This window comes from Idiotropiscis lumnitzeri, chromosome 3 (genome assembly GCF_059441095.1).
Source record: "Idiotropiscis lumnitzeri isolate Australia: NSW breed Sydney's pygmy pipehorse chromosome 3, RoL_Ilum_1.0, whole genome shotgun sequence".
NCBI classification, from domain to species: domain Eukaryota; kingdom Metazoa; phylum Chordata; class Actinopteri; order Syngnathiformes; family Syngnathidae; genus Idiotropiscis; species Idiotropiscis lumnitzeri.
Window position 1 is genome coordinate 11,223,080 of NC_142393.1, and position 288,358 is coordinate 11,511,437.

Consider the following 288,358-nt stretch of genomic DNA (forward strand, 5'->3'; position numbering starts at 1 on the left):
TTGAAACTGAATATAGAGCGCAAGAGGTCGAAGCAATCACGCCTTTATCAAGCTCGTTACAATTCGGCCCTTGCTCTTGCTCCGAGCCGTCACGCTAAATCGGCTTAATGAGAGTCCTATAGGCTATCCACGGCCCTCGGGAGGAGTTATTCACCGTATGTGTGCTTTCCAGCAGCAATAACTCAAAATAAATATTTTGCATGGGCGATTAGAGGTTGTGAGCAAAACGCATCATGTCGAAAACGACTGTTTGTCTTCTATATCACGTAGGAAATTGCTGCCAATGAATAGAGGAGATGCACAGAGAGGATACTTGCTTTTGAAATACATTAAGGACCAACATTATGGATGTTAAATGCTGGATTGATTCATTGATATTAACTAGCAATTATCAAGCCGCTAACGAACGGGGGGGGGGGACAAATGTACAATACGATACAGTACAGCTTTATTTGTAAAACACATTTCACAACAGCTGGAGCTGTAACAAAGAGCTTTGCATATAACATTCAATGAGAGGTCATTCTAGAGCAGGCGTGGGCAAACTACAGCCCAGGGGCCACAAGCGGCCCATTAAACATTTTTATCGGGCCCGCCGAAAAAAAATGTAATGAATAAATCTTGTTTATGTTTTATTTTCTAAATACTGTGGTTTTTCAAAGACATGTATTTGGTTGTAATGCTTTTGTTCACTTTCATTTCAAATTAAATTCATTTTTTTTTTCTCAGATGAGGTGATGTTACCAAAACACACCATCCATCTGCTCCTGGTCTGGCCCCTCTGTCAAATTTTAGAACCCATTGCGGCCTGCCAATCAAAAAGTTTGCACACCCCTGCTCTAGAGGACCGGTGCGCTTCCCGCTAAGGCTGCGCTCTGTCCTCGGCATCTCCAGCAGCATTTGGTCCGCAGACCTGAGGCAGAGGAGATGAGCAGCAACATTTTGCACCAGTTGGAGGCGCTTGAGGGAGGACTGTCTGACTCCAAAGCAAAGTGCATGACAGCAATCTAGCCGAGATGGAACGAAGGCATGGATTACTTTTTCTAAGTGCGGCTGGGAAAGAAAGGGCTTCATTTTAGCCAGCTGCCTCAAATGAAAGACGCTGGCTCGCACTGATTTAGCAATCTAATTTAATATCGCTGTCCAATTTAAAACCCAAGTTTGAAACTGTTGGCTTTAGATAAAATGCTAGGGGTCAAAGGTCAACTGGAAGGGCCACTGAGAATGTAAAAAAGCCAACTCGTTCTTGTGGAGTGACCACATCTTGCCGTCTTTGCAAATGTTTAAAAAAATAAAAGTATCGATGTGATTACCACAGTTTTTCTTACTGAGGAACTAGTGAACAAACAGAATTTTGGCCCAAAGTTTCTTTTGAGCACTTTACTGATACACTCGAGAATTGTTGTGACCTTTCCCTTTTCCCCTACCATGAAATATTCAAGAGCATGGAATGCAGAAGACTGTGGAAAAGTGTGAGCGTGCGTGTGTGCTTGAGAAGGAAAACACAGTTTTCTACTTTTCTTTTTTTAAACTAGTGTCTGTATTGCTCTCTGTCAACATAGCACCGGATTTTGGATCTTTAATTATTGATAGAGCAAAAATTCAATGCGCTGTGGCGATGCCACCTGGCTGCTGTCCTGCGGGCTGACTCGTGACATCCTCAGAAGAGGATCCAGGAAGTTGTGGGTTTGCTTTTTTTATTGGCAGATTACACATGCAAATTTCTCTTCTTGTCTTTGACAAAGTTTTCTAACTTTTTTTTATTTTTCAAGTTAAACGCCAGATATTCATGAAAGTAAAGCACAGGCTTGGGACTAATTAAAAACCTTCGCCGCTACAGTGGTGCGCACAGATTTCGTTCCTTAACAAAGTGTCACTGAGCCTTTCAACTTTACATTGCTTGCAGTCATGGAGAAGAACTTATTTCACACGTCAAACTTTGCATGACACTCTAAATTTCTCACAAAACTGATGCATGCCACACTGAATTTGTTTGATCGCAACTCTAACAAAATAGCCTTTTTTAGGTTTTTCAATTCAACTAAATATTTATTTGAACCAAATAGGATTTGCGCCAGAGGCATCATGAAAAGGAGACTTTCAAGTCACTATAGCACTGTTACAAAGTAGTAATAACAAACAAAACAAATATTATTGATTTAAATAGATCAACTGTCAGACAAACCGACTGGCAGGCACGCAGATGGAAGGAATCTTATCGAGCTCAAGCTGAAGAAAGAAGACCTTTGAAACTGTAATCACTTTTCAGGAATCTCGGTACAGTACTCATCAAGTTCCTTAAACTCGTTCATCATACATCGATCCTTTGCCAACCTTTAAATCCTCATATTAAAACAATCACGAGAGTGGAGCGCTTTCCTCTATATCGATCTTGTGCACTTTGAAAAAGCCAAGGACTAATCAACACACACAATCAACATAATTGGTGCTCTACATAGGGAGAAAAAAAAATAAAAATTTGACTTGAGCAATTGTGATGTCTATGGGAAAAGCTATTGAAGCCTGAATCTCATTAATGAAAGGGAAATATTCATATCAACAAAAGCCACATCACCTACAAGACTCTCACAGGGGAGGGAAAAAATAGTTGGAAAAGCGACTGGCTTCCATTTCCCTTGGCTGGTGACTATTCAACTGAAGTGTGTGTCGACAAACAATCATTGGCAGTCAATATCATACTTATGGACGATAAGAGTAATGAAGACATCATAGCATTAATAGCTCAAGATCAAATCACGAAGCTTGGTAGAGAAATACATGGAGCTAGGAGTCATTTGCATAGAAAAGAACATTTATTTAAGATATTGACTATGTAAGTCGAGAAAAAAGGGGGGGGGGGCGGTACAGAGCCCTGAGAAATGCTGAATATAATTGAGAGAAAGTTTAGTATTTGGAATGGTTTGCGCTTAAAATTCAGAATATTGGATTCAAACGCGGTTCGGAAATTGACAGGTTGACCCTGAACTTAAAAAATTATAGGCGTGGTGGCTTTTAGCCGTGCGATTTTGTGTGTCACAGCAGGTGGTAAGAAAATGTCAACAAAGTGTGTCTTTGTGTGAAAGGGTGTCCTTTAAAGGGCAGCAAGCCACATTTCGAAACATCTTCGCTATGTTCTGTTGTTAGAAAAGAAAAAGGGCAAAGAAATAAACGAATAGAAACATTTTTAAAACCTTGATCTATTCTTGAGACTCGTTTTAACTGAACGATTATCAACTACAATACAGGCACTTCAGTTTTGTTACCATTCAGAACCAAAATTGCAATTGTCAATAAAGTAGATAATAAACCAGGGGTGGGCAAACCTTTAGATTGGCGGGCCACAATGGGTTCTAAAATTTGACACAGGGGCCGGACCAGGAGGAGATGGATGGAGTGTGTTTTGCTAACCACACCTCATCGGAGAAAAAAAATTAATTTAATTTCAAATGAAAGTGAACAAAAGCATTACAACAATATATCTTTGAAAAACCACAGTATTTATAAAATAAAACATGAACAAGGTTTATTCATTTAATTTTTTTCAAGTTTGGCGGGCCGGATTAAAACGTCTAACGGGCCTCATGTGGCCCCCGGGCTGTAGATTGCCCACCCCGGTAATAAAAGCTCAAATGTGACTCCTGGTGCCAAGTCAGTTATTGATGAATTGATTGATTGATTGATTAATTATCCTGGTTGACATGCCTTTGCAACATCATCATAATTTCGTTTGGATTAGATTTAGTTTTGCCATGTTTTCCTTTTGTCTGTCTCGCCTATCTGCTTCCCTGCAATTTCGTCCACAATGCTGCCGAATCACACGACTCAGCCTGGTGAGTTCTATTCAGGGGTGCTGGTGAGGAGGGAGTATCAGCAATTCGAATCCGAGATTTACGAAGCGCAGTTTGCTTATTTCTCTGGCAGAGGGACAGTGGGCCATCTGTGTACCCTTAGGAGGGACCTTCAGGCTGCACGGAAGTTTGCTCAAGGAGGCATTCAACCGCGTCCGTGTGGACATTGTGGCGAGTGCTCCTGAAATATGGGGCGTATGCCTCGTACGGGCTGTTCAAGTATTTTGGGGTCTTGATCGCAAGTGAGGAAGAATGGAGAGGGCGATGAATGAGATTTCACAATAAAAATATACAATATATTTTCATTGGTCAAAAGCGCAGGTCAAAAACAAATGGCGATAGTAGCCATCCAATCATAAATCATGTTGATTTTAATGGGTTCAAAAACAACTCCCGTTAATACAGGAAGTCATTATTATCCTACATTTGAGAGAAGAAAACAATAATTTGACTGCCAGCATTCTGTTCATAGAGCATAATTTTATTTTGAAAAGTCACAAGATTCGCATTCTTACTTTTAAGTGCGAGTGTCGCCAATCCACTGAGACGAGAAGTCAAGTTGCCGATTGAACATCTGTTGCCTGACGGGATTCTCGCTGTTCTTCCAGCAATGACACCATCCACCTCTTGTCCCGCAACAACACTTAACTTTTATTGTCACGTTGCAAATGCATGCGGCAAGGACTGGGGGCGATGCACAGACGAGGAAAATTAATCTCTGGACTAACTGCTCACAACGTGGCAGCCAATTGAGTCGACTATATTCATAAAAAAAAAAAAATTCTGGAGTGACTTCTCTTAATGCACCAAACAAGTACAAATAAAATAAAATAAGCCCCACAACAAAAAATGTTCCAACAATTGTGGGGGGGGGGGGGGAAAGTGAAACAGTTTTTCATCTCCATCAGTCATGTTTCTGCTTTGGACCTGTTTCGGTGCATGATGTTCTCTTGGGGCCTGACTTGAAATTTTTTTCATTTCATTTTCCATCCATCCCTGTCCATGAGCTGTTATCAACTTCAAAGCAAAATAACACTCAGCGGGAGGCGAAGGCAGTGCAGTGACCAGCCAGCGTTTAGTAAATTCACTGTGACTTGAGCCACTTTTACCACCAACCTAGTTCAGAGTAAGGTTTGGAAGGCTGAATCATGATCGTGGCTTGTGTGTGCATGTACTGCAGCTTGTGCGTGGAAAATGTGCGACTCTCAGAGGGTGGCAAGGGTGCTAAGTCAGTTTTTAGAAGCAGCCTTTTATAGTAAACCACGGAAGCTGACATCTGATTGGGAAGTTATTTTTTTCTCTTTTTTCGTTAATATAATTAGTAGCTTACAGACATGCAGCACAATTTAAACACATTTTAGTGTGCATTAAAATTGAATAATAGTCTCCAGAAACAACCGGCAATATTTACATTAACCCCAAAAAAAATCAACCTTTTTGTTTAACCTTATTGTTTGTATTCTGTAGTTTGTGTTTTAAGGCATTCTGTGAATTAATCAAGCAATATTAAAATGATATTATGTAAATTTTTTAAACTAATTTATTCATTCATTCATTCACGCATAGTTGGGCTATATAATTAATCTGAAGCAAGAGCCACTTCAAATTCAGAGCATCTCACATTTGCATATAATGTAAAAAAAAATAAATATAAAAAAAAAAACAGTTGTACAGTATTACGATGTGCACTCATCTTGAGTCTCATTAAACCCCAAAAGGACGTGACGTGAGGTCCCGCGTGGCCCGAGAAGCTCATTAGACGATGTGCTTCTCCCAGGCTGGAGGTCAGATCACTCAGTCATTGTTGGGCTGTGATAAGAAGACTTTTCTCACATGCTAAGAAAAGAAGTGTCTTCCATGAGGTGTGAGATGACAATTGGACTTGGGACTCATTTAATCTCAATGGTAGACGGCGTCTAATGGTTAGATACAAGAATAAGTTTTAAAAGGAAATAAACACACCCTTTTATGGGATGTTGCTCCTATTTCCTCAGGTTCGACAACACTTGTCAGTTGGCGGTGCATGAGGGGTGGGAGAATGGCTCATTTGAGACAAAGCAGCAGATGGTTGGCAGCTAATGAAAACTAGTTGCAGCCGCTTTCACAGCTGGGAATTTGTTCGGGCTTGAGTTCCCATTCAGTGATGGTGTGACAGTAATTGGTTTGCCAACTTTGCCGGTGTGTGTATAGGGTCCCCATATATCGATTGATACTTTCACATGCAAATTTCATTTGTTATGTGACCATGTTGGTAACTTTTGTGTATCTCAAATCCACTTTCACCATTGAAATGAATAAAAATGCCATCACTTCAGCCCTAAAAAAAATGGCGGTTGACAGGTTAGCACATTCACCTCAGATTATCGGTTCGATTCCTGTGGAGTTTGCATGTTCTCCAAGTGCCTGTGTGGGTTTTCTCCGGGTACTCCGGATTCCTCCCACATTCCAAAAATTTTGATTGGACGCTCTGAATTGTCCTGAGCCAACCAGTTAAGGGTGTACCCCGCCTCCTGCCCAAAGACGGCTGGGATAGGCACCAGCCTACCCGCGACCCTCGTGACGAGAAGCGAATTGGATAATTGATGGATGGATCAATGGACATTATGCTGCGCCTTCTTGCATGAATTTGTCAATCTTCTTTTGGTATTGTTTTTTTTTTTCAATTTGATGATCATTGATTGGTTTCAAAATGACAATCATTTAAACTTAACATCGCTCAAATCATTCACTACCAGCCAAGTAAAAAAAAAAAAATAATAATAGATTTTTGACGTCTTTAGCCGTCAATGGCAGTCAATGAGTTAACTTAATTTTCCACTTGACAGTATATCAGTTCCAAAACGTAGCCCACATAATTATAGCACGATTCCAGAATGGATTTTGTTGGACCGCAGAGGTCTTACTTCACATCTGTTTTAATGCCTGAATAGGACTTTAAACAATTTTTAAAGTAGTTAATGAGTAAAAGTCTGCCTCGTTGTTTTTAGTAAGGTGCTAGCATACTCAAACTTTTATTTCTTGTTTGTCTGGCCTTGTGTAACCCGACCAGATCACCTCCACATTGGCATGTATCATGCGAGCCAGTGAGTTGTGGATGATGTTATCACATTAAAATTATTGACGGTAAATGGATATTTTGTCATCACATGGTTGGGCTTGAATCTAGGTGCTGATCTGAAAACAAGACACTTCTTCTTGATATCTTTGATGCTGGGAGGAAGAATTTGTTAGAGTGGACAGCAGCCGCTTCAACAGGAAATGAGATTCATGTGATTAGAAAATGAAAAACTTGATTAGCGGTATCTCTGCTATCATAATAAGGCCATAGCCCTCCTCCTCCTCCTCCTCCAAGCTACGAAGGCAAAAGTTAAGGTGATGCAAACACACAGCCTGCCCATCACACTCCCACCACCACGCCGCTTTGGTAATCATTTTTTTTTCTCATAATTTTAGCCCTGTAAAAGTATCGCCTCAGTGCCCATGATTGTCCCCTGCGGAGGATGACAACGTGGCTGAGTCTGCAGTCCTTTTTATTAATCCAACCAAACGCTCACTTCATCTGCAGCATTATAATGATGTGATGGCCTTTGGTCTCCATGGATGAGAAAACAATGTTTTTCCAAGCAGCTTCCCTTCTGACACACACTGAATGTATAATTTGAGGCGACATTCATCGGGATACACCAGTTGGACCGGCCGCTGTTTGCGACCTTGAACGAGACACCAATATCTTGGTCTGGCGTCCCTTGATCCTGGATCTGGCACCACGGCCCTGCGGCTGGTTAGGCTGCTCCATTGGGCCGCAGTGGATGCGAGGAATTATTAAAAAAAATAAAAATAAATCAAACACAATAATAGTTCCAGCCGTGACTGTCACGCCCGCCAGGTCTTTATTTATTTTTCATTCACAACCCACGTCACGTCAGTTTATGCGAACATTCATGAGTCATGACTGCTCAGTGCTGAGCAATCAGAACAGGCAGCAAGCTAAGATAAGCTAAGCTAAGAATGCTGGAGAGGCTTTAACATGCAACAATTCAGTTAAACACAGCTGACCGCCATAAAGTAGCGATGAGGATTACTTTTATTTAGTGTTCGTTAAAAACACTCATTTAAAGGTGTGTTGTTTTTACCTCTGACAGCAGGTGTCCGCCGAGCAGCTAGCCTTATTCATAAAAATTTAATTTCACACGCACAAGGGCCAATTTGTTGGCCAAATTCAAATCAACCTCGGGTCTTTGTTAATCAAACCATTTTTTAAAATCTGTCACCCCTTGCCCCAAATATGGGCGCCCGGCCGGGCCACAGCACATACTGTCATTAAAACGGCAACAGCATTTATTTCAAAAGAAGGTTTTCAATTTCACATCCGCTCTGTGCTTCTTGGTTGATTTCGCTTTCTGTTTGCCCCGCCTCAAAAATGCGCTTGATGAGACTGTGACCAGACTCATTCGCTGGTACAGTAATAAGTCTCGATTTCCGAGGTATCGAGCGGCCACTAAAGCAGCCGCCGGCTCATTGTGACTCGGGTCACATTTTCATGCTCAAGTTTCCAATTGACACCAGCTCCACTTTGCAGGAATGACATAAAACCATATATTTTTCTATTTTTTCAGTCTAAAGCAACCCCAAATCCTGAAATTCTTCCTCACCCTGACCATTTGTCAGAAAAGACGACTTGTGGACGACTTTAAACGAGTTAGCCAACCTTTTTATTATTATTTTTTTTTTAGCTGCCCTATTCTGAATATTTAAAAGTTGCATTATCTTCCATTAAAAACAAATGCAGTAAATGTCGGAGTGTTATTCGAACAGGACGTCTTCTGAATAGAAGACCATAAAGTGGCACAGAGTAATTATTTAGAGGGATGCTTTCCTTATTCAGCGAAGGACACATGCTGCTTGCTAAGATAACGTGATCTCACACGTCCCACCACCTCACATATTTTGGGGGATTATAAAGAAGTGAAGATGAATGTGCTGACGCTTCTAAAAAAATCATGTTTGGTACATTAATCCCTGAAAGTAGGTGAGTATTCTGATCTTTTGGACTGTGGACACTCAGGTTTTGGATTTTTCACTATAGTGTTATAATGAATCTATAATTCATTTTGATTTTGTTTTTCAAATTCAGTAAGGTTTAATTTGTTTTCTTATTTTTTTTTCCACAATTTATTTTAGTTTTTGTTGCAGGACAATAATTTTTTTGTATGGTATATTTATCGATTAACTCGATTAATGTGTGCAAGAAATTAAACCCTGTTTTGGTTCTGCTCTAATTGTTAACATTTAAGATTGGCTGGTTAAAATTAACGGTGATGGAAAAGTTAACCAATCATCAGCTGAGGGTCACATCCAGTATCTGTAAAATTTTTTGCCACTCTCAGGATCTCTATCTGCTTCTTTTTTACTGCTCTGTGTTGTCTCTCTGGAAACCATTGTTGCCGAAGCCCTTTGCCTCTCTGTCAGTGGCGCACTCAATTTCTTTCTCTCCAGCTCTTGCAACACCTTTGTTAGGTTCTATTTCCATGCCTGCCTCATTGTGATTCGTCTCTATGGTGCACTAATGGGATTTAATGTCATTTTTTTGTTCCCTTCATTTTCAACTAAAGGCAAGAAACAATGGCGTGCGAAACACAACATTTCAGTCCATAAATAACATTACAAACGGCGATAGTGGAGTGCTTGCTTGGTTTCGAGTTGCGGTAATGTTAAGTAATGAGCGCTAGAAGCGGGGTTAATGTGCCCCGCTGCCAGGTAAAAAAATTATAAAAATAATAATTAAACTATTACCTGATGCATGCTTTGTGCCAGATGCCCTAGATTTGTGTTGACCAAAATCATTTTATTGTGTCTATTATGACTAACTATGGTTATTTTAGTTCACGAAAAATAACAAAATAAAGAAAACTAAAAAAAAATGATCCTTTTGTTTCCCTCTTTGGCAATTAATTTACTACACAAATCTTTGAGGTTGATTTCAAATGTATTAATCTCAATATTATACACAGCACAACTGGGTTTAATAAAAAACAATCCAATCCACAAATTCACTTTAGAAGTTGGCAACCAGGCATCCCAGCTTTATTTAATGAGGGTTCATGCGGTATCATGCACTGCACTTTTTGTAATTCAGTCTGTGGACTATTAAACTGTACCCTGTATTATCAACAGGTTTTCAAAATAATGTTTATGTTGAATTTCACAGTATGGTGTTTTTCTAATCTTCAACGCAAGTACAACAAAAACTAATACTAAAACTAAACTAAATGTGTTTTTTGAGAAAAAAAAAAAAAAGTAAGAAAAAAATTAACACAGCTGCCCTGAAAACAAATTAAAACTAAATTAATTTACTTACTAAATTAAAAAAATATTAAAAAAATAAAAACTCAAAACGAAATAAAATCGCTCCATAATTAACCCAGTGGGTAACACACCAGAATGTAGGAATTATTTAACCCAAATTGTATTTCATTCAATTCATTTTAAAACTGCCTTAGAAAACAAACCCAGAAAAAAAAATCAGGCTTTATTTTTTTCTTGACTTGTCCAGTTACATTTACTCATTTGCGTTTCTGAACAGAAATATGTTTTACTTTTCATGGTCGAGCCATTTCACACGTTTCAGAGAATGTAAGCCACTTCAAAAGTGGCTTGAGAAAGTGAAGTACTTTGGTTGCTCTCACAGACACTGATCAATGCTTGGGAAATCATAATGGCAGTCTCCTGCTGCAAGCGTCTCCATTTCATTTCTGATGACAGAATTTCTCCTGTTGCTGAAAGATGACAGACATGCCATGAAGAAAGCTCTCAAAAAATATCTTCTTCCAGAATTCAAAGCCAAGCTAAGATTCAAGCCCATCAAAAATGATGACATCATTATAAATCAAAAACGGGTTACGCGAACACATTTTCGGTGACTGCGGTCAATTTTCTTTTGAGTCTTCTTTAAAAGCTTTCGGAGATCTCTCGCACAAAGTTTGGAGTGCCAGGAGATTTTTGGGTTGATGGATGGATGGAACTGGGGGTGTCATGACTCAGTTCAGTTTCCAGCTGCAGTGGTGGGCGGTTCCCTCCAGTGGCGGTGCACCTGTCTTGCATCTCAATTAGCGAGGTATGAAGCTGTCAAACCGTCGTTGTATTATTCCTCATGAGTTTGTCTGCAGAATTCGCAAGGCGGTCTCTCTAGTTCATCGGCCCGTTTTATTGCGCCTCGATTTGCATTTTTCAGAGTAAGTGCTTTTGGTTGTTTAAGCTTTGCGTAGCCCTTTGAGTCTTTTCTGTGATTAAGCTACTCAAGCCACCTTTGCAAATTTCACAATGGATGATAGGTGGGAGCGCCACACACCAAAATAGAAAGCACCTATATGGAGCGATCAGGAAGCCATTTAAGATTTGTCCCAATAAAGAATGCTGCGATCAGTGGGTGGGGAGAAGTGGGGGTGAGTCTGAAGTGGATTTCACTCTGGTTGCTTGTTAGAGTGTGATCACAGGTGGTAAATCCATTGTCAGACCAAGTTGCCATGGTGATGCTTATTTATTTATTTATTTTTTTGTGATATGAATTTCCAGAGAAGTTGGCACTGTGCAAGTGACGTCATGAGGAGGATTATTTGTGAATTCTACTCTGGTAATCTGAACGGAATCCAATAATACGCCGTAATAGGCATATCTCCATGAGTGTTCTCAATTAAAGACTTCATATGCTAAATAGACTCGCGAAAAGACAATGACCTCCATTTTGGCATCTCATTATTATCATGCTATGAGCCACTAATAAAGATAATGTGTTTTCCAAAGATCTTATTAGCACTAAAGTATCTTCCAGACACTAATATCAGAATGTATCATCTTGCCTGGCATTTCATTTAGCCTCTTTTTTTTTGTGTGTGTGTGTGCGTGTATATTTGTGTGTGTGAGAGTTTATTAACTGGAGACATATCTCTAAATGCGCGTGTACAACATCGTCACCAGGCATATATTGTCGATATAAAATCTAATAAAAAAAACTCACACAAAGGTAAAAGCTGTCATACCACAACAGAGGAAAGTAGCTGATAATTTGTTATTTTTTTAATGAAATAATGGAAAAACAGCAGAACCTCTAGATCAGGCATGGGCAAACTGCGGCCCGGGGCCCACATGCGTCCCGTCGAACGTTTTAATCCGGCCCGCCGAACTTGAAAAAAATTAAATGAATAAACCTTGTTCATGTTTTATTTTCTAAATACTGTGGTTTTTCAAAGACTTATATATTGTTGTGATGCTTTTCTTCACTTTCATTTAAAATGTAATTTATTTTTTTTGCTCCGATGAGGTGAGGTGACCAAAACACTCCATCCGTCTGCTCCTGGTCCGGCTCCTCTGTCAAATTTTAGAACCCATTTTGGCCCGCCAATCAAAGAGTTTGCCCACCCCTGCCCTAGATTGATGAAAATGTGAACATTTGAACTGCAGCCATACGTGATTTCGTATTTGACTATTAGAGCCTCATAGAAGCCATTTAAAAGCTACAATATTATTTAATTTTCAATTACACATGATTAAAATTTGGTCAACGGATGGAATTTTTGCCTCTTTCCCTCCTAATAATCAAATGATAAATTTAATTTATCACGTTTTAATCATATGCAACCCAAGAACATGTTCTGTACTTGACCTGACCACAGAAAATTAGAAGATAGATGTATAAAGTGAGTGTGACCGTCGACAAGGAGTACATCTTTAATCACACTTTGACCACTTTCCAAAAGTACTAAAACAGGAGTTTTGTTTTAGTTTGACATTTGATTTGAATTTATGGACAACAATGGCAAAACAAAAGAACGTGCCTAACAATCTTAAGATGTTAAACTTCCCGTCCATAAAATCAAGGAGCTCGGTCCGTGGCGTGACGTTTGTTGAGAATTGGCATCATATAAATTCAATTGATCAGATGGATGCTCATGTAACAAAGCACAGCTGCAGAGGTTCCTGACTCGCTCTCGTGTAAAAGTTGAGTGTTTATTGCATGCAGCGAGAAAGGATCAATCCACATTATTTTACAAACAATCCTCAAATAATCTGCTTGAGTGGACCAGACAGCTGCTAGATGGAATCTCGCCACGTTTCCACGGTGGAGATTAACCAGCTTAGTTACAGTAACTCATCAGCTCCCACCGACTGTCGTCACAGCAACCAGTGAAGTGTGCTCCTCCATGGAACCGCGGACGGTTAAATCCGACATTTTGAATTTTCGTCTTTAAAGCAGTCGTGGATGAAGTATGTTTTAGACATGATGTCATCAGGCCCAAAATTCTTCAATCCCCTTGGTCCTGATGTGAAAGCTTCTGTTTGTTGATGAAAAGCCAAAACGGACGCAGCAACTATCAAATGAACACAGAATAATGGAAATGAGGACTTGACAGCTGTTTGCGTCCAAAAAGACTTTATAATCTTTAGTGAAACCAAAATACTTGCTTCACATGTAGAATATGAAAAAAAGAGATAAATCATCCCATTAGAGAACCCATTAAGGTCATCTGAGGCGTGTCCAATTCAGATTTTCTCATCACTTTATCAGTTTGGCGTGTACAGGGTTCATTTCCTTTCCTTTCAAGAGTCAACATAATGTGTATTTATCTTCTTCGACATGAATGAAGGCAGATTGGAATCACTTTATCTACCTTGTGGAGGTGATGGAGACATGCACGCACTCACACAAACCTACACACACGCACACACACCCCCGCAGGAATGACAGTGTTTGTGTGTTAGTGGCAAACAGACATCTGCAACATAACAAAAACATAAATGTAATTAATCATTGACCGTACAACATTATTGCTACTAATCAGGTTGCTTCTTGAGTCGGATTCTCGTAAACAAATAAGTTCTTGTCGAGTCAGGGAGCAACCATTTGTGAAAACACCTCCAGCAATGCCTACGGCTGCAACTTCTTGCATGTGACAAGATTGAATGTATAGACGCAGCCCTGCGCCGCTCACAGTAATGACTGTCTGTGACGCAGACGCAGAAAAATGTGTCTTTATTGCATAGTGACGACATTTTTGCAGGATAGCCGGACATGTTAGCGTGTTGGTTTGTGTTCCTCGTGCGCCCTTAATTAAGAAGGCCGCTAGAGTGTGTGTGTTTAACGACTTCACTAAAACGGAATTGTTAAAAGGCAATGAAAAAATTCTACCAAAGACCTACAATTATTGTCCCTGTGTTGTAGTCAGTGGATATGTGAGTTTGAAATGTGATGTGTGTGGTATATGATAAAAGTTGTCTTTCCTTCGTACTCTTCACTTCTAAGCAAAAAAGGCTGGTGAGTATTTTTAAACTCTGCAGATCGCGAAACAAAAAAACACAACAAACAAACAAAAAAAAAAATGCAAAAGTAGAGATATTGGAGAGATATATAGAGTTTGACTGAGCTCCCGGCGATTTATCATTTTATCAGGCATGATCGTGGGTTATTATAGTTCGGTTAAGAGTGATGCTCTGATTGGCTAATCTGCGATTGAGGAAAAACAAGGGTATTGCTGCACCAATGGGTAAACATTTTCAAAGTTCTTGGATATTTACTTTTCATTCATCTGTACAACACACGTGTACACACACAAAGAGATACACAGAGGGAGCAAGACATCAAAAGGACATCACACACGCACACACACGCACGCGTCGTGTTCACATTCATATTATACACTGCCGGCGAGCTCAGACACTTTAATTAAAGTCTAGCGAGTCGATCAGGTGAAAACCTGCTCAGGCTGTTTGGCTGCCTGTAACAAGGGATTAAATCCGATGGAGCCGGAGCTCAGAGGGATTAACGAGAGTTTAGTGATCGATGCATTTGATAGCAGAAGCCCAATTGGGACAAGGTTGACATGATGAGGGAGGTAAACATTGAAAAGAAAAGATTAAAAACAGTTGTTAGAACACACGCTATGAATGGCGAAACTCACTGATAAGAGATTATGAAACCGATGATTCAGATATTTAAAAAAATATATTAAATAAATTGAGATTTTGCAAATTTGGTTGCTTCTGTTGTCGCAATGCTTCTTGACCATAAAATTTTACACCTTCTGAAGGTGTGTTTATTTCCTCTTTAAAATGATGCATCATTTTTAAAATGTATTTCCACTCTAACTTCATGGATTGTCATGGATTTTTTTCCCCCCGCTCTCTTTATCACAATTCGTATATAAAGGGTGTCAGAAAGGTTCCAGGACTGGAGTCACTAAAAAATTCTCTCAAACCCAAACCACATTTTTTTCCCCATTTTAAATAAATCGGCCAAATTACGCAGCCTCTCGGTTCGTACAGGCATCCAAGTAGTCATGTCTTTATGATGTGCTCCACCCTTGTCAAAAAAAACAATTGTCATCCATTTTGGTGTCTATACGGCAACTTCGGTTAAAGACCAACCAAAGACAGCTTGATGAGGATCTCCGAGATTGTTATGAGCAGTCTACACTCTTCCATCGTGTGATGTGATCATTGAAGATGAGCACAATAGCAAAAAAAACAGTTATAAAATTGAATTTCCAACAGCTGCATCAGGAAATCAATCAGACTGTCAAGATGCCGCAAGAGAACATCTCTTTTAGTTAGAGGCTGGAGAAACCAGAACGGTTGCTGGAACCGGGGCAATCAAGTGATTAACTGATCAGAAATCCTTGTGTCAAGATCCGGACAAGAAGGTCAACGATGGCCGAGGACTGCACGATTGGCTAAGCCACCAAGAGCCTTTTCGAAGCACCCTGCGAGGAAGATCTGGTTTTGGGTATTGAGAACCTCTGAAGTTTTGATCAGCTACATGCTACAAAGACATCTAGCTAAGGAGAAAAAAATTACAAACATCTTCTGAAAATTATTCCCATCTATTTTTTACAGTGTGGGGACGGTGTTTTGAATTCCAACTCAGAGTCGGGATTTAAAGCCCATGACACTTTAACGCCAGAGTCGTGCATCCAGTGATTCCCAGCGTTACAAACAACAAAATGTATAAATATCATTTTTACGTGAGTAGCAGGTAGTAGAATATTATTTTGGACTTGCAATAATCGTGTGCTTTGCTGAGTTAGAGATCCGACTTCAGGGAGCGGGGTGATTAAAATTCTGACTCAGAGGTATAAATTCCAACATTCTTGTTCATTTACTAAATGTGCTGTAGTTGCAGCACAACATACAGTGTCTTCTTAATACTTTCGAGAATTTTGTCAGTTTCAATGGTGAATTGGAGGGAAGTGAGCGTGGTCCTCATAAATCGGAGGGGGAATGTGACTTTTTTTTTTTTAATGTGACAATGAATGATTCCCTAAGTCCACCGTTTCTTTTAAAAAAAAACACAGTATTTAGAAAATAAAACATTAACAAGGTTTATTCATTTAATTTTTTTCAAGTTCGGCGGGCCGGATTAAAACATTTAACGGGCCGCATGTGGTTTGCCCACACCTGCTATATCGCATATAAGTATGAGCTGCATTTGAAAGGTGTTGAATGATTAATTAGACCACACCCAGTGTGCCTCACATACATGTAGACAATGCTTCCTTGCTGCCATTTTCTTTGCTCCCAATCCTCGCCACCGTCCCGCTGAGAGCAATAGAGCGCAGCACTGATTGCACAGCCCAGCGACATTCACGCTGCGACATTCCAAGATGCGAGAGCGAGAAATACAGAGATATGGTGCCGTTGTATGGTACCCATTCAAGCAATCAGAGCTTCCACTTCAACAAATCAAAGATGACTACGTGAGCATAATATTCCCAACTTTTTTTGCTGGTAACCATGAAATTCAATCAGATGAGGTCTTAAAGGTCAAAACCTTGCATGATTGAAAAGATACCATCCAGGATGAGACCGATCTCGACCCATACTGGTGTTCTTGTCGGAGTGGGAATGGGATGCGCTTGGCGTCGTGCTTGATTTTTAATAGCTATCCAAGACAGGCTACTAAAAGCCATAATGTTCTTTCAAGGTTTTATGATAGGGTGTGAGAAAATAAAGTATCATACCTTAGGAGTTACCAATGAAATCGAAGGCAAAACATGTTTAATAAGACAGGCTTGAATTGTAAAAATGAAAAGAAATGTATTGCTTGCGTTATACATGCACAGTATATCGTTCTCATCTCTGTACGAGAATGTCACAATGCTCAGTATGACTAACATCAGTGTTTTGGAGCAAAAATGGTTTTAGGGTCACAAGACAAGTATTTTTTTCAGGATTTGTTTGGGCCAGAAAAATAAAATTAAATAAATAAATAAATAAGGGGAAAGGGTGGATGCAATTGAATTAGCTTTCAAATTAAAACAACCTCTTAGACATTCGAAAATCCTCAACTTTCAAAAGCGTCTCTAAAGGTCGCAGTCTCTCAATTGGAGCATGGCTGACTTGGTCACATTTAAAAGTTAGCAGCTGAGTTAACTCATTTTAAAAGTGACACAACTTTTTGAGCCTTAGTGTAAAAACATTTGGGAGACGGCGGGACGGGAGCTTGGAAGGACTTGGGTTTTGGAATCCGTTTTCATCTATGCGATTATCTATGCGATTGGTCAGTCAACAGGTGTGGGTCTTTGATGAATTAATGAGAGCTCTCTTTGATGATGCAATGTTAATCGTTGAACGCACATGCAGTTTTTGCAATCTCTTGAAAAGTGATTATTTGAGAGGTACACGATTTCAACCTGGGACCGTTATATAAATATGATAGGAGCTTTGCGAGTCTTGCATCCAATAAATTCTCTGCTTGAATTTATTTGCAAGATGCCCGTATAGCCTCCCACAACTGCTGTGTGGATAGGAATTGCCTCTCAACCACATAGATTTTTTACGACTGCCTCCTGCCTACATAAACCTTTCACTTAAGGTTGCTTTAAAAATTTTTAATAGGGTTGTTTGTCAGGCGATATTGGGGGCCACACACAAGTTTATCTTCCCTGTTCAGAATCTTTAGCGCATCCTCAAGCAAAAGTCGATGAGGGTGGGAGGCAGCTCACATCCAAACAGCAGTGCTTGGAGATTATTCTGATATTTCGTTACATCTTTTCATGAACTGATTTGTGCCTTCCTCTGTTGAATTGAGCTCAACTTTGTTTTTATTTTTTTTCGACGCAGCTCAATCAAAACATGACTTTATGTGAAACTGGTCCAAAAAACTATGGGAGACCGCTGCCCTAGAAAACTGAGCCAAATCAGTCGATCACGTCATCCAATAAGAAGTCTTTAGATTTATCCAATGTAATGCCTAAATTGTGAAAAAAAAAAAAGAACACCGCAAAACATCCTAAGGTGCCCCTATGCAGAACAGACCAAAATTCCTAATTCCTATGATGCTGTGATATATATAATACAATATACGAGAAAAGATTTAATATTGCAGGAAATCCATGATTTGCTCCAAAAGAAAAACTATTTCTGGATTGACAAAAATATTTAATAAACACATTTCACAGTCAACAACATTGTTAATTTCTTAATGTTGAACGTGTTCAGATTGAGCTACTGACTGAATGAAATTGATGCTTCTTAAAATTCATGGCGAAACCTCTGTGATGAAACAATTCCAAGCATATTCAAAATGGCTGGTTTTTTTTATTATTTGAAAATTGCTATTCAAATGTTTCATTCCTTTAGTACGGGGGCAAGATGGCAACATCAATGTAGGTATTTTCACTTGTTTTAATCCCGAGTGCCGTTACACTGGTCAAACGACGACTCATGGCGAGAAAAAAAAGAACATGCTATTATGTTTGAGAGAGGTCAGTGTTTATTGGCTTTCCCGACACATCAATTGCAGAGGACCCCTTGATGGTTTGCCGTCCTTGTCCCCCCCTCCCGCCCCCCACTATTTTACGACAAAGGAGAGACCGATTACAGCAGCAATAAGGGATGGTGTGTGCGCTACCATTACTGACAACACTTTTCAGTTCGTTTTCATGCCTTGTTTGCAGTGACTTGACAGGCACGCTCTTATAACCTCGGTATGAATAGCAGATACTGTTCGGGAATATTTTGCATCATGTGTGTAAAGGTCAATGTGTTAACAATGGAAATATTTACATGTTGGGAATTTGAGTTCTCAGTTATGAGTGTGGCTCTCCATGTGCAAAGAAACAGTATTCGGGAGCTTTTTATTGTGATTGCTTTTAAATTATGGGAAGCAAAATAAAATTGTTTTTTTAGATTGATGTATTTAGAGCCTGTTTTGGAGTGGTTATGTTTGTGGTGACCAAAATGGAAAATTTTGCAGTTTTGCCACCTCAACCTCAGTTACTGTCAGGTTTTTGATTGAGGAGGAGGACCCAAATGCAGGGAAGTGAGGCAGGAAGTGGTTCAAATGGGTAAAGGTAAACAAGGTACTCACAACAAACAAACACTAGGAAAATGGCTTGGACATGGCATGGACAAAGGGCACAAGAAAATCAACACAACAGGAGACACTGACCACCAATGTTCCCTATAATTTTCCATGCGTCTGAGCATTCAGACTAACTCCCTCAGCAACCCTTGCACCAGAGTGTGGAACATCAGACATGCACATGGCGGCCAAACTACTACCACACCTGTTAAATCATGTAGATGTTCGAAAACATTCAAACCGTTTACACATGAAAATTGAACAAATCATTGAATGGAGATTTATGATAAAATCAGCCCTACTTTAAAAAAAAAAATAACAACCATCATTTTAAGCCTCATTTATTAAGTCTGAATAGAATGTGTTTTAATATGGTCCCACATAATCCACTCATAAAAAAATAAAATCATGTCATCTAATAAAACACAAAACAATTCTATGTCACCTGACCTCTGAAAGAGGCAAAGCAGCCTCATTTAAGGAGCTGGCAAACTACGCCCATATTTGGACTTCCTGAGTAGATCCGTCTGTGTGGTCAACAGCGGAACGTCCGTGTGAGTGGAATTCTCTGTGTGTGTGCGCTTCAAACTGTCGTGTGCGCCCTTAGTCGCGCTACTGAAATTCGAAGGAAAGTGGAAATGGAGTTTTGACCTGTATGTAGATTTTTAACTGCGGTGGAAGTAAAGGAATGCGTGTGGAAATGTAATGCGCGTGCGTGGTGCGCGCGCCAGCGTCGCCATGTGCGCTGAGCGGGTGAGAGCCGTGCGCAATTGCTCTCGCGTGCACCTCAGAGGGAACATTGCTGACAACTGGCATGGATAATGACCCGACAAGAACTGGGAAGGAACTAAATACAAACATATTGACGAGACAACAAGGAACATCTGGACAAGCCACAAACGGTTGGAGGGAGCAGATTGGTTAACCATAGGGAATGGGACAAGCACAGGTGAAATTTATCAGCTTTAACAAGAGACACACCAAGGAAAAAACATGAAACTACATATTAAACAAAAATCAACAAACACGGACCATGACAGTTACTACTTAAATGTTACTGAAAGTCTACAGCACCTCATGCAACCCCAGGTAAACCTTTCTGGACCGACCACTGACTCTACACATCTTTTCAAAGTCCATTTTTAATCAGCATTCGTCACTTCTGTAAAAGATGGAGGCATTTTAGCACTAATAGGAAAATGCAGATCCCAGGGTAAGAACAGTTGAGAAGCAATGCTTTAAACCAGTGGTCCCCGATGTTTTTTCCGCCGCGGATCGGTTCAGGAGATTCCATAACTTTTATGGACCGGCAATTGGGAGGCATGGTTGGGGATGTTGGCTGACTAATAAAGTGCTAAACAACAAATCCACAGTGTTTTTTTTTTAATGTACAATAATATGGTCACTGCGGTAACGCAAAAGACCCCATAGAACAACTATAACACGGATGAATGAGCAACACAAAAATTTTGTATTTGGTATTTTGTAGATATTACACTAAAGGTGAAGACACATAATTACTTATTAATATTTCTCAGCCTTGAATAATAAATAAACCGGAAGTACTGCAAGTTTTTTTTCTTTCATCTCTACGTGGTCCAAAGTGGCCCGTGGACCGGTAGCGGGCCGTGTTACTACTCCATTTGAGGCCACGGAGTCCGTGGCTCGGCCCAGCTCAGTGCTCGTCACACATATAAAGGTTTTCCCTTTTAAATAGTTAAGGTTTATGTCTATTTATTTGTGAAGATCAATGTTTCCTATCAATGTTAGACTGAAGAAATGGCGCTATCATAAAAAAGGCCATCCGTCGTTTTACAGCAACACCCATCTGCACGCTCAAGTGTTGACAGCGGGAGACGACCTCTCCAAAGCTAATTAGCGTCGAAAAGACATTGTGTCCATCAAAACTGACAACCATCTGTCCGAAGTGGAAGATCATCAGCCCTCTCAAATGAATGATAAACGCCTAATGCGGACACGTTGTTATCCTTTCATCAGAAGGAGCAGCTTCATCCCAGAGGGTGAGCCGGCTCACCACCACTGGAACGCTATAGCATGAATATTAAAAAGAACTCTCGCCATGCGTCTCCACCACCTCGTAGCTTTCAGTGCTGCTGTCTATCGTGTTAAAGGCAAGCGAGCTCTGTCTCCAATGTGACATTTGGGCCAAACAATCCAGCGCTGAGCGAGGAATTAATTATAGCTGTCATCAGTGATTCTGTTTCATTGGAAGTTAGCAATGCCCCGACTGGGTGATAAGACTCACGCCCAGTTTCTGTTAATTAGAGCCTGTGCTTCATTCCATACACCATAATGAGCATAAAAAAGAAGCACAGTGGGAGATTAATAAGGTTTGGATTTTGAAGAATGAAATATTTGACCAGTTTTACTGATTAATCCTATCCCTTTTAATGAAAGGTGCATTATTTTTATGTAATGAGGATTTTAATGTATCCGTGTGTCGTCAACAGTAGCTGTTAACGTACACTAAAAACTATTGCAACAAATAGACATTGGAATTCAAAAGTAATTAAACACCTTCATCTTAGCATGTTTTGTTCATTAACAATTTGATTAACATGCAGACTATATGTTTGAAAACAGTTCGGCGGGCCGGATTAAAACGTTTAACGGGCCGCACGTGGCCCCCGGGCCGTAGTTTTTATACAGTTTAAATGAATATCGCACAAGACTTTCTGCACATGCTACAGTCTAACTGGCAGACTTGTGGGTGACAATATATTTTCAAGTCAAGAAGGCAAAGCAAGAAGGAGACGCGTATGCTAGTCCTTACACGGAAATACAATCATGCTCCATCAGTTTAAGCATATGGATTGAAGAAAAACAAATGTTATATATCGACGGCCGGAATGCAAATCCTCCTGACGGACGTGTCAAATCCACGTCTGGAAGGTAAACCTTGCCATAGTTTGTCTTTAGCCACAGGTGCTTCTAATCAAGAGCTCGTTTGCCTGCTGGTTGGCGATCGATATGTGGAATGCCTTTTGTTGGTCCTTGAACATTGAAGTATCACACCATTAAACAAATGACATTACATAGTATTCAACTGTGCCTCTGAATATGGAAGGTTGTGTATCGGCCATTGGTCAACGCCATCACCTCTAAAATTCAAGAGATTATTTGATTTTTTTTTTTTTTAAATGCATGTCTCAGAACTGCCAACTGTTACACGTCTGTATTTTGCTACGGAAATCACTGAACACTAGCTCATTATGTCCAAAACACGGATTTTTCGATTTAAAAAAAAAAAAAAAAAAATCATGGATCACATTATTCAAACAGGTTGAATGAGCCCAGTCCTCCTCTTGGTTATGGAGGGAAAGCACAATTTTCTTTAAAGGATTTACACTTCTGTTCACTTATTCCATTTACATGCTGGGCTTCACTAATTGATCCTTAGTTCTTTAGATCATTAGTTTTAACAGGAGCAACAGCACCCACTAATTTTTCCTTTTTTGAACTTATCCAGAAGTTCCTCAACCATCTCCGCATTACCAGTTTGTGATACAGCCATAATATCCGTATGTTGTTATGTCGTCATATTTGCCGGCATGTGCCAAACGGCCGTGGCTCATTTAAGCGTAGCTAATAGTGAGTAATAGTTATAAATATTCATTTTTATTTGGGTGGATGTTTACATGTTGGTCATTAATAATAGGTTTTACATAAAAATGGCCATTGACACAAAAAAGCGCAAGGACCGCTGCACGGGCTGAATTAGTTATCGTATTAGGACTGCTATGAATCCTCAAAGCTGCGTTTTTTTTAAGGGTTCTTGTGCCCTATGTTTACGAAGCAGGTCAGATTAAAGCGTTGTGCTGCCGCGTGTAGACCCGGTGTCACCGGAAGCAATTTCTTTTGAGGCTGCTTGAATGCTACGTGCTAATCAAGCTTGCGCCGCAACAGTACGTACTTTATTTATACTTACTATATATAACGCCGTCCACAGCAGAGCAGCAGCATCGAGGTGGGTGATGCGGATCATCTCCTCCGTCGTGACAAATAAACTATCCCATTAACAAGTAGCATTTCAACCAAGAAGGCGAATGAGGAGTCACTAAGCGTGCTAATGTAATTGTGCTAATCGCTAAAGTGAAATACAGAGTAGGGAAAGACCCAAAATAGGTGCTGAGGTGTACGGTCGACTTTTTAAAAAAGTCTGGCTAGGACCGCGTTAGGGCGGAGAGCCAGTAGCTATGAACAGAAATGTTGTAATTCAATCAATAGATTTCTAGTCATACTATAAGATGACGGCTACATTAGCAATTTACCAGACGCTTTTTTCTTTTTCTTTTTTTATTTACCAGACGCTCTCACACCCGGACACGTAAAGGGCTGACGTCATCATGACGAAGAGATTCAATGCCAAACGTATAATAGATATTTATAATTGCATAAATAATATTTGCATCACAGAGTACTGAGTTTTGCAATCGCCACAATAGTTGGTTTCAAAATTATATATGTCAATCATTTTAAATTTGCTACGGAACAATGATTTTATTGACATAATCTGACATTTATGTGCAAAGAACATTAGTACGAAATGGAAAAAAATTGGGGGTTTAAAAAATGCATTTTCATATACACAATTACACCTGAATACAAAATTATACTTGACGGCAAGTAGTTTTTAAAAACTTGAGAAAGAACTGGCTTCTCACAAAACCTAAATAACTTTCAAGGTTGTATGGCATTTTCTGTCACGTTTGTAAATGCTACTGTCCATTGTGATGAAAATCACAAATTAAATCAAAATCACAATTACCTGTCAGAGAAAATACAATACATTTTTTTTTGTTCCTAAAATAGTTCAGCCCTAAAATTGTTCAACCTTAATTTATAAATGTTTGAATGCGCGTGTGCGCTGTGCATTGTTGGAATGTCTAATAATTCTGTGATTGATTTATTCTTTGAAGACATAATAGGAGCTGGTGCATTCACACACACACACACATATACACACATATATATATATATATATATATATATATATATACCAAAGGTTTGTACTTGTGTTGTCATTGTGCGTCACAGTCCCTTGGCAGAGAATCACTGAAGAGGGAGAAGTTCTACAGTGCAACCGCACTCACACTCATCAGAGACCGTCAGGGTCTCTCAAGTGATCCCTGGAGGCTTTTCAAGTATAAACACTTGATCTACAAGAGACACACTACAGGTGAAGTGGTTGTTGGGGAGCAGTGGTTCGCATGTTTGGCCCAAAGTTGGAACCTCGCCTGTGCCGAGATGGGTATGTTCTCCGGTTGCTTCTGTTCTCTTAAAAAAAAAAAAAAAAACATTTATTAAATGTCGCCGAGTTGTTCTTTTGTATTGTCAAAATTCGGGAATGCTTTGTCTCAAATCAACAGCATAAGAAGCAGAGAGAAGAATAACAAGAAGTTGGAAAGAGTTTCCTAGTGGCAGATGTTCGAGAATATAAAAGGCTGTTTGCCATTAATAACAGACGGGGCTAAAACAATCCAATGATTCTGACTGTTGAAGAACATTTATGTGATGTATTATTTTGGTTTATTAGAAAGGACGCTACTTAATTGAACAACTAAACATTACATCATTTCCACTAATTGATACTTAAATTTATCGCCGTGCCAGCAAACTGACAAATGTGGTCTCAGTCCACTGATATTTTCTTGTCAGGGTCTTAAAAGTCACAATTACATCATTGTGTTACAAGTCACGTCTGAAAGTGGCCCACTGTTTTCGATAATGGATACTATTATGCAGATGTGCCTCATTTCGAGTAAACAAGTCCTTCTAATGATGGACCACTGCACTCTGTCATCTCAAATTGTGTAGCGGCGGTTCAAATCACACTTCAAAAATCTCCAAGTTGTTAAAGCAACGATGCAGATTTTTCTTCCAAAGAACATCTTCAGAATCATGTGCATGTTGTGTTGGCTTGTTTTCAGGAGAATCACAATCTTTTTGCTGCCATGGTGACATGGAATGACTCACGTATTCACACTTATTTAGGTATGCGTTTAAAAGTTGCATTAGTACTGAAATTCGCCCTCCCTAAAAGATTCCGTGGTGATTTAACGGCTTTTTTGGAAAGAGATTTATGATGAATTGGCACGCCCCCTTTTGGAGCTCGGTTTGTTATTTCACTTTTCTAAGTCACAGCAGGGAGGTAAGCATTGTAATGTTTCTTGGGTTGTCACGAGTCGTCTGAAACGGCGATCGAGCGCCATCAAAATTCAAATGCACATTACTACGTTTGTCCACTTCAACTTATGAAACTATAAAAGCTTTCTGCACAATATTTTGGATCAAACGTGAGCGCGTATGAACATAAACCGTGACCACCTCCACAGAACCTGTGAATGCGCACACGAACCCCGGTGGCAACTGGTTGTAGTTTTCTGACATTTAGCTCCATTAAATTTTTGTTCAGTCTCAAAAGGCAGCCGGTGGTGGCTGGCAGGCAGGCATGGATGCCCGCATAAATATGTCAGTAAAATCATGTAAAAGAAAAAAAGAATTCTGAGGTTTTCGAGCTGTTAATAGGCAGACGGCAAAGTGTGGTCGGGACATTTTCTGCAGATATCTACCTCTGTTGTGAGGCAACTGCGAGCCTCCAAAAACAAATTCATCATCGCCACTGAAACTCAGAACTCACCGTGAAATCAGTCTTAGTTGAGACATTGATTGAATGCCCTCTTCTCTCCCCTCGTTTGGAAGTGCCACTGCTTTTGAATGATTGATGATGCAACTGCGTCAGCCATAAACATTAAACTACGTCGGGCGCTTTCAGGAGGCTTGCGGGTTCGGGGGCATCATTTGCTCCAAACAGAAAAAGTGGCACGACCACTGTAGTGATGCTCCCTCTGAAGTGTGACAAGCCTACAAAAAAATTGTTGAAATTTCAAAATCTCTACCTTGATTCGCATGGGTCACTAATTTTCCGAATGCCCTGCACTCTGCACGCTCTTGCTTCGTGTCCTCTTGGAAGAGTCGTCAAGGTGCTTTTGGGGTTCATTTTTGTAGGCTGGCTGTTCACCACGGTTCCATTTTTTTTCTCTGTTTGTGGATAATGGCTCGAATTGGGGTTTGCTGGAGTCCAAGAGCTTTCGGAATCGCTTTATTCCCGACTGATAGATGACGTTTTTTTCATTGTAGCATAGCATTTTGTTGCAGCTTTCTGAGTGCTTTTGGTGGATTTCATTTTTCTTTTTTTTTTCTTTTTTTTTTATGGACAGGTTCTATTTCTAATCTGGCATGGGTGTGGTCAGTGTAAATTAACCCAGCCTTCCAATTTCTTTCTTTTTCATTTCTGTGTTTGATGAAGTTCTTAAATACATGACCATCCTATGAAAACGTTTGACCTGGCTTGCAGCTCAACACTCTCTTGTTGGCTGTGTACGTGACGTGGATCTAAATGGATTAATCGAGGGAATGTACTGTATTTTGTTCATGTTGTCAAGTACAAGCTTGCGAAGCGCACTTCCTGCTATGATAAAACAAGACAGAGGACACGGGCGTTTTTTAAATAAATTATGCTAATATACCACAGGAGCCCAATGCCCTTGTCTACACTCAGGTCGTGATTAACATGCGGTGGGGAAAAAAAAGGGTAAAAACATTCTATTCTGTGAATAATAGAAGCACGATGAAAGGACAACCTGGTGTTTGGTCATCTTTAAAAGTCGGAGATGATTTTATTTGCTTTACTTGGTGACTAAATTATTGCACAAAACCTACATGGAGCCACTGAAGGGACCAAAGAAGAAATTCAAATTTTGCTAAGATTAAATCATTTATGGTTGTTATCTGCCTTAATTGAGGCCAAGTGAGTCAAGTGACCTGTGGTTGAATTTTTAGATTTAGTAAACGTGATTATTGGGAGACTAGCAAAGTAATTGAAAAATAATAATTAAAAAAAAAAAAATGAAATGCCTTGACTTTGGTTATGGGGTTTAGACTCAAAAACTGACGTACAGTATGAATCTTGAAACCGTTAACATGCAGGCCATGGATGATGGTCGATTTCCCTCTTTTCTGAGGAGAGATTTATGATCGCTTTGAGCTTGACTTTTCTGTATCTCAGATTAATGGCGCAGATGTACTCTTTTTGGTAGTGACATGGATATACTCAGCTAGGATTTCGCTCAGGTTAAACTCACTGTGATGACACAACCAAGACTTAAAAAGAACGAGTTTCTGCCTTTCTTATTCCGCCGCCAGGCAGTCTTGTTATCTTCTCTGTAGAGCTATTTTTTGACATCCGCTTGCCTTATACTGCTTACCCACAGATTCCATCCCTCCATTTATTTTCTAGGAGGTCTCTCCCAGATGACTTTGGGCAACAGGGCACAAATAGGAAAACAGCCACTCAAGTTGACAAAAATGGTCAATTGAGTGTCGTCAACAAATCTATACTGATTTTTTTTTAATGTGGGCAGTTAGCCGGAGTATCTGGAGAAAAGCCGCGCTAACGGAAATAACTTGCAAAAAAGTACGTGCAAAAAAAAGGCCTGGATTCCAAACTGTTGCACAGCATAATAATGGGGTCACCATTTTGCAGTGAGATGATCCTGGTACCCCGTCAAAGTGCAAGAAAGGATGAGGAGGGAGGAAGACATTGCATGGCATGTGGAGAAAAAAGATGCTGATAAGTAAACCTAAAAATACTTGCTGGATCGCAGTGAAAGCCACGCTGAGAAACAATAGTTACCTGTCGGAAGCGGTCACGTCACACAATGCTTGTCCGGCCACTCGTGTGCTCTCACCTGTCACCGACATGCGAAAATGTCACACTTCAGATGCGAGTCATTTAATGTGCTCTGTCATCACTGCAGGACCCTTGCACGCATATACCAACTCCCCCCCTGTGAACGTGTCCAATTACGGACCAGTCCCTTCCCGAAAAGGTCACCCACGGAACAGTGTGTTTGTGCATACAGTGTAATACTAGCATGTTGTTGCCACAGCACATTTGTGAATGATCATTCTGAAGGATCATCAGGAGTGCCGTAATGATTCAAATTCCCGTAATCTGTCGGAAAATTATTAATAATTACAAATGTAACCCCATTATTATTTTGTATATATATATATATATAATTTTTTCTTGATTTATTTATTTTGTTTGCCCCAACTATGTCAATAGTGTATCATGGCAGGTAGCACAATCATATGCTGTTCCAAGATGACAGAAGGTACAATTAAACCTGTCCATCCACCTCTCGTTATGCATCCAACAGAATAAATCATGGCTTCCTGCAAGTACATATATCATCCGCGTGTTAAATTAAACAGGCCAAGTACCGTACATCAGTATGTGAGTCTGAACCCCCCCGCCCACAAAGAAAAAAAAAAAGATGTATGATTGTATATTTTTCTTCTTTAACGGAGTTGTTAGTCAGACAGCAACAAAACAGTAAAAGTGTTTAAAATGAATAGTGTGTGAAAGTAATATTTCGGTTGTGACATTGTGCTGTTTGAGTGTCCATGGCAGTTCAGACCAGCGTGAAAATAAATGTACTTCAATATTTTTACATAAACACAATGAAAATTATTTTATGAGATTGGATTGTATTAACAAAGAAAAACGTAAATAATTAATTCGAGAACTGCGATTCATTCATTTAAATTGAATGAAAATGGTTGTTGAATAGACAAACAGTACGCAGTAAAACAAGAAAATGTAATCAGGTTGTGCTTTCCATCACGCTACCGTACATACTGTGCATAAACACTGTTAAATTTTTAATGCAGTGCAATTACAGGAATAGGATTTCAGGCTTCATTTTGAGCCAACAATATTCACAATTCCATACCTCATAAATTCAAGTTGGCTTTATTCAAGCTATCAAAGGACTTTTTGCGCAATCAAGCATTTAATCCAGATGTGAGTTATTCCTGCTGCTCCGGATCATATTCAGGAGAACAGGGGGGGACAGCACCTGCTACTCAAAGCTACACAAATGGGTATTTCGCAGCCAAATTCGTTTTCAATACATCGGTAAATGGGTGTGGAGGTTGGCGTGATTGATCATTGGCTAAGGGAGAGGTCTTTAATCTTCTTCTTCATCTTTTTTTTCTGATTTGTGGAGTGCAAAAAAAAAAACATCACCATGTATAATAAAGTAGATGACCAATTTTTCTTCTATACAGCCATATAATAATTAAAAAAAAAATACATTTTCAAATAAACGTAAAAGTTCATGAAATAGACGAAAAGGAAGTTTGTAGTAGTTATGTTTTAGTTATGTAAAGCATAAAATGTTGTTTCAGTAAGTAATCTTTTGTTTAAATCACTATTGTTTTTATTTTGTTAACAAAAATAAATTTTCAATTTTAGTTTTTGGGTGTGGCACAGAAAAATAATCATGGTGGGTCATTATGCTCCGAAACATAGACAGTGAGGAGTGCGGTCGTCAAGCACTGAAACATAATCATTGACAGGGGAGTTGCAGACTGCTGCAATGACCAACACCGGCCGTTCGGGAAAATGAACATTTTCCTGAAATTCCCGATGGCCACCCCTCCCATTCGCTATGCTCTTTAACCTCAACTTAACTTCATCAGTCAGATGTGTTGAGACTATGGGTAAATCTATATGCAGCTTGGAGCAGTAAAAAATCATATATAAACCCCAAATAGTGGGGGTAAACATAGCATCTTATACTGTAGTCCAGAAAGTACGGTATAACCCTGCTTTGTGGAGGGCTCATGTGAGTAGTGTGGAGGACACAGATGTGACTAGTTAGTTGATTGCTCTCCTTTTTATCACGCAAGCGGGTGCTGGCTTCGATTGTTGATTTGGGTGAGACAAAAAGGACATTCGGCCAGCAGTTAGTGACAATTCATCAGAGACAGCTACCAAAGTGCCCTGGCAGCTGCTGCACACACTGTGAGGTCTTTTTTCCATATTTCTTGTGGATGTTTTGGGGTTGTATTTTACTGCTTAATTCACATTCCGCAAACACAATATTAATCTCTCTGAGACACCACATTCCATGAGCTTCAAAATGCACGCTCGGAGCATAGGTTGTTGCATTCTATTAGTTGACCACTAGATGGCTCTAATTTTGACACACTGTACCTTTAAAATTCTGGCCCTGATTACACTGGTCAACATCTTATTTTAATCAGTGATGACTTTGTGTCCCAAAAGATATTTTTGACACTCATTTTAGGTGTCTTTACTTTTTTTTCTAGCACATCTGTTTGTTTTTCTAAATGTAGTATTTTCATGTTTTGTGTCTGAGTTGCGCAAGACAGATTTTACATGCATTGTAATTTATATCTAAGACATTTTGGTAAAAGATTCCACCTGTTGCTGAAAGTAACCCTAAATTCACAAGTATTACACCATAAATTACTGGATTACATAGATTATGAAAACCAGATGTGATAGAGTAAAAACTTGGACAGATTCAGAATCAGTGCAAAAAAGAAATAATCTAGCAATTTACTTGCACTGCTGATTAAAAAAATATATTGCTGACCAGTGTTATTTTAATCCTCTTTTAATTATTTGGTCCAGCAATCATTGCTTTGCTTGGTTGATTTTTATTTGCACTTGCTGTTTGCTGTCATCTTTAATTTTTACAACCTGCCATTGCCGTATTGAACTCGCCGTTGCTTTCACGGGTGACAAAGCCCTGGCTGAGATTGCATTTCAGCGGTCTGGCCTGTAGAAAGTCCCACGTGTGCTACCATGCAAGACTCATCACATTACACATTAAACATGGCGTTCTTGTTAAACTCACAAATGGAAATGACTTGTCTTGTTCCATGTTCCACTAGGAAATGAATGAATTAGAGTAAGCAAGGCATATTAATTGCGTCGATCTTGTTTAATTGGAGTCTTGGCATGCTTTGTTACTTTACATCTGTTTCCCGCGAAATGTTTGTCACGTGCACTGTGTTGTATTCAGATTTGGAGCGCTGAACTCGTTTGCTATGTAGTCAAATGTGACGAGGTGGTGCTGAGCTCCACTTCTGAGTGATATTCGTGTCACTGCAACACAAACGCATCCCTTGACTGACAAAGCAACCCATATATGGATTTTTTTTTTCTTTCATAGCGCTGAGTTAATGAGCGGTGAGGTACCTGACTTAATTTGAGCAAACACTGCCATCTACTGGCTTCTTGATGGACATCAAAATGAATGTGTTGCCGTTTGTAGACAACTTTTAAATGTGGACGTGACAGGAAAGGACATACGATTAATTAGTCGGGTCAATGCACTGCTGTAGACAAAGGTCAAAAGGCTTTGGTGACTGCTTTGAAATGTAATGGGATTCATTTGACCTTTGACCTCTTCAAATTGCCATCAAAATGAATATTGTTTGCTTTTCTTGCTTCCCAGATTATCCCAATTATGAACAAACTGTTTGAAGTGTTTGATCATACCTAAATCCTCCACCCTTGACATCCTCACACATTGATCCAAACAAAAATCATGTTTTTTTATTAATTACTGTGTCCATCTACAGAGCTAATCTCACCCTAAATCATGCCAGGGTATGATTTTATTTTTGTCAAGTAACCGTGGACAGTTGCAATAAAAACATATACACGTCTACAGTGTCTATGAACATAATCAAAAAATGCCACAATATATTAACTGGACTTGCTAAAAAAGCAAACACACATGCTACTTGATTTAGGTCCACCTACTTAATGGCGCATTCACACCAGACACAAATTGAACTATTCTTGTGACGTGACTACAAATCCCTTAGATCACAGGTGTCAAAAGCAAGGGTTGGGGGCCAGATCCAGCCTGCCACTTAATTTTGTGGCCCACAGAAACAAATTTTGAGCATCAACTATTTCTAAATGGAATATGCAGAAATAAAAAGAAATATTGCACGCATTTTTTGTTACACAGTTCCTTTTGACAATAACTTGCAACAATAGTTGAACAAACTATTATCCTTGATGTCTGATTTTAAAAATAGTTATTCACCAAGTCCAAGCGTTGGCGGGAGGAGCTATCCTATCCCTTCATCTTAACTGGTTGCGGTCAAAGTTCTGTCATAGTTTCAGGGCAGTTTGTATCCTGCGGGATCTTAAATGAGCCTCTGTTCTTCAAGATCCTCACCACCAGGAAGACCACCGCTGACATGTTGAGAAGGCTCAGAAAGGTCAGCATCTGTGGGTTCACACAGGCAAAAGCGATAGGTACAATAGGTACTGTTATCATTTAGAAATAGAGCAATACTGCTTTTTTCAGCACTGACGACGATTATTATTAATCAAAGGGGACCAGCATGTCTTAACTCATTCACTACCAGCCGAGTAAAAAAAAAAAAAAAATGATTTTGGACGTCTTTAGCCGTCAATGGCAGTAAATGAGTTAATCAAATGAAAAATGAAAAAACTAAATAGCTCCGTAGTTTTCTACAGTGAAGTATTCCAAAATTTCTGTGTAATTGAATTAGTTATGTTTTGTCTAAAACAGTGCATTGAGTTCCCAGGCTCAGCTTAGAACATTAGGTGCAAAAAGTTATAATTCCTGCAAGATAGTCGCAAATGTTACTATTTCAGTCAGCTTCTACTCGCCAAAATGGTACAAATTTACCAAAGCTTCACTGAGATGCCCTTTGCCGACAATAGTAGTGTCACCCTCAAAAAGCCACGAGGCAAAAAAAAAAAAAAAATTTTATTTGCTGAAGTGAGGCTTACGATGTAAAGCCAGAGGATCGGAGAATCATGGAGGCTTGCCACAATGTGCTTCTTCCATTCCCAAGGTGAGTCCCACACCCTCTTAGCGTGTTCATAATCCAGATTCAGGACGCCTTTTGGCAGCACTCGAACTCCCCAGTAAATCGTTTTCAACCGTCTGAAATCAGCATCAAGCACGTCACAGCGGTATGTTCCTGGTGGACACAAAAGCAACTCGTTGGCAGATTCTGATGTAATCACAAGAGGCTTGCAGGTAATGACACCTCAATCACCTGCATGCTCCTCCTTGATCGGGTCCAGAATGACCAGGTCCAGACGCGGATTCTCCCAGCGGACAAAAAGCAAATTGTCAGAGCTGATCACCCCTGGGGCGCGGTGCCATGCCACCCTGAGGTGAGAATAATACGAGAAATGGGGCATTATTGATCATCTCAGGAATGTGTATTAAGAAATGTGCACCCTGGTTCACAAGAGACCGGAGCACTTTAGTAATCCTTTAGACGTTTGAGCGCGAATGGCGTATGACAAAATTTGATGCCTTCCAATTCATCGGGTATGGGGAGATAGCTTGTTACAACTCTTCAGTCACATTAAAAACAATTAAAGAGTCTTGAATTAACCTAGAGTGGATGTTTTTGGAATGTAGGAGTAAACCGGAGCGACCAGAAAACCCACACAGCCACGAGAAAGAAAAAAAAAATACATAGTGAAGGTGAAGAAGTCGACGGTAGCTAGAAGATGCAGTCAACTCAACAGCGATTTGCTTTTTTTTTTTTTCTAATGACACTTAGCATCAACTGGACGTTTGATTTCAGCTATCCTGGACTATTTTGATTCAGACATCCTTCAAAGTCAACAAGATTCTTGGCCCATCCATCCATCATCATCTGTAGCGCTTCTCCTCATAAGGGTGCTGAAGCCTATCCCAGCTATCTTCGAGCAGTGCGCGTGGGACAACCTGAACTGGTGGCCAGCCCATCGCAGGCTACACATAGATGAACCACCATCTGTGCTCACACACTGTCATGATCCGTCTGTTCTTTGTCCAGCAGAGGGCGTCCCCTCCGCGTGCTCCCCGCCGCGCGTCACCGGGCAGACGCGCCCAGCCACGCAGCTGATGCTCATCCCCTGCTGATTAATGGGACTACTTAAGCCGTAGCCGAGGATCGCTCGGCGTCGGATAATTTTCCTGCAATGCTCATGATCATAGTTACTGCTCACGTTTGCTCCATGTTGTTCTGTGTCTTGTTTTGCTCGCTCATGGTGCTTTTCTGTTCAGCTACTTTTCGGCTCGCCCTTGGTTCTCGGTTTCGTTATTTGGACTCTTCCTTCCCTTCTGTGGGAAGACCATTCTCGTTTTGTAGTTTATCCTTGCTTGGCAAGCGCTTTAAGTTTAACCTCGTTTTGATTTCCTGGCACGACTCGGTCCGCCAGCGTTTTCTGTTCTCGTCGCTCGCGGCGTTTGTAATTATAAATATATATCTAAATCTATATTGTTCCCTAGTCCATGGCCTAGTGAAAGTATGGATTGATTGTTCTCTGTCGGCCCCAATAAACATCTGGTCTGAAACTCCTCTTGTTGTCAGCGTTTGTGGAGTTCACTCTTCGCTTCCGGCCTCGGCCGGACAGCGACCCCAACACACTCATACCGAGGGACAATTTAAAGTGTCCAATCAACCTGCCGTGCATGTTTTTGGAATGTGGGACGAAACCGGAGTACCCGGAGAAAACCCACGCAGGCATGGGGAGAACATGCAAACTCCACACAGGAAGGCCGCAGCCGGAATCGAACCCACGACCTCTGCACTGTGAGGCCATTGTGATCACGCTAACAACAATTAAGTGAAACTGGATCATATCCCGTGACACATATGATGATCTCTTAATTCAAACTAATGCGATTGAGAAATGCTGCTCACCTCCATGAGAGCTTCATCACCTTTGTGTTCTCCACCAGACAATCCAGCTCCAGCCTATCCCCTGTTGTCACGGTGACCGTCTTGAGTCCACACGGCCAAGATTCTTGACACTTGACTTTCACATCGTGACACTTTTCCATCGCCTGGAACACAAGCACTCCATAATGCTCGGCACTGGAGCATTGTTACTCACTTGGCCGTGTGCTATAGTACCTCGAGTGCTTCGGGACTCCCTTTCTTTTTCCCCACCAAGGCCTTCTCGCCATCTTTTAGGGTGCAAACCGTTTGCACTTTGATGCCCGTGCCACATGTGACACTGCAGAGCGTGCTGTTAACGACCACCTGAATCTGCACCTTCTCTACGTTGGCAGAGCTAAACTGGAGACGGAGGATTACAAAGAGGAGAATCGGTATTCGGTCCATCACGCTGAGGAGTCTCCTGGAATTGAATGAAAATACAATTGTCAATGTCAATTGTATCAAGTTTGCATTGAACTGAGCTGACGCAAGCGCATGACAAAGAAGTCAACTAACTTCAATGACATTTTAAAAGGGGAAATACGACTGAATAAATGCTTTAAGATTTTCTGTTATGAAAAATGAATTTCCCACATTTCACGCCAAAAAATTGTTTATTGAACCTAAATTTATAGCAAGAAGTAAAAACTGCTAAGAAAAATGTTTTGGAGCAAACACCTTGCTTACTTTGTTGTACAAACAAACATTGTTGCCATAAATGTCAAAAATTTACATTTGATAGTTTTTTCAACTTATATTTACGTTTTGGCCCCCCAAAAATATACGAGTTGTGTGTTTTTTTACAGTGTGAAGTTAGCCTACAGATTCAACTCCTTTCAGTAAACATTTACGAAAAAAAGTGCAGAATCTGAAGATACAAATTCATGTAAAAAGTTCTCTTTTCTGTCAATTATAAAATACCTGTTTTGATAACATACCCCCCCAAAAATAAAATAATAATTTTGCCGTTTATTCACTTGCGTCATTCAGACAGATCAGACTACCCCTAAGTAGTGGTGTTTTTCTCTTAAAATGTGAGACTGAATTTACTTTTTTAAATTATCTTTGTTTCAAGATTATTTTATTATTTATTTTTTATTATCTTCAGTATTGTTTGTTGTTGCCAAACTTAAGCTCAAGATGTCAGCCTATTTATCAGTAATATAGTGAAAATTAGTTGTGTGAATCGACTTTCAGTGTGCAGCCCTAAATAATTTACTTGTTTCCCCAAAATGTCAGGTTAGGGGCCACCATGCGCCTCGTTCAAAAAAAGTTAAGAATGAAGGCCTGCTAAACCATCAAAAATTCAAGTCATGAATTATCTTTCTGGCTGGTACAAGTAAACCCCAACTTATTCGTCACAATTAATTTTTTAAGTAAATAACATCCCAATAATTTTTATAGATGCGCTTATGGATGTAAGCACTCCCTGCATGGCTCACGTTCCTTCATGTTTCTGCTTATCTCCACTTTTTTAAATCGCTATCACCCCAATCAGTTAGTCGTCGTCGCAACCGCGGTTGACTTTACCTCTCCGTTTTTCTTTACGTCGTGTGTCACTGCAGAGCTTAGAAAAAAAAACACCCAGTCGATTTCGTTCAAGAAAGTACTAGCAAATATACACGTCTGTTTTAAAATGTAGCAAGTAAAAGTAAACGGGCTTCAGAAAAAATAATACTAATTGACTTAAGTATAGTACTTCTTGACTACCCACCACTGCCCAGTAACGTTGCATTCACTTAAATAGAGGATTTGGTAACATACGAAGAATATCCCAAGGCGTTCACGACACCAACTAGATGAATGTGAAGCTCGCGTTTACGTTTTCCTTGAAGGCGTCACTGGCTCTGGCGCGACACTCGGTTAACCGTCGTCATTATTATAAAAAATGACGACCGTCCGTTTTGCACAAAATAAAATACACATTATGACAAATTTTCCCATATTTTAATCATTTGACATTTTTCATTCTGCTCACTGTAATGCTCCTTTGTTTTTATTATATTTTAACGTCATGGATCCAATTAAGCTGTTTGATTCACTTGCAGTTCGTCATCTGTCCAGCTGGTGTCAGTCAAACACACGAGACGAACGGCACGTTCATTAATTTAAAAAAGACAAAGCACTCTAGGGATATATTAGAATCGCCAATGTTAAAAGTGTTGCCATTGTTGGCTGCAATCATGGATGCACAAACAGTGAATGTAGCAGTACTGTTGTTGGCTATCCCTAACTGTTATACTTGTGTAAAAAATAAATTAACCACTGTTTACTGTTAATTTTAATGATGAAGGTGTAATATACCACGGCGGTTTGTGTTACAATTGTGTCTCAGACATATCCTGTCGTACTATTCGTAAGTTTCTCGCAAGCATGAAAAGTTGTTCACAATAAAGCATAAAACAAACAATCTAACTTATATTTCATAAAGTGACACCACATATTACACCAGTCTTCCTGTTTTAAACTACATCTGCTTTCTGTGTACTTCCCTTGTCATGTTCTTATCACAACATTATTGAGGCTGCTCCTTATGAACTGTTGCAAAAAAGCCAAAGAAAAAAGATGTTGGTGCTTCTAGGCCTGGAACTGAGCTGTCATTAGCTAGGCTGAGCTGTACCGACATTCAAAATTGTTGTCTAATGCAGAAATATTAAACACAGTTTGGTCAAAGATAACCCAAACTGTGACTGACCCAACATTTTGGGTTATCTAATAAGCCCCCAAAATGGGTCAAATTTGTACTTTGTACAATACCTATATATTTTTTTGTTTATTTATTTTTTTTGTTGTCTAAAATATTTTTTTTCTGAGTGGCACAAACATCCCATTTTTGGGTTGAATTATTGATCAGATCAAACTTTACAGGTCAAACAAACAACAGTTGTTCTGGCCCTCTTTTGACCCAATTTGGGTTATATTTGATTAACTGCTCTTAGAGTGTGGGGTGTTTGACACGTGAGACACATTTTTATTCTTTTGTGTTTGACTCAACATGATACTGTCACTGCTCTGCTTTTCTTCTGATACCTACAGTAAATGTGTTTTAATTTGTGTTTTAACTCATTTACTGCCATTGACGGATATAGACGCCAAAAACTACATTAATTTGAATAAATTTTAATATACTGCTAATTTATATTACACAATATGTGAAGTGCTTTGTTACAGCTCTATTGTACCATATAGCCTACAGATGAGGAAAAGCGGTTAAGATAATGGATGGATGGATAGTGTAGACAAGTGGTGCAAAGACCTATTGGTGACGTCAGACTTAGTCGCCCCCAGATCACACTCCTCCAGCTGTCACCAATGGAAACAAGATCTGAAGAAGAAGACATTGTTAGTCCATCCTCCGCATCCTGCTGACCAACAAGGTGAGTGAGTGCATCTAATTGTTGAATTATACACAATTAATCTGGCTGACCTTTGTATTCACCAACCAATAAGCTGCCGCTCAGGCTGACATGAGAGCTCTACACGATAGTTTATTACCTATAGTCATAGTACATATATTATGTACCGTACGTATACACGCATACTACGCCGCTGCCGTGGTTGGCTTGCACACGATAAGCGATGCAAACTCGTTAATTAGGCACCGCTTTTGAGTGTCTTGAAATGCAAATCTTTGTGTAAACGTCTTTTGTGGTGGCAGAGCAGGGCGATCATTGTGACAAATGAAGCGGAGCATGTGTCTGTTTGTGTGTTTCTAAAAAGGGAGGTGTTAGAACGTGGCATGGAGCATGTTTTTTGCAGGCGCCAACTCACCTGCTCCAACAGTCTTATAGTATCCCCGTGCTGACAATCTGTAACAGACGGAGACGTGGGTCTGCAGGTGGCTGTCAAGGTTTTTTTTAGTTTTTTACTGGATACATTTTTATTGTCTGCACGTTAAAAATTGTTGGTGAGGTGTATTTTTTCTTTTTGGCCCATTCATTGAGATTTTCTAGGCCATTGTAACATTAAATCACAATTACTGCTACATAATGTCATCTGTAGTTCTGAAAATGAAATACAGTTCAAAGAAGTTAACCCAACAAGTGCATTCATTTAAACATATCTACTAGGAAATCTAAAGTTAACATTCATTGGCGTAAATAAGTGTATTATGTCCTTTTTTTTTTTTTTTTTGCTCAGAAGAAATCAAGAAGCTGCTTTTGTTGCAAATATGATTTCTTTCCTGATAACGGATAAAACCTTCTTTCACAGTTCACACAGCAGAGCACTGAAGTTTCACTTTGAGATGAAAACAGATATGAGAGTATTGAAACAACTCTTCAAGATACTGAATTAATAAAGAGGGAATAGGAGGCGGGACAGCATGCTTTGTTTGACTCGGTTTGGTTCTCTACTGTCCCAGACTGGCATGAAAAACAAATCTGATTTTACGTCAAACCATCACAAGGCCTTGAGACGAGACGTCAGCTTCCAAGGAGCCGAGTGGGGGTGACGCAAGACATACATAAGGCCACCGCAGAAATACTATCTCTTGCACTATTTTTGTTTATAGAAGGACAACAAAGTCTCCTAATTGTTTTCAATCACAGCAATCATGACAAAAAGCTAATTCTATTTGTTGATGAAAGTGAACCACCTCACAAAGAAACTACGACACAATGACCACAACAAATTCTTGGTAACTTGTTAAACCTGTTTTAATTTGTTAATTTAATTTTATTTTATTTTAAGAAAGAATTTGCCAAACCTTCAAAGAGAGATGGCCCAAAAAGTGTCCAATTTGGAAATTGAGAAAAACGCCCAGAAAATACATCTCAAATAACATTTGAGTTCCTAATATTATGTCAGCAAATTTGGTAAGACTTCAGATCAGAGAGCATCACACATTTTTCTGCTCAGTAGTTACACAAGAAATACCACAATTGCTACTTAAAGTGATTAAAGACAATTACTGTCCACCCACAAATTTAACCCAGCAGATGTCATGTTGAACATACAATGCAACTAATTACATAGTAGGTGACAAGAAAACAACCAGAGATAAGGTTGAGCACGTTTAATTAATTCCAGCAATACTTCCAGTAATGACTAATTTTATTTTACTTTAAAATTTTACAGTGGCTTCTCCTTTTAATTGTATGTTTAGGTTTGGAAATATCCTCATTTTCAATCAATTCGAATTGTAACTAATTTTAGCGAATTCAATTTAAAGCGACATGATAAAGGCCCAAGCGCTCATTTATATATACAAATTAAGAGTGTCACCCATTAATATCGCTTCATGATGACTTCCGGATTCCCATACCGCCCAAACGTGACCCAGTGGGTGACGAAAGCCGGCACGCCGACCAATAGAAAGAACAGAATTTGGAGCGTCGCTGCCTTCACGTTGGGGAAAGCCTTCTGCTGCGTTCAAATGCGGTCGAATATTAGACTTTCACAGTATGGACGCCATTTACAATAATGAATTGAGACCTTTTAATGACAACTCATCACTTTTATAGTATGTAAATTGTGTCTACATACTTTATTCCCTCGTATTTTAATTATATGGGAACATTCCAAATTTTAATCATGAACTTCTAAAATATATGACGTTTTCGTTACTGTCCAAGCTCATTGTTTTGAAAATAATATTATTGCTACAATTGTGCCATCTTGTCGGATATTTGCCCACCGCGGAGCTTTATTATTTATTTTACGGCTCGTGATCTGCCAGCGCGTCAAAGAGGTCACAAGAACATTGAACGCCGCGCGAAAGGAGGCCATATGGCTTTAGCGCATGCGCATTTAGGCAAACTGTTATGAAACCAAGCAATCCGCAAGTAGTTTTGGACACTCGAGCTAGAGAGGACAGCGCTTCTGCAGTGTGCCTGTACGCACCCGAGTGGCGGCCTGCACTTTCACGCAAAGGAGGGAAGAATGCTCCTTTCTTTGGGCTTGACTTGAATATCATCTCCGGGGCGCTACCGCAAGGTAAGGGAGTTATTTTGGGGGTGAAAGTATGATGTTTCAAGGCAGTAGTACCTTTTACTTTTATAAACAGCGCCACTAGTTACATAAGGCACGCTTCTCTGACCCGGTTTCTTGTATTGGTGACGGGACAGGCACGTCAACTTTAGTGTCACACTCTCCTTTATGGGTGTAATTTATTTGTTATTTATTTATTTATTTTAAGTATAGGACCTCATATTGCTCATATTGGCTGCATGGCCGCTGTTTAAGATGGAATTTGTGAATGAAGTTTGCTCTCGGTTCCAATGCGCAACAGACGCCTGACCTAGTTTCCATCAGAGGCTCACTGCATTTTATTTGCGTCTCAAGAGTCAACAGAGATGTGTGTGCATATACTGTACATTATCGTGTTCAATTTTGTTTTTATTGCGCTGGGTGTACATACTAGAAGGGTGTCTTCAATAAAAACTTGGTTCTGAACTTCTGTACTCCCGACGACTGCCTTGTTGGTTTGCCGAATTGGCGAAAAAGTGAAAATCAACGATAACGGTCTAGTTGTATTGTTGCTGTTTTTACCGTTTGCTATTAACGGTAGTGACTTGTCATGTCAAAATGATACTTGAAACATGGAGGAACTGATAGTTAAGGTTTAATGATGATGAAAAATGTCGCTGGTCAACTGCAAATTTTACTCAGATTAATTTTTGTGTTCAGAAACATTTCTGGCACAGATTTTTAAAATGTCTTTACTTTTTCCCCGTCACATTGGTTTCTGAGACATTTTAGTTTTTATTTTAAAATTTGTCTCATAAAAAGCTCGTGCAATACTCGCATATTTTATTCATATGATGTTTCAGAAAACAAATTTCACCTGTTGCTGAACCTAACCCTTAATTTATAAATATCACTAAATATAGTACTCGATTGCATATTATATTATTGTTTTATTGTTATTGTTATTGTGAAAACCTGGTGTGCTACAAAAAATGTTGGCAGATTTGTCAAAAGGGCAAAAAAAAATCTAGAAAAGTTTAACTGCATGTCAGATTTTATTTTGTTTTTTGAATGTAAAAAAAAATGTTGACCAGTGTAGTTAATAAATCCGAACAAATTAGAGGTTGAACAAATTGTATTCTTCTACATGCTTCAGTTATCAAACAGCCGCACGTCAGCATACATGTGAATCAGGTTATATTCAGCTTGAGCCATCAGGTTATTGGCGTCAGTAGCCAGTCTCTTCCCACCCTAACAGACTGTGGTTGTCACAGGTTTCATACCATTGGATGGTTGACAAATGACAACATTCATGACAAGCGTTTCCATTAAAAATCTGTCGACTGTGTGAGATGTGAAGGCTGAGAAAATCAACAATATGTCAGAGGAATTAATTTGCCTTATGAGATGAATCAATCATCTCTATCTATCCATCGACCCACCTATCCATCAATCTATTTAGTTTTGTATTTCTAGCTGATCCCATGTTGTTGTTGAGGGCATGCATTTATTGTTGAGCAAGCAGGCATCCTTGTAACTTCGACCATGCAAGAGTTCTCAGACAGGCGTAATAACTTAATTTCCATGCCGGCACAAGTCTAGTCTACAGTGTGTGTGAAAATTCAATATCAATATGTATCGCAAAAGTCATAGGATCAATATCAATAGAAAAATGTCTTTGGTAAAATGTTCGACGGAAAAAAATCTCAACACTAATCCATGCACTGCAAGAGCGATTTAGTTCAGTCCACTTACATTAATGACCATTGAATGAAGGCTAAATAAAGTAAGCATAGCAACAATATTGCTTTGGAGTAGCATTAAATGCAAATAAGCATTTGCATTGCACCGGTGTAGGTCAAAGTGCACATTACACTACACTACAAGTAGGCATAAAGTGTTAATTGCAAAAATAAAATAAATGATAAGAATAATAATTCTCAGCTTTGACTGATGAAATTCTTATATTGTGAAATATTTTTCAGCCATATCGTACCGAAAACACATTGCTTAAAAAGGAGTTTATCTATTTTTTATTCTATATTTTCATAAATGCGTTGACTTCCTTAAGTTTTAATAATATATATTATATTACGTTAATATAGTTTTAAACCAGCCCAAATCCCATCACTATTGTGAGGATGTTCACACTCGGGTGCACGGTCTCGGGTGTGAGGCTGTCTACAATTGCCCCCATCTCATGCATGGATGACTGCAATCAGTACAATTCAACTTTGTTTGTTTTTTTTAATTCTGATCTGGGTCTCTTTTGCATGTGGATATACTGTATATCGGTTATGCATCCAATGTGACTGCAGTAAATTTGACAAAACAGAAAGGCACAAAAAGCATTGTTGTACAAAGACTCTTTAGACGTGATAGATATATGCAAGGGCCCGTCAAGTCAAGCACCAATCTTTTGAAAATGCCTCAAACGCGTCGGGTAGACATGGGTAGATGAGGTCTCGTGAAGCATTTTGTCACATTGGGCAACGTGTATTGATCGCGGTTTATACAGAACATGAAAAGTCTTTTACAGGCACTGTTAAACGATCTACTGTTGACCACAGTTTTCCATTTTGAAATAGTGATGAGAAGAACTTGAACATGTGCCCCCCTTTTTCAGGTTCAGTTTTCAACTTCGGTACTTTGAATCGGATGTTCATCCCGTTGATTTACATCTTGCTTGTATGGGCCGTGAACAGATTGTGATAATCAATGAGCCTGTTCCATGGATCTGATGGGAATCACCTAGTGTCAGTGGTTTTCCAAAACAGTCAGGGAAGTTGTATGCTACCAATTTTGTGGTAAAAGTTTGTTTGAAGCCCTTTTTCTATTCTGTCTGTCAAACAAGTTTCAGTTCACTTTTACATGCATAACCTTTATTTTCAAACACATGCTTTTAACTTAAGCATTGTAGAACCACATGCTTTCATGTAGGCGATAGAGACAAAACAAAGACCACCTCCAATCCATGTGTGAAGTCATAATTATCAATGAATGTGACTATTTTAAAAATATACTCATAATTCTTTGCCCTCCAGAAATCTACTGGTCCGGCTCTCGTGAGATCAAATTTAGGTGATTGTGGCCCCTGAACTGAAATGAGTTTTCACGATTATAGCTAATAACATTTATTTTCTCTCCTGTAGCACGGTGACATCATTCCTCATCAGCTGTTTCTATTCTCAGCACACGATGTTGTTGGCACAGACGATACTTGACGTGTTGCAGTGAGCAAAGCACAATTTACTCATCTTTGTCTCATCCCTTCCTCAGACAAACATGGCCCCTAATTCCATCCACTGGTTCCGGAAGGGTCTCCGTCTTCATGACAACCCAGCGCTCAGGGAGGCAGTCCAAGGAGCGGGCACGGTGCGCTGTGTCTACTTTTTAGACCCTTGGTTTGCGGGTTCATCCAATGTCGGCGTCAACAGGTGGAGGTAAGCCTTTTTTCTTAATGTGGGGGGTAGTTCAAATAAAAAGAATGGTATCTTCAGTCTGTTTGAAATAACAGTCCTCACCAAATCTGGATTCAAGTTCGACATTCCAGCCTGTAAGCCTGATAGCACACAGACACAGTGAAACTTCCAAAGTCAAACGGCTTCTTTTTTTTTTTTAATAAAGAAATACATGTATATAGACTATATCAAGGCGAGTGGATCATAATGGAATAAATATACTAAAATACTGTAAAAAACACAAACAAAACATATAGCACAGTATGAAATGAAGCACGAATAAATAAATAAATAACCAAACAATGGTTTTTACAGGATACAGAATTTTTTTATACGCCGTCATCATTTTTATTTGTCTGAAATTTTCTATGGGTTCACACAGCAGCTCAATTCAGATTTTTTTTCATTTTATTTTATTTTTTGTCCAAAATGTCACAAATGTCAGATTTTTTTCCTGCAGTGCGAACGGTGCCATTCCGACTTTTTTTCAAATACGACCTCAGCCTCTTTGGCCTCTTTCTATGTATTTGGGTGGGCCGATTAAACTTACCTCTCGATTTGATTCAAATCACAATACTTGCTTGGCAATTTGCTTTCTATCACGATTATGGATGATACTGCGATTTAGTTATTGCTATTTTCTCAAACAATAAATAGTTTTATTATATTATAACATATATAAGTATTTGTTTTGTGATTGAATGCAGGCTGAATAAGACTGTTGACTCAATCCAACAATTTTACTCTGCTCTGCCATCTGCTGGGGGAAAGTGGTAGCATCACATTTGCCTTTTGAAAAATCGTAAAAATCAATTCTGAACTTTGACACAGATTTATTGAATCTTAATATGTAAAATAGTTGAGTGAGTTCATTATTTTTGCGCACCCTTGATGTGTATGCAATGGATCTGCAGTTTGAGCACCCGTCCACACACACACACACGTGACCCTTTCGTCATCAAAAACTTTTTCTTCTTTGAGTCTGCAAAGTTTTATTGTGTTAACCGATATGCCTCATCAATAGTTTTTTTCCTCACTGTAGAACAAATGAGGAAGCAGATGTAGGTTAGTGTGCCAGGCAGCGACGTTCAACTCGCGAGTGGTTATGTGATCGTGACCTACTTGTGGCGTGGCACTCTCCATGCTGGCAGTCGTGCTCGCTGGGAAAGGCTGCAGGCAAGCATGATGGTCGAGGGAAGTGCGCTTGCTCAACACACAGCCGTCACGCTGTCGTCTGGCAAAATATGCAACAGCGTAGATTAAACGGCACTTGATCATATTGAGTCGGTACATTTTCTCATATCTCATTTGCATTCAAATTATTTGTGAATTAAAGTGACACTTGTACTTTTTGACGTATTGGTGGAGCCCCAATTTTTTTTAGAAGTTCTAGTGTAGTGTAGTATTGAAAACATCAGTTCCTGCAGGTCTTAGTGAAAACTGTTGTGTATGGTAAGCGGTACAAGTTTTCATTCAAATCAATTAATTGAACCGTTATCGTTGATTGTAACGCAGGGAAAATGATGTGATCTGAATTTCTGTTGATTATGAAAATTTGATTTGGAGGGCTTCAAACACCTCAAAATATTTCTCAAATTTCATAATTGTGAAGAGTCAAAGGTGTTTTGTTCTTAAATCACACACTATTGCGAAATTGCATTTTCAAGGAAGTTGCAGAACAAGTTGCAGCCGATTGTTTCAGTAGACAGGTATGATTCCTATGATCATCAGAGGCTGAATTATCATATATGAAGTTTAATGCTTAAAGGTGAAGTCCAGTCCAAAAAAAATCTTCCCAGTCTTATGCTCAATGCACTCCCGCTAGTCTACACACGATATTCTGATTAATATTGTGTTCATGGGATACGAATTAAGCAACAAAATCCATCCCTTTTTAATCAGTCTCAGCTGTCTTTTTGCCCTCTACTCCCAATTGCTGAGCCCCTAGGCACTGTGATGTCATTTCAGTCGACAGCAAGTGGCAAAATGGCCGCCCCCTCAATGTATAGTTATACGATTTTAACTTGAACCTTTGTGTAGTTTGCCCTGTTGCCAGTGTTCCTCTGGCTTGGGATGTTGGAACTCTTCAAGACTGGAAATATTACATGAGAAGGAGGTGATTTGACACGGGAGTCATTCATCTTGAGTGAATGACCTTTTTGTGAGTAATTTGAACATGCCATTTATGTAGCCAAAGACGATTAGATGGCATATAGCAACTACTTCTGGACATATAGTAATATATGATATTTTGGAGAGTTACATCAAATTTCATTCAATTCAGCCAACCAGCTCCAACTGTCATATACTATATACGCGATAGCTTGTCATCAGACCTCCATATGCCGTTTATAAGCAAACTCAAAACTTTACTTAACATTTTCATCCACTTAATATTATTGTAATACAAAGAGGAACAGACTGGAGTGCGAGTGTGCACCCATGCACCAGGAATGAGGTTACTAGGCTAAGGGAAGCGAATGTGTTGTGGTTTGATGGAAACTAAATGTGTTTGTGACAACAGATGTGGGACAGAACAGTTATATAAAGTCTGAGGTTTGATGATGCACTTAAAACACACACACAATGAAACACTAACATTCGCAGGAAATGGTTCGATAGGTACAACACAGAGGCAAGAGGTTGTGATGTACGCAATTGCAAAAGAGTTTTGTGCTTCACCACTGAAATGCTATAAAACACATAAAAAGGTATTATATTGAGATACTTTTGAGACCTTTTGAATGTGCCCTCTTTTTTTTCTCCTTAATGCAATGCTGAGGTATCAGATTACGTAATGGAAGATACTCAAAATCAAGTGACTTGGACTGGGGTACAAAAACGTGTTATCGTGGCATCCTTAATGTTAAGTGTTTCGAGAAGGCGATATTGTTGTGAGATGTCAGGGCATGCTAACCGGGTGGTTTAATGCGTTTGTCATGGATGCATGGTTTGGCCTTATTGTTCCTTTTGGGAGCTCTAATACAAAAGCATCAATTCGACCCGTTTGGCCAGTGCTTCATTTTTGCTCAGAGACAGATTTGAATGGGAGTAGGAAATGGTTGTCTTGCTTTTATGTGCTGTGTGACTGACTGCAAACAAGTCTAGTGTATAGTGTGCCAAACACTTAAAGTCAGCTGTGATGGGCTTCAGATCACCCTGAACAGATTAAGCGGTGATCCCTCGTTTATCGCCGGGGTTACATTTAAAAAATGATCCGCAATGGGGTATATGCCACAGAAGAGTCGGTACTTCTGGCCCCAAAAAGATTCTGGCACCTGACCCTTTTTTGCTGGTCAGTCCGCAATCTCTGTACCGTTCCGGCCTTATTCATAAAAAATTTTCTGAATTGGGAAACCTTAGAGTCTAGAGCCACCGACCATGAACAGGTCTTCAGAAGGTATCTTCTTTGCAGTAGAACATGAACAAGCCCCCTTTTGAAGTGTGCAACCTCTCTGTCCTATTATAAGTTGTTAATGAGAAAGATTAGCTTTGTCTGACAGCGTCTCTCCTAAGGGACAGGTTGACGGACATGGACAGAGTGGCCTGCCAGCCCCTGCTTGATCCTCATGCAGATCAGACAGTCTAGACTGGTGGCGAGTTGTTCTGGTTTCTAGGTCAAACATGCATTTGTGACTGTGCACTGATAAAAAGTCAACAAGCTGTCAGAAATTATAATCAACAGTGGTCAAGTCATTTTGTCCAACAATTTAAAGTCATTGTTTGGAGTGACGTGGTAAAACACGAGGTGTTGCGTGTGGAGGAGGATAGTGATAGTAACGTCACTAATGTAAATGGCGTGGTGACGCAGTGAGATGTGCCAAAGAATTTATCAAAGATGAAGAAGAGCCACTGTGAGCAAAGGACAACATTGGAAGATTTTAATTATTGACACGATTTCTTTTTTTTAAATTTTTTTTTTATTTTTATTATAAGAAGACAAGCGTTACATTTCCTGCAACTGGCCATATACTGTCTGTCAATCAACCGAAAATCAAATCACATCTTTTGGTTCTGAACTATTCTCATTCATGCTAGAGTTTATACAGATCTTATTTGCTGTAATTGCATTTTATACAATGTCATTGGCTGCAATGTCTTAATTTGTCAATCCAATCACTGGCGCCACTGATTCGAGCCGCAAATCAAGACTTAGGCCTGACAGATATGTAATTATTTGCAGCCAATTAGTAATTAAATATTTGGCAGAAAATGAATTTTAATCACTGATTAATCGTCCTATTATTTAAAAAAGAATTATGACTAAAATTACTTCTTTTTTGGGTCCCTTAACTTTTAGAACAAAGATGTGAACTACAATTCCAGCATTTGATTGCTTGACAATACTTTGTCCTTAAGTAATTGTTTCACTTTTCTACTGAGAGTACAAACGCATGCAAAAAAGCGTAAACTGCTGAATTTTGCTTGAGATTCACGCCATAAACGTATGCACTTCACATGGAACACAATGACTAAAGTTACTGGTTTCATGCATGATGCCCTTTAATTTGAATGTTTTAATGTAATTAATTGTATTTTTGAAATTAATTAAATTGTAATGATAATGTAATAATTTCATTTGACTATCTTAAAGACCTTGACAAAAATAATCACATGTTGGATTGCAATCACAATTTTTAATAATAATAAAAAAAAAAAATCATAATTATAGTATTTTGTACAATCGTTCTCCTCTAGTTGAGATTTTTATTCAGTTATCCTGATTCAAAAATGGTAATTACAGAACTGTACAGGATAACATAGCCAACCGAAATGATGTAGCGTGAAGCTGCAGGTTACCAAGACTTCCCTTTTTTTTAAAAATTGGTCATTTTACAGCGGGAAATTATGTCATGAAAAGAAAATTAAACTAAATAAATTCAAACTTGTACCGCAAAATACTCCACGCAGTCAAGCCATTTCTACACTTTGCTTTATTCTTGGTTCATGCATTTATTCAGTACTTCAAGTTTAAACATTCTTTTAAAAGATGTAATTCAGTCGCACATATTCAGATTTCTCATAATTATTCCACAAATGAAACACACATTTGTTTATGATAGTCCTTGGTTACCTAGGTTGTGTGGAATCAATGCCAACTAAATAAAGCAAGCATCCAACAGCGGGACTCCACTCAGGCCACATATTAACTGTTCAAGTATTTTTTTTCCTGTTGCAGGAGACAAGTGCTTGATTGTAAGCTTGGTCTCAGTTCAACCTGTTTTCTCCTTGCCCGTCAGGTTTCTACTCCAGTGTTTGGAGGATCTGGATGCCAACCTTCGAAAGCTCAACTCCCGACTTTTCGTCATAAGAGGCCAACCAGCAAATGTGTTCCCGCGGCTCTTTAAGGTCAGCTTCTTCTATGAATGTCCCTTTAATGGTGTCTTTGTGATTTAATTCAAACACCTGTAAGTAAGTATGCATGCGTTTGTTGTGTCTGCATCAGGAGTGGAAGATCTCGAGGTTGACCTTCGAGTACGACTCTGAGCCTTTTGGAAAGGAGAGAGACGCTGCCATCAAGAAACTGGCTACGGAGGCGGGAGTGGAAGTCATTGTCAAGATCTCACACACTTTGTATGACCTGGACAAGTACGTTGTAAACCCTCATTCAAAGTAGTATTCTGTGGGGGCTTAAGGGCTCTATTTGAGTGTCCAATGCAAGTTTGGCGCAGCGAGTTGAGTAAATCTGCGCAGAAGCTCGTTAGACTGAGAGTGGTTGGAGTGTGGTGTGTGCCGTTGTGGGCGTGAACACAACTGCCAATCAAAGTAGCTCCTCTCATCTCATTTAAATGTGTTGCACGTGGGGCGCACTGATATTTCACAATTTCATTTGAAATCCTCAAATTAGGCATATAAATCGCCAAATTATGTATAAAACCACAGTTTCTGAAAAAAGAGCCCTAAAAAGAGAGCTTCATTCAATAAACATTGCATTGTCACACATTTGCCTTTTTCCAAATATTCCCAACACATCTAATTGCTTTGAAATCAAAACATTCAACTTTAACTGAAAACAAAGGACAAAATGTAGTGCAAAGTCATATTTTGGTGAATTTCATATTTTTTCAATAATGTATGCTATTGGTTAATCCACATGCATGGGTGTTATTTTCACACATTTTTGGCCAATCGAAAGGGTTGAAAATGGCTTTCTGTCTTTGACAATCCAATGCGAATGATTGAACAAACTTGTCATTTTTGGGGTCTTCTGAAAAGTGACTATTTTGGGCGTACGAGGTTTTGGCATCAGCGATATGTAAAACCAATTTAACTGCTGTCATTGGAAATCTTAACATAACACAATAGCGACAATGTTTGTGGTGATGCTGGAGTATCTCATCTCATGCGCCAATCTCTACTTTTTACTCACTGCAGTCAGCATTTTGTCTGGGCGTGTAGAACTAGACTGAGTGATGATCTCGATCTTTTCCCGACCCCACCAGGGTTATAGAGCTCAACAGTGGCCAACCCCCTCTGACCTACAAGCGTTTCCAAACACTGATCAGTCGCCTGGATCCCCCTGAGATGCCAGTGGAGACACTGTCAGATAGCCTGATGGCAAGCTGCATCACCCCCATCTTAGAGGACCACGGAGACAAGTATGGGGTCCCGTCCCTGGAGGAGCTTGGTGAGAAATATCACGACAATCACTGTGGACGCTTGTTTCCGTTGTGTCGTTTTCTTTTCTTATTGATAATAAAAATGCACAGTTCTAAATGATGAGATGGTGAGGAACACAGAGTAGACAACTTCTTTTAGTTATGCATACAGTTTAGGGCTGGGCAATTATTTTTTTTATAACATTATTTTAAACTTTGCCCAAAAAAACATTCAACAATTTAGGAAAAAAACCTGTTCTTGTGACAAAGGGAATGTCAAGGGCAGCAAAATTAGTGATTTATAGATTCTTTTCAAAAAGTGTTATTACAGTTGTCATTGTATTTTTTTTATACTGTTTGTACAATATTTTCATTATTCATTGCTCTTGTAGCTGTAATAATATTTTTAAAAAAAATCTGCAATTGCATATTTTTTGCAAATATTGAGTCATAATATCGTGAGCCATTACTGTATTCTTAAAAACCACCACGCACGATAACATATGATGTTGGACATTTGGATGAAATACTGTAGACCTTCAGTCAAACACAATAAATGACAGGAGGTGCTTCTTTTTTCTTTTTTTTTTAATTTTCAATGTATGTTTCTTATTATTGAAATGGGAGGGTTCTAATGTTCACCGTTATAAAAAAATAATAATATTGGGTGTGTATCTAATTTTTTTAAGTAACATTTTACCATAGTTGAATCTCATGCAAGTGATAAAGAAATGATACAATTGTCAGGAAGGATGGGCTCCGAAAAGGATAAGCAAGTAGAAAATGGAAGGCTGTTCTTTTGGGCTGTCGAATAAAAAGTCCACCTGTCACACCACCTTTTTTGTATTTTAAAACCCCGCTGGTCTAAATCTGACCATTGGATTAATTGTGTGTCAGCTCATCTTCCTCTGAGCTTCCATCCAGATGTCTGCTTTCCATTCACAGATGGTTTGGCTCAATTGAGAGCAACGACTTTACCTGCAGCCTTCTGCTGCCTCCACAAGGGCCAGTCTTTCACTCTTCATGTAAGATGTCAGCACAGTGTATTTTCGGTTGCTAATGCTTCGCGAGCAGAGGTCAGGCTGTATGTCTCCTAAATTAGCTTTGAACATAGTCATGCTCTTAGCCTGTCAGACCACACTGACACTTGGAAGCCATCTGCTGCTTCCACCTGGATGGAGTTTCAACTGTGGACTCATGTGCTTGTACCTGTATCATCTTTTGAGATAGTTTATTTCTTTGTATAGTTCCAAGTAATCGTTGGACGCTCAATTTCATGCTATTGAATAAGATGTCCAATATGTAACTGATTTTTTTTTTTTTAATCCACATTTGGAAGACGTCTCATTCTGATGCAATGTTATCTGGGATTGTTCCTCTTGAGAGCAGAAATTGGGAATTGTGTCACTTAGTTTGTTTGCTAAATCGGTACCTGAGATTGCAAAGGTCAGTGTATTGCGCAATAGACGTTTCTCGACATGCAAGATGTCGTTCAGGCGACTTTTTGTGAATAAACTGGCACTAATTTGACCCTGTAACCCTTTTGTTGTTGGTGGTGGTGTTTTTTTTTTTGTTTTTTTTTTGTTTTTAAGATTTCCATTATTCCCAAATAGGGAAAAAAATTCAAAAGCTAACCAAATGTGAGGTCCACCCAGTGTTCTGGAATGGATTGTGTTCCTCCTTAAAAGTTACACTATGTTGTTAGATTACTGAATCAATTGTTATTTGTGTTTTCAGGCTTTGACATCGAAGGCCTGCCAACAGCAGTGTGGCCAGGAGGAGAGACAGAGGCTCTGACCAGAATAGAGCGCCATTTAGAAAGAAAAGTGAGTATCTTAGTCGACTTTCTTTTCTTGTTTGTATTTGTGGTGAGATTTACCTGAGTACCCACAAAGACTTAACCACTGCATTCCAGAAAAATGGGAGGTTGGACGTGTCCAATTTGGAAGTTCTCAGGTCCGACTCCGATGTCTTCAAGAAAAATTTACAAAAATAAATTGTGAATTTTTCTTGGTGTTTTTTTTTTCCGAATGCATTTCAATGGGCGTCAATTATACGCAGATATTCACTATTGGCCGACTGTCCCGGTCCTTATGCCCCGTTAATAATGACTTGACAAGTAGTAAGTCCTGACATTCTCCAAATCAATGGTCTTAAAATATGTTCTACCTTTTTTCTGGAATGCCGCGTTATGCCATGTCCACAAACACTGGTATTTAAAAAAAAAAAAAAAAAAACATTTTCCATACATTTTTATACACTGAAATTTGAATAATATTTTGGAAAACTCTGGTCAGGTTGAATTTATTTTTAGTCTACTTTATGAGCTGCACAGTAGATGTTTGGCTATCACATCTGCCTCACATTTCTGAGGTTGTGGGTTCAAAGGTTTGCATGTTCTTCACACGGCGAGAGTTTTTCTTGTTACCCGGTTTCATCCCAGATTCCAAAAACATGCATTGTTGGTTAATTGGGAACTCTAAATTGTCCATAAATTTTAATGTACTCGTGCACTGTGATTGACCGGTGACTCATGCAGGGTGTACACTGCCTGTTTGCGTTTTTGCGTATGGAGATGATTTTCAAATCTCAGAGTGGGGGAAACTAGTTTTTTTAAAAAAAATGAAAATACCCGTGCACATGTGGACATCGCCTTACCGTTGGTTGCTGTGGGATGCTCTGCACCTCCCCTCCCCTGCTCTCCTTGTGCACCTTGCAGGCATGGGTGGCAAACTTTGAGCGTCCGAGGATGAACGCCAACTCGCTGCTGGCCAGTCCAACAGGCCTCAGCCCATACCTGCGCTTTGGCTGCCTCTCCTGTCGTCTTTTCTACTTCAAGCTCACGGACTTGTACCGCAAGGTAAGCGGTCATCACAGAGATCAAGATTGTTTTAGGATCGCTGAGCAAAAAAACATCTAGATGGTTCGGGAAAGTAAGATATGCATGGGTGGAGGTGGAATTCAATTATGGGGATATCAGGGGATTTAAAAGTGTTTAATTTTTGCAACAACTCATAAATGGATCGCTTCAGAATCATAATTGCCCCTTCTAATGTCTATAACACTGGGGAACACAAATTTTGTTGATTCAGGTCTGACAGCTTTTTTTAAAACAAATTGGGTGCTGAATCCAAAACTGAGCTAAATTTTTCCCTATCACATCAAGTGTTTGAATTAAAGAATTCCCGTTTTCTTCAAAAATAGTAAATAAATGTATGCATATGGAAATAAAACACTAAGATGGAATAGTTACAAGAATTGAAAACCGAAAAACCCCCCAGCATGAAACCAAATAGAACGGTATGCTAATTTTTGCAAGGTTTAGAGAAAAGCCAACGCTAATCCTCTTAATTCCAACAATGCTCGCTTTCTGTTTGCAGGTATAGATAGTACTGACCTATTGGGAGCTGCACACACCTCTCACTGCACACTCTCAATGGTGACTGAACAAACATGTTGCCAAGTAACTAGATGAGTCCAATCATAATAATTTCTTACTGTAGTTAATCGGTATAAAAATCAAACGCAACAGAATTGTTTTCCCCAATTGTTGAAATGGTGAAAGTGAAGAGTTAACAATGGTTTTATAATGCTGACTATTTTGGCGGGGGAGTTGACTTAATCTGATCCTTCTGTCTGTTACGAATATTCTACTTAAATTCTACTTCCAACACTTTCTTCTTCTCAGGTGAAAAAGAACAGTTCCCCTCCTCTCTCGCTTTATGGACAGTTACTATGGCGAGAATTCTTCTACACCGCGGCCACCAACAATCCGCGCTTTGACAAGATGGAAGGCAACCCCATCTGTGTTCGCATCCCCTGGGACAAAAACCCTGAGGCGCTGGCCAAGTGGGCAGAGGCCAAGACAGGCTTCCCCTGGATAGACGCCATCATGACTCAGCTGAGGCAGGAAGGCTGGATCCATCACCTCGCTCGCCATGCTGTGGCTTGCTTCCTCACGAGAGGCGACTTGTGGATCAGCTGGGAGGAAGGGATGAAGGTAGGCAAACATTGGATGTTAGCCACCGCTATTCAAAATTGGATCTGTTGACTCCTTAACAGATTTTTACAGGGCTGTAAGCTATGTGAAATTTGGCTCTATATTCTTCGGTAAAATTGCTTGATTTTCATGCCAGTGCAAGCCTCGTTTTTGCCTGTTTGGGAATTTGGCAGACCAAAAGGTGTTTTCTTCGACATGTGCCCAATGAACCTGACGATTTGTTGGCTGAATTTCAACTAGACTTTGTGCCTGCTGAAATTATCTAAACGTTGGCATAGCCAGAGGGTGCACTTAATTTAGTCCCAACCAGCTTGCTGCATGTACGGACTTCTGTGCAATAAACCAAGCTAAATGGAAAATGAAAAAGTATGCACAATTTTTGAATAACTCAATTCTATTATATTGCTCAATTCAGCTAACTTGTCAATATCACATGCAGGTCAGTCCTGCTCACTCACATTTGTGGTGCCGCAGGTCTTTGAGGAGCTGCTTCTCGACGCCGACTGGAGTGTCAATGCGGGCAGTTGGATGTGGCTGTCCTGTAGTTCCTTTTTCCAGCAGTTTTTCCACTGCTACTGTCCTGTGGGCTTTGGCCGGCGCACCGACCCCAATGGTGACTTCATCAGGTGGGTAGATCTCCTTTCACAGGCTGTTGGTGCGAGTAAGAAATCAACAAAACTGTTGAAACGCGCTCCAGCTCACCCTTGACTCGAGCTTATCATAGATCCTTTTTAATGAAGTAACTTTTTAATTCCCTGTTTACTGTGATGGCTCCCCTCACAGTGGTTCTGACTTGTCTTGACTCAATCGGTCTCTACTCTTAAATTATGAATCGCTCTTTGTATGATTTCCCGATATCATTCCCACATACACGCATGTGTGTGTTCGCATTGTATCTAATCCGCTTTTCTTATGTCTCCCTGTCCTTGCAGACGTTACCTACCTGTCTTACGAGCTTTTCCTGCCAAATTCATATACGACCCATGGAACGCGCCTGAGTCAGTGCAAGCGGCCGCCAAGTGCGTCATCGGCGTGCACTACCCAAAACCAATGGTGCACCACGCCGAGGCAAGCCGGCTCAACATCGAGAGGATGAAGCAAATCTACCAGCAGCTGAGCCGATACAGAGGACTGGGTGAGGACACATGTTGTTATTGATGATGATGATGATAATAATAATAATAATAATAATAATAACCATTTCAACACAAAGCAAGAATATTGGTTATATTAAATGTCGTAAGGACTCCATCAATTTTTGTTTTTTTAATTTTGTCCATAATATTGCTAATCTTAACTCAAAAGAAAAGATATCTGATTTGTAAATGTGAATATTCATTATTTCAAAGCATATCACTCCCAGTTGTTCATGCTAATTTCCCGCTAGAAATGCAATGGAATCTTCCATTGACTTTAGCATTACCACTGGTGCTGTTTTTAAAACGCATTATTTATTGCATTCAAATGTATAATGTGTGTAATTCTTTTTGTTATGTGTTTAGTTTAACACTAAAGTCCTACTGGGCTATCATTAAACACCCTAAGACAGACTCAGGGAGAGCCGAGTCACATAAATGTCACGGGCTTGCTGTGCAAGCAACATGGTTGCATTCAGGGTACTTTCACAATGTCGGGAACTTGCACACTCGCTGCGCCATTCAGGACATTGTTCTTCAATCATTCTGTTTTTGAAATCGTAATAATTCAAAAGTTAAAATCACAATTAACTGCCCAGTCTGGTAAAGGTCTCTGCATTTGACCATGTATAAAAAGCTCAACTCACAATTTTTAATTAGTGTCATCCAAACCAAAAATTCTGCACTGCAATATGTTATAGATTGTAGCCATCTGCATTTTTGCCTCAGCACTCAGCTGATCACTCTGATACTTCCATTCCAAATGTTTTTGTTCATCTTTTAGGCCTGCTGGCATCTGTTCCATCCACCAATGGCAACGGGAACGGAGGAATGATGGCTTACTCACCTGGAGAGCAACAGCCGGGGACCAACAGCAGCAGTAACAATAACGCCCCTCACAGTAAGTGCACAGACGTTATTGTGACGCTGTTTTCTGTCCGCCCAGCCGCTTCAATCTTCTACCGTGGTGTCGTTCTAGTGCCCGGAGTGTCGAGCGGCTCGGTTGCCACAAGTAATGGCAGCGGGAGTATTCTCCTCAACTTTGACAGCGAGGAACAGTCGGGGAAGCGACTTCAGCCGATGGTGCCGCAGCAAGGTCGGACACAACATGCTGAGTTTCAGGTTTAATGATGGATGATGTTAAAAATCCCTATGTTGTAACTTCTGCTGCATAAATCATATACGTATCAGCGCCGCATTGATTAACTTCCTATTTGTCGATCGAGGTGGGGACATTTTATGATTAAAGACAACTAAATTGCCCAATCATTGAGGTTAGTTCTGCTCACTGCCAAATAAAATAAAGATAACGATGTACTTTATTAGTCCAACAATGGGGAAATTTGAGAATAATATTGAACAATGACGGGAGAGACTTAAGACATAAGTTTTGACGTTCAAGTTGGATGTGTAACCTTTGACGGTGTGTCTTGCAGGTTACCATGCAGTGCCCGAAAACAACACAGGGGCTACCAATAGCCGACTGTATCACGAGTTTGCTGTGCCTCAGCACCCAGGTAGGCTGGCTCATACTGAAGGGAGTCACGAGTGACTCACTGACAAATGTATTGGGCCAAACTGAAAATATTTTCAGTAAGTTTAAATGTGCCGAAATACATTTTGCTCATATTGCCACTGGCCAATGAGTATGCGTACCACCGTTTTTGACAACGAACAAAAAAACAGCACAAATAAGTAGATATGATGTTAGATGTTTTTACAGTCAGTGCTGTATATTATAACTATTTTAATTGCTGTTTGTTCCCCTCAAACAAAGCATTTCAAGGTAATTTGAACTCATTCTTCCACATAGGAAGCAATGGAAATAGAATGAATTTGTTGAGAGTCAAACTGACTTAAACTTTTTAGGTCTCCAGACGATTTTTATGTTACATTTTAAATTAATTTCACTACACTGTTGTGTGGACACTACATTGTTTCAATTTACCATCGCTTGTACTTCTGTGGTGGCAAAATAACTCTCGGCTCACTTTATGCAAATTTTTACAGGACTTTTGGTCATGTTACGATCTGAGGTTCTGCTCTATAAGAACTTCAGATCACTTGTTGTTCCCCTTTTCGTCACCTATAACCTCTTTTCCTCCCCATTTTTTAATCTTCAGGACTAGCTCACATGAGAGGCGGCATCACAGGAAAACGCAGGCGAGAGATGGAACGTGAGGGTTCGGGGGAGGAAGACCCGTCGTCTTGCTCAGGCCACAAGATGAAGAGGCAGAGTGCAGAGGTCAGTTGGGCGCGTGCAGGCCTACGTCAAGGCTTTTTATACATTTGTCACACGTGACATCGGTGAGTGAACATCGATTGCCATGTTGGATCCCAGTAGCTAAAGATCCTCAAGTTTCCTCCTGATCCATAAATTCTTCATCTGGATCCAACGGAAAAAAGACAAGAAAAAAGTTGATTTTATTTATTTATTTATTTTATTTTAGCAGCTTCCATAGTTTCAAGCAGAGAGTCGTTACTTTACAAAAGCAGTCAGTATTGACAACTTGGCAATTTGGTCGCTATCTTTAATTATTAAACAAAACAACAAGATGACAATTCATACAAACAAACACATTTAACCCATTACACACATCAAAAACCACCTTGATAGTTGTCTCTTGATAGTTGAGTATTTGTAAGAGGCGGCGGGTGTTGCTCCGCCAACAAATATTTATGGCCTGCAGGCCGCCACGCTTGAGTGGGAACTTCGATGCAAATGTGCTGTTGCTGTGCTCACAATGAAAGATCCAACACATTAACAATGCAAAGCGGTGGTGGTGTTCACTCATGGAAAGCACGAGGAAAAGGAAAGAGGACTTTGTAATTTTCAGTTCCAAAAAAAAGTTTTGCATTTCACTTAGAATGCTTAACTCATTCACTACCAGCCGAGTAAAAAAAAAAAAAAAAAATGGATCTTTGACGTCTTAAGCCGTCAATGGCAGTAAATGAGTTAATATACGTACAGGTTAGTCTATAATGAACACTTTTATCTTTTTTATTTCAATTACAACAGGTAGCTTACAATGATTATATGAATTCTTTTGTCTCCGTGATACATTTGTACTCGTTTTGTGAAACTGGAGAAAACATGTAATAAACAATAATAAGCAACTTGGATAAGATCTTTTACATTTATATTGGCATTACTTATCTAACATTACACTATAATAAACTAGTCTAAAATAGAAAAATATAAGGTGGAAGAAAAAACATTAACAAAAAAAACTGGAATATTTATGAACTTTAATTCTTGAATATAAAAATAAAGTATGCCATGATGACATATTCCTGAAAAAATATATATTGTACCAACCTTTATAAAGTTGAGAGCTACGTTTTGGGTACTGATTAATATGAAGGCCTACCAGTTCTAAAATAATAAATTTGCTCAAATTATGAATAAAGGTGTGAATGATGTTATTCTTAATTCAATGCTAATCATTTTGTGGGTGTTGGCTGGGTTAAATATTATTTATTTTTATTTTATACCCACCCACTCCACTTTTACCTGTTCCATCAGTTCAAGAGTTCCCATTGGTCGAGTAATTTTTGTAATTTTTTGCTCGTCCTGCTTTGTGTCCTGCAGACCACCTAAAGGACGTCGCGCGAGAAGACGTCGACATTGGTCCTCTGTCGCATACATTCTCAGTCACAAACTCCCAGGGTGAACGCAGAGGTGAAAATGTGATTCAAGGCTCAGATTTTCCAAGGGAGTCTGGCAAACTCTAACCTCAGTAGCTTGCAAACCTGCAAAAAACCCAAGATACAAACCTATTTATTTCTAATAAAACTAAAGCAAAAACAAAAAACTAAAACAAACCAAGCATATGTGCCCATAAACATCTTAATTTAGGGGTGCGCCAAATCATTTTTGCTGCCACTCCGCAATATTTTTGTATAAAAAAAATACATGTGTATTTCTTGCTAGGAGCATAATCTAGATATAAAAAAAAAATAACAGTTAAGCATTAAACTAACATGTGATGCTACAAGACACAGGTGTTAAACACCAGCCCAAATTGTCTTTACTTTAATAACGCCGATTTATTACTATAACTATATTCTGATTTCAAAAGTAGTTATCCATCAATCGGTTAGCCCACTCAGAGAAATTACGATGTAGCCCGCGACACTAATGAGTTTGACAACCCGGTAGGGAAAGGTGGAGTGTTTACAAAAACGATCATATTTGGAATCATCGCGGTTGAATAATGTTGATGTTTAATAGGTTTGCTTACATAATCTATTGTGTCGGCAGCTAAAAGCGACATTTGGTTACAAAGGATAATGTGTTTGTGTAGTTTGGCTCGTCTGATCAGAGGAAAAAATGTGACAGGTATTGATTCACAACTGTATAAAGAACCTCAAATGAAATTTTGGGACTCCTTTAAAGAAAGCAGTTAACAATTACCTCTTGCCAACTTCCCGGTGATGTCATTTTAGGGTGACTATTTTGTTGATGTTTGCCGTGTCACATTTCCAACTCAGCGGTTCCCTTGATGTCACAAAAACGTGGTGAAGACCAGTGACACTTAAGCCTGCGCAACATTTTCAGCAACACGATGTGGTTCACAATCCCCCTCTTGCTAAGGTGTTTTCAAGGACAAGGATCATCTCCAAGATCCCATTTTTTTCTACTGTTTCATATAAAACAACCAAAAAAAAAAGGAAAAATAAAGAAAATTGTGCTTGAAACAAACATTCCTCACAACCAAGTCCAGCCTCCAGATTCCGGACATCAACAGCACAGCACGAGGTGACAATTGATGTCCCGGGTGTTACAAACTCTCGCTGTTGGTGCCAGAATCCAACTCATAGCAAACATGGCTGACATTGGATACCTGGACACTTTGTGGATACGTCGGAAAGCCCGCTTCTGCGGTTTGGAATCAAACCCGAGAATGTACACATTTTTTTCCCCCCTTGTAGGATGAAAGCTGATTTTTTTTTTACTGCACAAATCATGCCTCAATAAGGATTCAACAGGACATTTGAACAGGTCTGCGCCGAGCCTCAGTCTGCAGCCACATTACATTGGATTCATGGGCCAGCACCAAGAGACTTTTGTCAATTGTATTTGGATCACTGATCAGCATTAGTGTGTCGAACAATACTCCAGAGGCAAACATGAGGCAAAAGTGTTTTTTTTTTATTTTTTTTTTTTTTTTTTTTTTTTTTAAATCAAGCGTTTTCTCATTGGCGCTGTACTCGTTCACTGCCACCTCCAGGTAAAATGAATGGACTTTTTGCCGTCTATATCCGTCAATGGCAGTGAATGAGTTAAAATTGAAACCTGATTGCTTTGTTCAATAACTTAATTGTTTTGTTCAATAACACAATACGATGATGCGACAAATACTGTATTGTTAGCGATCCAATTATTCAAGAAAGTGTTCCACCCTACAGCCCGTTTTGACTTCAGGTTTGCTTAAGTTTTTTTTCCCAAAGATGCAGATTGGGCCAGCAGACCATGTGGCGACTCCCAGAGACTATTTTATTTCTTAGTTGGAGACACAATCTCTTCTGGGGGAAGGAGAGTGAGTGTCAAACTATTGTGTACTATCTGTATCATAATTCTGTGTTCTCGTGAGAATTTAAGCAGTTTTTGTAGCTTTGCTCACATCGAAAGAGGAAGTAAATGTTTTTCTTTTAGTTTTGCCATCCTGCTGCCCAGTTAACGCACTACTGAGGAGGAATGACATCGGCATCCACTTCCTTTGCCCGGTGGTCTCAGTGTCTTGGCTGAAATGTGCTGGGACGTAGCGTGGGATTCCTCCGCCGATGCCATCGACTGTGCGTGCGTGTGTGTGTGTGTGTGTGTGTGTGTGTGTGTAAACAGGCGCTTGTTCTCTGTCCTGCCTCGTGATGTGAAAGGCCTTGTTTTTGATCAATCGCCATCATGACAGCAAATAAAAATGGTTCAACTTGACATGCTTTGCTGCCAGAGACTGGTTATGAAATGAGGATAACAGAACCTTATAATCATTAATAAAATTTCATTTAACTTGTAAATGTAGGTCAGGGCTTTAGCCCAGCAGAAAAGCTCTTTTTTTTAAACAGCACATCACAAGACTGACAGCAACTTTACTAACGTTAAAAGTTTTGTTTTAGATTAGATTTAAAAAATTCTGCAACTGGTCCCTGAATGGTTTGAGTCTTGAATGTGCTATATGAATATAACTGCCTTGCCCTTTTTTTTTCTGGGAGAAAGAACTCCAATGTTTTTGACCTCGGTGAGGTCACGTCTTTTCTCACTTGCGCCTCAGCGAGTCAGAGCTTGGACTTCCCGTTTTTCACTTGTTGTAAATTCCTGAGGGAAGACCGGTGACTCCCTCATTATTACCCGGAATCCCCGGCACACTCTCTCATCCACATGGAAATCAGGCCTCTGCGCTGTTTGCCTCCAAACAAGAGTGTTGCTAGGTCTGACTCACAGCAAATACCTGAATCATGAAAAAAGATGAAGCACTTGAAACTTAGAAGAAACTTTATATGGTATAATTGTCATATATCATTAAACTCTCACAAAGTCAATGATTAAAAAATAACATTTGGTTTTAGGGGCCACTTTCATCTAACCCTGAGGGCATTTTGATGATGGTATGGTATTACATCCTCAAATTTACTGTAGTGATAAAACTCCAAAAATGGCAACCAGACTGAATAGATGGAATAGAATAAAAGGCTTAAGGCAGCAATGTCAATAACAATGCAACTTTTTAGTAATTTTGTAGTTTTAATATCTGGAGTATTTGTTGAGTGCAAGATGTATTTAAAAAAAAAAAAAAAAAAGGTGTGTAAGTGTTAAAGTAAACTACAATTCTCAGACAACCTTAGTTCTTCCGTAGATGCAGATGTACAGAAATACCAAAATAAATATTTTTAAAAAATGACAAATATTAAAAATACATATATATTTAAAATTATTTTAAAATTAAACCAGAAAGTACATGTATGATATTAGATGACCAAAAAAAATTAAAACGATGAATGTAGTTTGAGTTTGTTTTCACGTTTTTTTAAAGAATTTTTTTTAACTTATTTTTGTCAATGAAATGTAGTTTAAATTTTATTTTTGGGGTTTTCATTGATTCTAATAATCTTATCTAGTGGTTGCACTTTTGCTTCACATTTCTGAGGTTTTGGGGTTCTGACCCCAGTTTCAATCCTCCGGTGTGGAGCTTGCATGTTCTTCCTGCCCTAAATTGGCAATTTTGAGAATGTACAATTAAGTGTGAAGCTTTGGTGGTGTGAAAGTGCCCTGTATTGACTGGCAAACAGTCTTGCATAAACTTCCCTGGGATAGGCTCCAACTTATCCACAACTCTAATGAAGACAATCAGAAAATTCTCTCCCGAGCCAAACCACAGAAAGGAGGTTTTTGACATCAATCTTTTTTACCTTGCAGAGATGAAATCTAACATTGTTACCCATTTTCTACAGTGGCTCAGAGTTTACACTGATTGCCGGTCAATCTTGGTGAAAATCTAGGGAAAAAAACTGTCACACACACACACACACACATTCATAAATATGGCCAATTCATTCCAAGAACCTAAAATGTTTGGTGAGAGAAAACTCTTGCAAGCACAGGGAGAAGACCCAAATGCTCTTGAGGCAAGGACCATAGAGCCTCAGAACTTTGAGTCAAGACGCAAGAAGCTCTGTTTTACCATAATGTCTTCAATGTGCTCCTATATGTCATTAAAAAAATAGATTAAAAAAAATTCAATGAGAAGTTAAAAATGTTTGAAGTTGCTGTTTTCAATCATGCTTTGGATTATGGAACCTCTGTAACTCATCTGTGGACAGCGCATCATGCAAATGCATGTCGGCGTCACGGGTTTGGCAGGGTATATAAAAGAGCAACTGCCTGGTCATACAACCATTCAGTTTGCTCATCTCAGCGGCTCTACTTTTAAAGAATCTACTAATTAGACTTCAGCATGACTGCCAGCGCAACTCTGGTGAGTACAGACCATTTTATTTATTTATTTATTTATCTATATATCAACCTGTTTTAATAGTAATTGCTCCATCCAGCTTTCCATCAACATCAGTAGAACTCTTGCTTAGGCATCGAGAAACAATGCAAGTATATAGCTAGTTATCCTTACGTCAATACGGATTTGTTATTTTGGCGTTGGCTTCCTCAAATACGCCAAGTTAGAGATATTAGGATGAACCTAAAATCCACTTCTCATGACCAATTGTTCAATGCTTCAGTACTTTTGCAAAACTTGCTGTTGTCTGACAAGGAACTCAATGGCAAAATTCACAACAGGTGATTGATCCATTGGACCAATCATTTCTTGCATCAATTACAAGTGATAATTAAACAGTAGCTCACCAACGAAAGACTTTTGAAATAGGATGTTCTCAGATGGAAAAAGTCACTGATCTTAAAAGTGTTACATAGTGTCATCAGCAGGTCGCAATGAACACTTCCTGACATTTTCAAGAATCAAACGCTTGTTGGCGATTTTGCCTTTTCACTTACCTGTAGGAGAACAGCAAGTTGTGCAAAAAGTAGTACAATGTTAAGCAGGTGCATTAAAAAGGCTGAGACGGTTAAATTAAGTTCACTTATAAATGCATTTTAGCTTCATCCTGAACATTCCTAACTTTTTTTTTTCTCTGAGAAAGTACACTTTGCAAATTGCTCTTAGTGTCGCGCCGACAAGAAATGCGGAAGGACTTCTTGCGCACACTGGCCTTTGCGGGGAGCTATAGTCAAATATTGTTAACAAGCAAACATTGTCAGCTAGCTGTCACGGAGGGGTAGGTGACTGATTTGTTTTTAGTCAAAGCTGCCATTGCAAAATCTATCCGCTAACATAGCCGCTGAAATTAGAAAACAACCTCAAGTGCGCACTTCGAGAGCAACACCTGTAAGTGTTTGCGCAGATATGGTAATCTAGCCGGCTAATGAGCATTAAAATATACAATTTAAGCAATCAGTCACCAAGCTATAAGCCATGTATCAACGCATTTGTAGTGAATTTGCTGTTGGCCTCTCATGCCGTCGTAGCATTAAGGGAGTTTGGAATTTTGGACGATGGACCGAGGACATGAACCCTTCTCGGTTAGCTTAGTGCTAGCTAGCTGCAACGAAGGAACACAAAGGGATTTAATACTTGAGCAAAAAAAAAAAAAAAATCCCTGAGGGGAAAATTCTTTATTTGTATTAATATTGTTGAATTCACTCATTTAAAAAATATTGTATTTATTTGTTCAGTATTTACGTACAGTAATGCCAGTGTTGTGGTATCACATACATTTGAATGCTAACGCTCAAATAGCGGTGATGCTAACTCTCACAATGTCATTCTAAAGATGCAACACTTGTGCTTTTATTTCTGTTTTCTTTATTAGGGTTTCCAGCTGTTACTGGTCATTCTGGGGACAGGGTGCAGCACTCCCGTGTGTCCAAATAAGTGCACTTCTACACAAAAATTTCAGCGCACGCACTTCCAGCACGTTTCGGATTTGGGAGGCTCTTCAGTTGCTCCCTGGGAACTGACGTGAGTTGGACAATTCTACTCGGTACAATTTGTCATGACGTTCAGTTATCTATATTTTATATAGATCACAAAAACGTCTCAAGGTCCCATGCCATAAACTGAACAGGAAGTCAGACATTTTGGTTTGAAATAGCCATTTTGGGCATTTTGTATCTTGACGAACTCTCACCGAATGAGCCCCTATCTTAAGCAGATGATGTTAAATTGCCACGCTTTGTTTTTTTTTTCACATTTTTTTTTAATGTGTCATTGTGTGAACAGCATTGGGTAAAAGTTTGACGATCATTTCCAGATTTCAACTTGAAAAAAGCGGATGCAGGGTCCCATTAATATTTGCTCGTAGATTTTTTTTTTTTTTTTACAATTAGCATTTTAGTTGCTCTGATAATTAGCTCAGGGGTCTAAAAGAACCCAGTGCTGTCCATGTCCTTATAAAATTCCATTTCATTGCAGGTGGAATGTTACTGAAGGTAGAGAGCCGGAGGTCATCGAGCATGCTGTCTGCAAGAATTGCACTGTGGAGCATATGATCGCCAAGCCCATCTACATCCAGATTTCGGTCTACAAGAGAATACGCCACAAGCCACGCGACGTCTGGTGCAAGTGTCCTTACGAGTTGGCGGTGGGATGCACTTGTATTGCCACGCAAAAGGAATGACCTTCACATGGGTGACAGCCTGTCTGTACTCTAGTAGGACACTTCCACATCCCTTTTTCTACCAAGCAATTGCGGTTCGGCTCACGTTGCTATGATATGCATTTCTCTGTTTTGATTGTAGAGGGTTTCAAAATATCCCACTATTAAGCATCCTTATGCAGGAGGATCGTGGTGGTCTCCATTGAATTGTCAGCAGGGAATTGTTCATGTGGAATGGGAAGAAAAAAAGCGCAGTTTCAAAAAAAGACTGTGTGATAAAGCTAGGAGCGAAATCAGGATCTCAGACGATGTGATTTTGAGATCATCAAAGCTATGGATTTTAAAGGGCTCTCCATATTGGTTGGAAGACTATTAAAAAGTTATTTAAAAAAAAATCATGTTAGATACAACTGATCTGAAAGAATTTTAAAGGTGAAATTGGATTTCTTTGGTTTTTGGAGAATGCTCTCATGTGGAAGCCATGCTGTTCCCACAATTGAAAGTTGTTTCTGCTGGTGGATGAAATCCGGCCAGAGGACAAACTATCTCTTACGACTGAACAGTGAAAGGAGCGGCTTCAGGTCCATAAGCAGTTCTACAGAACCTTTCACAGACAACACCATGTGGGATGATGATGGTGGTGGAGTGCATGGAAATGCCCATATTATTACATTTTGAAGGGATAACATGTAAATCCAGCACCGGAATTTGGCCAACGATCTGGCTTGTAGCAGGCATTGCCCTGATGAACTTTGCCACTACCTACTAGAACTGTATTGGAAAGAAATGACACGATGAATAAAGCTCACTTAACTCATTCGCTGCCATTGACGGATATAGACGCCAAAAAGTACATTCATTTTATCTGGGCTGCCATTAAATCAGTTTAATTGGAAAACCAAAACTCTGCAAGGCTTCGATAAGTGTCGGGGGGTTAGAAAAATCCTTTTGAGCCGAATGCATGGAACAGGCATTGTGAGACACATGCACAAATATACCTTTGAACATCTTTTTTTTATTGTACTGATTAAATTTCACCTTGATGTGGAAGGAAATTAAATGATTACTTGTGACTTTTATTCATGCACTTTGGTGGTACAGTGTAATGAGAGACTGTCAGTAAGCACTTGTGCTCCAATCTGAGTCGAAAGTCCAAGATCAGCAGATAGACACCAGAAAAACTCCCAAGTATGACAATCTACCATTTAACCCTGGGGTCATCAATCCTGTTCCTCGAGGGCCGATACCCTGCCTGTTTTCCATTCCACCTGCTTCAGCACACCTGATTCAAATATTTAGCTTCTTCATACCTTGCTGATTATCTAATCATTTGAATCAGGTGTGTTACAGAAGCAAGAGATGGAAAACAGGCAGGACGTTGAGGAACAGGGTTGAGGACCCCTGATTCAACCACTCGGTTGAACCAGTGAGCAGCACATGCTGTGACCTGAATCAAATTTCTGTTACGAATAGTCACTGCTAAGAGTTTTATCGCTCCGATCAGAAAATTCTGAGAATATAATGTTGCCTTTTAGCAATTCTATTGATTGGAGAACCCCCCCCCCCCCCAAAAAAAAAAAAAACAATAAAAAATTTTGAATGTCACATTCCTACACAATGCATTGAAATGGGTGTAGAATGAATGAGATGTGTACTTTTAAATCCACAAAAACATAAATCCAAACAATTCATGTAGGCAGACTCAAGTCTACCAACCCAAACCCAGGACCTCCAAAATAAGGCTACTCTGTGCATTCATGGTCGAAAAATATTGTTTAAAACCTTAAGATTTAACAATGTCATATTCAAACGCAGCGGTGTTGCTACAAATGGTCAACTCTGGCATCCATGACACCCCTGTTGCACAACAACCATGGATTGGTCACATTGACCACACCGACTCCCATTGGGAGGTGAGAATTGGCAGTACCGTCACGTACTGACAGTTGTGACAGGAAAGGTTCAAACATGAACTGGATTCTGTTTTCTATCCATCGTTAGTTCAGCTGTTAGTTGTCCATGAAGTCCTGTCTCTTCATGGATATTCTAATTATCGCACGCCCACTTTCATATCAGAACCCCCTTTTGCATATCAGTCATGTATAAGGGGATTATCGAGACTCTTAACCAACCACGCTGCTGGTAAATCAGGCGTTAGGATGTGAAAGGTTTGAATAACACAGAAAAGAATGTTTTGATTTTGCCCCTGCCTCCATCATCTTTGGAAGCGTTGAGGTTCTTGACGAGATTTTTCAACACAGCATCTCGAAACGAATCCGAATTTGACTTGAAAGTTTCCAAGAGTTTCTTCTTCGAACGATACTGATGGAACAGGTCCTTGAGCACCACCTTGATGAATTGACCATAGGTCACCATGTCCATAGAGGCGAGAGATTCCAGGTTGACTTCATTCAAAACGTCACGATAAACCTTACCGATGATCAGCTGCACTTCACACTGCCCCATCGACTTCTTCACTTTGGTTGGGAACTGTTTCACCAGCGTCATGATCAGCAAGCTCACGAGATTCCGAGCCAGCTTCTCCAGCATTGCCGTCGTGATGGTAACTGATGCTGTGTGAGATCGCATTTCATTTTGTTGCAACGCCGACATTAACGCTTCTGACACTAAACTGGTGTCCCCTTGGCTTGGACTCTCAAGTGAAGACATGAGCATGTCGATATCATTTAAGGCACCGCACACGGCATTTGTACTGGCCTTCTTCTTTCTCGTTTCCATCTCCATCCAAAGGAGCATCTGCTGCAAGAACTTCCCAACGGAATCTTCTATAATGTTGAACAGAACGTCCAGGTGCCGCTTTCCGCGGTTTCTCTGCTCTGGCGTTTGCTTGCCTGCCAAATCCGAGGCACAGGTTGCCTGGTTTGCGTTCACATGGTTATAGATTTTATCCCTCAGCTTTTTTGAAAAGAGTGTAATCTCATCATTCAGCGTTTCATGGCTTTTGGTGACTTTTGTTCCTGCCATTGCAAAATTGTTATACAAGGCCTCAACATCGTCCTGGATTCCTTCAAAATTGAAAGGAGGATTAATGGAACCTGGCAGGGACACCTCAGGATCAAATGTACCGACATCAGCTGAGGTGCGAGGGAAAGTCAAAAGGTACTCTGAGTCTTTCCATAGACCGTGACAGACCACGTCAGCCATCATTTTGTCAAACCTAACTTTTGAGAACTCGACAAAGCTGTTTTTGCGCTGGGTCATTTGTATATGCGACGAAAAAAAGTTGGTCAAAGTCTTCTCAATCAACCTCAAATCAAAATGAGGGCTTACTGGGCTGCTGCTATTATTGTCCATATCTGAGGCGTAGTGAAGATCACCAACAATTGTTGTGACGATATCCGACGCTGTGTCTTGAACATCTGCCGTGGCTTTAATTTCGACATCTGCAGCTTCAGCATTACTGCAATCTGACCATTTGCGGAGGATTTTAGTTACCGCTTCCGTTGTCTCATTAACGCAGATATTTGATGTGGGGCTGTAGGATGACTTGAGACTCTGATGTTGCTCAATCTGTGTCACCGGTGTGTGGCCAGGATGCTTGTGGCCTGACGGTTGACGCCAGCATGCTCCCAAGCACCGAGTTGTTGACTCAACATGACCCAGGTAAGTCCACAAGGCACTGCAAGCAAGGCGCACCATCTGGTAAAGCACATTGAGATTGGTAAAAGTCCCCGGGATGTACATGAGTGGCACGAGCTGTTGTGCGTCTGTGTCTGTAGCTGAAGCCAAAGTGCGATTTACCCTTTCGGACACCTCATCGGTTAGCAGTGAGTCCAGCTTGCTGGCAGAGTGGCACTCCTGTAATGGGATGCTTAGCGCTGAAGCAAATGCACCGTTCATTGCACCTTCCGGGACCGGAGTCAGACGATCAACCTTTGCGTCGCCGACCCGCTGGAGGAATAATGGTATGATGACTTTCAAGGCCTCAGTGGAGAGCTTTTGGGTCATCTCTGTGCACATGTCCGCCAGGGTGGCCCCCGTTTTGGAGTCAAAATGCCCTTCAGACAGCAGGCACCACTGGGCTGGTGAAATGTTTTCAAAATGTTTGGTCACAATTGGCAGGAGAGTCCCCTGTTCCAGGGAAACATGTGATTGCATTCTTCTTGTCCAGTGCATCCAACGTACAATTCCAGGTTGTCGAGTTCATTGCTCGTCAATCAGTGGAGTGTGACATCCTACTTGGCAAATTCTCAGTCAAACTCTATGACAAAGGTTTACCTTGTGATGTGACTCAGCCCCCTTGCATGAGAGTGATGACATCAGTAGAGCTAGAAAGGAAAACTTTAATCGTGGTAGGAATTGACTTTCTGCAGGAGCAAAAAAGACACCAATTAGTTTTGTAAGCAAATCGGAAAAGTGATGTCTGGTTGATCGATTGCGCTTGCATTTGTGCTACCCTCATTTCTTCTTGTTCCTAATTTTTGTTCTTTCGCCGGTAACATGATTTTTCTCCCCAAATGTCGAGAGGGTTAATCACTGATGTGTCTTATCCTCTGATTCTTTCTCTGTCTGCAAGATTTGTCAAGTATTCCACATTCCCCTTAGTCACTTCGCAAAACTCAACGGCTTACGCGCTCTTAAAAAGTAAAGAGTCTGGAAATCAGTGTGGCAAGCTACTTGATTTGAAGTAGGAATTACTTGAAGCGCCAACGAAGGAAATTTATTAATTTCGCCCGAAAACTACCGTACGTTTTGGGAAGAAGTGCGATTAAGAAGCGGGCAAAAAAAGTACAATTTTCTAGGTTGGATGTAACCGAAAAATTCATATCTGACCTCAGGGACTTCAACAATGGATTTCCAGTAAGCTACACACCATTTTAGAAAGATCAATTCTGCTAAAAATCACCTTTATCGAAGCGCTTTTTCAGGCACCCTTTCAAAATACTGCCAAACCTCTCGTTCAGATTAAAAATCTATTCTACTGCTCAGTTCATGTGTGTGCTCTTTTTGCAAATTATATACCAATCGAAATTGTTCACAATGGCTTGCTTTTTGATAACGCGATGTTAGTGGGTGAACAAACTCTCCTGAAAGTAGCCAACGTGTCCCAATTGAGCATGAGGGACTGGCGTGCGCACATGACATGCCCGTACGGGGCAAACAGCTATTTTTGATGGTACCAAAATGTCAAGCGACTTTAAAAAGTAAAACCGATGCCCCTTTTACATCCGCATTCATTCACTAAACCACCGCAGTTTTTTTGTTCAGGGTTCTTAATTTTATTACCAATACGAAGCATTAATCGTATTTTAAAAAAATATTTTCTTCATCCAAAAAACACTTCTCATCAGATGCGCATGGGTGGTGAAAATACTGAGGAAAGCAAAAGTGGTTCACAGACGACAATATTTAATAGAAGTGCAAAAACATTTGCATCAGCGTATGCTTCAGTGTCATACATCCAAAAACAGTATTACAAACCATGTGACCACTGAAGGCAGGGGGGCGGGGCTTCAAAGTTGAAACAATTATGAGACAGTTTGCAGTCCAAGTGGTAGAGTGGTAGGCCTGAGTAAAGCTCTCCCGACGGCGACTAAGAACCTTTTCATTGCGCTCATCTCTGAGGCACGGTTGAGTATTTCGAGATTTTTGGTCAAGTGATTGGACACAACTTCATCAAATGATGGCTCATCTGAGATTAGCGCTTCCAACAGCTTCTCCTGTGAATGATACTGCTGGAAGAGGCCCTCGATCACGATCTTGATGAATTTATTATAAGCAACCATGTCCATAGCAGCCAGCGGCTCCAGGTTGACCTCCTTCAGAACCTTCCGGTAGATCCATCCGATGATCAGCTGTAAGTCGTATTGTTCAATCGATTTCCTGACTTTCTTTGGGAAGCGCTGAACGAGCGTCATTATCAGCGTGCTCACGATGTTTCTCGCCAATTTCTCCTGCAGAGGCGATGCGCCGTTGACGGTCGGTGCAGGTGCTTGGGTATCCGTCATCGCTTGTTAATTCTGTTTGTTAGATACACCTGGCAGTTTGTAGCCTGATTGTCGATCGCTGGGTAACCGCTCACTGAGCAGCTTTATTCTCGCTCTATGACAAAAGAACTTTATGATGTCACTGAACATTGTCTCAAAGACCATGCTGACATCAGTACATCGACATCGCGATAGGCAAAAGCGGTCATCTTGTTTTAACTTTAACTAACTTGGAATGGTTTAACCAGAGCTAGGCACTTGACCCTTTTCGCCGGCCACCATGGCAACAGAGACTGAGTTAAAAAACACAATTGGTTCATGAAGCCAATTAGAAGCTTCATTTTCCCATCACTAATTATTTGGTGTCGTTTTTATGAGGTTATGGAAAATGATATTTGCCATGCGCATCCAACATGTTATAGACAGCGACACTGTCGTCAGGCAGATTCCCTGCCATTTCTGAACGAAAAGGACCAAGGATGAAAATAACTCCCTTGGCACACTCGAGACTTGTAAAAATCCAGGCTTGAGTCACCCACAAGACTTTCTATGTATGCTTGAAGTTATTCTTCATGTATTTTTTTTGTGAACCATTTTCACTGTATTTTGCACTTTGTTTTATATTCAAATATTTTGTTATTTCAAAAACAGAAAGCATTTCTGTTCTCATGTCTTCAAGACATTGTATGCATTTTAACTCATGGATGCAGCATATCCATGTGTGACATATGAACATATTGCCAATATTTCTTCAAAGATGTTTGATCTGAATCTCGTGGCTTTTCTGAATCGGCAGAATATTAGTCGAGTATAATTGCTTTTCTGGCGCGCGCTGCATGGGCTGCAGATCGGGCTTTGTACATGGTCTGAGTTTTACTCATTTTGCTATCTTGTGGGTTTAACAGCGTAATGTGCCCAAGACAATTTGCATCTTGACATGCTTTGACATGTAACGGAGAGAAGGTAGTCACTTTTTAAAGTAAAATATTTTCAGCCTCGAGTATTAAATAAACCGGAAGTACTGCAAGGTTTTTTTCCTCATCTGTGCGATGAAATGCGCTCTATAAACATAATTGTATAGTTGAATGGTGTCGTATTAATCTTTATTATGATCAGATGAAGCGTTCCGGGGTAAATGCCTTTTCAAACCATGTGACTGGTTTAAAAATGTAACGTTAGGTTTGAACGGACTCCAAATAGTCGAGTGTCTGCCAGAATTGGAATGGTTGAGTGACAGCAGAGTGATTATGTTTAATGTCAGTCGGAAATCGGAGCAGCAGATTCGCTGATTTCACAGCATTCTGAAATGAAGAGCGCATTCATTTTGAAATGTTCCATTAAATTTCTTAAAAGTCCTTTGCGGTATTCTGGGGCAGTCTAGTTCGTGTTATAGTTGAAATGGTTCATGATGGTATTCCCTTTATAGTCTCTCTCACCAGCATACATATATTGTTGCGTCAAGAAGGGAGACATTTTACATCGGCCAAAAATTCTAGTTTGATAGGAAATATTTATTTTGCAGTGCATCTCCGATAGGTGTCACAAAGCTGTCATTGAGTTTTCTTACAAGTCACTGAGCAACCTTCCAACACTACATGGAATAAAACTACATACTTCTGGATCACATTTATGCACACTTTAAAATCTGATTTATAAAAAAAAAAAAAAAAAAATGACAAACGAACCGATTAAGCGTGTGACACAGTGCTGCTCATATAAATACTTGGGCAAGAATTTTCTATTAGCAGACCTAAATATATCCTAGAGCTGTTTGTTCAAAACCTGAGCTTTTGTCTTCATATATTAATCTGTTACATAATTTGTCTTATTTACTAAACTACTAGTAACGGAACCCCACTTAATGAGCAAGGTAGATCTACTGCATGCAAGTAAGATTGATTATTTACACTGTACACACTCACAAGCTTCTCTTTCAGTCACGTCCAGGGATACATTTCATATTCATATATTGCAAATGGGCTAAGCACTCAAATCTATTGTGAACATAGTGCAACACATTCAATAGGACTGCCGCTTCCCCTGCATGTGGTCGACACCCAAACGAGACTGGGCAATTTGGGTCGACATGAAAAATAGGCTTTCGTATCGGATCGCGTATGACGACACGGCGGCCGCTTCAGAACTCCTCGTGGACATTCCTGGCGTAGTCCATCAGCTTGCTGCCCGTGAAGTACTCGCTGTACTTGAGAATCTCGTCCAGCTCCAGGCTGTGGTTCTGGTTCTCGTCAGCCACCGCGATCATCTGTTTGGCTTCGTTCAGAGCGTTGTGCTCGTTCATTGGGTCCATGTACTCCTGTCGCACAGGAAAAACAACAGGTTTTGCTCTTGGATGCTAGTCAACGTTGGAAATACAAACTTGACATTTTTTGTACTCAAATCACTTCATCTCAGCATAAGGGGAAGATTTTTTTCCTAATGGGGAATACTTTAGTTTTCAGTCTTCAAGGGCCATACTGAACGAGCAATTAAGGTTGAGTTTTAAGGTTCTGAATTGTTTTATGGTCGTGAAATGTGCACGGTCGGCAGGAGGATTATTCTACAAATCTTAGGAGAAGAAAAAGAAGCAGCGAGTGTAGGCACCTCCAGTTCTTCCATGGTGACGATGCCGTTGTGGTCGGAGTCCATGACATCCTTAAACTCTTTCCTGCGCTCACGGACCCAGTCGTCATCCATTTCTTGGCTTTGCTGGTTCACCACAGTGCCCACGGGGAGTGAGATGAACTCTGACTCAGTCAGCTTCTGGTCGCCGTCCTGGTCTGCGACACAAGCGCAGAGCATCCGGTTTGCATTTGAATTCCAAGCGGGAAAGACTTTTGCTTGTACAATGCGCAGTGGATACGATCATATTTAAACTCATTTGTCGACGTTGACGCCGCCCACGGATCATCATCGCTGTCCAATGTAAAGAACTACAATTCCTATTTGGCAACATATCAGTCCATGCCAAAGGGCAGTACATGAAGGACTGCAGAGCGGAGGAGAAGAAGGCCGTCACCTAAGTCACGCATGATCTCCTTGACCATGTATTTGAGCATGCCTCTGCTGTGCTCCGGGTGCAGGAAGAACAGGAACTCCTGCTCATTGAGCAGCTGGTCGGCCGGAGGGTTGTCAGCTTGAAACCAGCGGTCCTTCAGGCTCTCCAGAACCTCCTGAGCTGTGAAGAGCACCACAAAAACAATAACGTGCATGCATGGTCTGAAACACTCATCACTCATGACGTTGGGAATTTCTACAGACAAAAAACACATGGTTAACATTTACTATAGATATGTAGTTGAGCCCTTCATGCATTCGCAGATTTGCACATTTGTTGACTTAATTCTCACGATTTTTCTTTTTCCAATATTAAAAAAAATGTTTTGGGGTGTCTTGTACCCCATACCTATAATTAAGGTCTTTCATATTCTCCAAAATCTTCTTGTTGAGCTGTACCTGTTCTAGTAATCAACTTAACTTTTTTTGAGGGTATGGTTTTGTTTTGTTTTTTTTACCTTCTTCAGTTGTGCTATCGTCCACTCTCTTAAAAACAAAACAATACAGAATATAGTCCATGTAGTTCTGTACTTACTTTCCTCGTCCAGTTTAAGGTCTTCATTATTCTTGAGTTTCTCTGCAATGTCTTTTTCATTAAAACCTTTGCTGGCAAGAAACCTGATTCTGTATTCATCCCACGTCACATGACCTGAAATGTTTTATTTTAAAGGACACAAAGATTAATGACTTGAACGAGGCTAAACAATCTGTAAATCATGTAACCAGAAATCAAGGTTTTAAAAAAATACATATTAACTTCTTAATTTTCATTTTCATCTTCTAAGTTTTCCATTCTAATGCATCCAGTGCTTGTTTTTCCACCCTAACGATGTGAATTATACAGCCAAAAATCAAATGATGTCTTGGTTCTAAATGCACGCATGCTTACCGTCTCCGTCTGGATCGACTGCATGGAAGCTGTTCTTGTTCTCCTTCATGGCCTCTTGAAAATGTTCCTCCGTCTTCTCCATAATCCAGCGTTGCATCTCCTTGGCACTCACACTGTGGTCCTTGTTGAAATCCACTCTGGGAGAGACGCATTGGAAAGAAACTTTCTCATTTTTTTTTTCAATTTCGGTGATGGGCATGACAATGCAGCATTTGGCTTAGTTGTTAACAATATAAAGTGGATTGTACATTTAGGCAAGGGGGCACTGGTTTTCAGTCTCATGTAGTTACTCTGTAGTTACCCCCTCCCTCATTTTGTTCCTATGCATTTCAATGGGCATTAATTCAACACAGATGTTCAAAACTCATGGGTGAACTCAGGGCCTATCGCTACTGTAGTTTTAAGTTGTAATATCACCATTCACCACTAGAAGGCAGACAGAACTTAGTTCCATTTACACAGGGTCTTATACTGACCCATACTCTGCTCTGAGGCATATTTCTTTGTGAATTTGGAATGACATGCAGGACAAACAGCACCTAAATAATATTACAATTGCACTTAATGTTGGTTTACTGTTGAGCAGTTTTGTGCTGTCCTTGAATTGCATATTGTAGGCAAGAGAGCTCTTTGTACTGGGAGAGAAAAAAAAAAAAAATCACAGAATGGGACTATTTTGTAGCTTGCTTCAATGCTTTTGTTGTTGTCTAGAGGCTATTTTATGACACATTATGGAGAAAAAATGTATTAAGAGCACATATTTTGCATGTATTTTGTCTATATTTCAAATGACATTTTTGCCATACATTTGGTCAGAAAATGTGCAGTCTGACTGTAAGTGTATTTTTTACATTAAAGTGATATCATACTTGGCAAAGATGTCAATAAGCTTCTTCCTGTTCCGCCTCGGCTCAGAGTCCTCGTCAAACTCCTCCATGTCTTTGCCCAAGAAAACCTCCTGGTGGAAGTCCTTGTTGAGGTGGCCGTCCAGCTCCATCTTCATGCCATTCAGGTGGTCCGGCGGAAGAATCTCATTGTCATCCTTGTTGGTTAAGCTTTTGTTTTTCGGTGCAGACATGTTGGCCGGTCGAGCCCTCACGTGTGTGCCCATCAGTAAGAGCCACAAGAACGACAACACGGCCAGGAGGCTTTGCCAGCCAAGTCTTCTCTGGACTGCCATGATTTCCTGTGGACCGACAGCATCACATATAATACAAGTAAGATTTCAATAGCTCTAAAAATGAGAACTACATATCTGCAGGTCATCTGGATTTAAGGCATTCGATCAGAAGTGTTGACAAATGTACCTTCATTGCATTCATGCCCTTGTACACTTCAGCCAATGTCAAGGTTAATGAAGTAAACGAAAACTAACGAAATAACTACAACTAAGATTGAAAAAACATTTTCATTAACAAAATAATAATACTAAAATAAAAACTAAAATGATTTACGTTTACAAAACCCAACTGTAATTGTAGAGACAATGTGCTTTGTTTTCATCTTCGGCAATTAATTTAATAAACGAGTCTGTGGGGTTGATTATTAAATCTGTTTTTTCGATATTAACAGTATGGCCATTTCCCGGAAGGGGAAAAAGTCTAACAGTCATCTGGGAGTTGTAGTCCTTTTAATGTTTATCGCACAGAAGCAACATGATCAAGCAGCAGTCGATAAAAAAAGAACCAACCACTGACGTCGCTCCCCCGAGACAAGTTTGTGTGTGGCATTGGCTAGAATGGCTCACCTGCCCTTGACATTTAACTCAGCAAGAAACACAAAGCTGGGTAAAAAGGGGGTTCTTTTGTTTTTTTTCTACATACGTGAAAAAATACATACGGTACACTCTACACCCAGCTTTAATCCTTCTTAGCAGGAATTCAACACACAAATCAACTGTCAAAGATGCCAACTTGAAAACAAGGCATTCTAACTTTATTAAAATTAGGGCTCAGATATGCATGATTGCATCTAACTTTAGAAGCGGTACGCACGGCACTTATTGTGATTCAAAGTCTATGGACCGTTAAAACCGTGAACAGTACGCTGTATTAGCAAAATTATTTGAAATATTTTGGTTGAATTTTTATGGTACATGGTATTTTTCTCAAACCTTGATCACGAGTAGAACAATAAAAAAAATAAACAAAAACTAATACAGAAAATAACTAAAACTTAAATAAGTGTTTTTGAAAAAACTAAAACTAATAAAAACTAACAAACCCACAAAAACACTAACTTTAAAAAAAAACAAAAAAAAAACACAACTAAATCCAAACCTAAGATATCCCTGGCCTGTGTAAATAGAGAAGAGATCAGCACTGTATTTTTTATTTTTTTGGTGATAACATGAGCTTATGTTTGATGTCAATAAATCCAAACTATGGTGCAGATCACTTTTCTACTTTCACGGGTGGAAGTGGACAAGAGTAGAAATGTGTATTTGAATTTTGGTGGCGATCAGTCGCCGTTTTAAGCAACAGAACTGACAAAACGAGCAATATTACCAGCTAGCCTCTCTGCGATGACGTAGACTGCTGCGACGGAAAAAATATCAAGCCTCCAAAAGAGGGCGTGCCAATTTGTCGTAAATCTCGTCAAAAAGGAGAAGTCCTTCGTCACTACAGTCTCAGTTTTAGCTCTAATGACATTTTAACATGCAAACCTAATATATGAGTGCCAATGTTAACGTCAATCAATCGGACTTTTAATGCACATAATATTCAAAATACGGTGGCGACTGTTTTGATATTTTCAGACGTCGAAGTGGCCATCAGTAGAGATGTGCATGTGACTTTTGATAACTATTGATCGTAGTTTTCCGATAATCGGCGTATATATGTATACTGTGCCCCCCCACCCAACCACAAAAAAAAAACCAAAGCTGCCAAACACGACGGGCAACTTCAAGACGCAGTTTTTTTATTTAACGGGCACCGCTCTGTTAGCATCGCACAGTCAAGCTGTTTAAATAGCCAATATGAAGCCAATATGACCTCACTCACCCACGAAGAACCGTTCTAAATGCAACTCTGCCAATGACGTCGAAGGTAGGTGAACGGCGAGCGGCTAACCGAGCTGGAGCCAAGCTGCTAACGCTAGGTACGTCTGTTCCGCAACGCGGTTAGCGAAGCGGAATGTCTCTTCCTGTAGACGTGGCTCTCGCGTTTCGCAGTCCAGAGCAACAGGGTATGCGCGCCGTGCAGCGACCTACTGCAGTCAAGCCAACCTCCACTCGAAAAATCCAGGTCAAACCAGCCGCCCCTAATTTCCTTCATATCAGGATTTACTGTAACAGGTCGCCGACGAGCGGCAAAAGCTCCCTTCAGAATAAAAGCTCACCATTACGCTGAACTGGACTTCGATGCTTCGGGTTAGACATGATAGTATTAAATGTCCTTTCTATAATAGCGCAGCTAGTCCACTTCTGAAAGACTGTAGAAAGGTTCATTTGAATCTTGAGATGTATTGAAAAAAATGTAGTTGACATACGGATAAATGTCTGCAGGTATACTTTTTAAAAATGATTATTATTAAAGCCGATCAAATTGTTATTGCAACACCAGACCGGTCCCGAAGGACTCTAGATCACCGCACCAAATTTGATGTTGCCTGTCAAAATAAAACTACCATGAAATAAGCATATACTGTCACCAGGTCTGACTTTAAAAAATAAAAACATTAAAAATATATCCTTTAGCTATCGTGATACCAGACCAGTTCTGGAGAACACTGGATCACACCAACTGTCCACCAAAACAAGTACCATTCAACTCTGATGTGGCATTTTCAAAATAAAAGTTAGCTAAACTATGCACATTTCACTGTCATCGCACCTGATTAAAAAAACATGAAACATATTTTTTAATGATTAAATGATGAAAAAAGAATGATAAAAATGCTTTTACACTGATTGATTAAAATCAGGTGCGATGACAGTGAAATGTGCAAATTTCAGGTTACTTTTATTTTGAAATGCCACATCAAATTTTGATGGGACCGCTTTTGGTGGACAACTGGAGTGGTCTAGTGTCCCCCAGAACTGGTCTGGTATCACAATAGTTGGAGGATATTTTTTTTAATGATTTTTTTAATCAGTGATGATGACAGTGAAGTGTGCATATTCGGGTGACTTTTATTTCAAAATGGAACATCTGATTTGAATGGGACTTGTTTTGCGGGACAGCGCTTGGGCGTAAAGTGTCATTCACGACTGGACTGGTGTCGCAATACCAATTGGATTGGCTTTTTTAAAAAAGTATACCTGCAGACATTCATCCATATTCCAACTTTATTTGAAATTATTATATATTATATATTATGAAATTTACCATTCTAACATTCTCTCAGAAGTGGACTACCTTGGCAGTCCTGTTTGGATTGTTAGTTTCCTTTTTTTTCTGCTTGGACAAAATGTATCCAAATAACTACACACTAGTCTGAATTTTAGACTATTGTGTTGTATCTAAAATAGCGGAAAGGCTTGCACAGGAACAGATGAATTATTTTACAATCAAGGAATAAGATTTCATTTGGAATTAAATCTAATAAAATACGTTCCTTTTTATAGACCCCTTAAAAAGTGGCTTCAAAACATTACATAGGTATGCATCGTTGGTTAATTTCCATTTATTTAAATGGTCTCATTTGACTCTATTTGTTAATCTCACATGCGACCATTGTCAGTAACACTGTTTCTATGTTGATAAATATCGGAATATTAATACTAATCAGAATCAGAAATCCCTTTATTGTCATTGTACTCAAGTGTGCAACGAGATTAGAGAGATCCCCTCTCCAGTGCAATACAACAATAATTCAGATAAATATATCAATTAGCTGTGTATAACCAGTTTCTTTAATTTACGTAGAAAGTGATTTCGGAATAAAGAGTGCTTTGATGAACTGTTTGTATTTGTTTTGTTTTTTTTAATTCAGTTCTTTATATGTCAACTGTAGGAACCTTCTTTGAACAGTAACCTCTTCCAGTTGAATTATGGGTGAAGTCTTCCCTTTTGACAGTTGTATTGTATTGACTGCTGGTCTACCACTGCTTTCTCAACGTTTTATATTTGGGAAACCTACATTGATGCCTTTGACTCTCGTAAACATTAATAACTTTCGGGCAATTTAGTGAAAGGCTTATTTGTTTGGAGGATGGTTTCATCAATGGAATGCGCAGCGCATACAGGACTGTCTGCATTTATTGCCCCTCTTTTCCACATCAAATATGGCGGTTTTGTTGACGTAGGATATTATGCACTTAACGGTTATCACATATAGCTCTGTGGTGACACGTCTACTTCACGCTGCTGCCGCTAGGTGGCACAATGCTAACACGGATAACATTGCATACTAAAACCTGACTCGAGAGGGAAGTATTTTTGACAGGTTTTGAAAATAATGTTCGTTTTCTTTCACAGAAATTTGTACTAATCATAGTGATTAAAATATACCCCCCCTTTGCTCCCAGTTAAGGTTTTCCTTTTTTAATTACCATTTAGCGCATTTAGATTGATGGATAAGACCAGATGAATCTGCTCAAGGCAACTTGGATCTGAGCATGGTGTTTTGGAGATCCACACGCATCTGAACTCTTGTCATGCATAAACAAGTCGTTTGCAAAGAACCCATTGTGCTTCAGGTGAGATAGAACAGACCTGGGCCAGCTTGTGGATTTGCCAAGAGTGGAGAAGAAGAGGGGTGGGAGGATAGCTCATGATAAAAACTCCCCCGTGCTCCCTTCTGAACGCTCAGAAAGTGAACAGGGGAGAACATGGATACACAGAGACCAACAACAAAATTCATTCCTGCCGTCTGATGTCAAACAGATGTGAGTTTGCTGGGGGGGAGGCAACCTTCAGCGAACCTCCACGGCACCTGAGTGTCATGCGGTAGAAAGATCGCAATTTGACCCTGTGATAGGATTAAGGAATATTCAAGAGGAACCGCTGGGAAGAAATTCGGAACACTGGGCCTCCCACTATCGTGTCCAATTGTCCCATGAGTGGACACACTAAAAAACAGCAGCAACATCTTTTTCACAACCCCCGACTTTGGCTGACCTTCGACTTCTTGTCATTATCGCATCACTTTGCCGGATCCACTGCACAGTGAGAGTGAGAAGAAGCAGCCGCTGCAAACCCTCAAGTTTTTGACACTCCTCCTCTCTACTGCTGCTTCTTCTGGTACACCCCCCCCCCCCTGCCTCCCATCTTTCAGCTCACCCCCCAACAGAGCAGAAAGCGTGAAAAATCTCACTAATGGGTTTATTTGCTGTCAGATCTGAGCCCATGTGTCATTCCCTCGGAGCATTCTGCTTGAAACATTTCATAGTTGAGTAAGCCTGCACCAAGTGGCCGAATTGGGGTGAGGGGGGTGGGGGGCTCAGCTGCAGTAGTCAGTGTGACTGTCTCTTGAAGTTGCTGCATTCTTTTTGGCTCCTTCTCATCATTCGGGACGTCGGGAGCTGGTGAGCATCCTTGAAAAGTGCTTCCCCAAGAGTATTCTATATCTCCATCAGGATCTTGGTGAAAATTTGTGGACATGTGGTGTGGGACTGCTCCCCTGGTTGTGGCGATTTGCATTTGTTGGACTTACTGCTTCTTGGATGGAGTGGACGCTAAAAAGGAGAGGAAGAAGCTGAAGGAGACACCACTGCAACACACAGAGACCTACAACGTGACTCTGTCCAACAGCGAAGAAGAGTCTGGAATTCCCAAGGTAGAGACAGAATCACTTAAAAAGCAAAGTATAATTGTACCATATTCATGTTGCTTTTATAGTGTGATCAGTGACATGAACAGGTTTATCACCATTTTGGAGCGGAAAAGCTGAACGGTTGCAGGGGACAGGTGTGACCTTTTAGGTCAAACCTCAGCAGGCCGCATCGAAATGTGTGAAATTCTTAATGGATGACTTCCACGGGTATGCCAGGAATGTGCACTGCCCAAGGGCTGATCAGAGCATCAATTAGTGTGAAGTCTAGTGTGAATGTCCTCCAACTACTCTGGAGACACATCAGTTTTTTTAATGTCAGACCGGAATTACTTGCTTTCTCTGAAACTATCTCTAAAAATAAAGGTGACATTTTTTTTTTTTTTTTTTTTTTTTTTGTGATGCATTGATCACATTTCTTGAGCACTTGACGGTCACGTTTTGTCTTTGAAGCTCTGCCGATGTCATCTTGTACAAAGAGTGGAGTGACATCATAAAGTAGATTGAGTCGAGATTGTGTCGAAAGATTTTGATAAAATCTCACCAGCTAGCCTGCTAGCTTTAGGTGATTCTGATTACTGGCACAGGTGCAACGCTGGCGGACATGTGCACGGCGATGTCGCAAAAACGTTCAATGTCTTGAAAACTACCATACCAGTGTTCATGGGAAGGCTCAACAAATATTGCATTTGCTTCAGCATTTTAGCAACCCAGTGCTGCCGCTGGACTCATTGCAGTGTTGGGCAAATGAAGCTTCAAATCTGCTTCATGAACCGGATGTAGTATTTTTGAACCCCTCTAGATGGCACTCTCTGTTCAACATTGGGCTGAAAGCACAATTAATAACCATTTTTTAAAACCCTTTATTTAAAACAACAGTGCCATCTAGAGGATTCAAAAACACAGCAGCTGGTTCATGAAGCAAATTTGAAGCTTTATTTTTCCATGACTAACTCATTATTATCAGATGAGATTTCTCAAAGAATAAAACATTCTTCGGCCTTGGTTGTCGATGTAAACTCTCAGCTGCTGGTGCCACTCATCGACATTCCTGGCACTTTTAGCAATCTCAAAGTGCTTTGCCACATGGTACGTCTTGCTTGGACTTATCTGGCTTGGGCTAAGATGACAACTCTGTGTCTTGGACAAGTGGTGGGGTCACCTGTCAAGTCGCCGAGGATGCCCACTCGACAAAGATTGAGGAGTAATCAAGTTGAATGTCATCCTTTAGTCCAAAATTAAAATTCAGCATGATGAGACAACTGAGACAGTAACTGCAATCCTTCGCAGATGGTTTGAATCCAAGCACGGCAAACCATCAGATTATCGATTAAAGTCCCTCCCAGATCTTAATGGAACAGCGTCTGACGTTCTCACAGCACTTGCTGATGACTTCCACTTTGAAGTCTTTCTCCGCAAAGGTTCTGGAAAATTCAATTTTAGAAGCTGATGATTGATATCGTTGGTCCCAGTCTGTGGAAAGTTCTTGATGAGTCTTCAGGGTACCTCTGCTGGTATTGGTACATTTGATCCTGTAGTGTCCTTGCCAGGCTCCATCCTCGAGCCTTTACGCTGCCCTCCTAAATTGAGTTTTGAGAGAATCCAGAATGATGTTGAAGACTTGTAGAATAATTTTGTGATGGCAAGAACAAAAGTGTCCCAAAGCCACAAAAATCCTGAGTGATGAGATCACAATGTTTTTTTTAAAAAAAAAAGCTGACGGATAAAATCTATGACTATGTTGACAAAATTCAGGGGACCTGTGCCTCTGAGTTCATAGGCAACCAAACACACAGGCAGATGAAGCACAAAATATTGCTCACAGATGTTTTGTTTCACATTGTGGACGATTCTGTCGGGAAGTTCTTGCATCAGATGCTCCTCTGGATGGAGATGGAGCCAAGGAAGTGGAAGGCCAGTGGTGATGAAGTATGTTGTACATTTAATTGATATCGACGTGTTCGTTACAACATTTGGAACGCTACAGCAAGTACTTAAAACCATCAGTTCTCAGGACGAGGAGTGTGAATCATCAATTTATGGCGACTATTCCTGAGCAACACATCGCACCAAACTGTCACTTCAGCGCCTGGCTGATCATTATGCTTGTAAAAAGGCTCCCTAAAAAAAAAAAAGTCAGCTAGTCGCTGCAGCCGGACGATATGCTGCTGATAATCGTCCGTCTCGCAGATAAAGTCCTAAAGTTGAGCAATTTGGAGTTTGTGGTTGCTAAGGACACGATCATCGACAGTGAATTCATTAAAACAGTTACAGAGAACATCCTCCAGCGGTATAGTTCCCCGGAGACGTTGTTGGAAGCTTTGGTGTCAGAGGAAGCAAATTTTGATGTAGTTTTGAAACATCTTTTGAACAACCTCAAAACCTCCAAAAATGTTGCTGGGAGGAGCAAAATTAAAAGGCTCTTTTCAGCAGCAGACGTACCACTCAAGCCATTCACACTATTTTGCATTAACCCAGTGGAGGACGAACTGCGTTCACAATTTTAAATCAAGGCGAATATTACAGTGTGTACCTTATACAGCATATATGTGTCTTTTGTTGTTGTTGTTTTGTTTTTTTTTCCAGATTGACAAATCGTATAATTTGCTTCTCTGGATGAATAATTTGAATTGGATCCGAAATTTGATTTACAGTATTCTGAAAAAGAGTGTTCCAATAAGCATAGTGAAAAGTTTATTGGCCATTGGTTTGTGGCATATTGTTTGGCAGCATCCAAACTTGCTATATAATTATATAATACATAATCCGGGGTTGGGTCACGAGGGCAGCGGCTTTAAACAGGGAAGCCGAGATTTCCCTTTCCCCAAAGTTGTATTCCTTTTTCGCCAGTAAGATCAACGATAGTAGTCGCAATTTGACCTCTGCATGTAAACCCTTCCAGTTGTAAACATGCTGCAGCAGTAATCAGCTTTCCGTGCCTTGCCCAAGGGCAATTCAGCAATGAACGTGGAGGTGGTTTATTACTGGCGATGACTATTTGTGACGGTTTTCCACCAGGCTAGGTTGTTTCCTTTCAGCCCACCCATTATGTTGGCATCCAACACATACTGTCCTATATACCGTCTTTCTTTCTCTTTGGCCCCTACCTTTGGAATCTTACTCCCGTGGAAACAAGCAGTGAGTTCTCCTTTGTATCTATAAAACACCATGTAGGTGGTTGTGGTCCGCTGCTGTTTATTTGGCTTGGGCCAGCCTGTAAAAGCAGAACCAATGAAGAATGACCTGGTGTCAACTCTTACGCCGACGAGATTATAACCCGCTCGGATTCCACTCCTCTGTCCCATCCCACAGGGTGCGGGGGTGTCTCGTTGTTTTCACAAAGGCCTTCCCAGCGCCCACCTACCTTACTAGAGGTCCACCATAGTAGGCCCTGTGCCATGATGTAATTCCCGTGAACGCTGGATGGGCGGATATTTTGAGAACCGTGGCGGTGTTCTTCCCAGTCAATTGATTCTGTCATTCAAAGACCCGGTCTGACTCCGCTGTGTCTGGGACATCCAATCGGGGGGGGCGGCGCAGCCCTGGAAAGTGGGACAACCTGCTGTGTAAAACTTGTTAGAATAGATCCTGAAAGAGAACACCTTGGTAAGGATTAGCTCCCCTTCAAATCCTCCCTTGTTCCTCCCTACTTAGATTGTTTTCATCTCCCTCAATAAGAGTGGACTTTACAAAATGTATTTATTTTTTTTTAAACACCATTTTTCACATCTCAAAGTGGATGGTTTAAAAACTGTTGTCATCCCGTCAGTGGTCTCAGACTTTTCAAAATGCTTTGCAGTTTTTACTAAATAGTTGCCGTGTAAACGGCCGCCTAGAGATGCAATTTCATTCCAGAAGTGTTTTTTGTGTTACTGTCACTTCTGAGAACCAGAACTTCCAGCTTTACGAGAATTACAAAATGTTCGCTCGTTTTTTTTCTGCTTTCAGAGGCAAACGTGCGCTCAGAAGCAACTCAGACTGCTGCTTATTTAGTAAGTTTATCGCTCGACACGTGGCAAGCAAAACAGCAAGTCTGCGAGAGGTGTCCTGGCGTGAAATGTGTGTTGTCAAACGAGCCAAACATTTACACTCCGCATTTACATTTTTTTTTTCCCCCTTCATGCCAACTGGAAACATTTTTTGAGATGACCAATCCTGCGTGTGGGCTACTTGCTGTGGGCATTTGAAAGTAGTGCAGCCACAAGATGGGAACTTGTTATATGTTTCAACGAGTCTCCTTGTCCCAATTTAAACTCTTAAGAGAATGTAAGCCTCATTGCTCTCCAAACAAAAGATGAGAGCAATCTGTCATTGTTGAGCGCTCCGAGGAATCTGCAATGGCTGTAATTGGGGGAGTCAAGTCAAACATCACACCGGTGCGTTGAGAAATGGCTGCATTTAGCCTAAGGTGAGGCTGTTGTTTCCTCTCTCTCATCCCCGGTGATGTCTTGGTGACATTTTCGATCAACCTCTACCAGCCTCGCGTTTAATACATATTGATGCTTCGAGGCTCGAAATAAGAGGTTTCGCATCGCAGTTTGCCAGGCAAAATTAACATTTTACATCTCAACATCCAACTTTGAACAGCAAAATAGCACGGAAATGAATAACTGTCAGGACTATGGAGAAAAATATGTTTGAAACCGGAAAGGGAAATGAAGCCTATGTGGTCAAACGTATATTAATACAGTGACGTTATCATTGTTTTTTTTTCACTAAAGAGTGAGTCCGGAGTTTTGATTTTGACTTTTGAGGTCTGCACAATAAAGGTTTGGAAGATTACATTACATTATTTTTTTTCTTCATTTATTTATGTTTAGCTCTGCCTCTAGAGGAAATAATGCAGTTTGCTGCTTGAATAAAATAAATAAAAACTAGATTCTATAAAAAAAAAAATGTTGGTTGGTTAGATTGTCATTTTTATTGTTTTGCTGGAATTAGGCGGCAAAAAAAGAACATTGCACAAAATTATAAAGTTTCTCCTCAAATCAAGTCACCGATTTGCAAAATGTATTTATTTATTTATTTTTTTGAGCCGTGGGTATCGTGCCACTGGATTGTTTGTCCTTGGAATTAGATTCTGCATACGTCACCAATCACGTTCTTCTCTTAACGCCCCCTTTTGACGCTGCTTGGAATAACAGTTCCAAGGCCACAATAAGCAACCCATTTGTTTGATGTACTGAACTCTGGTGAGAAATGCGAATGTTGATAGATACTGAAGCCATGTATGATTTGCTAGGTGTATCTTTCTGAAAATTCGACTTCAGAAATTCTAGTCTACTTGATTTTATTTTGAACAGAACCAGTCGTAACAAACAATCTGGCTCATGTCAGCAAATTGGATGCACTCAGGTTTGAAAGATGCACTTATCCTGCACCGCCTCGGGATCCCCTCCTGTTAGGTTGTGATGGGCGCACTGTGATCCCCATCCAGCCATGCATGGATGACTGCACAGGGAGCAGCGCAGGCATGGAAAATAACAAGAGGATTATAAGGCTCTTCATCATCCTGTCTATCCACCCTAAAGCCTGTCTGTGCAACACTTTTTTTTATCCGCAACAAAACACAGCTCTCCGCCGTTGTCCGCTAGCTTGTACTTGAGAACTTGTGAAATTGTGCAAAATTCATGGGAAAAAAATGCAAGAGATGCTTGAGATGGAGTCTGAGAATACTGTTTGTATTTTTGGTAGCTTGACTTAAATTCAACCATTTTCCCAGAAACGAATCGACAAACGTACCTACAACCGGTATGTACAAGTTGTAAAAGGATTATTCACTCATAGCCAATCAATTATCTATTTTACACGAGTCCTGTCAATGATAACAGTTCCATTCATTCAGTTATGTTGCATTAATTCGTTGAGTCACACAATAAGTAAAAAAAAAATAGCGGTTGCGAGTATCAGTGGGCATGAAGGCATGTTTGTAGGAGTTTGGTGTGGAGAAATCCTATGATACACCTTTGAAATGAACAGGAACACTGATAATGAGCCAGCATTTATAACCTCTGACCTCACAAATGTTGCATTACATTTTTAATTTTTTCTTTCTTTACTCTTATTAGTTTGTCAAAATAACGTATCTGTTACTGTACTGTATACTTTATACTGTAGTATATATTTTTTAATATATATATATATTTTAAATGTACATAAATCAGACAAGTAAAATGACAAATTTGTTACAAAAATAAAATGATTCCCCCCCCCCTTACATGGATTAAAAAAAAAAAAAAGTTTCACATCAACATAACAGCATTGTAAAATCAACCTTGTCACATGGACCCAAAGGCATATTTATTAGGCAACTTTGACCATAAAAAACTACAACTCCACTATAAATGTTGTATTACTTCCTTGTTTCAGGCTGAAGCAGCATCCGTCGCATGGCTTCTGAATGCCACATGACTTCTTATTGGCCGACCAGATCGTCATATCAGTTTAAAAGATAGTTGCAAATTAAGAACATGAACAATAACTAAATGAGCAAAAGCAGCATTAAAATACAATAATAACTTTAAAACAATATGGATAATTATATGCATATGCTACTTCCAAATCTAATTTATTATTATGGTTATCGTTGTTACCGAGTTAAGATGTTGCTTGAGATAAGACTGTATAACACTTAGCAGTGAATGTTTGCGGGTGTTTACGAAGGAAGCAAATACTGAATTTTTTGTCAGTGGTCTCTTAAGGCCGCAAATGGTTTTAAATCCAAATTTCTAGTCGTTAACCAAAACTGCTTGCAACAGTTAGAACTGCTTCTTTGTGACCGTTTGCGACCCAGAACAAACCCTGACGAAAAAAAAAATCGACATTCGCTACCTTCACAATCACTCGCAAAACTCCGTTCAGTCAGATACAGGCTTTTTCATGGATGTCGAATCAACTGACATTTTATTTGGAAATAGCAAAAAAAAAAAGGGAGTCCCGTTCCAATCCAAAATATATAAATACATGACCTCTCTCACACTCACAACTGTAATGGCATATCGTCTTTTTGCACCGATAACCGTTTTCAATGTTTGTGTTATTCTGCTGTTGTCATGTAAGCAAATGGCCAAACGTCACCATTTTCATCTGTTTTCATTTAAAAACTGAATTTGCTCTGGTCCAGTTCCAGACTAGTGTATCTGTGGCATGGCCTGGAGCCCCAGCGAGCAGGGTAAACGCTGCCGATCAGATTTAAAGGCTCTCATCTTCAGACAGTCTTCTTGACATGTTCTCTCAGTTTGGGCTGTTGACTGACGAGGCCACTTCCGGGCACTCATGCGTCGGTTGTGATCAAAGATGGGGGCCCCGGTGTTCTTTGTCAGCTGTCAGACTGGTACCAGGGCCCGTCCCATCTCCACTTAAAAATATCAGACCAATCAACGTACCGTTAGAATTGCATAAAAAGAATCATCTTTCCACTCTTCAGGACTTGCACGCTACAAGAACAAAGACGTTGACAATCAAAACTCTCTTGAACTCATCCTACCCTGGACAAGCATCGTTTCCAACTCCCGCCCTCTGGTCAGCATGACAAAACACAGAAGGTTCTTTTCCCCCTTCCAAAAAAGCCACCAATTGACTCGTTGGAATGTGACGCATTACCATCGTTTGGCACACTTGTGTTGCATAGCTTTGACTCTATTTTTTATTGTTGTATCGTCTCTTGCATAATGTTGACCAGTAAAGATGATTTGGACTCAATCCGCTCTAATTTCTGTCGAGAGAGTGCATATACACCCGGGTGTCAAATCAAGCGCATCCTGATTTTCGTCTATTTTACCCTGTTTGGGAATTTTGCAGATCGTGTTACACCTTGCTGATGGACTGAGGGTGTTTTCTTTTGCCCACCCCTGGTGGACCTGACAATTTGGTGGTTCAAAGTAGACTAAACTTTAGACCAGCTGAAAGCAGGTCTAAGCTGTGGTGCTGGTAGTGTACGACGATTTTGGTGAATTTGAGCATTATGCAGGCATATTCTGAGCTCTGTGCACAAATGTGATGGGCATCATTGTATTTCATTTCTAAATATAACAACAACATGCATCTAGCCTTCCCAAACAATGTAGAAATTAATTATTGAATGTATTGTCATGGCAATTTAAATCACCCCTCTTGCTGCAACACAACTATGGCTGGGGGTGTTGTCATAAACAGACGTAGAATCACTGATGGAAGGTGGTCTCCAAGTGCCCACTTCAAAGTGGCCAACTTTACATCATCCACAAGTGGGCATTTTCTTGTAGAAAAACGTACTTGGCATATGGCAATCTCCAGCATGAACTCTTAATGAGTCTGTTTATGCTTCTGCCACTACAGGGCTGAATTTAAAATGAATCAGAAGAGCCAATTCCATTGACTTAAAAGAAAGTCGGCTGTGCTCACTCCCACGATGGCGCAAACGCCCGTTTCTAACTGCGTGCATGGATGAAAATACCAAAAGACAGCACTTTGCATTAGACTTAGTTGGCCACAAAAATAGGGCCCTGTAATTTTTTTGTCACCAATTTCTGACATACTTTTAGCCACAGTTGTAACAAATCCCAAAAAAACACAAGCACACTAACAACTTGTCCTCCCAAGTTTGAATCCAGACCATCTTTTGAATATCCTGTGCTTATACGTATGTGGGTTTCTAATCTCATGTACAGCATGTTCTAATTGTGGAGGTTTAATGCTCCAGAGGTGCAACTGTGCGTTAGGGATGGAAATCACACAAGAATTTGCATTCCATTATGATCACAATATTATCTCTAATATCAAGATACACCAATTATGCATGTCGCGTAAACAAAAGGAAGCAGCAGTTTTTGTTGAGAATTTTCAGTTTCAAATGTTCTTGTGTAAACAGCCTCGATGACATGTGCTCCCTTGTTTAAATGCATCTTTCTTTGAAGGTGATCTAGCCAACAGAGCATTCCATTGTGCTGGAACAGTTACTACAAATAAGAAGAAACAAGTGCATCATTCTTTAAATTGGCGGATTAATTTATTTCTACAAAAATTACTGTGATGTTGAGCTCATAAATTAAGATAATAACTACCTCGGCTGTTGGCATTCATCCTTAAGCATAGAAAATCCTTGAGGGGTAAAATTTTAATAGCTTAATTACAATTGTGTGTGTGTGTGTGCATGTGCATGCACGTGTTTTAAGAGGATAACAAGCTCAGAGTACGGCTGAATATCTGTTAATGACACGCCGTCTTTATTATGTAGGCAAAGCCAGCGTCATTATGACTCACACGTCTGCACTATGACATAAACACTCGACTAATGTGAAGCTTCGACTTACTTTGGAATTAGTGACCTTTCTCTCTCCTTGTGCCGCATACCTGCTTCAGGGTTGACATACGAAGAAACAATAATCTCAACTAACATTTCTAGAATATTAAAAAAAAAAAAAATCTCATGTATTTTTTTTTAATAGAAAAATAAATATTTAAGAGATTGAAAATGTTTTCCCCATGGGATGCTCAATCAAATAGAAAATTATTTCTTCAAGGGGCTAAGTATAAATAAAAAAAAAACTCAAACTAAAATATAAATAACAGTCGGTAAGAAACAGCATGTGACATTTGACGTGTTCAAATAATTTAACCAACGTTAACTAACCTCCCCTTTAATTTTTCCCCAATGATGTAAAAACAAATGTAGAGTTGAGTCACGGTGTTTACTCACCAATTTAAAGCACTAAATGCTCGTTGCCGTCTTGCCAGGCCAATCTGGTTTGAGGCCCTCATTGACAAACTCTCCACCTCAATTCACCGTAGAACATTTTAAGCACCCTTTGGACAAAGTCACTGTAGTATTTACTCTTAAAGCTCAATTAGAATGTTGCTATGGCACTTAATAACGACAACCTAGAGCCTTTACACCCCGGCTGCTTGGCTAGAGAAATATTGTTTGCTGACATCCTGCAGTCTGGTTGTCTCTATTTGGTTGCCAAGCTAACCGCGAACCAGTGCTGATAACATAATAATGTTCGGGTTTGACGGTTTTCATGTTAACAGAGACTGCTGGCGACTAACCACACACACACACACACACACACACCGCACACTCACACATCCCTTCAAAACTGTACTTATTCTTAAAAAACCCTCAGTGGAAAATTACCATGAGGCTGTGTTGTATGGAAAGTGTATTGGGGGCCGGAAAAGTCGTTTCATAAGTTCTCAATTTCATTGCTTTTGTGTGTTTCCCAGCCTCAGAAGCACAACAAAAACAGAAGAAAATCCAACATGTTAACTTGTTTATTTAGTCTGCTGTCAGACAGAAGAGGAACTCCAAATATTTGAGGGGGAAAAAAAGTGTTTTGATTCCAGCACATTGAGAAGGCAAACAAGACGCCGCTTTTTTTTTTTTTTTTTTTTTTTTTTTTTTTTGTATTGCTGTGGAACAAGAGGCAGGTCTTGTACAGTGAAAAAAAAAAATGTTGGTTTGGTTTTGCAGATAAGTGATCTGCGTCCTGCTGCCAAACCTAAACAAATTCCATTTCAGACGACTCACCTTTCGTGGCTTGTCTTTATCTCCTCATCTATCTCGAGTGCGAGCCTTTGACGTTTGGTGAAAGGCTGCTTAACATTAATGCGATTGGAATTCATTCAAGCTCTCGTCTGACATCAATCAAAATACACAGTGTCATGCATGAAAATGTTGCGTCCAGATATCTTGGAACATTTCACGTCTGGTTAAAGGAGAGGCCGTGCAGTAACTTATCCCAAGTGAGTTGTTTCAGATAAATACACACGTTGAAAAGTCGACTAACAATATTAAATCATATAAAAGATTGTACACATTGTGTTCTCATGATACTATAAACAAGTGTGGACAGTCCACCACACTTACGTTTTTATTGATTTGTGTTTTTTTTTACCATCCTGCTCAAGGAAAATTCCGCATGCCAAGAAATCATTCACTTTGTTTGCATTTGTCTGAGGCTGTTTTGGAAAATAAGATTTAACATGGCACCGGAGTGAAATATGCGTCGGGACAAAGTTAGCAAAACACTAATTGACTGTTTTAAAAAGCGCATTGGCCTAATATAAAAGGATACATTTAAAAAAAAAAAAAAAAGGTGGATTAAAATTTTTTTTTCAATAAGTCGAAATAAATTGTGCAACAGTGATAAAACAAGTTTATTTGTCTGGATCTAAAAATGTAGTATTTGCTTTAAATTCACTCTTAAATTGGTCTATGAAGGTTCAGCAATTTATGACATATTACGACAGTATTAAAATGTAATTCTATGCTCGTACTTTATGTACACAATGGGGCTCCCGGCGCATCTGACCATTTAATGAAAGAAAGTAGACCACCAAAAAGCTGGTCCAAGTTGTGGCGTAGATGTTGGAACACGATTTTGGTGGATTTGATCGAGGCGCATGCAGACAGATTCTGAGGTCCGTGGACATGTGTAACGGATGTCGCCGTACTTCATTCATAAATATGAAAAAAAGTGTGCTACATACACAATGTCTGGATCGTAAAAATGATTAGTGTCATCTTCAAAATATTCTTGAAAGTCCCCAAGTGACCGTGGCGTAACTATGATCGGGGTCCTCCGGTCATCACGCACAGGTGTGTCACACGATAGCGGGTTGATAGGCAGTTTTGCTGTGACATGTAAACCTAACCTCTGTAAATCACAATTCACCATACCGGGATAGTATGCACAGGATGGTCGAAGCAAACAGTGAAGTTTGTTATTTGTGTGGCTCTCATTACTGAGTCCCGGGAGTCCTGTTCTCAAGCACACACTGCAAACAGTGATTTTGGTGAGAAAAAAAAATACAATAAAAGTTGTCAACCAGGAGCCAATTTTTAGTCCATTTTGCAAATGTCTGTTATGATCTGTTTTGTATAGACTGTATTGTGTACAGCTCTTCACATGTTTCAAATTTAACTTTGAAGCCTGGTGGTTATGAAAAAAAAAAAAAACAATTCTGTTCGGAAATGCCCCAACTCTAATAATGCAATCCAAGAGTGCTTTTCCACAATGCTATGAATCAACTTTAACTATTCCAAGAAATGAGATTTATTTACCCACACTTGCAAATATTTACATCCATGAATTTTATTGTGTTTACAACTAATTGGCGCTGTCTGAACCAAATATTGTACAGCTGCTACAGAAAATGAATGGTAAGATCATATAAAAAAATATGTTATGAAATTATTATTTATTATTTACTTTGTTTTGTAAACAGTTCTTCAAATGTAAAATCGCAAGTTTCACAGATAGTGTAGCCTCATTAGATTTTTTCTAATTCTACCTTCTCCTCGCAGGTTTCTGATAACCAGAGAGTGGATCCATTGGGATCATGGATGGACTTTGTCAAACGACCAGTTGGCAACTTCCCAGCGAAATGTCGCAAACGGAAAAGACCTCTGGTAAACCCGGAAGATGGCAGAGAATGTCTTATTGTGAAAAAAAAAAAAAAGCAGTAAAGTTTGCTTCTGTTTGCTCACATCTCCTCATGGTATCTGATTGAATAAGATCAAACTGAGAGAAGAATTTACTGATCCATTCCATAACCCTTTTAGGAATCCTTTCATTGGTGTATCGGGGCAGTCATAGGTTACCCAAAAGGCGGAATAAGACTCTGGGTGTTGATTTGGGACCAAGATGGTAACTCCCAGAATGGCGACTAAGACAAATAGGCTACCAATGATTGTCTTCTTCTTGTAATAAAGCGCCACATGTCAAGAAGAAATTTGTTGTTCTTTTCATTGACCTTGTGACCTTTCTCTTGTTCGCCTTATCGCGACCCTGTCGACACACACGTGACGCATCAGAAATTGCTTTTCCAAATAGTGACTCGAATGACCTGGTTAGTTGCTAACATTTGGTCTCGGTCCTTCACTAGCCAGGCCCACCTGGTCCTCCAGGACCTCCGGGCCCACAAGGACCACCTGGCTCACCTGGAGCTGAGGTCACCCAGGAAGTTCTTCTCCAAGAGTTCAAAGAGATGATAAAAGGTAAAGGCGCGTTGGTTGTTGCGCCAGTATAGGGCACAAAACATGCACGGTCATGAAAATATCAACCGGGGCCTTTGTGGTGATGACTTTGCGTTTCTGACAGAGGCTACAGAGAGACGGGCCGTGGCTGTGGATCGTCCACCTATTTCCAGCCAGCTTCCCGTAGCTCTCCTCACGCTCCAGGAGGGCATGACCTCCTACCGGCGGATAGACGAGGCTTTCCACTGCAAACTCAAAGGACCCATGGTGGTTGACAAGAAGACTTTGGTGGAGCTGCAGAATTTTCAAACGGTATGTTGCAAACGTCACGATGGTGGCCTGCTCACTGCATGTGACTCAGGCCATTTATTTTAATTCCCTTTGAAAACGAGAACATAATCTAAAAATGTGTCCTTATCCTTCTTTAAACAAATTTCTGACATTTGCTCCTTAGTTGCCGGGAGAGATTTGTGCTTGGTAGTCATTGTTTAGTTTGTGTGAGGCGTCCTCCCCTCAGTGGTAACTGGCACTGGTAAAGCCTGAAGTTCCACCCAAAGACCAACCAGTCAAAAATATCAGCTCAATTCCACACATCACTCTCTGGACGGCACACAAAAGGCACTCTGTGTGTGACTTGGAATAAAGTTTGGAGAGGACAGAAATAGACACAGTAAGAAACAGCTTGCTGTAGTGGAAGAAGCCTGTTGACGAGGCTAGCATAGCAGGACCTTTATAGACGGAGGTAGACAGGCTGGAGGCTAATCGTGTGGAGTTGTGACAAGCGGGGATAATTGAAAAACACATGAGCGGAAACACTGCGAGTGCCGCATTAAAATATGCAGAATGAAAACAATGCATTGTGTCTTCTGCATGAGGAGGGCAGTGCAGATGTGAACTCCGGTCGGAACGCTTCAATGCATATGGATATGGAATCGGCATAGAGTTTATTTGAAAAATTTATGATCAGTAAACACTTTTGGTGAGGTCAACAAAAGCAGAAAATAAGCACAAACGTGATGGTTTCGGAAATAAGAAAATCTGCCAGTAAGATGTATCATCATGACACAAATCTTAAAGGGGAAGTCAACCATAAAAAAATATGTACATTTTTTTTGCTCTCGCCTTCACTGGCATTCTTAATAATATTTTGTTCATGGAATATGAGTTAAGCAGCAAAATTCACCCATTTTTACTCATCTCAAGTGGCGACCATTTTGTCACTTTTGTCGACTAAAAATGTCATCAAAGTTGCTCAGGGCTCAGGAAACAAACAATCATGCCTCGTCTGTTTACTGCGCTGAACCATGATTTGCCGTTAGCCTTGATCAACTGTGATGTAATTTTCAGTCTACAGAAGTGACAAAATGGCCGCCCCCTGAGATGGCTAAAAATGGCTGGTTTTAACTGCTCGACACATATTCCACAAACGCGATATTAATCAGAATGCCATGTTTCAACTTGTGGACCTGCATAGAACATATTCTTGCAAAGAAAATTTTGGGGTTGCCTCCCCCTTTAAAGCTGTGTTAAAAATAATAAGTGTTGCACTCTAAACTCTGTGGTACAAACTTAATAGTACTCACCCAAAATGTGCTGCATTACTCCAAATTTCTGTCATTTATTATGCACGGTGGAGGTTATCATTAATTGCTGGTGTGAAGAGCTCTCCAATTAATTACTCGACTCGTCTGCCATACGTTCCTGTACTTGAGCAAGAGTACAACGGATTTCAATAAGTTCAATATGTACTGCTTGGCCAAGCATGCCATAATTGTATGTCCTCCTTCTTAAACTCTCTGCCACATTATTTTTCCCCATCAAAACACTGTTTTCATTTCTAAAATGCTGCCTCTGATCTTGTTTTTAGCCACCAGCCAAGGGAGCCTTCTTGAGAGGGTCAGGCATGGACCAGTCTACTGGCAGATTCACCGCCCCTATCACAGGGATCTACCAGTTCTCTGCTAACGTCCATATTGGTAAATCAAAAAGCACAAACCGCGTAAGATGCAGCGAGGGAGTTAGTAGCCGACCACCCATGCGGCTTCATAACTAGAATTTTCGACTTCATTACAAAAAGCATCCTGTCATAATTGCAGGGATGTTAAAGGGAATGCCAATATTCTCTCCTGCAAATTAGAGATCATGTTTTTTTTCCCCCAAGCATTTTCTGTGGTTTATGTGATGAGATTGATTTTTGGGGGGAATACTCTGGTTAAATCCAATTAATTGCTAAATAACAAAGACGGCAAAAATCAAAAAGCCAAGTCAATGGATAATAATAATGTGCTAACCGTCAAATTACGTATTGGACATTAAAATGGGATCTTCCTTGCAATAGTTTGCCCCCTCTATGGGTAATTGATTTTGAAGCCACCACAGCAAACTTGTAATTTTTAAGATACAAAGACAAAAGACCAGAAGCCAATGCTGAAGAAAAAAAAATGTTTGTCTGGGTTGCAACATTGTGTCTTAAAAATTGACGAAGATCTTTACTGTGCTACTTCAAGTACTTCACACAACTCACATTAATCTAAGTGTGGGCTTCTTTGGTGGTCCACATAATAAATTTATATCGACCGCCTTGAGGTCACCAAGGCAATGTCAATAATGCTGTTTTGTTTATTTCAAGCCGTTGTCGAAAATGAATGTAAACTTTTTTTTCAGATCACAGTGAGGTGAAGAGAAGCAAGACCCAGCTGAAGGCGAGGGACAACATCCGTGTATTAATCTGCATCGAGTCACTCTGCCACAGATACACGTAAGTATTTTGCATTACGGCTATTGCGAGCATGGCTTATTCCTGATGGAGTGTTGCGTTATTATGTCTCACCACCGTCAAAATGCAGGGAATGTGCAAAAAGACTTTTTTTTGATGGCGGTCGATGTGAAGGCGAATTTGACTGATTTGCCTTAAAATTGTTGTTTCCTCTCAACATAAGCCAGTGCTTTGCTCGGATAAGATAGGAATGAGTTTATTCTTTTCAACATTCCATTAAACCTAAATAAAAAAAACTAAAATCAGCATGCAAAACTTCTTTTTGCAAAGTTTGCAGAACGCTTCTGACCCTTGATGTCTCTAATTTGGCCTTATCGCAAATCCGTGTCGTTATGCCAATGTGAAGGTCTAATCATGTTTGTCTTGCAGCTCATTGGAGATGATTGTTGGCTTGGAAAGTAACAGTCGGATCTTCACCGTCAGTGTTCAGGGACTCCTGGAGCTCCAGGTGAGAACCATGTAGTACCTTAAACTTCATTTGCTGATTTCCTTTGGACAAGCTTTTGACTTACTTTGTTTGACTATGGGGCAAACCAATTAGTATTATTCTTAATAGGATCGGAAAATATCTCTTGCTTTAAACTCCTTTTTGGCTGCAATGTTGAATATAAAAATACACTCCATTTTTTCAGAAACTATCTGTAGTTCGTAATTTGTTACCAACGATGCTGATATTTTTCATCCCGGTCAAATTCCACCTGGAACATAATATGCTCACTTTTCATGACCAGTGTAAATCTTGCATGTCACGAGGCATAACTCTGCATGAAGTCAGGCCAGACTCGATGATGGATATTGTGCAGGCCGGCGGCTCTGAGAGAGAGAGGTCTGCGCCGTTGTGGGCGCCGCAGACTTCAATTATGACCAATCAAACCGGTTCCTTTCATTCTTTTTAAATGTGCGGAGCTTGCCATGCACCAGATTCTTGACATAGCCGTGGAGTGGGCACTTGGAGACCACACTGAATTAATACGTTGGGTTCGGCCAGCTGCCCTCCAGTGTTAGACATGGTTCGAGCTGGCATAAGGTTTTGTTATTTTCTGCCAAGACACAGCATACGCCCTGTCTATGAAAATAGAGCGTGTCTGTGCATGGAAAATGAAGCGTATTCAAAGGTTAAGTGCTTTATAATAAGTTGAAATGAGTTCAAAACATGTGGGAGGGGTAAAATGATGACAATTAAAATCTATATTGCAGATTGTCACACAATTAACAGAGGTTGACTGTATGGACTCGTGCATTCCACAATTTGTTGCCTTCTTGCAGGCCGGCCAGTACACGTCCATCTTTGTGGACAACGCCGCCGGGGCCTCCGTCACGATACAGAACGGCTCCGACTTCATGGGTGTGCTCCTCGGCGTGTAGCGTCACATAGAGGCGGTCTGCTTTCCTCAAATGAACCGCTCACGAGCGCCACCACGATTGCACGGCGACATTCCGAGCGGATCCAAGATGACTTTTGACACGATCACGATGACGCGTGCGCTTAAGTCTGGATTGATGGGAGCGGAGGTTAAGTGAGTTGTGGTTTCTATTTCACTGCTCCACTTCTTGGACAAACTCGTGCTGCTTCCAAAGTAAAATGACCTGAACGTGCAACATGTCCTTGTCATGCTTGCACTCTACGTCATTCACCCCACATAGAACATAGAAAAAACATCAAGTAGTGTCTTTGTGTATATATGAGTCATACCGTGTTTTTAGTTCATTTTCTCAACAATTTAATCTCATGTTTTATTGATATTAATTGTGACTGATGATAACATGGCGACAACATCCAACTGTGTGGTTGTCATGGTAACGATTTATTCGATCCGGCCCATTTGTGTCATTATATGCTGTATATCGATGACTGCCCTATTATATTCCTGCCATTTATTTGTAATTTATCATAACTGAAAAAAAAATTGTTTAGGATTGTACTTTATAATATTTATGTTGGAGAAAATGTATCAATCTTGTTCTATCTGACTGTTAGATTTCTGCAGCAATAAAATGATCTCTTTTTACTCTATTGTACAACATGTAACTGCACGACTATGTTTGAATTGGATGAAACTGAACTCATCACTTTGTACTGGTAATAATAACCATCATGCATTTGTGTCATCCCGGTTTGGTTTTGTGGAACTTCTTCCAGTCAAACACAAATCATTTGAAGACACTACGAGAACTCAATTTTCCCGATGAGAAATATCCATGGAGTAACAACTGGTGCGCTCACAAATCCATGATTAGGGGGGGTAGGTTTAAGAGGGGGTGGGTTAGGGTTGGGGGTTTAGGGTCAGGGTTGGGGGTTAGGTGGGGTTAGGGGATGACGGTTGGGTTTAGGGATTAGGGGTAGGGTAAGGGTTGGGCGGTTGGGGTTAGAGGGTTAGGGTTAGGGTGTTAAGGGTTATGGGGAGTTAGGGGATTAGGGGTAGGGGAATAGTGTTGGGGTTAGGGTCAGGGTCAGGGGTCAGAGGTTAGGGTTAGGGTTAACCATCATCACAAATGGCAACAAACCTGAATGAATCCACAGCGTTCAACAGACCAAAAAGGTGTGACTTGCAAAGCTCGATCATAAATTTCCTCATACTCAATAAAACACTTTCTATTGCATATGTACATTTTCGCGTGAGGTCCATTGAGAACACGCAGTGAAGTGTCATGATACCAGACTATGTAGACCAACTGTTTAAAAAAAAAGAAGAAGAAGAATATGTAAGCCTTTGGCAGCATTTATACAGAAAAATCACAGCTAATTTAATCAGAAAATATACAAATTTAGTTAACTTTTTTGGTTCCACAAAAGAGACAGCTATGTGTTCAGATATGTGAAGGACTTTATCAAAAGGTTTTGTTTACATTGAAGGTTTTATACATTAAAAGAACCACCTTATTTTGATATTAAGGTAATTTAGGGTATACTTAATTTAGTTCATGCTGGAATATTATTCTGATATCAATGTTTGGTTTTTTTCCACATTTTGGAATCAGTAAAGAATCACACCTAGGGACAATGAGACCTACCATGCATGTTTTTGGAATGTGGGAGGAAACCGGAGTACCCGGAGAAAACCCACGCAGGCACAGGGAGACCATGGAAACTCCACACAGAAATGCCGGAGCCTTAACCAAACTCGGGCATGCTAACCAGTCGATCACCGTGCTGCCCCTACCTTTAATCAGCCATTGTTACTGTCTGAACATTTTGTACCAAAATCATCTTCATCATCTTGAAATGACGTTTATAAAAAGTGATATATTGCTTTGTGTGATGTTATAAGCTGTCTTTTTAAAGTAATATTGCAATACATTACAATGTTCTGGTGTTCTTCATGTCAAGGAAACGTTTGGTATACATTGGTGGCATCAAGCTCGGAGGCCCTCCGTTAAATTTAAAACACTCATCCACAGCTACCAAATCTTTTTTCGTCCCATTGCTTCATTCCACTTTATACCAAAGTGAGGTTTAATATGAGTATTTTATCCCTTTAAAAAAAAAAGGATTTGTAGCCATTAATCTCGTCAAATGTAATAAAAAGGGCATGTTAGCAAACCGCCAAGCGCACAAAATTTGGACCTGAGCACCAACCACAGGAACGTCGCGCCAGCTCAGGCGAGACCCACTTTGCATGTTTTTACTCCTCTTCAGTTTCATGTCATTTCAAAGTGCACTAAAAATACAGAAGAGGGTGGAGACTGTCCGTCAACATGTCCAATTGACAGACATGCTCCCGCTCAGACGCCAAAAGGAATAACATACACACAAACTGCCTTGTGAGTTTTAATTGTCTCAATGCTGTGTGTGTGTGTTTTTTCCAAATTGTGCTTAATGACAGCTATGCGTGCATGCCATAACGCATTTGACTGCCCCGCAGTGGAACACGGAGCTTGCCAAAAAAAAATAAAATAGGCTTGCGAAAGCGCTCTGACAGGAATTTCCCATCGCGCCATTATCAGCATCAGACAGGCTGAGTGATGGCAATTACATGTGTCCAAATGCTGAGAGACACTCTTGCTTGTGCTTCCCTCCAGAGTCAAGTCTCTCCGCGCATGAATGGGCTCCATTGTCAATCTCTAAGGTGTGTGTGCGCGTGTTTGCGAATGTGTGTTGGCGTGTGTGTGTGTGTGTGTGTGTGTGTGTGTGTGCACAGCATTAACGAGGCTTTGATTAGCACATTCCTCCACCTCTGCGACCTGCCGGCTGATGGCGTCAAGCGCATGTCTCACACCTCGGGAAGAATCCACACTGGAACTAAATTGGGATTGTCATGGAGACAGCACGTAGCGGGATTGTTTATCGCAGAAAAATCGCTCATTTGACAGAAATTAGGATGACGTCAATACTGATCGTTAAACCTATTGGGATTGTTTTCACAGAAAGGATTGTTTAAGGTCGTCACATCAATCAATTAGTCAGTGCCAGGTCTTTCGAATTGTAGGCGTAAGTATTTTACTTGAAATTACCTGCCATTGATTCGTCACTCAAAACTTAATAGAAAAAAAAAAAACGTTGGTCATACGATCAGCCGTTTCTTGGTTTGATTCTTACCTCTCAGTGAAGACGCTGTGTGTAAATCAGGGGTGTGCAAACTTTTTGATTGACGGGCCTCAATGGGTTCTAAAATTTGACAGAGGGGCCGGACCAGGAGCACATGGATGGAGTGTTTTGGTAACCTCACCTCATCGGAGAAAAAAAATAAATTTAATTTTAGATAAAAGTGATCAAAAGCATTACAACAATATATATGTCTTTGAAAAACCACAGTATTTAGAAAATAAAACATTAACAAGGTTTATTCGTGTAATTTCATTGAAGTTAGGCGGGCCGGATTAAAACGTTTAACGGGCCGCATGTGGCCGCCGGGCCGTAGTTTGCCCACACCTGGTGTAATTCATGGCAATGAGACTCCGGAGTTTTTCTGAGTTACATGAGAAGTTCCGCAGGGATCGGTACTTGGACCTCTATTGTTTAGCATCTGCATGCTTTCGTTTGGTGGTATTATACGTAAATATAACATTATTTTTCTCTGTTATGCTGATGGTACCCAATTATATATGCTGCTGGATTTTAAAAAAAAATACATCTAATTGGTGAAAACTGAGATTAAACAATGGATGTCTTGATGAATGTACTATTGCCCAAAGTGATACAAGAAAAGATCTTGGTGTTTTATTTGACTTTTCAAATTGACATTAAGAATATTACCTGAACTGAGTATTTGTTCACTTGTGAAATACTGCTAAAAATTGTCTAATTTTATAAACTGGTGACGCAGAAATGATGATTTGTGCGTTTTGTTGTCTGGACTCCCCATGTCAAGTAATAAAAGTCATTAGCTCGTACAAAATGTGAAAATTGCATTGGCTCTCGGTCCACTTGAGAAGTGATTTCAAGGGTTTGCTAATTACCTATAACATATCTCGTTGACCGAGTGGTACCATATGTTCCATTCCAAAACCCTCGTTGACAAAATGGTAGTCTTTTAGTGATCACTCGCCAAAAAGAAGTCTGCAGGTTCTGGAGCATTTTCTTTTCAGGTTCCAGTGCTCTGGAATTCCCTACTGACAAATATAAAGGGGAACCAACTCAGAAGAAATGTGCGTTTTTTTGGTTTAGTAAAAAAGCTGGGAACCCTAACTGTGCTATAAAGCCCTAGTTTGGAGCTAACCCTAACCCTAACCCTAACCCTAACCGTAACCATAACCCTAACCCGACCCTACCCTAACTCTAACCCAACCCAACCCAACCCTGCCCCAACCCTAACCCTAACCCTAACCCTACCCCTAAACCTAACCCTATAACCCTAACCCTAACCCTAGCCCTAACCATGCCCCAAACCCTAACCCAAACCCTAACCCTTCCCCTAACCCTAACCATACCCCTAACCCTAACCCTAACCCTAGCCCTAACCCTAACCCAAACCCTAACCCGAACTCTACCCCTAACACTACCCCTACCCTAACCCTATACCTACCCCTAACCCAAATCTACCCTGCCCCTAACCCTAACCCTGCCCCTAACCCTGCCCCTAACCCTAACCCTAACCCTAAACCCTAAACCCTAACCCTAACCCTAACCCTAACCCTAACCCCTAACCCTAACCCTAACCCTAACCCTAACCCTAACCCTAACCCCTAACCCTAACCCTAACCGTAACCATAACCCTAACCCGACCCTACCCTAACTCTAACCCAACCCAACCCAACCCTGCCCCAACCCTAACCCTTATCCTAACCCTAACCCTAACCCTAACCCTACCCCTAAACCTAACCCTATAACCCTAACCCTAACCCTAGCCCTAACCATGCCCCAAACCCTAACCCAAACCCTAACCCTTCCCCTAACCCTAACCCTAACCCTAACCATACCCCTAACCCTAACCCTAACCCTAGCCCTAACCCTAACCCAAACCCTAACCCGAACTCTACCCCTAACACTACCCCTACCCTAACCCTATACCTACCCCTAACCCAAATCTACCCTGCCCCTAACCCTAACCCTGCCCCTAACCCTGCCCCTAACCCTAACCCTAACCCTAAACCCTAAACCCTAACCCTAACCCTAACCCTAACCCTAACCCCTAACCCTAACCCTAACCCTAACCCTAACCGTAACCATAACCCTAACCCCTAACCCTAACCCTAACCGTAACCATAACCCTAACCCGACCCTACCCTAACTCTAACCCAACCCAACCCAACCCTGCCCCTAACCCTGCCCCTAACCCTAACCCTAACCCTAAACCCTAAACCCTAACCCTAACCCTAACCCTAACCCTAACCCCTAACCCTAACCCTAACCCTAACCCTAACCCCTAACCCTAACCCTAACCCTAACCCCTAACCCTAACCCTAACCGTAACCATAACCCTAACCCGACCCTACCCTAACTCTAACCCAACCCAACCCAACCCTGCCCCAACCCTAACCCTTATCCTAACCCTAACCCTAACCCTAACCCTAACCCTACCCCTAAACCTAACCCTATAACCCTAACCCTAACCCTAGCCCTAACCATGCCCCAAACCCTAACCCAAACCCTAACCCTGCCCCTAACCCTAACCCTAACCCTAACCCTAACCCTAACCCTAAACCCTAAACCCTAACCCTAACCCTAACCCCTAACCCTAACCCTAACCCTAACCCTAACCCTAACCCCTAACCCTAACCCTAACCCTAACCCTAACCCTAACCCTAACCCCTAACCCTAACCCTAACCCTAGCCTTAACACTAAACCTAACACTAACCCTACCCCTACCCCTACCCCTAACCCTAGCCCTAACCGTACCCCTAACCTTAACCCTAACCCTAACCCTAACCCTAGCCTTAACACTAAACCTAACACTAACCCTACCACTAACCCTAACCGTGACCCTTACCCTAAACCTAACCTTACACCTAAAGCCTAAATCTAAACTGTGCTTTCAGCCCTTATTATCGGACACGTACAGTTAAATAACCTTTGACACTCACACTCACACCTTAGGACAATTTAGAATGGTCAATCAACCTATCATATAAGTCTTTGGAATGTGAGAGGAAACTGGAGTACCGGGAGAAAACCCACGCAGGTACGGGGCAAGCATGCAAACTCCACACGGGCTGCACCTCTGAACTATGAGGCCATCGTGCTAACCAGTCATCCACTGTGTCGCCTTCTTGATTCCCAAAAAATCCAAATAAAGCATGAAGACCAAAGCACATAACCGGGTTATTGAGTGTTTCACTTTACTCTAAACACATATCACCAAAACACAGTTTGGATGAGAGACCATAGTAGGAATGAATGTGAAGAGTGTGAGAGATTCTGGGAGAGGGCCAGCCATTGCGCCTGGACGCTGCTGATTCTTTCTTCCCTCTGGGTTTGTCAGCACTTCCAAACATGGCGACCTGCAGAGAGGATCAGACACTCAGACTGCGCGCAAAGGATGCCAGGCTCCTGTATATTATGTCTTTAGCATGCCTTAGATTTTTTTCGTCGCTGCTGTTGGTTACTCCAAACACAGCCATTGGCGGTCCACGTCCTGCTGATACAGACCTGGGACTACACAGAGCGGTTGCTATGATATTGTTTTCTTCCTCCAGGTTGAGGAGATGGAAAAAAATAAAAGGGAGCAACAAGACTTACTCAGTGAAATCTCGGAAGTCCAACACAATACTTTCCATATCCAGGGTGTCAATCAGTTGTGCAGTCAAAAGAAATCCATTCATTAATTAATTAATCCATTCCAGACATTTTTCAATCATAAAACTTTCAAAGCATTTTTAATTTAATTGGACAAAAAGTGCAAAAAATGTTGTCAATCTGTCATACGTTAGCGGTCAGGCCACCTGTTCATCATTGTTGGTCCATCACGCCGTCATCATTATTTCGACTATGCTTCCGTTATCGCTTGATTACAATTTGCCACTGCTATTTCAGGACCACCATTAAAAAAAGAATTTACATCGGTAACAGCAGTGGTGGGTGTGTCAGTTATTTTTCACCGGTCCATCATTTGACATTTGTTAAGGAACGGGCCCGCCAAAATCTTAAGTCAACCCAGAATGTCAGTTGTCCGTTTTTCTCCTTCGCCGTAGATGAAGTGAACTTTTGGCGTCAGGTGCTACTGTACTTACTGTCACATGCAAGCGCCACACAAGCAGACACACGGCTAAATAAAGTTTAAAAAAAATATATGGGAGAATGTCATTGCGGTCTGTGGGACCGAAAGCAAGGGTTGCGAGGGTTACTTAAAAAAATAAAATAAAATAAAATAAAATGTTAATGTTAATTGAATGTTTTTCATCTCACCATGTTTTCTTGCCTTTTTGTTCTTTTGAGGTTAAAGTTCGTGTTCTCGACTGCAACGCTCCCTTGCCTCACTGCTTCCCTGCGTTTGGGTCGTCAGCCGCGCACATCTCGAACAGAATGACACACTATCCTTCGCAACACTGTAATTACACGCTCTCTGACGGGGATCTGTCACTGGTATTGATTGTTTGTCCCGATGGTTGCATTCAGGAGCCCGCAGGGGGGCCCCGGACTGGAGCCACTGGTCAGATTGGTATCGTGTTAATGGTCTCAGCAGGCTCCAAGACACATAGCAGCAAAATCATAAGAGGCCCAGGAATGTGGATCTCCCTTAAATTGTTGTCATAATTAAAGACAATTGCACACTTAGACTCATTTATTATATCAGCAGTCGCACTTTTCTCATGGAAACAAGAACATCTAAAATCTAGAAATTGCGATTCCCTCCGAAAACTACATGCCTAGGATGCCCATTTTTGGGGCGGGTGGCGGGGGATGTCAAATTAAAAAAAAAAGGGTTCGATTAGCAATGGTTGATTTTATACCGGCCCACGAAATGGTGTGTGCTGAACCTTCTCGTGAAATGAGCAAATACTGCAATCCCTTAAACACCAACAGTGCTTACTTAATTGCATTGGGTACGTTTGAGAAGAAATAATAATAATAATAATAATAACAAGAAGAAGAAGAAGTAGACAAATAAGGTCATATTCAGGCCATAATAAGGTAAGTGGATCTGAATTGTAAATTAGCCAATAAACCTCTGCCGTTAGCATCTCTACGGCGGCGGCGTCATGCACAAACGTTTTTTTTTGGAGGGGGGGGTGATTAGGGGGTCGTGGGCTGACAATTTTTATAAATAAGTGTCCTATAAAATACACATTGTATTCGAAACTAAATATTCTGTGACACGTTGTAATAATTACACTCTAATATGCATTGGCCAAGCATTTGTCAATATTGTCGTCATCATTTGTAAAGTATGTTTCTCATACGAATAATCGTTTGCATATAGTTTGAAAGTATCTTAATATAAAATGTTTTCTTTTTCTGATCCAACTACAGAAAACAGTATTAATTTTCAATGATTTTACAATTTTTAATGTGATGCGAATCTCAGCATTACCTTTGTTCTGTCGATCCCATTTTTGTCGATGACAAATGAAAACACTTTGAATGATGTCATATAAATAAGGTATTTACAAACTAAATGCAAATGATTATTCATATCAGAAACATGATTTATAAATGATGACTTTAGTATTTACAAATGCTTAGCTTATGCTTATTACTGTGTACTTATACCAAATACTCAAACGAATGCCTTTTCAAGTCATGAAGTTCAAGTCAAAGCCAAGCCTAAAACAAGTCCAGTCTTTCAGAGGTTTTTGCCAAGAAAATTCCAAGTCATAAAAGAAAAAAAATTAAGATTAGTTGGCCAAAGGGCTTCTTCCGAAAGAAGGCAATGATTAGCAGAAGTAAAATGTTTCATAACATCTGACTTTTTAACATTGAGAGTAATATGCACCAAAGCTCAATGGAAAGTAGGCCAAAAAATGTTGACAATTATTTTTAAAATGATTATATTTAGCAATGAATGTGATAATTATGTTTCAGGGATTGGTCGCCAGACTGTATATTAAACTGAAAGTTCTCCAGAGACTTTGTGCAGCAGACAAAAAAAAAAAATGTCTGCCATAAAGTGTGGGACAGGTCAGTCCCCTCCATGGTAACAACTTAAATAGCACCATTATCACTAATAAGGGCAACTATCCCCCATTATCTTTTCTCCAGGTGATCATCGAGGATTGGGGTGGGGGCTGGAGAACACGGGTGAAGTGCCCTGGGACTCCTGGGAATAAACACACACATTTAGGTGTGTTGAAAGTGACTGTGTGACTGACTCCTTTCTGAAGTGACGTTACGAAATTCTGGCCTGGCATGTTTCTGTGCTTTCCCTCATTTTGGAACGACTTTATGGATCATTTTGAAAATTGCTCCCTGTTGGTCAGGGAAACCTTTAAAAAGAAAAAGTGTTTTCGTGTTTTTATTTTTGTCAAGTAAATATACCCTTAGTGCATGATGTAAGATGTCTCGGGAGACTATTTTAATAAAGGTGAAACATCTGTGTAGTGTCTGTTCAATGTATTTACTGTACAATGGAGCCTCTAGTTACGAATTTTGAGGTTTAAAAAAAATACGAGTTAATTTTGGATTTAGTGGGTGTCAATTATAGGTGGATTTTCCCTATTCACAAGTTAGCCTTGTCCCTGTAGGGGTTCACGTTATAGTTTTAAGTTGTCATATCACCATGCACCACTAGATGGCAGACATGTCCACTTGCAACGGGTCTTATACTGCCCTATGCTACAATTGAATAATTTGGGGACTTGGAATGATATGCAGGACAAACATAGCAACTGAATAAAAAAACAGAGTGAGTTGATTTTGGTGAAAATTGAAAAAAAAACAAAAAAAAACGGGTTTACGGTTTGTTTGTTGTTTAGCAGATTAGTGTCATCCTTGAATGATAATTCTCTCTCTCACTAGAGCACTTTGCAGCATGTGATTACTTTTATTTAATGTTCAAACCCTTATCTGTTGAAGGCTGGATCATTTATACCCAAATTGAGCATGGAATATATTAAGATACTGTGATGTATGTTATTTCAATAAATAAAAACAAATGACTTTTTTGTCACAGATCATGGTTAAAAAATGCATTATCCTATGCGGCCTTCAAGTAGTGCTGATGTAAAATCGTGGCACCCTGCATCATTTAAGTCACCCATATCCGGTGCAACAGGACCAGAGACAGCAACAAATTTGTGTGCATATGCTCCACAATTGTACCTCTCCAGCTTGGACTGGGAATTAATTTTCCCAAAAGGAAGATGGTGGTAGATCTACAGTGCATACTGATTCTCAATCCAAACAATCCAAACTGTTTGTAAATGCTCAACATTATCTGGAAGAGATCTCGCAAATAAAAACAATTTGGTAAAAGCAACGGAGACTGAGTGGGAAACCAATTTTCTTGGAGCAGGACGGGGAAGAAAAACTCTCCGTCTTTTGCAAAGCAGACAAGGCTCGGCTCGATATCCATCTTTGGGGGATGACCTCTGACCCCAGAATCACATGACGCCGAGTGCTTGGAGACCCCTCTGCAGCCAGACAGTCTGTCTAAGAACGCCTTCGCTCGCTTATCCCGACACGTCCTTTTCTTCCTCCCTTTTCTCCCAAGTTGGCCTCTCTCCTCGTATCCTTGCTTTATCTTGGACACGACGCTGCGGTTCATGAACAAACACATGTTATTAATAGCTCCTTTGGATCACGGCCTTGGCCTGGAATCAAAGGCAACACAAGCATGCTTCAATAGAATGACACAGCATTGTCTTGACTGACAAATCTGGGCTGTAAAAAAAAGGTATAAAATGAAATTAACACATAAAAGCAAATAAGATAAAATGCTGAAATTGAGAGGCCCCATTTTCATCCACTGGATACTCTCGTCACATATACTGCTGGGCAAATGACAAGTATATATATTGTTACCATGACAACCAGGGGTGGAGCACAAGTACTGGACACAAAAGCAAACGTCCTCAACTTGCAGGAGCATAGCCCAGAGTTTGAAATCAAACCAAGTGCCCCAAAGGAAAATTCAAGCATTTTCACTCGAGAAGGCAGCACTTCATACACTAGATGCAAAATTAACTCATTCACAATCAGCCCAGTAAAAAAAAAAAATTGATTTTGACGTATTTATCCGTCAGTGGTATTGAATGTGTTAAATATACCTCACCACAGCTATGACTACAACAGAGCCACGTTTCAATGTGAACGCAACGCCTCTGTGATGTGACACGCATGTGCACAGAGTAGCGAGACGGTGCAAAAAAAGTGGAGATATGAGGCAACGCTCCTCGATCTCATTTAATGTAGACATCTTTGGAAAAAACTCCAGGCGGGGCCAGCGCGAATCTGAAATCATGAAGAAGGAAGATACACCTCTGACTTTCTGGCTGTGCGGTGTGCGTCAGGGTTTCCCTTCATTTCGTTTCTCCTTTAATTAAACTATGAAATGAGCAACCAACACTTACCAACACCTTGTCATCGCCTCATTCAAAGTCCGAAGACGACCCCGTTGGGCCAGTGACATCATGCAAGCACCGGCCAGTGGGCGGAGCCAGCTCATGAAAATATTGAGTTTTCTGTATCTTCTTTGATGCTTTTCCTCCGCGGTGACAAATAAATTACTCTTAAATAACCAAGCCGGGAAAAATTGTCGGTGATGGCAGCATGTGGCAAAACCAAAACGGACCAATCATGAAAGAGAATGCGCACCGCATCCCAAGTTGAGCAACAATTTCAGACGTGCGCGCGGCATTTGTTGCAGACATGTCGCAGCACAACGCGTCGGCCACGTGATGCAATGCGGCACGTTGTCGCCCACGCGTATGTGGGAGTATGAAGAGGCTTTTAGACAACTGTGCATTCAGCAAAATTCACTGAGACTCTGCTTACCTTTTGGCCCTAACATGATCGCACTTGTGGTGCTGTGGCTGTTTCTGAGGAATAGTGCTGCTGCTTGATAGTGTTTCAAACTGTGTATGTAAAAACTGTCAATAATAGATTACAAAATATTCGTATAATTTGTGTACATTTAACATTTTTAGTGGTTATATATTGAATTCATTTAATTCTTTAGACTATAACAAAAAAATTGAAGACAAATTATTGTTTTATTTTTTTAACAAAATTATCTTAGACATTCTACATGCACATCTTTACTTTTTACCTTGCCTATCAATCAAATGTGGCCATTGAGGGAGCCCTGACCAAAAAAAAGTTTGTCCACTTCTACCTTAGAGGCTTTACTGCAGTGCTTCTCAATTCATTTCTGTCACGCCCCCCCAGCAAGAAGAAAATAATTTGTGCCCCCACCCCACCACCCACTCTCCGCCGCAACGATACATAATAGCATTTTCGTTGCGAAACAAACCTACACTGTAAAGTTAATACTGCACATAATGAGCAATGAGAGCACCACTGCCAACTACTGGAGTGTATGTGCAATTACACTTATTGTAGTACGCCGGAAAAAAAAAAACTTTTCCTCATAGTCACACTCGCCCCCTTAAGCATTGTTAAGCCCCGCCCCCAAAGCACTACTTTACTATATCATGCTAATATTGTGATGTGGGTTAAATGAACTATTTTGCAAACTCACTCCAGACTGTACAGCGTTGAAACAAACTGGGACCACTTGGAGGCCAGACACAAGGACTCAGCATCTGGTTCCATGTTTGTTGCTTTTGAGTCTTGGATGAGCTTCCAGGAGCCGCTGAATGGGCTGACTGGACATGAGAGAGAGAAACAGACTGGTTGTGCCAACAGCCATTCAATAACTCATCGACAAGAAAAACTGCTCTGATGTTCTCCGGCTGCTATTTCATGTTCTCGCTAAAGTCCAAATGAACCACCCGAGTGTGTCAACGACCAAGCAACCATCTCCACTCACATAGAGACAACTTAGTGTATTCAAGAACATACCATGCATGTTTTTGGAATGTGGGAGGAAGCTGGAGTATTCTGAAAAACTCAACATCCAACTCCACGAATGAGACAGTGCCATCAGCCATGTGCTCGATGGCCGCAAACGTGTCGCATCACGCTCCCTGCGTCACGCCGAGCATGGCGGCGCTAAAGTCGATGCCCCACCCCCATTTGGCACCACGCTCGTCTCGCAGCATGACTCACCGCAGAGACATGCCTGCAGCGTGATGCCTGCCAAAGTATGAAGTGAACATAAACGTGTAAACGCAGGGGGGCCCCACCTGTGAGACCCTTTTCCAAAACGTGTTGTCGCTACGCATCTCACACGTTGGCAGTCGCTGACGTTCCACTTGCGTTAATCGCCTGAGCTCGTCATGTTGGCTTTGTGCCTCAGCGTTGATTGGCACTAAACACCGGCTCACAATGTAAACTCTACATATTTCTTGAACAAAGTGATGACATGTTAAGCGGCTTGCTCCGTGTCTGGATGAGTGAAAGTATGAATACATGCCACCCTCTGTAATTATCATGAGCCTCCTATAAAAGCTCAAATAAATCAAACAAGGCAGCCATTGCGTCATGTCGGACTACCACTGGGATTTGGGGGATGTTCAAAACCAGGAATGGGGAAATTAAATGATAGAGGGGGCCACAAATCATCAGCACCACTGGGGGGGGGGGGGGCATATAGGAACATCACACTTCATAACTAGATATGTGAAAAACAAAACATGCCTGAATTATATTGACCCAACAGAACAATTTTAATCATTTAATTTTCATTTTCAAATGCATATAGAAAAGATCAACTGCTCCACTACATCTAATTGTCACATACTGTCACAAGGAGTCGTAACCCAACGCTGCTGCTTCGGGGCAAAGTCGGACTAACCCCGGAATGGTCGCCAATAAACCCAGGGCACATATACTGAGCGACTTCCGGTCGTACTTACATTCCCACTCACTGTTTTCATAAACCCACTCGCTGGGTAGGAGTGAATTTGATTTTGAGCAGATTGGGTTACTTTGACCCAAAGGTCAGGTTAATTGTTTTGGGCCAGTAGTTTGGGATGAATCTGGGTGCCATTTTGAAGTTACGTTTACTGAAGTTAAATTGAATGAAACATTCTTATGAAATGCGGTTGGCTGCTGGGAGGCTCAGTGGGTAACATCGCTAACGTCGGACACGGGGATTGGAACTCAAACCCTGAATGCAGTGGATGGCCAACACATGGAAAAAAGGTGGGTTGCATAAAAAATAACCCAAATTTGGTCAAGCATTGACAGTAATTGAGTTGTGCAGAGCAGAACCACCCCAAAAAATTAACAAGATGGTGCATGTGGCGGTTCGGTCCATATTTAACCTCCCTGACACAATCAAAATACAATATAGAGTAGAACTTTTACTTGAATTGAATTAATTCACACTCATTACTCAAATCATTCATATCTCAAATCAACTTTCCTCATTGAAATGAATGAAAATGCTTTTAAGCCGTTACTGCTCACGAAAAGCACAATACATTTCTGTAATGTCTTTTTAAAAAGAAAAAAATGCATTGTATAAAAACGGAATGTTGTCAATTCTGCTTTCATTGAATGCAACAAACAGCTTGTGCAAAATTCTGCATTTAGCCATTCGGCATTGTGGCGCTCCTTCTAGTTTGTGCGCATTGGCCACCAGGGGAGGTATAATGTACGCCGTGTTGTGTCTTTCACAAGATCTGTTGTGTTGCCACAACTCCTGACATTTTTTCCACAAACATCACAAACCGCATCTTGGCTGTTTGTAGCTGAAATAACGCCACACGTGACTCCTCTGCCAAAATGTCATCGTACAGAGTCAGACTGAGACTGAATGAGTGAGCGCCGTGGGGTGCCACGGCGCTAACTCATTAAGCACTTCCCCAAGTGGAAGAAAAACTAGCGCCCACCAACTGTGGATCATTTTGACATCTCAATAGTTGTTACCGTCCACTGCGTTCCTATCAATTATATACTAAACACGAGCGCTCAATTAAGTGACTGATCGATATTTTGATTTGAGAATCAATTTTAAAGTATAACATTTTTATTTTTATTTTGGAGGATAGTCCCTCATCGTGATTTTTTTCAAGAGACAAAAAGAAAATATGCAGAAGGATGGACATGTGGACAAACATGATATTTTGGATTGAAATGCTTTGGCAGTAACGGAGACACTTGTGGATTGGTTCTTCAGGTCTTGACTATCACTTGGACTGACATGGGCCAAAAAGTCTGCTCAGTCAAGCAGAAAGCCTCCGAGCAGCAGGTCTCATGCAGGTCAAGTGACTTGGCGCCTTGGGCGTATTAAAACCATTTAGGAGGGCCGAAAAGCGTTATGATCTTCATGTTTTCTCGGTCACAATGCTCATGTGAGCTGGCACTGAGCTGCAGCTTTGAGGACCTTTTTCCACCCAAGCAGTCTTGTAGTTTTTTTTGGTAGCTATATTTCCTCCTACGTCTCCTTTATATGACATCACAGTGTGCGTTAGTTCAAGTCTATTTGTTTTTGAACCCTTCTTTCCCCACATTGGCAGTCTTTGCATTTCCCCTCCATGAATACATTTTAACAAATGTTTTTTTCAATTCCATCCGAAGTTATGTTTAGCTTTCTTAAGTCCACATTTATGAGTGCCCCGTTTCATTATACTAGTAATAAGACATTTCACCATGATGTCAGACATACTTGCGGGTAGCAAAAGACAGAACATTCAATGGCACCATAAGGAACAAACCATTCCATGTTATTTGACCAAAGCGGAACGATTGAAAAAACACGGTCAATGGCTTGCATGATGATTTTAGCCTTTCAAACATTGTAGTTTAAATGTGTGACATGCCAGTCAAAACGTGAAGATGCTACATGAGGTAAACTACTTGAAAGGGGAACCTAACAGAGGTAAATTGATTCAAATATAAACATGGAGGAAATTCAGATGTAGAGTCGTTAAAATGCTCACTGATTAAACGGCTAATTAATTCAGAAGAGTAGGAAGTGGTTCAAATGCCAGCATCGTAAGATTATATGCTCGTAAGTGACTATTTTGTAATGTAAACAAATTAGGACACTGTATAGTTTAAGTTAGGCCCAACAAAACAAGTTTTAGACAGGAAACGGTTGTCTTTGCAGCCTTAGTCTTCAATCCAGTTGGGCAAAGCTAGCTAGCTAAACTACCGCTGATGTTAGCTAACAGGATCGACATTATGTTTCGGCTAAATTAACTACAGACTACCCCACCTAATATACAACGTACTGTACCTCGGTGGAAAATGATGTAAGAAACTGACATAGTGATTCAATTTAAATGATTTTATGCAAGTGAGTTGTACTGAAAATTTAAATACAACTGAACTGTATACTTAACAATGTATTGAATACCACGAAAGGGAGCCTGTCAGCCACATTTTGAGAATAACCAGTCTAAAGAAAATTGATTGATGGATGAATGTTTATACTAATTGGTTATATAGCCACCTTGGCAGATTGGCAAATGCAGACAAAAAATGTACTGTGTGCCATCGATGTGCACAGTGGATCCTTGGTTTATTATATGCTACACATGACTTTTTGTGTTTACAAATTGCGCTCAATAAACAAACATTTATTTGTTGACTACAATTGTTTTTTTAAGGAAAATTCTTACTCAAAATATGACTTTACTAAGGATGTTCCAATATATGGGTTGTGTTGTTGCTGTCCAAAGTAAAAACTGACTGTCCTCTGCAAACCGAGAACTTGTGCATGTATTTTTTAATTTACTTACTTTATACAAAATTCAATAATCATATTAGACAAACATATGTTTAAATTGATGGGCAAGTATGACTATTTGCCTGAAAAATCTTCCAATTATATCAGAGGAAAACCACACAGTCTTTTTGGTATGATGCTCCCATCTGGTGGCTCAACGGTGAAACGATGTGATGAGCATCATTCTAATGCAGGTTGGTGCCGCAGCACAACAGTGTGGGGACAGATTATCTGGAGTGCGAAAGGAAATGATCCAATTTTGCTTAATATGTCCAAAAAGTGTGATTTATGAATTATAACTATATCTCGGTTTATTTATCTCATATAGTAAGTGTCAGACCAACTACGTAAATCCATTAGTTGGAAGATGTTGCAATCAAGCTGTGCATCCACGTAGCCATTCATACAACATTTAACACCGAGTAAGCAAATTAGTGAGAAGATTGAGCCGATTCATCATTACATCAGTATTCATACTTTTTGTGACATCGTTGTTTGGCGGTGTGCCGTTCGATTTTAATTTGACAAATGCGCGCCTTGGCCATAATAATCAAAGTCATCTTTGAAGAGTTTGAGAAAACAGTAATTCCATTTTCTAACAAGCACAATGATGCTTATCGTGGATATTGTAACAGCGAGTTCAACCAATTGAGAGATGTTTAAAAAAAAAAACACACATTACGTATAAATGTGGCTGAGCCGGAATATTCAATGACTTGTGCATGTTTTTTTGCTTACATTTAAAAAAAAAAAACTATAACAGAAGCCAAGTTTAATTTTGTTACCCTCCTAATTACAACTAAGTTGTCTTATTTATCAATTGTTTTTCTTTACTTGTGTAACCTTCCCCAAAGTCCCACACACCAGAGAATGTACTCTTCCAAGTACTGCTGAGTCCTAAATAAAATCTCTTGATATGCTACAGCATTAAGAGTTTTTTCACTGGCACTAAGGGGCCAATATTTTTGTACAATCTCATGCACCCACCTATGGAGAAAAGTTTGAAGATGGCTTGTCTCAACGGCTCACGAAGCACGGTCCATAAAGACACGAATGAGAGTGTTTGCTGTGGATGAACTTGAGTGGCCTTCACAGAAGTCTTGAACTCGTCCCGATATAACACTTTTGGGATGAATTACAGCGGAGGCTGAGGGCGGTGTGTGTGAACTCGCAAATGTGCTTCTGGAAGAACGGGGAGAAAAAGAAAATCCATAAATATATTTCAAAAGTGGCGGAAAGTCTTCCCAGAAGAGATGAAGCTGTTAAAGCTGCAAAAGTTGGATCGACATCGTATTAAACACTACGGAGTAACGGTTGGATGCTTTTTAAGTTCAGAGGCAGGCGAGCGAATAATTTGCAAAAACATATGTGAAGCCTTTGGAATTACTGCATAAATTTGTCAGAAAATGTAGTCTGATAATCACAAGAATAATAAAAAATTGAATTTGTAGGTTCTTGCGAATTAATATTTAAAATTGATAATAGCAAGTTTACCAGGGCCTGAAGTAGCAAAGCACGCCCGTATCGTGAAGCTCACTCCCTCCACCGTGCTTTATAGTTGATGTTGGTGTGCCATTTTCATCCACACACGGCATTGCGTATTCCCCTCGAATAATTCAACTCCGGTTTCTTCTGTCCACAGAATATTTTTGCCAGTCGTGCTTTTAGATGGCGGCAGGTTCCTCTTTGGCATTCTCCTACGAACCGCACTCTTCTAGAATGATTTATATTTTGTATATTTATCAACAGAGATTTATGTAACTCTTCAGCTGACATGCTTTTTTTTTTTTTAACCTCATTGAGCATTCTTCATTGTGTCGTTGCAATTATCTTTAAAGGATCCCCACTGCTCGGAAGAGAAGCATTAGTGCTGAACTTTCTCCATTTAGAGACAATCCGTGGACTGGTGAACATCAAGACTTTTACAGATACTTGTGTAACCTTTCCCAGCTTTATAAAAGTTTCATATTTGCTTCCTACCACCGCCTAGACGGTTATTACACAGCTATTCACAACAGACATCAGGAATTGTGCTCAACTGCAGTTTTGTAAAATTTGAATGAAAATGCATCCTGATTGTTCTGCACATCCAAGACGCATTTGGTTTAGGTTATTTCTGATGAAGGACAGTCAACCAGTTATTAAGTACAACAGTTCACTTAGTTTTCCCTCCCTTGAACGCTTATGACGTAACAGCGGAAGCACCAAGTTCAGCTCCTCTTTTTACTTCCCTCTCACATCCTCCCTCGTCTCCTGTTTCTTACTCACCATGTTGAGCCGTGTCCGCATGATTATCATTATCTGGCGAGTCATCTTTCTCAGGTCTAAAGTCTTCAAAGACAGTCAGTTGACTTTTTGACCATAATTCAGGATTAGAATTAAATCAGGAGGTTTCTCCTTCAATCTGTTGCCCTCGTTGTCAATGTCAATCGCGTCTTTCTTCTTTCTCAAGTCTACTGTCATCGAAATCCTTCTCTAAGTCTTTACTCTGAAGCAGGAACGGATGATGTTTTAATTAGAAATTGAACGAATATGCTTGGGAGGATTTTCAAGATTTCTTACACGACACTACCTAAATGCAGAAATGTATTTAAGAAGTTTGAACAGGTCGTTCCTAATCCCTTTGATTTACTGACTGTATAATTACTTTTTAAAACATGCTTACAATATGAATCACACAGACAAACTCATGTTTCACCTGTGGGCACGGAGATGACAAAGGCAGTTAGTGATTTTGGATTAAGTGGCAGTAAAGAAGAGTGGAGCAGGAGTGATAGGAGATTAAATGTAATTAATTATTGATTGATTAAAATTATATATATATAGATAAAATAATAATTTATATTTTTATACCAACAATTTGAAAAATCAAAGAGAGAATTTACCTTAGAATTAGGGTAATAAACCCGGGAATTAGCTTGAAGATGTTGACTGCTGAGTCATCTATTTTACTTTTTATTCCCAATCTTCTACTATATGGCTTAATTTTTATTTATTTACCAATATTTAAAATAGGTCAGTAATAAACATATATTTAAAATGACCAAAAAACAAGCAATTACAAAGAAAACAAACTCATAACAAACAATCTTATTTCAAATGTTTATCTGTTATATTTCATGCGATAGTTGGACATCAAGAGGGAGGGACAACATAAAAAAATAAATATATTAATATATATTTTGGGGATGTGGTTTGAAAGCACGCCTTTGTTACGTATCAGATTCATATAAATACAAGTACCTGAAAATAAAAGACAAAATGGACTATTTCAAGTTCAAGAGTGGATGAACAATGACTGCATAGAAGTGAATAATATTTGAGTCCAGTTGAGTCTGGGAGGTAGCGAGCAATCCTCCTCCATCAAGCTCCTCCCTGAGAGAAAACATTCCAGCAGAGAGTGAGAAAAGTGCGAAAGGAAGTGGAAACACTCCCCCCCCGTCTTAACCCCCCTCCTACACACACACACACACCTAGAGCTTGCGCGGTGGACCTTTATGGCATGTGAGTAAGTTCTGAACCCCGAAAAGTGAAGCTCATCACACAGTAGCGATCGAGGACAATGAAGCTCGTGTTCATCGTGTTCCTTTCTACAACCTGGATGTTGTGTGGAGCTCAGTTGTACTACCAGGCCCTGATGGACTATCTGGAGAACAGATTGTTGGCTATTGAGGTAATCAAATCAATTTCAAATGGCTTGTCATCAGATGCACGCGACATCATGTTTGCTTCCTACCACCGCCTAGAAGGTTATTATTGTATCTTGTACGCAAAAGCAATTTAATAAAACAGAAGCAGCAGCTCCAATGCATTCATGAAGTTGTCTAAATGTTCACCCAGCCAGGCGAAAATAAGAGACAACAATAAAAAAAAAACTTACCAGGAGAGTCGCCGCCAATGTCAGAAAAGAAGCGACGCTTCTGTTCGCGAGACATGAACACCAACGACTTGTCCTCGTGGCTCTCATCCAAAAGCATCATTTGATTGGCCAAATGTTGCAGCTGAGGGAGCAGACGGAGGAATGACTAACAAGGAGATTACTTCAGACCATTTGCTTTCCTTATCGAGACATCGTCTCAATTGAAATCATTCAGATAGATGTTTTTTTTATTTTTTTTTATGGTTTTGCGAGAAAAAAAAAATGTCGTAGTTGTTTCCAGAAAATGCACTGTAAGAATGTTTACTAGATGATGAATACAAAATTCTTTACATGGCATCACATTAGGCCATGTGACCTTACCTGACCTGATTCGCTCTTACTTCTTTTTGTTTACTCTAGTGGTTATTGTGACTTTTCCACAATGACCTTTTTTGGCTTTCTGGTTGATCAATTAGCCCCACGGAGAACCCCTGTCAGATAGAGCAATAGATACATTTTATTCCAGAAATGATCAGTCCAAAGCCAGACAAGCCAAGGTAAGGCAGCATTATTAATATAGCGCATTTCATTCTCAAGGTAACTTCACATAATTACAAAACATTTATAGGGCAATATAATTCAATATATTTAAAAATTATTCCAAATATAAGATATTTAAAAGCAAAGCACACACATAGCATACAGTGCAAGAACATGATTTCGGAAAAAAGGATTATAGAAGCGCTCTAAAAGACCTTAATCATAGTAATTGGGGTGGCGGGGAAACAAAGTTTTTAACCTCGATTTAAAAGCATTTAAACCAGGTGCTAACAGAAGTTCGGTTTTGCTTGCAGCTAAATGCTGATATATTCCATTTCTTGAGTGTTCAAGAAAAAAATCTTTAGGATTGGTGTAATGTGTTTTGATCTCTCTCTTCCATTAAGAACTTGAGCAGCAGCGTTCTGAAAGATCTTCAGCTGTTTGATGCCCTTCTGATTCAGAAGTCAGAAGCCTGTTACAATAATCTGGTCTACTGGAGATAAAAGCATGGATAAGCGAAAACATGAATAGCATCAGCATGCCAATGTTTTTTTGTTTTTTTTAGGATCGAATGCACTTATGGCAAGACCAGTCACGTCAATACCACATGGAACTTCACGATTTACACAAACAGTCCAAGAAGACTATGGAGAGTCTGAAGCAGGCACACAGCACGCTCTCCACAGACATGGAGGCCGCGGCAGCCCGTTTGAACCGTGTGGAGCGAAATATGGACTTTGTGGAAAGCAAGCGGGCCCCACGGGCTTGTGCGAAACAGGCAGACCGGGTGGTGGAGCAGGGAGTGTGGAGCCAGGAGGAGAGCCGAGGAGAGGAAGAAGACGACTGGGAGGAGCTGCCCTCAAGAGTGACTGGTGAGAAATTTCCCTTGTGGACTCGAAATTGTCTTCACTGTTTACAAATGCATTTAGAATATGTTGGACTTGTTCAGGAATTACACTGGTCGAACAGAAACTTTTAATCAGAAATATCTTCATGGAGGTAGTGAGGACTAAGTTGAGGCTCAGAGGAGATATGAGATGTTAGGAAAGCCACGCTGTCCCTGTCCATCTTTATAACTTGTCCTTTTTATTCCTTGGCTTTCACCTGAGCATGGCACACTTGGCTTCGTTTTAATGTTTTCTTGTGTTTTCTGGTTTTATGTTACTAATTTATTGCTGCGACCAACGATGGATTTTTACTTTGAAAAAAAATCCACCTGTTGCTAAACCTAAGTCTTAATTCATAAATATTGCTAAATAAGTCACTATGTTATTATTATTATTATTGTTATTATTATTATTATTATTATGAAAACCCAATTTCTGGCAGATTCTGAACCAGCAGAACAAAGATTTATCAAAAAAAGTTTATTTGTAACAATTAAACTATTAAAAAAATAAATAAATAAAAATGTGTTGACCAGGATGATTGACGTCTTCAAAATGATTTAATGAACGTTAGGTTCTCCAAAGACACTAATGCAGTTGTGCATAATGGTGCATGGCCAACATAAAGCCGACAATGTTCTTTAAAATAAGAGTTGCAGGAAATTGATGGATGCATAACATAATTATGCACATTCAAAATGATCACGGCACATCTATTACACATTAATAAACAATGATTATGGGCAATGATTTTACGGTATAAATTATTTTAAATGTTGAGAGACATACTGTATGTATAGGTCATGTCTAAGTTTGATTCATCAAAGCTAAAGCGTATGTAATGTACTTTGTAGACTGCAAATACTACTTAAATCGATTGCAATGAGTCAGTTTGCAAGGAGAATTACTAATATCTCAAATTTGACTCATGGGGAACAACATCTACGTTTATGACTTTTGATTCCAAGACTCAGTAGAGTCGTTTACAGGCAGAATACACAAAGTGAAATTTTTTGGATTTATTCAATCACATCAGTATTCATTTGACTGGAACACAAAATGAAATATCAAATATGTTTTAATTGGCTGCAAATGATGATGTCTGATCGTGGAACTCCTTTGGGCGCGTTTAGGCAAAATGAACAATTTCCTCAAATGTCTCGAAAAGGCAAATCAGGCACGCGTGCACTCACACGCACGATCCAGCACAATTGCGATGCCTGTGCAGAGTCATAGAGTTTAGAATTAGGCTTTGCGCTTTCTCCCAGAAACAAACAGCGATTCCGAGCTCATTAGAGACGTTGTGTCCATTGTGAGGTGACCCCAAGATGAACTGAATTTCCTCGTAAGGAATTGGATACTTTTTGTTGGAGAGCCGGATGCTTATTCGCCTCCAGGTCATGTCTGAGGAGCCTTTTTTTGTCGCATGCCTCTTTTATGTTCCTCTCGTCAAACTCGACGTGCTTCCCTCAAGTTTTTAAATAGGACTTTGCTCCATATAGTTGTTGACTCCTTAAGGGAATTATCAGCTGCATTCCCAAACTTTCAGATATTTTTTTTGTTTTGTTTTAGGAACCATTGGTGAGTTAATGTTGCGAGTGAGACATCCAGGATGTGCTCGAAAAACAAATGTATTTATTGTTCAAAAGAGCAAAACAAACAAGTTGGTCAAATGATGAAATCTATCAATTTAAAAATAAAGTGCATGACAGTAATCTAGCCGAGATGTAAAGAAATCATGGATTACTGTTGCTGAGCAGCACTCATTTGCCAATTTAATTTAAAATCACTGTCCAATTTAACACACAAGTTCAAGGCTGTTGGCTTGAGAGAAGATGCCAGGGTCGGAACCAGGTTGCCAAACTCGGAGCGAATGTTGAAAGCTTTTTCGGCAAAGAATGGGATATCTTGAGATTGGAATCAGGCCTTGATCATAAGTGAATAAAATAAAATAAATACTCTAGTGCAGGGCTGGGCAAACTACGGCCCGGGGGCCACATGCGGCCGGTTAAACGTTTTAATCTGGCCCGCCGAACTTGAAAACAATTAAATGAATAAGCCTTGTTGATGTTTTATTTTCTAAATACTGTGGTTTTTCAAAGGCACATATTTTGTTGTCATGCTTTTTTTCACTTTCATTTAAAATTAAATGTTTTTTTGTTTTCTCCAATGAGGTGAGGTGACCAAAACACTCCATCCATCTGTTCCTGGTCCGGCTCCTCTGTCAAATTTTAGAACCCATTGTGGCCCACCAATCAAAAAGTTTACCCACCCCTGCTCTAACGGGATATGCGCAAATGAAATTTCAATGTAAGATGACAGATCAGTCCTACTCATCAGCAAGACTGATTATGGCACCAGATGGTGAGAAAGCACTATTTTTAAATTAGACATGGCCTGAGCTCAAAATAGAGGTGACCTTTTCAGAGAATAACCACTGTACGTATGCTGTACTGCGAATATAAGGCGGTTCACTGCGCAACTCAAAACATGCGACCCTCATTGCCATCACCTTTTTTGCCTTTTTGTGTCTGTATGTAGACTGCGTAGAAATCATCTCTGCCATCCGGTCGGTGAAAATCCTGAAGCGAGTGGGCGGTTCTAAGGGCGTGTGGCTCCGAGACCCCCGCTCATCCAAGGTCTACGTGTTTAACGGGACAGCGGGGGACACCATCTATCAGTTTGAGTCTGTCGGGGAGTTTCTTCAGGGCTCTTCGGAGGTCGACCTCGGTCGGACGATCAAGCTGCCGTCCCGCTGGAAGGGCAGCGGCGTCGCTGTTTACAACGGTTATCTTTATTACATCCAGCAGGGGGAAGACATGAATGTGGTCAGATACGACATCCTCGCTGGCGAGCTCATGGATGTGGCCATTCTCCCCATGGAGAGCCGAGCTGCCGTTTACAGCCTCAACCCAGAGACGGTAGCGGATCTTGCAGTGGACGACCAAGGCCTCTGGCTTCTATATGCCAGCGATGAGAACGAACCTAACATCAATCTGGCAAAAATGGATCCTGTCTCTCTGGATATAGAACAAATCTGGGACACCCGCTGCCCGAGGGAGAACTCGGAGTCGGCATTCATTGTCTGCGGGATCGTCTACGTTGTTTACAACACTCGACAGGCCAGTCGCTCCCGGGTCCAGTGTGTGTTTGACGTCAATGACAAGGTGGTGAGTGAGGAGGCACCCCTCTTTTATTTCCCCCAACGCTATGGGGCACATGCTAGTCTCAAATACAACGCCAAGGAGAAACAGATCTACAGCTGGGATGATGGCTACCAAATCCTCTACAGATTAACAACGAAAAGGAAAATGCTGGTTTGATAGACTTCATAAAATGTACTGTTAGTCAGAAAAACATGGAAACTAGAGTGACTAGTCTTCAATTGTCGTCAACGTCTTTGACTTGTGTTCCGTATTTACAAAACATGAACAGTAGGTCAGGTTTGTTGAACTCTTAAGTTGTCACTTTCTCGTTTGCTGTCACAGTTCCAAAACACATTTTAAATGGGCAGCATTTACCTTTTTATCGAAAAAACAAAGAAAACACTTGCTTTTTTTCCAAAATCATGTACAATAGATACAAACAACATTTGGATGCATGCCTGTAACGACCTTTTGATGACTATGTTCCATCCTTCCGTGTCAACAAAACAAACCCTTCCATGTCAACTGAGAGGGATTGGTACAAGAAAATGACTTCAATGATGATTCTCTAGTTTGAGTGTCTAAACCAGCAAAGGTCAAAAAGAAAATGCTGCGCGAGGTAAATTGCCCCCAAAACGTAACTCCGGCTGTAATTCAAATTTCAACCTGTAAGTTCATTTAATACTAGATGTAGTGAAAATTCACACATATTAAAAAAAAACAAACATTGAGGCTAATTAACTGAATTTCCTGTTACTTGCAGGAAAATTAATTAATAAATGTACAACATTGGTAGCCGCATGCCATTTATTTGTCCTAGAATAACCACAAGAGGGCGCCATAAGTATCGGTGACTGGTATCGGCAGCTTTTGAGAGCATTCCATACCTCATATTGGTCATCGACCATACACAATTAATAGTATAATTAAATGCTTAAAATTTTTACTACTTCACCTGGATATATTATATATTTTATTTCAAACATATGATGTCATATTTTCAACTGCAATATATCATCAATATAATTTCTGTACCACAACGTAAGAATGGTTTAATTAGATGTTTTGGAGCATCCCTGCAGTGTGAGTCAGTGTGCATTTAACTGTCTCATCTAATGTCGTTGGAAAGCAGCTCTGGCTCGTTAGGCCGCCACCATTATCCGGCAAGAACAAACAACAGACCACTTTGCATAAATCCTTTAATCAAAAGGCAGAGTATCACGGAACCAAAACACATCACACCTCATGGAAGGAAAACAATGAGGAGGTTTGACAGTGACATGTGGGGAAACAAAATAATGCCAATTAGTTCACCGGTAAGTCTATAACAAACTTTTTATACTTACACAAAGTGTTCATTTCATCAATATATTTTCTCATGTGTCACTATTATACAAAACACCCATTAAAAAATTCTGTGTTATTGTTCAAACGGAAAGAAATCATTTTGAGTAAGGTGGTGACATGAGGCGAAGCAAAAAGTTAACAGTTCAAATACCAAACGACGGCAAAAAGTCACAAATGTACAGGTGGGGTTCAAAATAACCGATAAGAACAGGAAACAGTCAAAACGCCAACAGGTCCGTGGTTGAAAAAAAAAATCTGAATTTGGACTACGTTGCACAGAATCCACAACCAGAAGAAAATTAGAGTGAGACAAATCCTGAACTCTGTCGCTCCCTTATATCCTCATCCATGCTTTGTTTGTATTCTTCTTTTTTTTTTTCTCGTCAGTGGCGCCTTTTACAAGAGTATCACTGCGGATCAGCTAAACCCAAATACAATAATTCTTAACAAACCCAAATTATTTTTGACCAATAAGTGACAATGTTGAACATACATTGACTGAAACAGAACATACTGACATACAGTAAAAAAAACAACACTTTTTTTTTTTCTCATGACTGCCAACAAACGGTACACACTTTCCGGTTGCCTTCAGATGGTGAGGAGGTATACCTTTTTCTAGAGTTATGGCCGAGTGGTTATTTTATTTTTATACTTGACAGGTGGTAATGTGAAAATGCTGTACAGCTAATAAAGGTTTTACGATGATGACAGTTTTCACCTTCTTGTTCCATTATTCCTTACGGGAACCGTTGTTGTGAAATTAGAAAATCTCGGAAGTCAACCAAGGTCACGGAAGGGATTGGGTTGCAGTTTTATTTTGATCACGCTCTAACAACGACTGAGATGTCAGTATGGGCCCAAAATGGTTTCTCTTGCTTCAGCTTTGATGAAATAATGGCATTTCCCTCATTGATTATTATGGAATTCAATTACGGAAGCGTTGAACTCCCAATGTGGAGTCAACATTTTTGACTGGCAAATACGTTCAAACGTATTTAAATTTGTTCGAACATACTAGTAGGCTGAATGCTAAAAACGTTGTTTAATGCCACGGGGATATTGAATTGTACATGCGCAAGTAAAATAAGTGACTTTTTTTTTTAGGGTTACATTGTACCAACAAGTTAAAAATGAAATAAGTCAACGTTATTTATTCATAATTGTTTATGATTTATTATATCTGCAGTGCATGATTTCTGCTCGGCATATTTTCCCATAAAGCCACGGGGTATGACTTGCACATGTGCATACTCAGCGGCATTATGGGACGAAATGTAGCATGAAAATTATGCACTGCAGTCATAATAAATCATAAAAATTATGATGAACTAATGTTTACCTCACTTTCACAATGTAGGCACGTTATTTAACAGACGATCACCAATTTTTATATTGGAGCTCACTTTATGGCTATCCAACTGTTTGAAGAAGTTTTAATGAGGCATAGTTTATCATAGAATCATAAACAATTGGAGGATACCTGCGATAACAACTTAAAAATGTGGCGATGTTGATTTTATGATTCCCTTGATGTGCGCCTACGAGATTTAGTTGCATGGTGTGGGGCCGATCTCTAACTGCCACGAACAGCCATGGATTTTATCTCCCTAGATTGTTTGTGTCATTTGCACACAAATTCTTTACAGGGGTGACTGGCACGACACAGCCACTCCAACCACAAATTGGTAGCACGGCCTGGCTCGCTGCCCCTGTCCTGTCCTTGCCCTCCATGTCCTGTCCTATTTTCTACTGATACGAACACACTGATATAATTTTACTAACTCATATTGTAAAATTTTTGGCATGGATAACAACGCTTTGCAAGCAAATTATACCATACAAAATTGAGCTTTCCCGAAAGTTGTGGCGGCGGGATGTCTGGCAAGCACCACGATGCTCGCCGAGCCAGCTGGGCTCCCATCAAACAGCCACTGCAGTGCGGCACCTCGAGTGTGGTGTTATAAAGTATCATTTCCATTTTGCTGGTATTTTTGTTTTAAAAGTTGTTGTATTCTCAAAAAGGAGTTTTGTTCTTCCTTTTACGCAATTTATTTTGTAGTTAACACACTCGTGACATGGTATCTATATTACTACATGACTCTAGGTTGGACTGTTGATTATTTCTTCTTCGTTTTTTCACTACTGTGTGCTAATTTGATATAGTGCCTCTGAGTGTTGAGAGGATGATACGCCCCATATCTTAAATACATTGCATACTTTTAAGTGAACCTTCTGCAAGACTGCATCATGAAAATTTATTCTAAAAATGTTGACATTTGAGTGAAACTCCTGTCGTGGTCTTTTGTGTTTTTAAATAATATTTGGTTCAGAAAAAGCACCTTTTGATTTTAATTTCAAGACGTACAGGTATTGGCAAGTAGTCAAATGTAAGTATTTGTACTCTGATAAAAGTGGCATCAGTGCATTCCTTGTTGTTGCAAAGATATTTTTGTTGCTCTTTTTTCTTTCCTGTTGTACTGCTCGACGGTTCTATCATAAAAAGGTCTGCAGATCCACCACAATAAACAAGCCAGGTTATCATAAAAAACATAAAAAAAGAAAACATTCGGAGGAAACCAGATGTGTTATGGCATGCATTTCTACTGTACCGTGGGGGAAATGAAAACCAGTACTGACTACAAAATATCCTGGAACTAGATAAAGAATTTAAGAAGTGGGGCAGACTGGGCCAATAGAAGTGACAAGTCAAATTTGGAGGTATCAATGATACCATGACGGGTGAAGTCGAGCACAAACAATGAGGGCCAATGAGTCAAAAAGCCGACGCAATTCGGGTGACTCCTCCTCGCCAACACACCCCAAAAAAAAAAAAAAAAAAAAGAAGAAAAAAAAGAGTAAATGTATAAAGCAGATCCTGGCAAAACATCTGTACCTGAACCTCTCAAGCCGCCACTCCTCGAGAAAAACTGTGATATATGACACAGGCACAGTGAGGCGAGTTGGACGACATCATCCATCTTGAAAGACGCTTTACTTCAATATTGTGGGAAATGTCAATGTTCAGGTCCCATATTTTTGGGCCACAAGGGGCAGAAGTTGAGCATGAACCAGTTTTGAATCCGAACCTGTTGAATGTTTTTATTAAAACATCGGATTGGCTGTCACAGAATGTGATGCATCTAATCTTTGTCCAATCACCGTTCATTTCCCAAACTTTTTTTTTTCATGTCTGTAGGGATTTTTTCGGCCAGTAGGAGACAGTATAAACAAGTTCTTAAACCCAACCGAGATTTTATCTGATTGGCCACCACTTGTTTTGCCACATTGGATGTTCATCCAACATGATGCCAAGTTGTTTTTACAATTTTATATTTGGACCAAAACCATAAACTTTTTTTTAAACTTAATGCTACATTATTTAAAATTTTTTTTATTGGTTGTCACTGGATGGGCGACATCAAGCCGTCATTTAGTTCACGGTTCGTTTGTGAAAATAATGTTTGTAAAATAATAGTGTGTTTTTTTTTGGTTTGTTTGTTTGTTTTTACCCACATGGGCACAGAGAAAACAAGTTTCAAATCCAGCTTCTAATTTGTCACCACTGCAAATGTCAAGCCACCTTCCGATTTGAGAGGCAGCAATTTCTTAAATAATTTTCTGTCAATTCTTTCCCATAAGAGAACCAAACCACCAAATGTTAATATCATGGTTATTTAACTCATCATACACAACAGAATGGTATTTAAAAAAAAAAAACGGATTAAAAACTAAAAACAACAAACTGCATTCATTTAAAAAGTAATGACTCATTGGAACTCTTCGCTACGGTTTTACTACTGCTGTGCTGTTTTCCGCGTATAAGGAATGTTATGCAAGTTATCATATCAATGTTCGTTGCTAGTATTCGTCATTGTCCAAAGATGAGCCACAATTGTTCAAATAGGCTGACCAACTTCCCACATGAGTAAAATGAGCCAAAATGCCAAGATGTTTTTTTCAGATAAAAACAAAAACTTTATACGTTTTATTTTATTGAGAGTGATCTCATCCCACGGCCTCCTATTGGTTTAGGAGTTAGCATTGTGAAATCCTTACACATTGCTGCTATCAAATCACAAACTAGACAAAATCATTTTGTATGACTCACACTTAGTGATCTGACAACAACATACAGTTTTTTTTCTACCCACACAGCCTGACCGGGGGTATAAAATATTGACTTTCCTCATCTACAAAATAACAGACAGCAAAACCATTTTCATCATTAAAGTCCATGTTATTTGAAAGACAACAAGTCCGACAAATTTAAAAAAAAAAAAAAAGGGAATACAACTGAACCACATCAGCATCTGGATGACAAATGATAACATTTTCCACAAGAGAACCAACGTAATGTTTCATGACACACTAAACATCGAGGGAGTGCTTTTTTTTTTTTTCTCTAATTGTCACCACCTGCTCGGCTACATCTCGCTTCACATCTTGTCTGGGTTGAAAGAAGCTAAACAATCACGAAGAAAAGTGTCTGTACACAAATATATGCACAAAATTATACATAGACTCCCTCCGCAACAAGAGGAGACAACGCAAACATCAAGTTGTGGCAAATTGACCGCATTTACACAAATAGTGGCAAGTGATGTTTATTTACTCAACTTCAGATGGAGGGAGGTCTTTTACATGAGGCGAGATGCTCCCATGTTAAATTTTGTAAACACAATTTGAATTCATATTTAAACAATAGGGTGGTGTCATACCTCAAATAAAACTGAGGTTTAAAACAAAATAAAATGACCATGATGGAGAAGTGCAGTGAAATACCAAAAAGTCTGCTCAATTATAAATATGAATAAACACATTGTGGCGTCCTGACATGTCAGAGTCTCCACAAAATGTAACGCATTACAAAATGATCAAATATATAAATCCTCAAATGTTTAAGTGCTATTTAAGGGCCCAATTTTCATGCCCAGTACAAGTTTAGTGCAAAGCACAGTCAAACTGGGCACATCCGAATACGTGTGCCGGTGCCTCAATCCAATCCACCAAAATTGCATTACGCCAGAACTTAGACCTGCTTTTAGAGAGTCAAAGATCAAGCTTACTTTTAGGAACCAAATTGCCAGCTGCCCCGAGGGCATGCAGTAGAATATATCGAATGTCCTTGAGGCGCAACATGGTCTGCCAAATTCCCAAACACGGCAAGGCAGACTTGCACTTGCTTAAAAATTAAGATGCACCCGTTTTCATGCTGTCTACAAAAATAGGGCCCGAAGTGTTTTTTTTTTTTAATGTGTAAAGGGAAGCCTCTCTTTAAGGGAGGCCTTTATTTGTCTTACGTGGATGATGCAACCCGTGACTAATTAGGTCAGCGCATCTCGTATGGGGCAGCCACTATTTGCGCAAATCGCAAATATAAATTGCCGTTGTTGGATTTTTTTTTCTAGCTTTAATGAAATAGGTTTTGCAGTGATCAACATCCTGTTGGCTGCTTGTTTGTAATTTAGTGAGAAGTGGAAAAATAAAGCATCGCATCACACGATGATACAAGTGCAAACCTTAATGAAGCCCGATTTTGTTTCAATGTAATTGAATGCAGCACCAGGACATTTTGAAAAGCGTCTCCTCGGACGTATCACTTTGCTTTGAGGAACGTCCTCTGATCCTCACGACTTTCTCTTAGTTTCAGTCCAAACGGATCCAACCAAGAAGGAAGGGCATTCTCTGCAGTGTGAGCAGTCATAACCCCCAAAAATACGCCCTGACCTGATGTGCTCCCAGATCAGTTGTCTCGGACGGGATGGGAAGAGGAACGGAGGGGGAGACAGAGCAGGAGTGACAGCAGGGTTTCTCCTCGATAATCAGACAGACAGGAAATGGACCAGCAGGAGGCAGGAAGAACCTCCCACCGCCCCCTATCTGGGTCGCAGGGGGGTCACAGGGGTTGCAGGTGGCGTTGCTCAGGGTGTCGCTGGGGGGCGAGGGGAAGGGCAGGAGCCCTGGCTGTCAAAGCTGGCGGCCCTAGCTTTCCACTGTGACACACAAGTGCACGCACATATGCGAAGAGTGAGTCTTGGGTCATTTTAGAAGTAAAATTCAAAAGACTTGTATAAATATACAATGGTATGCGATTAGCTTTTGGCAGTACGTCAAACCTACTACCTCACCTCATGTGAAATTGCATTAAATAAATGCAAATATTGCTTTTTGTTCCTTTTCTATTCCACATGTGAACAAAATAGTTACCTTAAAAGAATTGTACATACCAAACCGGTATTTTTGCTGTACCATCACACCCTTAATAGTTATTTCAGTACATTTCTGGAATTTGTGAGTCTTAATTCACAGTTCTTATCGCGCTTCTTAAGTTGAGGGCCTGTAAATTGTACTCATATGAAATGAATTCGATTGAGAAAAAAAGTCAACAGAATTATGAATTCCATTTTACAATGTCAATTTGTATTTGAGTTGCACAAAACCAACTGCTGATAAAAACAAATGTGACATCTGTTTAGGACAGGTGTGAGCAAACTATGGCCCGGGGGCCACATGCGGCTCGTGAAACGTTTTAATCCGGCCCGCCGAACTTGAAAAAAAATTAAATGAATAAACCTTGTTAATGTTTTATTTTCTAAATACCGTGGTGTGTCAAAGACAGATATTTTGTTGCAATCCTTTTGTTCATTTTCATGCTTCCCTCCCGCAACTCACCTCCTTCTCAGATTTCTTGGACTCCATTAGGGGGTGCCAGTGAGCGATGGGCTTGCGAGGGTAGGCCAACATCTCGTTCCAGTGGTCCCTTCCCAATCCCTCTGCGTTGCATCCCACCCGCATTACTCCGATGACCTCGTTGTGACCGACCCTGCGGGATGCAGGCGTGTGCAATGTGACTTCAAGCAGAACGTCAACTCATTCATGATTCTGATGATTGCAATCACACAATGGAAAAGCGCCACATAATCAAGAGAGCTGTTATTTCACATAGCCGAACTGATGTCAATTTGAAAGTAACCCCACCAAACAAAGCGAACAAAGCTAAAGTGAGCTTATTTTTCGTTCCTTTTTTTTTTTTTTAAAAAGCCTCCCATAAAGTCTTCCGGCTTCACCACCACCCCCAAACCCCCTCCCCGAGGGAAAGCGCGCCCCCTCAAATTAAACTGTGCAGAGAGAGATAATGTCTTTATCGCCTCCCAAAGAATTTACTTTTACAAACATTCCATGTTGCCTGTGCACAAAACACCCGTGACAATAATGTCAAAGGGATAGCATCACATTGAAATTACATTCCAAACGTAAAAAAGGGTGAAAATTCTTCCATCGTGACATATTAAACTAAACTTGGACAAAAAAAATCTTTTGGTTAGGACCATCAAAAGCTGAACTACTCACATTAGGGTTCCCAAGATAAGTAAGTAGTCATGATTACATTGATGATCAAAATCATTGACGACATTTAATTTAATAATCAATGTAGGAATTTTTTTTTTTTTTTAGCTTTGTTTTTTTTTTGTTCCTTCAGACAGACTCTGAACATTCCACGCTGTTAGCTGACTTTCTATCTATCTGGCACATGAGCAGTAGCAGTAATCTGGGTCTGCAGTCAACCGAGAAAAGGTTCATGGCTATCCGGCGGCCATGAAACTTGAAGGTTTTTGGGCCGTTACTAAAAATACTAAAGAAGAATGCGTTGCGAACTTGCAAGTCAGAACTTGCCTGTCGTGGCAGCAGCATGATGCACGAACATCTACATTTTGGCTGATTACATTTCTAAAGAAGAGGGACATCAAACTCGCTAAGATATTTGGCTAGTTAGCTTCTAATCTGAGCATCAACGTTCATGAGCTACTTACTAACAACAGTAAATGTCATCTTCAAGCAGATGTCGAGTACAAAACAAATCTTGTACCCCCACTGGACGGCCATTTTGTCCTCTACTGCCACCTGCTGTTGACTGAAATCAACATCATAGTGCTCAATTTGCAAACGTTAAAGCTTAACTATTTTCTATTTGGTTGAGTGATGTTAGCAACACAAATCCATTGGCATTTTAGTGTCAAATTTGAGTTAAGAGACTAGCATTCCTGATACAGTACAGTTAAGAACTTTGTTGAAAGTTTAATGTACGTTATGAAAATAATGTTTATTATTAGTTTACGCATACCTTAAAGACTTCAAATTGTATAATGATGGTTTTACAGTCATGGAAAAAAAATTCAGATGACCATGTTTCTTGTTCGTGTTTCTTGCTTGTTGCTGTGATGCAACCCTTGCTCAAGAGACCCGGGATGTATTATCAAATTTGAGACCCATTTCCAAGCTGGCTTTTATTTTAAAAAGTCTAGAAAAAACAGTTCGCGTGCAGTTAAAATCGTTCTTGCATGAACATAACATCATGGAGGCCTTCCAGTCAGGTTTCAAGATGATGCATTGTACAGTGTCAGCCCCGTTACAAGTTTTTAATGACAACCTCCTGGCAAATGACACTGGAGACACTATGTGTCTGGTTTTGTTGGATTTAACAAAAGCGTTTGATACGGTGGATCACAGCATTCTGTTGGCTGGTTTGCAGCACCAGATGGGCATTAGTGGTAGCACTCTTGAGTGTTTTAGAGCCTATTTGGCTGACACAACTTTTTGTGTTAGTACTGCTCCACTGCCATACGGTGTCCCACAGGGTTCAATTCTGAGGCCTTTGCTGTTTTCATTATATCTGCTCCCTTTGGGTTCCATCTTAAGGAAACAGGATTTCCTTCCACTGCTATGTCCCGCCAAGCAAGGAAGACGCTTTCTCATTGAGGCCACTTTTGTCAAGACCCGGAAGGCACTGAATTTCAAATACAGACGTCATGTGATTGGTCCAAGTGGTCCTGCTGACTTGGGCAACCTGGCTCCTTATCTAAAGCCAACAGTCTCGAACTTGGTTCTTAAACTGGATAGTGATTTTAAATTGGAGTGGCAAATTGGTGCTCTTGTTAAATCCAGCTTTTGTCATTTTAGGCAGTAGGCTATGATGAAATATTTCCTTTCTCAGCATTACTGTGAAACACCTCTCAGCTGGATTACTGTAAAGCACTTTATCTTGAAGTTAGCCAATCAGCCATCAGGCGTCTCCAAATATAACTGCTTGCCTAAATGCTGCTTCTCATCTTTAAACCCCGTCTTAAAACTCTTTTTAATTCTTTGGCTTTTGACTTTGCTTGAGCCTTGGTTTTAGTTTTACTAATTTTCTGCTTTTTACTGTCTTAATTTTTAATTAGTTTTATTGTTTGTTGTTGTATGACTTACTTTTGCTCAATGTACAGAACAAGCGTAGTGATTTTCTTCATTATTCGTAGGGTCTTTTAGATTTTAAAAATCAGTGAATTAAAAAGCGCTGCGTGTGTTCTTACGTACAAGTCGTAATCCATGACTGAGATGTGCAGGCTGACGTGGTCCATGCTGTCGGGCGGGATGTCAAATATGATGGCCTCATTGTAGGTGGGATTCAGGGTGTTCTTTTTAATGCTGGTCTTCTTCTTCTTCAGACGTCGCCCATCACATATTAGCGACACTTTGACGTAAGGATCTGGATTGGAGAAGCATGGCGATTGGAAAGAAGTCAGTAGAGGACAATAACATTTATGACAATGACAATAATGAACCGGTATATCAACCGCACCTGTTATGTCGGCCTCCTGCGGAGTTTACGAAAACAGTGGATTTTATCAATTGAGCATGGAAATTCCAGATGTTTGAACAAACTACCATTATTTTCTTTTGGGGGAATAAAGAAAAACATTGCATGCAGTAGACATCCAGAAATGAGCAGCACTGGTGATAACCAGAAGTTTTTCCCATACAATTTAATACATCAGTGTGGATGATGAGGATATTTAAACACTAAAATGTGATAATTGTAATCCATGATTTTTACAACGAACTGTTTCACAAAAAAAAAAAAATAATCATAAAGGTTTATAATCTTGTCAAATTAAAATGTCAAATTAGACTTATTGCAGGCTACAGAACAGAGGTGGAATTTTTCCTTGATAAATCAAATCATATGAAAGTATGTCAGAAATATGTCATTTGAATCAAATGATCAAATTAGCAAAACATTGAGATTTCACCGAAATTGAAATTGGCTGCATTAAAGCACCCCTTGATGCTGGATTCTCAATTTTGTGAAAGGTGGTCTAATAAATTAGAGAATTAGAGAAATCCCTGTGAGTGCAATATTTTTTAATGGTACAATAAAATGCATTTGTGGATGACCAGACCTCCCCTCAATAAAGGTCTTACACCTAATAGACACATAGTAGTCCTAGTCGCAAAATAAAACCCCACAAACTATATGAGGAAATACACTAATCTATATAAAGTCTCCTATATGTGCATAATGTATGAACCCCGGTCGAAAATTATGTTAAAAGCATAAAACTCTTGGGATTAAAATTGTGTCTCACGTTCAATGTCATTATACGTCTCAAAGGCAAAATGTCGCAATAAATCCCAATTATGGCTGAACTATGGCATTTAAAGCACAATAAATGTCACAATTCACACGTGGTATCAGTTCTGCAGGGAAACACGGGATGGCAGGTGATTATTAAAAAATATAAATAAAATCAGGCTCTGCAGCAACGTTCTGAAAATGGCTTGCTATTGCACGCCTAGTCTGTGAATAATTGCTCGAATAAACAGAGAGACGGCTTGCTTGCCATTTGCGTGTTTATGATCTGAGACAACCGTAAACACATACACACACACACACCCCTGCACGCACACACATGCCTGAGTATCCAGTGATGTCCATAGCCTTGAGATTTCTGCACTTGATGACAGTCAGTGTGAGTCTTCCAGCAGTGGGCAGGTAACAGAGTGAAAACATGATCTCCCCAAGGTCGACACTCTCCTGAGGATGGACACACACAGGAACACACGCACGCACACACACGCACACAGGTGAGCAGGTGAAAATGTCCCCAACTAGAAGCAATAACAGCATGACTTAAACCCAATGAATCGTTTTCGAAGCACATTTAGTATCCTGTCCCTGACCGGGTACATGTGATGAATGGTACTGATCATCCCAGAGGCCCAAAGGTGCACTATGGTTCCGCCTGTTTACACAGAAGTCAGTACGATTCTCCTGGTCCCTTATGCTTAGAATGTTCTGTCAAGGCTTTGTACATTTAAAACACTGGGCAGCTTTGGAGCACGTTTCTGTGTGAGTCTCTTCCCGTCTCCACCTCAACATTTAAGCATTATAAAGAGATATTAGGGAACAGGGCAGGGCGGCCATCAGGGATATTTTGAATTTTGTATTTTGGGCCATTTAGTCAAACGTTATTAAAAGTTTTGTAATTCATCTCAGAGCAACAAAAACTACTGAAAACATAGTAATGGGCATGCCAGACCAGTAGTTGGCGATATAAATTTGGAGTGCAATTTTTTTTTCCATAGAGTGGTCAGGGTGACACAACATGTAAGTGTGGGATGGTCATAAAAACGTATGCGTGTGCATTTGCATGCTCATAACCATTGCTGTAACTGAGAAGTCATTGTTTATCGTACCATCCATGGTCAGAGTTTCATCAAATAAAATGCACACATATCTAGAAATTTGCTCAACACACTCATAATACAAGCAGGATTAAGTCTAAATCCAAAGCAGCGTTTTGCTCAGGTTATTTTCCAATTTTATTTTCAAATATTTAACAAAAACAGATTCTTTAAGAGCAAATGTGCACATTTGTCCTTGAAATATACAGGCAATCTAAAAGTATTGTGACAGATTGCCAAGTGATCTAAGATTCTGTGTGAAAATGGCAGGAAAGTCTCAGGTGTCAAAATTTTCCACTAGATTTGGGCAGAATTGTTGTGCTAATATATTGTACACCCTCATATAAAAAAAAGTGTCGTAAACAAAGACACAACTGAAATATTGTGGTCTACAATTGGTCGACACTGAACCCTTGACATGCTCATGACCAGTTTTCAGCAAATGAATCAACTTAAGACTGTCCGAACTCAGTTTTCAGAAAAGAAACGACAACAGTGACGTGGCCTTCCTCTGGTAAGGAGCAAGCGAGCCAAAATCAGGTGCACGTCATCACACACCTAAAGCTGAACATCCGACGTCCTTGTCTTCCTGTGCTGTGGTTAGGAATTCACTTTGAAAGGTGTGAAAGTCGAGCTGTGATGCGAGAGCACAGCCGTCAAGTGTTGTAAAAGCGTAAAGTGACACTGCTGGGCCGCGGAGATGTCATCCACGCACGCATCCGCACTCGGCCGCACAAACCACATTGACTATGTATGGAATCGCACGGCCAGAAACGCTCACCCCGAATTTTGTCTGAACGTAGCATTAGACTGATATCGACAAGAACGGATAATAGAAACTAAAATATGAAATCACACCTCAAACAATGCATTAAAAGAAGACGTTGTATTCTTACGCTGGTGGCGTAGTCGATATCTCTCCATATATTCGTTTCCCGGGATAGGTCCGACGTCTCAAACAGGTTGTCCATCACCACCTCCCCAATCATGTCGTGTCGTGAAAACCTGTCAAAGTCGAAAACGCTCATGTGGAGCTTCCTGGTTGCCAGCTCGTCGTAAGGCACGGGAAAGTGGAAGCTTTCACTGAAGGTGGGGTTGAGGGTCTTCCGATGGACGCGCGTCTGGAACTTCTTGCGGTCGGGGAGCAGGTAGATCTTGACGTAAGGGTCGGACGTGCCGCACAAGTCCTTGGCCGGAAGGTCGACCGCTCTGATGATGTTGACAAGCAGAGACTCATTGTCGTAGTCATACTTGAGAGAGAAGTTAATCCTGCCGCAGTTTTTGCTGCTGCCGTTCTTGGAGGAGTCCTCAGAGTCACACGTTTTCTGCTGATAGAGCTCTGGCTGAATACGGCCAATGCTTGTGGATTTTTCCTCTTTGTCCAACATGTAGTCGTTTCCAAGGTCTAGACTGCCCACCTGCATCTGCCGGGGAAGGTGCCTTTTGAAGGAATTGTGCCTGCAAAAGGACAAGAGACACTTGGAAGTTTTTCAATTTCTTAAAATTGCCTTTTTACCATAATGATACCCTTATTGAGGGTTTACAAATTGCTTTTTGATTAATGCTACGCAGTCTCAATGAAATATCTGTGACATCCTCTCTAAAAAGCCGCAGGGCCGTGCTGTCCCAGTGAACTGAGCCACTCAACCTGTCGACCTCAACTCTGAGGTGTAGTAGCGGTACAGTGTTTGTTGGGGCTAGAGTTTGACACAGTTGGAGAGTCACAAACTAAAACGTTTTACTGAACAGGTCGTCACTTTGTGGTTCATTTTTCATGTTGGCATTTGCATTATGTTTAAACAGCTAATTCTCACTGTGGCGGGTATGCTAGCGTGCCACTTCTCAGAAGCTAACGCTAATGCTACCTGTACAACAGAAGACTGGAAAGAGACAGTTGGAAAACATCTCATACCTGCTCACTTTTAGAGATAAGTCCTAAAGTTTTTAGTCGCAGCTTCGACTGAGACAGGGTCAATATTTACATTTACAAAACTACAACTGGATTCTTTTAGGGTAATTTTTCCCCATAATGCAAAATTTTCTGACCATGCTCACTTATGTTTTTGCCAGTGTTTCCTCTTCATCTAAGCCACTCTTGTGATTGTTTGCAGTTTCCCATTTCTGACTTTATTAGAGCGCATCTATTGGTTGTCAAATTGTGTAATGTCAATGCAAAGACGGAAAGATTTGTGAGGATATCAAACAAATTTGATGATGTCATAAGGACAAAATTTGGAAAACTCCGATCTAAAACAGACTGATCTACACTTAACGATTGAGATGAAGGATAGCGTGCTGTGACTCTAGTAAAACTCTAGAACAGGCGTGGGCAAACTACGGCCCAGGGGCCACATGCGGCCCGTTAGACGTTTTAATCCGGCCCGCCGAACTTGAAAAAAATTAAATGAATAAACCTTGTTCATGTTTTATTTTCTAAATACTGTGGTTTTTGTAATGCTTTCGTTCACTTTCATTTAAAATTAAATGTATTTTTTTTTTCTCCGATGAGGTGATGTTACCAAAACACTCCATTCATCTGCATCAGACGGTTCAGTGGCTTGCTCAAGGAAACTTCAACATGGTCACAATGGCTGGGGATAGGCCTAATTGATAAGGTGTATTTGGATGATTCATGTGCTTTCATCGTCTTGTTATTGTATCAGCTGCGAACTTAGTGATAAATTGAAAATAAATGAAGAATTTAAATTCAGGGACAAATAAGGGCTTTAGTCCAACTTTTGATTGATTTGTTCATTGATTTGTTGTGTCCTCCAAAGAGTTTTCTACATCTTAAGGCAAAAGTATACCATCCAATAATTTTTTTAAACGTAAGCACTTCACGTTGATAAAGTCAAAGTTGAACAGATGCTGCTCACAGCGAATCAGCAATGACAAAGTGACACTGATAGCATGCCTCTTGTAGTGTGCATGCACAAGTCATTGCGGAATGCCTGATGAGTCATTGAGTTCAAGCCCCGCGGGAGCGTGCGCCTGCTTTAATTCAAGGACAAAAGGATTTAAAGGATGCCCGCTTGATGACGAGCTGGCAGTCACTCAACATGCTGAAAACATGCAATCGTTCACAGCGTTTCGTCCCCTCCGCGGAAGGCTCCCGATGAAGTCGTCACATGTAATTAGCTTCAATGTAATGACTTGTAAGAAGATGCAAATGCCTTCGAGGTCGCTGACTTGTTACATAACACGTTACAAACTATCCACGTTTGCTTCAAGATGATCAAAGCTAATTATCTAAGAAGGACTTTAAATATCATACAGCAACAAATGTGAAATTATTCTCCTCACCTACAAGGCGACTCGCTAGTGCACCGCAATTCAAGATTAAATGAAGTACAGCCTAGTTTGTTTCTATTGTTTGGTCGATAACGATATTGCTTGAGATGAAACCATCCTGTAAGTCTGTCACACAGCTTGTGTATTAACAATGCGCACACATGTGTCATAACTAACCGGGTGGAGGAAGCAGGCTCAGTTGTTTGCCTCTGCATGCGCTGTGTGCGGCGCAGGAAGTGCTCCCTCATGGAGAGTTGAACATCAGTGGGGATGTCAGGCGATGTATGGCTTATCTTCACCGCAGCCTCCAGGAAGCCCATCGGACCCACGGGGTCCTTCACTTTCTCTGTTGCCATGGTAACCGCTGGCTGCTGCTGCTGGGGACCGGGGGGCGACGGCAATGGCAGCAAGCAAGGCAGCTGCAGCGGGTGGTGCTCCGGGCTGGGGGACGGGGCGAGGAAGCTGGCTTTGCTCCGCCGAGGCGGACCGCACCGCTTCCAGGAGCCAAAAGCGAGGAGGCCCAGCAGAACCAAGCCACAGAGCACAAACACACCGAGCAGGAGGCCAAAAGTAGCGTCTGGTGACGAGCCGTGGGATCCAGGAACACAATATGGGAAAGCAGATGGCAATGATGAGGGTGAGAGGACAAAGAGAGATGTTGTATTAGGTCAATATTCTTGCACATAAGTCACTGTCTACTTATAACACTGTAATTCACATCCAGAGGCTTGATTCTGCAAAATAAGAAAATAATTTGTTTTGCCCTCTTTTGGACAGGTAACCATAATTGTTCAATTTGCTAACTGAAAATGACATCACAGTGCCAAAGGGCACAGGTAACAACCATAATGGCTCGCTGGATTTTTGTCATGGGATCATTGCAGGCACTGTTATGTCATTTTCAGTCAAGTCAAGTCAAGTCAAGTCAATTTTATTTGTATAGCCCTTAATCACAGACAGTCTCAAAGGGCGACAGCAAGTGGCAAAATGGACACCCCAGGAGATGGATACAAACACGTGCATTTTTCTGTTTAATTCATTTTCCGAAAACACAATATTAATTACAATACGGTGTTTAGGCTTGTGAGGACACATGTTCCGTGAGGACACGTATCCTCACCATCATTGTAAAAAAAAAAAAAAAAAAAAAAAAAAAACTTCCCTTAAAAGTGAATGAGAGGAGCCGTGTTGATTGGCAGCGACTGAAGATTAAACTATAAGTATTGCATTATTTTTGCACCACAGACTACTGAGTTTTGAGCTCTACTCTGCATTTTTGTTTTGTTTTTATTACATCTGACCGAAAAATCACAATTCCTTAAAGTGTGCAGACCTAGCACATATGAAACCATTCTCGCTAACATTAAATATTCTGAATAGGCTGACAATTGATAGTTTTCAATAAAGGCCACATGCAAAGTTCTGGAAGATGGGAGGCAGCACGAGTACCCACACAAACAAAAAAACATATAAGCAAATTAATATAGTGATAATAATAATGAACAAAAACTATATACACACCAGATAACACATCTAATGGTGGTGATATACAGTGCATGGCTATATCTCCGTTGTGGGAAAAAAAAGAAAAAAAAACAATCGACGGGGCAGCGCAAACTGGTGGAAAGGAAAAAATTGATAGTCGGACAAATTACAGGTTAAATCTAAACTATTTAAATGCTAATCCAATAAGGCTCCTGGGATGAGAGATGATGTGTCAAAACGGCTAACAGAAAAAGGAACCTGGTCAGAACAGTTTAGTTTGAATGCGTTTGGAGAAAGACTTGGACACCGGCCGAGGATGCTGACAAGCAAGATGCGCGCAGCCCGAGGGGCAACAGGCAAAGCACGCCGTTTCTTGATTCCATATAATCATATTTCAGCATCTGATACCTGGAACATTCCCCATTCGCCCAAGCCTGAATTCAATTCCCCACATTTTGCAGCAGTGTTCTTTTCCACGCACTGCGTTGACTCTAATTTATCTACCATAGCTGAGTGCTGCTCTCAGAAGACTCGAGTCTCCATGTAATAGTGCACAGATAGCAGGAAGCCGCTTTAGGGCACATTGAATTAGCTTTTTTCCCCTCTCTTTTTTTTTTTTCCAGAATGTTTACTGAGCTAAATCTTCCCCCGCTGAAGACAAAGAGAAACTGCTGGAACCTGCAGGCAAAGATGAGTTCATTTCAGATTGGTTTTCGGTTTTATTAATAGAGGAGAGCAGATTGTTTGCTTTTGGCTTACATCTACATAATGTACATTTGTTAGGCTGTTTAATCTTCGACTGATGAAACAAGAGTGGACAATTTGCATCCTTTGAGTAGATGGGGGGCGGGGGGGGGTCTTGGGGTCAAAAGCATGTAGTGACTATCACATTTAGGAAACAAACTGTGACGTGAAATGAAACAATTTACTTTCACTCCTAAGATGGCTTTCAAGTTCCAAACTTAATTAAATGGCCCTCTTAAGATTTCTGCTCTTGGTGAACTCTGGTCTGAGCTGTCCACAACAACTCCAATACAGAAGCTCCGCTGAAATTTAAGTTGAGTTTGCATCATATATGCAAGGAATAATAAATGAAAATGAAATAAAACACAGTCAGCAAGCGTATCATGATATGTTCTAAATATGGCTTCCAAACCTTAAAAAAAACGTGTCACACTGCTCACTGAGACATTATGTATTTTTTCCCAAGGGGACACAGCTGTTCATTTCAAAGGACCACCTGTCAACATTAGGAACATTATGTACTTTGTAGCCATACTTAGCACTAGAAATTTGACTTGTGGGTTGATAATAAAAATAAAAAAAATAAATCACCAAAAGATGTGAAACTCCCCAATGAACACAATTCAGGGTCCAGTGGCCAGAAGGGCCCCACATTGTTGGTACAATACCAGGTACAGTGCAAATACGAAGCAAAGGATGTGGTTCCTGAGGCTGCTGAGGAAACACGGCCTGCCACAAGAGCTGTCGAGACACAGCAGTCATCAAATCAGTCTTGTGTTCATCACAACGTGGGTCGGTGCAGTCACAAAAAAAGGACAAGATCCGATTGCAACGGAAAGTTAGGACATCGGCTGTTGGTGATCAATACTCCCCAGCGCTGACACTTTAAAGCACTCAAGGACCGTCTGCATAATTGCACATCCAAAGTTGCATTACATGTACTGGACACTTAATAAATGGTGCAACAATTATTTGCATCATCTGCACAACCGTCGTAGTACTGCACAATGGTACCTCTACATTCCGGAAAGTTGATGTTTATCGTAATGTATTGCCAGTGTAGCTCATACTGCCGGAGACAAATTCCTTCTGTTTTTTACATACTTGGTCAAAAAAAGATGTTTCTAATTCTGATGAACAGACATTGATACCACATCTGAACCATGACTGATGGCGTGAGGTATGACTGGTGTAGAATATTATAGTCGGTCATAACGGGCATTGATGGTAGTTGAAAAGTTGTTCCGACATCAATCCGCCCACAACTGTTCCTCAATCGTAACACCCCGAAATGACTCCCATTTCAGTCGAGATTTAAGCAAACCTGAATTGTGTCCACCCACCCATCAACAGGCATCTGGAAATAAATTGGACTTTGTATTACACATGGTTGGTAAAGTCAACTCAAGACAGAAGGTAGTCCTCAAGAATGATCCTATCTGGAGATAAAAGAAGGAGGTCTGTGTGGACAAGTCAGATTTCATCTTTCAAGTGTTCAAATGACACAAATAATCCCTTAGCAAAGAAGTTCTCCAAGTGCTTGATTGCTTTCTGATGTCATATATCCAAAAATCTATCGTCAAGAGTCATGGGTAGGAGTTTGTTTTGCGACGGTCCTTCTTTCAGTCCTTGTGAACCGCCGATCGAGTATTAATCAGATGCCTCAGTATCGGATTATGTGTCGGATTGTTTATAGATCTGGCATTTAATTATAAATTAAATCACGATTGAGTTTTTCCTTTTCGGGATGTAATCCAATTTGTGTCCAAGCAGCGTCACTGTCAAAGACAAATGATATGAACCTCAACTTTGCAGTTTTGTATGAATTGCCTAACATAAATATTGAGAATTTTTACAAGAGACTTAGGTATGGATTGAAGTAAATACCGTAATCAGTGTTGCATATTAATTTTGATGCAATCACAAACGCTTGGTCAGGCACGCAAACATGATCAGTCTTCTCCATCGTTTCTGCAGGTTTTATACGTTAAACTTTCTAAAGACATAAAAGAAGAATATTCCTTTTTATTGTCGAGCGTAAACGATGATCTTCTGATTGAAGGAAGAAGGGTGTTATTAACATATTTCATGGAATTGTTCAGCTGGTAAACTTCTCCCGTCAGCCTCTGTGCTCTGTGCTACAGCGCGAAAAGGTTAATGAGGGAACGATTGCGCCGCCACACCGCCGCGCACTCGTCAATCAGACGTGGAAGCGAAAGGAGTGTTTGCCATAATGACTACAGAAATAGAAACGTGCTAGCTGAAAAACTGCTAATCACTTTAGTGCGGCAAGGAAAGAACAATGTGCGAATAATCCTGTAGTAGTAAAATGTGGACAGGCATGACTGCAATCCAAAAGGGAAGCCGTTGGTCTTCCTCCGCAGACACACGGCTAATGAAGCGAAGCGTATTATTCCCGCCGGACATGAGCTCCCCTGACAGCGTGAGAATGGAGCGACCTCCATCTTTTTTAGCTGCACTATTAATGATTACACCGCCGCCTCTGCAGGAATGGACTACCGCCGGCCCGCAGTCGATCACCGGGCTCTTTTCGGGGCTTCCTTCACGCTGAGAAACACTTCTCGCAATCGATACTGCCAAAGTGAAATCAATCGGGCTCCTTCAGGTGGTTGCTGGCTCTGCAGCAATGTGCAGGCAAGTGAAGTTTGATGAGAAAAAAAGGTGTTCAGGCCTGGATGACTTGCACAAAAGCAGGAGACCACCTCCACCGCATTCCAGTGACAAATTGCACACTTAAGTTTACTATTTATATTTTCATTCTTTTTTTTTTAGATTGACAAGTGTTTACAAGTCGGCTCATAAACAGAGAAAGATGGCAAATTGATTCCTGAGGGGTTTCTCTTCTAATCAAACTGTGTTTCTATGGTAACCAGGTCATCTGTAAGAAATCAACTCCAGTAAAAAAAAAAAAAGAAAAAAAAAAAAAAGGGATTACACTTGGTTGGATAACATGGGGTAGATATACAATATATGAGGACAATCTTGTTAAAGAACTCAAGTTTTCACTTTTTGCTGAAATTCTGGGACACGAGCATGTGCATGGAAGGCCAGTAGGTGGGTCATTTCAGAAACAGAATATTTTCTGTCCCTGTCATGAAATTTCAAATCATCCACAAATAATCCACATGCAATTGGGTAAATTATATTCGTGAGACAGAAAGGATAGGTTAATTTCTCTTGGCTCCTGATGACCAACAGATCATGTTGAAAATGATGACTGTGTTTAGTGATTCCATCCAGTGGCGGCACAAGGCAACATGGATAGAGTTGCCAGATTTTTTTTTTTTTTTTTATTTCTATGGTTTGGTTTTTTTAAAGTGTAATGGCATGACATTGCTAAAAACAATGTAGTTGTAAATGCAAATAGCGGGAATTTAATGAGGAAACATCACTAGACTGTAGTGTAATATATTATGCTGCGCAACGCAACTGCAAAAATTTGCATCGTGACAAGCGCCAAGAGTCCGTTGAGAAACCGGTCACTTTTCAAAATAAAAATGTTTTCAGCCTCTAATAATAAATAAACCACAAGTACTGATTTTTTTTCTTTCATCTGTGTGGTCTAAGTCAAAGTCAAAGTGGCCCGCGGACCAGTACCAGGCCACAGCCCGGTGGTTGGGGACCAATGAGTAACAATGCGAATCATTGGCGTTTGTATGGGGAATTTGTAGCCACCTTTGGAGTCGCCCACTGGACTGTTCTTAGAACTGCCCTCATGCCTCCTGTCACTGTGGCTCAAGCAAATTGAGGACATTCGCATTTCACCATTCTCTAACTACACCATCAAAACTGTCCAAAAGAAGCACTCACACTAATGCTGCCCAAGTTGTCACCATCATTTAACATTACAATTTTTTGATACAAATAAATTATAAAAAGTTGTTAATCACTGTGTATTACAATAATACAAATATATAAGTAATAATATATAATAAATAATAAAATAAGGTGACAATTCACCCTTTGAAGACGCCGGAGAGAGAACAGGAAGGATTTTGCAAAGTGACACGATCACCTCGGGGCATTTAATACCTGCAGGTAATACACAAACACTCAAAGTTGAGATTTTTAAAAGGGTCGAATTTACTATAAATGGTGTTATTCCATTGACGCTTAAACAAAACAAATGAGCTGATTAGCTCTAGACATTTCCACCTGCTTAAACTGTATCGGGCTTTGTCATGCCTTTATTGGTTTTAATTTTTCCAATGAAAAGTGGTTAACTCGTTTTTACACTTGTCTGATTTAAATATGATGAAATCCATCCTTTCATTGTCTCGACCACTTTTCCTCATTAGGTTTGCAGGTGATCTGGAGACGATTAAAACTGACTTTGGACCTGACTGGTTTTGAGTGAGTTGCAGGGTACATACAACCAAACAGCCATTTGCACTCACATTAAAGTCTAGGGACAAATTTCAATCGACACCGTGTATGTTTTGCTGCTGTGAAACATAACCAAGGTAAAACACTTGGCGTATAATCAGATTGCTAAGAGGATGTGCTGTGATGTCCGTCGCATGCAATGTGTTTGGATTATTCAATTTCATTCACGTACCGCCAAACGCATAACAGATGCTCTTCTCAAGGCACATTACAGAAGAAATGGCGCAGGTCTGACAAGAAGCATTCTTCTCACAAATTCAGGCATCTCGTACCCGTGAGCGTGACGAATGTCACCTGTGAAGCAGCGTGTGACTGACATCTGCTATGTACCTGCGAGGTGTCACTGCGACAGAACGAATGAAAACATTCAACAAACACAGCGGGTTTTTTTTTTTTCTTGAATAGACGCAGACAAAACGGGAGTGCGACCATTATTTATATTTTTGGCATGCTCGCTCAAATGCATGTATTGCGTGTTTTAATTGTGAAATGGAGTAAATTAAAAGAAACTTCTGTGCTTGTTGAGGAGGATTGACATAGATGTTGGGAACGTCCTACACAGCAGAATTCATCACAAAATGGGATTTGCAGATTGCAACGTTAATTTTGAAAAGCTATTTCTTCAGCATGTACAGGAAGCTTGTCGTCTTGTCTGCTTTCCCCGAGGGCGGGAATAATTCCCACTAATCTCGATGTGGGCACCTCAGCCATTTTTGGAGTGCTTATTCTGTGGTGTCTTTTTCACAAAATCCCATAATCCCACCCCCCACATCCCCAAAGCTCCAGCACTTGAGAGGAGGTGTTAAGCGCCTGTGGATAAGTCGGATGTGTGAAACCACGGTGGAGGAGAAGGGCAAAAAATGCTTTTGACATTCAGGAGATGAGGTAAATGATGCTCATGTAGGAGTTGTACAATTAAGTGCTTTGTCCTACTTTGAATATTTAGAAAGCTACTTTCTCACTAAATTGTCGCGAGTCAATGATTCAATTAGTGTACGTTCCAAAAACGGCATACCCCGGTGTATGGTTTGATTGAAATTCGCTTTTAATGTGTCCTCACTGAACACACAGAAGCTGTTATACCCTTCAAGTGTCAATTGATTCAACCTTAACCCACTAGAAAAGTTTAAAAAAAAAAAAGAAATCAGACAGAAGTGGAAAATGTTTTTTTTTTTTGTACGATCATGTTCTCCTCCAGGTCAAAGGTAACTTCACATCTGCTTCCCTGTGGATTCCCATTGGCCACTGGAGCCATGTGGGAAATGGAACAATTAACCTTCTAGTTGACCGCAAGCGGCTGTCTCTAACGAAAGGATTGCAGTCTGTCTGTGCTTGCACTGAGCAAATATTGAAATTATATTACAATATTTAAATGGGACATGCCGGACGGGTTCGGTGCTTCCACTGTTGATTGTACAAACGTTGGGACAACTCTAATCATCTGAAATTGACAATGTTTGTAATTGTATTAGACTTATTATCAGCAGGCAGTAGATTTCAGTTTACTTTCAGTCGCATATCGTCTAAACTGCTGTATTTGTCATCTCGACACTGGGCTGGGAAGAAGACGAATACAAGAGAATAAGAAGAAGAGGTTATGGTATGGAGCTAGATTTGTAGTGAACTAAAAATAAAGTCACCATCAAAGCAGCAAGACTCCAGGGTTAATTTGCATACTATGTGGAATATATCAAAGTTAAGCAGAACATTTTTTTTTGTTTTACTATAAAGCAGATGTGGGCAAACTACGGCCCGGGGGCCACATGCGGCCCGTTAAACGTTTTAATCCAGCCCGCCGAACTTTAAATAATTAAATGAATAAGCCTTGTTAATGTTTTATTTTCTAAATACTGTGGTTTTTCAAAGACATATATTGTTGTCATGCTTTTGTTCACTGTCATTTATAATTAAATGTTTTGTTTTTTTTTCCCGATGAGGTGAGGTTACCAAAACACTCCATCCATCTGCTCCTGGTCCGGCCCCTCTGTCAAATTTTAGAACCCATTGTGGCCCGCCAATCAAGAAGTTTGCCTGCTACAAAGAGTGCTTAGGCAGACTACATCCTGGACTGGTCAGCTTTTAGTGGCGCGGCACATTTAGTGTAGAGAGATCCTCACACTGGGCCTCATTCACTAAATGTGTGCGAGCAAAAATTTGTGAGCCAAATCAAGTAGGCCTAAACACACACACAAAAAAAATCTTTCATCCCATTTCCAGAAATTTACAGTTGACAAACGACCATTACAATGATAACAGGGACACACGTCGCCCTCGGCTTCCTTGTGACGAAACGCCAAGTGGCATGTCGTAAACTATGTTTCGTGTCGCTTCAAATGCTAATGTTAAGAATTTCATCAATTATAAACGTCTCCTTACGGATGAATTTTTATGGAGTAATATGGGCGTGGCTAATGCGACCAACATGGGCCCTGTCCGTCCCTTGTCAGCCACAGCCAATGGGCTTCGAGAACATAATTTCCTCATCACATGCAGGCGTCGCACAAGAATACACATATCCCCCCCAGAAAAAGAAAAGTCACAGATGCGCACCAACACGCACACACACAACCACACACACACGTGTGGTAATGGGAGTAATAAAAACAATATAGGGAACATGTCATTGAGGTCTGTGGGAGTGAAGGGTATACAACAGTGTTATTTTTTATTTTTTTTTAATTACTTTTTTATTGTACCAATAAGTCTGTTCTCTGTTGTTTGGTTGACTCAAACCGACTGGGCGGGCCTGAAATACTGATGAGAACTTACAGATGGACTCAAGCACTGACGAATGCCCTTTTCTGGATATGCGTGCAACTTTCCCACGCATTTATTGAATGAGGCCACACTGCCGGCTGAAGTCAGGCATTCAATTGATTTGTATGATTCAGAGTGATTATCCCACGCTGGTGTCAAATTTAGGAATGAAAAACATGACATCCACCACTCACGTCCGCTGAGCGGCGATTTCTCTGCCTGCACCTCAATCAAATTCACCAAAATTCAAGTTCAAAATGTGTGTGTGCACAATTCAAAGGCTCATTGGATCCCTTCCAAGCCTCTCTCCATTATGTCAAATTAATTTACAAAGCACTAAAGTGTCAACAAATCTTGGAAGTCGCTGTTGAAATGCAATAAAAACGCAATCGCCCTCAGGAGGGGAAAATGTATTGTTTTGACCTTGTGTAATATCAAGTGTAAGCAATTTGAAGTGTTCCAGATTTATTGACAACTGAAACTACAACCCGCCTGTGAGGAGGAAATTCAGATGTGTTCATGCCATGCAGCGCTCGACAAGGCATTATTGCACAATGATTTATGCACTGATTGGGAGAAAATAAAGGTACCGTATAAACAGTTCCAATCAGTCACACATGACTTAGGTTCTCAACCACCATTTTTCCGTGATGTAACCTCTTTGAAATATATATTCAGCCAAGTACCCCTGAACCAGCGTAGAACATTTTTGGATAAAAAAATAAATAAATAAAAAGACTTTAGACATGCTATCAGTGTCTGATTTATTATACTTTAGAACCTTTCAAATTTGATTTGTATTGGTCCGCAAAAAAAAAAAAAAAAAAAAAGTGTCCTATTTTGGATCATAGAAGAGATTTGTTATCAGGTGTTCAACTTGGCTTAAGCTACGAACAAAGACACCACATCTGAATTCAGATTCCTCTTGTTACCAACGTGACATTCATGTTTCGTCTTAAGATGGCGCTGCAGATGCACTGGTTTCATGCAACTGTTAGCAAGTTGCTCCCCACAGAAAAAAAAACACAGTGCCTCAGGTTTTCTGCAACTTGTTGGGTGTAAAGTGAAGATAAAATAGAATCTTCAACATACAACCGGAGTTTTGCCTGCTCTAGTTTGGCCTTCTTATACATTTGTGCCTCCGTTTTGTTCGGAAGACTTACGCTTCAACCACGACTCCATTGTTTGCGTTCTCAAGTGTTTGGACGGGTAACGAGAGGTGGCACGTGACAACTTGGGTCGAACCATTCACCTTTGGGGGGGGAATCTGGGTGTTTAAAATAATGAGATTGAATAACCAACGTTTGTTGTTTGTTTGTTTTATTTATTTGTTTTAAGAGTTCCTAGATCTTACATGTTTTGGGAAAAACTTTGTTGGATAAGTTTGTGTAAGGCGCTTCTATTTTACTCTATTCTATTCCAGTGAAAAGATGTACAGCAGGGGTGTCAAACATACGGCCCGCGGGCCGGATCCGGCCCGTCTGGTGGTTTGGTACGGCCCGGGGAAGAAAGCTGCATTGTATAAAAAAATATGAATTTTCTTTAAAATCTGTAGTTCTTGTATTATCCGCTAGGGGGCGCAGTGTTTTAGTACATGTAGACAACATGAAAGCAACACTGCGGCGGAACTAGGACCACCTTTAAGTTCCACAAGGCTGTTACTAAATGTTTTTGGAACATTGTTACTATCCCTGTGATCAGTTTTATGCACAACACACTCAAATATATGTTTAACTGTGTAAAGGTGTTGTTAAAATTGCACATACTTTATTTATGTTCTTATGTTGTTCTCTTGTTCATAATATATTGTTCATAATGTAAAAGGAAAATTCTGTTAATAAACATTTTGATAATTTACTTATTCTTTGCACTGATTATTAGTATTAGTGACTAATACAAAGGAAAAAAGTGGGCTTATTGTTAGTTCTATGTAATTTTGCAATGAGTTTACTGGTCCGGCCCGCTTGATCTCAAATTAAGCTGTATTCGGCCCGCAGACCAAAGGGAGTTTGACACCCCTGATGTACAGTATTGTTGTTGTGTAGTGCAGGACACATCATTATGTAATGCTAATCTAAAACTATTAAAACTAGCGAAGGGCCACAGCAGGACAGGAGTAAATGTGAGCTCACTATTTGCCCAGGATATGTTGGCGGTTTTATATAATGACTCATTGCAGTTTGCTCAAGCTTTATGATATGAATGACTAACAATATTACAATCCATTTATAAACAGCTTGCACCAATCGTGTCGGAGCAGCACAGCACGATTCCATCCAATAATAATAAAGATGGACTTTATTGATGTGGCCTGTGCTTGCTGCATGAATGCTTTCATTTGCAGCAGCATCACAATAAAAAACCAACAGGCAGCCATCAGGCTGTGCCAACACCACCAAAAAAAAAAAAAAAGGCAAAATGGCTCCCACTCGTTTCCAGTGGTACTAATTTTCATCACCAGGGATTGTAAATGGATTTGCTTCATCCATTACAAACACGAGCTCCAACCGCCTGCTCGGTGATGCTCCGCAGGCTTGAAATGTCGCATTATTGTGACGAATTAATACAACTGCTAGTAAGCCTGTCGAGTGGATTGCCGGCGTATGAGTGATGCTGATTGAGTGAGGAGGCATTTTATCGGCTTAACGTCTTGCATTAGCTCAGAGAAATAGTTTGGGGGGGGGGGGGATTTTTATTCGATTTCAATACAGAACGGCATGGCGATGCCGTGGTTACAAGATTCAGGGTTGGAATCTCTGCTGCAGCCTTCCCCATGTGGAGTTTGCAGGTACTTATCTGGCTTCCAAAGCAATGCATGCAAGGTTTATTTAAGACTGTAAATTGTCGCAAGGTGTAAATTTGAAAATGTAAATGTGAGCTGTTGTTTGTCTATAGGTGCAAAGCGATCCCTCCAGGGCCGAACTCAGCTGGGATAGGCTCCAGCTCACCTGCACACCTAACGACGGCAGACTGTTTGGAAAATGGATGGATATTTTAATACGTCGTAAGGATGCTTAATGTACTCTGATAAAAGTGTTTACTTGAAGTTAATGTTTGCTGCTTGTTAGTATGACTAATAATATTTGCCGATAAGTAAAAGCACAATTTCTAACAGCAATTACTGGTGAAAGAGACGAATTAAACATTTTAACTAATTTACTGCCATTGACGGCTAAAGACGTCAAAGATCCTTTTTTTTTTACTCGGCTAGTAGTGAATCAGTTAACTCATTCAAGCCATAAGACGTATATATACATTTTCAAAATTGTAGTCCCCGCCTCCCAAAGACGTATTTATACGTCTTAGCCTTTTTTTTTTTTCTTTTTGCGGCATAGCTCCATGTTTTTATATCTTTAGAACATAATATTCTGTCGGCCTGGCAAAATCAGTCAAAATCCAGAAAAACAATGCTATGATTGAAGTGTTTCCTCTCGTGACTGTGGATGGAATTAAATGAGTTCAGGACAGTTTGGAGAGGAAATAATTACATTGACGGTATTTAGCTGGTGGTAGCGGTGGTCGCTGAAGTTGTGATTTGCGTTTCCAGAAAAGGAACAGATATTTCTGACAGACGTAATAACGAAAAGTTTTGAATTAAAAACAATAAAAAATATTCCCTGGGTTTATGGTAATGAAAAAGCTGGACATCAAAGCGTGACAACTAAATTCAATCAACTTTTCCAAGAATAGATTCTGTACTTATATATATATATATATATATATATATATACACACACATTTGTTTTTTTGCTTAAAAAACAATAATAATTTAGTGGAAAAAATCTTAAGGATTTAATCATTTTTCATGATTAAACATCTCGTTAGCAGGTCATACTGACCCATGGACACTAATAGTGTAGGTAAGAAAAAAACAGGAGGGTGAAGAGCGTAATGATCATAATTATCCATCAAGGAGACATATGTCTTCTCCATCGATTCCACTTCAACAACACAACACAGTCTTGCTCTGAACTGGGGGAAAAAAAAAAGCCACCACATCAAATTTCTCCGAGTTTTGACCCGACCTGAGGCTATCAACGATGGCGGGAAACAACAAGTCAGCATGAAGAAATGATGCATCCATCACTGTGACCCTGTTAGATCACGCGTGGTCTGACATTTGGGCCGTGTGTGTGTTCAGATGCTCACAGCCTCATCATACAGTTGAAAAAGAAATGACCAGCGGGGTTCCAGTGATTATTACTGGGGTTATTAACCTGCCAATGGCTGGGCCTGACTCCACTCCTTACTCATCTTAATGCAACACATATCGATCAATTATTTATCCTGCAGTGAAGTAAATAAGTGTAATATAATTGCACCAGTTGAAAACGGTAAATGGATGCAAGTGAATTGCGAGAGATGAGGTCGCTGAGTTGAAATGTCAACGAAACTTAAATGCATCACGGCATGTCATATCAATCACTGCATAGCATTTAAATAGTGGCAGATTTGCAGTTTGCAGAATAAAGGATGAATAACCTGATACTCTTCAATATTCACATGGTTAGGACATTTTGAAGTTGCAAAACGCACGTAATGAACTTTTTTGCACAACGACCTAAGAAGATGAAGTAACAAGTGCTGAACTTGTTTTTCATTTGGTTGATCGATATTTATGGCCTAGGAATGTTTTTACACAAATATGTTAACCATAATGAGGATTTTAGGAGTGCGTTTGTGTAAATTGGTGACTCACTAGGGCGCATTGCTAACAGAATTATTATGATATAAATCAGTTCCACAATGACAAGCATGTTAACATCATTAACAACATAATTGACTTAGTATATTGTTCTGAATATAAGGTGCACTCAAAATTCTTTCATTCTCTCCCAAAATTGACAGTGCGCATTAATGAGTCTATATTTCAAATGGAAACATCAAGGAAAAGAAGTCGGGCAACAATTGCACATGTGTGCTTCCAGTTGTAAAACTTTTCAACGTGGAATGTTTCACAAAGATAATTCACTTCGTAATCCAGTGTGCTTTATAATCAAGATGCATTTTTTTTAACTGAATTATAGCAAGACTTTTTACAGCCTTTAAAATAATCACACAAGCCTGAAAGCAAAAAATATATATGTGGGTACAACAAGGCTACAGATCTTGAATATCATTGATTAAACATGTCTGTTTCATAGAAAGGACGAATACTCATGGGATGTGACGTAGACGCAGGTTTAATTGCTTTTACGGGTCATGATTAATTATGGTGTATTTCTTAATAACAGTTAATTCATCACACACCCTTTGATGACATTTAATCATGTTAAATTAAAACATTGATTCACTTAGTAGAACATCAGACCCCCTTGGCCCTATCCTGTACCTATAATTTGATTGTAGGAAAACCACCGCACCTGAGGAAAAAATAACCACTCGGGGACGAAAGTTAGACTTGACTGATCAGGCGTCAGTAATTTGACTTGCAATCATGACACACTCTTAGTTGCAACGCATTCATGGTGGGCACACAGCTTTGTGACAGTGTTAAGGCTGCAGATTTAGGCTTTGCTGGAAAATCTCCATAAAATAAGATTCCGAGATTAACAAATATAAGCAGAGAAATAACAAAAGAAGGAATTGGGCAGATCCGAGACACAGTTAAAGTGAGGAGGCTACATTCAAATTTTGCCAGCAGTTTTAACGCTGCAAACTCTGCCTAATCATGGCGACAGTTTGTGATAAACTGATTAATTAAAAAAATTAAAACGCAGAGTTTTTCTTGTACGTTGACCAAATCATTCATTGTTCTCACTTGAGCAATGTTGCAAACTTCCTGAAAACACTTTTCTCTGTCTCCAACTCCAATGCAGAAAAGTATTGACTTTGTGGCTTGACTGTTTTAGGAATACTAAATTTATAGTTTTCTGTATACAGGACAAAAACACCAAGATGGAATAGCCTCTGGCTGTTTTGATCTCTTGATAGATGAAATGTGCAGGTTGCAACGCCTGAGCCTTCATTGAAAAAAAATGTTTGAAGCGTCAGATTAAGGATTTTGTCACTGCAACAAATTCTGATGTGTTGTTGTGTCTTGGCCACCGAGGAGGCCACTATTCACACTGGGTTGATTTCATCTATTAAACATGAGCTTCCTGTAACAAGTGAGATCATTGTCAGTATAGCACCTCCCCTCGTTTACAAGGCCAATATTGTTTCCTCTCATGCTGTATTGATCGGGACCAAAAGGCTCGGAGAATTCACTCCAATTTTGTACCCTATTGAAACAAACTGTGCCTGGAGCAAGTTGGGAAGGGAGGCGAAGGGGGCGGGCGCAGTGATATCGCAGCAATCCCGGCCACACGTTTTCACAGAGCCGTGCACTCTTTGTCACGTGCTACCGCGCAGCCTCAGTGAGTGACATTCAAACAAAAAGTCATAAAAGGTGTCACACGAAAGGCGCCACAAATCCTCGTAGCCACACACAAACAAAGCCCGCGACAACCCCCCCCCCCCCCTTCCCGTCCATCCTCCTTGCACGCAATCATGTCAACATTGACACACATGTGCGCGGTCACATGATCTTCTCAAACCTGGAATTGTACCCAGTCGCACACACAAAACACAGCAAGCCAGAAAGGGCTACTGAACCCCCACCCCCTCCCCACCAACTGAAATTTGCTTGGACCACCCAAACGCCAGGCCAGATAATTAACTTGATTTGAACAATTTTTCCTTTTTTTCTCCACATTTCCCCGTCGGGAACTGATATTGAATGTTTATCAGCATTTTCTCAAGAATTGTCGGACCTGAATCCAAATGGGCCTCCACAATACTAGCTCTGCCAGTGCATTCAACAAAAGGACAACAATGGAGTACATCTTTCTTCTTGACATGTGCTCTGTATTACAACCACAACCCTGAGAGCAAAATATGAGCGAATCAACGTTGCAGTATGGAATTGCAATTAAGCGTGGAAACTAAACATTGAGCTTTAAAATATTTTAATTCAACCAAATTACAATGTAGATTTAATGGAGATATTGAATCACAAACTTCAATGCTGACAAAATGTTGACAAAAACTAGAGCCAAAAAAAACTAAACAAAAATCAGCTTTTTAATTCAACATTCTTTGCAATCTTGGAAAAAAAAAAAAGTGCAGTTTACTTTTGTTTTCTTCCTACTCAGGAAGGGACAAGAGTTTATGTAGGAATGAACTGAATCCACGACTGTCCATTGACTGGTTGTTACAGAATTGTCTCTTCTGTGAAACAATGGCATGTAAAGAAAGAATGGGAAGAAACAAAACAATGGCAATTGAGAATATTTGGCCTTTGTGCCAAAAGTCACATAAGGTTCATTACATCCTTGCTGAAAAAAAATTTAAAAAGAAAAAAAATCTAAGGGGTTGGCAAAAGAGAATGACCATTTTGGCCAAGAAGCAGTAAATTCTATTTTACAACCTACGCAACAATGGTGGACCATAATTTGTTTGTTTGTGACACTTCTCCATCACGCGTATGTACATTTACTACAGCACTACTGCGTCAAACAGTCACATGACTTCCATATATCACTACCTAAATCAGCGAGACTCGCTTTTTGTGTGCATGTGTATGATGACATCGCCAACTACTGGCCTGGCATCCATATTTCGGTGCTGTTTTAAAATATGATCCAAAAATAAACATTGTGGTTTGATTTGGATTTTTGCACTATTAATTTCATAAAGGGCGCTTTGGGCTACTACCAAACAAAAGGTAGTAAGAGAATCTTAAATGTTTGGGTCCCTTTTACAACTTTTCACAAGGGTATTGCAAAAAAAAAAAAAAAAAGTCAACATAAAATGAAACAATCTGCACTTACGGTGGCAGCTGTTGCTTGTAGATTACGTGGGAAAAGAAAAGGGCGTGAATACGCACGAGAGACATTAACAGGTTGCACGGTTTCTTCTTTTTTTTTTTTAGCCTCGTGTTTTCACAGCGTGGCTCATTATCGAACAACAAGCGTCTCATAGGTGCCAACTGCTGTCACAATTACACTTTTCCCTCCAGCTCAGGCTGATCTCCTCCCTATTAGCCCCACGGCTCTGGCCCTTCATCAAAGTGTCAGGACAAGAGGAAGAGGAAGAGCATGAAGAAGAGGAGGGCTGGAAAGTGACATTAAAGACACTCACGCAGAATTACAAAGCCTGACTTGACTGTTCTTTGCGCTATGCAGCAGAGCAGGTGTCTTCACCTCAAGCTCTAACACAAATTTAATAGAGCTGAAAAGCAACAAATGACGGTTTTAGAAGAAGCAGAGGCGAGTGAGATAGGAAGCCTCATCAAATATTAACACCACGGACCAAGCGATGATTTTGTGAAGTGCAAAACATGGAAGCTAGTTGCTTTTCAACCAAAAGTATAAAATGCTGAGGAAACTACAATCCTGAACCCACAAGATGAGCCAACACAACTCTTGCGACCCGTTTCCGAGCATCCCAGCAGCAAACCCACAATCGCTCATCAACAAAAAAGACAAAAGAAAGATAAGCAATAACGCTCCATGCCGTACTCACCCGTGAAAGTCACTTTTCCTTTCTGGATAACCTCACCCGCTCACTTCTCCCTCTGCCTCTCCTCACCCCCCACCCCCCCCACCCCACAACCGATAACACCACCTCTCCGCTAGCTCTATCTTTTGTCAATGCGCTCCCTCTCCTGAGCACACATACTGAGAGCCTTGCATGCACCACTCGGGATGCTCCTTTTGGTTTCTATGGCAGCGGGATGCTGCGGTGTAAAAGGGGGGGGGTAGCGGAGGGAGGGGGTTAGGTCAGATCAGACATTTGAGACTGAGCTTGCAGTGTTGGGGAGAGGAGGGAAAAAAAAAAAGCCGGTGACAATGCAGCAAAGCTGCATAAGTTTGAGCTGCATGAATATCAATGGTGTGGGTGGGCGCGTGGTGGGGCAGAGGCTTCCTCATGAATATCAAAGCAGGTGGTTGATTTGTCCGACGCATCCAAAGAGTTGTTTCATGCTCGACGTTGAATGAAAGCTGACTAAAAGGGGGATCAAAAGGAGTCTTTTAGTAATGCCATTGGTGTTTGCAAAATGAAAATAGAAATCTTGCTTTGTTGCGTAATGCAAACGACGATGACCTATTATTATGATTAACCGTGAGACTCGTCTGCAGTCCTGGCGGCGGTCATGCGACATATTGCAGCACAATCATCTTTGAGAGAGAGAGAGAGAGAGAGTGAGAGAGAGAGTGAGAGAGAGAGTGGTGGGTGTAGGAGGGGTGATCCCCCCCCACCCTTTCCCTTTGCCTCCCCCGCTCCTCCAAGTCTTCCCTCGATCTAGATTAGCATCACTTCCTCAGCAGCCTGTGGAGGTTGAGACCGCATGTGAGCGCCGCTTCCCGCTGCAGGAGTGACTAAGTAAACACAAGTTAATTGCTTTTGAATTGTGGAAAAAAAAGAATTTTTATTTTTAACATTGTTTTGGGGGCCACTGGTGAGCATGCAACAAGGTGATCCAGATAGTGTGTTTGATTGGAGAGAAAGCATCTTTTCGGTAACCATCAGGTGCATTGAGTTTAACTAAATGGTGTTGAGTTACAATAAAAAAAAAAAATTTTTAAAAAGAATTATCCCATGAGGACACGTTAAAATATCATGTCAAGAACTATTCAAGAATTTTAAATCTTATAAACATAATCTAATCTGAGTACTGTAGTTTTACGATATGTCATGGTCTGTTGTTGTCAATTTTGGTTTTTGACTTAGAACTTAATTTTGTTTTCCTTGTTCCTCTGTCTGTCTCATTAGGATATTGTGTCCACTTATGCTAGCCATTCCGGTCCCTTGATTCCTCCAATCAGCTCCCTCAGTCACTTGTGACTCGTCCAGGAGTTGGTCATTGTCTCCTCAATTGGTTTGTATTACTCTTACTCTTAAGTATTTAATTTTGGGAAACTTGCGTCAACATACTTTCATGAACTTTTCAGTCGAGTTTTTTCCCATAAAGTATCACAGCTAAAATGGAAAAAGTTTGTTTTTGACAATTTCCTAAGGAACATATTTTCACTGATTTTTAATAAAAAAAAATCATGGAGCTTTTGAAAAGATTTAATCAATCAAATATTTAAAGTCACATTCTAATTACATTAAAAAAATGTCATTTGGACAACAATTTGGACCGAGACGTAGACACAGAAGTTGTATATATATATATATATATATATATATATATATATTTATATATATATATATATATATAAAATAATAAAAAATAATGACACATAGCAGGGCTAGAGGCAGAAGGCAAACAAAAAAGCAAGACAAGGCTTGACGTTCTGAAAAAGTGTCACTGAGCAACTCAAGCTTCGATACTGAGAGGCAACAGGCCATGCCCAATTCTATATGACAAAATAGAGGTGACAAATAAAGTATCTGGAAAACTCAAGCAACCAACTCAAAACACTGTCATCCCCAGTCACAACAAGATCTCTTGACTCTTGCTTACAAAAACATGTCTCGTATATATCATGGTCACATTGATTAACTATTCATTATATTCAGTGCATGCACACTTTTACAATGAGTGCAGATTCAAGAGGCTTTTTCTTTCTTTCTTTTTTCTCCCTGCCTTTCAGAAGCTTACACTCAGAAATCCAGGACAAATAAATACTGTAGCATGTTTGGTTCTGTTTGCGATGAGCAGAACATGTTTGGTTCAGGCTGGTGGTTGTGATACAACATTTGCTTGTCGCCAATGCGTCGTTGTTTAACTGCGTGTGTTGTTTCCTGAGTTCAGTTAACATCAAAACAATTATCTTAAATAAGGACCACTTTAAAAATGAAATAGAGCCATCAAATCTGAATTGGGTGATAGAACGTACACCTAAATCTAATCTCATCACATAATGATGTCATCAGTGCAAACATGTCCAACAATAACCTTTAAAGCAATCAGTCGGCTGACAGCAGCTGGATCGGCATTGACGGGCAGAGGAGCGGCTCGAGTGCTGACGAGTGCAAGATGAACATATTGAGTACGAGCCGCGACTGTCAAGTTCCTTGGGTGAGTAGCAGGTGGTACTATTAACATTTCAAAAAGTCAGACACGATGCGTGAAAGAGGAATTCAAGGCCACATTTGAGGCCTCTTCGGGTTCAACTTGTTAATGTGATTATTGTTACCTAAACGTCACCTTTTTAAAAGAAGTGTTATTAGTTGTCCAGTATTCATTTTTTTTTCACATCAACAAAAGATCACCCGTGTCACACTATGACCTGACTCTCAAATGAACGTTCCCAGTGATAAATCTTTGTTGACACAACATTAAAAATATGGGGATCTAATTTAGTACCCAACACAAGCCTGGCGTGAGATGCAGTCTAAATCTACAAAGGGCCGGGCTAGACTAACTTTTGGTATTTTCACAGACCAGTGCAATCAGGCGCAGCATGGCATTTTGCGCCGTTGTGGGCGTGAGCATAGTGGACTTGTTTCGTTGCTGTTCTCATTCTCTTTAAATGTGGCGCACTAGAAGCACGCTGATAGTCTTTGACATGGCGGAATAAGAAACTGATTTGCTCAGGTGCTACAACTAAGAAGGAACTGCTATTGCTGGATGGAAAGTTGGCTGGGGAGATCACAGATCTATGAAGTGGGAACTTGGAGACCGCATTTTACGTGTACATGTGTCAGGCCCAGAATTCTGGAAGGAGTCCACGATGGAAATGGAGGAGTCTATGCGAATGAGGCGGCACTGTGGGACTGTGACCTTCCTAAAGTCCTCGATCATCTCCTTTGTCTTGAACTCTTCCTATTTTTTATTAGTCTTACTCTTTAGTCTGACATTGGTTGTCTTCCACATCTGTATAAATGTTGGCCAGTTGCGCTTTAGGTCACGAAATTGCTGTAACAGGTTTGGTGGACCCCATTTAAGTATGTTAGTGCAGTGGCTAGCAGCTATTTAGCACAAAGTGGACGTGTCAGCATGTTTTTCACGCGTTGCCCAAATACCAGTGGTTTGTTTACATCCGTCTTATTGCAAGGTCTGTGAGTTCTTCGCCAAGCTCGTAGTGTTAGTCTCTGGAGCCCTGTTTGTCCTGCCAGATTCAGAGTTAGCTTGTATATCATGTTTTCCACACAGTGCCGACTGAATCATTTATCATGCAGCAGCCAGGACTCGCTGCTAACCCCGGCAAAGACATACATCCTCACAAGTTTGAAAGTGCAACATCTCAATTTTGTCGATTTTCTTAATTAACTTGTGACTATTGTCAAAAATAAAACACTAATTATGAATTTAAAAAAATTATTAAAATGTAAAAAAATATTAAGAAAATAAGTGTTGTTATGGGAATGGAGTTTAATTGAGTTTATAACTCTAAACAAATGTATTGTATCTTTCCCCATTGACTTGAATGGAAATGCCATGAATCTGTTCCAGTTTGCCATCAGAAAGTGTTCTTAATTAAAAAAAAAACTCTAATAATGTACTTTACAAAAACATAGTAATAAAATAAATAATGTAAAGAAACAGGTCTACATGGTGATTGAATGTGCAGATTCTATGCATTGTGCCGTCTCTCCAGGTGTACCCACTTTAGCCATCAGGAGGCAATATAATACAGTCATGCTAACACAAATAAAGAAAAATAGTACTTCTACTGCCCTAAGTGACCGAATAAGATGATGTAATATAAATGTTTCATACTCACAGCAGGATAAAGAATATATGCTCCTAAATATTATTGTATTGTATGTGTACATGTCTTGCACCACCTTTTGTGTTCAAATATCCATTGAACACATTCTCTTTTTGACAGACTTTGGGCAAAAATACACCTTGGTGAGATGTGTCATGCTGTTATTGAGATTGACATGATACAGCATCGATTGAAAAAGTTCTTTTTCAGTGAAGTTCTCAAATTTGAAAAAAAAAAAAAAAATCTTTTGAGGCCATGAAATCCCTGTCTCCTTTCAAATCTGGACAGCTATTGTTAGGTGTGTGTTCAGGGTCATCTGAACATCTGGTCACCTTCATTTGCAATCCATCCCAGTGCTTGAGCACTCACTCTCGGAAAGGCACAGGAATCATCCCGACTTTTTCGGCTTGAGTCCTCCTCATTTGGAAAAACAGAGAAAGACTAAAGTCCTTGTCTAAGCGGGAGGCAAGCGATTAACTTGCATGAGAGGAGAAGGAGCGGAAGGAGATTCCTAAGTGGCCAAAAATAACTGTGTGCTTCGGACGCCTGAAGGAAAACGGCTCCATCACAGCTTCACATGCATGTCACCATTCCTTTTTTGAACACTACAGGTTTTAAATTGGAATCACTCCCGTCATGTTCGAGATTCAAACATTCTTAGGCTTATAAATTTGATGTTTAAAATTTTAAAAAAGGGGGTAGGATTCAGAATTTGCATGCTGGCCTCTGTGCAACAACCCGATTGTCCATTTTTTTGCGTGTACAGATTTTTTTTTTTTTTACCTTGGCCACTCTCAAAGAATAAAAAAAAAAACAAGGCTGTTTAGTAACAAATGTACTGACTAACAAACAATACAGTGGTCTACAATGTTTTTATAAAACTGTTTTATTTTTTATTTTTATTTAATTTCTTTTGCAAGCAAGTATTGCCTTTTATTGTACTTATTTTTTGCAACACATTTTAAATTAAAATAGGTAGCTAACAAACATTATATTATATCATATATTCTCAACAACAATTTTTCAGTTATGGAGGGAGCCCATTGTTTTACGCGATTCTCCTGCAACCAGAAACTAGCCTGATGTCTAACAAACAGATTTGCACAAACAAGCAGAAGTATGGTTTTATCTATCGCTCTATAAATAGTTCTTAACTAAATATGAGCTCTTTGTTAGTTAAAGAGTTAAAGTAAATGCGAGCACATCCATGTAACAGTTCGCTTGAATTTCTGGTAATCTGGCTCCTTCACGCATATTTTGTCAAAATGTGCCCTACGATTGGCTGGTGACTAATCCAGGCTGTATCCCACTTCTCGCTCAAAGCCAGCTGGGATAGGCTCCAGCTCGCTCGCGACCGCAATGAGGACGAGCATGACAGATGACGAATAGATGCAAGGATAGATTGAGCATTTTTTATTTTTAATCGCAATGGAATTTAAGAATAAAAAAACGATAATCCGCCATGGACTACACAATGGCCTGCTAACGCTAAGATATGGACAGACAAACATGAACAAATTGTCATGCTGCTGTAATATTTCTACTTGGTGGAGGTCTGCTCTCTACCGAGGACATGATTTCATTAGCAAAGACAATTAACGTTGATATTACAACTGCAAAGCGGACCAGTCAGACGTTACAGTTGAATTTTGTGAGTAAAGAGGCATTCCACTAGTGTAATACATTTTTCTCCAAACAATTTGGACAGGATGCAGAATAGTGGTGCCAAAGGTGGATACAAGAATTTCACAAGATGAAGGCGTAGTGAACCGTGATATTAATCTGATATTGCCATCCTCCCTTTAACATCGGAAACTTCTGGAATAACGGTCCTCTTAATGGCCGTTGACAGGACAAGAGCTGCATTGCTTTCAGCTTTGTCATCTCTCATTAAAGAGACTAAGCGACATTGTCTGCCTGGTACTTTAGCCAGTGTGAAGTCCAGTTGAAGCGTGAAAGCATGTTTGTACGCTTTCTTTCCTTGTTCCCCTCACATAAGCAATAGCGAAGGCAAGCAACAGACAGCGACTCGTAATGAGGTTGAAAATGGCCCCCAGGGACTGTCTCACAAGCATTGCCACAGCGATTAGAAATATAAGCAGAGTCCCACCAGAGTAAACCAGCTTAGATAGAGCGCAAACACAATCAAAGCTTTTTCCCTGGGTGATGTGAGGAGCAGAGCTCCCATCCGTAGTGTCTCTGTCTTATGACAGCCCTTGTAAGTACACTTTATTACCATTTTGACTTCCTAATATAATTGCATCGTGTGCGTTCAGCTCAGTGTTCTGTCAACACAGCCTAGCTTAACCACCAATGAAAATGTTTTCAACTATTATTGCCAGTGCCAGAAATGTCCATCAGAGATTGACATCCTCCAGGCAAAGTCTCACAGTACCGTGAAGACAAGAGCTGGTCACTATTACTTTGATTTAATAAGCCAAGTGTCAGGAAATGTAAACTCTAAAGGCCGTATTTTTGTGACGAGCACAAATTGTACATATGAGTGAAGTCTCTTACAACTCTTCGACCTGTTGCCCTCTTGCAGGCGCTACAGGTGCATCAACACAAAGACAAACACACTAAAAAACTGTTTCTTTTTTTATTCTATTGATTATTATTTTATTTTTATGATTTATATTTGAACTAGAGTGGTTGTAACCCGAGTATAATGACAATAAAGGGCAGTCTGATTCTGATTCTTTTGGTATTTTCTAAGACGGGCGCAGGTAGAGAGAGACGTTTGCGCCGTTGTGAAAGGGAACACAACCGATTTCCCCAGCCCGATGGGAACGGCTGCTCTCATTCCCTTTATATTAAGCATACAAGATGCACGCATTCTACATGGCAGAATCATAACGGACTCGCTGGAGGTAGGAGAATGGTGTAAAAGTATATATTGTGCTCGTTATACGTATATAACGAAGTGCAACAAGATCGCAGAGGGCACAATCTGGCAACCTGCGCCCAAATCAAATCCAATAAAATTGCATTAAACCACCTGCGGGAAAACTTACACCTGCTTCAATTTGATCTTCCCAAACACAGTAAACTCGACTCCGCCAGACACGAAAATGAGGATAAACTCAAGTGGAGTTTACGTGAACTCGCCATTCTTGCAAGGATTCTTTCCAGGTACTAAAACTTCTTCTCATTTTCGAAAACATGCTTGTTCAGTCGATTGAAGACTAATTTAAATTGATTGATGATTGTTGTATGCAGAGCGAAATCTTCAATTTCTACCACTATTCATGTTCAGAGTCACGGGTGACCTATCTCAGCTGAGAGGTGAAATAGACCCGAAACCGGAGGCTACTCAATCACAGGGCAACCCAATCAAATCCTGCCCTGTGATTAACTTGCCCTTCCAAGTCATCTTGCCAATATTTCACCTGCAGAGGTTCTACTATAACTGTAAGAAAGTTGGTAAAGTGTCTGTCGAAAAGGAAATTCCAAGTTGGCGGGACAGGATTTGACACTCGACCATAACTTCTTGTCATTAAGTTGAAAGCAATTGTCCTTGTATTTTACTGGCGCACGTATCTGATTGCAGGATGGCGCGCCGCTGTGAGCAATATCACACCTCGCTGGGTTCTGTTTAAAAAAACAGCAAATGGTGGTTTAATGCCAAATCTTCTGTTGGGGCTCTGATGTAATTTCATGAAATCAGTGAAAAAAAAAGACGCTAACGATGACAACATTACATTGGTACCAGACCGGGTCTGATGGGTTCTATTCATCAATGTAAATTTTTTTTTTTTGCGCACTGAAAAAAGCTTAAATGGATTAAATATTATTGGGGGGAAAAAACTTTATATTGCAGAAATAAATTGTAGAGGAAGACTGTTTCCCTTTCCTTAGTTAGATACATATTGCGATGTACCCTTTTATCGTGATATTACCATTATTGGCAAAAAAGTTCTACTGATTGATTTCAACACAAAAATGATACTAATATAAATTAAAATTTAACACATACATTGGAAGCTGTGATGACAAAAGCTTTTTCGAAGAATTCAGAGCTTGACCTTGACTCCACATTTCGTGTTCTTTCATTATAAAGTAGTTATCTTAATTGTGCACTTGTGTGAATATTAAAATGTCAAAATGTTACTGAAAGGTTGCACTGAATGTTGTCAACAGATTCAATTCTGGAACGGATTAAATCAGTTCTCATTTTTCGGGGAGTAGGCTTAACACAATTGTTGGAGTAAGGCCAAGTGTTTGAGATACGGAACCCTCAAGGCAAAGATTTTTCAAGGGCACGCACACACACACGCACACACCCACCCCTACACACCCACGCACACACGCACACACACCCACACACACCGAAGGTTCCAAGCAGGCGGGAGCCGGCCATCGTAATTTACCTCTCTGGATGGATAAATAACCGAAGGTAATCCTTCTGGAAGAGTAACCTGAGCAACCATGGCTTTCTGTCTTGAAAGGATTAGCAGTGATTAGGCAGCAGGCAGGCTCGATCATTCTCTCCGGGGTCCCGACAAGAGAAATAAAAAGTCTTCAAGAAACCAAGACGGCAAGATGCTGCTGAAAAGGTCATGAAACCTGGCAGCCTCAGAAGGCGGGTTGGCCTGGCGACAGCAGGTGTCCAGCTATTCATATTCAAGTGACTTGCTTGAGGCAACAATTAGCACTGCATTCCTGAAAACTGGAATGTTGGATATTTCTGTTAAATTAACCAATGATAACTTCTGGGAATTGAAACGACGAGGGATGATGTGTGCTGCATGAGACAGATTCACCATTAAAACAAGCTAAACTCACCGTGCCAAGAAAATATGTTTTAAAAAATTATGGATCTATATTTTTTTCCATGTTAAGGCGAGCAATTGTTTTAAATTGTAAAATAATGCATACATGTCTTTAATATGTAGAGCCAATGAAATACTTAATCGTCACAAAACTTGTGAATAACTGAAATAGGTGGCACAGAAAAGGGTCATTCTGATTCTCATACTGCAGGGAGACTCAAATACAAATCTTAAAGTTTTTTTTTTCAACGAGTCAACGATCCATTTATCAAGGTTGGTCAGGTCACGCAACAAAATGTACAAATCAGAAATAAAATGTCATTTCCATTTTGACAAAACATGATGCCTGTGTCAAAAGCCAGCATCAAGAGGGGCTTGGGAGGTTTTTTTTTCAGGGACAATGAAACATAAATAAACACATAAAAGAAAAGAAATGTATATTGTAGTTTCACACTGCCTGTGTGTGCGCATATACATCACGTAAAAAAAAAAACACTTGCGGTGCAACAATTGACAGCTATTGCAAACAAGGCACTCAGAGTATACGTGTGTGTGTCGTCTCACTTTGTCGTTGGCGCTCACAGACAAACGAAATTTGCAGTCCAGTGCACACGCTACTCGACTACCACATAAGTTACAATCCTTTACTTCCAGCCAGTCACTGGGATGTCATCGCCTATGCTCAACAAGCATGAATTGGTCTACTTGAATAACAAATATACAAATAAATCTAAATATAAGCGATTCTTAAGGCATCGAAATTGTAGAGATTGACATACGGTTCCTAAAAATAAGTGACTTAGGAGGCTGTTTGTATATTATTTGCATGTTGACAAGTACCGGTCTGCACCTGCTGACTCAACCCAAAACATTTCAAATTAAATGACTTGTGTTCATACAATCTGAGTGTGACCGTTTTGGGCTGATCTTGGAAATGGCCGTAACAGTTTGTCAAGTTGGGGGCTGCCTATTGAGAACCCTTGTTTTTCAAATTAAGCTACTGGAATCCAAGTCACTGAATGGTTTGGGTCCCTAAAACATTAAACAAATGCTGATTTAATATAATCCCACGAGGGTTCTGAGATCTGTAGAGTCAATTAGTGGAGCCCAGCGTGTCATGCAAACATGGTAAAGCTGCATTTCACTTTTATGCTGTGCATAGACGGAATAAGCTGCCAATAGAAGTAGTCAGCCTTGAGTGTGAATGCTTTGAAATCTAAATTCAAAACCTGGATATTTTCCCCGTACCTTTGATTAAAGTCTTCTAAACATTTTTTTTCCCTTTCTTATTTATTTTTACATTTTTTAGGCAACTTTTGTTTTCTCTGATTTGGAATGCTTTTATGTGCTGTGCATTTGCTTGTGTGAAGCACATCGAGTGGTATTTCATGTGTTATATAAATAAAGCCGCTTTGGCTTGCCATGTAATATTTAGGATATTTGCAGTAGTATGCATTACATCCTCATACAACCAAACAATATTATTACATTCTCAAATGTATTATTGAAGACATTTTAAGTCTTTTTTTGGAAGCGCTGTGTGGAAATCAATAGCCTTGAGTGTACCCAGAATGAAATAGTCCTCTCGGGGGAGTCACACGGTAACATTTATCTTTCTAATTAATGGCACATCAAGACCTTCCTGCACTCTCAGGCCCTATCGAAGCAGCTTGGAGCTGATGGCCTGAGGCGGAAATATGAACGTTCTGTTCAGAGAGAAAGTGGACTCATGCTAGGGAACAGCGCTCTGCCAGGACTTTCACCACAAGAATACCAATCAGAAGCTACTCAGGTATTCACAAGAGGAGATTTAATATAGACCTCCAAAAATCGTCTCACGGATCATGGAGCTAACTTGGAAAAGATGGAGAAGCAGCGACCCGAATCAGCTGAGCAGAGAAATAATGTACAGGGGAGATTTTTCTGGCAAAGACGTCATGTCTTCTGCTGCTTCATTCAAGGAAGATTAATATATCTATTATGTCATTCCACACAAACCTCCATCATGAGTAATAAAAGGAACCAGACCTAGAGGTTTAAGTTCCTTGTGGATGGCTTCAGGAAAAGATTACCGCAGAGTAGTAAGAAATATTTATTCCCAGGCGAAAATTCACTCCGTTTGACGGAATGCATGATCTATATAAATTTCCAAGCACATTTTTGAGCCGTCATTATTTTAATGACCTTAAAACAGAAAAAAATGTTTCCTGGAAGGCACAGTGACAACCTGCTATAAAATGATGGGAAATTCTGAGCTGTTACAGTGCAATGGCAAACGCACTTTCAGTCCAGGGTGGAGTTACTCCATCGGAGAGCAGAAAAGAAGAAGCCGAGACAAAAAATAAAAGATGTTTTATTAAAACTAACAAAATGCTTATAAAGCAACAATAACCTATGTAGTGTTTTCGTTCTCTGTCCCAAGTCCTGTACAGTATAAAAACATTTCCTTGGGCTATCTTGGTGCCTCGGAACTATGTTGAAGTGAATTGAGGGGTTCTATGTCATGCTGAACCGCCATATCTGGCATCTAAAGGCAATTTCAAACCCTATCAGTCTGATTTTGATTACTTGTAGATTTTCGCTGCAGGGGAAACACAGTACTTGCTTGTTTTAATTTTACACTTGATTGGAATCAGGTACCTAGAGACCCAACAAGCAATTAAAAACTCAATTTGCCATATTATTTCCCCTATAAACCCAACATCAACGGCCTCATATAATACTGGGTGGCTGAATTTTCCATGAATCTATAAAACGAGTGCTGATTGATTTCAATGTGAAATGTCAATGCGATGCAAATGACACTGTGAACGTTGTGAAAACAAGCGGACAGGAAAAATTGAACCAAATCCTCACTGACTACTGCGAAAAGGGGTCGTTGAAACAAGACTAGTTTGGGTTTTGTTAGATTTAACACACGAAATGTAGTGTGTGTTGTGCAGATGTGCAGTGTGTGTGTGTGGGACGGGAGGGGTGCGTTAGCGTTAAGTAATGACGCTTTGAACAGTTCGATTAATCACTTAGCAAAGCTTCTCTTATTTGTCTTCATTACAATCTGGCAGATCGAAAGTATTAGCGTCCGTTCCCGGCCACCGACATTGATGACAGGTGCTTCGTTACCACTCCGCTGGCACAGGCCGCTGCCTGAACTGCCGCCCCTGTTCGCAATTACACGCTTGGCTGGGAATTTGCTTGTCAAAGATCCAGGCGATGATGTCGCAGGGGATGAGTTACCGGCTGTGAGACTTATTTACATATTGAGATTTGCATACGTGACCCCCACAGGTCACCAGCGATAACACGGAAATTAGTGCGACACTCTACTGATGATTTTGACACATTTTGTACGCGCTAACATTCTGGGCTGCTAACACAGAGGGAGACACTAATGAGAAAAGTGTTGCAAATGGAAAAGATATTTTAAAACAGTAGAACAAACCGAGAACAATATCCTCCGCCAAGGCATTTGTCACCTCTGAACCCTTCCTGACATCAATTGAAAAGTAGATTTACATTTCAGGAAAATTACTTAAGTCTAAAAAAAAAAAAAAATTGGGTTATTGTTCTCCGTCAATACAACTCAAAAGAGCTCATTTCAGCTCGCTGCGTTTTTAAGTTTTGTGACAGTTTTTTTTTTGAAAGGAGGAACAAGCAGGAAAAATTTCATATGAGAAGAAATATTTTTAAATTTTTAAAAGGACTTTTTTTAAATATTGTGTTACTGATGTGATGCATTTGAGTCCATTAGTTTGTGATGTTTCACAAGAAGTAACACGAAGTGAAGAGAAGAAGGCGATGGTAAAACATGACAGTTTTTTATTGAGTCATTATTCTTATTTCATTTGTGGTTGAACTTTGTAGTGCGAAAATACGTAATTGGTACATAGTGTAATGAATAGAGATGGTTTGTCTGCTTATTATTTACCAAGCAAAATCTGCCCGGGAACTAATTAAGATAAAGTAATTTTTTAGTGGAATATTTATCTTGCATGGGAAGGATAAATGAGATATGCAAATTAAATTGTGTGCCACTTGTGTTGAATAATGTATCAAGTCTCTCTGTATGGCCGAGTCTGCAAAATGTAATAATTCATACTTGTCCAAAAAACTGAAAAACAAAAAAGAGTATTGTATCCACCAGTATGATGCATAAAAAAAAAAAAAAAAAAAGGTAAGAGTAAAGGGTTGAAATTAATGGATGGACTAGCATTAGGTACGTTTTTATTTTGAACATTCAAAAGACGGGCCTTCTATAAGTGTTTTTTTTATGTCGATCAGCAAATAGAGTCCAAAAAAAAAAAAAAACGCAGCCACACATTTTGAATAATTGAAACAGCATTATAAACGCTAAAGAGCCACAAAAAATAAGTTAAGACTTTTAAAAAAAAGTCTGTGTTACAGATCTTCAACTGTTTTTTTTTCGTTTTTCTAAAAAGAAATTTCCAGCCCTGGAATATCACACTTTATTTCGAAATACATAAAATAAATACATAAAATTAATTAAATAATTTAAAAAAATAACTAAAGTTGCTATATTTTTTGTAATTATACAACTATGGTGTGTTTGTCTTTGGAAATGAAACTGTACACAAAGCATTAGAATCATTGGGTGCTGACATTTTGTGAGGAGGGCCTTTGCGGATGATTTTTAAGATGATGAAATGGATCAGGCAGCACCTTTCGACCATGTAAGGTCACGCCATCAGTTTTCATAAGCTCAGGTGGCGTCGTTTTCGGCAGTCAGAGGTCTAAATGTCACATCAAGCCAAAAAATGTTTGTTTTCCAGTCCTGTGCAAACATGGAGGGCTGCATGGCGGGGGCCAATTGTGTCTAAACGAAACGCGATCACTCGCTGGCACTCAAGAAAGCATGCCACCTTGTTGACAAACTTGAGCTTGCAAATCTACACGAGCGCTAACTTTATTCAGCCCTCCGGTCCGTTGTCATGAACCCTTATTCAATTTGTCCCACCGCCTATTCGCTTTAGTTTGTGCATCTTATGGGTCATGTTTCCTCGGGGGACTTTTAATGGCAGGACAAGTGAAAACGACTGGAAGTAGCCAAAGATTCCAGGAAATGGGAAAGGTTCAGTCAAAATGATGAATGTTTTCATGTTCTAGGTAACCAAGATGTTGCGGTTCGACGGTCCAACTAAAAGACAGCGATTGCAAAGCATATTTACCATATAAGCCCTGTGTACTTTTTCCTTTTCCTGTTCTCCTTCTGAAACCTGTGTCATCTTTCAAGTCGTACCCAAGCGAGTGAGAGTGGTGAGAGTTGATGTGTTCCAGTGGAGCTGTGGTCTGCGGACATCATTATGGTTCATTTTGTGTGACTCTACTGCCCAATTAACAAATAAAAGTTTTTAACAAGCGTTTTAACTCCTCGTCATTATTCCCGAGCTGTCGGCACCTCACACTTCGCTTCGTCGCCTCAAGCCGATTATGTTTTACACCACATCATCGAGTCATTTTGACTGATGATGTGCTCACCTATAAAAGCGGATCCAGTTTAATGAACAAGCTGTTCATTAAGACGACACACTGTTTCAAAGATGTTATTCTTCTGCATTGCAGGTAGAGTATACTTGTCCATATATATTCAGTCATAAAAAGCCTTTTCAGGTGCGTATTATGCATGAGGAAGTACACAGTACAGAAATAAAGCATTTAAACAATCCCCCCCTTCATTTGACCGGCAGTCAATTAACTGTATAACTATGTAATAAGCAAGAACCGTATTTGGTAACTGGAGTCAAATCGCGGAGGCAATTACACCTTGTGACTTCTCCCAGCGATAAAAAAAAAAGTTAGCAAGTAAAGGTAATCAAGTTAAATCGGTTAAATATACTGAAGGCAGCTGCGTAAAAGTCTTGAGACACCATTAAATTGTCGTATTAGCAATGCAGTACTGATCATAAAAACTACAGAGCCATTAAGTAAAGTGCAGAGCTCTATGAACGATGGTTAATGGACGATGGGGAACAGATGGGGTGGGCGGCAAAATGATTCTGGGGAATGGACAGTTCCAGCGGTATCATATTGACTCACATTGCATAATACATAAATAAATCAAATAAAACAATAATCACAATGCATCCTTATGGAGAAGTGTTGGAATGTAATATAATTTGTTGTTGAAGTGTTATTTATTTTCTTTCACGCACCATTTTTTCTAACGTTAAGTGATTTTGTAGACTACGTAATCTGTATGTAATGTTTCCCTCTCTGGTTCACATAAGAGTTGATGCAACCCATCCATTTTTTTTTTTTTTATTTGGACGCTACTATTTGAAGAAATGCTAGAGAATTAAAATGAATTAAAATGCATATTAGAAGAGTTAATTAGTTACACATGCACCAGCAGTATCACAATAACCAATTTTTTGGCTTGTTTTTTCATCTTAGCCGCTCGGGTCAGCTCCCCGTACTGTTCTGCTCTGGTGATGCACACTGGGACAGAAAAGTCATCTCACGCTTTGTTGTGTTTACTAGTCATTTGCTCTCAGCTGTGCACAATTCAAGCCTGAGGAGTGCTCAGTCAATTAAAAAAAAGCATGGTTTTGACCAGTGGTCCAGTGCGATGACTTGGCTTATGGTCAACATATCATTCCAGTTGCAAAGCAACTGCGTGGGTTTTCACCGGGTACTCCGGTTTCTTCCCACATTCCATAAACATGAATGGTAAGTTCATTGAACAGAGTGACTTGAGTCCATTTGTGTGTGGGCTGAATTCTTGCAGGAAAAATAGAGGACTAAAGGAGAATAAGATATAATGAAGGAGATTAAGATGGGCCGCTCACTTCGCATGGAGTACCACTTTTAGTGGTATTGCTTTCTCCGCAGAAGCACCGGTATATTTTCTATTGAACTAATGGATGCTAAAAAGATTGAGAAACGGCCGTGGGGCCTTTTCTGTCAGATGAGGAAGAAGGTATACCCAAACCCTACCTGGCTCATGTGCCAAAGGGTGACACCACTGTCATAACTGGATTCAACTATATTATATATTAGTGATAGACTGATATGCTTTTTTTTCACGGCTTATGGCGATACCGATTATTAGTAGTCATGGGGGCCGATAACCGATATTTGACATTTGTTGAAAAAAGGGGGTAAAATGGTGTAAAAATTTGGAAAACTAAAAACACCAAAACCTGACTTTGTTTAAATGCCTTTATTTATTTATTTATTAAACAACTTTAGTCATTTACAACATGTTCAAGCTTTTGTTTTAGACCTTGGAAAATAGTCAACTTGGTTTTCAAAGCTCCCAGGCTCAGAAGCATGTTTTATATTTAAATGAAAACAAGCATTCTCTTTAGTAAGTTTACTTTGAAATAGTTTTCTATTTGTGTGAGTTGTAGTAGACTGGCATTTATTAAAATTTCGGCAAAATCTGTTGCCTCCTATAGTGCGTGTGACTTGAGGTGAAAAAGAAAACCGGCAGCTTACTGCTGATTGACAGCAACCCACTTGAACAAGGAGCCAATCAGATGGTGGTGTGGATGGGCCAATCTGCTTCTGCAGGCAGGGCCACCAGCACAAGAGAAAGAGAGAGAGAGAAGTGTGCTGCAGCGAGCCAAAATAAACCAGCTTTTAATTATTTAGCCTTGAATGTTACAAAAAAAAAACAAAGGCCGATGCCGATAATCGGCAAAATGCCAAATATCGGCCCTGATAATCGGCTCGGCCGATAATCGGTCCATCACTAGTATATATAAGGAAGGCCAAGCAATAGATGTCGCAGCGATACACATCATTATATCAATTATCTAATTACGTGTGCCAAAGAGGTCTGATCTAACAATGATGGATGTTGGAAACATTGTCTTGTGCTTTGAGGATGCGCCACAGATGCTCAATAGAATTTAGGTTGTCGAGTCCACCAAATTTACCCTCCTCTTATTGAGCAAGGCAGCGGTCATCATGCAGGTGTGTTTGGGGTTATTATCATGTTGTAACACTGGCCTAGGCACAGCCGTTTCCGCAGGGAGGAGATCATGCTCTGCTTCAGATTGTGACAGTACAAATTGGCACTCATGGTTCTCTCACTGAACTGTTGCTCCCCAGTGGCGGTAGCACTCACGCAGCCACAGACTGTGACACTCCTACGCTTGACTGTAGGCAAGGTGCACTTGTCTTTGTACTCCTCACCCACATTTCACATCATCTGGAGCAAAGAAGCTTATCTTGGTTTCATCAGACCACGGAACGTGGTTCCCGTAATCCATGACAGATTGTGTCATCTTTAGAAGAGACTTCCTATTTGAGGCATTTGGTCAGAGCAACAAAAGGCTGACCCCCGCACCCTCCGTCAACATATGCGGCACATCGGCTAAGACATATTTGGTTTAATTTACGATTGTTTTTTGGTTCCTGACCTGTTGAGCAACGACTGTATCCGTATAACATGGGTACAGAGGAGGGAAATGCTTTTTAGCCCTTATAGGGCCTAAAAAGGACTAAAAATAAATTACAATAATGTGACGGGTATACACTCTTGAGATACTGTATGTGCAGTCAAGAGTGAAGATTTTTTTCTCAGCGCTTGGTATGGCATAGTTATTCATAGCCACTGATCCTATCCTTGAGAGTTCACGAAGGAGATAACGTAAAATTTGCACCTTTAGGACATCCCGGTCACGTCTCAATGTTAAAGACGACCATGAAAGAAACCAAAAGGTGTTCAAAGAGAGATCAACAGATCAAAATTTGTCATGCCGTTCACACAAGCGCTTCGTTGATATTCAAACCACTGTTTGAAGCTGATTCATTTGGAGAGAAATTATCTTACTTTCGGGTCCCAAAAGAGCCGCCTGACCTCTACGACTGATATGGCTCCAATTTTGAGCATCTGTGAATGATGCAATCGCATATGAGTGTCAAGGAGCATGTCATGTCTTGAATGAGGCTATGACAACAATACCCCACCTATTGATCAAATGCATTCCCAAATCAGCCTTCTTTCCCCTTTAAAATATTTCCAAACTCCGGCCATCACTCAGTGCCTCTATGCCAGAGGTGGGCAAACTTTTTGATCGGCGGGCCACAATGGGCTCTAAAATTTAACAGAGGGGCCGGACCAGGAGCCGATGGATGGAGTGTTTCGGTAACCTCACCTCATTGGAGAAAAAAAAAATACATTTAATTTGAAATGAAAGTGAGCAAAATCATTACAGCAATATATATGTCTTTGAAAAACTCACAGTATTTAGAAAATAAAACATTAACACCGTTTATTCATTTAATATTTCTCAAGTTCGGCGGGCTGGATTAAAATTTTTAACGGGCCGCATGTGGCCCACGGGCCATAGTTTTCCCACACCTGCTCTATGCTTTAATCACTGCTTGCCTGGACTCTTTCCACACTTCCTGTAAAGAGTGACGAGCAAGGTCCTGGACAAGTTCCAAGATGTCCAGAATTCTGATGCCAACGTTGTCATTCTTAACCACCCAAAATGCTCGCAGCATATCACCCAAACCCTTGAGCACTATTTTATTACCTTTTCATGGGACAACAGTGAAGAAATGTAATCAACGCACAGCGTCATAATAGCAACAAGAGTGAGTACACCCATGACAGAAAATGTCCTAATTGGCTGCAAACCGTGATTATTTTGTGTGACCTCCATTACCTCTCGGCACAACCTAAATTATTTCCCCGGGGCATGCAGTTCACCATAATTTTTGCCTTCTCATTTGCATATAACTGCAACGGAAATTTGACATTTACAACTTATGCTGTCAATACATTATAGAATAAAACAATTTATGTTCAATTTATTTGTGTTAATTCAAAGAAAGTGATGATTTTGCAGTGGACTAAATTTCTTACCAGATCTGTATATGTAAATTATATAGAGCTCCCTTGAGTTATTGTTAAGTTGAAAGGCCATGTATGCGTCAGCGTTCTTATTCTCATCATTTTTATTATAAAGCTGCATCTCTGCATTTCTGATGGCTTTTAAAAATAAATAAATAAATGGTAATTACTTTGCTTGGGGGGATATATGTGATCAAAAATAAGACCGCTCAATTCAAGTCCACACGGCTGATAATGGAAGCGGAATTACAAATGAGAATGAGTGTGTGTGTGTGTGTGTGTGCCACCCTTTTCGCCCACTGATTCAGGAGCTCCACGGGTTTGATTTAAGGATTTGTAGACTTCAGATGCTCTCTTGTGAAAATATAAATATTACAGATTGGCAGTTGATTAGCTTTTGCCAGCAGCAGAAGGTGGGTGTGGGCAGGTCAGCCACACAGGAAAAAAAGGGAACGGGGGAGTGCTAAGTTTCAGATTCTCCAATTAGTCATTTTATTGTAGTCAATTAAACCCAAATGAGCAACTTGAGGAAGAGGTTAGCTGTGATACTCAAAGTGGGTGTCTATATAAATGGAAGACGCCTATCCCAACTGACTCGAGGCAAAAGGCGGTCGACACCCTTGACTGGTCGCCAGTCACTCACAGGGCACATATAGAGGCAAACAACCACTAACATTCACCGCATCACAAAGTGAGAATCGAACCCATGCCTCCAGCACAGAAGTCAGGCAAACGCATCATACTCTGATGAGAAGACCATTTGGCAATATAAAATGAACCAATAGCCACGCACTATAAAGGAGATGCATTTTTTTCACAATTTCAAACAGTTCCCAGCAATAACTCAATCAGTCGGTTTTGGATGCTTGTAAGGATTCTGAGGCTCCCTCCAGAGGAGGAGATGGCCACACCTCCACGTCAATACTCCAAATGAATGCCGTTGCGCGACGCCAACTCTGGCTAGTTCAACCATTTATCGTCTCCGGAAAATCTTGGGAGGTGAAACTCAGGGTTCGTAGGCAGAACAATTGCACACAGCATAAAAATTGGCACATCCTCCTTTAAGCCGGTATCTCACTGAGCTTCACTAACAAGTGAAAGCCTTCGCCACTCAGTGAGATACGAGCTTTATCGTGTTTGGCAGACAGTAGAGCACCAGAAAATGTGGGGGCAGAACAAGTCGACTAATCTTTCCAGCAGCTAAAAGCAGGTCTAAGCTGTGGTGCAGGTGCTGGAACAAGTTTGTTGGAGTTCATCGAGGTGCAGGCAGACAGATTAAGACCTGTGCGGACGTGTGCGGTGGATCAAAGTATTGAAGAAATTATTATTTATATCATATTCAATAATATCATAGGCATAAATACAGCTACTGTGGGGGGAGGCGGTGGTTAGCACACAGACACACAATCAGGAGTGGGTCTCCAAGTGCCTACTTACATTATCTGCAAGTGACAATCTTCTTGTAGCTTCTTATTAACTTACTGGGTACTTTGCACGTGTCTGAGACTGAATGGACCCCAGCGAGCCCATTTATGCGTCCACCTTGTAAATGGCGCGACACTCCTGCAGTGAATTTAAAGGAAATGAGAGAAGCCGCTTCTATTGAAAGCAAATCGGCTGTGTTCACTCCCACAATGGCGCAAACAGCCGTTTCTAACCGTGCGTGTCTACGAACATACCAAAAGAAAGAAAACGCCATTCATGCATACAGTTAGAATGTGATTCGTGGTGGACTTGATTTGCCATAGCAAGGACATAATTTGCAAAATTCTGCACATTTTGCTCACAAACACATTGACAGAAATAGATAAAAAAAAATTCCTTTTGTTGTCGTTCACACTACATGGGTGGTCAGGCACTCAATCGATCTATTTGCATACAAATAATAAAAAAGTCAATCCTCCTTTGAGTTCCCCCTTTTAAGATGTTCAACTACGATTTTTTTTTTTTTTTTTTTTTAGACTGAAGACAATGACAAGATCAGACCACTTTGGTACCTCATGATGACATCGCTGATCAAAATGTGAAGAGAACTGATCAAAGTGAACTGGACACAACTGGACTAGACTGGACCGGTCGTGACAATTCAACATGAATCTATGTCAAAAATGTGAACATGAAGCAAAGAAGAAAGATTTCAATGCTTTAGAGGGCCTGATGAGCCAAATGAGGTTTGACATTCAAGTGGGCTTCAGGCCCCGCAGTAATGAGACTAATCGGCAGCTCCCGACCACGTGACACATCGCCAAATGAGATGAAGATGTGCGTTGGGCCACATTGGCCTTCAGCAAGTCAGAAGGATCAAGCTCAACCACGATGAAGAATGGGAACTGTAATAATAGGGAGTGACTACAGCACAGACATCTCCATCAAAGACCTCCACAAAGTTAAATAGAAGCATTTTTGAGACTTCTCTTGGTCGAGGTAACTTTGTAAAGAGGAGCGGATTCGAGGGTTACTCATTTTATTGTACAGTATTGTCCCAATATTTATAAGAAAAATTGAACAATAAAACTATGATACAAGAAGTACATAGGAGTACATGCTAATCTATAGTAGGCCTGCACGATATGCCGTTTGAACATCGCGATTGAGATGTGCGCATGCTCAACAGTCACATCGTTGGACGTGCAATGTTGCTATCTTTTCTTTTTTTTAAGAACACAGAAACTGTTGGTTTGATTCATAAAAGCAGCACCCTGCACTTTGCTCTACATTGTAGAGACTACACAGACTGTCTTGCCCACCCCCCGCTAATTAGTCAACTCTACGCCGTGACGAAAGAGGGGTATAAAAAATCTGCACGCTGGACAAAAGGTATAAAATGCCGTGGCGCACGTATTTCTCTCAAGTGGCCATCCCAGAGCTGTATAATGAACAAAGCAAAGTCTTCGCAAACAGAGCTATTTGAGTCATCTGGTGAAAACTTTTCTAGTTTCAATATCGCAATGTACATCGCAGCCGCCCCAAAAATCGCAATGTAATTTTTTTCCAATATTGTGCAGCCCTAATCTGTAGTATATGACACCAAGAAGTGAACAAAATTATTTGTAAAAAATGGGTCATATGACAATTATAATTTGGCAACACAAACGACAGTTACCAGTTAAATTTGGCTCGAGAAATGTGAATCTACTCACAGCCATACCAAGCTGCAAATATCCTGCATTATACTTCACTCAGCTTTTAACCATGAACAGCAAAGTAATATTTCAGACACAGGCAGTAAATTAGGCAGTTGCTGTCTTTGATGAAAGTGCTCAAATTTTGTGTTGCCTGAATGTGTGCACACAGACAGTACTGTGATGCTACGACCGCACACACGACACAACATGATTTGAAACTTCCAAAATATTAAACTTGACCATCTTCATAAGAATGTTCACTGCAGAGTAGGCCCAAGTGGGACAATCTGTTCGCAGTGCATATGGAAAATATATACGAGGCGGCGTCTACTGCCAGCTCAAAAAACTATACCTCAACATCACCACAATTATTTCGTCTCGAAGATCCATGTGGCAGAAATGGTTTACATCAGATGAAGACATCACGTGAGATAGCAGCCTGGTTTAGTGGACGCCCGCGACGAACGATAAAGCCCCCCGTGCTGAGAATGATACAAGGTGACAGCGTAGACAACCAAGAACTGCGAGGCGTGTGCCAGCATCGAAAAGGCAGCCCACCAAAGCAGTAAAGCATCTTGGTTCGCACCTGCTGACAGCAATTCATTTTCGGATTTCACATCCTGACAACAAAGGTAAAATCTGTTGCACTTTTGGACATCAGACGAGCAGCACCATGAAAGGTGTTAAATGAATATTACTACAGTTACAGCTACATTTTGGTAGTTTAACGGTATTTATCTGATATAGTACTTAAAGGGGAAGTCATCCCCAATAAATTCTTAACAAGAATATGTTCTATGCAGCCCAACTAGTCAGTTAATATTGCCTTTGCGGAAAGTGAATTGAGCAGTTAAAGCTATCCTTTTTTGTACAGCTCAGAGAGCGGCCATTTTGTCACTTTCATCAACTGAAAATGACATCACAATTGCTCAGGGCTCAGATAACGACCAATCATGGCTCAGCTTCAGACAACAGGTAGGTTGTGATTGGTTGTAACCTGAGCTGTAACGTCATTTTCAGTTGACAAAAGTGACAAAATGGCCGCCCGTTGAGATGGCTAAAAATTGATGGATTTTGCTGCTTAACTCTTATTCCACAAATGCAATCTTCATCGAAATGCCGTGTTTCGACAAGTGAAAGCACATTGAGCATATTGCAAAATAATTTTATTGAGTTGACTTCCCCTTCAACTGTTTTTGAATGTCTTGTTATTTTAATCTGAATAAGCATATGCGTTGGAATAGCGGTTAAACTGTTGTCCTGTCCACACGGAACCTCTATATTACTAATTGAGCTATTTCATTATGCTGTTGCCGCTTTTATCTCAGCAGTTTAGAAAAGATCCGATCAACTGAATGATAAATATAAGGATTGTAAATCAGACCATGATTTTCGGGAAAAATAGGTTTCTGAAGTCAGTCGTCACATGAGGCCTCAGCGTACCTCAAGAGGCCAACTTTCAGCAAGCATCAAGGGACAAACTATTGCCGCGGTTTGCTTTTGTGCACTCATGGCGACACTTTTTCCAAAGGAATGAGCGGTCCGTGTTCAGAGAGGAATGTCAGAAGAGAAGAAAATGAATAAACAAAACATAGTTATGTAAAGTAACAACAAAGCCCGAAGACCCCAGTGTCAGCAAGCATGTTATCACTAGTTGGAATGTTTTATTGTTAGCTGTTGTCCATAAATTGACTTCAAACATTGCTTCAAACATTGTCAATACTGTTAAAAAAAAAAATTTGTCCACAATTTAACCATCGAGCAACTAGTTTCTGTTATTTTCCCAAATTGTTTACAAACTGAGTAAATTGAAGGTCTTGAGTTCAACTCTAGAGGATATTCCGAATATTAACAATGACATTTAATTAGTTCCACACGTTTATGGGTACAGCAGCACCGTGGTGGCATTCAATGTCATTCTTTATAGTGCGTGTCCTCATTATGGTCACAGGTGAGCTGCATCACATCCCATCTTACTTTGACATGTACCATAGATGTTTTGGAAGAGAAAGAAAAGAAATGAAACCAACAGGAGCATGAAGAGAACACGCAAAAGCAATTCGAGCCCAAGTTCTCTTGACTGCTGACCAAGTAACTCAATACAAACTTAAGTGACAAGTTCAAGACTGAACAACATTTCTTTGCTTAGCAAAGTAGGGAACCACTCAACTGTTTTCACTGACACCGCACAAAAAACGAAGGCAGTGAAAGAGTCACTACTTAATATACGATAGCATGCTGAGAAAAAGGTGGAAATCCAACGGTCTCCCTCACACACACACACACGCACGCACAACACACACGCGCGCGCAAAAATCATCAGGAAGTTGTTGCTCCTTACCTTGATTCGTGTGCTTGGCGCCGTGGCCGGACAACAGGAAGAGGAAGTCCTGGCACGTGTCCTGCTCCAACAGCGTGCTGTTGTGCAGACAGAGGTCGACAATAAGGGTCACAGCCCTCTGACACAACATGTCATACTCCGCTCGCTCCGAACTCATGCTGCTCCCAGCTGCATCGTCAGCCGTGGAGTGCGCTCATCGGAGGGCACCGACGCGTGCGCGCGCGCGAGAGAGAGCATTCAAGCGCACACGCGCACACAGTTGTCTACCATGGAGAATGCAACTGGTGTACGTCTGTGTTTGTTTATTTTCAAGCAGGAGTGTTTAAAGTACTCACACTAAGTAGTGGTACAAAACTCAAGACTGCTAAAAGCTGAACAAGTGATTAAACTCCTTTACTTAAAAAAAATGTAGACTGAAATATGCTTGAATTTATACTGTCAGTTATATGCAACACTCGAATGAAAAAAAAAATGCAATTAAAACAATGAGTTCCCGTGCTTTTTGCTAATTTTACAAATTGACGTGTAAAAAAAGAAGTGACAATGAATTTAGGGTTAAAAAAGATGACCAGTATGTGTTTTTTCAGATTATCCGTCTATCCATCATCTAAAATGCTTTTCCTCACAAGGGTTACGGGCATGCTGGAGTACAACCCAAATTGGTTACCAGCCAATCGCAGGGCACCCAAAGACCATTCACACTCACAACCACACCTATAGGGACAATTTTAGAGCATTCGATTAACCTACCATGTTTTTAGAATGTGGGAGGAAACCGGAGTACCCGGAGAAACCCCACGCAGACACAGGGAGAACATGCAAACCCTACACAGGAACTCAAAGCTTTTGTTTTTTAGGCTGGCACAAACGTGCTACGAATCATTCTTGGAGCAGTGAACATCAAGCAATTTCTCTTGAATATGGCCATTGATGGGGAAAATCTGGCATCTTCACATCTGTTGCATTGTCAATGAGGAAGTCAAGTACAAAAAAAAATCTATGTAAAATAATTTGTTCAATGCACACCCACAAGTCTAAAAACAAATAAGTCTGAAACTGACATCACAGTGCCAACGGGCTCAGTTAGCAAACATCACATGACCAAACGCAGACAACAAGTGAGCCGTGACGGATGTTCCCTCTGCCCTTGGACACTGTGATGTCATTTTTTGTCAACAATAAATTGCAATTCCTCTGAGAATCGGAATCGGACTCACGGCCTCTGCACTGTGAGGCCATCGTGCGAACCAGCTGTCCACCATGCCACCTCAAAGAATCCATTAAGAAAAATCAAGATCGTGGTTGACTGTTGATCTGTTTTGTTTCATTGTTTCATGTCATTTGAGGAGGCTGGAAAAAAAGAAATGAGCCTATTTTGACGAAGTAAGATGTAGAAATACAGCGCGTAATTGTGTAAAAACAGAGAGTAAATGCAATAATCGGAAAAATGAATACTTGAGTACAGACACTGAAAGAATATCGTAACCAAACATTCTGTCCCAGCCCGTGCGCAAATGTATCCAAATGTAAGTGTGCAATTCTCTTCATAGGTGAAAATTCTGCGTGAGAGCACATACCTCATTTGTTGCCTTAATGAAACATAACGTCCCTGGTGACACAACAAACACTCACTGCCTCACTTGTACAAAAAAAAAAAAAAATATGACACACTCTCAAGTGCCTCCAATACAAATACAACCAACGCCCCGCTCCACAGCTGTGTTTGAAGCCCCTGCTTGTGTGATTTGGACGAGGTGACCCACTTGATGCACGTGTAGCGTCTAAACACAGCCCTAACAACCACTGGGCTTATTTTTCTCAAGTCTGCGGTCAGAAAGCCTCCCTCGGGTCACAAAGACTCATGGGACACGCTTCCCCTGAGGTGAAGCACCTGTGATGGGGAGGTCGCGCACACCCCCTTCACAAAAGCCACCAAGTGTTTACAGCCGAGGATGATTATAATTATAATGATGATGATTCGGAGCATTACATTCACAATGAGAGGATATGATGTTAACAAAAACAACAACAAATTAACATGTCTGCAAGCTCCAACAAACTACTATTAAGTTTGGACCATTGGGTTAACCCACATTTCTGTTTACAATTAATGCTTTTTTTTTGTTTTGCTTATGAGCTTTTAAATGAAATCCGTACACATTGAAACATTTGGATCGGTATGAATATTTACTCTTCCCACGCACACCTTCATCATGCAGCTAATGTCTACGACAGGGCTGGGCAAACCTCTTGATTGGCGGGCCGCAATCGGTTCTAAAATTTGACAGAGGGGCCGAACCAGGAGTAGATGGATGGAGTGTTTTGGTCACCTCACCTCATCGGAGAAAAAAAAATACATTTAATTTGAAATGAGAGTGAACAAAAGCGTTACATTATTCATCTAATTATTTTAAAATTTGGCGGGCCGGATTAAAACGTTTAACGGGCCGCGTGTGGCCCCCGCGCCGTAGTTTGCCCACACCTGGTCTACGATATAGCTTTCAAGTTAAAGGTGTTCAACCTGCCCACTGAAAATGGCAGCCAAGACTCAGAATCCTTCGATTCTACAAATTATTTCTGTCTCTTGTCTTATTTTGTGTTCCTACGGTTGGATGTTTTTGTTTTCTCTCTGTTGTGCCCTCCCTGAACATGCACTATTAAGTTAAAAAGATCGCTAACAGTTCTCCAAATGAGAGGCAAAGTGTTCTTGCTTCAAGCAGTTTTTCAAAGTACTTTCACCACAGCATCCCTGCCATGATCATTAGCGTTCATTAGCTTAATTCTAGTATACAATGGCAAATTAACCCGTTTCATAAAAGAAACCACGGGAGCCACAAACCTTTTGGATGACATGAAAATACATTTTCTTTTCCTTTTTTTCTTATTCCTGCTGCAGACTACCGCTGAACTGGGCAGCGTCATCATAGTGATACCTCATCGCATCCGCCCTATTGGATGTGACCAATCGTATTTGCCATAAAATCAGCAAATAATAATCTGAAAATGTGGTTAGAATAGCCTAGTACAATCAAAAGCACTGGTTCAGTATGGATCTCAGGTGTTCTGGTTTCCAAGGATCAAGAGAATGATGCATCTTTGGAAATCATTTAACTTTGCCACATCCAGTACGGGCTTGGCGTCAATATGGTGTCTTCATGTCACGTAAATGTTGTCTATGGTAATATTTGCCAGTGCTTGTCTCAATGGGTGACATTCAAGATTACTGACTAGGAACGACAGTTTTGCGGGTTCAGAGTACAGTGGCATCAAATATACGGAGCAAAATAAGTACGGTCTGTAGGATATACGGAAAATCAGGGGTGGGCAAACTTTTTGATTGGCGGGCCACAATGGGTTCTAAAATTTGACAGAGGGGCCGGACAAGGAGCAGATGGATGGAGTGTTTTGGTAACCACACCTTATCAGAGAAAAAAAATACATTTAATTTGAAATCAAAGTGAAGAAAAGCATTACAACTATATATGTCTTTGAAAAACCACAGTATTTAGAAAATAAAACATTGACAAGGTTCATTAATTTAATTTTTCTCAAGTTTGGCGGGCCGGATTAAAACGTTTAACGGGCTGCAGGTGGCCCCCAGGCTGTAGTTTGCCCACACCTGCGGTAAATAACAAGAGGACCTAAAACGTCATATAATAGTACTAACTGGCATAATTTGACGCTGCTCTTTATCTTCCTGCTTGCCTATGCATTCTTCAGGTTATCCTGTTGATTAAAACGCTGTTAAAAATAGATGGTTAGGGCCTGTAGATGTTGTCGTACTTTTATTGTTTCATTGTGTTCAACAAAACATTTGTCCATCTTCAGTTATTTAATTTTTTTTCAGCAAAAATGTAGAGTCGTGCTTTGGGTAGCAAATCCAATCTAATACTATACGATTTTAAGGATGTAATTCACTCGTATTTGTATCTCCTGCTGCAATTAGCTGGCAACCAGTTCAGGGTGTACCCTCGCTACTGCCCGAAGACGGCTGGGATAGGCCCCAGCACGCCCGCTACCCTTGTGAGGAAAAGCGGCTCAGATAATGGCGGGATGAGTGTATCTCCCGCCATCTGCACGTACTTATTACAATACCTTGATATGAAAAGGGTATTATCAGTATTTCAAGAGAAAGCCACAATAGATGCAGCTGTTATGTATTCTATGAAAATTCAGCTTCAATTATTTCTTTATGTATGATAATACGACTCATTATTCACACCCCCACGCTCACAAAAAAAAAAGGAAAGTAGATGTATAATTGACTTGACTCCGTCACCGCATTCTGTTGAACTGTGTTTGAACTCTCCTGCCCTTTTTTTTTCTAATTATGTTCCAACCATAACCTTTAATCAAAGTAATTTAATACACCAAGGGACAAATTAAATCGAATCAAATCGGATTAGGTTGAATTTAACCAGCTTCTGGTTGACTCCAGTCTTTAACTGAATTAAAGCAGGGCCAAAAGATGACACCGTCTACCTTTGTTGGAGAGCGTGGGGGTTATTGTTCCAGGATAGATCATTAAAAGCTTATCTGAGTCTTTCCCTCGTCCTCCTGTCTCCCTCAAAGGCTGGAACCAGGGTCTGCCGTGCTTCCTGTTCTTGAAGATTGCATCTACTCCATGAGGGCCAACCTGATTAGCAGGCAAATAACAAATTGTTTCCAGCTGAGGCCTTTCAAAGGAGCCCATTACTCCTGTGCATCTGCTACAGATGATAACAACTTCATTTGAGCTTGTAACTAACTACAACTACGAGCTAGCACCACAAACTCGTAAGGCCACCGATTTGGAAGCATTATCGATGAAGGGAAATAGATGGCGGCTGCCGGTGTTACGGTTCAACTGGCTCTCTCATTAACTAGCTCCCGATTCCAACTGTGGTAAATTTTAGTCAGTCAATCTTCCTACCTGCCGATTCCCAGGGTTCTAATAGTACCACATTTTTCATGATAGTTAGTTTTAATTTCTCCTTGAGTTTTTTAAATCTAGTTAGTTTTAATTAATTTGCTTTCAGAGCGAGTTTGTTAGTTTTTTGGTTGGCTAGGCTTCAGATTGCCAGATTTTCTCTCAGTTGGAAATTCTACACAGGTGGAACTAATTCATCTGGTGCTGAATATGGTACACCCTTGTGAACTGGATCCCGGGAAGAAAATTGACATGGTCTTGATCGTGTTAATTAAATTAATTAGAGATCATGCATGTCACTCCCATGGACTCAAATTTAATAATCTCAGGAAGTATGCTCCAACAATATTGCCCCACTTCGAGAGTCAAAATTTGTTTCCCTTTACAATATTGCAAACATTCTACAGCGATAAAATCAACAACCTTACTGAGATTTGTTCTGTCCTTTGTCATTGTATTTTGAGCGGCGCAAAATAGCCGTCGCGATCCCTTCATCTTTGTGACATGCCAAAACACCCATGCAATAAAGAGCCCTTCTTGGTCTTAAAAAGCATAAAAAAACAGCTGGCAGAATGTCAATGTAACACAATACCGTTTAACCGAGTCCCACGCTCTCCATAATCTCACGTTGGCAGAGCAAAAATACGCTACGTGTTTCCTCCTCTGTCCACAAGGTACCGTTGATGATTTGTTACTCTGATGTACTGTATACCTATGCTTAAAAATATCTCATGGTTTTTCTTCCTTTTGGCAAATTCACTGACAGATATTCCCCAAATGTGAATGTCCATGGATAGATCAACCATATAAATATATAAACCAGGAATGTTATTCTTTTCCAAATTTTTTCCAGCTGTATATCCCCCAAAAATCATCAAATATGACGAACGAGGGCCCTGATCACGTTGTCTCGTTAAGGTGTTAATTAGGTTAAAACATGGATTAAACTGCTGCGATTCAACAGGCCTCTCCTCTTATCATCTGGATTAATAATTCATGAGGTGCGGTTAGTAAGAACACAAAAACAGTCTCTCGTAGAAGTGCTCAGCCAGCTTTAAATAATTGAAAGGTCTGCAGCTCCACCAGCACTTGAAGGGAAACTAGCTTCCGTATGCTAATGGCAAATTAATGAGATCATAAAGACAACTGCTGAGAGAGCTTAACTGGATAGCCACACTAACTAATAACGTGTTTAAGACACGTTTCCCGGCTGCCATTTGGGATTCATCCTGGAGAAGAGACATAAACAAGGATGCTAAGGGATTTTGAAGCAGGTGCAGCCTTTCAACCAAGCGGTTGTTTTGATGTGCAAATCGAAGCGGTGCGAGGCAAATCTTTGAGCTGCAGATGTTGCCGGACAAAAGCTTGGTCACTCAAAGCTATGCTAATCCCTCCTCATTGCTTCCTTGCTGGCTCCCAAGGGCCACTGCTGGGTCTGAGCTTTGCTGTCTTTCTATTTTCATTCACAAGTCAGCTTGTTAGTCACTGTCTTCAGTTGCGTATGACGCAATCAACAATCCAACAGATGAATCACTGATCTGAGAACTAAAGTATACAGGGGAAAAATGTCTATATATCTATCTATCTATCTGTCTATCTGTCTATCTACATCTATCGCTAGCTACCTACCTAGCTAGGCTATCATCTGTCTATCTAGCGAGCTAGCTATCATCTATCTTTATCAATCTATCTATCTGTCTATCTATCTATCTATCTGTCTATCTATCTATCTGTCTATCTGTCTATCTACATCTATCGCTAGCTACTTACCTAGCTAGGCTATCATCTGTCTATCTAGCGAGCTAGCTATCATCTATCTTTATCTATCTGTCTATCTATCTATCAATATATCTATCTGTCTATCTACATCTATCGCTAGCTACCTACCTAGCTAGGCTATCATCTGTCTATCTATCTAGCTAGCTAGCTATCATCTATCTCTATCTATCTATCTATCTCTCTCTCTCTTTCTCTCTCTCTCTCGCTATCTATCTATCTATCTATCTGTCTGTCTGTCTGTCTGGTGGCCAGCAAAGCCTTTTTTCTGTGTGTCCAAAACCAATTTCCTTTATGTCACTTGTCATGTGAATCTAATCTGCTACAGGGCCTTCAGAATCAGAAGTGCTGGATGATGTAATGCGACCTGCACACATTATTGCAATTAATAATCAGCATAGTAAGTATGATGCACAATATTTCTATTTTTTAAATTTTGTCACATTATTAGATATTATTGAGTCTGAATTGTTTCAGATGATTATCTTGGCAGGGTTATATGCTGTTAAAGAGTTTTTCGGGAAGGTATTGATAGTGAATTGCAACTTGATAGTGGTGGTATCGAAGGGCAATTTAATCATATAATTCCCCAGTGAAGGCTCAGCAACACCACAAACGGTCCACCACTGTGCAATGCTTTTAAACACATAGTATTTTACATTTACAAAAATCTCACAAAACGCCACCAACAAAAAGTCACAAAACATCTGCATAATGAAATAATGGTGATCTTGTATTATTTTATTGACAAAATGTTCTTCTATTCAGGCCTTTCTAGTTAATCGCAAGCAACTATAAATGAAAACTAACATTTAAAAAGTGTATCTTTGAAGCATAGTTCATTAGTCAGTCTGGAAATGTATACAAGCACGAAGCAAAGAAAGAACAAGACAAGAATAAGAAATTTCCTCCAGAAATTTGCAATTGTGTGATTATTTTTAACTCAATTAAAACACACAAGGAATGAATTATAATAATATGAATTATAACTTTAATACACTAACTTCCTTTACTGCAGACAGGAATTTATGAAGTTGAAGAATTTAACCTCTTGACTATATTGTTTTACACGGAGGAATGTGGGCATTTAAGTGTAAAATATGTGAAAATCACTCCCATGAAAGATTGTTATTAGAGTGGATGTAAAGGAGGTCACTGAGTCGGCTGTCCTGATTTCTTAAGACATATCATGCCACAGAAATGTGATGGAAAAAAACAAGAAAAACAACACACGCACACACACACATGCACACACACACGCACGCATAAAATGTAGAGAAGGGGCAGGTGTGCTTATTCATATATGTAATTTATAAATTCATACATCCACATTCCACTTACGTTGTTCATAGTTAATGGTTCTTACAACATAAGAGAATCCCATAACGCACCTGATATAAACAAACTAAAACACTGAAACGTTTCTACTAGTTTCTCATGCTCAGCATTATATTACTAAAAAAACACTGTAAAAGGAGTTGTGTTTGGTTTGTAAAAGGAAACTGGAGTAGGTAACAGATGTTTTTTTTTTAAACCTGCAAGCATGGAGAAAACATACAACCTCACTGAGATCCGACCCCAAACCTCAGAATATTGAGGCAGATATGCTAATCACGAGGCCAACATGCCAATTCAGCATCACCAATTAAATGCAATTTGACAATGAATGATATAGTGATGCTGAAAGTGATGGAAAATAAAGTTAAAATATTAGTCATTGGTGATATTATTTTTAATCCTACTCACAGAGCAGCAAACCTTATTCTGTTTCACTGTCCAGTCAAATGTATGGCAGTAAATCTTCCATCGTCTCTGGTGGGTGAATGCAGCAATGAAGCGTTGTCTTTCCTTGAGGAACGTGTCCGTTGAACTGTTGATCTGCTGTTTTTGAAGTAACTCAAGTTGACAGCAGATTTCCAGCAAAAACTTTGCGCTGTGCCCATAGGACAATGTCTAGCTTTTCACTGCCACTGCCTGTAAAGAGAAAATGAAACTGCTCTTGGAAGAAACAGCTACTGGATGGATAGCGCTGACATTTGCTTGAAACCATCTTGGCTCCCATCACAAGAATAATGTCGGCATAAGCAAGTTCAAATCTCCATCTAATACTCATCTGGAGTCTTTTTTTTTTCATTGGAAATACTATATGATTAAAAAAACATTTACTTGCATAAGCAATAATACAAATTGAATTGAGTTCTTCAGACAGTGGAAATAAATACTGTATTAGGTCTACAGTTACGCATCACAGCATGTCAAAAACAATTCCTCCCCAGATATCTTTTTAAAATATTTTTTTTTCATATATATATATATATTCTTCAGAAAATACTGATAAACATTGCAATGTGTAAATAAATTATATAAAATATGAATAAAGGTGCCAAACTGCGAATATGCAGGGGTTGACTGTAATGTTAAATTGTAATGTCACCAATCACCACTAGATGGCAGATGCGGATTAGTTAGTCTTTTACTGCCCCATATTGCAACATGAGTAGGCCTAGTAATTTGCTGTAGGTTTGTGATGGCATGTCAGAAAAAAAATAGGACCTCAATAATAATAACAGTTGATTTGTTGCTTTGTTGTTCAGCAATTTTGTGCCATCCTTGAATGGTATCTTTTATGCAAGAGAGCCCTTTGCACTGAAGAAAAAAATATAGCATGTGGTAATTTTGTTGTGTGCTTCAAACCTTGTCATTGCCAGCCAAACATCATTGAAATACTGCGTGTCTTTCGATGACACATAGTCTCGAGAGACAACGTGGCGTCACATATTTATTCATTGAAAGATTCATGACCACTAAATGTCAGTGAAATGTTCTCAGTGAGCAACTTAAATGTTTGCTACATCCAAGCACAAGAAAAGATCACTTGACTATCACTACCCTCTTTTTGCCCATTGGTCATTGTTGTTTACTCTTTTGCAGGAATTGCTTTCTTCCTTCTACTTCTGAGTATCTGCTTGGACTGACGTCCAATCTGGAGCGTACCTGGCCTCTTGTCAAATGTCACCTGGGATAGGCTCCAGTTCACCCGTGACCCTAATTAGGACAAGAAAGTGAGTCCATAATAGATGGGATTTCTGATTCTGATTCTATGTAACTAACAGAACAACTGACCAGCAAAAAATACCTTTATTCTTTCCACTTTTGCTACCTTGTAGTGGATATTTAAGATCTACAGAGATCTTGCTTTGGTGTATTTCTACACAATTTGGCTCAACTGAAATTCTTTGCATTCGAAATAAGAACTATAGTTTCTCTTTTTATGAATGTGGGATGGAGTTGGTGTGTTCAAGTAGCCATCCAGTGGGCCACCAAAGAGATGACATGTTTCTGGAATAATCCACCGTCTTCTCAGCAGTCCTCCTCCTTAATAACATTGCTGCCAAATGACTGTGACACGACGCCCACGGACATCTAAGCGCCTTTGGGTGAGAAGGGGCGGCAAATCGGCTCTTGAGGGGAAAGGCTGCAGCCTTCCGAGGATTTACTGTCTGGTTGGAGAATGGAGTAGGAACACTCTTCTGTCCAAGTGTCACATCCTACGTACACACTGGGACAACCGTGGAAATGAAGAAAGAGAGGAAACTTAACGCTTTTTCTTCATCATCTTCATCCGACTAACATTTTAAGGATGACGGGATTATTGGCATGGATGCCACCAAGGCCTAAAGCGATGGAGTCAGCAAAACAAAGTCGACGGTGCACACAGCCCAACATCACTCACACATCGTTTTTTTTTTTTTTTTGCTGACCCCTTTGAGTGTGACGACAAGCATGATTCCGTTGTATTAACACTTTACGCATATCGCTTTGGCAGATTCTTTCAATTAAGGATGTTTACTGTATTGGTTTGCTTGTCAGACTTCCATGTAGACACTGTGTGACTGCTATTCTGAACAGGATAAGCGTTACAGAAAATAGATGAATTGATGTTCTAGGGTCAAACCACCATAAAAAAAACCTTTTAGTAAATGCATGGAGAATGTTTTACCTTAACTCATTCACTATCAGCCGAGCGAAAAAAATGGATCTTTGACGTATTTATCCGTCAATGGCAGTGAGTGAGTTTTAAATGTATTACCATAGAATCATGTGAATAACACACACCTGCGTCTAAACACACTACCCTATTTTTGTCCTCCGTCCGCGACCTGGGCACTCTTCCGTAATTGTCCCTACATAAAATAATCGTCCTGCCCCCCAGTCTGTCCTCGTCCTTTTAAAGCACTTCAGTCCTTGCATTTTACCTGAAAAAAAAAAAAAGCATCCGTGCATGACAAGAGACTAACGGAAGAGGTTTCATATTTCATAAACATTATTTCAAGCTCATTATCTGGATGATTTCCTATTCACATTCACTTATAATAATTTCCCCGCTACAAAACGCAACTGATTAAAAGTTAGAATAGCTACATTTTGTCATAAAAATGGATTTGAACATACATTAGCATTAGGTCTGCGCATTTATTAAATGGGGTATTATCTATATTATAAACACGGGCAGATGCTTTTTATAAATTAATAAATTTTTTGAAAGTGTCAAAAGTGAAAATCAGTCATAAGAAAACCTTAAAAATGAAACACAGATATTTTGTTTCCCTCAATCTGAATACTACTCCATTTCCAGTTTACTTGTATTCCCTAAATTAAGTGGACTGTTAGCTGCAATTAAGAGTCTTCTATTAACTTGAGAATAATGTATTGGGGATGTTTGAGGAAATTGGAGTAAAAAAAAAAAACAAAACATGGAAGCAAAGGAAGAGCATACAAATTATTCAAAGATTCAGATCAGCTGACTGTCAGACAGAAAACCACAGTACAGAAAGATTAATATGAGTTGTCTTGGATGCTCCACGTATATTATAGACTGCTGAAGTCCAAATGACAAGCTATTGTTGCCTCCTGCTGATTTGGACACAGATTTGTAAAAAATAAATAAATAAATAAGTCACATTATTCCATACTGTTGCTTTAAATGTCAACGGTGTCGAGTTCTGTCTCACACTTTGCTCCCACATCTCCCATAAGTGTTAAATTGTGTTGACAAGTGGCAAACTCAGGTCATTTCTTATATTCATCAAAACATTCAGCAGCTTTTCCCTTCCCAACTCATTTTTCTTTTTTATTTTATTGATCCACTGTCAACTTTAGAACTTGTCGTCCCATGCAAGAGTTTGCAATTGAAATTATAAGACACATTTTTAGGTCCACATTCAAAGCGTTATATGGTGGCAGTGAGGGTACGAAAACACAAGCCAGTAGCTAACATGATCCTTCATGTTGTCTTATTTTGTCACTGTAACTAACCATATTCATATTTTGTGAACAGCAGCGGTGATTTTGTTTATTGTATTTTATTTTCATTTGAAATTTGCATTGAAAGGTTCTACTTCCGGTTTAAGCTACGTGCTTTTATTTTGAATGTGAACTTCCTGTTTAGTATTGTTCACACTTAAGGTAACTTGACGAAGAGTACGGCAAAAAGTTTCATATTGAGCCTCAGAAAACGGACGTTTATTTTTCTAGCACCCCCTCCGAAGAGGCAAAAGGTGTGTAAACGATGGATATAAGTATTTTGTGTTTGTAAATATTAAGTGTTGAATGTGAAATATGTCAGCTAATTGTATGCGTATGTTTTGAACTGTGTTTCAGCTCTTACGGTGATTCGGTTTTAAGGTTACACGGTTATGGATACATCTTGCTCAAAAATAAACCACAAAATCATCAGTAAAGTCTCATCCTTGGTTCGGAGGGCATGCTACAGTCACACTTTGTCAGTCTTGGCCAGCCCACCTTGGGCCTTCAAGTGCGCGCAAGTGTGTGACAAGCGTGACTAACGTGACTAACGTAGCGGCATTTGTTTGGAGGCAACGTGACTGCCTCGTGTCAAGTCCTGTGCAGTCCAATAACTGGCCAAGCACTGAGCGATAGATTTTCTTTCACTGTTTTATCAAAATTAGGAATGATTAGTAAATTAATTGTCGAATATCTTTGTGTGGAAGTGATTGTTAATGTATTGTGCCTTGAAGCCATTGAGGCAAAATGGAGAACCTTTATTTTGTTCAAAGATTTTTTTTTGTTTTTATTCATAGTATTACAGTACAGTGATGCTTTGAGATACGAGTGGCCGGGAATTAATTTTTTTTTTCCCAGATAAAAGCAGCGAAGCCAATTTTCTTTTTTTTTTTTTGCCTTGACTTCCAAGCAAAGGTTTCTTCTAACAAGTGTTTACATACAAGTCCATACATGTTGGCAGTGAACTTAAATCACTTTATTACAATAAGCAGCACTCTGACAGAGACTGAACTTTTTTTTTTTTTTTTTTTTTTTTTCAAAAAAAGAGGCTTCAACTTCTTTATTGCCTCTGTCAGTTGGACTTTAATGTCAACCAGTAACTAATAATATTACATGTTGTACATTTACAACAGCCATGAAACTTTGCCTTGGATGAGTCATTTTATCTTAATGCTGACAAACAACTCAAAACGCCATAGATATGCTTACAAAAAGCATTGCATCATAACACTTTATGAAACGGATAATTGAACACACGTGGTGAAGCATTACATGTAGACATACAATCCTATACTCTCAGAAACATATTCTTTCTTATCTGCAAAGAACAATATTACTGCCGCTTACAGAGGAGAAACTTGTGATCGTCTACATGCACTGCATAGTCGTACCTTCAGGTGGCACACCAGAAGAAGCAGCACAATGTCCATTAAACTCAAGCAAAACAATGTGGCAAAAAATGTTTGTAATTACGTCATTGCTGCATATCTGTATATTTTTATCCAGGCTGTAACTGATTAAAAGTATTTGGAAAGTTTTGAGAGTGCTCATGGAATGGAGTAAACTTGTATCTCAAAGCACGGCATTTGTTAAAAAAACATCTTCTTTTCCAGCCCATTATTGAAGTAATAATTATTAATTGCTCTTATCTCGTGAAATACAATTAAAATCATGACTGTCATTGTAGTATAAGGTTATTTATGTATGTGGCCTATTAAAATATGTTATATTTTATGACATGTAATGAGGATTTTTTTTTTTAAAAAAGAGAAAATCCTTTTAATTAAATTTCGATGGCAGCACTGTGTTCTATTTTTAGATGTTATTGATTTGTTCTAGACAAGACCCCTCCCCCTTTTCTATTCATTGCATTGTTCCCACCAAGTAGTAAACAAGACGAGCAACCTCTCTACGTACAGCTGCACACGCTGAATAAATCTGCCCTCAAGTGCATTGTGTGCCTCATAAATAACCCTGCATGTAAAAATAATAAATAATGACACAATTTGAATGCATGAATAACAATGAATGCAAATTAATAAATAAATGAATACAACAAATTGTTTTTCCCCTTTTCCGGAGCAAGGCTTTGCCAAGCAAGTCTCTGCCCTATTTTATGGGCAGCACACTAAGACAATAAAATAAAGATGTTTTGCTTAATATTGTTTGATGCAACCTGATGTTAAGATGTTCCACAAATAATACACCCACTCACTCAGTGACCCCGGAGCGTGGGATTACAAGATTCCTGAAAGCTGTCGCCGTGAGGAAAAGTCCGCCTGCACACGATAATACATTTGAAATTCAATTAGTGGAGGCAAATCTTGACCTTTCGTTTTTTTATTTCACCACGCCACATAAGTAGGTTGTTATGATGCCCTATATACAGTAAATGTGGCCAAATTGAAAGGGACTACGTGGTTGCCCCCAGAAGATCTAAGGTGGAACACAGTATGTAGGACAAAAGTTTTTTGATTATAAAGAATCTATTAACTGCACAATTTTAAATATTACTACATGTGACACACAAGAATTTACAGCCAACTTAAAAGTCAACGTCAAAGAGCCTGCGTTTCTGTATACACGCGCACTTACAAAAACACTAACCTGACAAAATATAGTCTAGTAAGTAAAGTGAATGCCGGGTGTTGCATTTCAAGCATCCCCCCTCCGCCAACCCTTTATCCACGTACCTAAAATACAGCGAGTCAGGAACATGCCAGATTAGATGGGAATGAAAGATGCTTTTGAATACATATTTCTCTCAAACATTTTACCCAAACGCCATATTTTTTTCATTGTTTTGTTCAGAATTCCGCAACTTTTTCTGGCTTCATCAGCGGCCTCTCGCTTTTCCCACCTCGCTTTTGTCCCTCCATCGATTGATCTCCGTCAGGGTTTTGTTCTAGCTCCGTATCCGGGGAGATGTATTGACATTGAAAGCTGCGGTCTGTCATATCAATAATTCACATGGTGACTGTGCAAACGGAGCATCACAATAATGCATACATACACACGTCTTCAATGCAACGTCCGTGTTGTCAAATCAATTTTCTAATGAATTACTTTAAGATGTATAAACAGGTTGTCTGCATCTGTCATCTGTCTGTCCAACACTTGAACTGTAAAAGAAAAACAACATATTAATTATTAGTTATTAATTTTAACTTTTGTTGAGACAGAAACCAATTTGGATTTCACACTTTGCATGTTTATTTTTTTAATAGGAAATAAAGTCATGAATGGGTGTGGTGACCATGTTGATCAGGGGACGGCAACCTTTGTGGGTCACACATGATTTTTAAAACAAAATTTTAATTACATTTTCACAATCAATTAAATTCTGAGGAAGCATTAAGCACTAACATTGGCACCCCTCTCATAAATAGACAAAGAAAAAAGGGATGTAAAAAAATCAGTAAAGCATTATCTGAAATTTTCGTAATTTGTAACTTTTGTTTTTCTATAGTTAATGAGCTTCCTGGAACGTCATTACTAACCAAAACAACAGAAGCTGATGAACTCTCGTAAATCTTGCAGATTAATTAAGTTGTAGTGTTTTATCACATTTTATTAGGTGAATTCCCTGCGCAGTGTTTAAGATGTTATTACTTGAAAGTAATCATAAGAGATCATCATTTTGGCCTCGATTGAAATTTTTGAAAAGTGAGACATGTCTCCATCTAATGGCAAAGTGGTTGTACAGACGCAGCTTCGTGCTTGCTACTTTGCCGTTTGATGAAACATTTGTAAACACTGAGCACAATTATTTCACAGTTTTTTTTGTTTTGTTTTTTTTTTAATTGAATTTATATTTTGTTTTTGCCTTATGGGTTAGGTTGTGGGTTAAAGTTTGCTTACTTTGTTATACTTAACACATTTTACAATTGGGCAGGAGACAAAATGGCGGACGAGACTCGGGCGTCGTAAAGTCCAAACTGCGTAGGTCGAGTACCGCGGCACCTGTGGACCACTTCTATTTGAAGATTTTTCTTCGTGTATTTTTTTCCAGAGCTGGGCACTTGACCCTTTTTTGCCGGTCAGTCACCCGCCATCCGGCTGCGATCTGGGTAGCCTTCCAGCCTCGACCCTCCCGCCTTATGCAAAAAAATCGGCCCGTGACCCCCTTACACCCCCAAATCCCCCACCCTAAAAATGGCGTCCAGCCGCGCGGGAGGGCCAGAATGTTCTGCCCCAAAGGACTATCCAGGTGTGATTTTTTTCAATACTTTGCATATATTTTGGGACAGGCAACCCTAATTGCTCACGCAAAATTCTTATTTGTGGTACATCCTTCATTATTTGTATGTTTGCTGTTAGCGGGCTGGCTTTGTCCTAGCCCACAGTAGGCATTCTATATTGTATTCTGTGCTATTCCCCAAAACACCATGATATAAAAAGTAGTTGAATATCATTTCAAGCCGTCATTATATTTCCGACACTTTCATCTTGCCTCTCTCTGTTATCCTCAAGGAACCCTGACATTTACATTGTGATGAGTGTGTTCGGATGTTCCCTGTGGAGGCTGATGAAAAAGCCTGCGCCGTGGGCTGAGAGGATATGTACATGAATGTACTTTGGCTTGTGTCTGAATTCTACCCGCCGACATGGGGCTAAGCCAGGGTGTTGTGACAAGGCAGACGGCACCATGTTCTCAGACCAGTCTGATGAAATGGTAGAGAAAGCAGAGAGAAGAGTGTACCAACACTGTAGCTGTGCTTGTCTTTTAATAATAATAATACATTCAATTTGCAAGCGCCTTTAAAGACCCTCAAGGACACTGTACATCACTAAAAGGAATTAAAACCAAACTGTTCAAAGTAAAGAAAATTTGATTTGAAAAATAAATTAAACATAAAAGGCATTAATTTGATAGTGCTTCTGTGTAGACTAGTGGAAATGACTGATCTTCACCCTGCCTCGCTTCTCAGTCACTGCAAGAGGAACTCGGTGTAGGGGAGGTTATTATGTAACAGTGGGTCCGAAATTCTGCATGGGTTGCTCAAGCACACATTTTTGGAAATACGCAGCCTACCTGGTTTTTTACCCGTTATTTGACGACACACTACAAATGTAAAATCTTTGGTAGACTAATGTACATTATTTGAAATTACTGCTTTGCAAATTGGAAAGTTCACTCATCTCTAGTTTTTATAACAAATTAATTCGAATTCTTTGAATATGACAGGTAAGCTAATAAAACACAACAGTGTTCATCCACAGCAACCCCAAAAAAATAACTTGACCAAAAAAAAAAAGGAATTTGACCACGAAGGGACTCGAACCCTCAATCTTCTGATCCGAAGTAAGACGCCTTATCCATTAGGCCACGCGGCCGGTTGACAATGGTTAAAGAATGTTACAAATTATATTACACAACGTAAAGATGTGCACGCAGAGAAATAGAACCTATGTTCATATGCAAAAGCACAACTAAAAACATCACTACTGTTATGTCGTTTGAGTCAGTGTTGTGTTTTTGGCTCCTTTCGAGTATTACAATAACAGCTTTTCTAAATAACACTGCCTACGCCAATTGTCCAATTTATTCGCTAGAATACCGTATTTATTGAGATTATAATAGCATAACCAGAAAGGAAAAGGAGCAAAAGAAAAAAACGGAACAATACACGTTTGATATATACTTTCTGCGTATTCATGGAAATGGTCGTTTTTCCTATACCACCTGAAGGCAGCGTGCGGCAGTTCACACTATCATGGCGCTGGTGTCCTGCATAAGTACTTACCTCGAAAAAATCTGTATCCCCTGTCGCGGGAGCGCGCACGCATTGACTGAAGGTGGCGCGATGTTACTACGTTTGTTTTCATTGAAAGGCACGAAGAATGTATGATTTTGTGTTTTTGATTTGCTGTAATTTAAACTAGGTTTTCCATAAAAGTGGTAGTCTTCGTCGGTGTGGTCTTCAGCGCACCATTCGCTACAATTTAACACGTAAAGTAAGCGTTTGACTCCGCCGAAATTGGAGGGAAATGACCTGCATTTGCATTCGTTAGACCAAAGAAATTTGGCAATAAATGAAGCTACCATAAGGGAATTTCAGTGATCAAAACACGATGAAAAGGGGAGAGGATGAGTGAAGTGGGCTATCGTGTTTCCAGCGAGATCAAATTAAGTGGCAAAATGCAGATAGGTAGTATCCTGTTAGAGAACACGTAATTGTATTCCAATTGACTGATTTGTTTATTTTTTTTATAACCACTGATAGCCGCGTCAAGAGTAGCAAAAGAATAAAAAAAATAAATAAAGTCACTCGCGTTCTGCGTCGGACTCGAGGTGCATTCACTGACCACTTACGCAGTAGGAAAGTTACCAGGGGATGCTGATTCTGGCAGCACCCGCCAGAATGAGTACCCCCCCTCTAATCACAAAAATATTAACCTAACCCATCAAGTGACTTATTCTGTGTACTTATTGGATCATCTTGAGTAAGTGTGGCAAATTTGATTTTATTCATTTAATATTTTTCAAGTTCGGCGCGCCGGATTTCCTAAAAATACTATTTGTCTGTCTAGATCAGCCATGGGCAAACTACGGCCCGGGGCCACATGCGGCCCGTTAAATGTTTTAATCCGGCCCGCCGAACTTGAAAAATATTAAATGAATAAACATTGTAAAAGTTTTATTTTCTAAACACTGTGTTTTTTCAAAGACATATATTGTTGTAACGCTTTTGTTCACTTTCATTTAAAATTAAAAATTTATTTTTCTTTCCTCCGATGAGGTGAGGTTACCAAAACGCTCCATCCATCTGCTCCACTGTCAAATTTTAGACCCCATTGTGGCCCGCCAATCAAAAAGTTTGCACACCCCTGGTTTAGAGTGTTTCGTCAACCCACCATGCATGTTTTTGGAACGAGGGGGGAAACTGGAGTACAAGGAGGAAACCCACGCAGGTATGGGGAGAACATGGATACTTACTTTGTCTTATTTTTTCATGGTTTATCATATTTATGTGACGAACCTATGAATAAATCTTGTTAAACTTTGTGCGAGTGATATATCATGTACTGCCCTCATGATAAAATAAACCAGAGGGTGATTTAATTAAATAAAGTAAATTTAATTTGGTGTAATCATCACCACCTTACATGAAAAAAAAATAGTATTCAGTACGTGATGGAAGGGCATATACGGTGCTCATAGTAATGGTATTTTTTTGTGATTAGAGGGGGGGTACTTATTGTGACAGCACCTGCCAGAATCTGTATCCCCCCCAGTAACTTTGCCTAGGAAGAAGGGATCCTGCTCAAATTTGCCACACTTACTCAAAATGATCCAATAAGTACACAGAATAAGTCACTTGATGGGTTAGGTTAATATTTTTGTGATTAGAGGGGGGTACTTATTCTGGCGGGTGCTGCCAGAATCAGCATCCCCTGGTAACTTTCCTACTGCGTAAGTGGTCAGTGAATGCACCTCGAGTCCGACGCAGAACGCGAGTGACTTTATTTTTTTTAAATTATTTTGCTACTTGTGACGCGGCTATCAGTGGTTATAAAAAAAATAAACAAATCAGTCAATTGGAATGCAATTACGTGTTCTCTAACAGGATACCACCTATCTGTATTTTGCCACTTAATTTGATCTCGCTGGAAACACGATAGCCCACTTCACTCATCCTCTCCCCTTTTCATCGTGTTTTGATCACTGAAATTCCCTTATGGTAGCTTCATTGATTGCCAAATTTCTTTGGTCTAACGAATGCAAATGCAGGTAATTTCCCCCCAATTTCGGCGGAGTCAAACGCTTACTTTACGTGTTAAATTGTAGCGAATGGTGCGCTGAAAACCACACCGACGAAGACTACCACTTTTATGGAAAACCTAGTTTAAATTACAGCAAATCAAAAACACAAAATCCTACATTCTTCGTGCCTTTCAATGAAAACAAACGTAGTAACGTCGCGCCGCCTTCAGTCAATGCGTGCGCGCTCCCGCGACAGGGGATACAGATTTTTTCGGGGGTAAGTACTTTGGCACGACACCGGAAGAGGCCGAACACATCTGCGACATCAAAGTTTCGTCGCCGATCTATTTCTGAAGGCTTTTATTTGCAGGTTCCTCAATATTTATGAGGCCAGAGCAAGAACAAACACGGGTAAGCTGGCCTTTAAGATCGTTGTTGACACTAATCTACATACAGCGAAGAAGTAAGCAGGACAGCAACCGTTTCTGTTGTGGGAATCTGTTAGAATTATGACGTCTTCACATTCGCACTCACGCGGCACTCACCGTTCAACAGCGTTCAACTTTTAACAGTGACTACAAATATCTGAAACAGTTTTTCCATGTCACGTCACAAACGCCTACACGTCATAAACCAGCTGTCGGGCAAATACACGCAGACGTTTAATCGATGTTCGCCAACCACCGATTTTGTGGTCAGCCCGGTTGCTCGGTTTTAGCCGAAGTATGCTAAACAATGTAAACTTCGATGTCTCTATCTCTTTTTTAATGAGCTCCACGTTGTGTCTGTACGTCGATCAGTACTGGCACCGTTTTAGTTCCGTTATTATTTCAGTGCTTTATGAGGAAAGTTTTGGCATTCAAGTATTTCATCAGTAATTTGAGCTTCAAGGCACAGTGTGCTCAGAGGGATGGACATGTATGGTTGCATGGCTTGAAGGAGGGAAGGAAGGATGCAAGGCCACCGATTGACGAACTGAAAGTATTCATTGCACAGGAAGAATGACAAGAAAGTAAGAAGCACTGCTTCTTGGTATGTAACAGCATGCCTGACACAAGTAAAAAAAATCTTTTTGAGTCAGCCGCTTTCTTGATCAAATTAACAATTTTATCGATAAGCTCTTATCTTAGGAACTAACAAGGGTAGCAACATAAAACCGGTTTTGCTTGCAAGGTGAAATTGTTGACGTTTGGCAAGAAATGAAATTACGTTTAAACACTGGGCCGTGGTGGCCATCGGAACTTTCGGGAGATTCCCGAATGTCCAGTTGATTCCAGGCTGATTTTGGTGCGCATCAGGACCAAATGGGTTTCAGAATCGATGATCTGAAAACACTGATAAGATAGGCGTTAACAACCATCGATCCACATTTGATTTTTCGCGTCTTGGAAGAACTGTAATGCCGTTGTGAAATTCACACACATCACAGCGAGTTTTTGTTAGCGATGTGAAAACTTGGACTAACTCACCATAGTCTCAAGACAGCTCTGTGTGTGTTGTTACCATGGGAATGCAAAAGTCAGCATTTTTTAATTCACACTTGCACATGGTTAAAAAATATATTGTATTCACACTCCCAAAATGCCGGTTTTGTGTGTACAAAATGTAGATGTGGTAAAAAAAAAAAATACACTGAAACTTGTTTCCGTGTGTATGTGGCTTTTTGCTGTACTTTTATTTTTTTAGCCCTATCTTTTGGCTCACCTTATCAAAGTGAAGGACCACTGGGAATTATCCCACTGCACATGAAAAGGTCTGATTATTTACCAACCCTGCTGATGTCCACCATGCAGAACCCACTACAGTGGTGAGCCCATGAGGACAGATTTCTTTGCTGGGCAGAGTTAACCAAACGGTACCACACTGTCCCAGTGGCAACACATGATCACATGATCTTGTGTTCAAACAAAATTAATTTGAGCAATTTTTACAAGTCCATTAATGGACTGGTGGAGCATTTAGCTCATGGTTCTTTAATAGTTTAGTCCTGGGGCTCGGTATCCACCCCTAATTCAAACCATCAAACTTATTTTTCTGCAATCAGCCTCCCTATCAATAGCAGCACTATTTACTTTTGTTTGTATATCCAGAAGGCAGGATTGCGTGTCCCTTATGCGGACAAGGAGTATTAAAAAAATGGATGGATGGACATTATTTATACTACAATATTCTACATGAACTGAGCAACCTTGTGCAGGTCTGCTTCAGTAAGCAAAGAGGTGCATTTGCATGTGGCTTTTTATGGCCTGGTCAGGCTCATCTCTGCAGACTCAGGCATTACGCTGCTGCACTCCGATAGTGAGCGGCCGACATCAGCTGTCGCATGAGTGGCCAGTCGCCAGTGCAGCACGGCGCTTAATTCCACCCCCATCTGACATTCTTTTTTTTGTTTAAGCCACCTTGTCGGTCGTCTGACTTTCAGGTTACATCCTCATACTCATCAGTGTGCAGTAGATCTAATATTGTGAAATCATCAACTCTCCCGAAGTTCTTTGAATAAAACTGCTACCCTGATGGCACCTTTTTGCCGGCATGGCACTTCAATGCAAAATTAAGAACCATGTGATACGCAGTAGAGCGTAGACCTCCATTAGTCCCAACACTAATTAGCACCATGCCATACAACACTACTACAAGGATAGCCACAATAATTTCCGGATGTTCAACACTGTTAATCTTGTGATGCTCTATAAGAAATAGTTGATGATAACAAATCAAATAAGCGTATTCAGAAATGTGACTAATGAGTGAGCCAGGAATTCCGGCCCAATCTGTAGACTCTCATATGTGTCGCCAAAGTATTGGATCAAATTCCAATTTGTATGACCCCCGAGATGTTCGTCACTGTACCTTACCATCTAAAAGGCGAACCAAATCCTGGATTGGCATGATTGTGATATCCATCAAATTTAGTGTCTCATGGCAGGATTTCTATTTACAACTGTCTGTATTTCTGACTGCTGGTGTCATTGCTTGAAAAAGTAGCATAACACCATGTCATGAGTTATTTTTTTAGGCAGAGGAGAGGAGCGTGGTGTATTCGTGTACAGCACAAGACAGGCTCATAAGATCATTTCACCAACATGTCCCAAAGTTCTCACGACGGTTGAACGTCACTCGTGCTCTACCGCCCGCCTTACCTCCAGCAAACTGGAGGATATGAATCTCTGTATGAAACCTGCCAACTGTATTTGTCTCAGCATTCATGCAACGTGTGACATTTTATATTCTGCCAATTGTGTTGCATGTAGCACAAATGTCGTTTTATATTTTTGTGATGCTGGGTTTTCTCCACATCAGTTCATTAGTATATCCTCTACTATACAGAGGCCACAAAATAGTCGTTTCAGTGAAGGCTGTGTTGTATCGCAGTATAGTTCGCCCTTGTGGAGAGCTTTTTAATCTGCGCAAAGCTCCATGTGTGTCTCTATTGTTGAAGCCCTGAGTGGAACGCGTGCTAAGTCCATTGGCCAGAAACCAGCGGCTTTATTATGACCTTAAAGCAAACCTCTGAAAGCAGATCCCTTCTTATTTTAAGAGGAAATGATCTCCAAATGTTAACAAGGACTTTGAATATGTGATTAATGATACTTGAGTCACGTGTTTAAAAAAAGAAGTTCGAAGTTTGATCCCTACTGTCGAAAAGTCAAGTAGTTATTTTAAAGCTGTTTGCCTGCACTACCTACTGGTTCAAATTTGATCAACTGTGGCATCCAAAAAGTCAAACAACACATTACTAAAGGCAGTCAATCACTTTGTTCAGATTTTTAATTGAAATATACCTGTCAGAAATTATGTAAATGTTGAACTTTTGAATAAAGATAAAAGATAAAGATGTCCTTTATTCGTCCCACAATGGGGAAATTTGAAGTGTTACAGCAGCAATAGTGACGACTGGTAAAGTTTGTATCTAGCATTTCAGCATAGTTCAGTATCAAATGCAAAACACAACACAATCGCAGGACACACAAACAACAGGCCACTAAATCAAAACAAAAAACAAAGATGGGAACATAAAAGCACTGAAATAGTAAGCGTCCATGTGTACCATCCTTGTGTATTGAATGTCATTGCAGCTGTCAGGATGACGCCATAATTAATAATACATCCACAAGCCACATCAAAGTTTGTACAACCGGAAATTGGTGTTTTGAACTCTGCGGCGTGTGGAAACTAACTCAACGTGTACATGTAAGAGGGCTAAGTTTCAGTCTTCGGCGTGCCCCCTCACAACAGGCTAGGCGTTCTCCTCAAGGCCCCATCCAGACCCCCCTTTTGGGGAAATGGACACTGCTGGTTTATTTATAGCCTCAGCACACAAGTGAGCTGCACGTTGGAACTATTCATATCAGCCCAAGCTGACGAATGTTCGAGACTGTCGTGTTGAGTCCTGGCGCAAAGGGCTCGCGGGGTATAAAAATTAGCTTTTGCGAGAACTTTTGATTAGTTGTAGACTGTTGACAGGCAGATGTTTTTCATAATGACTACAGTGTGACGTTTATTACAATTTGGGTTATTGTGTGCCCAGCGATCAAATTAACGTGTTAATGTGCTTTGCTTGTAGATGTAAACATCTTCCAGAGCTCAACCATTTGAGACGAGATGGAGAATCCCATCTTACAGACGCAACCATCCACCCTGCCGTTTTTTGACACGGCCCACGCCTTCAACCTGCTTCGAGGAATCCATGAGCTTCGAGCGGAGCGCAAGTTTTTTGATGTGACTTTATGCGCAGAGGGCCGCGAGTTCCACTGCCACCGCACGGTGTTGGCCGCCGCCAGCACTTACTTCCGAGCTATGTTTGCCGGTACGCTACGGGAGAGCATCATGGACCGGGTGGTTCTTCATGAGGTTTCGGCTGAGCTTCTGGGACTGCTGGTGGACTTCTGCTACACAGGACGGGTCACCGTCACGCAGGACAATGTGGATCTTCTGCTGAAAACGGCAGATCTCTTCCAGTTCCCGTCAGTCAAAGAGGCCTGCTGTGCTTTTCTGGAACAGCGTCTGGATGTTTCCAACTGCTTAGAAATCCAAGACTTTGCAGAAGCCTACGCTTGCCGAGAGCTGGCTGCCAGCGCGCGCCGCTTTGTCCTCAAAAACTTAATGGATCTGGCGAAAGGGACAGACTTTGAACGGTTGCCATGGAAGCGCCTCCTTGAGTTTGTGTCTGATGATGAGTTGTGCGTCGACAAAGAGGAGACTGTTTATCAGATCGCAGTGCGCTGGGTAAAAGCTGACCTCCAGCGGAGACTACACTACTGGCCCGAGCTCCTCCAGCAGGTCCGACTACCTTTTGTCAGGAGGTTCTTCCTTTTGGCCCATGTTGAGAGCGACCCCCTTGTATACCTTTCGCCCACCTGCCTCCGCATGGTGAACGAGGCCCGTAGCTTCCAGTCTAGCGAGTATGACCGCCACGACAGACCTTGCCGCCGCATGCGTCCACGGCCGTCCACCGGACTGGCCGAGATCCTGGTGGTGGTGGGAGGTTGCGACCAGGACTGTGATGAGCTGGTCACCGTCGACTGTTTCAACCCGCAGACGGGCCAGTGGCGCTACCTGGCTGAGTTCCCGGACCACCTCGGAGGGGGCTACAGCATAGCTGCCCTCGGGAATGATATGTACGTCACCGGTAAGTGTTGGTGCACCATGTTTGTGGTTTCCATTGACAAAAGTATAGGAAGCACTTTTAGCCTCTTAAGTGATGCTAAATCTAGCTAGATGCTGAAGTTCTGAAAGTATACCGCATTTGTGTAACTCGGCACAATAGAACCTCTGAAATCAAACACAATGGGTTCCTCTGATTTGTTCAAATTTTAAACGACGATTCCAATAGGCAATAATTGTGTGTTTGGTCAAACTTTTTCCGTCATGAATCCTTTTTAGTACATTTTCACTTTGTCTAAAGCATTGAATATGATTATTGTGATATTATATATATTATTGCGATACATACAGATATGGAATTATCGTCACAGCACTATATTTTACCTCCAAATTGTGATCGCTTTCCAAATTGTACAGCCTTTGAAATGCAGCCATGCAAAACCGTAAATGAGAGAGAAGCCTTTTTTGTTAGTCTTGTATGTTGTTAGAGTAGAAAATGAACCAAGCAAGAAAGGTGACAGAGTGACGTGCATAAGCCGCATAAGACAAACTACAGCGATGGCTCGTGAAACATTCCATTGGCTTTAAATAACCTGCACAACGATTACGTCAGAGTGAAGCTCGTTGTGCTGCCAGGACTTCACCATTTTCCAGGCACGATGTTCCCCTTCGAGAAAACATCTCAATCTTTCGCAATACTCATGCAGGACGCTCATAGCCAGCAGGATCAGCTTGATGCAGAACTTCTTAAAACAACAGCAACACATTATAGAGTGTACAAGCCGTGGCAAGTTAGAAAAAGGTGAGACTTTGATTTTTGAAAGTTGTACGTCTTGATAGACTTGAAACCAACGTAGCAACCAGCAGAGACAGCAGAACAAAGAGAATGGGAAGAGAACACCTGCATTGTATAAATCGATTCAACAGAATGTTGTAAAATGAACACAATGTGGTTCCACAGGCTGTTGAAGTTAGCGCGTCGATAACTTTTCTACCTGCCGTGTGTTTATCTGCTGCATTCACCTTGACTCAACTGCTTTCACTTTTTGTGTTTTTTTTTTTTTAATGATCAAATCAATGTTTCAAATGTTGAGTTGAATGAACCTCAAGCCTTTGTCCTGTCTTTCACTTTTTTTCTTTTGCTTAGAAATTGTTTTCGGTAAGGTCACTTAATGTTTAGGTCATTTAATGGGCCCGACCGATAAAAAGCTGAACATGTTAAACAATTATCAAATCACAAAGCATTGTTGTTTATTGTTGTAAGCATAAAAAAAAAAAAAAAGCTATTTTATTCAGCTTTTTTAAAATTAATTAGGCAATTAATCGGTCAATGCAATTTTACTCTGCCAAATATTACAATTGACAGCTTCCTCAAAAAAAATCACATCAGTCAGTCTGTAGCAATAATGTCAGGAAGAATGCCTCTTGTAATGTCTGTAATTAACATCTATGAATTTATTGTTAATTGCAAATATCAAATCATTAATCAAGGATCTTTTTTAGAATGTCCATACAGTGGTCTGGTTTTATTTGGTCAACGTTGACAGCAAAATTTCCCATTGAAAAAAATTATACAGGATGTCATCGATGATTTCCATCTGTCCGGGTATAGAAAAGGGTTTGACGTAGAGCTCCAGAATCACACTTCATCACTCTTATATCATCCGGCAGGTGGCTCTGACGGCTCCCGCCTCTACGACGGCGTGTGGCGCTACAAGTCCAGCGTCAACGAATGGACGGAGGTGTCGCCCATGCTGAAAGCACGCGAGTATCATAGTTCTTGCGTGCTGAAAGGTCAGCTGTACGTGGTGGCGTCGGACAGCACCGAGCGCTACGACCACACGCTGGATTGCTGGGAGGCCTTACCGCCGATGCTGCACGCCATGGACAACTGCTCCACCACCACGTGCAACGGACGCCTGTACGCTATCGGCTGTCTTGCCGGGGAGGACACCATGGCAGTCCAGAGCTACGAGCCAGACAGCAAATGTTGGTCCATGGTCAACTGCGGACAGCTGCCGCCGTGGTCCTTCACCCCTAAAACGGTGACCCTCAACGGGCTCATCTTCTTTGTGAGGTGTGGAGGGAAAACTCATTTTTATTGTCCACTAGGGGTGTCAAAATGTGCGCGTTAAATAAGTCATTTTAACACAACCATTTTTTTTTTTTTGCGCTGATTAACACAAACCTTTCATTTGGAAAGCCCTTGTACCTGGGGGAATCCGTCGGCACAGTAGAAAAAATACTCAATGTTTAAAGTTACATGGTGGGACCATTTACCACCACCTCCCTGCTTTGAGAGTTGAACGCTCTGGGTAGGCAGCTGGTTAGACGTTTCCACCAAACTAGGTTGCTGCAGCTCTCTTAACAGGTCTGACCGCACTCCTCGACCCCTTTGATAGCAAAGAGCTAAGTGTATGCATGCATTGTCACTTGGAGTGACTCCGAGTCACTTGCGCTTTAGACATGAGGCATATTTACAACTCCAGAACATAGCTCTTTTAACGTAGTGTTATGTGTGGCTCATTTGCTGGAAAGCTGTGTCGTCGGTATAAAACTGAACAAAATAAAGACATAAAACTTTGCGCAAAAATGTCACTATAACACAATTTTGCATTCATAAATATAAACAATTATTTTGCGGCGACTGGGTACTAGTTGGAATTTTCAATTCACAAAATAGGCAGATTCCACAAATTGCTTCATGTTGTGATTAATTTACTCTTAATTTGAAGAAAAAAAAAATGAACTGTTATTAGTGTCTCCAATTTGAAACATGTTAGCCACCTAGTGGACACAAATTCTATGCACAGTTACCGCAACACAGATCTGACTCAAATGTTTCACAGTCCTTTTAACTGTATAGTAAGTTTTCAACTTCAAGTAAATATTAATTACCAAATAATTATTGTATGAATGAATTAATAGATACAACATTTAGATTAGGTAAAGTTATTTATCCACCTTTATGTTAACAAGAGTATGAAAAACCTTGTTTTTATAGTACATTTTGGACACAAAATGTGTGATTAATTTGTCGATGCAATCACTGTTAAAAAATGTAATTGATTGACACCCCTGAGTGTTAACTGAATGGTTACGCTTTTTTGTGGCACTGCAGCAGTGGTGCTTATTTGGACGGAACACATTCTTGTGCCTTTCTTCTAGGGATGACTCGGCAGAGGTTGATGTTTACAACCCCCCGAAGAACGAGTGGGATAAGATTAGTCCGATGAACCAGGTTTGTAATAGCTTGTTGATATTTTGGTGATGTGTCCAATGCATGCACCATATGTAAGGATCAGCACACTGATTGTCAAGTGTACGTTGGCAGCTTGGCGATGAAGCTTTGCCTTCACGAGTCAAATTAGAATATTTGTACCTTCTTTGTGGATGCTCGGTTGGGTGTGGTTTATCGCTATTTATGGCGTAAACCAGCAATTCAAAGTGTGCCACATGTCCCATTATTGGTACATGAGCGCTTACTAGTGGTATGTGGAAATATGACTGAATTAAATACAATTTTCAACATTTAAAACATTGTAGGAATTTTAAAATCTTGTTTCTTCCCAAGTCTCTTAATATTACTGGTTAATCTTGTTTGATGCTTGCTGTGCTGTTGTTACTTAACATTGGCGTTACTGAACATTTCTTTCCGTTCAGGTCCACGTTGGAGGCAGCGTGGCGGCTCTGGGAGGCAAACTGTTTGTATCCGGCGGTTACGACAACACGTTTGAGCTGTCAGACGTAGTGGAAGCATACGACCCGGCCACTCGCACCTGGAGCGTCGCGGGCCGGCTGCCTCAGCCCACCTTCTGGCACGGCAGCGTCAGCATATTCCGACAGTTCATGCCTCTGGTGTTGAACGTCTTTGAGCCGGGCAGTGCCCCGGACGCCAACGCCATCCACCTGCACCGGCACCAGCGTCACCAAGCCATACACAACTTGAACAACAATGTCAACCAGGACGTGAACGCGGCCCGTTGACTTTGGATCCGCCCGTCCCCCACGCTGTCCGTTAAGTGTGATGTTACCTCATCACAATGCTGAAACATGAATGTGTCACTTGACCTTTGGTGACCAAGGGTTTGAAAGAGCATCGAGTCCCTTGGACCTGAAACTATTAATGTACATGCGTGAGGAAAATCACCAGCATGCAGTCCTTCATTTGTGAAGAGCCCACCTCAGACTTGTGCTAAATGAATAACTGCAGTTGTGATTACATCACAAATTAATTAGAAATCGAAATTGTGTGGTCACTCTTAACAGATTGTGCATACTGTTGGTGGACCATATCCACTAAGATTGCGGCGCAGTTGGTAACAGGTGTCAAAGAGGTGGAGATTGGCCTATTTTTTTGCTAGCTTGAAAGCTCCACCAAGCACTAATTTCAGTTCTTCACAATGGGTTCTAAACTTTGACAGAGGAGCCGGACCAGGTGCAGATGGATGGAGTGTTTTGGTAACCTCACCTCATCGGAGAGAAAAATGCATTTAATTTTAAATGAAAATGAACAAAAGCATTACAACAAAATATCTGGCTTTGACACACCACTGTATTTAGAAAATAAAACATTAAGATTTATTTAAATTTTTTTCAAGTTCGGCGCGTCGGATTAAAAGGTTTAACCGGCAACATGTGGCCCCCGGGCCGTAGTTTGCACACGCCTGATGTACACCCTGGAGCAGGAAATAGTTCATTAATTACACTGGTCAACATCAAATTTTAATCAGAGATGGCTTTGTGTCCCTAAACGTGTTTTTGACGCTGATTTAAAAAAATATCTATATTTTACTTTTTTTTTATTGCAGCACGTTTGACCTATAAAATCTTGTGCAATACGGATTTTATGGGTTGGAATCTATAGTCAAAACCTTTCAGAAAAAAAAATGTTGACGTCAAGATTAATTCATAAATATATTAGATTATGAAAACTTGAGATGCTTGAGAAAAAATAAGGTCATCTCTAATTAAAATAAAAATTAAAAAGTGTCGACCAGTATTATTTAACCACTCGGCTAACACGATCACATGACTACCAATTTTGTCTGTATGTGCCCTGCAACTGGCCATCAGTGCAGGCTGATTTATGGATTTGCAAATCATAATTGGATTATTTTCCAAATCGTTCAGGCCTACCTGGAAGCATGCTTTCCTCCCTGCATTTTTTTCTGACTGTCATCTACCCAATGAAACTTTCCATCTCTGTTGATGACTGAAGATGTGAATTGTGCGCCACTCAAATCTATGTAAAAACACTTTACCACCTGTAATTTCAATTGCGCATGTTCAGTCCAGTTGAAGTTAGATTAAGGTGCACTCCTGCCGTGCGACATAGACAAACGTGATTTTGCACAGTATACAAGTTAGTCATGACTATCATATTTATGTTGCCGCTCATGCTTGTCAACTACAAGGTTTACGTTTCAAAACTGATAATTGGTTGATGTGAAAAATAAATGTTCACTAGACATCTAATGATCATCACAGTAGTTGATTGAGGCTTAAACCGTTGCAAGTGATTCACTATATAATGTGCATGAAGCATCCCTGCTGTTAAAAAAATGTCAAATTTACTCTACTATGTTGATTAATGCATTGGAGATGGGCATAATAATCACATTCTCACTGTGTGGTATTGAGTGAAAATGAGGCAAAATGGAATGCAGTACTTGGTTACAACCAGCAGAGGCGCTGTTGATTCAGTCTCAACTTGTTAACGTCACATTAGCAACGTGAAGTCCAGCTGCACGTTGGTTGGAGGTCTTAACTGGAAGTGCAACAGAGTCTCAGCTAACACGAACGAGGAACTTTTGCGAACGTTTCTGTGTCCATTTGCCTTAGTTGTTGACTTTAATGTAGAGCTATCACTCATTATGTTTACGGTTTACTTAGCTGGAAGTGAAAGCGATTTAAAGCTGCTCTGTTAATTCGCTTTTCAGTCATTGATTTGTGTTCAACTTTTTTTCTTTTTTACAAGGAAAACAAATGCATGAGGTTTTGTATTTAAATATATTTAATATCAAGTTCAGCGTGATGTATTCACCTTGAATGTCCAAATAAATCATGTTTAAAATAGAAAATCATGACTCTTGTTCCCCCCAGGTAAAGATGTTTTCAGCATAATGTCTAAAACAACTATGTCCAGTTGCCCTGGATTCATGTATTTGAGAAACTAGTAGAGAAAAAAAAATGATGCTCTGAAAGACTTTTATTTATGGATTCAAGATCCATAAATTTTAAATATTCTCTCTCTTGTACTGGTTAACATGCACAACAGCTCACGGCATGTGTCAAGTTGAGTTTGGTGGGAACATATGTTTTTAGTTTGCCAGGATATCCAATGCTAAATTGCGCCATAACGCATTCCCTGTAGTCCCATTTACAGGTGCTTAGAAAGCCATTAGTTCAGGTGAGCCATGATTGGTCGATACCGGAGCAGGGGATGTCATTTTCAGTCAACCACAAGTGCCTTTTTGCACAAATGTGGTAATCAATGCCAATGACGATTAGGAGTTATGGTTCGGTTTGAAATAATGACGGCTTGACGACAACGGACGAATGGCCTGGCCACTGACCGGCAAACATTTACTGATGCGGCCATTTCTGTTGTATATGCTGGAGGTTTCTACTCATCCTACCAATACGATCATAAAAGCTTTTCTACATCCAATATTTACCACACTGTGATGGGGAAGCACCTCCAAGGGGTCAGTGGCACATATTGAAGCATCTCGCGATGCCATTTGCTTCCACGTCCAAAGTTGTGTTTGCGACACAAAGAAGCGCTTTATTCAAGCGCCATTGTGCCCACAGAAGTGGACTCCGGGCCAGCGGGCGAGGATCCAACCGCTTGCGTAGCATCCGGCGAGGCCTCTGCTGGTTTGGTGGCGTCAAAGTCAGCCTGACCTCCGTTGTGCTCATCTACGACCACGTTCCGCAGTTTCCTCTGTCGCGGGTTATAGTTCTCAGTCCGCTTGTGGATCTGAACGTGTCGACGCAGATGTGCCTGGGACCGAAAACATGCGACTGTGAGATGAATGTATCATTGCAGATGCGGTCATGTGTTTTTTTTGTTTTTTTTTAAATCACAGTACTTAAACAGACCATAAGAATTGGCTTTTGGAGAGAAAATAACCTCAAATATCATAACATTTTTCCTACGTCTAACTGTTTAAATACCTTTGAGACACACATGGAGTTTTAATTCCATTGCTGCCCAAAAACATGTTGCTCGCTAGTCACTAACATAGCTAGCAAATGTGATAAATTAACGAAAACTGCCGTTAAATTTGTGTTGGATGTTAACGGGAGCATAAATTAACGAAAACTGCCGTTAAATTTGTGTTGGATGTTAACGGGAGCTTCCTTTTCTGGTTGCCCAGACCAGAAAAAAGCGAAACGTCCAAGTATTCTGTGAGGACTGAAGTTGCATGATAGATTTTTTTTTAAGGTGCAGTCAAGTCAATATTGAGCCATGGACACAAGATTCATCTTTTTGGCATGGCACAAATTTGGATTTGAAATGAAATGGTGGTTGGTTGACCACTGCTCGAGCATACCTGTCGGGTGAACTTGTAGCCACAGTCTGTACACTCAAACTTCCTCATCCCCTTATGACGACACAGGTGAACCCGCAATTGTTCTTTGGCTGGCGAAGAACATCGGAGGAGGTCAAATGTGCTCATCTATCAAGCCAGGCTACGTTCTTACCTTTAAAGGTCTTGTTACATATGTGGCAGCAATGAGGTCGTCCCTCCTCGTGCTTGCTGGCCTTGTGGCGAAGGAGGGCACCCTTCTCGGTGAAGCGCTGCTCGCACACGTCGCAGGGGAAGGGCCGCTCCCCCGTGTGCGTCCGGTGGTGTTTTTCGAGGCTCGCTGACGTTGAAGTAAAGTAGGAGTTATTGGCGCAAAACCGACGATCGCTACCGCCGTGGTGCCGGTCGGACAGCTGTTACCTTGCGTGCGGAAGGTTTTGCCGCACAGGTGACACTGGAAGGGTCTTTCGCCGCTATGCACGCGAAGGTGCATGGTGAGGTTGTTTTTCTGGGAGAAGGCGTGGCCACAGATGCTACAAAGGAAGGGACGCTCATTTCTGTGAGAGAGACACAATTAGAAGAAAGATCAGTTTATTGATCACCTTTTATCACTATCTCAAAATGAAAGGACATTTTAAAATTGGAAACCTGCAATGGGAATTAATAAGAACATACCAAGACTTGGCTCTTAATCTGGAACATAAATATATAAACCCCAATTCCAACGAAATTGTGACACAAATAAGTGTCCCACGACTGCACATGCCCAATCCACTAAATAATTTAAACAAAGGCCAAGTGTTACCTGTGGATAGCTTTGATGTGCATCTGTAGGCCGTTACGACTGGACGCTCGATGGCCACACTCCTCGCACACAAAAGGCTTTTCCCCGCGGTGTTTAGAGGCTTCGTGCACTCGCAGTTCGTAGCGAGTCCAAAAGGTTTTCGGGCACTGTGGACACTGACAGAGAAATTCTTTTTCAACCCTGGGAAAAAAACTCAATTATTGGGTACAACTAGTAGCGTATCATATTTAGACTATTGTCAATACTTTTTTTCGGTAGATTAGACGTCGTGGGATTTTTTTTTAATGCGTTTATTTATGCTTACACGATTGTGTATACATATCTGCATACTTCAATGTCAGGTATAAATTGATGGCGTATATCCCATCTGTGCATTTAAACTGCAGGGAGACGCCTGATAGATACTGTATTTGATTATTTTCTTCTTTCTTTTTCCCTTTATTTTTTTCAGTGCATTATCCATAATGTTTGATTAAAAATGTATTGCATGACGTGAGAAGCTTGGCAGGTATTTTGTGTTGCAGTTTGGGGGTGATCCAAATTAAGATTGCTTGGCCGTGGTCTGTACAATAATCGCAGTGTTTCTCAAAATGTATTGAGCTAAGGCGCAGATTTGAGATGAGAAAAAAAAATCTCATAGCAAAACCATCTCAAGAAGTCCCAAAAAGTGGATATACAGGCCACTTATGTACCTTCTGTGGAATAGTTGAAATTCTTGTTACTATGTCATTGCTTTGGTGCTAACTACCTGGAAGGAGTTTACTTAAGTTGAGCTGTAGCCTTGTCTAGAAAAAAAAGTGCTTTGCAAAAACAAAGCTTTTTGATTGGGTGTAAATTTCTTGTTGGTTTTTGCCATTTGTGGAAGGGCTCGATCCATATCATTTGAATGCATTTTTTTTACGAGACAACAAATTATGGTTCAACTCACAGCATGTGGTTTGGGGTACCCGTGGACCTTCATCATGTGACACATCAGGTGTTTCTTGTACATGAATTGCTCAGCACACGGTGAACACTAAGGAATAGAAGTCAAGGATGAGTTTTCGCTTCACCATTCCATGTTAGTCTGGCGTTGGCGCTACCTTGTAGGGCATCTGCTCAGCATGGGAGACGATGTGTGCACGCAGTTCATCTTTCCCTTTAAATGACGACGAGCACGTCTGACACGTGAATGTCTGGAGCGTGTAGCATAAATGGTTTACAATTCAACATGAAACATCAGACAGTTGGACATTCAAAAGTATAGAGGACAAATTGAGTTCACCTTAAAAGTCTGTAGTGCATTTTAGGTTTACCGTAAAAATTTACCCAAAAGCGAAATATCCCTAACTTTCTGTGAGTAGTGCATGATGGTTACAGTCAGCTTGCATTGGGGGCATGCAAAAGACCCCCCCCAAAAATATGGACCCTTGGTTTTGGACTATTGTACAATGGCATAATGTAGCCTTAGTATTGTTGAGACTTAGCCGAGGTCTTGTGCATGAACCCTTAATCTGTTGGTGATAAAACAATAAAACAGATGTTGTCCTCACCTGTGATGCAGCACAGTGCCGAAGCTCGTGGATTAAAAGATTCTCTTTTCTGAAGTAGTGCTTCCCACATTTGTGACAACCAAACGGTTTCTCGCCCGTATGACGTCTTTGAAGCAAAAAAAAACAGCATTGAACAAGAATTGCTTTCCATTCTGACATGAAAGGGTTTGGGAAACAGAGCCTACCTGTTGTGCACTTTGAGATAATATTTGCTCTTGAAGACTTTGTGGCAGACAGGACACCGGACGGAGTTCTCGGATTTTCCCTCGGCCGTTTTGCCATCATCGCTCTCGCGCAAACTGGAGCGACGTTGTGAAGTGCTCGACGCAGACGCCACAGCGGAACTGGACTCATGGGTGGGGATGTAGTCTTCATCAGAGTCGTGGACGGTCATCTCGTAATGGTCGCTTACGTCCTCGACTGCCACTGCATCCTTCGTGTGGCTCGACAGTTCGTTAATCTGCAAGTGGACAAAAGAAACACTTTTATAGCTAGTAATTGAAACTGAGAATATCATTTTTTTTTAACAACCGTACTCATTGAGTTATCAATAAAACAGAGCAAGTCGTCCTATCCAGTTCCAGCAGATGGCAGTGTAATTTAAAAAAAAATAAAAATTGACTACTGGACTACAGACTAAAAAACTGAAATGATCCTTGAAGGGTCTGATAGGCAGTCCGTGCTGTCATGTCATAGAAATCTTTTTTATCTTTTATTTTTTACCTGAGTTTGACCCATTTGCTGCTCATTGTTCTTCTGATCATCATCATCATTAGCACATTCTCGCTGTGATATCGGAGGCGGTGCTCCTTCGCTGGCCGGGACATCACAGGAGGCGTCTTCTTCAGAGATCATCCGTCTGGGCCCTTTGACCACTCGGCCCGAGCGGGTGGTGGCAGTGACGGCGGCCTTCACGTCGCCTTGGACCCCCTCCAAGACAGACTGCTCTTTAGTCAATGTCAGTTTGTGTGCGTCTTCACCGGAGATGGCGAAGACCTCAGACTTTGTCTTTCTCGGTCTGCCTCGTCCTCGCTTGAGAAGAGGGACGGCGCCCGCAGGCTTGTCCCTGAAGCGCTGACATATTGCAAGCGCTTCAGGTATACACAAGCTAGACGCTGCGCTCTGCACCTTGTCCAGGACGGTGAGATCCAGCTTGAGTTCACCAGTGTAGACAAAGTCCAGCAGCAACTCTAGACCCTCGCTGGAGCACTCTTGGAGGTAGAACTCCACGCTGGGAGAGGCGGCAGCCATGTTGCCCCCCTGAAAGACTTGACTGAAGCAGGCCAGGACACTACGATGGGCAGTGTAAACCACACCGTCAGTCACTTTCAGCAAGGCGTCACAGAAGCTCCCCGCTGCTCTCTGTTGGTTTAAGGTGGACAGGACACGCCGTGCATGGTCAGCGGCACGCATCTCCACTAAAACAAAAACATGAGATGGTTGACATCACCACAACACACACCGTCTGGCGACAGATATGGCGTCTGTAAAGCTGAAGTTTACGGATAGTGCTGTATGCAGCAAAGACAATTTTCAAAAAGATACGCCCACTTTTAGCATTTTAATTGCATTGTAATAAGCTGTTTAGGAATGCATTTATTAATTTGGAATGGATCAGAAAGCAGACATTTTATATACCTCTCTGCTCTTTTTGCTTGTTGATGCATTTTTATTTAGTTTTTTTATCCCAACAACTGTTAGGGTGTTGTTGCATAAACTGTTATATTTCAAATCCATTTTGCCTGAAAATGAGTCCTCACATTTCAATATGGCATCGCTCTTCAATTTTCTCGTAACAGTTTTTATTTTGTGCTGATTCCATTCAAATCAATAGGCCAACTTTTGTGCTCAAGGACGAGTTTGATTTTAAAATGGTCAAACAGGCCAGGTTATTTGTAGATGCCATTTAAGTGAAAGTTAACGTTTGTAAGTTTAAAAATTATATTCATTCATGCTAAATGTAACGGTATTATTTATTAACAGTCTTTTCATGACTAAACCAAAACGATTTCACATATTTGTGTTTTATTTAATTATAATAAATCAAATTTGCAGTAATTTTTAACAATATAAATCAATCAAAACATTAATAAACATTAAAAAACTCCTAATAATGTAAAATTACAGTGGACCACAACAAAGTAGGAATCTGGTCTTACTTTGACCTCACGTGCCTAAACCCATTTACAGTATTAAACGACTGAAGAATGCCCGGTGGGATACGCTACAAAGTATGGCCACTTACAGACAAAAAAAACCCCAAACAAGTAAATTACAAAATATATGGTGAAAAACAACGAGTAGCATTTCAACTTCAAATTGAGAAAAACAGTGCAGTTCAAAATGCAAAACCTTAGCACGTCGACGTTTACGTCCTAGCATATTTTTCCAGACGCTCCCTTAGCTCGGCTGGTTCGCGGCAGCTGCGTTTAAAGACTTACCACAAGAATGATGAAACTTTAACCTCGAGCTGTACAAATTTCGCCCCAAAAAATCCACTGATCTTGTTTAGAAAATGTATAGTGTGTTACGAGTAAAAATGCAAAACTAGCTCCTTTTACCTTGTTTTGCTTGTTGTAGGCCCCTAAAACAAAGCGGAAGTGACGTAAGGTTCAGCACTCCGGAATAGAATGGTCGGGGTTAATGTTGCACACTAGTATACAGATTGTAACAAAAAAAATCTGTTTTCAACACAGTGAGCGCTTGTATCTAAATTGTGTTCCTGCATATTCCTATCCAACCACGAGACGAACAAGGCAAATATCACCGGAAAGTAATTGTTAGTACTTGGCTATCCATCTACATTCAGCTTGGTACACATGTTAGCTGGCTGGCTAACCACAACTTTGGTAACTGACGACTCGGAATTAACCAATAGACGTGATTTTGTATTAGCCGAGGAGCTCTAGAAAACCACTACATTCGTGAGTTTTGGCGTCTTTGCTTTTGCCTTTGTGTTTGGGCGAAGAAATTAAGGCGGCGATGCAACGTTAACAAGGTAGTTAGCTTCGCTAATTTCACTTCGCCTATGGTTCCTTTTTGAAGGTGAATTGATCTTATGTCTTTGTTATGAAAACGCGCAAGAGATGCAGTTTTATTCTATTAAGAAAGAATGTGCTTTGTTGTTTCCTTTATTAGTGTTTATCCACCAGACACTCATCCACTAACATTGGCACAATGAAGGCTAAGAAAGTCAGTCATTCAAAGGGCAGCGCCACCTCTCAAAAGTGGAAAGACGTGAGAGGTAAAAGGTGCAGGCCTCCTATCGGCTCCTCTGAACTTAACTCCAGTCCTGTCATGGTTGGCATGATCAAGGAGCACCAAGAAGCTATGAAGAAGAAGCCGGCTGTCAAGAGACTGAAGAACAAGACAAAGCCTGTGTCTGGGAAAGGTGTTTCTCAGACAAAGTCCTTCACTAATGGCGACATGGGCCTGGATTCTGACGAGTTTCAGGACTGGAAGGAATACTCTGAATCAGTCCAAGTGAATGGGCTAAAGACGCAAGGTGCCACAGAGGATAAGCGTGCATGGCGGCTGGATGGGAAGTCTCTCCATCAGTGTGCAGAGAGAGATGACCAGAAGAAACATGCAGTGCTTGTCATGCAGAAAGGACAGGTATGCTTCAGGATATATGAACATCAATTCCATTTAAACACTTGTTTTTCTCCTTTTTTTTAGACCCTGTGTTTCCGCGGGAAGTGTTTTTTGACCTGCTTGTATGGGTGCGTGGAAGTGATGGGCTTCACCATTGAGGAGGGCCAGCAGTCATATCCGCTCTTCTCTCCCGCCTCACATTGTCCGCTGACCGTCAAAGCCATGGAGGGCTGCAATGACAGCCGAGACCAAGGAAGTGCGGCGACAGACATCCTGTGCAATTACCTTACACCCGGTAAATTAACTGTACAACTGGCACCATTATGTTGTTTAAATTGTCTTGATTAAACTGAATGTACAATTGCATTCCAAATAGTAATGCAGACTCATGGTGACACATTTTAGCATGATGGAGCCCAGGAGAAAATTGAATAGCAAATGTCCAAATATTACATGTATAAGTTGACACTTGATAACAACAGCGCACTGCTTCTACTACAGAGCAGAGCTGGTCAACAATTGCTCACACAATGTAACATAAACATGGTTAAGAATACGTTGTAATGCCTGCCCCACAGGTGCTCAAAGACACAGCTGTCAGTGCTCTTTTAGTCAGTTTATTGAATAAAAAGCCCCCACAGCAGCCAACTCTACACACTGATTCGCTGACCTCCACATTACTTCACCAGTGGTTTTTAAAGCCACACACATTCAAAGTCACAGATACATGCAGAATGTGATGAGGGAGACCCTATGTGGACAAAAATACAGGCTTTTTTTTTAAAAATAGCTGCGTTTGAATTTGTCCGACTGTTGACGTGTACAAGTAAGTTAAACACTCTTTTTGCTTTCTACTGAGTGTCGTTGCAACTTTGTAATGTAGTCTTTCCTCTCGCCTGTCTTTGCAGCGTCACAGAAGAAGTTGCTCAAAAAGGTTGTTTCAAACTCTTCCATCATCCTGTTGGAGCCGATGGAGACCCCATTGACACGCTTCCTATCAAGCTTTGCCAATCTAAGTCGCCTGTTTGACCCCACTGCGGTAAGATGGCTCCCAGTGTCAGCGTATTCTCTTGGAATTGGAGCTGTTAAGCGGGTGGAGGGGGGGGATCAGGATGCATGCAGCATTTTTTTTTTTGTGGCAGGTTCCTCCCTCCTAGCTTAGTGGTACACTTAAAAGCGAAGCTGTGCATGTAAAATGTGGCTGAATTCTCATTGTGAACATGATATGCTAGAAACAAGTTTTACATTTTTTAATCACCACCAAATAATGATTGGACACCATCAAATAGCTACATTTTTAATTTAGCCATTAAAATGATCACATTTGTCATGGAAGAAAAGTTCTGCCATAAATTTGTGTGTGTGTTTGTGTGTGGACGTTAAGCTTCCCTCCAACCTACCGTATGTTTTCAGGGAGAACTAATGTCTGCCATCCTGGACACACCCCTTAACGGTCTTGGGATGATTCCTCTGGTCAGCAGCATTGAGGGCCTGCAGGTGTCGCCCAGCTGCCGGGAGTCTCTGGATGCGGTGGTCAGTGCCTGCAGAGGTAAAACCACTCTTTCTAGCATTTAACTAACATTTTTTTTTATCGGCAGTAGAGCTTTGTGTGGGGGCCCTTATCATTTACAGTAGAAGTGCCAAAGAAACTGACAGATGACTGTACAGTAAGCAGGCTCTTCACAGACTGAACCATTTGCATACAAGTCAATTTCCCTCAGCCATTGTCCCCTATAAATCAAATATGGAACTAAAACAGCTTTAATGAGCTCATCGATGAGAAAACGGTCATTGTTTATTTATTTTTTTTTCAAATCATGCTAACTAGTGATTAAATGTCAAATTGTGAATCACTCAAATTTAAGCTTATGCAGTGTTGAAAAAATGTATTAATAATTGATTACAAAGCATGTGAATTCACATGTGTAGTTTAGAACTGTTTGGCATCATTGTTCAGCCTTGGCGGAGGTCTATGCATCCGTTTACGTACGCAATGCTCACTGGCTCAGTCTCTCACAGGGGACATGGATGGTTGTGCTGTTGTCCTCGTGTACGGAGCCAAAAACGTTGGCAAATCCACATACATCCGCATGGTGATCAATACTTTACTAAATCAGTAAGTGGCAGCATCATCTTCTTGGGAGGCTTGAATGATACTATACAGTCAATTGAATCTGTGTGTGTGTGTGTGTGTGTCTGTCTAGCACTACAAGTGTGGACTATTTGGAAGCGGACCTCGGTCAAACTGAGTTCACCCCAGCTGGATGCTTGTCTTTGTTGACTGTCAGAGAACCTCTACTGGGTATGTTTCATGTCTTGTGCCTTTCAATCATGTTACAGTACAACCTTGACTCTCTGAATACTTTAAAACTTGCAATATTTTTGTATTTTATTTATTGTTGCATGATAATTCTCAGGTCCCCCTTTCACACATCAGCGTGACCCCGATCACATGGTCTACTACGGCGAGTCATCATGCGAGTCCGACTTAAGCCGCTACCTGGAAAGCCTCAAGTCCTTGTGGCGCAGACGCTCCCCAAGCAGAGAGACGCCCATTGTCATTAATACCATGGGCTGGGTTAAAGGTCAGTCAAAACCGTTTTTATTTATTTATTTATTTAAATGGATTTAATGTTCGTAGTCTTTTTGCTTGGTTGTGGCATTGTTTAGGTTTTGGACTGCAGCTGCTGGTGGACATGCTTCGCTTCTTCCCGGTCTCGCACGTCATCCAACTGGCTCACGCTGGTGGCACGGTTCAATGCCCTGCCCTCAACCCCGAGTTTCTGAGGACAGCCCACGGCTTCCAGACGCACCCGCCTGCTCAGACGGCGCTGGATGAGTTCACGGAGAGCACACAAAGCCCACCGCTCACCTACGTTCATATGAGCGTTCAGTCCGACTTTGAAGGGGTGGGCTGCCAAGGTGTGGCGTAAGTGCCCGTCTTTCTGCGTATTAGTTTCACTGTCGTTGCGGCGTGACATCGGCAGCTCACGAGTGCAGTTATGTTGCTCAGGAAACACCAACGTACCAATGAGCTGCGAGAACTTTCACTGCTGGCCTACCTCGGCAAGCTGCAGTCGTCTGATCCGGGACCTGTTAGACCTCTTAACTCCCTCACGCCATACCAGGTACACATTTTTTTTCCTTTTTATAACAAGCTGCATTATTATTGATGAACTTAACCTAAACATAGCATAGTCCTCATTAATTTGATTTGTAAAATTAAATGTTAGCTGTGAATAGAGTTGTGGTTAACGCATAAAGTGGCCACTAGGGTTGAATGAAAGTCATTGATTATTTTTTCAACCCAAGCCCTTTTGTTATATATTAAGGGTTTTTAACTTACACTTTTTATTTGAAGGCTTTTAAGTGTTGGCCATAACACCTTTGCAAAACTTTGACAAACAAGTGTGGCGTGAACACATGTCAATATATCATAATTTGGACTCTAACAATAATGCAAACAGATCTGTGGCTTTACCACTTCAACTTTTTATCTTTCATTAAGCAATGATTCGTAAACCTGCGGACTGCGCTTTTTAACACTGTATAAATAAATGCTGACTTAAGTAATGGTTGTCACTTTGTCCCTGCAGGTGCCCCACGCAGATGTGGCCTTGGGTGTGGTCCATTTCGACGTGGCTCCAAGTGACATGTTCTATGCCGTCAACTCCAGCCTGGTGGGACTCTGCTGCCTGTCGGAAAAGGTGACCAGTAAAGGAGGTCCGGTCCTGCTGTCCCGAGCCCCCATCTGCCCTTGCGTGGGCCTGGGTACTAAATAATTATTTTATTTGTGTGTGTTCACTTGAATTATTACATCTGTACTCAGTGCTAAGAATTTTCTGATAGTTATACTTAATATTTTCATTATTGTCTTTTGAGTGTTCGGAACAAAAGTCTGTGCTCTCCTGATTCTTCTTGCTTTCAAAGCCATTCACTTTGCAATTTGCAGGTGTGCTGCGAGGGATTGACATGGCGCGAGGCCTCTACTTTGTGCTGACATCCATAGATCCCGCCGTCCTGTCCAAGGTCAACTGTCTTCTTCTTGGAGCCACGTCGTTGCCTTCCTGCATCCTGACGGCACAGGTCAGACGCTCGCTCCCAGGAGTTAGACTACTCACAAAGAGTTTGCAATATTGCACACTAATAACCGCAACTTCGAATGGCAGGGCGGTTTCCAAGGAGAGCTGCCTTACGTCACGTCAGACTACAGCTTTGACTTGACCGGTGCCGGAAAGCTGCGATTCTTCAAGGGTCTGCAGAGATCAAGTCAGACACGCTGATGTTCCAACTTGTGTGTGTGTGCGCACATGCGTTTTTTTTTTTTCAATATCAAGTCACAAATGGACTCATAAGCAGAGCAATCTCTCAGAACACGTTTGCTTGTTTTGTACGACTTCCATTCCAAAACAGTAACTGAATTCTAGTGTCATATTAAAAGCAGAAAAAAGTGTTGAGATTTTTATCTTTTTTTTTTGCTCTTTAATTAGTTGGACAAAAATGAGGTGGCATTTGTCATTGGTAGTCGTTGTCATTATAGTGTGTACATAAAAAAAGTCATTGTAGCATTTTGGGTTAGGGTTACAGGCACAGTTGATGACAGAATAAAACTGAGACACTTTAATTTTTCTGTCTTTTATTATTAAAATAAAAACAGTAACAATATCATCACCAATATAACTTATGATACAATTCAAACAAATTAGAATCAAAGAAAAGCAACATTGAGTCCCTGGTGACACAATGTTTGTCTCATCACTGATTGTTGGGAGGGGGAATCATGGCATCCCTGATGTCAAAGGCTTCAATGAGCTCCTTGGAAGATGAAAAGAAAAATGAGTACAGCGTTATAGTTGATGGGGAGTTTTCATAATAGTTCATTTTAAGTTTTTTATTTAGTTTCAATTAATTTTCAGACCAGGTTTGTTATTAGTTTTAGGTTTTTTTTTTTAAACAAAAAAAGTGGCATTTTATTATTGACTGTTGAGCCTTTCTAACTAGCTAATGGCTATTTTATAATGCAAAAATAAATTAAAATTGTATTTATTTACTTTTTTATTTAAAGTCAACCCCCACAGGCTCATGTATATATTTAATTGACAACAAAAGACATTTTCACGGATTATAGTTAGTTTCCGTGTGTTTCATAAAAGTAAAAATATAATTTCTTAGCTTATGTTCTTCTAAAATCATTTTTGGTTTTTATTTTATATGTTTTACTAATTTCATTAGATTTCATTAACTAAAACAACCTTGGTCGGGTACACACGTACCGACAATGGCGTTGAATTTGAGGAGAGTTTGCAACCGCTATCAAGTTCCCAAAAGCGCTAAGAGTTAGCCAAGCTTGTTGCATTTTCTGTCAGTCTGTACACCTCTTCGAGGTCAGTAGTGATACTACGACAAACTTGTGTGTTGAGCTTTGCTGGTCTCACCACACACTAATTGGCATTTTTCCTGAACATGTGTGGAGTCTCCAACATGTTCAAAATCGGCATGTTTGTTTCCCCGTTTTAACCAGAGACCTTTTAAGTGGAAATGATCTGAAAAGACATGTTCACCTTCCAGGTCTTTGGGCTGATTGTAACGATGGATGCATTTCGATTGTCTGATCCACCGGGATCTATTTCCATGCCCTCCTCCTCCACCGGAGCTGAAAGAAGCAACATAAAACAGCTAAGTACTATAATGGCTGTTATGTTTTTCTTTTTATTTATTTAGTTGTGGTGGCATTTGGGATGATAAACCAATGCAACATCCTTTACCTATACAAGGCAACTTGTCTTGATCCAAACATATTTGTGCCAAACCATCCTAAAAAGACAACCAAGAAGTCACTTGAGGGCAAGTTCAGCATCCATTCGGATTCTTGGGTGGCAATGAAAACTCACCCTAACTAGGAATGACGTGTGGAACATGTTCTCGATTGTGCGTGAAAAGGAGTCGGGGTCAATGACAAACTCGTAATATGGTATCGGCGACGACGCTGTAATGGAAGTGGAGTTGCATTAAATGGCAATTTTGGCACAGCAGTAGGTGGCACTGTAAACTGTAAACTCACGGTCATCTTGATGATAACGCTTCAGGCAGGCGAGGATCCTCTCCACCTCTTTCTCGGTCGCTTCTTGTTCGGCTTCTTCCATCTTTTTCAGCTGATACGTGCACAATGTGAGATGTACGAAACCATTAAAAGGTCATCCACTAGATGTCAATTTAAATAATTCTATGCTCTATTTTTGTAGTTTTGTTTGGTGGTATGTGATTACCAAGAGTATTTATCAAGTATGTGCCTAAGGAAAACTTTGAAACTTTTTACATGGCTATACCTACCTGAGTGGGCATGATCCTTTTTGCTTCCTTGCTGGGGGGTTTCTTTTGTCGTTCTATCCTTTGCTTTGGAGGGGGTGGCTCAGCATGAAAGGAACCCAACCTGATGAGAAATGGAAGTTAGTGACGTGGAGTGAAGCGGATGCATCAAGCCAGTGGTTTCCAAAGACTTCACAACAAGAACCACTTTAAAAAATTAATTCTCACAATGTACCACCATCATAACCAACATTAAGATACAGCAGCATAGAAGACCCAAGTGTTTATCAAAAAATTGGGCAGAAATTTGAAGATTAACAGTGTACTTCAATCTAGGACCAAAAAGTAAGATCATTCAAACATAAGTTTGAAAAATCACCATTAAATACAACTGAACATTACTTTAACAAATTCACTGTCCAGGCTTCTGGTGACATCACGCATTCTTGGATAGAAAACTCAGTTAGGTTTTAAGATCTCCGATGGCCCCCCAAGTGTCCTGTGTCATGCAAGGCTTCTGCCAGAGGCAGATCCTGGCCATTCATCAGAAGATAAAACTCACGAATATCCTTCATGGACAGATTTACGTGGAGCTTGTTTTGACAAAGCAGGACAAGACTGTTGGTTTCGACTCAATTCATTGACCAGCTATGGAAATCCATACCTTGTGCATTACTGCCATCTAGTGGTATTCACTGCACACAGTATTTTCCAACCCAGAGGTCACATTTTTTTATTTATATGCTTGGATTATTTTTTTTTTTAATTCAAATACGTAACGTGTTTCAAGAGTGTGTATTTTAACCGGCATCTCATATATTAAAATCTAGGATTTTTAATTCTAACCATTCCATTCCTTAGATCCTAAACTGGGCGTATGTACTGCCATAAATGAATCAAGTGAGCTGATTAATGACTGCACACGTACATGTAGTGGAAGGACGGCGCCGTCCTAAAACACTCCTCAGCTCTCCGGGCCAGTCTATGCCAGGCGTCGCTGGGCAGGTAACCTTCCATTTGGTCTCCGCTTTGCTCCCCCCCCCCACTTTCCAGTCGGTTGAGACCCATGAAGGTGAGCTGCGAGAGGTGAGATTAAAGCAAGTTCAGAACGACAGAGAATTGCCATAGCTAAATGACTTTGCACTTGCAATGCGACCAACTGATACACATGGCGAGGGACTGGAGGGACGCTGCCTTGAATTCATCAACTGATACAAGGCAGGCCGTGAAAAGAGTCATTTTGGAATATGGTGGTTTAAAGAGCAGTCGATTTTATAAATTCTAACTTGTCGTTAAAGATCACAAAATGGTGCAGTGATTCACAACAGCCTAGGTTAAGCTGCTATATCATTCTCGTATGAAAATGGAATGACTTACAAGGTGCTGAGCAAAAGCAGTGAGGTCAAAAGCACTGTACTCGTCTCGCATCTGGCTGGCTTTCTCGTTGTTCAGGTCTGTGGCCACAGCAACGAACTTGGAATCCAGCACCGCTTCGCTCGTCTCTCGCACTGTCAAATAACAACTTTGCTGTTAGAGGAGTCACCAATTTTGACTGGAAATTACACTTAAACATGAAAAATTGGGAATGCTGACTTTTTTTAATGGCTCATTCAGTGACTGTTACATTAGGTCTCTTTCGCGTATATGATTAAATAAGTAACTCGAGCTCGGCCGATGTTTCGCTGTGACCTTTCCTCCTGACTCTGAATCTTCTAAGGCTAACACTGAAAAGGCACTTTTGATTGGTCAGAATAACTTTGCATGGGACCAGTTTGAAATTCAAGTGACATTTCCGATGGCATTTTGGTGAAAATATGCCCATAAACCAGTTGTTCTGCACTTTCATCCTACCATGACATAAGAATGGAAACAACCACTCTGACACTGACTTTCTCCGCCCATATCCATGATCAGCTAGGCTGGGTGAAGATCCAGAGCTGCTTTTAAGCGCCACTGTCTGAAACGCTCATGAAAAGGTATGATGCAGAAACACCCACATCCCTCACAGTGGCACCGATGCTGCTACCCTGCCAATGCTTCTTCGCAAAGCCTAACCCAAAAGGTAAGCAGAGCTGCACTGAGTTTCTGATTGCACAGTTAGCGATCAACATTTGCTTCAGATGAATAGCGCATATAGTACATGATTGTTGTATGTGTTGTCGACGCAGTGGACGTGTTCATGCGCCAGACACACACAACTCAGAACGAAGCATTTATTGTCTTTACCGCTGCTAACATATTCGCTCTCCACATTGGGCTTTGATCATGTAAGTCAAAGCCACTCTGGTTGTTGTTGTTGCAAGTTTGTGACTTGCTTTTGGCGCAAGAATATATGGGCCAAAAGCAAGGTCGCTTAAACGGTTTTAAATTGTGAAAAAAAAAAGAATACTATGTCTCCTTTAAAAGTTCTGCTCTGACAATATGAAAAGTAAAGAAAAAAAAAATGACACGTACCATTTTCAAAAAGCTTGTCTGCCTCGACCAACACCGTTGTAAGTTTGTTGTTTGAAGGGCTGAGTAAATCTTCTCTATTTTCTGAAATAAAAATGTTCAAGCATTAGACAAAAAAAAATACAATGAACAAAGCAAGCCACTTTTCTGCTAACTCACGATGGATTGAATCGATGAGGTCTCTGTACTTGGTCCTTATCTCACTCCTCGCGCCTCTTTCGTTGTTATTCCGTTCATCCGGGGAGCCTAAATTGGAGGGCTCATTGCGCGGCTGTTGGTCCTTGCCGTTGTGGCGTGCGGTGCCGTCTTGTTGGTCAGCGGACGAGCGTCTGAGACGCTCCATTGATCAGTCTGTTAGGGTGCGGCAATGAGATGAGCGCTCTAAACACAGAAACAGCAAAGCAGGTTTGTATAGTTTAGTAGCGATTGTTGCCTTCCACCACACACTGGTTGCCTCCTGAGATTTGAAACAACTTTAGAATTAGAATTAGAAATCCCTTTATTGTCATTGTACTCAAGTGTGCAACGAGATTAGCCTAGGTAAATGTCCGAAACATAAGCAGTTGGGGTTCGTGTGCGCATTCATGCTCTTTTCCACTTCATCTTGTGTAAATGGAAAAGAGACATGGCATGGTGTTTTTGATTTTGTGGAGGTGATGACATAAGCTCACGCCTGATGTCAATAAATCCAAACTATTGTGCAAAATGCTTTTCTACTTTCACAGGTTGAAGTGGACAAGAGTAGTAATGTGCATTTGCACTTTGGTGGCAATCGTCGCCGTTTTGAACAACAGCACTGACCATTCGAGCAATAATACCTCGCTAGCCTCCCCGCTGTGAAACCGAAAAAAAACAAGCCGAGCTCCAAAAGGGGGCGTGGCAATTAGCCATAAATCTCATCACAAAAAAAATACCTTAAACCACGTAGTCTTTTAGGGGGCGGCATTCTAAGTCATTTTAACATGCGAACCTATTATAGAAGTGCCAATGTTAACGACAATCAACTGTTCCTTTGACGCAAAATGCAAAAACTGATTTGCTGTTTGTTCGTGTTGTAACAGCTGTTCTCCATATATTCTGTATATAACCTGTCTATTGTCAATTAGTACAGATTACTCCAAAGCATTTCCTCCTACCAGATACCAGTAAATGTCAACTTGTCAGCACAGTAGTGTGAACTTTAATCAACTTTTTTTAATTTAAAAAAATATCAAGGTCATGCAACACCTATAATTAACAAGGTTAAACTGCCACTATTCTGTCAATGTAAACCATGTCTGAACACGAAACTGCAGCTAACTGTAACATCTATCCCCACGCATGTGCTAGCAAAATGCTATTGTTCGCCACTTAGAAACCCGTTAAAGAAAGTTCATACTTGAGGTCACACTGCGTCTTCGGCCCGGTTTATTTGTTCGAGTGGTGGTCCTTGAGTTCAGATTGACCCGCAAAATGATGCAGAAGCAGCTCGATCACGCGCCAAAACACTAGTCACTTCTCATTCCAACGGACTCCACTACTGTAGTACGCAGTTACGTTTGGGGACGGAAATGACGGAAATAACGGATGCAGCCCGGCTAGCCGACGTGCCGACGTGACGGCCATTTTGACAGGGGCGTCGTTCTCCTCAAAGGTAATGCAAATTAATGGAAATTACGTCGTAACGCGCTCATATCTCGATTAAAGGGATCTTGGCGGTTGCTCATTTCCTTGACAATGATGGGCACAAGTTACACTATTAGGAATTCTGTGATTAAGTATAATTTTCTGTGTTCTGTTAGACAATAAAAAAGATGATTAAAGCTATTCCACTGCCCTTGATATAAATTGTTAGAGAAGTTGAAATATCTCCCTTGATACGACAGCGGACATATTTGTGTGATGATAAAATAACTAATATGATTATTAAAACTGTATAATGCAAGAATCATTTCTTACAAATTAATCAATTTGGTGTGGTTTTTACTTTTCTGATTGTGCAGGTGTTGGCTTGTTTTGGAGCATTGAACCTTCTTGCATCCTTTCCTTTCCTTCCTTTCCTGGATTTATCCCACTAAAGATCAATTCTTGAGGCGAATTACGATTTATGTCATTTCTTTTGTGCAAAGATAATTGGTGCAATAGACTGATAATATGAATAAACTGATTTCTGACTGAGTGATAGTCCACTTTGAAGCCTTTCCATACTGCTGCATTCAGGAAACTTCAATGTTTTTTCAAAAGGCTGTAGCTAATGTGTTCGTCACCTGGTCCTCATTTGGATCTGAAATCTCAACTCTGCAAAAAAAAAAAAATCATGTACGTATTGACAGGACCTCGCTTTTTGCATTCCTTTGCAAATCAAATGAAATAATTTCATAATTTACCGTGCTATGCCTTTGAGACGTTGAGGGTTTTTTCATGAATCCTACGAAAAGGAGAGGAAGAGGCTTTTACAAATGGGCCAAGAAGAGAGTGAGAAGATTATCCTGCAGGTTGCCAGGTGACCAAGCATTAAGAAGGAAGTCTCGAGACTGAAAGACACAAACACAATCTGCATCTTAGGTGACTCACTGAACGTAGGTAGCTCACCAATGACAAGAAGGCAGTCGTGTGTCCCATTATCACAGACATTATTGCTCTTGTGCTGCTGAAGCACCGGAAGGAGGAAGACCATCTTCGTCACAGCCTGCAGAAAAGAGCTAGGAAAAAAAAAAAAAAAAAATATATATATATATATATATATATATATATATATATATATATATATATATATATAATGCACACCACTGACTATGTCATAATAACATCTGGCGAGTGTAGTGAGCCACTCTGCCTCTTTTAGACGCATTTCAAAATTTAACATTCACTTTGTCCCGAGGGACCTTGGCAATGGAAAGGATATCAGTAGTGATAAAGACAATCATTAAGAAATAGGACACAGTTACCCAGTGCTCAAAAATTTCACAGCTTTTTAAAAGGAGTCATGCATAATGGGCCACAAAAGAAGACATATTTTTGTGAGGATCCGGAAAGGCGCATTTTAAGCTCCATCACTGCATTGATGGAAGAGCCACAGGTAGGATCAGATAACGTGTAACACTCAAAATGTTTAAGAAATTATATTAACAGTCCAGCCTTCATAGTAATCTTTGCTTGACTGAGTGACAGTCTAATTAGGTACAGTTTGGTCGATAGAGTTCAAAATACATTTAATCCAGGATTAAAACATTTACACAGGTCAGTAGTGTTGATTCTGATTGGTTTTATTTTTTTAGGGACGTGCTTTGACACAATGAAATATTAACAAATCATATGTAATATTTCTAAACAAATATTTTACTCAATATTTATTTACATCTTAATTATCCATCACGTGTATCAACAAAGGATAGTTGATCTTAAACTGCGCATTAGCGCCCCTAGTGGCCATCCTTTGCCATTGCAAAGTAAAGAACTCTATTGAGTGGATGAATGGAAGGCGGTCGGCGAGTGCTTGGAGGGGGAGACACGAAGCTAAAAAAAGGAGCAGCACTTTGTTTAAAAGTTCCTGGAGTAAATACGCTTACTTTAGATCACCACCGAGGTCATTGATTTCTATTTTTCCCTGCAGGCGACAGACTTGCACGCCGCGTGCAAAGAACGGCGTTTTCACCGAGGAGCATTTTTTTTTTTTAAATGTTAAACCACGACATCAGGTTAGGATGCGTGTGTTGTAGTTGACGTGAAAACGTAAGGTAGGTTAACAAAAACACCTTGGGTCACGCGTTGCTTTATTCCACGCGCTCGGCGTGACGTGATACCGCAATCGAGGCGAGCTTCAGCCACAGTGTGCAGGACAATGTGGGAGCGCTTTTGACCGGACTGCTAAGCAAACTTCACCGGGTGATTAGCAATTAGCATCGCAGCACCGTCGGCGGCGGCACGCGAACCTGCTAGGAAGCCGTGTGAGCTCCACCAAATCACCACAGGACCACCAAAAACGAAGGATTGCATGCCTCCATGGTTCCCAACAAGTGGACCATGAATTCTGTCCTGCACAAGTCGCCCCCGCGGAGCTGGCTCGGACTCAAGTTGAGGCTCAGTAAGTAACCTTTTTTTGTTTGGAATTTTCATGTAAAGCGAAATGCACCTAAGTCAGTCACTAAGCTACACTCGTTTTTATTAGATTTTTCTTCATCATCCTTTATTTATTCAGATAAGGCCATTGAGAACAGATTCACTTTTGCAATGAAGAAATGGCTGCAGAGCAGAGAGCAAGGCAAATTTAAAACAAATACAACACACATATGCAAAAAGTGTGACGCACAAAATAATATAAAACATACACAAAACATAACAATACACTCAAATGTTCTTTCACCATAGCAACTTTCACTATAATTCTGACTAAAACTGAATCTTAAAATATATATTTCCCGTAGGAAATAATGTAAATGGAATTATTCTGGAATCTTCATCCCAAAATATTAATACAAAACATTTAGAGAGGAAAAACTGGTGTTGAAGATTCAGAAACCAAAGAGGAATAAACATTAAAATTAGAGTCAAGTCAAACATTTTCTTCTCAATATTATGTTCTATGCAAAACTGTGCATCTCTTGGGCACTGTGATGTGATTTTCAGTCGACAGAAATTGGCAGTTCAAGGCCCAATCGCTGTACCCAGTACACAAACCAAGTAAGGTGGAGGGCTTCCTCATTTATATAAATGAGATGAAGAGTCATCCCAGTCCCAAAAAATTATTAGCAAATTTATGTATAATTGAGGATAAGTGGTTCAGATTATGCATGGATGGATGGATGGTTGTTAACTCCTATATTATGCCTGCTCAGTCTTGACACTTAAGGGGTTACGTGTATGCAGTTTAAGCTTCCTTAGAAACAAGTTGGTTCATGGGTTATTAGTGTAAATGCAGCCATTGGGGATATGTGCTACTTGAAATGTAGGCTAGAAGTAACTTGATATACCGGTAATGTGAAGTTTAACAGTCAACGTTGGTGTAAAATCAGAATTGGGCACTTGTACTGTAAACCCAGTCTCAAAAGCACTCTTCCCCTAAGAACTGTGGTTTAGTCACTCCGTCCGTCTGTCCGTCCATCCATCCCATCCTGGTCCTGGTGTGTCATGAGAGCAATTCACTGAATTCAAATACTGACAGGTAGCTGCTGAGTCGTATTTTTCCCTCCAGTTTTAAAATGGAAATCAAAATGATATCGAGGTACTGTTTCATCATCCAATCTGCTTTTTTTCTAATCTAAATGAATCTGTCCTGTATGAACGCCTGGTCAAGCAGAATGGACGATCTGTATTTGATGTGTTTTTATATCAAAACAGTTTTCCTATGCAACAGGGGAGATGAGCGGAATGTTTCAACTCTCCCATCTCTCGACTTCACGTGTTGCCACTGTAGGCAGTCAACGGGTTCATAGCGTCAACACCATGTTTAAGTTTAGCAGCCTTAATAGTTTTGAGTCTGGAACGCTTCAGTGTTCCAGGCCACTGGAGTCTTAAATTGGTCTTAAAGTCACTGGTCTCATCTGGAGCCAGATGTCTTGTCTGGTCTCTGTCGAGCGTCCAAGAGACAAACAGAAGTCCCACACTACCTCTGGTCTGGATTTCGAAGCATCGGGCATCTGTGGGCAAATCACCTTTCTTCCACTTTTACATTTTTTCACTTTAGTCAATACAGAAACATTAATAGGGAATAAAATCTGGCCCAGAATGTTGGTCTACCTTGTTTACACATGCAAACCGTTTTGTCGAACTGGAATTAATCAGTAACATCAGGATATCAGAATTAAAAAAAAAAAAAAAAAATCAGTTTCAAGCAATATGCTACGGTCTCACGTGATGTTTGTCGTCCAAAGTCTGCATTACTTTAGCAGCATTTTGCTCCTTTAAAACAACTTCACAGATATAGTTACTGTATTTGACAAAGCAATTGTCCTCTCAGTAGCGGTTCTTAGCATGACCTCATGGGTTTGGACCCAACTGTTCTGAGTTGGACTTTTTACAACAACTTGTTCCGTCTTGAGTGTTCATGTTTTCAGGTGAGCAGATGAAAAGTGTGTATGCTGCCCAAATACGTGTGCGTTCTGACCTGCCGCGTGACTTGTTACAGTTCAGACTTCCTCCTCCATTGTTTTACTTTATACTCGACAGTAATTTCCTTTCTCTCTTGTCTGCTTCATCCTGACTCAGGTCGCACTCTTGTTTTTTTGCTTTTGTTCAGGAATGACGTCATGTTCACGTTTGATGCTGCAGTTACATGGCTTATATTTCTGTATTCTGCAAGGATCAGTCATAAACTTACACCAGTCTCACGATATGTTAGCAGGGAGGGAGGGAGGGAGGGAGAGAGAGTGAGAGGGAGAGAGAGAGGGAGAGAGAGGGAGGGAGGGAGAGAGAGAGAGGGGGAGAGAGAGAGAGAGAGAGAGAGAGAGAGAGAGAGAGAGAGAGAGACTGTGTGAAGAAGCAATTGAGAGCCAGAATAAGCATCTGCATTTAATTTGAGTGGCTAATGTGTGTCGAGGAACACCTGAAATTCACAAGTCATTGTTAGCATCCCGTTGAGGTACCGAGCACAATGGTAGTTTGCTTGGTGGACAGAAACACAACTGCCGCGCACTGATTTTAATCATTTGTGACTTCAAACAGACCATAATCATTTGATGGTATTTATTTGAGCTGCGTGTGCGCTTCCTATCAAATTACAAGCAGTGCAAGTGTTGCGTGAGGGTTGGAGCTTGTGAAGGCACTGTTGTCAACTCTGCACTGCAGTGTCATTTTTTTTATGTGTTCATTCGCAGATGAAGTCACCGTCATAAACACGCTCACAGCTGGAGGCCTTTTCCCGCCCTCCCTTCTCTCGTGTGTCTCTTCCCATCATTCTTTTCTCCCAAACATGGTGCCTGGTGAATGCTGATCTTAACTCCTGAGCTACCCTTTCACTCCCCCCCATCACTGCAGTTTAAAAGTCACTCGTCTTGTTTTTGCGGCACATTAATTCAATAAACGTTTTTCTTTCTTTTTTTTTTTAGCTCTTAATATCACATGTTGTTGTCGCTGAGGTGTTCTTAATTTATCCCCATTAAATCTGCATGCTGATCCCAGCATTGCTTTAATCCAAAATTTGCGTCGATATTGTATCCCCCATGTTTACTGCATGCAATCATTGCTACTGTAAATTATTTCAAGGAATTTAGGGTATGATTATTAGATATAGACTTTGCAAAAATGGTAACGCAATATCCATTGTGGTTCATATCAATGGGCTTGTTCTTCCTTTTTGGACCTTACTTTGTGGACTCGTATACAGTCACGTTAGAAGAGAAAATGTACTTTCCCAAACCGTCCTCACAGGGTAAAGTTGGAAGCATTGTCCAAAATATTTTTGCCAGCATGAAGAATTGAGAGTAAAATGGTGGCAACATGCTGAACAATGATTACAAAAATCAGAATGTGGTTTTTTCTTTTAGTATTATTCCAGACAGAAAACTGCTTGGTAGCTTCAGTATTTAACAAAAGTTCATTCACGTTATATTATGAATACTGTTTACAATGGATGATTAGCGTGTACAGGCCCGAGTGATAAATTCAACACAAAAAGAAGCATGACAATGAGTGCTTTGAGCTGTTTTGGCTTCCAATGTGCTCATCATGATACCGGATACAATAACAGAAGATTATTATGGTTGCATCTTTGCGCTAAGTAGCACAAAGTGAAAGCACCCAGCCAAGTTTTAGGGTGTTTTTGTTTCAGTTAGATAAAATAAAATGGCTCATTTATTTGTTCGTTTTCATTGTTGTTTGGTCTTTGCTGGCTAGTAGATTATTTCCAGTACATTTGATGGGCTGCCATGCTAATTATAACCTACAAAGGGGCACGTACTAGCACTGGGCACACCCTCTTTTATCAGACTGGCTCACAGTCTTTTAAAGTTCTTAAGTATGCTACGGTAAGCCTTTTGCGGCGACCCAATTCAATTAAGTTCATGTCAAATTCGGACTTGTTTTTATCTGTCTCGGGGTGGCCATTTTGCTACTTGCTGTTGCTCAGAGTCAGGTAACCACCAATCACGGCTCACTTGCTTTCTGAAGCTGAGTCATGATTGGTCATTACCTGAGCCCTGAGCAACTGTGATGTCATTTTCAGTCGACAGCAAGTGGCAAAATGGCCCTCCCGTGAGTTGGATAAAAACGGTGGATTTTGCTGCTTAATTCATATTCCACAAATGTAATATTAATCAGAAGGTCGTGTTTAGACTAATGGTGGGGCATACAACCTATTACTGTAAAAAACAAAAAAAAAAAAACCCTCCCCTTTAGGAGCTGGCAGTTGTTTTTTTATGTTAGAATACGAGCTCGTACTGGCATGTTCTTTGTAAATTGCATATTTTCTAAAAAAAATTTAAATAAAATTACCTTCTGTGAGCATGCCATGGCTAAAATGGCTTTCCATGTAGGGGTTATAGCGCCACCTGTTGCTTAGGCATGCACACAACAGGCAGCAAATGTTTGCCAAGAGAGTAGTACTTACAGTACTTAGTTTAAAAAATCAAGTATTCTTTTGCGGATGTGAGTTCGTCTTTCTAATGAAAACCTTGTGAGGGTGAGATCAGATGCAAATTCTGTGTTAGCAACATGCAGGTGCATTGTTTGCGGAGAGTCTTCTTATGAAAGGGTGACTGACCCGATGATGAAAGCGAGGTTGCCCATCTCCTCTGCCCTCCCCAACAGCACCCCCTTCCCCCACCCACACACGCATCCTTTGTTTCTGCAGGAGGTGGAAATTGGCCCTTGTGTTGGCAACCCAGTTCACATGCTTCACATCTGCTTGCTTCATTAAAAGGGAAGCTTCATGCCCAAAGCTGCTTTTGATTATTACCACATGTCTGCAAAGCCCAGAGCCGCGCAGCGAGGCCGCCTCTCATCCTACCCTCTAATTTCTCATCCCAAAATTGGACATGTTGGTTGCTCCATGTGACTGCGTCCCTCCCTTCCCTCGGCCCGGCCAGACTCAAACGCACAGTATTCCTTCTCCCGTTGTTAGAAATGCGTCAGTCCTTGAGAAACGCTTGGGAAACGGTTATATTACTGTGCAAATGTCTTCGGTAACCATGACACATCCAACCATCCATTTTCTATGTATAGCACTGACTTGACTACACCCTGAACTGGTCGCCAGTGAATCGTACTTATGTAGAGAGAAACGGCAGTCAGGCGAGTAACCGCGTGTCAGAACCGTAAAACACTATGTTGTTTTTGTTGTTGTTGTCTAGCAATAGGCGAGTGATCACTCAGTGTCACATCTAAGCTTAAATAGTCTATTTCGAGATCACCTCAGACTTGTCCAAATTTTTAACCAATTTGTCAGTTAATAATTGGAAATAAGTTCTAGTGTCTGTCACCATGACTTTCTAGTTATATAATCATTACTCACTTAATTTGTCGCAATAATAGCTGGTGACATATGAATGGCAACAACAAGGCTTAAAATATTTCTGTTTTTTTTTTTTTTCGCGGAGCTGTTTTGCATACCAATGACTTCTTTTGAGGAGCAACTTTCTAATTTTGTGGTACAATTTTTTTTTCCAGTGTTGTTTTTGGCAGGCATTTTAGATTTAGTCTTAGTCATTTGGACAAAAATGCTTATTAGTTTTTAATCATTCCTATTTGTGATAGTTTTAGTCTAGTTTTAGTCGACGACAACTCAAAAAGGTTTTAGTCTAATTTTAGTCGACGGAAACACAAAAAAAAGTTTGTCTCGTTTTCGTAAATTTATTCAACGATAATTGACGGAAACACAAAAAAAAAGTTTGTCTAATTTTCGTAAATTTATTCAACGATAATTGACGGAAACGCAAAAAAAAGTTTGTCTAATTTTCGTAAATTTATTCAACGATAATTGACGGAAACGCAAAAAAAAGTTTGTCTAATTTTCGTAAATTTATTCAACGATAATTGACAGAAACGCAAAAAAATGTTTGTCTAATTTTCGTAAATTTATTTGACAAAAAAAGTTTTAGTCTAGTTTAACAACTCAAAATGGTTTTAGTCTGGTTTTAGTGGACGGAAATGCAAAAAAAAGTTTTAGTCTAGTTTTCATAAATTTATTCGACGAAAATTGACGGAAACGCCCCAAAAAGTTTGTCTAATTTTCGTAAATTTATTTGACAGAAACAACGGAAACGCCAAAAAAAAAAGTTTTGGTCTAGTTTTCATAAATTTATTCGACGAAAACTTAAAAAGGTTTTAGTCCATTTTAGTTAAATTAGTTACAAACTGATAAAAGTGGAATCAATGCTCATTGCTCCAAAATAGGCAGACAATTAAAGCATATATATTTGGCAACTGTTGTGGCTTTAAAGCAACATAAATAAACCAAATAAAAACGTTTTAACAACATGGACTCTCAACTACACCAACAAATGTCTTCTTAATTTGTAAAAGCTTTCTATTACAACAACAAAGTAGCCTACCGAGTGTCACTGTCGCCATGGGCCGTCAAAAAAAAGTGTGTGTGTGCGTGCGAGCCGAGACAAATGACCGCAGACGTTTTTTTTTTTTTTTGAACGACCGCAGACGTGTTCGTGTTCTGTTGTGCCGGTGTTTTTGTTTGGTGTGTGTGTGTGTGTGTGTGTGTGAGTGAGTTGGGCGCATGCGCCTTCCGTGTTGTCCCGGTGGTGGGCGTGCCCAAACGAGGATAGGTTGCGCCGGTGTAACACCGGCAATGCAATTTTTTTAACGACAGATGACAATAAGACGGGATGCCAAAAATTTTGAACGCGACTGACGAACCACACGCTAACAATTTCGTCCTGTCTAGTCCCGTCGACAAAAAGTCATGTTTTCGCCATCAAAGAGCCACGTTGAGCTCGTCATCGTCACGTAAAAAAAATGGGCGTTAACGAAATATTTTTGTCATCGCCACTGTTGAAGAAAACAACACAGATTTGTTTTTTTCCCCCCGTATCCCTTCGTACTCAAGTAACGTTTTTTGACCCAGAACAACTCTGGCACAAGTACAATTGATCCCACAAGTTGCTTGAGTAAAATGCAACCGAGTAAATGTAACGCATTACTACCCACCTCTCGCCACGGCAAATTGTTTTAGCCTGTTGACATCGTCAGTGTGATCATCAGCATCATTACCTTTTGTTTGCATCCGTGCACAGAAGGAGGCGCATTCAAAAAATGAATTCAGCTAAAGGGCATAGCCATAAATTAAAGCAGAATATGTGAGCCCTTTACAGTCTGTGCAAAATATAAAAGGACTCCACTCTGCATGTAGGAGGAGTGTTCAAAAGAGATCTTTGTGCAGTCCAGTCCAAAAGCCATCGGCTCAGACTACCCCAGCATGCATCTCAGCCCTTCATGAATACATGACTTGTCTGACCGCGTGGGCCCTAAAAGCCCCCGTATGGTCGAGACATCCTACACAAGCAGCTTGGCTCGCACAAGCGTCGTACAGTCGGGGAAAACTCTGATCAGAGGCAAGGTCGAGTCTCCGGGAGAGCGGCGATGGCGGAAGAAATCGCTCTTGAATGGTTTTGAGGCGTCTGACAAGGTGTTGACTGGTGGGCTTAACAAGAGGCGGCATGGGAGTGACTTTTATGATGACATCATCCGATACCACTGCTTATTTCTTGAAGACTTTTGAGATTTAGAATTGAACTTGATTTCTTGAGAGGAGCTCTTTCAAGAAGAAGCTTGACGGCAAAAGGCTGCATGAGGTCATCGTGCAGGTGGATATTTGGAATGAGTGTATTGGCAGCTGAGTTTGAACTGGCAAGTTTATGATTTTGAAAGATGAGCTCATTGTGGGAAGGAATGTGCAGGCTGGTCAGCAACTCCACAGGTGACTCACAGCTGGGTCAAATCTCACTTTGTAGCCAAATTTTTAAAGATTGATCTTTTCATTGATAATTATAATCGAGTGAATTAGTTGAAGTCAGCGAAATGTTCCTGTACTGGAAGAAGCGCGGCGCTTATGAGTTGGAGCCAACACCATCATCTTGCTCCCAAATGGGAATAGAGAGCTACTTCTGGTCGTCATCCCTGGATGCCATCCATGATCTGTGCGGTAAGATTATCAACTCATCCTTGTGTGAGTTTCTCCCTGAAAGTGAAATTGGATGATGCATTATTTTAAGCGTGTCAGTTTGGGATTACAATGGAACTTCTATAGGCGAACATCTCTGAGGTTTAGTTGGGAATATCCCCAAAATCTTTTTGAAAAAATATCCCTGAAGTCGCACAGAGGTTTGCCATCCCAACGACTGCTGTACATTTTGTTAGCCGGACTGCGGCTTGTCTTAGTTCAGCAAGCTTCGACACATTAACTCCGCGTCTGTATTGCTTTTTGCTACACGTATTCCACGAGAAACCTCGAAAAGGGATGTTAAGAGAAGAAGAGAATAAAAAGTTATCATCATACGGTTGATCACTTATTGAACCAAAAACCACAAAATAATAATGATGTTTCAATGTTGTCAGCGATTAAGTATGAAAAGATTTTTGTTTTACTCACTTTGATTCTTTTTTTTTTTTTTCCAAAACAGGACCAAATTCCAGACAACCAAACCTCCCGTCACAGATTAAAACAAATACATTTTAGATGCTGTAATACTGCGAGCAGTCTAGACGTTGGTAGTTTTGCGGTCCACTTTCTTGCCTGTTTGATGCAACAGTCACCAGTCACTGTCATCAGTTCCTGGCCAACGCCCAGCCGCAATGAATCTCCGGTGCATAAACGGGAGGCTTTGGTCAATATGAGCTTCTAGTATTAAAAAAGAAGAAGTGTGGTGAGTGTGGTCGCTATTCCACATCTTCTGTTACTTTTCCTATTGTGCCTCAACGTTAGTTGAATGTTTTGTACACAACTCCATTGTTCGTTTGTTGTTCGACATTTGTTGCACATGTGCGATTATTGCGCAATTCATTGTTTGATGGCGCACGTTGCAACCGTCAGACATGACTTCATTTTGTTGTATTGGACTGTTTAGTTTTTTTTTTCCCCCGCCCCTTCCCAGCAGTGTTATTTTGAGGAGACTATTTCACCTTCATCATGGAAAGGCCTTTTTTCCCCTCAACCATTTTCTCTTGTGGAAATTGCTCAGCCACCTTGGCAGGAAGACAACCCCACACAAATGCAACACACACAGATGAAAAATTTACTGCGCAAGAAAAGTGGACAGCTGCACTGAAACACTTCTCTGTATCCTGTCTCTGCTTTTTTTTTCGGAGTGATGTGGCACAGGGGCACTCGCTTTCCGCTGGCCTTCCTCATTCATGCCATTAGTGAAAGGGATGTGATAACACAGGGCTCTGAAGGAATGTCCCTCAACCACCCTGCCAGCGAGCCTGAAAGCGCTGCAACTTTCCGGCCGGTCTTAAGAACGATGTTTTGCTAACGCAAAACGCTTTGGCAGACGACTGTCACGGAGATGTTTTGATCAGTTCATTTTCGACTAAAGTATGAATTTGTTGACTGCTTTTTACATCTTCGCAATTAGCATTTTCAACCTAACCCAGTTGTAATTTGAGTTTCAAGGTTATATGGTCACATGCAACAGGGTGTCACATAAGACTACGCCTTTATTCTTAACATGCTTTGGTTAACCAACAGTTACCACTATGTAAACTTTAAAAAAAAAAAGAAGAAAAAAAATTCCGAGCTGGCAGTTGGCCTGGATGCAAAAGCTTGTTTGACTGTCATTTGTCTCCGATGTACTCCATTTCATCACTTCATTTTGCTCTTGTAACTTTATTTTGTGTTTGACTGCAATATTGCACTTTATTTTCTTGTTTTATTTTTTTTATTTTTTTAAGATTTCACTCATTCACTGCCATTGACGGGTATAGAAGCCAAAAAGTCCATTCAGTTTACCTGGGCTGGCAGTGAATGATTTAAAGATCTTCTGAATTGTGTTATCTTTGTTTGAAATATTTGGTTGTATATAAGATGGGTGTACGTGTTATTGAATCAAAACAAGAAAGTGAGTTGATGGCGTCGGTTAACGTGATTTGACAGGAAATGGCGATGATTTTGTGTATCATTCTGCGTTCACATGATTTTCATCACATTCCTATGATGGGGCTATAAAGTCTGAATTTCATCAAATCTAGTATTTCGCGACAGATCTTAAATAAGAGCCTTAAAGATGAAAGATTGCTACGTTACATAATATTCATTGCACTTTTGTCCACTTACTGTACCTTGTGACGCAAATACCCTCAAATATTTGGGCTATGCAGTAATCTCCTCGTGACTGCTTTTGAACATGGCGACCGAACCGTTGCCGAGCCGACGGTACCGCTGTCATCTCTCCGTGATGCGAGTCTGTTGAATGCAACGTGATTTGTCGGAATCCTTCGACTTGAAAAGTGTCCTCCGCCACCACCCATCTCTGGAATATAGTTCACTTGGTTGTTCCGCGGCTTGATATTGTACGTGCCGAGATGTGGCAACTAAGGAAGTGATGCACGTGTGGCGGACTGAACCAAAAACAGGAAGGCAAAGAACGTTGAGTCTTGCCAACTCATCCAATGATCTGAGCTGCTACCGCCATCACATCCCGAGAGGGTCACCTGTCCCTTCTCTAGGCGTTCTTACTCAAAAACAGCAATTGATATTTGTATTGAATTTTTGTGGATTGAAGTGATCACTTATTTTTGTTTTTAAGCGCTATAATTAAACGTTTAGGCGGTCCTGGAAAATTCAAGGACCCAGATGGTAAATCGGAACTCTGCCTCTGGTTGTGTGTGTGTGTCACACAACAACCAGATCATGCAAAATACATGCTTGATTAATTTGCAATCCTAATGTGAATATGAGGAGGAGAGGTCTTTCGTGCGTACCCGCCCTGATGTTTAATATCCTCACACTAAAGAGCCTTTCTTTTTTTTTTTTTTGACAATGTTTCTTTTCAATCTTGACATTTTCGTTAACTTCCTCACAGAGACAAACATTTGAAGCACCTCACCTCATTTCAGTCTGGTTTCCATTTAAGCGCAAATGCTATCAACCACGTTTAGACCTTTTAACAACGCTGTTAGAATAAATTAAAACTCCCGCATGCACACTGAATGAAGTGCCTGTGAGAATTGTTTCACTCCGTGCTGCTGAATCTTGTGAAGTTCATTTAGCAGGCATGAGCTCCCCAAAGTATCCTTTTTTTTTTTAAATTCAAATTAGTGTTTAACGTAAATTATTAAGAGTTATTCGACTGTGCCATTTGGCTGGGACTCAAAGAGTTGAACGAAAAAAAATGATTTCAGATCTATGCAATATTTTAAGAAGATCAAACCCTCTATAAAGCTTTTAGATAACAGTGCCAAATGTTTATGATGTTGCCGTTCGCACTCATTGTAATGTGTCGCCCTCCCCAGATTTCAGCACAAGTTGACCGTGTCAATTTTGTGCTGACAATCATGCAAAGAGAAATAAAAACACCTTCTTGTTGAAGGTGAGGAGCTTGCTCCATCCCGTGTTCTGAGACGTCACCAAGTTTTGTGTGGCATTCTTAACATTCCCCATGAATATGTGGGGAAAGGTTGACAGCCGAACATCCTCCCGACACAGCTTCTGCGTTGTAAAACATGTTCACATGTACCTTTAGTCAGACGTGACTTGTACTGGAACCTCCTGAGAAAATGCACGTTCTACGTTCGCCATATCGCCATTGTCGATATTAAACATGTCCAGGTGAGTATTTCCCACATTCGTCAGGCTGGCGAAGGGCCAATTTGGCTCATCGAAATTGCCCCCGGGATCACGCGTCAGAAGCTTTGACTTCAAAGCATAAAACGAGGAGCAAGTTTCTCCAACCGTGATCGCCCCGGGCCGTCCTTCTCAGTTTTTCAGTTCATGACCCCAGTTCAGTGGAGAAAACCCGCCCGCTCGCTCCCAGACGCAGCTACGCCAGACACATATGATTTTGTAAAGCTAGAATGACAATCAGTCCAATTTGTCAATCCAAGTTTAAGCATTTTTCATACTTTTTGTTGGCGGCATGCTAACTAGGCGAAGCAATTTCGCACCATTGTTGCTAACTGACTACGTTCACGCGTCTGTGGAATAACACGCATACACGCAAAACACAGCGTCACGTGGTGGCATTTTTACAATATTAAATATGGCGCCGTGTGCAGGGGTTCATTATATTGACTTGAGTGGGGCAAGAGAGAGGTTGAAACATTTTGGGCAAATGAGATGACATCATCTTCTCATTTCAAAGAGATATTTACCATTGGCGTGCATACGAAATGAACCATCTGCGCGTCTGAATCATTGCACAAATGTCCATTTTATGTTTCAAGTGGGTTTAAATTCAAGTCAAATATATGGAAACTGATTCTTAAGAAAACTACACAGATCAAACCCAAATGTCTGATCCAGAACCATACAGCGAAACTCCCCCACCAATAATGAATGCCCCATAGCGAATTTTTTAATTTTCTTTTTTCGTTAAAGGTTGCAAACATGTTTAAAATGTTGAACATGTCAAACCTATTTGTGACAAGAAAAACTGTGTGTGGCTGTTGAAACTCATCACAAGTGTCTTTGCAGCCTGATGAAAACAACATTCGTTACTTTTCCAAGCATTTATCCGCCCCAACAAATCAGCTCCTGATTGCCTTTTTTCCATCTCTGTACTTCTCCTGAAATCCACCTGTTGTTTCGCACGTGAGTAAAAAGACTCATTTCCACTGGCAAATACCTCCCGTTTGTAGCTGGCGGCATAGCGATTCTCCGCTGTCTCTTTCGTGTGCGATCTCATTGTGCACTGTCACGTGTGTGTCCGTGTATAGCTTGTGTTAGCTTTTGGCTTCATCAGCACTGCTGAGTTGAGGAATTCCGATTCATCAGACAGAGAGAGTGCGAGAGGGAACGTCAGCATGAATATGAGGAAGTCAATGGGAAGATGGGGGCGCAGTTTATGAAAATCGGGGGAAAAAAAGTCAATTTTCTTTGACAGCAATTTTTTCGATATTAATTTCTTTCATTGAGCAGTTGAGATGCTGATGGGCGTCAACAGAAATTCAGATTTACTTAAGATATGGTATGCATTTTAATGCCTAAATATTTTTATTTAGATTGAGGAGTGGTTTTGGAATTATGTAAAGGCTTAACAATCGATTTACGTTTGTGTTAAAAATGAGTTAATGCATTCAATTCACTTTGTGAAATTGCGTACTGAAGCAACTCTGTTGAAAAGGTTGCACCCCATATTAAATTGAAAATATTTGGAATTATTCTTCTCATAGTCAACAAAACAAATGTAATCAAATGCAATTTTAAAAAACCGATCCCTTGTAATCTGGGGTGCATCTTTCCATTTGTGGTCTTTTCTCGAAAAGTTGGTTTAGAAACTTGCTGCTGGAGCACATCGCGAGACCACATTTTGTTTAAGGAAGTCCGCTACCGAGTGCAGACGGGTTTTCCTTTATCCTCCCCGAAGCAACTGCCGACCATGATGTCTGCAGCAATTACTTTGTACAGCGTTTGAGCCCCTCATTCCCACCAGCACCTTTGACCCGTCAGTGTCGCTGCGGCCAAGTCGATCACTCAGAGACTTTCCGACTTTGTCTTTTTTTTTTTTTTTTCCTCTTGCCCCAAAAGTGTTCAGCTTCATGTTTCAACTGCAACCTTTTGAAAGCCCCTTACCTTAGACTTAGCGGTGGAATATTATAGTCGCCTTCTTTTCGAGAGGCAACAGGTGACTCTACCCTTCTATGACCACCCCCTGTGCAAAGAGAAGCCTCATTAGACAGACGGATTAAAACGTCTTTTTGTTATTTTTTTTTATCTCATGTCCTGTATGTACCCGCACACGATGTAGACATAAACAAGGCGATTAAAGGCCTCGGAATTGACTCGCAGAGTAGCTTTTGGCGGTTTATTTGACAAGAGTGATTTGTTATTGTGGACCATGGAGTTGAGTGTACTTTGTTAAAGAAAGCGGGATGGCGCTTTCTACTCCTTTGCTCCATTTTCTTCCAGTCCTGTCACTCATTATTCATGTCCCTCTGATCTCCTCCCATTAGTGACCCCCCCCCCCCCCCCCCGCCCCCCTCCTGCTCCCTCGAAGCTTTTGTTTATTCTGTATCACTTTGCTCTGTATTGCCGCTCGGTCACGCTCGCCAGCACCTCCCCCTCACACATCGTCTATACATACTGTTAACTCACGCGGCGAGTCCAGGAAATATTTTCAACAACTTTACCCCCCCAAAAAAAGAGTGTTTATGAATGCATGCAATTAACTAGAAATTAGGTTGCTTGTTTAGTGGCAAATGTTTGAATGTGCCTCTTTGTTTTGTTTCAGATGACAAGCCTGTTCAGGAGGAGGACTGGGTGGTGTGCCAGCACCCCGAGTGCCCCGACCGACGCAGGGCCTCAAAGGTAAGAAGACCACCTGAACTTAAATGGCCTTTTAATCATGTAGAATTGATATCAAAAGAAGACACGGAACTTTTCATGGGATATTTACATTTCACAAAATACAATTTTGCCAGCTTATGTTTAAGATGACGTGGGTTTTGAAATCTGAAGATGCAGACATTGCAGATGTGAGAGTGCAAAGTCTTTGGAATTGACACCTTTGCATGTACGCTTGGAAGGCACTCATGCTAAGTGTAGTCAGAAGCGACTCGGTTGCTGGACCACAGAACCGTTGTTGGCGCCTTGCACTTCAAACAACCTCTTCGCTCCTACATAAATATGTTAAAAAAAATAGCTGTCATATAAAACTTAAAAGAATCGCAAATAAGACACTACATGATAAGATCTGGATGAAGAAGCTTTTAGCTCGATACTCCTAGGCAGGAATAGGCAACTTGGATGATTTAAAAATATATAATATTTCAGCATTGCATTTTTTTGGGACTGTTACGTGCAGTATTTTGAGGACTTAAATTTCAATAAGCCATCATACACTTCAAGGATGTGGTGGCCATCGGGAATACCGGGAAAATGGTTGGATTGTCTCGAATGGCTGTCGTATTCCCGGGCCGGCCGTAATGTCTCGTCAGGATTGCATTATAGGTCCCTGGTGGTGTGACGGTACATTTGTCTGACTTTGTGGCAGGCGGTGTGGGTTCAGTTCACACTCAGCGTCAGATAGTGCGGACAAAGAATCACTTATTTAAAATTTAAGAGATGACTGAGGAATGGGAGAACAGTGTTGATTGACAGATGATTAAAATTAGAGCTTTACGATGATGTGACCATAAACTACCAGTCACCTCATACTCGTTGGCTGAGATTTGTAATCGGAGTGGGTAAACTGAAACTGCAATAAAGTAGCCAGCACATGACAACCCTCTCCCCTGTTGATTTCCTCATCAGATTCGGCAACACTAAACTTGATCTCCAAGGTCAGGCCGAGGGCTAAAGCTGCTGCACTTCTTTTAGGCGATTTAAAAGAGGTGTCGGGCCTTTTGTGTCTGCCCACTGGACCGTTTAATGAATTACTGCTTCGAAGCCGCCAGTTTTGACAATGGGAGTCTGGCCAGAAGACGGAGGCAGACGGACACGGTGCCTGCTCGCTGCTTGCTTGTTTTGGTTGTCCTGCTCTCAGTCCTGCTACCTCTGGCATCATGTGGATTCTCCCCTTTTTAAATGAGTAGTCCTCTCTGTGGAGACAAAGGGAAGCGGAAAGGTGGGGAATGTAGGATGTTGTATTTGTATATACCTTTTCTCCATGGAGAGTTCATAACGTCTGGGTTTGAACGTTTTTCAAACATTTACTGTCACTCGAGTACTCCAAAATGCAATGTAGCAAAAAGGATGTATTGTATGCACATGTGTGCAGAAGGTCATTAGAAATGTGGAGAAGAGGTGATGGCAAGGGGAAAGAAGAGAGCTGTTCAAAGTTATACCAGAAGCTCGTTGGTGGCTACAAAAATGTCAGGAGGGTCGAGGCCGGCTAGGTACCGAGATAGCGGCCCTAGGGCTGTGGACTGACTGGGAAAAAAAGGGTTTAAGTGCCCACCTCTGCTAGTGACGTTAACGGGTTGTTCTCTGAAAACATGTTCCTGGGATGTGAGATGAGCCCCACACTGAATTTCTGCATGACCAGTTATAAATAATATAAGCTTTAAATCAAACCATCCTGCTGTGTGCTATTGCTATAATATATCACTTAGCCCTTTGTTCACAGGCGATTGTTGAATGTCATGGTCCATCTACACCAGGGGTGGGCAAACTTTTTGATTGGCAGGCCACAATGAGTTATAAAATTTGACAGAGGGGCCGGACCAGGAGCACACGGATGGAGTGTTTTGGTAACCTCACCTCATTGGAGGAAAAAAAAATACATTTAATTTTAAATGAAAGTGTACAAAAGCATTACAACAATATACATGTCTTTGAAAATAAAACATTCACGCGGTTTATTCATTTAATTTTTTTTCAAGTTTGGCGGGCCGGATTAAAATGTTTAACAGACCGCATGTGGCCCCCGGGCCGTAGTTTTCCCACACGTGACCTACACTTTTGTTACATGTTGGTATGGTAATTACATGAATACCAAACACTCAAGATCCAAATTATTTTTAAATATTTTTTTTTTTACACTTGAACAGGTTCACTGCCTTCATACTAAGCGGCTCAGTTGAAAAACTGGTTTAAAATGAACACGGTCCACTCAAGTCACGTTGGTGTATTATGTCAGGCTCTTGGTCTAATTACCAATATAATTTCTTCTCACTATTGGGAATCAATAATTGACAGTTCATTAAATTACCATAACGGAGCTTGAGGATAGGCCTACATTCGTCTGCAGTTACAAAAATAGTCGAGTTCTGTCTGCTTATTTGGGAAGGTCATGTCAAGATTCACACATCGAGCCTCGTTAAAAATATTCCAGTTGAACCGTGACATTTTCTTGGACGCGTCTTCATGGCCTGACTCACATTGCCACGGGCCTTTGAGGATGTAATATTCCCCAATGTCACAATTTCTAATGTTCCTCCTGAATTTATGACATGGAGGTGTGAGGTAAGAGCAGGAGTGTTTGTTCTGGTATTTCTGGGCTATAAAAAAGGATTTATAATCAAAGCTGGTACTCTTCATATTATTTATTTTTTCATTTCGAGTCATTTATGCTTCAGTCGTAACAGACCTTAAACAGCAATCCGCCAAAGTTATGGTTACTAAGCTAACAGTTCTGCTGCTGGATTTATTGTTCTCCCTAAAAGCAAACTTACTCAGCATGACTTGGTCAAATTCTGGGCAGATTTGGACAGCCATATATCGCCATAGATTGACCCATGCAAAGGTTGGTGTAAATCTGTCTGTGTTTTAGCTAGCCATTACCTGGTTTGCACAACACCAACACTTTAGCATCGAACAAAATATATACAATAAAATCCAGTACAAAACTGAAAATAATTTTCTCCAGGCCTATTTGTTCACGTTATCTGCTAGTCAGTTGGCAAACTACTTCCTGGTTGATGGGGGGTTGGGATGACAAATTCTTAGACAGGATTCTACCATTTGCATGCTGCGGTGCGGTTGAAATCTCATGCGTCTTGGATGTTGTTTTAGTGCCTTTTGTGGAAATGATTTCCTCAAATAGTCACTTCCAGCTTTGAATCCACTTAAAATTAATAAGCACCTTATCAAAAGTAGACCTCCTTCCCTGCCCTCCTCATGAAGAAAAATAACAGACAAAGCTACTAAGCTAGTTATAATAACCTTTACTGATTGGCAGTGTGGTGTTGATAACTCATGTTGCTCAACAAAATGGCGGCATTGACAACCTTGCGGATGAATAAAAAAAATAAAAAATCACTATAGGATTTAAAATTGACAAAATTCATTTTTTTTAGTTTAGTTTATGGCAGCGGTTAAGAAAAAGCATCAATTGTCAACAAGCCGTACTCAAAAAGAGCTGATTTAGTCTACCAGCACAATTATTTACCGCAATCACACAAAGGTGCCCCCCCTCCCCCTCATCGCCTTCGCTGATTGTGCTACCATGTGTTTTCGCGACATTTTCTTGTCTATTTGGATTACTTTGCTGCGGGTTGCCGTAAATCCAGGAGATTAAAACCCGCCTGCGGGGTGTATTAGCGGCGATGCCGTTTGTGTTTACCCTCGAGTTGAAGCAGTCCTCGCTAGATTTGCGTCAGTTTGCGTTTGGTGCTAGTCCCGGCTTGCTTGTCTTTTTTGTCTCGGGACAGGACCAAACAAGACAAGTTGGAAGGTTTGGCTTTCCATGGAAACAGGCCCTTCCCTCCAAACATCTGGGGCGCAAGGCTCCCCTATGTTGTCACTCACGCCTTCTTTGCGTCACAATGTGCATTATCTAATTTTCGCTCTTTCTCACCTTCTCATTGTCCCTGCTTGGTGGTTAGCTCTTCTGTTCCGCCGCCGTTGCTGAAAATCTCACCTGACTAGCGCTGACATGCTGTTGTGCTCAAGTGGTGCCGTAAAAAATACCCGTACCACTGTCGGGAAAACGTCTCTCAACTCCTCATTCCAAATTCAACTACAGGAGGTTCTATCTAGGGAGGAAACTACTTTTACTTTTAAAATGGATTCAAGTGGTATTGTCGATGAAAAGGCAAACATTGGATTGACAACAACACTGTAAATAGTGATTGTCTTTGAAAACAGACGACTTGCACATGTCCAGCATTTTCACTGCCAACCATTTTCTGCTTTGGGCATGGAATTAAAAACTGTTGTTTTCAGAAACTTCCATTCCGAGACCTATTTTCAGGCATTTTCAAGGTCAGATGTTTTGTAAACAAACAGACAAAGTGACACAGTTTTTAATCAATGTTCAGTTAATACACAAATGCCCACATTTTAATCTGTCCTTTTTTTGGTGGAAAGAAATTGTATTAATTCGAATGCGCATTGCCCTGATTGTCCCAAACAAGTCAACTAATGCTTGTTTTTCTCAATAAATACCCTGGAGAAAAAAAAAAAAGTCTTAGTCGTGACCTCCGCATGCTCCAACAGGCTTTCCATGACACTGACACATTTTGTCAGCCGCACACTAATCACCGTTTTGTGCCACTTAGTAGTTTTCCAACCATTGATGATGAGATGATAATGACGCTGCAGCGCGAATCAGTCTGCCATCATGACACATATGGGAGGAGAACCTGGAATTTTTTTTAGGGTCCAAATTTTAAGACATTTTTTTCCCCCTGGAATTAACTATTGCTGAAGTCAACTGGCATCATGTGGCAACTTTTCCAACATACCTTGGTTGGAAAATGTCATCACAAATGACGCCAATTCATCCCTTCAATTGCGTCCCAGTCAAGATTCCGGAAGCATTGCGACAGACAAGGGAATAACAGGAAGAGACTACCTGACCGGCGCTCCGATGAAAACGTTCCTTGTAGGGGCCCACGAGTCGGGGGTCAGAGACTTGAGAGCGGGCCCCAAGCGAGGAGGGGCTAAGATAACAAGCCCTCTCCGAACGAGCCTGCAATCATGTTTAGCTCATGTTAACTGCGGCTTAATGAAATGTTAAATCTGCACCGCTTGGCTCCAGATGCAGTGCAAAGCTTTTTTTTTTTTTTTTTTAAAGAAAAAAAAAACTTCCAATGTATGATTATGGCTGCCCAACTACTCTCCAAAATTGAAGCCAACCAAGCAACCAGCTGCTCGGCCAAGAATATGTGGAAACTAACAGCGGTATCTCAGGGGAAATATTTGCTTTTAATCCCCTGTGTGCGTTTTTTTCTTTCTTATGCCGACGTGCTCATCCTCGTTATCCTCACACTACTGCTCTCCTTTGTTTGCCCTTGCACTGCAAACTTCCCGGGAAGAATGGTGGAATTCGAAGCTCACGGTCGGTCAGGGGGTTAATGCCAAGGTCGGGTCACAGAGGCAAGCACCCCCCCCGACCCCCCTAGCTATTCATTCCTCGTCCAACAATGGCATTGCCAGTGGGGTGTAATCCTTCACGTTAATTGCATTGCTGCCCTCCCCTCTTTTAAGAGTAGCCTCCTCGAATTAAGACTGACAGCGGGGGACATGGATTCAACAGGTTGCTTTATTTTGAGTGACTGATGTGGGGGGGTTAGGCATTAAGAGCCACCCGCTCCTTTAACCGATCGCAAACATGTGCCCCCTCCCAGTTCTGCCTTGGGGGTGCCCCCTTGTTTTTGCGAGCAAGCTAATTGCGAGGGATTTAAATGACCAAAAAACAAAAGAGCGGCCTTGCTGCGCCGACTTTTATTTTGAACGTTTACAGCTTGAGCTTGGGAATGACATCACTCCCAAATCATTATTTTACTTTTCTTATTTAATTTGATGTGCGAGTGCTCAACCTGCTCCATGTGGAAAATGCAGTGACGTTTGTTATAGATTGGATAGTTGTTATAGATTTTTTTTTTTTTTTGAAGTAACCCTTTTCCCAGTGGTCATTTTTACATTAAAACAACAAATTCCCATTTCCGGTGGGCAAACTTTTTGATTGGTGAGCCACAATGGGTTCTAAAATTTGACAAAAGGGCCAGGCCAGGAGCAGTGTTTTGGTAATCTGAGAAAAAAAATAAATTTCTTTAAAATTAAAATGAACAAAAGCATTACAACAAAATGTATGTGTTTGACACACCAGAGTATTTAGAAAATAAAACATTAACAAGGTTTATTCATTTAATTATTTTTCAAGTTTGGCGGGCCGGATTAAAACGTTTAACGGGCCGCATGTGGCCCCCGGGCCATAGTTTGCCCACACCTGGTTTACACTGTTTGTGAACAGGATGTTTTGTGTTTCCAAAACCGGTTCCTTGTGGAATAATAAGTGATTAAATCAAAAAGAGATGACTACAGGTATGTGCATTTCACTTTTAGGATTTTGACCCACAGGAGAATCACTAATGTCAGTTATCTAGCGTTTCTGTTCTGAATTCTCTCCAAGTATGATTTAAATCTGTTCTGACCTTTGCGGCATCTTGAATATCACATTTTTGAAAACGTCAATAAGATCAAAATATCCAACGGTAAAGCCGGTTTTCCCTCTAAGTTGGGGCTAAATTGATGTGGATCATCCAGAACGTTAGGGAGCCAAATGGGAGTTGATGTGAGTCAGTTTGTGTGGGTGTGATTGGGAAGGGGAAGGGAAGGTGGGCGGGGCTTGTGACTTTCTGCCTGTGTGTTAGCGCGTGTGGCTGTCAGACTGCTGTCATAAACTAAGTGAACACATCCACTGTCATCTTTTGTGGATTAGGAATATCATACAAGCCGGAAAGTGACTGGAAACTCGGCACGCAACAAGAGCAAGTTTGATTCGGGTCGGAACTAGAACTTTTAACCTTCACTGCGTCCTTTTTGACCTTGTCAATATTGACAAATACTTCCAGTGAAACTGCAAAGGCTTGTACTTACTGGGAAGGTGCCGTTTTCTATGGTAGGTAACTCTTGAATATGCACTTCATTTTATCGTATGACTTTTACTTTTCATTAAGTTTCCATTCATTCTTGGTCAAAGTTAAGGCAGGTGTGGAACATTCGAATTTACAATGGCGGCTTTTGTTTTTCCACGTCTGAGTGGAACAGCACTTTGTCTGTTTTTCTTCCCAAGTGTGCATATTTCACATCTGCTTCTTATATCAACACACCAGCCTCTCTCCTGGCAAACGCCAACCTTCTCCTAAACAGTAGAAAAGTTTCAAACAAATCCTTCTCTGTGTCAAATTTGGAACAGCTCTTATCCAAATCAGCAGTCAGTGTTGGGATTTGAATATTCCTGGGCCTTGTGCAACCCCCCCCTCTCTTTTTGTCTATCTGTATGCCTGCCCTCAGGCTATGGATAGAATAGCCGCTCATGCAACATAGACAGTGCGACCGTGCCTTGACTTTGAGCCCCAGCTGCAGGTGAGAGGCAATATTTCAGAGTTGTCGTCTGGATGGTCCAGGTTCAGTTCTTTAAATTAAAATTGATTTAAAAAAAAAAAAAGATGACAACAGGACAGTTGTATGTAATGCATCCGGGATGTATAAAGCTTAAAAGAAATTTTTCATGTAAACCAAACATGACGAAGATTGCGCAAGTTCAAGTTGTGGAGGGACCAGTTGTCTGATAGGAGAGCTCTGGATGTGGAGGTAATTGTTTTCTGAGGGGAGAAGATTTCTACGAGTTGAAACAGATCTTTTGCCGAAGCATGTCATCTGAGTTTGCTATAAAGTTGTTGCCGTGCTGTCGGAATGTTCTGGGAGCAGTCTGTCATTGTAATTTATGATGATTCTCCGGTGATGGTTGTTTTGATGACTTCACAAAGGTTATGTGTCAAATGTAAATAGCGGTGCATAAGAGAGGTTTTGACTTATACATATAATTAGGGCTGTCAAAATTAAAGCGTTAACTCTGGAGATTCATCGATTTTTTTATTTTAACCCAGTAAAATATTTTTACGTTAACCCAGTTTGATTGACTTGGAAAATAATGAACATACGTTGCAAATCGTGTACCATATTGTAGCCATCGTTAGCGTGTCATCTCAAAACAAAACACGGTGCACAAGTTAGCCCTGGGCCTTGCAAACTAACACTGCTGGTGTTTGTGGGCAGTTTTGAGAAATGTTTCTGAGAAAAATGCCGGTAAAGATGTCTCCATTGAGATCAGATTCAAGAGTCAAAGACAGCTATTTGAATAGTCTTTGAATTAAATACACAACATATTTGGTGATTTTGCATTGATTCCCATATATTATTCAATTAAATATCTGTGACAAGCTTCACAAAAAATAGTCGTTGAAAATTGTGAAAATTTGACAGAGGGGCCGGACCAGGAGCAGATGGATGGAGTGTTTTAGTAACCTCACCTCATCGGAGAAAAAAAAATACTAATAATTTTAAATGAAAGTTGAACAAAAGCATTACAACAAAATATGTCTTTGAAAAACCACAGAATTTATCAAATAAAATATTAACAAGGTTTATTCATTTAATTTTTTTCCAAGTTCGTCGGGCCGCATACGGCCCCCTGAGCCATAGTTTGCCCACACCTGCTCTGAATAGTGCGGTGACTAGTGACATCCCTCCCCCGACATTGTGTGATCACATAGTGGTAAAGTTGGTGATTCTGACCCACCGCTTGTTGGGTTGTCACAAAAGCGGCCCTCGAACCTGAGGGACTGTCATTGGCATGTGACTAACTCCGTACCCCAAGCTGTCTTTTTCAAAGTCGCCTTTTTCAAAACATACGCTAGCATGCAATTAAATTGAGTCCTGCGTTTGAATGACTAACCCAGAAATTGGATAATTATCTAAGAAATATGGCACATATATGTAAGACTATTACCGTGGCAACCAAAGCTGTCAGTGACCGTTAAAGACTGTGCTATCAATCACTTTGTATTTGTGGTTTGGGGAAAATGTGACCTTTCTGTTCATTCTATTTTTCCCGGAACTTTCATACTTTGAACCCGGATTCTACCACAATCACCATATGTGAAATGTGATGTATTTTCCGTTTTTTGACATTATTCAATTAGCCAACTGTCATCATCCTTCAAACAGTAGCTAATTACAGTCTTATTAGCATGTTATTAATGATAGTTTCGTCATATAGCTCATGTTTTGGATGAACCTTTTTTTACATGCTTTTTTTTAATTTATTTTTTTAAAGTTTTTCCATTTCCCAGTCTGGGAAAGTCTACTTTTCTGTCATCATGTGTCATTAAGCAGGTGATGATTGCAGTATGGAAGCAGGACTCTAGTTAATCCCAGACACTGACTCATATGAACTTTAGTGTGCTATAAATATGAGTCCCACTTGTTGAATCATGTTATTTTTGTTAGTTTTAAAAACTTCACATTTTGCTCAACATTGAGGTGAAACGGACAACATGCTGCCCTATGAACATGACAGTCAGAAGGCAAAAGAAATACCCTGAATATGTATTTAATTCCCCGCAATAAGTGACCAACCAACTTTTCCTCACTTGTGGAACAAACCGCCATCTACTCCAAGACTGTGGCCAACACGTATCAGATTAGTCAGTGTCCTAGGCCCTCTCTGCTTTCCACACACATGATTTTTTTTTATATCCAAAGTATTAACATGTTTGACTTTTTTAATGTATTTTTTTTAATATTGCCATCCATCCATTCTCTGAAGTGCTTTTCCTCACGCGGGCTGCAGATTGCAAAAATCAATCAAGGCTCGCCAACATTTAGCTGGGGCACCAGGTCGTACCCAATCACCACATCAGTCGTCCGCAGGCATGTTCTAAAAGTAGCTCACCTGTGGGGGGGCATTGTGATTTACTGGGAATATTGTAGAAGTCATCCGTTCTCAATCAAAACGCTAATAGGAACAAAGCACTGAAAGTTTCCTGCATTATTAAATTATCGTTGATAATCTTATAGTGAAATATCGTTAATGTGACCAGTGTTTTCATCTCAATGAATGTCATTAATTATTAATAATCTAATTTAAACTAATTTGCGTCTATTTGTTATTTCAGAAGTATGTATCCCTGTGGGAGCCCTTCGCATTAAACAGTAACTAAGAAGTAAGTTTCCAAAAGGTTGGTGACCCCTGCTTTCGAGCCAGTCGATCGATTTGCTTTTGCTGACTTGAGTCACAAAAGTGGAATTGGGCACAAAATCAACCGGAAATCTTTGTACTACAACTTTATCACTATTTTTAACTTCCTTTTCATGCGCTGGATAACATAGGCGGGTTATTTTGATTGTTTTAAATCTTAATCTGATTTCATTGATTCAACCTTCTGCCCCTTTAAATTCGGAGTGTGTGAGGATTGTGCGGGTTGTTTAAAGTACTGTGCCCCACTAACACACACAGACAAAGTCCACATCATTTTCCTCTTTGACTTTTGGTCCACACGCAAATTATGTTTTGAGTCATGACTTTCTGGGGAAATTCCAACTCGATTTTTTTTTTTTCTTTTTTGGGGGGGGGGGTACTATATGCAGAAACAATCTGACCTGGTACCTTTTGATTCGCCGTTTGATTTATAATGGGACCCTACGGACGCTCCATTGACTGTTTGTAGGTAGTAGCTACTGTACATTTTCATAGAGCTATCTTGGATTATTGTTTAGTGAATATTAAGCGTAAAAAAACAACTTCACGCTCATGAAACGCTAAAATGGCTTTTATGGTTATTGTTATAGCCACCTGTTGCTTTGATCTGATGATGCCTAATATACCAAAATATTGCTAAAAACTTCACCTGTTAACTATTCAAAAGTTTTATGATGGCTGAACGACATGTGTAGCGAAAATTGTTTTTATTTCCTCTGAACAAATTGAAGGTAGGCCAGTCTCCACATTGTGTATGACTGCCGCTGTGATTTTTTTTTTTGTACATGTCAGCTAAACACATGGACGAGTCTGTCACGGTTGTTTTGCTTTCACCTTGAAGGATCAAAGACAAGTGCCTCTGTTTGAGTAGCTCCACATGTGCATGGCCACAATCAAGTTGTTTAATGTAAAGCAGGCGCGCGGACTGGCGGCCATTGTGTTGCATAAGCACTCCTTCGGCGCATCTGCTGGGCCCTGCTCAACACGTGCTCTCTTTATTTATTGAAAATAAATAAGAATTGGGCGCGGCCTTTCTCAAACCCCCTCGGATCTCAGTAATTTGTCGCCAGACAACTGATCGCCCACTCGCCAATTGGGGCGAGGTGAACCCAAAATGCTTTCATGTTAGGGCTCCCCCAGCAAAACGCTTTGCGAGGACTCGTTTATCTCATGTCCAGCCCCCAAGGGGACAATGCAGACTGTCTGGGAGACAAAAGTGGGGAAAGTAACATTGAGCAGACGTAGCTCAAAGGCTCGCCATGCAGATGTTGACGGTAAGTAACTCTGTATAGTTGTGCTCTGACAGTCCGTGCTGATGGATGTGGCGTCTGTTCCAGCCGGACCATGTGTGAGCCTTCCACTCATATACTGACTGATAGTCAGAAGGCGAGAATGATGAACAATCGGCATAGCTTCGTCTCATTTAGAATGCAGTTTTGCGCTGAAAATGAAGTGCATCTGAATGGATGTCAGTATTGACGAAACATTTATTTGTTGATTGTACTAGAATTAGGCTGCAGTGGCACAAAATGTTTTAATGTGCAATTACTGATTTTGGCAAACGGTCCGCAAAAAAAAAAAAAGCTTGTTGCTTAATGTCTAAAAACTCAATCATCATCAACATTTAGATGGCAATCTCCACCGTATATTTCTATACTCATGCCCGCTTCCACCCCTGAAAGTGAGAAAATGATAACAGCAATATTACGGATTTTGAGCTTATTTCAATGGTCTGTGCATCTCTAATGTATCATTATTTACATCATATTTAAAGTCAACTCCAAATTTTTCTGTTCAAGAATATGTTTTAAACATGCCCATGAGTCGAAACGTGGTTTTCTGATTAATATTATGTTTGCGGTAAATGAGTTAAGCAATAATTTCTAGCCATCTCAGCGGGCCACTGTCACTTCCTGTCAACTGTAAATGACATCACGGTTGCTCAGGGCTCAGATAACGACCAATCACGGCTCAGCTTCAGAAAACAGGTATGCTCTGATTTGTGGTTTGCTTAACCCTGAGCAACTGTGATGTCATTTTCAGTCGACAGAACTGATCAAATGTCTGCCCCCCGACATGGCTAAAAACAGGTGGGCTTTACTGTTCAACTCATATTCCCCAAACGTGATATTAAACAAAATGGCATGTTTAGACTAGCGAAGCCACAGACAACATTTTATTGCAAATAAATTGGGGGGGTTAACTTCCCTTTTAATGGTCTTTATGCCTCTAATGTGCCATATTTACATCTTAAAGTTTATAGAGCAGAAACAAATGGAGCTCTGATTGCTTGCGCTCCCCCCCAAGCGCGCACACACACACACACTCACACACGCACACACCTCAACCTCTCCCTCTTGGACCGGACAGACACAAACATGCACACTGTGATGCATGCAGTTACATAAGTGCAAGGTGTGCTCTGGCAGGACGGCCTGTTCTTTGAGTTTGGAGGGAAAATACAATTCGAATTTCTGTTTGTTCCTGACATGAGTAAAAATTGGTGAGTTTGATTCACAGTTGATTTACCATTTATCTTTTTTTAGTCTTGTGGCAATCGTTCTGGTCGTTCACACAGTTGTCCACAATGCCGCGTTAATTGAAATGATTGTATTTATATTTTGCCATGAAGGCCAAAACAATGGAATACATTTAATCCAGGTTGCCAGAAAGTTAAAAATCAGTACATAAAGCGGTGTTGGAAACTAAGCTTCTCGTGGTTTGTGGAGGATGAAAGAATCATCCTGACTCACCTTCTAAGTCATCTTCTTGCAGACTTGCTTGTGTTATGACCATGTAATGATTGATGACACGCACACAAACGCCTGCGGAATAAGTGTGGGCGCATCTGTTAATAGGACTTTAGAATCACAGAAAACCTTTCGAAGCGCTGTCATGCACGGTCACGCGAGGCGGCAATGTATCTTGTGAGCACTTTGTCCAAAGCTTGAACTTTTCATGTTTTTTTTTTTATTTCTTATTTTTTTGTCAAGTACACTATAGAACAGGGGGTCACCAACCATATGTGAAGACACTTATGTTCATGATTTCTCACAATAATTAGGAGAACTATAATATGCAACACTTTATTTCTATACATCATCAAATGATCACTTCTAAAACCTTCCTCGAAAGTTACATTGTCCCATCATTGTTGAACTTTTTTTAGTTTTTTTTTTTTTTTAAATAGGCCTCAGGCTCCTCGTGTATTCCTATAGGTTCCTACCATGTTGACAACACCCCCTATTAAGAAGTAAAGTAAGTCAAATAACTTTTGTTTTTCTGACAGTTAAGAATGTTTAAATTCAAGTTCAACATCGTCTGTACAATAGTAAAGGTTGACGGATAGGAATCATTCTAACTCTAGGACCGACTACAGTGGCAGTTTGACTGATGAAACATCGCTTGGTCAATATTTTGCTTTGCGTTCCAAGCCAACGTGTAAATTACACGGGAGCTTTAGACATGGCACCAAAACTTGAGTCAAGTTAAGTGTAAAGTGGTGTACAGTATTTCTTTAAAATCTAAATATATATATAAATAAATAAATAAATAAATACATATATATATATATATATATATATATATATATATGTATATGTATATGTATATATATATATATATATATATACATATATATATATATATATATATGTATATGTATATGTATATATATATATATATAGTTATTTTATTTTTATTTATTTTTTATTGTCTAGGACAATCTCTGATTTGGACAAAAAAAATCTAATCCACTTTAAAGTTGATTAATAGGTTGATGTGCAGTACATTAAATCTTTTTTGGACACGGACACATTCACCGAGAGCTCCTCTTGTATCTTTCTAAATATAACTTGTTGGCGCTCAGGGCCCAGCTCAGTCTGGCCCTTCTATTGTGAGCGTGGCTGCAAAAGAGAGGAAGGGAGGGGTCGTAGCCCTGAGAAAGGGAAGGAGGGAAGAGGAGGTGGTTCTGGCTCGTGGTGGGTCGAGCAGCTCTGTTTAATCTCTGTTGGAGCGTCAGATGCTTTTGACAGAGCACAGTCACCAATTAGGCCTCAAGATTAGGCGAGAAACTCTTTTTCAAAAGCTTTTAGAGGGAAGTTTTTCCTTTTCCCGAATTGCTTTATATTATCATTGGGACCTCATCCTTCTCCCCTCCCCTGTTCTTCCCCGCTTAGCGCCTCCTGTTCCCTCCAAACTGCAATTATACTTGGCTAGACATTGAGAAGAGGGGATTATTAATTAATGAGGTGGGAGCAGGTTGTTCGCGAGGTGGCCGACTGGACGTTTGGTCAGCACTTGGTGAGGTCCTTAGCCTTTTCCTCGTGACATCAACGGACTACTTCCTCTCTGACAGGAAGTGGAATATCCTTACTTCCTGTTAAACTGTTTATAAAATCATTGGAGTCACTCTTGAGGATATGAAAGTACTAATGGGTATGTCGTTTCTCTTTCTTTGTTGGCTGTTTCAGTTAAGTCGTAGGTTAGTCAACATTAGCATGAAATAAGATTTTAAATATATTTTGGTATTTTGGTGCAAACATCTCTATTAATCGCCATAATGCAAGATATGTTATGTTGTTATTAACATGTAATAACATGTTAATAACAACAAGTGAAAGTAAAAGGAAGACGACTAAAGTCCATCAAGAAAAATAAGTAATAGTTCACTTGATAATTGGTAGCATTCTCTACAACATATACAATATACTGTTTACAGTATCCTGCGAAATTAGAGGTGATGTTTTTTTTAAAAGCACAAAGCCATACATTATCCACATTGCAACATTTAGACATTATACTTATTTTAATTTCATTTTTGTCAATTTTATTGTTTGCAGCTACCTGTAATACAGTCAACCACATTTTACCAGGGTTCTACATGCTGTGATGGCCTTGCCAGAACAATTTATTATTAAATTATATATTTTGATATTCATTTTACGGACCAATCCTGTAAATTTGCAAAATAATCAAAACATGTCAATCAAATAATCGTTGCAGCTCCACTTTCAATAGAATGGATCTCTGTCGAGGCGATTGACAACAGACGCTATCTCCAAGCACACGGTCACTGCAGGAAGGCCTTTAACGTCAGTGATGACACCGTTGTAAAAGCTGGACTATCGAGCGCACACACGCGCACAAAATCTACACAGGCACAATGACAGGAAGTACATTCGCGGGACCTCCATTGTATCTCCCATACATTCTCGCATCCTGACGCGGGTGTGTGTGATGGCGGAGGAGGCGTGCAAGGGCCCCCTGGTGTTCACCAGCGCACCGCCCCTTGAGGTGAGGGATGAGAAGAGGTCACGGAGGTTGGTCGGTGCGAGTGTTAGATCTGTCTGGTCTGAGACGGATCTCCTTAATCCTGCAGCCTTCTGCTGCCAGCTGTCTGGACTCTGAAAAAGCTGCTTCCGGTTCATTGCTGGTCTGTGGTCATCTTGGCTGTTCACAGTTCTGGGGTGGCCATTTTGGATTGTAAATGGTTAAGCCGATCTCGGATCTGCGCGCGAAGGTGAAAAGCTGACAGACCGAGACAGATGGTGGGAAGGTGGGAGTGTGCAAATCTTGGGAATATTTTAGTTGTTATTCAAATGCTCAGGTTTTGCCAGTTTATAATATTTTATAAAATCTTCTACTTGAGCCCAGTCTTCTGTTGGTTTGACAATGATTTTTTTGTGTGTTTTTTATTTTGTAATCTGTAGGTTTGCCACCACCCCGACTGCCAAGGCCTGAACAGCACAAGCCCGCTTCACCTGTGCGAGTCATGTGACTCGCGCTGCCACATGGAGAAGAACGAAAACATGCACTTTGACCGGCACCCCCGATTTGACTTACAACCTCAAGGTAGCATGCATTATTTTAATAATAAAAAAAGATTCTTCTATCATAGATAACATGTCCTTTAATTACCCTGACAAGAAGAGGTGTTGCTTTGTTTGATTGTTTCTCAATTCAAAGCACTACACCACCAGTTTCTTCCAAAACTTTGTGGAGTTCAAGGAAGTAAACTTCACGATGCAAATCTGGTTACATTTTTTGATAAAATATTTCGTTTTAAATTTTTGCCGCTTGTGTCACAAAAAATTGCTTTTTTTTCTTTTTGGTTCCAGTCCAATTAAGTATAAATATGAATCTAAAACTTCAGGTTTTATAGCGATCCAAATAACCACAATTTAAACTGTATTTATTCCACTAAGGAATTTGTTTTTATTCGAATGAGTTTCCTTTTTTCTTTCTTTTTTTTTTTTTTGTATTCAGTTTCAGAATCACAAATGTTATATAGATTATAGTAGGAATTCTTCCAAAAATGTTCCCTTCTAAATTTGTCAAGAAGCAGCTTATTATCTGCACAAATTTATTTTTAAGAGTATAAATCTTAGTTTGAATTGTCTCGTGAGGCAAGCAATTATTTTGATCTCCTTTCGTTAGTTTAGTTAACCGGATGACGAAATGGCTTAAAAACTACAAAGCCACTTTCCACTATGTGACATTATAATGATTGCTGTCGTTGTCGTTATTATACATTGTGTCCGATCAACAATCCCCCTAGCTTCCATCCTGGCTCGTAACGTGTCCACGCGATCCTGCCCCCCACGCACCAGTGCCCCCTCTGACCTCGAAGAAGAAGATGAAGGGAGCAGTGACCGCGGGTTGGTAACCCTCCTCTTTCTGTTTGTTAGAATTATATAATCACTTCTTTTTTTTTTTTTTTAAACCTATTGTCCCTTATTTGCAGGGAGAAGAAAACAGGGGGTATGAAGCTAGTGAAGAAGAAGCCACGCAGGAGACACACCGATGTAGGTCCTCATCCAGACGCAGGGCAACACCATTAAACCCACTGGTTGTTTTTGCTTATAATACTGCTTGGACTTGTCGCCCAAGCTGCTCTGAGGCTTAAAGCTACAGTTTGCAGGAGCCTCCCTGTGGGGGTGCAAAGAGCCTGCATGCGCTATATCAACAGTCTGGTGCAGCTAGGAGAGCTTCTGTGTAAACTAAGTGTGTGTGTGTGTGTGTCTGTCTTCCCCTCCCCTAACCTCCTCCAGGATCCCAGCAAAGAGTGCTTCAGTCTCAAGTTTGACCTCAACGTGGACATCAACACAGAAATAGTGCCTGCTATGAAAAAGAAAACACTCAGGTGAGCTGACGTTGAGTAACGATGAATGATGTTCATAACATAAGAACAGACTTAAAATTTATTTCATAAATGTCACTGCTGCTCACGGCTGATTGATGTATTACTCAAAAGAGCAATTAAAAAAGTGCATTGTGCCCGATTCTACACATTTCAAGTAAACGTCAATCGGTCAAAGGTCATGCGGATGGAAGAAACCTTGACATTTATTTATTTATTTATTTTTCGTCATTCGTCTGCTTTTTGCCAGAGAGGTTCTCGGCCCTGTATTTGAGAGGAACGGCATCGAGCTGTCGCGTGTCGACTTGTTCCTGGATCAGTCCAACACGCCGTTGTCCCTCAACTTTGAGGCCTATCGATTTGGCGGACACTACCTCAAAGTCAAAGGTAAAGGCAACACTGTCGCGTCATCTCTGATTGGCGGTCATATTTGAGTACTGGTTGAAGGTTTTCGGGTCCTCTCTGGGAGCACATAATTGTGTTTGTGTGTGTTCAAAAGCTGCTGCCAGCCACATGTCATTGTATTTAATAAGCTAAAAATGACTCATGACACTGGCATCAACAATACCACTTTGTTCGCGGAAAGTAAGAAGCCTTTTGATTCTATGCCATGTGGTGTATTTGACATGGGCTCTCTTATCTGAGCTGACCTTTACAATTACGAGAGTAATCTGTATGGGCCAGTTTCCTCTCACGCCCGCTGTCCAGACTCAAAGAGGAAAGGGAGTGGACTCCTTAAAAGTGAATAAAGCTAGCCAACGAGGTGGAACACGTTCATCTCGTTTACATCTGCGCTGCAGAAAAATAGGGTAATTGTCACAAAGATTGTCAACAATGATAAAAGGGCCGAAAAGTGTCAGGGCCTTAGAGCTAAGTATGTTTGCATTCGAACAGACAAATCAATTCTTGAAAAATAAAGTAAATATTGTGTGTACTGGTTTTTGTAGAGAAAAACAAAACAAAACAAGTGGTCCTGACATCACTCCCCTGTGGATTTTCACGCCATTGATTTTATACCACTGTGTGCGCAGAGAATTTCCTCGTGGCAACCACATCTGCCTCACAGTTCTGAAGGTCGCCTTTCGAATATCGACTCTGGTCTTGACCTGTGGAGATTTTCCTTTTCAGTTTTTTTGAGTTTGGTCCTGTGATATTTGCAAGCTGAGTCGTGATTGGTTGTTATCTGAGCCCTGAGCATCTGTGATGCCATTTTCAAAATGGCCGCCCCCTGAGATGGATAAAATCATACGGATTTTGCCGATTACTTAATATTCCACAAACAGAACATTAATCAATATAACATATTGTAAAGCAAATGTTTGACTTGACTTCCTTTAACGGTCCTCCTTTGTCGTGAAGCACGGCCTGGCGACGAACTAAAAGTGGAGCAGGGGGTGAAGGACATGAGGTCGCTGAGCTTGCCCAACATGAAGCCCGCTGGTAGTCAGAACCCCTACATCCTCACACCCGCCAATGAGAGGGTGGAGCACGGATCTCTGGGACGTCGCGAGGGCGCCGATCCGCTGGTGAGTCATCTCACACGTACACACACTTCTCTCCTTTCCATCACTTCACCTTCTATTGTTGCGCTCCCATCGTGCCGTCGCATCCCCGTCAGTGACCTCATTGTACAAGGAGTATCTTGCCCACTTGAAGTCTGGGATTGTATTTGTGGATTTCAGGTGCCTGTTTTGAGACAATGTGACCCCTTGAACCCCATTTTAAGTCCACTTCCTGCTTCACTCTGATGTGCTTGGCTGCATGGAAGTAGGACAGTCTAGTCATCAAGTTGATGAGACCCAATGACCCTTGTCACACGGTCCAGGAGTTTTATTTCCTGAAGATGAACAACTCGCTTCCATTTTCCTGCATGTCACTTGTGATTAGCTTTAGCATCAAATGAGGATTCTCAAGTTAGGCCTATTCTGTAACTGTAGCAACATTACTGTCGTGATTTATGTAACCTTGTGTGCTTAACTTGCTGGCTCACTTGTAGAGAAAAAAAAAATCTCACAATATCTACTGTATATTTCAGTGTAAATTAGCAGAATTTAGTTTTGCAATGGACAATTGACATAAAAATTCCCTTGGGAGGGAAAAAAGCGATTACCATCAAATTTAACACAAATCCACCAAAAAAATAAGAAAAACATCTTGAAATATGGCAGAGTTATCAACAATGATCTTTTTTTTTATTGTCATAAAGTCAGATAAAACCTTTCTAGCTGTGTTGTCAAGGCATTTCCTTCCCTTGAAGCCAATCACCCCCTGGTGGCCATGAGAGAGAATACACGCCTCACATTCAAAAAGATAAAGATAAACTACCACTCAAACTTTAACACCGTTAAATTGACATTCTTTGTTTATACTGTTAGCAATCGGAAAAAGAAGTTTAATAACCTGCGTGAAATGACTACTCAAAGTACGAACTTCAACTTCGTGCTTGTGTTTTGAAAACAACAAAGAGATCGTTTAGGAGTTCCTTGTCATATTAGAAATGTTTGAAATGTGCGCATACGATCTCCAAACTGGTTGCCGCAGGTGAGATTGATAATTCACGAGGTATGCGTAGGTGTTGATGTCAGTGTTGAGTTGAGTGAGGAAAAACGGTGAAATAGTTTTCTTGACAGCTGTAGTAACAAGTCTGGAAAGTTAGTCAGCAAATAAACTCACGCAGCACAAACAAACTTGTCCGTTGCTAAGGAAGTCTGTTTGATCTCTGTAGCGTCAGACCTCCTGTTGCAACTTGGAATTGTCATTGTCTTTGTGTCCGTAAACTGTTGGATAGTTCATCCAAACAATCGTTTGTCCGCAAATGTAGCTCCGGTTTAATTTCATATTAAAGTGTCACAATCGGGATATGTGTCATAGCTTTGTAAACAGAAAGAAAGGAGGGAACCGGTTAGAGGTGTGTCGTTCATGAAATAAATAATTGTCAGCTAACGGAGTACTATGATAGACGTTATCCTCAAATCACTACAATACAGTACGGTACATTTTTATTTATTTTGGGCTTTCACAACAGCTGGCGACAAGAGTCACCAAGGTCAACTGAACAGTGTGTAACATTTAATATTTGTATTCATTATTGTTTGTTTCTGCTCTTGTCTCTGCCCGGCGTTTTCGCACGTGGCGTTATACAGTGTATGTGCTGTTTGGGCGTTTGTGGGTTGTTTTGTGTGTTCCATGAATGTAAACACAGGCGTACTAGATGTGTGTCAGTTGAGATATACGTAGCTGTAAATTGGACGAAATTGTCAACATTGTCTTATGTGTTTGATTGGACCACACACAACGTGGATTATTTTTTATTTATTTATTTTTTTCAAGAAATTGGTTGGTCTTTTTAAATGATTTTGTTCATTGGGGCTTGTATAATATATATTGCTAGATTCAAATAAATAAAATAAAAAATTAAAAATCACGTTATGGAACCTTGCTGAAACGCGTCTACATAACTTGGAGTAGCCTTTGGTCACTTCTCTTCTGGCCAACTTTTTTGTTGATATTTTATTATTACTCCATCGCATTCGACACACTTTGTTATTGTAACTTTCAAGTTTGTGATGAGTTGGATGATTATTAACACAAATGGGCAGAAGCTGGAGTCAGTCTTTCAGCAAATTGTAAGAAACCGCCTCAATGAAATGGGATCTACAAAAAATCCAAACAAAAAACCATCCCTAACACCTTAACGGGAAAAAAACAAGGCTACAATGGGCTCAAGAAAAGCAGTCATGGGCTGTAGATGCAGTGTATATTATATATAAGTGTATATTTCCATTGAGATTTTGGACACTTTTCTGATTCCATAAATTGAAAGAATGTTTGGTGACATAATTTTTCAAGATAATGCGCACATACAGTGTCGATGCCATGCACTGCAGTCCGGATCTCAGGCCAATGGAAATGAAATAAAATGCTAAATGACAAGGCAAAAATCAGCAAAACTGAGCCTGATTGATGAAGAGTACAGTTTCTAAAAGGCAGAGGTGCTGCAACAAAGCACTACTAGTGTAGTGTTGGAGTTGTTGTTTTTTTTGGGGCATGATTCAGAATTCAACGATTACACAGAAAAAAAATAAAATGAAATAAAAAAACGACTGCGATATTTTTTTCTTAATTTTTGAATAAGAATTGTTTTGCGGAGCTTTCTTTTTTCCTTTTTAACTCCAAAATTAAACATTTAAATGATCATCCTCTAATCTTGTCCAGGGATCGGATATGCTGCATCAAAAAGGTTGTTTCTCCCAAGTTCTCAGTCAGAACACTTGAAGTTGCATTTTTTTTTTGCTGCGGAGCGTCGGTATAATTAGCACATTAAGTTACATTTCTGACTGTGTCACCGCTAATATTATTAAAGTTAAGGGAAATTGTCTTGGTTTTGTTTTACAATGTACTCTGCCGTTACAGCGAAGAACATTTTTCTGATCGCAAAAATAAGCCCTGGAAATGAGTTTTATATTGTATCGTATGGCCCCGCCTTTCCAGAACAACAAATTGTCATCCTTTAATTCTACCTCTAACAACTTTAAGCACCATTTAAAATCTTAACACGTTACCATTGTAATCTGCAAAGATTAAGCACCATTTCAAATCTTAACACCCATTATTTAAATCTCGACATAGCACCCAACCATCATAGCTTAGTGATCCAATAAACTTTAGTTGCATCGAATGACTTTGGCTTTTATGTAGCTCAAACTCATTCCAAATCTTCCTAAACCGAGCAGTTTGCCAAAACACAACCTTAATTAATTGTTTGCTGGCGCTTAAATCAACATCTTCAAAATGACTACCGAGTGCAGCAGCATACTGTACGCGTGTATCCGAAGGGAATTCCCGTGCAACTTTTATGATACCTTTCCATGCCTGTTTCCTTATGTTGTGCAAAGTTCAGCCTTACTTGAATGTAATATTGACTCCGCCCTCTCTAAAACCCACAAAATAAACAAACGCTACTCTTAAATTCTTGGTTGCTTTTCAGTCCCCCAAAACGGATGACGGTTGTACATCTATCTAATGATGTTTGCCTGCGTAAATAGTTGGAGCAAGAGCTCGTGTCACATTGCTGACTTGACTTCTGTAAATACACTTTTGACTCACGCATTCACCCCCCCCAACCGAGACCCCCCCCCCAGTGTGTTGTTCATGTGTATTGCAACAGTGTAAGTGAAATAACATTTAAAACACTGTGGCAAAACAAAGAACTCAAGCCCTGACTTGTCTTTTTGTCAAGAAGGGGAAGTGCAAGTATTCCAGTCTATAAAAGCGAGCTCGGCACTTATTGTTTTGGTAGTTTGTCCCCTTTATAAAACCTAAGGAGGAACAACACTGTCACTGTCATGCTCCACCAAGTCTATATAATAGCGATTGTCAAGGGGCCAATTTTTTTTTTCCCCCCCTCAAGAGTGTATATTCTCCGAAATTGTACATTGACTCAGACTCGACTATAAACGCATGTCCAAAAATTGACACCTTTTACTGTCCTGGCATTTGAGGTAGTTACCTTTACATTAAAATGATCACAGCACTTGGGAATTATTACGTCAAAAAAGCCCCCAAAAGCCTTTAGGACTGTGTAAAGTTCATGTGAGTGATAAGACATTGAGCAATGTGGCAAAGGAAAGAAAGTATTCATGCACTCTGTTTGCAAAGATCCATTTTTTTTCCCCTCTTTGTGTGTAAAGCTATTGCCTTGGTTGACTTCTTTTCCAAACTGTGCTGTAGACTCTTGAATCCGCTTCTTGTTGTTTCTATTGCTCGACACACACCATCATCAGACCTGTCTGATGGCTCACAATGGGAGGCTTAGGTTGCGCCGGGTGGTTTTGCATGACATTGGCTGACAGAGGGTCGTCACACGTGTCCTCTTGACGCCGTTGGATCTGACTCCCTCTCTAGTGAGATGGTGTCTAATAAATCGAAATACTGTCGTTTTTTTTTTTTTTTTTTTTTTTGATTAAGTGCCAAATTTTAGTGAGTGGCATGTATATTAAAAATTTTATAGAATTTTTATTTTGAAAATAAATATGTAAAGCCTGTTTAAAACCAAATTATGTTTTTGAGTGTCTTTGTCAACCCGTCCAAGTGAAACATTCCAGTTGCATTCAAAAAGGACTTTCACCTTTCTCGCTGGCTGAATTGATCCTGCAAAGAACCAGTATAGTCTTGCATATATAGCGACTCTGTGCTGTGGGTGGAGCAGTAGAAGTGTGTGTGCTTGCTCGCGTTTCGTGTGTGTCGTGTAGGACAAAAGAAATCTCCTGACACCCTTAGGTGGAGATGACTGTGTGACCTTCGGCCCGTAGCACTTCGTACCTGCAGGATCAGGTCGCGTTAAGGCAGGCCACCGGTTTCAGTTTTGAACTACGGCTACTTTCCTGCAGCCTGTCTCTCTGTGGGAGAATTATTTTTGTATTTTCTGCGTGATTAAATGATGCGCTTCGGCCGCCTGTCCACATGGCACAGCTGGGACCTTCTTCAAGTGGAGATCCCAGAGTCTCCGCCGCCGGAAGTTAACCAAGCAAATGACTGTCAGGTGAGAGGCACTGAGCCTGGCTAAAAAAAATCATTTTTCACATGATAATCAAGGGAAGTCAATTTTGTTTTGTTGCGGCTGATCTTGGGGTTATCCAAGAGCTACTTTGATTAAGCATATATTTGATTCAAGTAATGTTTCTCCACGGGCCGACATTTTCTGGCAAAATGCGATCCAGCTAAATTATCTTGATCTGCGCAAGGTTTTAAGACACCATTTTTTTTTAAAAAACATTTTCATTTGAATTCCCCATTTTAAAAATATCTCCAAAAGTTTGGTTCGAAATGTTTCCTATTGTTTAACTCGTGTCATCATTTTTTGTTTATCTCCCCTTTAGTGTGACAAAATCAACAACTAGCAGTATTGGTCATGTTTATTTTTGCTTTATTTATTGTACAGATTCTAAATCCCTCAAGCAGAAATTGTACTTGCACTCTGCTGTATATGTAACTTGTGTTGATGTCAGAGGGAAAACGGCACACAAACATTGCTGCATCTTTTTTTTTGGGGGGGGGGGCGGCCACTGACTGTCGCCTGTAAGCAGACTAGCATCCCTCCAGCAACGTATTTCCATTTTTACTTTTTTGTCCACAGTGCAACTTGATCTCAAGTCTTTAGAGATCAGCTTCTGCTGCCACAATTTCCTCAAATGGGGCATGCCGGCGCTATAGGATTTAAATCTCGACTGTATACGAGAATAACTATATAACTCGGTAGCTGGTGGCAAACAGCTCGCATGTAAAATAATTTCTCGTTCATTGTGGGGGTTAAGTTCCAGATCATGCCGATCGATAAAATCCATGAAGTCGCGACCAAGTATTTAAAGTATCATTTAGAGATCATTTAAATGATTGCACTTTATCATCATTAGACAATCGAGCGTATGCATGTGAGGTGCAGGTTTTATTTTGGTCCACATGGGGGCGCCATACATGCTTTCACCTTCGGAACTAGGACTGTGTAGGTAAACGTACATGACTTCAGAAGCCGAGACTGTTCTGTTGTGATGTGGAAATTGACGCGGGGGAGGACATGCTTTTGGCCGTCTACTTCCTGAGCCAATGTGGTGTACGGCGGCGGTGTCATTTGAGGCTATCGTCAGAATATGTTTTTGATTGCTTCCTTTTGTTCCCATTTGTTTAATAAAGTGATTGAAAACGCATGAGCATCTGTTTCCCTCCTCCCTCTATCTATACCATCGGTTATGAATTACAGCTTGTCCTAACGAGCGCTGCTAAGCTGTTTTCAATAAGCTTTCGATGTTTACTTTACCAGAGATGTGCAGTTGAAGGAGTTAGCTTCTTGTAGTCCATTTTTAAGTCTAAACGTGTGGGGATCAATGTGATTTTTGATCGCTATTAAATGTTTACATAATGCAAAAAAAAAAAAAAAAAATCATGTTCTCAGCAGACTATCCAAATGTGTATTAGATTAACTTTGGGACATTTATGCTTGTATCATTCAAAGTCCAGTTTCAGTCAGGCTAACCCATTTTATTTTCGACTTCCACGTCAACAGTTTGTCACCTGTTCAGTGTGAAGTATGTGTTCACAGCAGGGGAATTGTTGTCACATCCATTTCCTGGTTGTGCATGTGACGTTTTTCTGTGTGTGTTTTGAAGCGTTCAGGAAGTTTTCCCATCGTTAATCAATCCTGCCTGATCAAGGGGAATTGTTATCAGTGGCGGGGAGGGGAAACCTCTCCCTTGGCTTATTACCATACAGTCCTCTCCCATGTAAAGATTTTCCCGTTTCCCTGCCAAGGTTACTCCCACAAATGGCGATTGATAAGATAAGGCTGAGAGCGAGGTTTAATATCATTAACCTGGAAGATCCCCGCTGGCTTTCGTGTCGTAAATGAAGGCTTTGTGGCGGCGTGGGAGCTTGGAACATCACTTCCGTCCGTTGGGCTTGACCATTTACGATGCATTCTCTTGGTTATGCTTTTTTTTGGGCGTTAACCTGAAAATGTCAAACGGACATTTCCAGGAAGCATCTTTGGTTGCTGTCAAGAAGTCAATCCCCAAACTCAAGAATCAGAAGTTCAAGTCATCGCTGTTTGTACGATAGCATTGCAAGCTGTTGCCTTGAAGCTCTGCCTCCAAATATTCAAATCACCCTCTTCTCTTGGGGGGGAGGTGAGGGGGCAGGGGACTGCTGCCTTCCGTTCCTTTTTTCCTGGCCAACACAATGAGGCAGGATCCTCCTGGTTGCTATGACTTCATGCCAGTGTTCGTATGATATGCAAGCGGCCAGGGGCTTCGCAACACTGCCTGGGCGTCCCCGTTTTCACAAAAAAGAAAATTATAATACTCCTCGGGGGTGGGGGGGACGGTGTTACTCTGCGGCCACATCGAACCAGGTCCTGGACTTTAATCCTCCAGGTAGACAAGTGCGGCGAGTCGACTGGATGCTGGACATTGTTTAAAAAGAGAAAACTGAAGCTGGTGCCAGAATGGGCTGCGACCCATGAGTCCGTTTGAGGGATCAAGATGGTTTTTGTTACTTTTGACATGCCTCTGGCTTCGATGGTGAGTGTACAAGGAAGGTCATTACAACTTTACATTAATTAATTTATTTATTTTTAAAAGTGGCTTTGTTTTCATCGTTATCTTCAAGATACGAACGGCGAACAGAAATCGTTAGATTGTATTTAGCTTAACTGTCAGGAGAGAAGCTGAAAAACCAAAATGGTTGTTTTTTTTTTTTGTTTTGTTTTGTTTTGTTTTTCCTCGAACAATTGCCGCAGTTAATGACAGAAAGTTCGCTCATGTATTTGACACACCAAGTTTGTCAGCACTTGTTTTATTCAAACAAATCACGATTAGTGGTTTTTATCTTCACTTTGTTGCACTGAATGTCTTTCCTCTTCCTTTAGACAAAGTGCAGGAAGTTCCAAGTGACGGTTTACACAGATTTTGTGATGTTAGCCCAAGCATGCCCTCAAAAAGAAAATCACCATTTCCTTCCTTGTCTTTCGTTGATACGAATAGATGCGCTTTGTTGCCGCCAGGTGACTGGACTAGAACCCAGTGTTTTTTTTTTTTTTTTTTTTTTTTTAAGCGATGAAATCGTACCATAAATACGAATAAGTCATATAAGTTTCAATATACATGATGCCACTGTATATTCACTCACACCCAATGGCAAAAAAAGTTTTTCTTCTCTGAATTTCACAAGCGAGCCCTTTTTATTTACTGACAAATATTGGAAGATGTATATCAGATGAAAGCTTTTTTAAATACTCTTATTTTTTTTACTTTTTTAAAAAAATGTTTTACTCCCTGGTAGTGAGTGAGTTATTGGGATTGGCAATGTTTGCTTACTTTGGTAAGTTTTAACCATAAAATTAATGTAACATTGACTACATGTAATTGTTTTCAGTGATGACACGTTTTTGTATTCTGACTAAAACAGTATATCGTTTTTGTTTTATACAAGGCCAAAGCAACTTTTTTTTTTATTATTATTTTTATTTTTTATTTTTTGCACCATTCTTGATTGAAAAAGGGTCTTGTATAAAGAACCCAGCAATATTGGTCATGGTCTTGAAACCTCAGTGGTTCATGTACAGACCCCCCGCCCCCCGCCTCCTCCTCCTGGTTCTGACCATAAAGCTTCAGCCAATCAGATATGAGCACAAACGTGTCTCTGGTGTTTGTTTGTCTCTGCAAAGGAATTCGTTTGGAATTGTCAAAGTGTTCCATTGCCGGTGTCAACATCGTGGAATGTGAATTTGAAGGTGGTGGTGGAGGTTGGGGGTATTTTCTCGCTCTTGCTGACCCCCCCATAGCGGCAGATTCCTCAACACTGACAGTGCGGCGGTTAAAAAACAAGTGCTTCCTCAGATATGGCGGCGGCCCCTGTTTGTTTGCTCTGTTGGTGCTCGTAAAGTGAAGGGTGCACAGCGAGCCTTGCTGACAGGGTAACAATGGGGGGGGGGGGGTGTCAATGGTCAGTCTTGGAATGGAGCAACTTTTCTATGATGTAATGAGCATTCACTGCGAGGAAGTGGCCGTCCTTCCCTCTCCTGTTTGTGTCTGACTGTTTTAATGGCTCTGCTGATGTCATCTCGAACGCCAAATTCCCCTGACAACTTCCTGTTTGTGTCCTCCTTTTGTGTGTGTCCCTCTTTCCATTCATCCATATGGAACATTTCTGTTTTCCCAAAAGACGGCCACAATACTGATACTTGTTTCGTTTTCGTTTATCATCACAGTCCTTTGACCTCCATGTATTTGTTGTCTGTCAGATAAGCATCCTGGATGGAATTAGCACTAGAAAAGTCAATGTTTATTTTTCCAACATTTTATATGCTTGAGCTCTTGAAATGTTAATGTAGGCTTAAATGTTTTTGTTTTTTTAACAACGGCATCACGTGGTGAACTGATACCTGTTTTTTTTTGTCACTACCTTGCTGAAAACATTTGATCCATTACCTAAAATGATCAGCGCTCATTAAATCAAACTAACAAGGACCGTCTCTCGTGCGCTTCACTCCTGCAGGGTCAGTCCCGGCGGAGGAAGAACATGACGGAGTTTCTTGGGGAGACGAACATTCCCACACCGGATACGCTCGGGCAGATGGGTGGCTCGCTGCCCGGCATCGGCTCCGGTCCTGACAGCTGGAAGAACCGAGCCGCCAGCCGCTTCAGTGGCTTTTTCAGCTCCAACGCTGCAACAGCATCATTCGGCAAGGTAAGCCTCTCATGGCTTCGTCTTCGACAATAACAGTCTTGTTGTCCACAAATTAAAAAAAAATAATAATACAAAGTACAATAATACAAACCTTGTGGTGACTTCCTGTTTGGCTTTAGTGGCCTGTCAGCCAGACGTACCAAAGCGAGAACATTACAAGAAAACAGTAGTAAGGCAACAGTGGGAGGAGGTCAGAGGTGCAGGTGGTGAGATCATTTCCCTCCAAATCTTGTTGGCTCAGATATTTTCCTGCCAGGACTTCTGGAAATGAGTTGTCAGAGGAAATGTTCTGCACTGGTTGTCCCTCATATTAAAAACAAAATCATGAACATACCGGTCATTTTCTCTATCACAGTTGTTATTTTAACAGTAGACGACTAATTTTAACTGATTGTGATGCACACAAAATTGGTTACCATAAAAAATTGGGTTGTTTGTAGGCTACTGCTATTATGTATCTCATAACGAGATGTTTCTTCAATAGTTCCTCAAAAGTTAAGGCATGTATTGATCACTAGCTAGTTAGCTAGCTAGTGTTTGCTAGCTAGTTTAAACTATGTAGCGGTACAACGATTAATCGACAACTAATAGATTATCAACTCCAAAATGACTTTTGATTGATAATTGATTCTTTTGCTATATTGTTTCAACAGTAAATATTCTTTTGATTTCTTTCAAATCTGCTCTTTGTGTTTTGTCAAAATGCTTGACAATCTGAAGCATATCAAGGAAAAAGCAGCCATTTCATGAGAATAATTTGTCATGTTCCGAGCCGAGGTGCAAGTTAATGTTTGGCAAATCAGCACCCTTGTCAGACAGTTTGATGTTATTCTGAGAAAGAGATACCACAAGTGTTTAATTTTTGTTTTTCTTTCTGTTGTATCCCTACAGCTCCTTTGTTGTCCCCTCTTGTGGATGTTCCAATAAATAAATCTATCTGAATGTGTAGATATTTAAAATTTAGAATATAAAGCGTAACAGCTTTGAGAATGGAAGTGTTTGACAGCCCTAAAGAGTAGCAACAAAGCCTTCATAAAACATTGTGTTACCCCTTTGTGCGTTCACATCCCACCCAGTGACAGATGTCAGATAGCGACACGATCTGTCAGTCACCTGTCAGGGGTGGACTCGTGTCTATTCACCGTGTCCAGCCACTTTAACCTCCCCAGAGCCCGAGATCGTGCAGTGGGACCTCGACCTTTTGCACCTCTAAATTTGCCCCCCAACCACCCACAAATGTCTTTTTGACGAAACTGGCATCTATGATCGCTCCCCCTCATCGTCGTGGTCCTCCCATGTTCTAGCTTAACAGTGTAGAACTTTGTGCCCGACAGGAAGTGGACCGGCTGGAGCAGCTCCACAGCAAGCTGCATTCGTACACGTTGTTCGGGTTGCCCAAAGTGCCGCGGCAGCTCTCTTTCCACCAGGACTCCTGGGAGGAGGAGGATGAGCAGGAGCCTGACTTGGTCCTGGAGGACAGCTGGCAGATGTTGCTGGACAACGCTGAGGTAATCCAAACAAATTGGAGGCTTAGCAGCTGTCTCATTGCCCAATCAAGTAGAACTGATATTTGCCGCTCAAAGCTTGTATATCGCTACCCTTATGCTGAGATCTACGACGAGTAGCATACTGTGTACTGCCCCCTAATTATTTGCAGTGTTCAATTTGACGCACGGCTCGTGTTCGTCACCTTGATGAAATTTATTATTAGCTCAGCCAAAGAGGTTATTTTAACCAGAGCCAGTTTGTTTTTGTTGTTTTTGTAATTTTTCACCTACATTTTTTAATTAGTTTGAGTTTTTTTAGTTTTCCAGTCTCATTGTACACTGAGTACAATGACAATAAAGGGCATTCTGATTCTGATTAATATTTCAACCAGGAATCCCCAAAAATGAATTCATCCATCCATTTACTTTGTGCTTTTATCTTCATTAGAGTCCTGGCTGGAAATTCCGGGATTTTCTCAACTGTGGTCGCCAATAATTACCAAAACAGTTCTTAACTTACCTAATGGTTGAATTTTACAGAAGTATATTTCAAAATAGGAATGCTTATGTTTTTGATCGTGTGTTGTTTGTCAAAATCCATTGGCTTCACAACGTAACATTTGTACGGTACAAGTGCAAACATCCACCGCCACCGAATATCGGAATCACACGAAAAGTAATTATAATTACCTAGTAATAGTATTCATTTCTGATTACTGCATTTTAGCTGTATAAATTTAAACCATAAATGAACCACAAAGTATCCTAAAACCTCGGAAGTGGATCCTAGTATTTGAAATGCTTACAATCTATATTACTGTTCTGTACACAGGATTTTGCCATGGGAAAAAAAATCAGACAACCGGCTCCCACTACTTCCTTATCTTTTACTTTCTCTGATTTCCCAGAAGAATGTTTACAAGCCATGATTGCACTGCTGTTAATTGCAAGCGCAAGTGCATGACTAACCAAGATAGCCAGACTGAGCTTTTATTGCTTTAGTAGTGCGCCCTGTGCAGTGATTACATCACACACTGTAAATTTACAGTCTCTCTTTTTTTTTTTTTTTTTGCTTGTTCGTGTGTGTGTTTCAGACTTTGACAAGGAGGCAGTTCCACCAACAGGAGGCAATATGGGAGCTGCTGCACACCGAGGCCACCTACATTAAAAAACTCCGAGTCATCACGGACGTGAGTCCAACAGCCGCTGTACACCCCCGCACAGGCACAAAAAATGATTGACATTGTTTGCTGGAAGTCGTAAAATATAAAGTGGCCTTCGCGCCGGATGACTCCCTGAAGCAATAGACAGTCAACTTGTCGCAGATGGTTTGATTTGATTTTTTTTTTCAATGCTTTGAATTAAATCTACAATATTTTTGACATGCAGCGCTTTTCTGTAGTTTACATATATGTGCGTAGACTAATCCTGAGCATTGTGATTCATTCGAGGTTTGACTATCAGTGGTCCGATAGCACGTGAAAAATGTTGAGGTCACAGCCGCGGAAAAAGGCCCAAAAGTGTTTTTTTTTTTTTTATTTCAGTCCGAAACATTTGTATCACCAAAACAAACCTTTATGTTGAAAATTTAGTGGGACCCTGTCCTTTTGTGTTTCCAGCTCTTCCTGTGCGGCCTTCTCAACCTGCAGGAGAGTGGCCTGCTCACCGATGTGGAACCGCCGCGGCTCTTCAGCAACATCCAGGAGATTGTGCGTCTGCATACGGCCCTCTGGAACCAGGTCATGCTCCCCTTGTTGGACAAGGCCAGGCAGGCCCGGGCTCTGCTTGACCCCACCGACCTTCAGCACGGATTCAGGACGGTAGGTCGCACTTTGGGACAGGCCACACCCCTTTCCACGCCTCATAGTCACATTGATGTATTTAAATATTGTGTGTAATGGTTACTACATACGTGGTCTAAAGGAAATCTAATTATTTGTTCAGTCTAGCTGAAGCTGTTAAAAATCTTTTGAGACTTTGCCGAAAATGTCAATATTGATGATTGGATAATTAGAAATTAGAAATCCCTTTATTGTCATTGTACTCAAGTGTGCAACGAGATTAGAGGGATGCAATATGACAGTTATCAATGTGTTCTAATATGTCACAACTGAGATAAAAGAATTTCATGTAAAAATATTTTTAATGACCCGAATAACTAATATTTTTTATGATATATTACCAAAAGAAAAAAAAGCACAACAACCAAAAAAAAATCACTGATTCATGTTTGAATACATTGCCTCAAATTTTATTTATAATAGAAAAAAAAATTGCACCAGTTGGTTTGTTTTTTTTTGCGTGAAATTTGCACTCTACTCATTCACTACCAGCCGAGTTTAAAAAAAAAAAAAGGGGGATCATGGACGTCTTTAGCCGTCAATGGCAGTGAATGAGTTAATGGCGCCATGTGAACAGTTTCTAATTTTACACAATTTATAAGTTCATGAACTGATATAAAAATATCCCAATCAGCCTTACTGATCCTGTCTTACAGGTCGCACCTCACTAAACTGTTGCTTTTGTCCACAGTTCGCCTCCCGGTTCAAACCGTACATCCGTTACTGCATGGAGGAGGAAAGTTGCATGGAGAACATGCGAGCGCTTCTCAGGGACAATGAACTCTTCAGGACCTACGTTACCGTGAGTTAATGTGACAACCTCGGATGGTAGGCGTTCCTGTGTGTTGTGTGTAACAAGTCTCCCGTTTGATGACAGTGGGCAGAGACGCACAAGCAGTGCAACCGGCTCAAGTTAGCAGACATGTTAGCAAAACCTCACCAGCGGCTCACCAAATATCCCCTCCTGCTGAAGAGCGTGCTCAAGAAGACGGATGAGCCTCCCGCTCGCGATGTCATCGGCAGCATGGTAAGGGGCGCATGGATTGCACGGTTATCACACATTTGTCATTGAAACGAGCCTAGACTTCCTAACGATCATGCTTGGCCTCTAGGTGGCCTCGGTGGAGGGCTTCATCGACAGCATCAACTCTCACATGCGTCAGCGTCAGGAACGGCAGAGGCTGGCCACCATTTCCGCCCGCATCGACTCATACGAGGCAGTAGAGGGCAGTAGCGAGGAGGTGGAGAAGGTGAGGATCAGCCGGGCAGAGCTCACCTTAAGTGGGGCGGTCGACACGCAGCAATTTTTAACAACTTTAATTATGGTGTCTTTTTTCACTAACAATTTCACTTGATGTATATTTTTTGCTCAAGAAAATAATATCAATTTCTTTTGAAGCAATCGGTGGCCTATGAATAAAAAAAATAACAATTTCAAATAATTAAATAATTCAATTATTTAATTTTAAAAAATAAACCCTCTCCCGATAACTTCCTTCAATTCATCCGGACTTTCTTCCATATAACACAGAAATGGGCGGCGTTTCTCACAGCTCAGAAACTTTGTGTGTTCAAACTTTGGTTAATATTGCGTGAAAATACCAGACAAAGTGAGGACAGACGCACATAATATATATACTGCACGTATATAAAAAACTTTAACCCAAACGTTCATGACTTCTATAAGAAACAAATCATGTGTCCCCACTTAGATCCTCAAGGAGTTCAACCACTTTGACCTCATGGCTCCCATGAAAGGAACATCTGGCGAGGAGACTCGACAGCTTCACCTGGAGGGCGCTCTGAGGATGAAGGAGGGCAAAGACAGCCGGGTAACAAAATTTTTCTCCTGCTTTCCATCTGTCGGCCTTGCTTTTGTTTTTGTTGTTTTTTTAATGTATTTTTTAATTATTGTTGACTGACTTTCTTCACTATAGATGGACGTCTATTGCTTCCTTTTCACTGATTTACTGCTCATCACAAAGCCCGTGAAGAGAGTAGAGAAGGTGAAAATCATCCGGCAGCCTCTCCTCATCCACAATGTCATCTGCAAGGAGCTGAAAGACACCGGTGAGATGCCACTGACTGAAATGTGAATGCTAAGGGATACAACAAATACCTTCGGCATTTTTATTTAAAAAAAAAAACAAAAAAAACAAGAGTTGAATTGATGTACTGTTGACCGGTGAATCCCCATGATATAAAAAAACGTCAATGTAGTTTAAAAGTGAAATTCTTTCTTGAAGAGTTCAAAAAGTCACTTCACCAATTCTAACCCTCCTCTGCATCATTTTTCCCTCACTCATCTTTGAAGGCTCCTTCGTCCTCATCTACCTCAACGAGTTCAGGAGCGCTGTGGCCGCCTACACGTTCCAGGCCAACAGCGCACCCCAGGGGCGAAGCTGGATTGAGGCAATCTGCAACGTTCAGGTTTGCGCTCTCTGCCTCCCATCCATATGCGGTGGTGAGATCACTTCGTCTAACTTCTCTTCTTACACGACAGAACCAACTCCAGAGGCTCCGCACTGAGGAGGTGATCCGACTGCAGAATTCGCTGACGAGTTGCACGGAGGGCGAAGAAGAGCGGGATGAGGAAGATGAGAGCAGCAACTCCAATGCCAGTTCACCGTGTCTGAGGCACAAAGATCAGCATAGCTTAAGGTGCCGGAGAACATCAAGTCAATTTCCTTCTTAGCTTTGTTATTTATTAGGGCTGGGTATCAATCATTTCCAAAATCGATTCGATTCACACGGGTCCGATTTGATTCGATTCCCGATTCACTTTGATTGATTTTCGATTCAGTTCAGGATTTTGCACTGTACCAATTTTATTTTTATATGGAAGACATTCTCAGTAGAATCAATGCGAGGATTAGTAGAAACATCTTGCTATAACTTTGTGCATTAGGAAAAATATTAATACATTAATCATGTATGTTTTATTGAATATGACCTGACCAAAACAGGATATAATAATTGAAATCAATTCCGACAACAGGCTGTATAAATTAAGTGGCAAAAAAAAAAACTAACTCATTAAATAAAAGGATCAATTTATGGTTTTGTGATTCCATATCGGGCTATTAAAACGAAATTGATTCAAATTGATGAACCAATTGTTTTTTTAAACCCAGCCTAACTACTTGTGCAATATTTTACCTGTTTATTGATGAACAGCACCTAAGTCTACTCTCTTTTTTTTTAACTGCGCTTTCTGAACAAATTGGAACCTGACATGTTTTCTTCTGTTGATTTTCAGTCAGTCGGATGGTTCCACTGAGACATTGTCAGTGATGGAAGTCGACGATCTGGCCGAGTCGCAAACGTCTTCTGCCTCCATCGTTGCCCTTGAGGGACATCCCGACGTAGCCGATGGCGTCTCCGCCCTGTCGGAAGTTGAGCGGCCGACAGCTCTTCACGGGACCTCTTGCAGCATTTATTCGGAGGTGGATCAGGAGGCGGATAATGAGTGCAACGAGCTGGACCCTCAGTGCCGCTCTCTCTCCATGGACAGTGCCTACGGTACGCTCTCGCCAGAGTCACTCCTCCGAGAACTTCAGCCCCCGCAAAATGAAGACGAGGGCACAGAGGAGGCAGAGGGGGAACAGGAAGAAGACGAGGAGGAGGAGGATGATTCTGCTTCGCTTGGCTCGCAGTTGTCGGTGGTCCAGCCGTGCAAACCTCGACGGCGGGCTCATGTCCAGTCGAGACTCCACTGCCTCCAAAAGATGTCCAATCTTGTCTTATCGCGCTCCGAGGACAACCTCCTGCAGCGCCTCCATGCCAAAACACCGCCCTCGCACAACCACGCCGACCCAACGCACTCGGACGCATCCTCGCTGGCACACAGCAAGAGCCTGTCGGAGCTCGGGAGCAACGGCGCCGTCGAGCTCCGTCGGGATGCCCTCGATGAGGGCGGTCCTTGTGTCGCAGACGGGGAAGCTAAAAGGAAGTCGGAGCCAACGGGTGGCGTTGATTTGGGAGAAACGTCGCCGAGAGTGAGGAAATCACCGGCACAGCAGCACAAGAAACTGACGCTAGCACAGCTCTATCGAATACGCACCACTCTGGTCCTCAACTCGACGCTCACTGCATCGTAAGTGCGCACAATGGCACAGGTAGAAACACTGCTCACAAAAAATTGGGGGTGAAATTCCAGGATACGGATTTAGGCATTCGCAAAGGCACTTTGGATTTGTTTGATTCCCTGTAAACTCCCCCCCCCTGCTCTGGCGCCCTCTTGTGGCCCCCATTAGACCTGTTGGGGTCAGTTAAGGGGTGAATTTAAATCAATCTCTAAATTTTGGAATGAAAGTTTTTTGTGACAGTACTTTTTGCACGACTTTATGTTTTCAACCAATGAGCTGAACAGGAAAATTTGAATCCATGAAGAGACATTAATTTTCCTGCATCATTTAGAATTGGTCTTCTTCGACATGCTTTTTGAAAAAAAAAAAAAAGATCAACAGTACAGTTCTCTACTCAACAGCAATTCTGAAGATTCAAACAAGATTCTCAGAGGGATATGGTGGCTGAGTTTAGCGTGTCATCTGCAGGTTGCAACAATGATAAAGAGACTGGAAAAGTCACAGAAAGGGAAAGAAGTGGACACATTTTTGGAAATAAAAATATTAGTCAAGTTGTACAATAAGTATTGAGACGAACATTTGAACATGTGCTTTTAAAAGTTTAGCGACTATACTTGTAATGGCATTTTAGGCTCATCCTGAAATTTTACCCAAAATACCCCAAAGTTATCGTGAGCAGGTTAGATCGATTGATTGATCCATTGTAGTACATTTGACTCACTTTGTGTATTCTCATTTCCACAGGGAGGTGTAACCACCAACTTGTCTTTCTTCCCGGAGACACAACTGCACTCTCTCTTCTCTTTCTCTTTTGACGCCGCCCCCACCGCTCCAAGCACCCGATGCGCGCTCTCCATGCGGTGCCCAGCAACACCGAGCACCGTTTCGGTCGCCCCCCGCCCCTTCCGCCGGCTCGCAGGGGGCGGCAGCGCACAAGAGACTCTTTCTTTCACTGCTTGCACTTTTGCAGAGAACGTAGCACCACAAGGGGGCGCCACTGACCTTCCCTTCTTGAGAGGAAGCGGCAGGGGTCCCAACCTCTTAAACAAAACCCAGAGTGGATGTTGTTTTGACTTTTTGATGTGCTTCAACAAGAGGAAAGTTAATTGCACATTTGTTTCGGAAAAAAAGAATCACTAAGGAGTGAAACTAAATCTCCAGTCCCATGAGTTTGTGTGTGCGTGTTTGTGTTTGAATGATCAATGACCAAAAGTGAACCACGCAACCAAAGACAAGTCCATCAGGTTTTTCTCCATCTGCGGGCATTCTTGTTTTCTGTTTTTGCTTGATTTCATTGCTCGGCGAGGTGGGAGGGGACTCATAGACCACAACCTGAACGAGAGTGACTCTGAGGGCTACGACACATCGAAACTCACTCACACACACACGACAGTCGCTTGGCTGTTTTTTGGTTTTGTAGCAAGATTGAACAAATTTGTTTGGAAGAGGATGTTGAATATTGAGTGCGCCAGCTCGTCCCAGGAGATAAAACACTTTAACACTTAACTTTCCACTTCACAAAGATTTTGTCTGTTTACTTTTTTCGTTTTGTGAATGTCTAATATTTATTTTGTACAGAGGAGTATTAATGTCTCACTAAAGAGAAAAAAACAGATCATGCTATTCTGAAAGAGTGAAGTCACAAGATTGCAGTTGCAATGCTATGAGGACAAGGAAAAATATTAGGGGAATGAAGTTGGAACATTAAAATAAGTATATTGGAAATCGGTGCAACTATTATGTGGATAAAGTAATGAATTTACAAGAAAATGTTTACAAAAATGGTCCCTTTGCAGGAAAAAGGCGATATTTTCCAGTGATTTGATCACAACACAAGAGTGAGACTATTGCATGATTTCATTCACAAATCTAAATTGGGATGATTAATGTCGTATTACGATTTCATTCTCATATCAGAGTGACTTTTTTCCCCTCCTTTTTCCAATATGGTCCAAATGCTCCTTTGTAATTTTGCCTGTTTTGTTGTATGTACAAATATAAATAAGATGTTGTTGATATTGTTGTGTTTCCAACATTTGTACATTCTTTTTTTTTTTCTTTATTGACTTAGTCTTAAAATGAGTTTCCTTGTCGGCCACCGATGTGCTGCCAACTGGATTTCAGTTGATTCCTGACTTTAAAAAGTGTCTTACGGAATAATTAAAAAAAAAAAAATGCAAAAGTGCGTTGCAATCCCTGCTTTAATGGTTTAATCCACCCTAATGGAGCCATTGCCCATTAAAACCTTTTGGACTCAGACAACAGGTGGCGAAAGAACATTCATCTTTTTTTTGGGGGGGGGGGGCGCAAAACGTCACTGTCTGTAACTCAGTAGAGCAGCTGGAAGCAGACTACAACGGCAGCTCAGGTCAATAACTGTCCCACCAGTACTCGAGGAAAGGTTCTCTGCTGAATAATTCCCACAGACGCACTGCAGCGTCTTGTACAGTATTCACAGAAGATATGTAAACTATCGCAGCGACAAAGAGAAGAAGGTCGTGGAGGTGGGTGGAACCTGTCCCAAGACTTTTGACCTGACAACAACGGTTCTTCTGATATGAAACCACCTTGATCCGGTCACTTGTGAGAATCATCTAAAATGACGACGACCTTCTTGACTTCAAATTTGGTCTGAGGCCGCATGACTGGCCTTGCTGTATTTACAGCTCATTATATCAGCTAATCTCCAGATTACAGCATGTTGAGTCCACACGAGCCACTAAGCTGCGGGGTGAACCACGGCGACGCTCCCGCTTGCAGGATTTGTCCCTTAATCTGGACCCCAGAATCCCACCCACCCATCATCATTCTCACATCTGGACCGTGCAGGATTTACTGTTGTAATCCTTCACTTTAGAACTATTTTATTATACCTCGTCAGGCTTTTAATTATGAAAATGCAGCTTTGGTGTGGAAGTAATTACAGATCCTTGTCCTATTAGCCTCTGCCAAGTAATTAATCAGCGTGGAACATCTTCCACTTTTCCGCCGTCTTTTGCGTTATAAGGAACACTTTTGGTAGACACTTATATGACAAAACTGGCATGTCTTTCGAAGAATGATGTTCACATTGTACATGTAGCTCGGAAGAGAAGGCAGGCGAAGGGCAAAAGGGTTAACACCACTTGCTGTGGCAGATGTCACAAAGCATGCTGTAAAAAATGTCCGATTAACACAAAGGGGGCACTTTGACAAATCCCGATTATGGGAGCACTTTCCTTTATTAAACTCAGCCCCGGTCCTGCACTCTTTGTGAGGGCGGATTAAAAACAGGTAGACACCAT

The 288,358-nt window shown here is 40.5% G+C and overlaps 11 protein-coding genes, 1 long non-coding RNA gene and 1 other non-coding gene across 29 annotated transcripts; 6 read left to right on the plus strand and 7 right to left on the minus strand.

Moving 5' to 3' along the window:
- Nucleotides 1-12,832: 12,832 nt before the first annotated feature.
- On the minus strand, nt 12,833-23,559 carry LOC148339908 (uncharacterized). The gene is made up of 2 exons (XR_015842610.1): nt 23,153-23,559; nt 12,833-13,213 (listed from the first exon to the last, which is right to left on the minus strand). It is a non-coding gene; the product is annotated as an uncharacterized LOC148339908 (long non-coding RNA).
- Nucleotides 23,560-31,972: 8,413 nt separating this feature from the next.
- Nucleotides 31,973-36,658, minus strand: tmem81 (transmembrane protein 81). Of its 2 annotated transcripts, none has more exons than XM_088291871.1 (6): nt 36,539-36,658; nt 35,020-35,245; nt 34,807-34,949; nt 33,160-33,275; nt 32,888-33,081; nt 31,973-32,354 (listed from the first exon to the last, which is right to left on the minus strand). In XM_088291871.1, exons 2-6 carry the CDS (start codon nt 35,227-35,229, stop codon nt 32,226-32,228), a joined length of 792 nt encoding a protein of 263 aa, XP_088147997.1. In that variant the 5' UTR covers nt 35,230-35,245; nt 36,539-36,658; the 3' UTR covers nt 31,973-32,225. The 2 variants fall into 2 exon arrangements, with proteins under 2 accessions (XP_088147997.1, XP_088147996.1); XM_088291870.1 differs by having other exon boundaries at nt 36,355-36,558.
- A 3,943-nt stretch (nt 36,659-40,601) lies between these two features.
- LOC148339910 (cryptochrome-1-like) lies at nt 40,602-61,099 on the plus strand. Its single transcript, XM_088289330.1, has 15 exons — nt 40,602-40,761; nt 44,014-44,177; nt 49,436-49,544; nt 49,642-49,784; nt 50,639-50,823; nt 52,532-52,620; nt 53,514-53,654; nt 54,483-54,794; nt 55,269-55,420; nt 55,727-55,929; nt 56,715-56,831; nt 56,910-57,026; nt 57,367-57,447; nt 58,054-58,175; nt 59,523-61,099. The coding sequence occupies exons 2-15, from the start codon at nt 44,020-44,022 to the stop codon at nt 59,529-59,531; spliced, it is 1,938 nt and encodes a 645-aa protein (XP_088145456.1). The 5' UTR covers nt 40,602-40,761; nt 44,014-44,019; the 3' UTR covers nt 59,532-61,099.
- Nucleotides 61,100-73,535: 12,436 nt separating this feature from the next.
- On the minus strand, nt 73,536-79,307 carry sdf4 (stromal cell derived factor 4). Its single transcript, XM_088291941.1, has 7 exons — nt 78,994-79,307; nt 76,858-77,174; nt 75,989-76,125; nt 75,635-75,748; nt 75,062-75,220; nt 74,647-74,822; nt 73,536-74,359 (listed from the first exon to the last, which is right to left on the minus strand). The coding sequence occupies exons 2-7, from the start codon at nt 77,166-77,168 to the stop codon at nt 74,183-74,185; spliced, it is 1,074 nt and encodes a 357-aa protein (XP_088148067.1). The 5' UTR covers nt 77,169-77,174; nt 78,994-79,307; the 3' UTR covers nt 73,536-74,182.
- A 2,037-nt stretch (nt 79,308-81,344) lies between these two features.
- Nucleotides 81,345-100,548, plus strand: c1qtnf12 (C1q and TNF related 12). 2 transcript variants are annotated; one of them, XM_088291062.1, is made up of 8 exons: nt 81,345-82,711; nt 94,992-95,096; nt 95,573-95,684; nt 95,788-95,975; nt 97,531-97,639; nt 98,328-98,421; nt 98,809-98,887; nt 99,706-100,548. In XM_088291062.1, exons 1-8 carry the CDS (start codon nt 82,535-82,537, stop codon nt 99,802-99,804), a joined length of 963 nt encoding a protein of 320 aa, XP_088147188.1. In that variant the 5' UTR covers nt 81,345-82,534; the 3' UTR covers nt 99,805-100,548. The 2 variants fall into 2 exon arrangements, with proteins under 2 accessions (XP_088147188.1, XP_088147189.1); XM_088291063.1 differs by lacking the exon at nt 94,992-95,096.
- A 5,692-nt stretch (nt 100,549-106,240) lies between these two features.
- syt6a (synaptotagmin VIa) lies at nt 106,241-183,489 on the minus strand. 6 transcript variants are annotated; one of them, XM_088290219.1, is made up of 8 exons: nt 183,242-183,488; nt 141,312-141,711; nt 138,740-139,301; nt 137,073-137,193; nt 135,693-135,864; nt 133,011-133,161; nt 120,437-120,557; nt 106,241-106,318 (listed from the first exon to the last, which is right to left on the minus strand). In XM_088290219.1, exons 1-8 carry the CDS (start codon nt 183,396-183,398, stop codon nt 106,296-106,298), a joined length of 1,707 nt encoding a protein of 568 aa, XP_088146345.1. In that variant the 5' UTR covers nt 183,399-183,488; the 3' UTR covers nt 106,241-106,295. The 6 variants fall into 6 exon arrangements, with proteins under 6 accessions (XP_088146345.1, XP_088146343.1, XP_088146344.1 ...); XM_088290217.1 differs by lacking the exon at nt 106,241-106,318 and adding an exon at nt 106,396-106,472; XM_088290218.1 differs by lacking the exon at nt 106,241-106,318 and adding an exon at nt 117,553-117,738.
- olfml3a (olfactomedin-like 3a) lies at nt 120,039-127,048 on the plus strand. The gene is made up of 3 exons (XM_088290223.1): nt 120,039-120,229; nt 121,521-121,827; nt 124,384-127,048. Exons 1-3 carry the CDS (start codon nt 120,119-120,121, stop codon nt 125,163-125,165), a joined length of 1,200 nt encoding a protein of 399 aa, XP_088146349.1. The 5' UTR covers nt 120,039-120,118; the 3' UTR covers nt 125,166-127,048.
- A 17,005-nt stretch (nt 183,490-200,494) lies between the features above and the next one.
- Nucleotides 200,495-200,567, minus strand: trnar-ucg (transfer RNA arginine (anticodon UCG)). Its single transcript has one exon. It is a non-coding gene; the product is annotated as a tRNA-Arg (tRNA).
- Nucleotides 200,568-203,201: 2,634 nt separating this feature from the next.
- klhl21 (kelch-like family member 21) lies at nt 203,202-214,511 on the plus strand. Its single transcript, XM_088291854.1, has 5 exons — nt 203,202-203,349; nt 207,503-208,567; nt 210,214-210,619; nt 211,711-211,783; nt 212,206-214,511. Exons 2-5 carry the CDS (start codon nt 207,541-207,543, stop codon nt 212,527-212,529), a joined length of 1,830 nt encoding a protein of 609 aa, XP_088147980.1. The 5' UTR covers nt 203,202-203,349; nt 207,503-207,540; the 3' UTR covers nt 212,530-214,511.
- Nucleotides 214,512-214,540: 29 nt separating this feature from the next.
- Nucleotides 214,541-221,183, minus strand: zbtb48 (zinc finger and BTB domain containing 48). 3 transcript variants are annotated; one of them, XM_088291852.1, is made up of 11 exons: nt 220,979-221,183; nt 219,141-219,835; nt 218,603-218,877; nt 218,418-218,523; nt 217,968-218,060; nt 217,814-217,900; nt 216,886-217,040; nt 216,501-216,637; nt 216,256-216,420; nt 216,105-216,193; nt 214,541-215,551 (listed from the first exon to the last, which is right to left on the minus strand). In XM_088291852.1, exons 2-11 carry the CDS (start codon nt 219,828-219,830, stop codon nt 215,333-215,335), a joined length of 2,016 nt encoding a protein of 671 aa, XP_088147978.1. In that variant the 5' UTR covers nt 219,831-219,835; nt 220,979-221,183; the 3' UTR covers nt 214,541-215,332. The 3 variants fall into 3 exon arrangements, with proteins under 3 accessions (XP_088147978.1, XP_088147977.1, XP_088147979.1); XM_088291851.1 differs by having other exon boundaries at nt 220,859-221,004; XM_088291853.1 differs by having other exon boundaries at nt 219,141-219,779; nt 220,859-221,002.
- Nucleotides 221,009-226,468, plus strand: nol9 (nucleolar protein 9). 2 transcript variants are annotated; one of them, XM_088291850.1, is made up of 13 exons: nt 221,009-221,462; nt 221,556-222,032; nt 222,096-222,306; nt 222,920-223,050; nt 223,425-223,560; nt 224,031-224,127; nt 224,216-224,313; nt 224,429-224,596; nt 224,682-224,940; nt 225,025-225,139; nt 225,608-225,782; nt 225,964-226,097; nt 226,181-226,468. In XM_088291850.1, the coding sequence occupies exons 2-13, from the start codon at nt 221,595-221,597 to the stop codon at nt 226,292-226,294; spliced, it is 2,076 nt and encodes a 691-aa protein (XP_088147976.1). In that variant the 5' UTR covers nt 221,009-221,462; nt 221,556-221,594; the 3' UTR covers nt 226,295-226,468. The 2 variants fall into 2 exon arrangements, with proteins under 2 accessions (XP_088147976.1, XP_088147975.1); XM_088291849.1 differs by having other exon boundaries at nt 221,009-221,415.
- Nucleotides 226,469-226,630: 162 nt separating this feature from the next.
- Nucleotides 226,631-233,408, minus strand: nsmce4a (NSE4A component of SMC5/6 complex). 4 transcript variants are annotated; one of them, XM_088291857.1, is made up of 13 exons: nt 233,340-233,398; nt 233,135-233,175; nt 233,015-233,045; nt 230,928-231,149; nt 230,772-230,852; nt 229,695-229,825; nt 229,246-229,394; nt 228,342-228,441; nt 228,073-228,163; nt 227,903-227,997; nt 227,777-227,825; nt 227,573-227,664; nt 226,631-226,826 (listed from the first exon to the last, which is right to left on the minus strand). In XM_088291857.1, exons 4-13 carry the CDS (start codon nt 231,109-231,111, stop codon nt 226,767-226,769), a joined length of 1,032 nt encoding a protein of 343 aa, XP_088147983.1. In that variant the 5' UTR covers nt 231,112-231,149; nt 233,015-233,045; nt 233,135-233,175; nt 233,340-233,398; the 3' UTR covers nt 226,631-226,766. The 4 variants fall into 4 exon arrangements, with proteins under 4 accessions (XP_088147983.1, XP_088147982.1, XP_088147984.1 ...); XM_088291856.1 differs by lacking the exon at nt 233,015-233,045 and having other exon boundaries at nt 233,340-233,408; XM_088291858.1 differs by lacking the exons at nt 233,015-233,045; nt 233,135-233,175; nt 233,340-233,398 and adding an exon at nt 232,147-232,329 and having other exon boundaries at nt 230,928-231,119.
- Nucleotides 233,409-234,181: 773 nt separating this feature from the next.
- plekhg5b (pleckstrin homology domain containing, family G (with RhoGef domain) member 5b) lies at nt 234,182-285,874 on the plus strand. 4 transcript variants are annotated; one of them, XM_088291844.1, is made up of 21 exons: nt 234,182-234,831; nt 249,080-249,156; nt 264,991-265,132; nt 265,839-265,938; nt 266,025-266,085; nt 266,332-266,423; nt 266,671-266,807; nt 267,780-267,946; nt 277,467-277,658; nt 278,993-279,166; nt 280,240-280,335; nt 280,765-280,965; nt 281,678-281,788; nt 281,864-282,013; nt 282,099-282,236; nt 282,699-282,818; nt 282,924-283,056; nt 283,301-283,416; nt 283,490-283,647; nt 284,246-285,082; nt 285,819-285,874. In XM_088291844.1, exons 1-21 carry the CDS (start codon nt 234,750-234,752, stop codon nt 285,826-285,828), a joined length of 3,294 nt encoding a protein of 1,097 aa, XP_088147970.1. In that variant the 5' UTR covers nt 234,182-234,749; the 3' UTR covers nt 285,829-285,874. The 4 variants fall into 4 exon arrangements, with proteins under 4 accessions (XP_088147970.1, XP_088147971.1, XP_088147973.1 ...); XM_088291845.1 differs by lacking the exons at nt 234,182-234,831; nt 249,080-249,156 and adding an exon at nt 255,927-256,135; XM_088291847.1 differs by lacking the exons at nt 234,182-234,831; nt 249,080-249,156 and adding an exon at nt 261,688-261,782.
- Nucleotides 285,875-288,358: the final 2,484 nt, after the last annotated feature.

Bases quoted from the DNA above. Each gene is read 5' to 3' on its own strand.
- nol9 (XM_088291850.1), top strand. From the start codon at position 221,595: ATGAAGGCTAAGAAAGTCAGTCATTCAAAGGGCAGCGCCACCTCTCAA. The intron at 222,307-222,919 runs GTAAATTAACTG...CTGTCTTTGCAG, and splicing joins GTGCAATTACCTTACACCCG to CGTCACAGAAGAAGTTGCTC. The intron at 223,051-223,424 runs GTAAGATGGCTC...GTATGTTTTCAG, and splicing joins GCCTGTTTGACCCCACTGCG to GGAGAACTAATGTCTGCCAT.
- plekhg5b (XM_088291844.1), top strand. From the start codon at position 234,750: ATGGTTCCCAACAAGTGGACCATGAATTCTGTCCTGCACAAGTCGCCC. The intron at 277,659-278,992 runs GTAAGCCTCTCA...TGTGCCCGACAG, and splicing joins CAACAGCATCATTCGGCAAG to GAAGTGGACCGGCTGGAGCA. The intron at 282,014-282,098 runs GTAAGGGGCGCA...CTTGGCCTCTAG, and splicing joins GCGATGTCATCGGCAGCATG to GTGGCCTCGGTGGAGGGCTT.
- syt6a (XM_088290216.1), bottom strand. From the start codon at position 183,398: ATGAGTTCGGAGCGAGCGGAGTATGACATGTTGTGTCAGAGGGCTGTG. The intron at 141,712-183,241 runs GTAAGGAGCAAC...GCTCGTCACCAG, and splicing joins CGCCAAGCACACGAATCAAG to ACGCTACTTTTGGCCTCCTG. The intron at 119,932-120,436 runs GTAAGTTTTTTT...GTTTTCTCTCAG, and splicing joins CATTGGCGGCGACTCTCCTG to GGAGGAGCTTGATGGAGGAG.
- nsmce4a (XM_088291856.1), bottom strand. From the start codon at position 231,111: ATGGAGCGTCTCAGACGCTCGTCCGCTGACCAACAAGACGGCACCGCA. The intron at 228,442-229,245 runs GTACGTGTGCAG...ATTTCTCATCAG, and splicing joins GCGCCGTCCTTCCACTACAT to GTTGGGTTCCTTTCATGCTG. The intron at 227,998-228,072 runs GTGAGTTTACAG...CTTCCATTACAG, and splicing joins GCGTTATCATCAAGATGACC to CGTCGTCGCCGATACCATAT.
- LOC148339910 (XM_088289330.1), top strand. From the start codon at position 44,020: ATGGCCCCTAATTCCATCCACTGGTTCCGGAAGGGTCTCCGTCTTCAT. The intron at 49,785-50,638 runs GTACGTTGTAAA...CGACCCCACCAG, and splicing joins ACTTTGTATGACCTGGACAA to GGTTATAGAGCTCAACAGTG. The intron at 57,027-57,366 runs GTCGGACACAAC...TGTGTCTTGCAG, and splicing joins GCCGATGGTGCCGCAGCAAG to GTTACCATGCAGTGCCCGAA.
- sdf4 (XM_088291941.1), bottom strand. From the start codon at position 77,168: ATGGCAGTCCAGAGAAGACTTGGCTGGCAAAGCCTCCTGGCCGTGTTG. The intron at 76,126-76,857 runs GTATGATATCAC...CGTCTCTCCCAG, and splicing joins CTTATTGACATCTTTGCCAA to AGTGGATTTCAACAAGGACC. The intron at 75,221-75,634 runs GTAAGTACAGAA...TGCTCTTCACAG, and splicing joins CCTTAAACTGGACGAGGAAA to CTCAGGAGGTTCTGGAGAGC.
- olfml3a (XM_088290223.1), top strand. From the start codon at position 120,119: ATGAAGCTCGTGTTCATCGTGTTCCTTTCTACAACCTGGATGTTGTGT. The intron at 120,230-121,520 runs GTAATCAAATCA...TGTTTTTTTTAG, and splicing joins ACAGATTGTTGGCTATTGAG to GATCGAATGCACTTATGGCA. The intron at 121,828-124,383 runs GTGAGAAATTTC...GTCTGTATGTAG, and splicing joins GCTGCCCTCAAGAGTGACTG to ACTGCGTAGAAATCATCTCT.
- klhl21 (XM_088291854.1), top strand. From the start codon at position 207,541: ATGGAGAATCCCATCTTACAGACGCAACCATCCACCCTGCCGTTTTTT. The intron at 208,568-210,213 runs GTAAGTGTTGGT...ATCATCCGGCAG, and splicing joins GAATGATATGTACGTCACCG to GTGGCTCTGACGGCTCCCGC. The intron at 210,620-211,710 runs GTGTGGAGGGAA...CCTTTCTTCTAG, and splicing joins GGGCTCATCTTCTTTGTGAG to GGATGACTCGGCAGAGGTTG.
- zbtb48 (XM_088291852.1), bottom strand. From the start codon at position 219,830: ATGCGTGCCGCTGACCATGCACGGCGTGTCCTGTCCACCTTAAACCAA. The intron at 218,061-218,417 runs GTGAGGACAACA...TACACGCTCCAG, and splicing joins GGCACTGTGCTGCATCACAG to ACATTCACGTGTCAGACGTG. The intron at 217,901-217,967 runs GTAGCGCCAACG...TCTATTCCTTAG, and splicing joins CTGAGCAGATGCCCTACAAG to TGTTCACCGTGTGCTGAGCA.
- c1qtnf12 (XM_088291062.1), top strand. From the start codon at position 82,535: ATGTGGTGTGGGACTGCTCCCCTGGTTGTGGCGATTTGCATTTGTTGG. The intron at 95,097-95,572 runs GTAAACCCGGAA...GTCCTTCACTAG, and splicing joins GCAAACGGAAAAGACCTCTG to CCAGGCCCACCTGGTCCTCC. The intron at 95,976-97,530 runs GTATGTTGCAAA...TCTTGTTTTTAG, and splicing joins AGCTGCAGAATTTTCAAACG to CCACCAGCCAAGGGAGCCTT.
- tmem81 (XM_088291871.1), bottom strand. From the start codon at position 35,229: ATGGACCGAATACCGATTCTCCTCTTTGTAATCCTCCGTCTCCAGTTT. The intron at 34,950-35,019 runs GTACTATAGCAC...CTTGTGTTCCAG, and splicing joins GGAGTCCCGAAGCACTCGAG to GCGATGGAAAAGTGTCACGA. The intron at 33,082-33,159 runs GTGATTGAGGTG...TGTGTCCACCAG, and splicing joins GATCAAGGAGGAGCATGCAG to GAACATACCGCTGTGACGTG.